At 38.0% G+C, this 288,358-nt stretch overlaps 3 protein-coding genes across 5 annotated transcripts; 1 reads left to right on the forward strand and 2 right to left on the reverse strand.

Moving 5' to 3' along the window:
- Nucleotides 1-715: 715 nt before the first annotated feature.
- Nucleotides 716-75,315, reverse strand: STK10 (serine/threonine kinase 10). Its single transcript, XM_026696375.2, has 19 exons — nucleotides 74,657-75,315; nucleotides 50,150-50,314; nucleotides 34,304-34,352; nucleotides 30,975-31,124; nucleotides 28,146-28,218; nucleotides 26,768-26,962; nucleotides 23,850-23,931; nucleotides 21,334-21,468; nucleotides 16,438-17,019; nucleotides 15,249-15,379; nucleotides 13,930-14,053; nucleotides 11,721-11,900; nucleotides 11,011-11,103; nucleotides 10,654-10,783; nucleotides 9,098-9,222; nucleotides 7,356-7,544; nucleotides 4,778-4,903; nucleotides 4,044-4,157; nucleotides 716-3,735 (listed from the first exon to the last, which is right to left on the reverse strand). The coding sequence occupies exons 1-19, from the start codon at nucleotides 74,810-74,812 to the stop codon at nucleotides 3,595-3,597; spliced, it is 2,940 nt and encodes a 979-aa protein (XP_026552160.2). The 5' UTR covers nucleotides 74,813-75,315; the 3' UTR covers nucleotides 716-3,594.
- Nucleotides 75,316-75,690: 375 nt separating this feature from the next.
- On the forward strand, nucleotides 75,691-84,670 carry EFCAB9 (EF-hand calcium binding domain 9). 2 transcript variants are annotated; one of them, XM_087924518.1, is made up of 5 exons: nucleotides 75,691-76,502; nucleotides 78,981-79,144; nucleotides 81,678-81,826; nucleotides 82,344-82,520; nucleotides 83,897-84,670. In XM_087924518.1, the coding sequence occupies exons 3-5, from the start codon at nucleotides 81,734-81,736 to the stop codon at nucleotides 84,050-84,052; spliced, it is 426 nt and encodes a 141-aa protein (XP_087780644.1). In that variant the 5' UTR covers nucleotides 75,691-76,502; nucleotides 78,981-79,144; nucleotides 81,678-81,733; the 3' UTR covers nucleotides 84,053-84,670. The 2 variants fall into 2 exon arrangements, with proteins under 2 accessions (XP_087780644.1, XP_087780645.1); XM_087924519.1 differs by lacking the exons at nucleotides 75,691-76,502; nucleotides 78,981-79,144 and adding an exon at nucleotides 81,507-81,594.
- Nucleotides 84,671-93,638: 8,968 nt separating this feature from the next.
- Nucleotides 93,639-179,670, reverse strand: UBTD2 (ubiquitin domain containing 2). 2 transcript variants are annotated; one of them, XM_087924520.1, is made up of 3 exons: nucleotides 179,548-179,670; nucleotides 117,882-118,118; nucleotides 93,639-95,787 (listed from the first exon to the last, which is right to left on the reverse strand). In XM_087924520.1, exons 2-3 carry the CDS (start codon nucleotides 118,054-118,056, stop codon nucleotides 95,390-95,392), a joined length of 573 nt encoding a protein of 190 aa, XP_087780646.1. In that variant the 5' UTR covers nucleotides 118,057-118,118; nucleotides 179,548-179,670; the 3' UTR covers nucleotides 93,639-95,389. The 2 variants fall into 2 exon arrangements, with proteins under 2 accessions (XP_087780646.1, XP_026552159.1); XM_026696374.2 differs by lacking the exon at nucleotides 179,548-179,670 and adding an exon at nucleotides 178,850-179,068.
- Between the last annotated feature and the right edge of the window lie 108,688 nt (nucleotides 179,671-288,358).

Raw genomic sequence — 288,358 nt, forward strand, 5'->3', positions numbered from 1 at the left:
GTTGTCCTAGATCCTTAGCTTACACAGCAAATGTATTGCAGCTCACTAGAACGAAGGCATTTGCAATGATGCCTTGTTAGGAGACTGCTTCTCAGGGTAGGAAGAGTTCTCCAGTAGTTGTGGAGGTTTTTTTTTGTTCTTTTCTTCTTTTTAGCTGTTGTTTATTCTTCCAACAACTCTCCCCTCTAGAGTAGATGAGATTGGGATTCAAAAATCAAGAACTAGCATTACCGCCTAGAGGCTTTAAATTATCAGCTAGTATTGCATGGTAACAGATACTGTAAAAGATATTATAAGTGGTTCAAAATCCCGAACATAAATTTGTGTGCTTTCTGTTCTCAGCTGCCCTAATACTTCATGGGAACTGCTAAAAATATACAGGAAAATGGCTTCTCTGGTCAATTAACAAAAATCTCCATCTCATAATAAAAATCAGTAAATTACTAGATGGCGACAAAGGCCCTTCTAACTAAGACTTCAAGATATAGTATGTAAGGCAGAAATGTTTCTGGTACTCAACTAAAGCCAGGTTTCATGTACCTGAAAGTATAATGTCAGAAAATGAAATTAAATACCAGCCTATCATACAGTATAATAGTTCATATCAAAATACACTAAGAATCTATGAAAGGTGCAGATTTTCCTTGCTATCAACGTCAACCTTTTTAAAAATAATCAGTGATGGAGTGTTGTACATAGTTCAGACTAATCACAGTTTGCTTCAAGAATTAATAGTTTAATATTAACACATTCCAATACAGTACAGATACTTTCAAGTAAGACAATCTATATTTTAAAAACACTTTTGTGCAGGGCCAGCAAGCTGTGGACTTGAGTTTTTTTTTTAAAATGCCAATCAACAGAATTCTGAAACACAATTCCACTGTAGCCAAGACAAGATCATGTATAAATACAGCTCAGCACTGCTGACCTAAAGAGACACACAGCAGGAATGCAATTCTGGATCGCTATGCAAAGGCTTAGTGGTTCGTATTTTAATAGATTACATCATTGTGGTAATCCAAAAAGAGAACATCCTTGAGTTGTTTTTTTTCCCCCAAAAAAACCCTTACCCCTATAAAAATACAAAATACCTTCTTTCTTCCCTGATGAAACCAAAATATTCCCCACCCCACCCCCCCAAGCTAACAGGTGTTTAAAGAAGGGAAAAGATACTTTATTTCAACAACTTTTCTGAAAAAACTAGAAAGTACATATTGCACAGAGGGAAGTTCTAGCCCCTTTGGGAACAGCCAGGATCAGTTTGGCAAGGGAAGGGAAGAGAGAAAAAGCAATTGTGAGTGTGTGCCATTGTTTACCTTCTTGGCCAAGAGAGGAAAAAGCAGGAATGTGCATACAAATCAATGCACCCAAGACACAATGATTATAAAGCATCCATCATTTTCAACACGAAGCTAACACTGTTCATTTAAATTTGCTTTTACTTACAACATTCATGTGAAGGATTTGTTCCCTTTCGTCTCTCTCTCTCCTCACACATTATCTTAACACTCAAAGATCTAAAACAGTTTGAAGAGGGATTAAAGTGCTTTGTGAACACACACTTCCTAAAAACTTCTAATATCCAGTATCCTTTCGGCAGGCATTTCTTTCAGATTGTATTTTCACCCTGCCACCTTTAATATAATGCCTGACACATTGTGACCAACTCTGTCAGCCACTACTAGTTTACTAAACTTCAATTGACATTCCAACAAATTAGCTGTCAGCACAGAAATCAGGTCATTAGCAACAGTGCTTCAAAGAACAGTGCATAAAAAAACAGAACCATTTTTCCTACCAAGAGGGCAACGAGCTATGCTTAGAACAACGCTATACTGGACATCAAAAGAAATACTGGACCATGTTCTCTCTATAAAGGCGTATTGTTCTGAGATGGTGAAAATGGATTGTATCAGTTTTCTGTTTGGACTTATAGCTAAACGAGTACCAAACAATGCACATTTATCACGTATAGCTGGTTGCTCAAATTGAAATCTGTGTGAATTATATTTCATCAATGAGAAAACAACAATTTAAATATAATTCATAGGGAAATGCATACTTCCCAAACCTTTGGAAATTTATATTAAATAAAACAAAACCGGTGGGAGGGAATGAAAAGAGACCTCTGGTCAAAAATAGCATTTGTAAAAGTCTGAAATACCGAACTGCTATAGCATTATAAATATATATAATATATTCTATAATCTGTGGCTTCTCTTAGGTGGCCCTTTCTACTGATTCAGAGAAACTGCAAAGGCTGGAATTACTCATAGCCATCTAGCATCGCTTTATTTCAAAACTGTGTCTTCAATTCTGAGCGCACCCAATCATTTAGCACAAGAAAGTCCCTAAGCTAGCATTTGCTACTCTATGAAAACTTGAAAATCATATACAATTTGATACAAAGTGAAGTGCCTTCAACCTTAGTCCAGCTACCCCTTTGTTGCCATGGACATCTGGGGTTGCTCTTCTCTAATTTACCTAAAGAGTAAACATTAACTCTTTCCATAACTTCAGCAGAAGCTTCATCCTTGACTGTGGAAAGAAAAGGAACCACAGAATTCTAGTTCACTAGCACACAGGTAAACCAAAAGTAGATTGCTGCATCTGAAAAGAGAAGCTACAGGGATCACAGATGATTGACAAAGCAGAGAAAGATCATGCTTCCTTACTGTACATTTAGAACCATTTAGCTTGGGCAGGTCTGTTTATTTAAACATAGTCCAGGTTGGAAGCATTATCCACAGTCTCTACTCAACCTTCACTATGATAGAAATGCATTCCTCTGGCTACCCTGTTTGTTTTAAGACTGCTTTGCTTCTAAATTTCAGGCTATTCTATAGCGAAGAAAAAAAACCCAATTATGTCATAAGTTGTTTGGAAGATGCTGAGAGACAGATTAATTCCAAAAGGGAAGCACAGAACAAAAATCAGTCTTTTGCTTAATTTACAAGAGTAGGGACAACATTAAACAGAGGTGATGGTTTACTGTCATCTTAAAGGCTATCAAAAGTAAACAACATCTACTATTGAGTCTCAAAGATATACTGTTGAGTAAAACCACCTACTCATTAAGCTCAGATACACAGGAAAGCTAACTTGGAAAATTAAACCAATACTGTAATGAATCTCCTCTTAGACCAAGGGTCTTCAAACTTGGCAAGTTTAAGACTTGTGGGCTTCAACTCCCAGAATTCCTGAGCTAACATGATTGGAGGAGGAATTCTGGGAGTTGAAGTCCACAAGTCTTAAACTTGCCAAGTTTGAAGATCCCTGTCTTATACCTTTTCTACTATCCCATTAGGAAATGGTGAAACTGGCTGGGGAAGGATTCAGCAAGCAATGTAGATTCTGCAGTTGACCCCATCAGCTGGTCCCTTTGAAGCTTGCTATAGCTTGCTTCTAACCTATATGTGAACTTGCCTCACCACTAGTGGATCAGATTGCTAGCCACACTGACTATCCGGCACACAACTGAACAGGAAACTCTGATCACAGTAGGCAGAGAGAGGAAGGAGCTCTGTCTATTGATTTCCCTTCAACAGGCAAAAGCAAGTATTACCAAGCCTTGCTTTCTTAACCCAAGTATTATGAAGCCTCTGCAGAGCTGAATGGCACAAATTTAGCAGGCTTGTTTGGTGACATAGGAGACAGATCATCAGTTTCTTCACTGAGTTTGAAAAACATCTCTTGTTCTCGCTTTTTCTGATTGAGTTCATCTTCCAGTGCCTGAAACACAAAGACAAAAGAGGTGAAAAGATAAAGTTTTCACTAATAACAACCTTGGCTTCTCTCTGGCTTCCTGCCAGCTTACAAGCAGCTGCAGGTTGAAATAAATAGGACATTAGGATAAGGATAACAAAACAGAGTATACAATGCAAACCTGCTCACAAACATTCCAAGTCCTCCCTATTTGTTTTCCTCTAAATTGCAGGTCTTGTGGAAATTAACAATTTTTTACCCTTATTTTGACCAACGGGTTTGAAATTCGGAATTTCGCAATTTAATTCTGACAATGAGTGCAAATTTTTAAACACCTTTTTTCTTGGCCTAAGTTTATCTCGCCAATCCTTGAGGGTCAGGTTGTGGTTTTCATCCAGAGCTTTCAGTTTTTGGGTCTCATGTTCAACCAGAAGGTGGCACTTTTCATTCTACATAGATTGAAACAAGCAAGAGAGAGAGAGAAAATAAATAAATAAGATACTTTGCAAGGAAGAAACAGCACTAGGCCTACCAACTAATTTGAGATTGCAATGACCAGCAACAAATAATATGAAGTTATCTTTCTAATATCTTTCTGATATTAGGTAGAAAGAAGTCTCATTCCACCTAATTTCGCAGATTCAATGGGCTTCCATAACTTGGAGCTAGCAAATATTGCATGGTTAGTATATTGTGCTCTAGAACATTAAAACCTGAGATCTATGGTAATCCATGGAGCTTACTGGGTGGCTTTGAGAAAAACCACTCTCTTTCAAAACTAGCATAACTCACAGGGTTATGTTAGGATTCAAATGAATGAAATGAAAGCACATTTATTTATCCGTATTTAACCCCTTGGGTAAACTTCAGATATAAATATAATTACATGCCAACATTAAAAAAAAAAATCCCTGATGTTATTTCTCTCTTCTGTTTTAAGAACTGACTTTGACCAGTATTAACAAATCTTTCAGAAAATGATAACAGGTAGCTCAAAGATGTCAAATGTCCTGTACTTCTGAAGACAAACATAAGCATAAATAAAACTGAACCACTGATATTAAATTACCTGTAACTGCTGGAGTTCATTCATGTTGCTCTCACACTGAACCAACATCTCCTTCATCTGCATTTCGTGCTTCTGCTGCTGTTGTACTCGCTCAGCTTTTTGTCTCTTATCTTCCTGCTGTGCAAACTATAATGGGGAGAGCACCAATAATCATGCAAGGTTTGGGTGGCTTCCCACAAGCGTTATATACCTGAACTTTGAAATGCTTCAAAAGGTAACTGAAGATTACCACTGTGATTAATTATTTGCTGTCAATGAAACTGTTTTAAATCAACACCTGGAATAGTTACAGGATTTCTGGATTTTGTCTAACATTTGCTTGGAGAATGATGAATGCTTTATCAATACAATTTGATTCCGTTTTTCCTTACTTAAGCTACATTAAAAATAAGAGGGACGGGTGATCGTAATTACAATCTATCCACTATTTCATAAAATTAGAGTATGTGACAGAGTGAATTAGTTCTATTTTGAAACTCATTTAACACTGAAACCTAAATGTCAGTGATATGACATGCAGGTAGACAAATAATTCCCATTAAGTTATGTCTAGCAGATTTTTACAATATAATACATTCGTTGGGTTCATTTGCATGACAAGTGTAAGGCCAAAATACAGTTTAGCAATTAATTGGCAGTGCATTGGTCCATACGGTATTGCTGTGGCAGTACCTGTGAGCTGGCACAGCTAAACAACCTTGGTGATTCTATCTATAGATAATTCATCATATTATTCTAAGGAGGATGCCTGGTTTGTTCTTCTCAGTCTCAGAATCCTCCATAATTTGGTAGTTGGGCCCACTAATGGATGTGGTAGCAGATACAATCAGGGAAAGTATACAATAGCATATTCCTCATTTACCGTTACCTCATTTTTTAATTTAAAATATGCCTATACCTACACTTTGTTAAAAAAACTGTTATATTGTTATAATCCTGTAACATGTCTAAGCAAGTTATATGAACTGACTCATTGACAAAATAATTCTCTGCTTATTTTCCATCCAGTTGTAGAATCATAGAGTTGGAAGGGAGCTTAGAGACAGGAATCCTCATATCATCTTGGTAAAATGGTTGTCCATCCAGTTGTAGAATCATAGAGTTGGAAGGGAGCTTAGAGACAGGAATCCTCATATCATCTTGGTAAAATGGTTGTCCAAACTTTTCTTGAAAGCTTCCAGCAATGAAACACCCACCACTCTGGGAGGAAACCTTTTCCACTGCTTGAAAATTCTCATTGTCAGGAAATTACTCCTTAGTTCTGGGTTGGAACTCCCTCTGATGAGCTTCCCACCATTGCTTCTTGTCCTATCCTCAGGTTCTAGGGAAAATAAATCAAAACACCTCCTTCTCTATATTGGAAGAGTGTTATCATGACTTCCCTAAGACTTCTCTTTGTTAAGATATCTTGTTACTTTAGCCATTCTTCATAGGATTACTCTTTGGACCCCTTATCATTTCCGATTCTCTTCTCTGCGTTCTTTCTAGAATCTTCCAACATCTTTTTTGTAATGTGGTGCCCAGAACTGGATGAAGCGTTCCAAATGCAGCCTCATTAATGTGATGTAGAGTGGTACTATTATTTCCTTTGATCTCGATGCTATCCCTCGATTGATGCAGCCCTGGTCTGATTTGGCTTTGCAGCACACTGATGACTCACACTTAAGCAGTGGTCCACCAGGATCCCTCGATCCCTCTCCTAGGCACTACTGCCTATCATGCACTGATGCATCCAATTTTTCCTGCCCAAGTGCAGGACCTTACTTTTCTCACCACTGAACTGCATTTCATTGGATAGGACCCAATGCTCAAGTCTGCCAAGATCCTTCTGAATCTTCAATCTACCTTCTAAACTTAGCATTAGCAATCCCTCATCCACAAATTTGATGAGTCGCGTTCAATCTCTTCATCTAGGTCAGGGGTATCCAACCCCCATTTCACAGCCTGGTGGTGGGCCACAGCCCGTTCAGAACCAGGCCATGGAAATGGTGAACAAGAACATGCATGCAAGTGTGTGAAGCTGCATTAGTGAAAGTGGCATATGCACTCAAAACCATCCCTACTTCCCCCACATGTGCTGCTGCTGCCTCTACTGGTCTGCTGAGCTGGAATGTAGGTCATTTTAAAGAGCCCTGGTCCAGGGGTGGGATTCAACCGGTGTTACTACTGGTTTAGTGACTATGTTTTGTGCGCGCATGCGCACTCTGTGCATGCATGTACAAAACATTAAGCTGTGCCACCCGGACAGCTGAAAAGTGCTGCACACAGGTGCACAGCATTTGAAAAGCCTCTTTTTTCCTGCTTTTTCAACCTCAGCTGTGGCGCGCAAAGCAGCTGAGGTTGAAAAAGCAGGAAATAAAGGACAGGTAAGAGCCCAGGTGGGCGGGTGGACCAAACAGCAGCAAACACAGAATCGGTTTGGTGTCTGCTGCTCTTCAGAGCTATCGGTTCTATAGAGTTGGGCAGAACCGGTAGCATCCCACCCCTGCTCTGGTCCCAAGACATCTCTATATCTAATGAATGTTCTCAGGCAGATCCTTCAGCAAGGTGGCTACCCAGCTCTGACAGCAAACTTCACCTGTTTTATCTTCTCTCTCTGTTCTGAAGCACTTCCACTGGAGTTGATATGGAGACTCTTTTTATACATGGCCATGCGGGTTTTCCCTTCACTCCTCTGAATTTTGGGGAGACGGGCCCTCTCTTGCTGCTGCCGAACTTTCAGCTGTTCTATCATGCGCTGGTTATATCGTTGCATTTGCTCACGTTCCTGAAATATAAATCACCAAAGTCAGGGGTGGGATTCTACCAGTTTGCACCTATTTGCTAGAACCAGTTGTTAACATTCTAAGCAGTTCGGAGAACCAGTTGTTAGAAGAAATTACTGGTCTAAGGAAGGCAGGAAGGAAACATTCTGGTGTTGCTTACAGAAATTGCCTCTCTGTTATCCCTTATTACATTTTTGGCAGGACTAGACTTCCTGTCTCAGAAACTTCTCTGGAGTTATTTTTCCCTCCTTTGCTTGTGTGGAGTGACCATTCAAAGTTACAATGGCACTGAAAAAAGTGACTTATGACCATTTTTCACACTTACAACTGTTGCAGCATCCCTATAGTCATGAGAGGCCAGGTGAGGAGATGCGTGCTTCGATGTGAGTGATATTGAGTTGGCCACGCCCAGCCAATAACATGACCACCAAGCCATGTCCATCCAGTCACATGACCACCAAGCCATGCCCACCACCTAAGCCATGCCCATAGAACCGTTTGTTAAAAAATTTGAATCCCACTCCTGACCACAGTGGTGGGAACCAGTGTAACCACAGTGGTGGGAACCATATTACATTCAGAGACATCAATGGCAAGGAGCCACAAATTATTGAACAAAAAAACCCAAAAGGGTTGTTGGGGTGGAGAGAGAAGTAAGATCAATCTGGAAAACTTGAAGATGCAGAGAAAGCTAGTATCAGTTTTGTTTCTGAAGGAAATAACATCAATGCCTCCAGCTCTTATGAATGCATCCCTAGTGTAAGCTATTGGGAACTATCACAGAGACAACAATGCTAATTAAGCCAGCTGAAACATAAAAGCTATCATAGAAAGTTGGCAAATTACAGATCTACCCAGTGGGATTTCTTAATGGAAATCATAATCATTATGTTATTTATGTGTGGAAAGACTACCTGTTCAATGCAAAGTGTAGTCATGTGTAAGAAACTATGCACATAAGCAATATATGAATATTAGCGATCATCCAGACCTACAGTACAGGTGCCAATATATCAGAGGCACAATATATATTAGTATTCTCCACATTAGAAGAAACGTTAATCTCTAATGGAAATGAAAGGCATCTTGTTTTATAATGTAAAATAAGCAGTTTTGCCAAAGATTCAATGCAATTTCTATCACAGCAAAAGGCAAAAATAGAACATTTGATCTAATGTTGTTGTTTCTTTCTCTGAAATCAGAGTTTAATCTGATTTGAAGATATTTTCTTTAGCAAACTTGACCTTAATCCCAGTGGATATTGAAAGTACAAACCAACACATTGAGAGAATCCTAATTTAGGAGAGACTTAATCTAAGCGTGTGTCCTCCCCCTAGTAACTCTAGACGGTTGTATTATAATCAGAGTACTCCTTTCAGGAGCTTAGAAGCCCACAGTTACTGTACAATTTTAAAACTTCAACATTATGATGGTCTACCAAATAAGCTTTCACATATCTCCACACTCTGATTCTTTTGCACTCTAGATTTATATATCTGCAACTTTAGATCCCACCTATCATCCAAAAGAACAGAGAATGGAAAATGCTACCTACCTTCTCATGTTTTCGGAGCAGCTCGTGTCTCTGGAGGAAATACTGATCTTTTAGTTGCTGTTTCAAAATCTGGTGCTTCTCCTGCAGATGGTGCTCTTCAAGATCCCAAATAGTAGCTTCTCGGTCTGCAGGGTTAAAATAAATAAATAAATATAGTTGTACAATACTTGAACAGTGAGGGGAAGAGCAACTGTTTCAATCTCAGCATATCTACCCTCATGCTCATTTTCTGTCCCCTCAACCTTCTCTTTATATTATGACGTAATTGGCCTGAAATTAAAAGGTTAATGAATGACAAGAGCAGCTGTTTTTCTTTGCACAAGGGTTCCCAAAGCAAGAAAAGAGGAAGGATATGTGTGTGTGTGTGAGGGAACTGACTGCAAAATCTTTGCTACAGAGATGGAAAACCTGTGAGCCTCTAGATTAGTTGTTAGTACAAATAATCATTTTCCAATTGGTGTTACCTTGAAGCATCTCCTAATGTAGGAAGCTTTTACATGCAACTTTCCTAATTCACATTTAAAAGAAAAATAATAAGCCTCCCTTATGTATAATTTTGCATATGAATTCCATTTTAAAATATTTTTCTGGGTTTTTTTGTAGATGACCAGGCTGAGCCTGAGAAGAATGTTAAATGCACCATAAGTTTGGAGTCACTATGACCCCCACAAGAGACCTAAGTCCAACCCACTGTCCAGGGTTAGGATTAGGTTTAGGTTTAGTCTTAGTCTGCTGACTCTTATCTGGCACCAATTTGCCTTGATTGTTAGTAGATCAGGTTCTTGTATATAGGTTGCAGGGAATAAAGCTGCAGTGCTTTTGAACTCTATACTGGCTCCTGGTTTCCTGAACTTGACACTTTTTTCTCTTTGCATATCTATTCCTCATATGTACTTTTTAAAATAATACAAACACTTTGATGTACATAAAATACGGCTTTGTGACAGATGAGGTCTCTTCCCATCATATCTTTTACAAATAGTGCTTCATAGGAGATCTTTTATTAAAGAAAGATGAACAACCAGATACTACAATCTGGGAAGAATTCATACTATGGTGGCTTTTGCTTCCTTAGAAATCTGTAGCAAAGATTTACTTTTATATTTCTATTTCTGTTCTTAATTTTTTGATTCCAACTCTCACTTCCCACTAGCCAGAAAGCTGGAAGGTGTAGATCTGGAATATTACAAGTTTCCCCATCCTTGTGTTATAGGTAAGCTCTATTTTTGATATTTTATTGTTGGCCTGTGACAAAAAGTGGTTGAAAACTTGTAACCAGATTAATTGGCTACTTTCCCCCAAAATAACTCTCTATCTTAAAACATTATTTTAAAAGCTTAAAATATTATTTCGTAGTATAAATACTGATGAGCACTCAAGACAATCCAAAGGCATGCTTCTCATTACTGTAAAGGATTTGCATCCTTCCTGTTTACAGCGTTGCCAATGCTCTCCAATAGGTTGCATTGCCTTTAAACAAAAGCATATTCTTCTTAGTCTGACTTCATTGCTGGTAATCCATTCTAACTGGTCCATTTAAGGAAAAAAAAAAGCACCTCTCATAAGTTGCTGCTTTTTATTGAGGCACTCTCGTTCTTTGTCACAGATCTCTTTCCGATTCTGAGCTGTAATGTTTTTCATAGCCTGCTCCAGATCCTCAGATTGTTTGGCTATAAAGTCTTGTTCCTGGAATGAGAGAGGAGATGTATGAATGTATATGTCTTGGCCAGCCAGAGCTTTCCCAAATCTGCCAACTTTTAGATATGTTGGGATGGTAATTCTCAAACTAATTAGGAACTAGAATTTCAGACTATCTGAAGATTTTGAGATAATCCATAGTGTTTCTGTTTGGGAATCTATGTTGCTGTAAGAGTTTGTGCTACAGTGTCAATTAAATCTCTCTCGTGTCTTACCATAACTTGCTTTTTTTGTACAAATTCATCCATCTTCACTTTCATGCTGCTCTTGCGTTGTTGCCGTGGGAGCTTTTCAATGTCATTTTTGAGCTTCATAGCAGAGAAAAAGACAAGCAGTCAAACTTTTGAAATATTCAGAACCACTAGGAAGCCTTTTGTAGCTTAGAAGGATCTATAATAGGGTTTCATACATTTAGCTGAAAACATTGGAGTGCAGTCAGTTTTTTGTTTCTCTTCTGTCTCTCCTTCCTACTATCTTGCTGTTGCTCATTCTTTTATTATTGGCCATTTTTAAATTGGATTTGTTCCCCAAATTCCTCCCTAAATACCTTTCTATTCAGCAGTCCCACCTTGGTCAATAGAATGTATTTCTAGTGCGTCTATACAGAAATGTCTAAAGATGTTGAAAAAGTTTGTGGAAGAAGTGAGATTTGAACCAGGAACTTTACAATTCACTCATTAAGCAACTTCATTAGTTCTTCCTCCCTTCTCTCTCACTCCACGTTTTCACTCTTCTTTCCCTAACTCCCTTCTCTGTATTCCTGAATATTTTTCTTCCTCCTTAGACTGATTTCTTCATCATCTGGATTTCACCTTCCAGCCCCTTGAATTTTTTTTTTTTGTTCATGACAAACACTTTAACTGACAGCTGGGTTGGCATCCTAACATTATCCTAGGATGCCCATAATTCAAACCGGCAGCTTTACCTCTTTCTTTCTTTGTTTCAGCAGTTCTTGAAATTTAACCAGATCCCGTTCTTGCTCAGCACGGATACGTTTAGCTTCATCTCGCCGGTGCAGTGCGTGATCTTGTTCCATTTTTTCAATCTGCTGCTTCTGTTGCCGTTCTAGGTTTTCTAGTTCCGTGTCATAAAATTTCTTCTTTGACTATACAAGGAAAGACAGATAGAATCTTAATTCAGTAATTAAAAGCAAAGTTTGCGGAGGGGAAACAAGCTTAGGTATCTAAGTTTGGTTTCATATAAGGATCATTATTTAAGTTCACATTAATTAATTCATATTAAGGAGAAACTTCCTAACAGTGAGGACAATTAACCAGTGGAATAGCTTGCCTACAGAAAACATGGGTGCTCCATCATTAGAGGTTTTTAAGAAGAGTCTAGACAGTCACTTATCTAAAATGGTATAGGGTCTCCTGCTTGAGCAGGGGGCTGGACTAGAAGACCTCCAAGGTCCCTTCCAGCCCATTCTATTTTAAATCTAAAACACCCTCTCACTATCTTGGCTGTTGAACATTAAAAAGTCCATTGCTGGAGCTGTAACTGAGAAGTAACACTTATTATTTCACCTTGGATTCAGCAAGAGAAAATAAGGCCACTCACTTCTTCATGCTTGCCATCTTTATTTTTTTTTAATGCCTTAGTTTGATGTAATTTCTTTGTTGTGAGTCACCACAACAAAAAGTTGTTGAGAGTCAGGTAGTAAACAGGTTTAAACAATAGTAGCTGTGATGTGAGACCCCTGAACTAAAAGGATGGGCAATATTTTGGGACTAGTGGCCTCACTGATCTTAATGCAATCCTTTGGGGGATGATAGGATTCATTTTGCTTATGATTGATTCAGCAAGGACAGTCTGGACAATAACTATTAGGATCTAACTGTGGCATCCTTGTTTGTAAGCTGTGGATTGCCTCTTTGTGCGTGTGAGTGTGTGTGTGTGTGTGTGTGTTTGTGTGTGTGTTACAGTAGATCAGGAAAAAGCTGTTCCAAGATTCCTTCTATCTATAAGATTGGATGATGCACATTAATAGCAGGAAAAAATAATGGGAAAAATTGCTCAAGTGCAGGAATAATTTCAGAGAACAGTGCAAATGCACAAAGAATGAGAAATTCCTGTTAAGCCTGATTGAAAACTGGGAATGTATAGTCCTGAGAAAACTTGAGGATGGTGACTGTTAATTGTTTAAATATAGTATTTGAAACATCATTGCCAATTTTTTTGAAGATTTAACAATAGAGAATCTGCGTAGGATTCAGCAATGCTGATACTGGCAGATGAAATGATTGCATTTGTTTACATAACTCTTCTTCAACCTTGTATTCTCCAGATGTGTTGGAATATAGCTCCAACAATTCCATATTACTATAGTCATGATGTCTGCATGCCCTTAGGATAACATCTGCAGAAGACCCTGAATTAGAGGTGGCATACTATCAGACATAAGAACAGTGACTGAAAGAAATTTCTTCTCCCAGAATATTTAACTAAATATGCTGCTTCCTGACATTCTGAACATGCAGGACAATGTGAAAAACAAATGCATACCAAAATTTTACAACACAAAAATGCATAACTAAAAATTAATTATGTTTGGATGGGAGATTCCTGCAATTTTTTAGAAGTGTGAGAAATTATTAGGGATAGAAGTAAGAATAGCCCTTGTTTTGTATGTGCTAAGTTGGGAATATGAAACCTTGTATGCTCCAGATATTTTGAACTGCAACTTCAAAAAATCAGCATGAGAAGTTCTTGGAGTTCAAAACATTTGGGATTTTGCTGCTTGATATTATGATTTTAACAAGGATCTTCCAAAGGATCTTCAACATTTGAAGACACTAAAATATAATCATAGGAAAATTATTCTGAACAATAAAAGATTTCAATGTCTACTACACCTAACATTCACAATCTACAGTAAAGAATATTGTTATGTTACATTATGTGATGTTATGTTATGTTACATTATGTTACAATACGATATACAATATATAACGTGTTGATACATCCACACAAGTAAGATTGCCATTCTATCCATAATTCTTTAGGAAACTGACACGACTTTTAATAATAATGTTTAGGTTTCTTCCTAGCCTAATACCACGTATGGCTTATTAATTTTTCTTTTCTCCATCTTCGGCCAACTTCTAGAGATGACAATTCCTACTCCCACTTACATTCATTTCTTGCTCAAAACGTTTCAACATTTGTTCCAGGAGCAGCTGATGTTTGTTTGTTAACTGTGTCTGATTCCGATGTTCCTCTTTCTGAAGTAAACGTAGCTCCCGCAGCTCCTGGCGCCTGCAGAGTTAAAGTAGAACGGAAGTTTAGAAACAAAAGAGAAGCTTTCCCTTTAAGACTAAAGCTACACAGAAGCACATTTAATGAAGACTAGCCAACATAGGCTGCCTACTGCCATCTGCATTCTAAGGATCTAGAATCTTCTTGAGGGGAGGAATGACTCTTTCAATCACTGGCATAAGCATATACCACTTTCAGCCTGCAGACAGAATATTTTAAAGAGGCTGATTTTTCCAGCTCTTTCTTGTTTATATTTGCACATCTGGCCTTGAATTATTCAGATTACATCATGCAAACATTTTGAATAAATGCAGTTTAATACAATCCGACAACTGCATGCAAGAATATATCTCTGTCCGAAACTTGGCAAGCTGAAAGAAATATAATGAACAACTCAGGTAAGTTTCTAGTGTTGACCTCTATTGAACTGAGTTTTAGAAAACTGTTGTCATATTCCACTTTTTGGGGGGTATAATTTAGATTTTACATGTCAAGCTGCTGCCAGACATATATAGATTCCTGTGGTAATAAAAAGAACAGGCAAAAACATTAGCAATGATTGCTGAACTTTTCATTTTTCCCTTCCCCATTCTTGTTCTGTTGCATAATTTAGTGCTTTCTAGATGTCTTATTCTGCAACTCCCATAAATCCAAGCTAGCCTTTGGCCAAGCTAGATGGAAGACTGGATGATAATTCTCAATATCTGGTTCCATAAGATAATTTCTAATCTCTAGTGACATAACACAAATAAAAAATTATAGACCAATCTCGTTATTAAATGCAGACTACAAAATGTTTGCATCAATAATGGCTGAAAGATTAAAAAGATTCCTAATTGACTTTATTCATCCAGACCAAAATGGGTTTTTACTCAAGAGACTAATAAGAAATAATATAAATATAATTCTGGATACACTAGAATATTATGAAACCCACAATGAAAAACAATTAGCATTAATATTTCTGGATGCACAAAAAGCATTTGATAACATAAACTGACAATTTATGTTGCAGCAACTAAAATGTATGGATTTCAGGGGGATATTCTTAAATATGGCAATGGTGATTTATACTGAACCAAGGCTGAATCTTATTACCATCAAAAAATTCTTCCTAATATTTAACCTTTTCAGTGATTACCTAAACAGTCAGGCCTGTACAAAATCTTACAAACAAAACACAGTTTTAGCTTGCCTGAGGAATCTCATCTCTTCATCCTTCTTTTCATCTTCACTGATGATTTTTGAGGTAGTTACACTCACTTCCACTCCATCTACTACAAACCTTCTTGTTCGTTTCAGTGTCATGTTCTGCATTTTTGCATTCTACACATATAACAAAAGACAAGTGTAAAAAGATATTCTGGATACGAAATAATTATTTATCGTAACAAAACAAAATGTGTTTTATAAAAGCTTGACAGGAATCATAATCACCATGGGGAGTAGAGGGAGAACAGCTATTTTTTTAGTGAGAAAAGTCAGATTCCAAGATGATATTAAGAAATTAAAACAATAGATTCCACACATATTCTTGATTTGTATATTCATTTTGCTTTCAGTATTTGTATTTCAGGGAGGGAGAACACCCTGTCCAATTAGAAGACTTTGGCACAGAGCAGGAGGGACTGACAGTTACTGAATGCCAATCATTTTTTTTCTGAAATTTCAAAATTTGAACCTTCTCTGAAATCACAAATATTTGAGTATCTTCTCTTTCCACCAAACAATAGGACTCATCCTCTCTCACCATGCTTTATCATTACAGTATCCATCTCTAGGCAGGTAACATAGTATTATTTAGATTTTTCAGTGACATCACTTGCAATGGTGTTTCATCAGTCATTAGTTGGCAATGCTAAAACCCAAAACACTTGTGAAGCATTTGGTTATTTTCCTCTGATTTTCTGGACGTGAAAGTTTCTTACCTTCCTACCCACTGCAACCCAAAACACAACCTGATTGCAGTAGAAGATTGAGACTTTCAAGAAGAGATTGGACTGCCATTTGTCAGAAATGATGTAGGGTCTCCTGCTTGGGTGGGTGGGGGTTGGACTAGATGACCTATAAGGTCCCTTCCTACTCTAATTATCTGTTATCTGCTGAATTTCCCAGCCCTACAACCCAGGGATGCATTGTTGCATCAGTAGATGAAGAGACTTGGAGGTTCTAGCTCAACCTTGGCAAGCAATTAAAAATTCAGCGGGAACAGGGGTGCTATTTCTGTTACACTGAATGACAACAGGAGGTGTTTCCTTTCAATCTCTTCCTAAGCAGTGCTTGCCATCTCTGGTGGCACAAAAGAGAGTCTGTGCTTTTTGCTGATCATTCAGTGGGGGTGCCTACATAATGCACAAGCCCCATCCACAATCTCCAATTCTTACCTTTAGGGAATGGGACTCACTGCCTCTGTTCAGGGACAGATCAGTAGACAAAGAGATGTTGAGGTCCATACTCTCTGAAGCAGAGGTGCTTCCGGAATCAGAATCTCTCTTGAAGCTATCATTCTCAAACTGAGAAGAGTTCAAACTCCCATTGGGGACTTTTTCTTCAGTCGGTGTTTCAAGGAGGCTGTTTACAGTTTGGCTTCCCCAATTTGAATCCTCGCTGTTTGCTGTTTCAGGGCTTTCCTTTTGGTAGTTGACAGCCTCATCCTCTGCTGGTTTAATGTTTTCATTGGGCTGTAATGCCTGGGGGCTGGTGCTTAACTTTTGTTTGGCACCAGGCAGGACTGAATAACTTTCTATTCCCAACAAATCTGAGCGCTCAGCAGTTTTGACCAGAGCTTCAGTTCCGACTTCTTCCTCCAAAAGCCTACTGTCCTGTCCATTTATAGCTTCCTTGACGTGCTCCAAAGGCAACTTTGGTCCATTGGTTACAAGTGATAAGTGGTTTTCTTGAACCTTTTCTCCTCCCAAGCCTAGCTGGTTTGCGAGAAAGGAATCCCTCTTCTGAACGTCTTGAGGCTGAGTGAAAGAGGAGGGGAGACAAGAGGAAGACAATGAAATTATCCTTAAATTTTTTTTTTTTTTGCCTGAAGGAACAAGAAAGAACAATTAAGGAACAGAACACTGAAAACACTGAGATAAAACAGAGACTCCTTTTAAGGGGAAACAGGATCACATTCCACTCCAGAAAAGAATTTTTGTGAACAAAACCATTGAAACTTAGGCTGAGGTAGGTAATTTGTTTCATCATTGAGTTCTTAGGGAACTTTGAGTGCCTAGAGAATATTCACCCTCCCTGCCAGCTTATATAGTGGAGGTGGGGAGGAAGTAGAAGTTAAAAATAAAAGGGAGAGTTTAATTATCTCCTAGTAATTTGTCATTGATAAAGCTGCTTTCTCCTCTTTTGCTTCATCAGTTCATAGAAGGTCTCATTGCTAGTCTATAAATTGTTTTCCTTGCTACAGAACAGCTGACATCCTGCCAAAATTTTCCAGAAGGCTGTGTTTTGACTTTTCTTTGACACTGCTAGTGAACTGTTACTTGAAGTATATTGCCCCAGATCACTTTTTGCCAATTTTGCTTTCTTTGGTCTGCCTTTACACTTCTCAGTTTCTGATGATCTCTCCTCTGTAAGCCTTTTGTCAGGGTTACAGGATCTCCAATTTATAAAATAGAAAAAGGCTGTAACCAAAAATACTGAATTTTTGTCATGCCCCTGGCATGCTATCACAAGAATAAGGGGAGCAGAATGGGATATTGGACATCTGAGAGATTGAGTTGTAGCACTATTAAGGCAGAAGCAGGGATCACTATGCCTACCTCTACAGACAGAGACAATCTCCTCCTCTTCGTCCATATTGTCCAATCTTCAGAATGTCACTACTGTGGATGTGCAAATCCAAAGAGTGGAAAAACTCTAGGATCTATGGTGAGATACCTTGGCAGGAAGATCTACTGGGAATTAGCTGTTATACTGAAGACCCCTGGCTTGTGCAGTCAGCTGGCTATTGATGGCTATGTCTGAATGGAGATTGGGAACCTGGACAAAGTATAATACTAGAACAGTATCTCAGTATTGTGTCCTCTGGGCCTACCATACAAGCTTTCCTAGGAATGCTATTCTTTCATCTGAACTTGAAAAACACTTTTTGACTTTTCCTATGAACCTAGAATTGTAAGTCACCTGGTCACTTGATTATATTGGGTGGCAATAGAAATAAACTTTATAATTTTTTAATAAATTTAAATAATTTTTTGCTTATCTTTATTTAGATTGGACTGGCACCTTTGTGTCCTGATTTCAATTCTGAATGCACCTACACATTCATGAACTCAAACTATGAACAATTTTGCGGTAGGACAAGGTATACAGGCTGGGACAAGTTCTAACCTATCAAAATTATAGAGATTTATCTTGTATTACCATTATATTCCTTGTTTTCTGTCGATTAGATTGGCCTTATAATAGAGGGACAATACATTAATCTACTACATTTTTTTGCCCTTCCTCCAGTGAATTTAAGATAATGTAAATAGTAATATCTTCTGATTTATTCTCACAACATCCTTGTGAAGCAGACTAGGCTGAGAAACAGTGATTGATTCAAACTGTCTTCTACTATGGTTTTCAAACAATTATTCACTCTCTAGCAAAGTGCTAAGGCAAAAGACCGGAAGGGCGATGATTAATAACAATTGCATTTATAAAACCTCAGGACTCCTATTGTCCCAACTAGAACCAAGAATTCTTTTTGGACTATGCAAGTTGCAGTTGCTCAAATCTAAACTGGAGCTACGGTGAGGAAGGGCACATTGTTGAAAGCTCTTCATTAGAAAGAACTAAATTGGGACTGGATTCCCTGCCTTTCATCTGAGTAAGGAACAAAAGCAAAGCTGTTATCTATCTCCTTTAAAGTAACATGCAATTTGACTTCAGGAAACCACTCCTCTTGCTTTGAGGATTTCACCAAATAATCACTATCAGGCATTTTTTTCCCACTCTTTCAACATACAAAGGAGTAGGGAAATTAGTAAGGAAAGCGCCTAAAGGTGGAGCTGAAGTTTTCCTGGAAGCAGAAGGCTTCAGGCTGTCCTTCTACATAATTTGTATTAATGTCTGTCCACACCCCCATCCATTTCACTTTCTTTTCAAACTGTGCACTGCTCACCATTGTGCTGGATAGAATCTGAGTTGCTTCAAGTATTATTCATAAAGTTTTGGCAGCTAGTGAAGAGAATGCTGTGCCAAAACTGTATTCTGCATTTTTAACTCTTTTCTTTCAGAAGAGATGGGAAAAATGCTTTTCCAACAGAAAACAACATTTCCTGAAATCTCATGGAAAAAGTGGAAGATTCTTGCAGCTCTTTTAGTTTAGGAGATGGTCAAGGAATGAAGGCAGATATTCTGTCTCTCATTGTGGAACCATTCTATATCAATCTTCATCTCTCTTGCTTCCCATGCTTCAATTACATTACAAGAGAGGCAACCACAACAGAAATTCTCACTCGAGGCTTCTACTTATTAGACAGCCAGAAAGGCTGCAGAGGTGAGGACTAAAATGAAAGACAAATTGGGCAGAACAGCAGCATTTCTGCCACCTCGTTGTATTAAAGCACAAAACCACAACAAAAATAAAGAAAACCTCAGAATGAAAAATAGAAACAGAAACTTTATTCATAAGGGAAAGAAATCTCAAGAAATGGACAGGTTTCAGCCCAGAGCAAGGGCAGAATGAGTGTCACTAACATGGTAGTAGAGGTCTGACTATAGATTTTTTTGACTAGATTTATAGACTTTTGGTGTGGCCCAGGAAAAAATGAAATTATGTATGGTTTGGTAACTGGAAAAAATAGATTATAGAAAAAATATAAATCATGTTGCAATTCTAGACTTAAGAGGTTAATTTACATGCATATTTATATCTGCTGTAAAGAAAATTGGAAACTACTTCTTCATAGTTTCTTTCCTTTTTTCTCCCCTTCATTTGTAGCGTTTGCTTCTCTTTTTTCCCTGTATTCTAAATAGTCATTATTGTAAGTATTTAACTTTCTTTTTCAAAACTGCAATAAAGTTATATGACAAAAATATTCTAAAAAGGAACTAAAGTCATTCTCCAACTGCAGACAATCTAAACCTCAGCTATATTTCCTACAAGGCAGAAATCTTGGATTTCCTGTGTTGCATTTGATAAGCTTCAGTGATACTAGTCGTAGGGACACAAACCTCTTACAAAACATTTATATATGCCTTAATTAAAAATTTTGTTACAATACACAACCTCCATGTAATGAGGTACAAATCTTCCTGTGTACTTGACACAGGAAGAGAGCCTGAAACCACATGTGAGTATGTATGTGTATCCGTGTATCTGTCTCTCTCTGTGTGTATACCTCAGAAGCAGTGTTGGGAAGCAGTGTTGGGATTCATTTTTTTTATTGTTGAAAAGTTAGTTTGTACAGGCTTCCATCTACCTCTTTCAAATGCTGTCTTTATTTTATTCATGTCAGGGACAAAAGACAGAAAGAGACAAAAGTTGAGCTTGCTTACAAGGTAAACTCTACAGAAGATTTTTTTCTTTTTATCCAGAGAAAACCATTGATGGATGGGAATGTGCAGAGCCTGCCCTACCTTAACCCACTTTGAAAAATATATTTTTTAAATAGTATTCTTGTTGTCGGCTTGTGACTGCAGGTCTCACCTTGCTTGATAATCCTGAATCCTTCGAAGGACTAAATGCCTCTTTCCTGTCCAAATGTCTATCCTTCTACCTGTCCCAGCTAAGCCTGAAAGCAGACAGTCCAGCCCAGCCCAGCCCAGCCCAGAGAGCGTCTTGCAGTTTTAATTCTAAGCAGCTAAAGGCTACATTCTTCATAGTTAAAGATGCCAAAAATTAAAACTTTTCCTAGGGGACATGTTTGTCCACACGGCGTGTGCATTTACTGAGAAAGCCATCTTGCTAGTGGAAAGGGAAGGCTTGGCTCTCTGCCCAAACATTGTTTGAAGGATTCCTGGCTGCTGAATTGAGAGCAGCCTCTTCCCATCCAAGGAGCCCATTCTTCCTGCCCACCTGCACAAAAGCAACACAACTTCTCTCCTCTGCAAGTAGCTGCAGGGGTCAAAGGTAGCCAGCAGTTTGCTTTCAAAATTCCAGTTAATGTAAATTTGTGGACTCTGAAGCATTTTTAATATGAATGTATACATATGTCTGTGTCTACTAACTAATGCATATGTGTATAAGCACACATTTAGGTTTATGTATGGGGAAAAGTAATATTTTGTCTTGTTTCCTTAACACAAACATCATTTAATGCAACAAAAGGAATTCAACTTACAGAGGCAGATTCTGACGAGTCCTCCTCTTCAACTTCCTCTCTATTGTCTTCAATTTCCTCCATCACTTCAGCCTTTGCCTCTGCCACCAGCTCACGTAAGGCTTTATTAGTGGTGACCTTGCTGACAAAAGGATGCTAAAAAAAAAAATCAAGGTCGTGAGTACCAGACTAGTCTGATTCTTTTGCAAATCAAGAGCAAGATAGTTCAAAGTGCATGTAGAGGCCTGGTCAGCTACTTCCCCCTTCCTTTGCTACTCAAATATTCATGTACAATACAGGTAGTCCTCCAACGTACGACCACAATTGACCCTAAAATTTCTGCTGTCAAGTGAGACATTTGTTAAGTGAGTTTTGCCCCATTTTATGACCTTTCTTGCCATAGTTGCAAAGTGATTTATTGCAGTTGATAATTTTTATAACATGGCTATTAAGTGAATCTGGCTTTGTCATTAGTTTTGCTTGTCAAAATTGGCAAAAGGTGACCACATGACTTTGGGACACAACAATGGTAGTATGGATGAGCGAAGCATCTGAATTTTGATACGTGACCATAGGGATACTTCAAAGATTGTAAGGGTGAAAAGTGGTCATAAGTAACTTTTTTCAGTGCCATTGAAACTTTGAACAGACACTAAATGAACCGTTTTAAGTTGAGGACTACCTGTACAATGTATTGATCACGAGTTACAGGAAATCATATTACAATCTCTAACTTTAAAATAAATAATCATAAATCAGTTTCTGCACTACTGGGGCCAAAACATTTCCAGAAAATATCAGGAGCTAGAAGTATATTTAGTTATCAGTCTTTTACATAGTCAGACTGGTTTCTTTCACAGTTGTGGAATATGTGTGCTTCCAAGTAGCAGTTCTACGCAAGCACTTACTCTCTTTGACAGTGAAACACTGAAGCTGGAAAATTGAACAGATAAGGCAAAGAGAAAATAGGAAAAGACATGAGGGCTAGTTGCCTTTTATAGCTTTAGAAAAATGTGTTTTTAATGCTTAATAAGTGCAACTGTGAACTGGAATTTTAAAACACTCCTCTTAAAATTGGACATTGTTGCTATGAGGTATGACAAAATTATGTTCTCAGGTATGACATTCAATCCATGGGACTCCAGTCATCTTCACTACTGCTTATAGAAGCATTATGCATAAAAAAACTGCATTCCTATGAGCAACTAAGGAGGTGAAATATACAAAATGTTATGTTAGGTGTCCCTCCATCAGAGATGAACAGGTAAGAAGTACCAATACCTAATCTTGTACAGTATATACACAGACTTACCTGGAAAAAAACACTTACTTTAGAATTATACTTATTTACATAAAAGAATTACATGGTTACCTTGCAATGTTGGCATTGCACGTGCAATCCTTACTCCTATTTTAGAAGTACACTTCCTCTAACCTCACAGGAAGAGAACAATCTCACCAAGCAAACCCATGAAGCAGCCATCAAGATTTTATTAATTTATTACTAAATTTATATGGCCACCCACCTTCACTTGCATGTGATTCTGAGAGGCATACTCAGTTAAAACACAACTATTAAAATCTAGTAAATATATTAAAAACAATTAAAATATTTAAAGATTAAAATTTAAAGGCAATATTAAAACATTTTTAAATTATTTTTTTAAAATATAAAATTTTTTAAACTTCAGGGTTTTCCACAATAGATATTATTTCACACTTTCTTTTTGTTAATGATGTCAACATTGTTTGGTTTTCACTATTTTTCTGCCAATAATCAAATTAATAATAATCAAATTAAAATCCCCCCCTCCACTGAATAGGTTATTTTTTTTTCCAAAAGTCGAAGTTAGCAGTAGGAAACAACAATTGCATTTCTGTTCAATGCTGGACCAAAAATTAAACTGTATAGAATAGCCCTTCCCAACAGTGGTGGGATTCAAAAATTTTTACTACTGGTTCTGTGGGTGTGGCTTGGTGGCAGGGGAAGATTACTGCAAAATCCCCATTCCCTCCCACCCTACTAACCTGATTTCCAGCTCCGTTCTCCTGTTCAGGGCAATAAAAGAAGGCCCAGCCGATCAGCTGGGACTCGGGAGGCAGAGAATAGGTGGGAGCAGGGCCAGTCAAAGGTGATATTTGCCAGTTCTCTGAACTGCTCAAAATTTTTGCTACCAGTTCTCCAGAACTGGTCAGAACCTGCTGAATACCACCTCTATTTCCCAACCTGGGTACTCTCTCCCCGCATGTGTGGAATAACTCTCAGCAGCCATAATTCTCAGCAGTGTACAACATTTCAGAAGTACAAGGAAGATTGCACTAGATGCCTCAGAAAGCAGAACCACTCAAATGGCAGAGTTCTTTCTCCCGTGAGGAACAACATTTGTACGTAATTAGAATCTAAACTCCAGCAACCACCCAAGTTTTCTCTATATTAATAACCAAGGGGCAAATCTGTACTCCAACCAGAGAATGTGTGTAGATTTATGAGCCCTTCGCAGTGTCAACGTGTGACTCACTTGAGATGCTATACTTACTTCCAGTAATTGTGTGGCAGTTGGCCGGGTCTCAGGGTTTTTGTCAAGTGCAGTCTTCAGAAAATCTCTGAATGCTGGAGACCTTTATGAACAAACACACGCATTTAAAAATGTCGGGAGAAAGAAAACCAGGACACTCTATCCTGGAGACACACTACATGATTTACAAATTGAAATTGGTGCTTTTCAGTAGGAAGAAACAAAGCAGCACAAATTTGTATATAAATTAATACTCAATATTGGTAAAAAAAAAAAAAAGGTGGCCTTGATTAATTGCAGATCTACTAGTGTTGTGCAGCCCAGATAGCTGTTCAGAAGCAAGTTACATGCTGTCATTCTGTTCCCAATTCATGCCAAAGACCAAATGTTAGCAAGCTCACACAGGGATTAATGTCTGCCTGAGTTTAAAGTAATACAAAGCCTTCTGTCAGACAACTGATTGCACCTTTCTCCCTTCCTTGCACCCCTATTTCTGTGCGGGCTGCCATGTAAGAGTAGGTAAAACACTTACTGCCAGTTTCCACATATGATCACAGCAAATGTTTCACATATGACTACTTCTGCTCAGTGATTTTCTAGCCAGAAAAGTTATACTGTCCTGTTCCTATGGAAGAGTTTTCCTCGTGTGCCTAACTAGATGTACCTTCTAATAAACATTTTGTGTTCTGGGAGAGGTGAAAAAAAGCTTCGGAAAGTAAAAATATAAAGTTGCACTGTTTGGATATTTGCTGGGGACTGTGCTTTGCATTAAAAATATCATCCTAAATCACCACATTTCAAATTTTCACAGAAACAGAGAAAACTACATTGCACCAGTCAACTACAGGTAGCCCTCAAGAGCAGCAATTGGGACTGGATTTGCTGTTGCTAAGCAATGTGGTCATAAAATGTGATGTCACATGACTATGCTGTTTAGTGACAACAATTTCAGCACTCCATTTCTTTACTTCATTAAGTTAGGGCATCACACAATGACCATTTGTGACCTCCTGCTGGCTTCCCATTGACTTTCCTTGTTGGAAGCCACCAATGGAGGTTGTAAATGATATCTATAACTGCTGCTATCCATAACTGTGAGGTTGCACCAAGTACTCAGATAGTAATCGTGTGACTAGGGGGATGCTGTGATGGCCAGAACTGCGGGGACCTGTCATAAGTATTACTTGTTTGGTCCCATCATAGGTTTGAACAGTTGCTGAACAAGTAGTTGTTAAGCAAGCACACTTGCATTTGTCTTAGAATGGAGGGAATCTTTCCTGTTCCTTATTATCATACCTATTTTAAATGGGGAAGTCAGGGAGAGAACCTGGGATCTTCTTTTTACAATGAATGTACTTGGGTACTAAGCTATTATCTTTGTTCATATCTCAGATTCTGCAAAAAAAAAGTGATATTATATAATCTTAAGGGAAGAAAGGCTGTATTTTAAGAGTTTGGAAAATGAAATATTCTGGAAAACAGCACACTGCAATACATGTATATAAGAAATGGAAAATAATGATTGAAAAAATAAGGGCAATGATTGTGGGAGTTGTAGTCTCAAACATCTAGAGAACATCAGGTTGAGAAAGACTGCAAGGTATATTTTTGTATGTGTCAGCCCTTTGAGGTAGCCCAGAGTCAGGCACCAAAATCATGAATACTAAAACTGCTTTTATGTTGGGTTACAGTAGCGGAATCTTGCAAATTTCTCAAATTCCATTCCTGCTTTTTGTGGAGATTTATCTGACTATTGTCTAGGCTGGAACTCTTCTTCCCTCCAGGTTATTCTCACAGACCACACTATCAAGTAACACCTTTACATACTTGTTTTGCCTAACATTACCTAGTTTTGAGGAATAAGTGGAGATCTGTGTATAAACAAATTACAATTTAGAACTAACAGTCATCAACATGAGTGATATCTCAATGTTACGCTTACTAGATATTGCTGGAATAATTCTTTCCACCAGCTGCAAAACTCATGGTCAATGGTGAAAGGGGCAGAAGTTATAGTGAACCTGGAGATCACCACAGGGAATCTTAATCAAGACTAGGGATCAAGACTTCAACTGATGCTCTTGACAAACTGGGAAGAGCAAAATCTAATTAAAATTACTTTAATTGACTTAATTAAATGAAGTTGAGGTGATTACTCAGCATGTTTTTAATCATTTCCCTTTTCTGTCAGATTAAATATTACAATTTAGTGGCAAGTTATAGAGTAGTCCTGAGGGATGCATTTAAAGCATTACAGCTTCGAGTAAGGGCTTGGTGCCCTAAGCGGTATGTTTCTGAACTAGTCCAAGGTTATTAAAAAATAAGAAAAATATTTCCCTTCCTCTGCTTATTCCTTCTTGAGAACTATTTTTAGTAAATGGGTCCCAATTGGCAATGGCAATATTTTATAGCAGCTGGGAAACTCTAATAATTAGCCCTGTTGGAGGAGGCTGATGGTAGGTGGAATTCGGCAACAGGTGGAAAGGTTCCGCTTTTCAAATTCAACTTCTCAGGTCTTTTCTATCATATTTTTCCATTTGCTACAAATGTATTTTGCCTACTTACAAAGTCAGTGATTAATGTAGTTAATATAATGGTATGTGAAAATGACCTTGAAGGAGAGCAGAAGAGATTCTGCTTAGGAAAAAGAAGGAGTTCCCAGTGGCTTAACAGTCAGAGGCAGAAATTTAGAAAGAACCTGCCCTAATTGATTGGGCAGTTAAAAGTGGTGATGGGAGATTTATATCTTCACCCTTGCAAGATTCTATGAATGTAGCCTTACAATAATGTGCAATTAGCTCATCCAGTTATACTTCCTGTTTTGTTTACCTGGGAATACTGACAATTATTATTAATAAAAGTGGAAGAGAGAGAAGACCAGGGCACTTCTTGTAGATATTCCTGATTGTTAATGAACAAGAAAAAAAAAAGCTTCTCACCACTTTGATGGGTAATTAAGAGTCGGAGGATCAGATTTGGCTATTTTCAGTAAGACCCTCATAGGGTTCAGCTCATGATGAGGTGGCTCTATTTGTGCCATTTCTATGAGTGTTATGCCCAAGGACCAGATGTCAGCCTTGTAATCATAAGGGGTGTCTTTCATAGTCTCACACATCACTACTTCGGGAGCCATCCTAAAAAAACAACAACAAAGAAAGAAGAGTAAAATTCATTTTCGCTGAAAGTGCTTCTAAGAATCAGATCTTGTTTTCAAGCTAAACTATATATATTCAACTAGTCTAGACTTAGAACTGACCATTAGCCTTAAAAGCAAAGATCTCCAAACTTAGCAACTTTAAGACTTGTGGACTTCAACTCCCAGAATTCTCCAGCCAGCTATGCTAGGAGTTGAAATCCACAAATCTTAAAGTTGGCACGTTTGGGGTCCCCTGCTTAAAAGTATAACTTTGCAACTAAACTATGAATGCAATATGAAAATTCATCCCTTCTACACTCAGAATGAACTAGCCAGGATCGCAAATTCCTGAGTCCCATTATCTTTGGTAATACCATTGAATATAACATAGAAACACATTTTCTACTGAAATTAACAGATAACAAAAATGGTTAACTTCTTTAGGCTATATCCAGCCCACATATACTCTCTGGTCATTCATCTCTCCATTCTCAATTGGCCACAGAAGGCAAGCAGTCGGCTAATGACATCTGGTCTAAATACTGTTTGAAATGGCAAATTAAATGCACATTGATTGCGTCCCCTTCATGATGATGCAGCTGATTTAGAGATTAAATTCTTGGAGTGAATAGTTGTTTTTATACCCTTGGGAATGCCTCCAAAGGACATTCCACCAAATTAGGGTTGGGGTGGGGTGAGAAGAAGACAGAACAGCCCAAATTCCATCAACATCTCATTCCAGATACAGGCTGTAGTTTCTTTTCTGCCCTAAGAGAAGCAGTGATTCAAACAGCAGAATATTGTTGCAGCTGACAGTTTTTATTCCTTCTATATTTTTTCCTCCACCTCCAAGGATAAAACCCTTGAAACATACAAACTCATTTTTTTAAAAAAAACCCCAAATATTAAATGCAGCATTGCCTTCTAGGTTGATATACTCTTTTTATATTTTACATAAATGGGACAAATGGGACATTGCACTAATTAAGATCAAGATATCAGTTACACAACACAGAGACAAATGTAACTGCACACACAAGGCATACTTTAAAATACAGCCCATAATAAAATACAGCCCCAACACCGTATGTTGATTAGGACACAACATCTCCCTTTCCCTCCCAATGTAATTTGGCAGTGACTTCCTTAAAGGCCATGCCACTGTGAACTAATCCTCTTACCAGTATGGCGTGCCAATGAAAGAATCCCTCTTCTGCACAGTCTTCATGTTTTTGGCTGATACTCCAAAATCGGCTGAAAAGAGTTGAAATCATTTTCAATTCTTCAATTAATGCTTTGGGTTGCAGTTAAAAGGGCAACCTTTAATTATATCACTCCTTGGTTTATTTCTCAAAGCAAGCATACAAAAGAAACTTTAACCTGGATGGATACCAAGGACTCTCTTCATCTTATTGTACTACAATTCCCATATTGGGGAATTGGCTCTACCCATGTCTAGTCTATACTAATGATCTGAAACGTGTTAAAAGTATAAAAACAATGATACTGTTAAATGATGGAATCTATACCCACAAAACATATTATTGCTAAATATTTTTCTCTTAAAACAGACTATTTCAACGTGGATGAGTATTTGAGAAGGATGTGAAAAAGTAACTTAGTATTCTGATTAACTTGCTTTTTTTAGATAACCATAATTATAGGGATGGTAAAGAAAATACTTCTAAATCTCCCGTCAAGTTAGAGCAGAATTTTGCTTTACTATAAGAGTGAAGCCATTCACTGCCAGGGACTTCACCCCCATCCCAACACACAATTCATGGTTTTGCTATTTAATTTCAATTTCTTACAGTAATTATTATTTCCACCTCTTCCCAGAAATTTCCACTAGAAAGATGATACAAAGCAAGGCATGTGAGCCTTCTCCACTCATATAGTAATGATGCCAATTCTCATGAAACTCAAAAAGAATAGCAAGCAATGATTTATACACAAGCCCTCACAGAACAATAAGAAAAATGCTGAGTTCATAAGTAGCTTTCAGTGTCCCCTTACATTCCTACACCTACTACTTCTGCTTTTATTAGTCTTTTTAATGAGCCTAATTTCTTTATCCACTTGTGTACTGGACTTTTTATTGTACAATTTTGGATTTTATAACTGCTGAGAATTTACATGCTGTTAAATTATGTTCTTGGAAGAACTGGCGCTCTCATAATTCTACCCTGAACAGACTAAGACGGGACAAGCATGAAGATGAATATATGGTGACGATGAGAAGACAGCTTGAGAGGGAAGATCACAATTAAAAGTAATGATAGGGCATGCAACATTTAAACTTCTGTTCTGCTCCTGAAAAGATAAATGCTTATTGATTGAGGTATATGATTATAGCATTGTCTTCTAAATACCGGCCCAATACGAATTTGCTCTGCAAACAGGTTTTCCATTTAGAGTTAATCAATTTGCAAAAACTTCTGCTTATAAAGGAGAATCTTTTAAATGAGTTCTAAACAAAAGCATCCAATCCCAAGGAACCATTTCTAGACAATTAAGAGTTGGGATAGCGAGTAAAAATCCTAAGAGTCTAACAAGAGTATTAGAACAGCAGCTATCCTTATGTGGCAGCATGGAAAAGGTTGGCCTTTTGGACAAAGAGATACTGTTTAAGCCAGTAAGAGAAGAGAATTCTTTGGTGGTTGTGTCTTTCTCGCTGTAGCCAATGTTACATTCCACAAAGTTCACAAAATGACAAAGTTGCTGAACTGACTCCCCCCCAAGAGTGCGCAAATTAGCAGCACACACACACAACATTACACTCTCTGGAAGGGGATGGAGGGGAGATATCAGAATTAAAATTCTTTTATTGGGCAAGTGTGATTGGACACACAAGGAATTTGTCTTGGTGCAAATGCTCTCTGTATACATAAAGAAAAGATACATTTGTCAAGATCAGCAGCAAGCACTAAAGTTCTGAAGATGAAATGAAGCACCTAGCAACTATGATTATGTCTCTTTCCCTTACAAAAACCTCAGTTAAAAATCATTATTTTCTTTCAAAAAATGTTTATCAATTTATACCAGCTTACACTAAACTACATCTCTGCTGATTCTCTCTCTACATTATTTATGAACATATTTAAAAGCATTAGGCTCAATACAATCCATACAAGTTTCTGTTCAGAAATCACCTTTCAATTGTGAAAATTGAAATTTATTCTTGTGCCATGATTTATATTCTTAAATAAAGTCTCTATCCTTGTTCCCTGGGATATCCTCAAATATTGATCTTAAAATTCTTCCTTTCTTCCTTTCCTAAAAGTTATGTAATTTCACATACGAGTTGTTTAAAAAAAAAGTTCTGTATGGATACCATCATTTTGCTCATGGAGTCTAAACTCACTGTAAATTTCATTTACATTATCTGTGTTACATGGATTATAAAAAGCTGTAAATCTCCGAGAGGCAACAAATCTATACTCTTAAGACTGAAATAGGAACAAGAATTTTATTTGCATTGTTTCTGACTTCATGGGGCCTCTCTCTGGTAGCTTTTGGCCGCATGATCGAATGTATTTAGTCTTCTTTGTTGGAGAAATAGATTTCCAGTTAAAATATTTTTGCATTTTGTCATGGCTAATAACATGAGAAAAGCCCACCAAGGCTGCAATCCAGTGCATGCTTTTTCAGGAGGGAGGTCCATTAAATAGTGGGACTTCTTTCTAAATACAAGAATGTACATTAAGAACTTATTGAAAGGAAATTCAGATATCTGGTCAATAATAAAAGCTGCTGGATTACATTCAGCAAATTCTTCTTTTCCAATCCAACAAATTCTGATCAGTGAAAAAGGCTGGAGGAAGACCAATCTAACAAAAGACTATTATTTAACAGCTAAATGTGCCCAGTTGCCTGATAGCTATTTTCATGACAAAATAGTCCCAGCAATTAAAAGAAAGCCCTTCCCTACTTTTCACACTTACTGAATACAAGAACCAATCTTTTGATATAACAACTATTTCTCATTAAGAGCTAAGTACATTTCTTACCAAGTTTAATATCTCCATCTAGGGTTAGCAACACATTGCCTGCCTTCAAGTCTCGATGGATAATCTTCTTGCCATGCAGATAGTTCAGGGCCTCCAGCATCTGGCGACAAATCACCTGGATCTGGGATTCAGTCAGGCCTCGATCCAGCTCTATAAAGCAGTTGGAAAGACTTCCTGAGTTATACGTTGTTCTGAAATTCAATTAGCAGTAACAGGCATAGACTGAGAGTGACAACCAATTGAAACATAACTAGTTGACTAATAAATTACAAGGGATAAAGACCAAAACCTGCAATATAGGTTCTACTATGACTTAGGACCACAATTGAGCCCAAAATTTCTGTTGCTGAGTGAGAATTTGTTAAGTGAGTTTTGCTTAAGTGAGTTAATGACCTTTCTTGCCACAGTTGTTAGATGAATCACTGCAGTTGTTAAGTTAGTAACATGGTTGTTAAGTGAAGCTGGCTTCTCCATTGACTTTGCTTGTCAGAAATTTGCAAGAGGCCATTGCATGACCCAGGACATTGTAACTAAATTTGAGTCAGTTGCCAAGCTTCTGAATTTTAATCATGTGACCAGAGGAATGCTGCAACAGTCATAAAATGAAAAATGGTCATAAGTCACTTTTTTCAGTGCTGTTGTAACTTCGAACGGTCACTAAACAAACTGTTGTAAGTTGAGGACTATGTTTTAGGGGCCATGGCCTGTTTCCTCTTAAATATAGGTAACTCATGTTAATATGTAAAATCTATCACCCATCAATTTCATTTTCAGTGCAAAATCAGGTTTAAAAACTCAAAAAAATCAAGATGCTGTAAAAAGTGTGCACCGTCTGTTTTATTTGTCACACCCATTAACAGCTTTCCCCTCTTTCCTCACTGGAAGGATGCTTCAAAAAGAATAGCAAGCATTCCTCTGCTTAGAAAAAATTAGAAAAAAGATAGCAAGAGTCCCTCTGCTTAGAAAATATTCGAAATATTAAATCCTGACTGAGGCTATCACGAGGCAGTACAAAAGGATACTTGGCCCCATATAGCAAGAATAATATTTTTAAAAAATAGATTGTTTACCTCATGTAAATACAAGAGATAAAAAAAAAATCACACCTCATCTCTTGTTTTTACTTCAAAGCAAGAAGATAGTGATCCGAATATGGAGGGACAGTACAGATCTAAATGATTTTGTGGTTGCTCTAGTGAAATTTCTCTTCACTTCTAGCAAAACAGTCTCCCTGATAGTCTGGCAACAAAATAGATTAAAGTTTGAGTGTCATGGAGGAATGGTTTGGAAAATCCATTGGAGGACTATTCTGTATTGTGGTATGTCTTTGTGTGTTGTCTGTTTTGTGATTCTTAGCTTGGAGGATAGTCTGCAGCCCATATTAAGGCTTATGGAATGACAAGGATAACAATCAAATAAGTGCTTAGCCATTCATTAGCATCCAAAAAGAGTTAGGTTGTAATAGCTATTTCAAGCTGAAAGAAACCTATTCTGTTAATGGCCTCCTAAAAGTGATTGCGCCTTGGTCAAATTCATAACCATAAATCTTGCTGGTTGTCTGAGCCACCACAGCAGGAATGGGTATAAGAGGTACTAGGTGTAAGTCAGTCTTCAGAAAGGCATTTTTTTCTACAGGCAAGATAAACTTTAGAAGATGCAATTCCTGCTTACTTGATATATTTTTTGTAATTGATTTTTTTGCTCTTTTTTCAAACATTTGTACTGTCTTTATCTCTTTAAAGAATTCATATGGCTTGCAAACAGCAACTCTTTCTTCCTTACATGGGTTAAAAACATAGAAACTAAGAATCAGAAAACAGTCTACACACAAAGACATACCACAGTACCAAATAAATGAGGCCAACCATACATATGCCAAATTCCAAAAGCTTTGTAGGATAGACCCATCCAAAACTCTGGCCCACTGCCCAGAAAAGGGGGAAAAAACAGGCCCTTAAGGCTGAAAGCCAACAGGGCTGTTTAGCATACCAAGAGATGCATGTTCATTGGAGGAAAAGATAAGGATATTTATATAAATAAATATGTAATTCTCCAAGGCGCAATTATTACAGATGACTAATAATAAAATAAGGAAAGCCTTGACTCACAGTTATTGTAATAGAAATTAGTTTCCTTATTACTATTATTTTGCTAAACCACAATAGATAAGACATTTAAGAATATTCCCTATCTTTTGCATTAAGTAGCATGATCCCATATGAATGTCAAACCAAGCTAATCCAAGAGGGAGCTGTTAAGTAGGACAGCCATTCTTTCAGCAGCAAAACATCTTAAACAAAGGAAAAAAGCTCCCATTTCAGTGTTTATTTCTTATTTGCCCTCTTCCAGTAGAGAAGTTGAATTCATTTAAAGAGCAGACATGCTTGAAGGGATAGGGGGAATGCTCCCTTTGTCAGCATTATATTTCTTCAAAATGTTTCCAGAGATAGCAACACTTGGTTCTGAGAGAGTTTTTCGGGATTTCAAGTCCTCTCCAAGCTGAAATTGTCTTCAAGGTTGCAATGACCAAAGGATAGGCTCATCGTGAAACTAAAGGGCACAGTTGGGATTCATTGCCCATGATCAGAATCAGTGTTAGAATCAGAATCAATTAATTGCATATTAAAGTTTCCCCCTCTTTCTTTAGATCTACAGCTTCTATGACAAGTTACCCCTAAACAGGCAGAACTTCACTACCTCCTGACTTAAGGACGGCTGCTGAACTTTTAGTTTTAATTTAATTTGAAATATTGCTTGATTCTTCCACTTTGCTTTCCTCTATAAGCACCTTTTCAGTCCTGGAGGTGATTTGTGAAAAAAAAAAAAAAAAAAACACAGTGCAATTAAAATCCCAAAGAACCCCCCCAAAAATTTTTTCCTATCAGGAAGACCATGAAACCATCACTACAGGTCACTTTGAAATATCAGCCATAGCAAATTAAACCACATCACTAGAAAAAATTTTTTTTTAAATAGACTTGCTCTATCTTTTTTTCACCACTGGGCACCTCTCACTCTGCATGATAAAGCCACAACTCCCAGACTGATCTCAAAAATAAAGCACAACATCCATAGGTTTGCTTGCTATGTTGTATTTTAAGAAAAACTGTGAAAAAAAGCTTTTTCTATAATGGCATATGTCTTCCTACTACTAAATTTCCTGTATACACATATAATTATTGTCAGGTTATTATGGGAATATTTTATGCGCATACCTTTAAACACAAGCTGTTATATTCTATATACAATATGGGATGACCTACTGTTAGTACCTATTTATTTAGCAACATACGCTAAAGGTTAACAATATGAAGCTTTATTGTACTTACCTAGCATAGTAGCATCTACAGCTCCACCAGGACAAAACTCAATCATAATCTAAAGAGAAAGACATAATTTAAGTGGATAGGCAAAAATGATATTTATATAAGATACACATTTTATTTCATAAAATATGCAAAATGAACAAATAGGTTATTTAAAACATACATATATTTGATATGTGTATACACACACATAACTATATAACAACTATATATAAAAAACCTGGAGTCACTGAATGAACAACCACAACAATAACAATAGTCAGTTATTTCTTCTTCAAAATAAAGTTGCATTTCAGTAACATTTTCACAACTGAGCTGGACTCTTTGCTGCTGCTGAAATATTATAACAAGGTGTTAAGATGCTCATTCAAACACAAGAATAACTAAACAGATTTTCTTTCCTCCTATGAGGAAAGATAAATGTTGTGTTAAAGTCAAGGCAAACCATCTTACAGTTCTTGTAATTTTTAACAAAAATAATAATTTGTTTCAAAACTATTAATACATTCAAAGCACACTGGGTTGTCTTTGAGTTAGACTGGAACAACAGTATTGTTATAGTTTGGGCCAGATGTGCCCTACAATTATTCCTTTTAGTTTAGAAATCAAAACCCTCCAGTCCCTATGTGTATCGATGTCTCTGTCCAAAATGGCTAAGGCTCACACATTGTCTCTTCATGTGTTTAGAGATTTTGACTGCTGCTTGAAGGATTGTTCCAGATATTTTCACTTGATAATAGAATACGATAGTGGTCATAGCAGATGTGATAACAGCTTGAAAGCCTAGAACGGGGTCATCAACCTTTTGGACCTCAGGGACCACCAAACTCATGATTTTAAATCCCAGGGACCACCGGTTCTGTGGGCAGGGCCTAATTTGTGGGTGTGGCTTGGTGGTCATGTGACTGGCTGGATATGGCTTGTATATAAATATTATAAATATTTTTATAAATATTGATTTTTTTTATAAAAAAAGAGCAATTTTTACTCAAAATCAGGCAAAGCAGGCAGGCAGATTGAGCTCACAGAATCATTCAGTGATCTATCTATCTGCCATTGGCTAGCTCAGTCTGTCAAATAAAATTTGCTTGCCATGAGTCTGCACTGAATAATAGAAACTTCAGTCCTAAGGGAGGTTCGGCTGTGCTTAAAAGCAGAGCTGAAGATCTAGAGACTAGATAGAAAGCAAGAAATCCAACCATTTCCTGCTTCCTAGCTAATCTAAATCTCCCGGCACAGCAGAACAGATGACGGTCGGAAAAAGGAAAAATAGCAATTTAGCAAGCAAGTTAACTGGGTAAGGAGTGAGTGGGCAGGGAGGGTTCCCGCGGGCCATGTGGGTGGCACAGCCTTGTGTTTCTGTGCAGCCTGGACTAATTGCTTTGGGGGGGGTACTCTGAGGGTGAGATTTCTCTGAGGCCCACCAAAATTTGATGGCCGCTGGCCTGGACAATTCACCATATTATTTGGAAGTTTTCTTCTGCTTTAGGTTATTTCAATGATTATCAATTCTCAGTACAGATCTGCCTTTGAAATGTTTGGAGAGGGAGGGGCTGGAGGAGCTATCAGTTTTCAGGTTTTTGCTGTTCAGTTTCATCTGCTTTCACTGTGCTAACATGATATTTAGGTAGAATATTTTGTACCTGTCATTATCATATCTTTTGAAATATGTTTCTTGATGCCCTCCCTTTAACCAAAACCAATCAGACTCGCATTTTAATTTCTTTAATTTCTTAGCATAATCATATCATATCATGAGTCGCCATGGGCAAATAGAGGGCAATATAAATTCACTAAATAAATAAATATCAAATATGATTTTTTTATTGCAAAAACAGCTACTCTGAACCAATAAAATTTCAGCATTATTTTTATATTCAAGTAATACCGAGATCTTTTCCAACCAGAAATAGGAATGCTTATTGTCGCGGATGAGTTGAATCAACAAAGTTATTGCTTATAACTCTGTACAGTACATGATATAGACAAGATTATTCACATAATTGTCTGTCTTCAGTTATTTTGGCTTGTCCTATTTGCTCTCATAAGGTGGGCATATTCCAGATCCCTTCCATAAGGCAATGCCATTTAGTGGGATATAGTACTTGTGCATTTTTTTGTGGCAGTGCCCCTCCTTTGGCAATTTCCCCTCCGCAGTGGATTTCAAATGTTCCCAACTCTGTTAGACTTCCAAAAAGATTTAAATTACTATTTCCCACCTTCCCCAGTATTAGGCCAGAAAGACAGATGAGGTGGAACATGATCTTGGCTGTGTCATTTGATATACTGGATATTTGATATCAAATAATTGGATGGAAACCCCGTGCAACTTAGAATACTTTAAATGACTACATATGAATTTTAGGTTCTATTTAATTAATTTTTGTTTTGCAAGTGAATTTGAACCAGCTAGGCCAATATCTGCAACTTGCTATAGGGCATAATTACCCAGGCAAGCCAGAAGAAGAGTGACTCCCTCCCAGGTACACTCATAAAATAATGCCAACCTTCCAAATTGGGCTGCATCTTTTGGATCAGATTTTAAGGAGTAAATGCTATACGTCTCTGCGGTTCTTTAAAGCATCCCTTTTACCATTTAATTATTTTTAAACCCACAAACATTTGCTCATTCCTGCGCCATCTCCAAGTCTTCAGCTAGGATGAGACTTTGCAACATTTTATGTGTTGTGCATGCTCAAAAATTCCTTCCTTCATTCATTGGGCATACTGGGCATGCCCACAAATTCATTCTTTCTCTTGGTTGCCAATAATTCCCTACACTTTTTGTACTAGGGACAATCCTACAAGGTTTTCTCATTACTCTAATTTGAGAGTTGCCATCAACCGTGTTAGAAACCAGATTCCAGAAAACCCTTAATATAGAAAGCATTTATTCTGTCAGTCTGGGAATACTGAATAATTGAACCACGTTTTAATCTACAACAATTTTTTATAGAGATATTTGTAGAGCTGCTAACATGGCTCATTAAGCCATTCCCTAGTTGTTCATATGAACTGTAAGTGAAGCTCCTCTTGGCAGACCAAAGTCCCCAAACAACCCTACTGTTTGCATCTGGAGAACTCATGATTTGAGTTCTAGCTGGAGAACTCATGCTTTGCTAACGGTAAATTAATTTGGGATTGCTCTTACTGGTTATATTAAGTGCTGTTGCAAATGTTCCTATGCCATTTTAGTAGTTTATTGTCTTTTATTTTGATACGTTCGATGCATCTGTGACCTGTAATGAACAATAAAGCAAGCTTCATTCACATTTTATTCCCCTCATACAAGCTTGAAATGTAGTCAATTAAGAAAACCAGTCACTGCAGAATCATTCCTCTCTGGTATACTCTGGATACAATATAACTGACAGCTGCTTAAATGGATTACTAAACTGTCCAGCTAAGCACCAACTGTTTGTCAACTTTTGGCTGATCTCAAAAAGCTAGGCAATATCAGACTATCTGTCAACTCATAAAACTTCAATTAAACTGATTTAATTGGAGTAACTGCCGGAATCCTGACAATAGGACAGTTATATGAAATCCAATAATAAGGCTTGCCTTCAATCCCAAACATAAACATTTAAGAGTGCTTCGTTCTATAGAACAATATTAAACAGACATTTATTTCCTTTTTTAAGCTCTTGGCTAGCTACAGTATACAAGTTGTGTGGTCAAATTCAACAGAAGAAAGAAACAGGATTTAGTTACCATGGAACAAATAGAAAATAACACAATTCACTACTCAAGTCAAGTAGCAGTGTTGATGCCCTTTCTTAAATGAAACACCGGGAAAGAAAAAGTCTAAAAATTGTTCACAGTGGTTATTCCTGGGACTCATCTAAACCTTTCATATACATTAGCACAATAACTTCATGACCTTATTTTCCTTAGCTCAATGGTACTAGGCAGCTCTCATCTCTCAGCTAAAATTTGCCTTCCAATGTTTGATCACTAGTCTTAAAAAGGCAGCATACCAGATGGTTTCTGTAAAGCCCTAAAATAGTGAACAAATCTGGCATGGGATTCCTGAACCATCTCCAGCCCATCTGCTTCAGCGTTCTTTTTCCAGTTGTGAAAAAGTCACTGAACAACATACACTCTTAATTTCATAAATAATTTTAATAGAAGTGGTTTAAAAAAGAAAACAAAAAAAAGAAGGAATGGTCTTATGTAATGATATTGATGGGCCCCATAGCCGAGTTCAAGCCAGACTTGATATTCTAATCTAAACCTTACAAACGTAAGTTTCATGTAACAGAACTACCCAGTGGTGACAAATGTCACATTTGTTATTTCTCTTTTTAGTATTTGTCAATTCCTTTTAAAATATTTTTTTGAATTGGTTTCAAGGATAAGCATTTAATCACAAACTAGAGTAGCCTTTTGAAGAGAAAAAACTTAAAAAGAAAAGAAACAAGGTGACTAGCTGGAAACTGCTTTGGAACTCGTTGACTTGTATGGGTGCTGGGGAACATGATTAGAACAAGAGATTCTTCAGACCAACCACTCTTGGATAGTTACCACACAACCGAAGCTAATTAGGATCACTGTAGCTCTGCGTTGGAGGCCATTCTCACTCCTGTAGAAAAACCAATATCTATACCATCCATAAAAGATTTGCACCAGGATCTTGAGAATCAGTCTTGATTAAGAAATAGGGGAGAGTTACTGTTTCATTAGGTAAGAAGTCAGGTGCTCTCAGAGAGACTGTTAAGATTCAGTCACCAGTAAAAACTTAAAAAGGATGCTAGCCATTGCATTTTTGGAGACAGATTTGTGACTTCACTCCAGAGAGATCAAATCCATCCTTTCACATTTCTTACCGTGGTCTGTACTCTTCTCAGCAAAAGAGGTTTAAAGTCTGTTGCATGGAAATTTAACTGCTGAGTAAGCAAAGATTAGAGCCGAAAACTTAGTACCACCCTTCCTGTGTGAAGAATTCATGACCTTTGGTCGCTTTTCTTACAAACTAGCAATTCTCTCAATAATTAATCCTGCAGGGAAAGCACGCTAAAAAGTAGGGTGTGTGTGCCAGAGACAAAATGCGAGATACTTGTGTATTACTGGGCGTGTTCTGTTAGCTTTACTGAAATTGTCCCAGAACTAAATTCTAATTATCAACTTTCCAAAAATACTGCTCTGACAGAAGAATCTTGCATTTGCATCTATTCTGTCTCAAGATCCACTCTGAAGAAGATCTTTATCATGCCCAAAATATTGGGGTTGCAATTTACTTTTTGTATTCAAACATTCAAGTGTATCATACTTTCCATCAGAAGTGAAACGATCAAGTCACTACTATTCAGGTCTCCAATGCAGCATTTGTGACAGAAAGGCCTTCATGGCCTAGGACCTGACTATTCTGTCTCCTCTGGTTTCTGCTTGTCTGGTGAAATCAGCCAGAGTTAGCATGTTTTGGAATCCATTGACTAAACTGGATCATTTGATGGAGTCCAGGAATGATGCTGTTTCTGTGTGCAACGCCTACTGTCATGCTCCTGGTGGAGACTGACTCTGAGGAAGAGGAGGGACAGCCAACAGGGAATGAAAGTGTGGCTCCAGAGGTGGCGGAGGAGGCTGGGGAAGGGCAGAGGCTGGCTGAGCAGTCAAAGGAGGACCCAGGCCCATCCCCTATCCATCCTAGGGCACACAGGGAGGAGAGGATCAGGGTAAAACGTGATATACTCAGGAGGAGAGGGCCATGATCCTCTTCATGGGTTGTAGGTGTGAGATCTGCATAAAAGGTTGGACCTGCGTGCTAACAGACGCTGCAGACAAATTAGGGTTTTATTCCTAAAGAAGATTTATCTTGGTTGCCATTCTTCCAATGGACTGTACCTGGTTATCTTCCTGAAGTTGGCATTTCTCTATCCTGGTCTGTTGAGGAACTTTATTCAATGTGGTTTGTTTTTGGTTTTTGCTTCGTTATCAGCTCTTTGAATGTGAACTGTGTTCTTGCCTTTGAAATGTTATTTTGGAAATAGTTTACTCCTCCACTGTGAACAATTAAACAGTGAAGCCAAGCTGAAGGCATTAAAGGACTTTTATTTATGTTTTGGGTTTTGTTATATTTCTGAGATACTCTGCGTCATCACACCTACCTTCTGGAACAGTAACTTGCTAAAGATCCATATTATTAATAGATTGGTATCTTGCTTTTATTTGTACAGCTTAAAACACTCTACATAATACTCCCTCCCTCAGTTTTCCCCACAATAATAACATTGTGAAGTAGATTAAGCTGGGAGAGTGTGACTGACCCAAAATCATACAGTTAGCTAAGGAAGGCTTAGAACTCAGTGTATCCTGGTTTCTGGGCCAGCACCTCCACCGGTGTATTGAACTGGCTTCTATAAGCTACAGATATAGTCTGTACATCTTATTTAGTAGCCCTAAAACAAAGTTCTCTCCCAGTCCTTGGCGTAGGGGGAGTGGCATATGGGAATGTCTTGCACTCATTATGTGGACTTTATTGCTCTCTCTGGATGCTTATCACCCTTTCCTATCGGTTATACTGTCTCAAATTGTCGTTAACATGGATATGCTTCCCAGAGTCATTATAAGTCAAGTAGTTTCAGAAATTATATATATGAATAAAATATACCTGCCAAGGCCCCGGTTCCATCTGATTTTATATTTTTGTGACTCTAATCATTGTTAAGTCTGGGGTGTTGTGCAACAGTTGCTTCTCTATTTGAATTCTAAAGTGCCAGAGCACTTTATCTTCCTCATTTTCCATTACTTTGTCTATTTTGTGGTCTCACCAATTCTTGTTTGCAGGCAAATAGTATTTCTTCCACAATAATAACAACAATTAAGAAGCTAGCATGTTGCAAAACACTAGCCTCAAGGTTGCATTTTCAAAAAGCTTCTATAAAAAGGTGGGGGACTATAATCCAATGCGTTGTTTGATTTCTGGTAAATAGGCTTTTTAAAAGTTTGGCCGTATCCACCCAGGCAACCATCTTGTTCCAATGCCCATAATATACTGTCTAAATTAAAATGTGCCCTCTGGTTCAAAAAAACCCCTTCAGACTCCAGCATTAAGTTATATTTCTTGACCATCTAACCTATACTTTGGCTCCAATTACATTTCTTTTCCAGAGTCTATACTGCAGGAAACTCCAATGAAAAACAGAATCAAATGAGTCGATTCTAAAATTAATAGAAACCTGATATTTACAAAGGAGTTTGTTTTTTTTTTTTTTTTTGAGTTGATGAAAACAATCCCATCATAGCTCAGAGAGAGACTGCAACACTGGAAAATACTGGTTTTTGTTGAAACACCGATGTCCTGTCCGCTTTAATTAGTTTGCCTTATTTTGATTTATATACAGCAGCTTTCTAAATTCTGGTCTCTTAGTCTAGATTTTACTAAATGATCATTTAACACAATGTCTGCTAATAAGAGGAAGCTATTTAACTATATGACAACCACCAGCAAAATAACAAACCAAATTAAAGGCACAAATGTTCAAAGTCAGGTTCACAATTATATAACTGCTGATACCATTTCTATCTCTTTTTAAACAAAGATATACATTTCTTGAACGGACTGCTCTATGTAATCTTTTTCAACATCTACCTGAAACTTCTGGGTTTGGTAACATCAATATATCTTTCAACTGATGCTACCGAGGTTCTGTCTCAGTGACTATGGATGGCGAGAACTCAGCTCAACCAAGATTGAGTGGCTATGGATATTTGAGCCATCCAGAGATATAACATCTTATCTCTGATCTTGCTTGGGGTGGCATTTCCCCACTGAAGGTGCTGTATTGGGGAAGGGTCTTCCTATATTGAGAAACCTTTCGACATTCACCTACACTCTGATCACCTTACAGCTTGACTCATGTAGAATGCTCTAATGAAGCTGTTCTTGAATACCAATTGGAAGTTTCAACTGGCCCAGAACACAACAATGCAGGCAGTGATGGGCATGTCCCACTATGCCTATGTAACACTTCTACTCTGTGAGCGGAACTGGTTGCCACTTTGCTTACAGGTGCTATTCAAGGTATTTACTATAAAGCCCAACATGGTTTAAGGCCTCATTACTTAGGCTTCACTTATCTCCCCTTGGTATCCACTCACCTACTTTGATATAGCAAGGTTTGCACGCTCTGGGTTTGATTAAACAATGTCGCCTATCACAATACCTGCCCTCTGGAATAAGGTTCCCCTGAGATCCAGACAGCCCTCACCCTGCGGATATTTCAAAGGACTTTGAAGACCTAATTATTCACCTAAGCCTTTGGCAAGAGTGAGGGAAGCCTCCATTTTCACTATGTAAGTCCATTTTCTAACATTCCTGTTCAATTTGTTATCTTTGTCACCCTTTACTTTTCATTTTTGTATTATTATTGTATTTATTCCTGCATTTAATAGTTTTATTTGTGATCTGCCCAGAGTTGAGAATTGGGCAGCATATAAATATAAATAAATTCATGGGGCACGTGCTGGGATACAGAAAAAGCAACAATCTTAAATAACAGTGGCACATCCTTTGGTATACAATTCTCATTTTGTTACCTCCAGAGACCATAATGGTAAAATTGCCCGATTGGAAGTAAATTGCCCAAGATCAATGGTATTATGTGAATTTTTAGCAGGAGACAAAATCCGTTTTGCATTCAGATAAGCTCAGTGCATCTCAAGATGAAAAAAAATGACATCATGGACTATATCTTGCAGCCACCTACCCTCCAAATATAATGTAAAATATACCACTATTTTAAAAATTAGGGAATTTTAATAAGAAATAACATTAACTTGTGCCTGGAAGAAACAATTTCAGACAAAAAAAATATGCTTCTGATAATTTGGGTAATGCTCAACTATTATTGGAGCATTAATTGTTCAGACACACATTGAAAGTCAAATTTGGGTAATGCTCAACTATTATTGGAGCATTAATTGTTCAGACACACATTGAAAGTCAAATTACTTTCCTGGAATAAGGTCTGATTTAGTGTTTCCTTTCCCACCCCAGAATGCAAAGAGGTTACACCATGCTTCTGTTATACAGCTATTCCCAGGAAAAGTAGAAAGATTTCACAAGGCCCTAAACAGCTGGGATTAAAGTTCCTTGAGAAATACCTTGTTCTACATAGTTCCCACCCCTACTGAAATAATCTGAGGTTTCTAGAATGCAACTTTGCTGATTTGGAAAAAAAACAGGCCTTTCCTTGCTTTTTAAACATTTCTTAAATGGGCAGCAAACTAAATAGATTGATAGATAGTCAGACAGATGAGACAGACAGACAGTTCTCAGAACGTAACCTATGGCAGATCTTGAACTTGGGCTGACTGTGAAGAATTATCCAATAAAGATTCAATTCTGTTTAAAAAAAACAACAACTGCACTCAGAGTTCTTTTGTATACAACAAAGCCATAATCAAGAGCTGTATTTCTCTCCCATTCCTGACTTTTGCCTTTCCTCCTATCATCTTTCACTCTAAGGTTATTATTGATGCAGCAGGGAGTCAGTGGCACAGAAGTTGGCTTTGGCAAGATTGGAAGCAATGGAATGATGGATGGTGAAAGCATAATATATTAGATTAACTGATATTCTAGGATTCTGCTATGGCAGTTACATTGGCAGCTAGAGTTTTTCCAAGGTAGAAAGTTGGTTGTATCTTCTACTAGTTGTAACACTGAAATTCTGGCTAAATCATAACAAAGTGGGGAAAATGCATTAATTAAGATAGTGGAAGGACCTCTACTCCAGGTTCACAGACGTCAACCAACCATTTAAAGCAACTCCATCTTAAGATAGAATAAAAATTCTTACAAAAATATACCATGCTGAAGGAAAATTCTCCTGAGTTTAAGGCAAGAAGACTATTATATTGCCAAGTTCTAGCTAGGGGGCCTGATAACTACATTCAGAAGACCACTGAACCTCAAAGGCCAAAAAATGTATTATCAATCTGTTCTTGGTGGAAAGGACTGGGTGCTCGGTTCCAAACTTGAGCATTATGAGATGGTCTCAAAGAGAGATATCCAATAGCCAGAGAAATCTTCAGATGCAAAACCATCAGTTCAAAAGGATCAGTCCAGGAGATGAATAGGGTGAATTCCATGGTTCAGCGGATGCAGACAAAAATCTGAGACTGACGAGCCTCAACAGATGCTGACCTAACTAAGGGGACCGTTGTAATTTCTGGGCAAGTAACAGGCTTTGCATGCCAGGGAAAAAAGAATGAAGAATGAAAGAGCATTGCTATCAAAACTGCCTGTCACATGGTTGGTTCAAAGACAATTACTGTATATAGCAGACTTCAGAAGAAATACAGCATAGAAGGCCAATACTTAGAATGGTCTTCTTAGCATACTTAATTTAGACTAGTTCAGGGAATTCAGGTCCATTAATTAAGCTTTGATGCCCAGGAGACCAATAATATATTATAGAAGAATGGAACAGCATGAAACACATTACAGATTAGAGAGCAATGCTGTCTGAAAACCGAGTGGGCATGCAATGATCAGCAACAGTCACAATGATCTTGAAACCAGTGAAAGGAAAAGTCCTTAGTTTTGATCATCCAAGTTCATCAGAGAACAAACCAGATAAAGTAGATGTGAGAGAGATCTGTCCTGAATTTCACCTTTCAAGTTTGATTTCCAGATTTGAAGAATTGATAAAGGTGGAGAGGATGAATTGAAGAATTTGGTCACACTTTCTAGACACAAAGAAATTACCTGCGGGGAAGACTTAGGTGAAGGGACTGTAATAGCTTTGGTGTCTAACTATCCTTACAGCCCAAAGAGTGGGTCACCCACAAGATGAATTGGTATAACAAAGACAAGAATCTACTGTGTGGCTTACACTGAGGTAACCCCACTCATAATTTGTTGCCATAATGAGGTCTTTTCCCACAACACTGGCACTTGCACAAGCCGAGAGAGACCAAAAAGAAAAAAAGGAAAGGAAAATAATGGTTTCAGTACAACAGAAGGACAATCTGCTTTACTGGTACCAAGTGCTTATTTAAAAAGATGAAATGCAGTTTAACAGGAGAAGCATCAAGTAAAAAGATCAGGAAGATTTTTATTTGAAAGAGTGAATGCAGAACTACACTGTCTGAATGGACTGATCCTGTAACAGCTCTGCAACCCCATCTGTACACAATGATCTGTCCTATAAGAGAAATGGGAAAGGCTTGATCTTCTCGCTACACACCACAGAAGTGAAAGCTACTCTATTTTCCTATTTTGTGATGAAGCATCTGAGAAGAGGGTGAAAGGAAATATGATCTGCAAAAGGGATTTAGAAAGCAGTTTGAATGCTGGTGGGAGGATGAGTAAATGGAAAGAGGAAAGAGTGATAACTACAGTACCTTCAGAGAAGATTACTATATTCTTTTCTTCCTCTGAATCTTTGTCCCCCACTATATCTGCGTCCTAAATTGTCTACAGGAGACTGTGTTTTTCTTCTTTTCCTGTCTCTGCACTTATATATGAAATGCAATAGCTATTTGAGGGATGGACATCCTTAACTTTTCAAGTTTCCAAAACCTGGAGAACCTCTAGGTCTATTTATAGGGAAAGGAAATGAACTCAGCAGCAACTTTGAGCCCATTTTGTTATTTTTCAGAATTTGCTGGTAGACTTCTGTCCTGTATCTTTCAAATGCCTAGCAATGCCCGGCTATCTGACTGTAAAAGTTCCCATGTCTAATGTGATTGATAGCATAAACAGCTAGGAGATTTGTTTTCCACTTCTCTGGGTCACTAATCCCTGCCTCATTGTCACTGAACAGGAACTGAGTCTGGTAGAAATGTCAAATGCCTTCCCCACACTTTCTAGGCCTCTGTGTGATCTCATAAAGCCATCACACTTTTGGGTAACTTCAGAGATTCTAATTGGTGGGGTGGGGGAAGTTAAATGTCAACAGCTTGTCTGGCATGCAAGTATTCAGTAGGTGGAATTTAAATAGCTAACTCCCTGAGGAAACAGATTGCTTCCATTTTGCTATCATTCTTCTGCAATACAAGAGTACCATTCACCAGCATGTTAAGCATAATGCCTTATTTTTCCTGAACAAACAAGCACAATAACCAACTAAGAAAAACAACAAACTGGGAATGTCACCCTTGAGCCAAAGTAGCAAGTTACAAGTGGAAGAGAAGTTGGAAACAATCCCAGGTGGGGGAAAATTAGAAAATAATAATTTAGACATTGTAGTCTAAATCTAGATTACACCCATTTGGACTTCCAAACTCATATAAACCGTCTTCAATATTTAATGACACATACTTCGTCCTAAATCATGTTTGCCATTGCAGTAATTCCGAACTATGATTTGAAGGACCAACAGTTCATACTTTTAATTCTGGCCCGCTCATATGTCTTTGGGTGAATTCAGCTCATAAAATTACTCAGCCATGAGGACTAATTTAAACAACATCTTCCAAATGTCACTTTCTTCCTTTATTGCAATAAATAGATTCAGGAATATAGTAGCATTGGTGGGTATTGTGTTGAAATTATTATTTATAATATTAATGTAGGGAAGGTGGTATAGGTAGTTTCTATTTAGTAAGCCAGAAAAATGACTGTTCAGAGATATGACAGTGATGAAAAAGTAACTGTGACCAATGTAGATCTGTAAAGCAAAGCTGAAGTAAGACCACAAAGCCAGTCATGGTTTCACTTTAAAGCAGTTGCTTTACTTAATGACCAAGTTACTTGTCCCAATTATGGTTGATAAATGAGAGCTATCTCTATAGCAGGGCTGTCAAATTTGCAGCCTATGGGCCGGATGTGTCACGCGTTGGCCCCGCCCTGCCCGGTTTAGAAAGGGGAAAAAAGTCCTGAATACGTCACGTGGTGCCACCATGACAACGTGAGTTTGACACCTCTGTTCTATAGTATTCATACATGACATCACCTTTGGGAGGGCTGCTTTGACAATTTAATTATTAGTTGCATATAAACTGTGTTTCTTTGACCCTTCATTTGGCAATCAACATCTTAACTGAGAGTTCATTATTTTATTATATTGCAAATACATTTCTAAAGGGAAATGAGGGATTCCTACTCAGAATGGATAACTACTTCAATCCAGAAAAATATTTTAATCAGCAAACTGAACATTTTAATTTAACAATTCACTAATTTAATTCACTAATTTAAAACAATTTGTATTAATAAAACATTTCATAGAGGCTTGAAGATTTGTGCCCATGAGACATATGGTAGAGGTTGTGAGTTGCCTCTTGAACTTTTCAAAAATCACTCAAGAGACATCGGGAAAATTCCAGAGAACTGTATAGTTCCTTCCTTCTGCACTTTAGCCTTCTAGTTCCTGAAGTTCCACTTCTGTAAACTAAACCTGACACAGGAGAAACAGTTGCAGAAAATCCAATAGGGGATGTTGTCCGTTTGTCTGTTTATTGGAGCTCCAACTAGTTCAGTATTTCTCAGTCTCAGCAACTTTAAAAGGGGTGGATTTCAACCCCTGGAATTCCCCAGTTGGTGCTTGTTGAAGTCCACCCATCTTAAAGTTGCCAAGGTTGAGAAACTATAAGCGATGATCACATATAAACATTCCACTTCCACTGAGGCATTTAATTCAATTTAAATTGTGTAAGTGATGGCAGCTGGAACTCGTATTCATATACAAGACTAATCTTTTTAGAGGGAAAGCTGCAATAGGAACATAACAACTAGGATCCACATTGACTTTAAAAATCACTCTGTTAAGATTCCCACACTATGGTAAAATATTCATACAGACAGAGAAACAGCACAAGACTGGGTTATGCGTGAAGTGATTTTAAGCAAGGCAGCTAAAATAACTGAAAAAGAAATAGAGCCCAATAATTTCAATCACTGGGTTGATTAGAAATATAATGGATATTATAATAAAGAGTGTTTCGGGCTAGGGCAGATATGTATTGAGCCACCATGGCACTGTGGTTAATGAGTGCAGTACTGCAGGCTACTTCTGCTGACTGCCGGCTGCCTGCAATTTGGCAGTTCAAATCTCACCAGGCTCAAGGTTGACTCAGCCTTCCATCCTTCCCAGGTGGGTAAAATGAAGACCCAGATTGTTGGGGGCAATATGCTGACTCTGTAAATCACTTAGAGAGGACTGTGATGTACTGTGAAGCTGTATATAAGTCTAAGTGCTATTGCTATATTAAATCTAATTAGATACAACAAAATAAATATACATCAGAAAAATCTTCAAAAATGGAAATCTGGTTCAAAACTGAGCAAAAAGCAGTTCTCAGACATAGCATATGGAAACCATTGGACATAGGTATTCCCCTATTAGGAGCAAGGGAAAAAACCACAACTAATGAAAAATTGAGCGAACAAGATTTTGCCTGCCTCTTCTCCGTTATCTTTTAAGTTGCTTTTAGACAACTCCCAACTGCACCCCAGCTCAGAATGTCAGTCATTTTAGAGAAGGAGAAAAACATGCTAATTTTTACCACTTTAAAAAAAATCCTGAACCAAAAGAGCATTTGTTTAAACATGTTGAAGTTCTTTCTAAGAAAAAGTTTTCAGAATTGAAATGGAAGGTGGTCAGATGAAGGTGGATGGTTTGTGAATCATCTGTCTTTCCAAAGAGCTCACTTCATTCCTGTTGTTAAATGTCTTCCTCCCCAAAGCTCCGTACAACTAACTCCCGCCCCAAATCCCCAAATTTTATTTTCAGTTATACTCATGTGAACTTGGGAGGTTCCTTTACTCGACATATCTTACAACTTTTCTCTACTTAAGAAGGGTGCAATTTAGTGGTTTTAAATAAATAACTGCCACATAAGATTGATTTTGTTCTGATCATAGTTGCCAAGATTCCTGTTGCAATACAGAATCCTTCTTCTGCATACTAGAAATTTCACTGAACATTTTTCTGCAATAAAATTCAAAAGAAGAAACTTCTGTTGATTAAACAATCATCCAATCAGAAAGTCCCGCCTACTTTGCTGTGAAGGATGATCCTTATTGTAAGCTAAAGATCTTGAGAACCAGCTTATGGCTTGTTGAAACAAAACAGCATTTAGTCAGAACTTATAATCTGGCTAACAGTTCAAAGTCTGAGCCCAGCAGAGTTTCATCGGTTTGAATAAAGCAAAGTTCAACTATAAAAAAAGATGCATTTCTAATTGTTCCATAGAGTATTAACCCTGAAGCTGACCTGACCGGAGCCATTTTGAGGTTTGAGAGCTGAGGGATAGGGAGGGGGGAAGTGAGATAGCTGGGGTTTTGTAGCCAAAACAAAATACTTTCTCCTGGGAACCAAGGACATTTCCACAGGTGGCTGGATGGAGGAGGAGTGAAGTTACCAGGCAACCGGATGGCACCTTGATTGGACCCTGTGACTGATTGTTTGGAAAAGGGGAAAAACTTTTACTTTTATTTCGGTGAAAACTGTGGGAACATTCAGAGTCGGTTTTCACCAGATTGTGCCACTATGATATGTCCAACAGAACCATTCTTTGAGGAACCTATCTACCTCAGAGTTCTGTTTGCTATGGGTGTATTACTTGGAACCCTGACATAAAAATTCATAAGTCAAGGAGGCTCTGAAACATTGGTAGTACAAAAGGAAGGTCTGCCTCAGTGCAAATTAAGGTTAATGGTATGGAGCAGGATCACAAGCAAATATGAACTCCACATAACAACTGTTAGCCATATTTATGGGGAAAAATGTCATAAACAAAATATTATATGAAGGCATTCAATAAATAGTTTCAAGAAGACAAAGCTACACATAATTGGCATATGGTTGCTTGTGCATAATTTTGTACACTCACAGCATGTTAACATTCTTGGATAAATATAATGACCTGGAAAAAGAAGAGCACTGCATTATACCTTACCCATAACTTGCTGTCATAATAAAAGGCTCCTAGCAGTTTTACAATGTGTGGGTGATCACAAGTAGCAAGAATCTCTATTTCTACCATATAGTCTTCCAGCTCATCTTCACTTTTTGTCTCAATAACTTTGGCAGCAGCTAAGGCTCCAGTCTCTCTGTTTATGGCCTGTAATATATAAGCAAAAGGAACATTACCTCTTGTGTGAGAAAAGGATGAATGCTATTCAATACACCTGGAAGAACAATTTTGAGTTATGATTATCATAGCAAATAATAACCCTGGTGTAATCGGTACATGAGAGCATATTAAAATGTGTCATGAAATGTCAAACATATATGCAGTTATGGGAATTAATCAAATTAATGATCAAGGCAGCAATCAAATATTCTATGTATTATTAAGTCTGAAAGCAGCTTCATCTCAAACCCATCTTTCAGGCACTACCATGGTTGAAGGATTACAGGGAAAAGAGGCAAATGCATCTTTTTTTTGTCAAAAACATTGATATGACATTATAAATTACCATTTTTGCACACGCGGAACACAATCTAAACCATAGATGGGTAGCTTAGAGGATGAGACTGATTTCTACATTAAATTTCTGACCAAGTTGCTGAGATTACTGTAAGCAGTTAAAAGCTGCATATAATCAAATCTGCACATGTACTTAGATGTACTTATACCCGTATACATAAAAATGTTTGCAGCCCATTTACCAGCAAGCATTATATGTGAAACCTCAAGATTAAACTGGATGCCTGTCCAGTTGAAACAATTCTAAACCATTCATAAATGGGCATGTTGCTCAAAGCCTTTGCATCCAAAGTAGGAAGTGGAGTGGTGGAGCAAGAGGTAGTAATGTAATGGCTCAAAGTAACTTAACAACTCAAAGCAGGATGGATCAAAGAGATATGGGCAAAATGATTATCATCTGGTGTCCAAATAATGTAAATGGATTGTATTGTACACTGAAAATGAAGACCTCTTCAAGTTATATAGAGCTAATTCTCTTTTCATAAACTGCTCTAAGATAGCTTGTCTTGAGTTGAAGGGTGACAAACACTGAAGTAGTTTAAATTAAGCTAACTCGAGTCTCTACCAGAAAGTCTCTAATACTTTACCTCCTTTGCATCTGGCACTTCATTCTTAACCAATCTGGACAAATGAAGCCTTTTAGGACAGTGTTTTCCAAATGCTGCTGTCTCAATTATCTAGAAACTGATACAGGATACTAGATATTAGAGCACGGTTCTCCAAACCTGACAACTTTTAAGACTTATGGACTTCAACTCCCAGAATTCTTTAGCCACCCATGCTGGCTGGTGAATTCTGGAAGTTGAAGTCCTCAAGTGTTAAAATTGACAAGTTTGGAGACCCCTCTACTAGAGGAAGCCCAGCAGTCTCTATAAAGTTTTAACACCAGTTCTGAAAGGTTTTTTGAAAACAGTCCTGACCAGGATTGGCCCCATTACCCATCTTAGACAATGATATCTGGTTCTGCTTCCTTGGTGATTTGAACCCAGGGTTATCTTTCTTAATTTGACCAAAATGTGTAGGAATGTGGAATGTACTGAGCAACAGACGGCAATGCATAAGTTCTGGTTGAGTTTCTCTAGAGTGACTCATTTCCCAGGTCAGGATCCAGGTAATCTGCCAAGGCATAGGGACAATCAGTCAGTGATTACATACATCATCCAAAAATAGTTTTTTTTCCATTTGACAAAAAGGACGTTTTTTTTGTGATAAACAGAGGTACACATATACAAACAGATGAATAGCTAAGATAGTAACAGCCTTATTGAATAAACTTAACAAATCTACTTAAGTACAGAACAAGATCATATGCTCCACATCTGTCTAGTACTCTAAATGTAATATATAAATATCTCTTTACTTGAAGAGATGTGGTACTTTCCATCCTGAATCTTCTGCAAAGCCCACATTGAGTGATGAGTGTTGTGGGCTGAATGAGCTTCACTGGAAAATTCTAAGGGCTTGTTGTCTACATTACTGCTTTCTCTTTTTAGATTTCTGTTTATAATATCTTCACAGACAGTTTATAATGGCATTTGTGCCCAACATAAACATTCAAGGTGTGCTTGAGTGAGGACAACATTGGAAATGCAGGAATATGTTGGCTACTATGATTTCATAGTGCTGTTTAGTAAGCCACATTTTGGAGGCTGAAGCTGAGTTTGTACCTTTGCATCATGCAATCTCTTTCTGAAAAAAAGAGGACAAGGTAGGGGGAGAGAAAAAAGTAAATAATTTTCTTTTCTTTTAAAAATGTTGTATTTCCTTTTAGAGAAGAGTAGTTTGTGCTAGCAAAACAAAAGATTAGAAAGCATCTGGTATTATTCAGGCTTACTAAGTGGAACTTAGTACAGGAAACTACATGCACCAAACGGTGGAAAGATCTGTTCTTTTTCACCACAGGGTGCAGAACTATTGGCTTGGAGTAGCAGAACACAGTTCTACTCATCACAGAACTACCATCAAATGACAATGGATATTACGAAGTAAAAGAGTTTCCAACTGGAGGAAACAAACTAAGATCCTAGTGTATATGCAGATTCTCAATCATCCAGGCCACGGTTGTCTCAAGGTGCTTTTTCAAAAGGCAACTGGACTTTCTTTCTTTTTAAGACCATATTGATACTGGTTAGGCACCAACTTTATTGATAACCTTCCAAATACTCTACATCTTTTCTGGATTATGTGTTGACACGACTGTAGGAACTGTGCTCAGATAGCATCCTGAACCATCTTTTCTGAAGCCAGGAAAAAAAGTCAGATTCATTCTTAACAAGAGAATAAACAAATCTTGACTTTTTGTCAGTTTCTCTTTCCTTTTAAGCAGAGGTCTCCAAACTTGGCAACTTTAAGACTTTTGGATTTCAACTCCCAGAATTCTCCAGCCAGCTAAGCTATGCTGACTGGAAAATTCTGGGAGTTGAAGTCCACAAGTCTTAATGTTGCCAAGTTTGGGGGCCCCTGCTTTTAAGCAACTCTTGCTATCACCTTTATGAAAAGATAATACAAGTTGATAACAGGAGTATACAGCCTGAACCCACATTCCTCAGGAGCCCGCAGTGAACTCTTTGAGGATTTCCCAAAGTTGTTATCAACTTTTTATTTTAATGTATCATAAGGTAAATGAAATAAAAACAGGTGTATTTTTCAGCCTATCCAAACCCGCTATTTTTTTGACTATGGCCTTGCATGTCACACGAAGATCAAGAATGCCATTTGATATGAAAAACTTTTGCAGAATCCTGTCCCAGGACAGTAAATGGATTTATACTCTGCAGGGGAAGTATCTGTTGAGTCAAGCAACAAAACCCACAAGACAGAGGATATTTATGTTTATGTGTGCATCCTCAAGTCTGTTTTCCAAAACCTTATCCCATTACTCCATTACTTGTCTATTCATCCCTTACATTTTCCAGATTCATATTTGCAACAAGTATCTTTTTGCCAGATAACGGAGACTGAAATCAAATATGTTAATAGCTTGTTTTACATGCCTTTTAATGCCTGTTAATTATTACACATATCATTGTTCTAATTTCCCAGTTATCTCATTTCTAAAGGAGATCATTTGCTGAACAGCTATTCAGTCAGGGAAGAGAGAGAGAGAGAGAGAGAGATTAGAAACCATATGAACATTTACAGAGACAGAGACCTTGCTGCCTCATTCATGAATTCAGTTCAGTTATTCTGATTGTCTGGTAGAATATTTTTTATCACAATTTCTAAATTTGTAAAAGTGTCAAAACTAGAAACATAGATCATTGAAGTTATATATTAAGTCAACAAACTTCTGTGATACATCTTGCCCTCAGGGCAAAGTACAATGCTCAAAGGTTATTTTTAGTATGCTTTCCAAAGGATTTACATTTTACATACATTTTACATATTACATTTCTTCATCTTCCATCTCTTCAGTGCAGTATGAAAATGATTTCATAGCATATGGAGTATGATGGACAACAGCTAGAGCAGAAATGGAAATGTTCACCAGTCAGAGAAAAAATAGCAAAGTAATGGAAGATTACAAATCTTATGTGGACTTTTTTCTGAAAGTAAAAAAAGATTGAATTCATGATTTTAGAACTCAGGGATTAAAAAAGAAGGAAGAGGACGGAGGAAAATTAAAGATGACAATTACTTGATAGAAAACAGAAGGCATAGTTGTATGTTTTCTTTTTTTACTTATTTCTTTTTTCTATTTGACTTTTTTCTATTTTTCTATAATTTTATATAAATTGAAAAATTCTCTCTCTGGATATATAAAGAAATGAAAACTTTCACCTGATGAACTACCTTTAGACATGGCTTTTTCTGTGTTATAGGCATACTTTAAAACCTCATTCCATGGAGCAAGGCTCAACCACTGCAATGTTCTCATGCATGCCTTAGCTTGTTCTGTGCTGGCCTTTTATCAGGAAGCAAACTTGCTTTTATTTCAGATGGAAAGTGATTAAAACGTCTGATTTTTTTTTCTTTTTAGGAATGAGAGGACATTTATTGTATTTGCTTTTTTATCTGTACTTCTTGCTTAATGCAAATCCTTTTTTTACATTTTTTTAAAATCTATGTCATTTTTGTATTTGTGGGCTTTATCTGTTGTGTGCTGCCCTGAATCTCTTTTGGTAGACTGGGTTGCTGTACAAATGTGATTAGTAAATATTGGGGGGGAAAATAATAATGAAGTATTCTGTTCAATTGAAGAGTCAAGAAAGTCAAACAAGGGGTATCCATACATATATAAACATATGACAACTGCAGGATAAAGTTATAACATTGAGTGTTCTTCTTCAGAGTTGTCTTCAGTCCTGCCACCTTCCAGAATACCCAAAGCCACTCAACTTTCAATCCTGGACACTCCCAAACACCAAGTATTAATCCTGTGTCTAGTAATCAAGTTTCATCCTCACTGTTTGTTTTTCTATTTATACAGTGTCTTGTATAAACACTTCATTCATATATTATGGGATTTCTGAGTTTGTTGGTGGTACTTTGGTACTTACATAAATACAATCAAAGACTTGGTTATGCTGCTAGTATACAGGTTAAAATTAATTCTTTTGTATTTTAATTTTTTTTTTGAAACTTAATAAAGTTTTGTAAAAAAGAAAGTAGCTGTACATTTTTAGCAAATGTAACAGAAAGGATGTCTGTGAGAATTTAGCTGCAAATTGCTCAAGCTTTGCCTGCCACTCTGGCCCAACTCACCTTTTAGCAGAAGGCTGTCCTGTGAACTGAACAATTTGGTGAGCTGTTATTAACAATCTTTCACTTGTGAGAAACTGTGAGTCTCTTGTAAGAGCTGTGGCTCCTTTCCTTTCTGTGGTTTACACAGTTTGCTTTCAGAGAACTCCTGGAAAAAGCTTCCTTTGACACTGGACTTGCTGGAAATCATCCACAACGTAAGAACGAACGTAAGGGTGAGAGTGGAAGCCATCTACCATTGATGGAGTGTGATTTGGCTTCTCCAGGTTAAATCTGAACTCAGAAAGTGATGAAAATTTTCAGCTTATTGAAATGATCTAATGAATTATCCACATGATTAGATCTAATAGTTACTCTGGTCAGACATGACTTCCTCTTCTGTGCCAAGTAGAAATGCATTATATCGATCATTTGTTGCCTGCAAACTCAGTCATTTGCATGTTTATTTTATTTTTATTTATTTTATTTATTTTGTCAAGCGATTATAAGATAACAGGTATAAGTATAAACATAGTTATGAATACATGGATACATATAAGAAAAATAAAAGGAACAATAGGACAGGGATGGTAGGCACATTGGTGCGCTTATGCACGCCTCCTACAGACCTCTTAGGAAAGGGGTGAGGTCAATAGTAAACAGTCTAAGGTTAAAGTTTTTGGGGTTTGGGGAAGAAACCACAGAGTTAGAAAGAGTAAAATAAGCAGGGGTGGGATACGACAGGCTTAACTACTGGTTTGGGATTTATGAGCTTCCCTGCACACTGGAGCCGCGTGCGTGTAAATCGTCATCAGCATGCTGCGTGCAGAGAAGCAGCCTTTGAAACAGCCCTGTTTTCCTGCTTTTTTAACTGCAGCTGTGCCTCATTCAGCAGCTGAAGTTGAAAAATCAGGAAATAAAGATCAGGTAACAGCCTAGGTGAACAAAAACATCAGCAGACATAGAACCGGTTCTATGTCTGCCGCTCTTCAGAACTACCAGTTCTACAGAAGTGGACAGAACTGGTAGAAACCCATCCCTGAAAATAAGTTAAATAGAATTAAAATAAGACACTGCCATAAATGTGTTTTCAAAATCTGCTTGCTCAATATGCCATCTTTACAAAGAGGTTATTCTGATTTTCCTTTTGTGAATTGTAAATTACTAAAGTATCAAGAGACAGAGATATGAATTGTGTAATAAACACGAGTCTTTAAGTAGTGTCTTTCATCTCTAGATTCTGTTGAATGACATCCTGCCCTGTCCAGCCAGTGCAGCAAATGGTCAGATATAACAGCAATTGATAACCAACCTGGTAAATAAATTAAGCACAGGAGTAGCTGGGGAATTTCAAGGACACAATGGGCAGCCTTGGGTCAATCACTGTCAACCCCACCAATATCACAACCTAATTGACTTGGGGGAAAATGCAGAAGAGAATTCTATTTGTACAACCTTGAGTTCAAGGAAGGAATCCAAGATATAAATCAAATAAAATAAGTTGGTTATCACTTATGACTCAAAGTTAGGAATTATTGCCTTGAACTAAGTGGAGTTCGGGGCTAGAGATGGAATGTTTACTTTTCTTATTTGTTTCCTAAAATACACTAAAAAGAATTGAAATAGTCATTTTTTTCATATTCTTTACTCATTAAAATTCTCTTTGCTGCAATAAGAACATTACATGCATTGTGGATAGTTCTGCTTATTCCTAACATTTACTCAGAAAATTAGCAAATTTTGTACATTTATTAACTGTCAATATATGATTTGGTATATATACTTATAACTTAAATTATACACATCCCCACACACATATATAAAGCAATTGGTAATACAGAGAAAGGCCCTCTAAAAATGCAGAATCTCTTAATTCTGTCAGTAAGGTAAGTCAGCAAAAATAAATTCAGAACTGAAAGAAAATATCAATATAAAAAAATGGAGCTAAAATTTTTCTCAACTTAAGCTTCCTCTTCTATATGTTCACATTTTTAGAAAAAGAGCTGAAGAAAACAGGAAAAAAACAGGAAGAGCCATTGCATAAAAGGTTTTCCTTTAGAGCAATATGCACTTTTATTTCTAACATAGCATAACTACCAACGGTTTCTGCTTCTTCAAAACTTATTGTTTTATCTACTAATAGACTCATGATTTTAAAAACTGAAGGTTTGACCAAGCTAAGGCAAACTTCTGTATTCTTTCACACATTTTGGGTACAAGAATTATGTTGCTCATATATTCTAAATGTATTACATATTATTGAAGAATGTTTGGGAGGAATAAAGAATAACAATATATTAACTTACTCCTTGTTATTCTGAAAAAGAAACAATTTCATTGAATTTTGACTATATGCCATTGGTATTGACTTTTAGTGGCATCAGTATGGATTTTTTCCAGAGGACCTGTCCTCCTGAAAGACTGCATCCAGTTTTCGTTATCATGTTACAAAAAAAAAAGATGCTAAGACTCTAGAAAGAATACAGAGAAGAGCAACAAAAACGATTGGGGGCTGGAGGCTAAACATATGATGAACAGTTTGCAGGAACTGGATATGCCTAATTTAACAAAGAGAAGGACCAGAGGTGACATGATAATATTTGAGAAGCTGTCATAGGGAAGAGGGGATCAGCCCATTCTCCAAAGCACTTGAAGGCAGGACAAGAAGTAAACGGATGGACACTTATCTAGGAAAGATCCAACTATGAACTAAGGAGAAATCTTCTGACAATAAGAACAATTGATCAGTGGAAATCCCTAATCGCTTTTCCGGTTATTCAGCCAGAATTCAAGAGGGCATATTTTTGCTTGGAGATATTAGAGGCATTGAAGGTTGTACCACAAGTGCAAGTACACAAAATTTATTTCAACAATATATTGTGTCCAATAATTTAAATAACCTTAAATGGGGGGCGGGTATAAAGGTACAGAATTTTCTAAAAACATCAGATATCAGTATTGCCACTGGAAATGAATTCAGAGCAGGTGAGAAAAGTAAATTCAGAGCAGTCAGGTAGAAAGTCCAGTTGCACCCTTGAGCATTGTACACTTCGACTTCAGACAAAAACACTGAGACTTGCTTCATTTTTGGCTGCTTTTCTTTTCTGTATTACAGTCAGAACTGCTGGCCTATGTTCAGAAAGGACAACGATCTGCATTTCACAGCACTAGGGGGTAGGTGGGTAGGAATTAGCTTTTCTCACTATTAAAGGTGGGGGAAGCAATACACACATCCTGCCAAAATCCTCTCTGCATTCCCACCCCTCCCCACCTCTCCCTTTCTCTTTTATAGATATTTATACATGTATATAAAGAGACAAAGAGAGAGAAAGAGAGAGAGATGTTGCAACAGAAACAATTATACATTGAACATTGAACAATAGCAGCGGAAATTACAAAATCCCCTTTCAGCTTTACCCAGTAACTATAGAGTGGCCTTGCTGTTCATCTTTTAGAGGATGTGAAACAATGATTCAGGAAAACAAACTTGTATTTAGAACACTAATCGCTCTAGTACGATGAGATCAAAATCCTACCGTATATTCACAATCTCCCAGTATCTACCCAAATATTCTATTTTCCCCTCACTGCCAAGTAAAAAGACAGGTATCAGAGTGTAGAGAAAAAAACTGGAAGAGTAAAGTAATTCGGAATTTTACATGAATGAGTAATTCTGAAGTACTAAACATGTCACATATCTCTGGGGAATCACTCAAGTTTCTCTTTTGTTTGTTATAATATGCATATGTTGAGGATAAAACTAATATTAGCTCAGCAGGAATCTCACATTCATTTACTTACTGACAGTTTTTTCCTCAATGATTTTCTCCTGAACTAATCCTCTACCAGCCTTATTGTGGTGCTGTCCCTTAACATCATAATTCAGAATGGTGATATAAAACACGGGAACCCACTATCTCAGGGGTGTCAAACTTGTGGCCCACAGACCGGATGCATCACGCACTGGCCATACTCATCCCCGGTTTAGCAAAGGGGAAAAAAGTCACAATGTCACGGACATGACGATGCAAATTTGACACCCCTGCACTATCAGCTTAATTAGTTTATTGTCATTGCACCTTGTACAACGAAATCAAACACCATCTTCAGGGCACATCATGACCATGACGATGAAAATAAACACAAACACTCATTCTTCACCCTTTACAAATTGAACCAGAAACCCTCGACATCACACCAATACTGCACTATACAGCAGAATTCAAAAGAGCTACTGCCCTGGGATAGAAGCGTTTTTTTTAGCCTATTTGTCCTTGTTTTTATTATTCTGTACCATCTGCCAGATGGTAATAGTTCAAAAAAAGGGTTCCCAGGATGAGATGGATCTTTGAGAATGTTTTGAACTTTCTTAAGGCAGTGGGAGCTATAAAGCTCTTCCAAAGAGGGGAGAGGGCAACCAATGATCTTCTGGGCAATGACATTCACCCTCAGGAGTGCTTTCTATCTGCCACTGTGCAATTGGCAAACCACACAGAGGTGCAGCATGTTAAAATACTCTCTATGGTGCAGCGGTAGAAGGTCATCAGCAATTTTTTCTTCAGTTGTTGTTTTCTGAGAAGTCTCAGGTAGTATAATCTTTGCTGGGCCCTTTTGACCAGGGCTGCAATGTGGGCACCCCAGGTCAGGTCCTCTTTTAGGGTAACAGCCAGAAACTTAAAACTGGCCACTTGCTCCACTCAGTCTCCATTGATAAGCAAGGGCTGGATGTCTGATCAGTTCGTTCTATAATCCACTAAAAGCTCCTTGGTCTTATTGGTGTTGAGAACCAAGTTATTGTCTCCACACCATGAAAGCAACCGGTCCACCTCATCTCGGTAGGCAGGCTCAGCCCCCCAAGAGATGAGTCCCACCACTGTTGTATCATCTGCAAATTTAGCAATAGTATTACTAGCGTGAGTGGGAATGCAGTCATGCACATAAAGAGTATACAGTAAGGGACTCAACATGAAACCCTGTGGTGTACCAATGTGAGAATAAGGGCTGAAGAGGTATGATTCTGTGAGCGGCCAGACAGGAAATCCATAATCCAAAGGCAGATTGAATTAGAAAGCCCAAGGTCCAGAAGTTTAGACACTAGTCTATGTGGAAGAATTATGTTAAATGCAGAACTAAAATCTACAAAAAGCATCCTCACATAGCCCCTCCCCCGCTGTTCTAGATGAGTCAGAGCAGTGTGAAGAGTGATGGCTATAGCGTCCTCTATAGATCTATTTTTTCTGTATGCAAACTGTGTTTATCAAATGTATGCGGAAGACCAGAAATGATGTTCCGACAGACCAATTTCTCAAAGCACTTCATGATGATAGGAGTGAGTGCCACTGGTCTGTAATCGTTGAGGTTATTGATAGGGAACTTCTTTGGCAGTGGAACAATGGTGGAAGCCTTCAAACAAGACGGAATAGTGGACTTGGATAAAGACTGACTGAAGATCCTGGTAAAGACTTCAGCCAACTGATCAGCACAGTCTTTAAGCACTTGGGCAGAGATACCGTCAGGACTGGCAGCCTTTCTAGGATTCAAAGACCTCAGAATGCTCCTCACCTCCTGTTCCTCCACAATGAGGTGGGGGCTACAATTGGCTGGTAGTTGTATTTTATCGTCTCTGATGTCTCCACTTCAAAGCGAGCAAAGAAATGATTCGGTTCCTCTGCCAATGAAGCATCCCCCTCAGCAGGGATGACATTGGTCAGTTGATGGTTTGTAATTTGTTGACTTCCTCGCCACACCTGCCCCATGTTATTGCTATAAAAATTATTCTCAATCTTCCTCTTATAATCAGTCTTGGCCTTCCGAATATCATTCTTCAGATTAGCTCTGGCAACACTGTATCTTGATTTAAAATAATGCCAATGAAGTATATGCACATTATGAAAATAATTCTTAAGTACACCAGACTTTGAAGAAATATGCATGGCTTTGCCAGTCGTTAAAGAGCTCAGCTTTTTGCAGGCTTCTGAACAAGCTGAAAACTTTAAATATTCCACTTGTTAAAGTTATAAATCATGTGGCTATTAAAGCAGCACCACCAAATTTTTCAGAGTTGTATAAAGATGTAGAGATAACAGGGAAGTGGTTTTCTCACACATTCACGAAATCCAAAGTGCATTTTCAGAATAATTTCAAAGTGAGCACATCTCTAAGAGACATGATTTTGAAGCAAAAATTATTTTGCATTTATAGGAATCAGTCTCATTATACACTGGGGATCATATCTATGTTGTATTTTTGAGTGTTGCTTAGTGATTCATAATTCCTTATCTATATCTTTGTCCTGGAGCCCCATGTATATATCATCTTACTACTTGGGAAATGTAGACCAGTGGTAGGGAATTTCCTTGGCTATGACTTGTTATTGCTCTTTATTTACAAGTATGGCACTACAGTATAAACAATAGATACACATAAGGCTGATTTAACCATTTTATAGTTTCCTGCTCAAGATTTTGGAATTTATTACTTTGTCATTCATGAACTCACAATATGGGTTTTGTTTTGTTTGTATCACTAATTAAATTTATGACCTGCAGTAAAACTGCAATAAAGCACTTACTCAGTCCACGTGTTTGGTATATATCTGATTTTTCAATCTTAAAAGCTGTTACTTAGAGCAGATAATATTGTGTGGCAAAACAGATTATTCCCACCCCTCTCCATTTTTAAAAGTCCCCTGACTGTTCCAACAGCTTCATTAGGTATAAGATCACAATTTAACTTAGATATAAAGGGTTAAAAGCTCCAACTTCCAACAGCAGTTGTCAAGTTTCTTCATCCTTTTGCTTAATAAACACAGAATGTTCTCACCCAGAACCAGATCATAACTCTGAATGTTTACGTTTATAGTTGAAATAAGCAGAGGGATTCCCAAGTTAAGGACTTCATCAAGAACAATATGGAGACTGTCATGAACCATTAAGAAAACCTGCATTTTTCTCATATGATAAAAGCATGGGGTGGATGTGGAAAACTGCATAAGGTAAAATAATAAAAGGTATTGCAACCTAGCTATTTGATAGTAAAGAAACACATTTTAGTAGGTTTCGGCTCCTTGGTTGTGTAGGAAGTTATCACCCACCCCTCTCCTAGAAAAATGAAATATCCTAGGAAATATCAAAAAGGCAGAATATTTCCCCTAAAAAGAGTAGAAACTCAGAAGCAGAAACTCAGCCCCCCCATCTTTGCTAATGGGCCATTACTCTGGCCTAGGCCAGCCTATTTTGCATAACAAAGATCTCTAGGTAGAGCTATAGGAATTGCCCAAAGCCCTTTCATTACATCATCACCCAGCAAGGCTCAACCAAGCCTGGCACTCAGGACATCCTACAGAGTTGCCCCTGCATGGCCCTATGGGAGTCTGACAACCAATCAGAATACAAGCTCACATTCAAATCCCAACAGAGGATATAAAACCCAGGCACACTCAGTATATTAGCTCTTCCTTCTTTTCCTTCATCTTGAAGCATGTGATCATCCCTTTCACTTTGGAGCTCCAAGCCATGTGGTCCTGTCCACCATTAAACCATCCTTCCAAACAGCCTCCTTGTTTCCAGTGTCTTCTTCTCCACTGGGAACTGAACCCTGAAGGATATTTCTTCCAACAGTTGCATGGAGCAATTTGATCACCTAGCAGTAACTGAAAATAAAGTGCAAGAACACACCGGTGGTACATACATTGCCCAGGAAAAGAACGGTTACTTATAGAAATTTCTCAGTAAATCCCCAAAGATACATCAGAATAGGAGCATTCAGAAGAAGACAGTCCTAACGTGGAATGGCAGCCACATTTTCTCCTGTTAATATGCCAATAAGTGTGTATTTTGGTGAGGAACAGAAACTGTCCATTTGTGCAAAGAGAGAGGAAAAAAAAGGAAGAGTTGCAATCTAACTGAATTGCCCAAGGTAGAAGACTTGTCTAGATGCCAGTAAAAAAAAGAAAGAATATTGAAAAATGCAGAAGTACTAAAGCTGGATTGCACAAGAATCCAGGTGCTGGGTCAAAACATGTTCTTCCCCCCTCCCCTCTACCCATGTCTTCCTTCTAAATTGTCACATGATTTATAGTACATCTGTCAAGGAAGGAAGTTCTGCTTAAAAAGATTCTTCCTAAAATGCCGAAGGCAAGACGCCCATGTGGAGGCTGAAATATGTAAACTTACAGCTCCTATTGCCACTGAGGCTTTGCCTACAGCTATTCGCAGTCACACATCTAATGTAGTAAAATCAGTTTTTTATTTATCCATATTTGGAATAATAGCAACAATTTTCATTTTTGATATTTTTACTCCCATAATTTTTCCACATGTGCGTGTATTTTGAAAAAGCCAGGGCTGGACTGGTAGGCATCTGGCTCGGTAAACTAACTTGAAGAGAAAATGAAGAACGCTTGCATATATGCCATGTTATGTATTATATGCATCTCACTATACATAAACAAATTCACATTTCTATTTACTTAGCTGTTCTGAATTTGAACACCAGTAAACATGCTTGCTCTTTTCTCATATAATGCAATGGCTAAAAAAGAAACGAAATTCTGTGTAACTTGCTTGCTCCTTCCATGTTTAGGATATTTTTACTTTAGGATATTATTACTGATATCGTTTAAAGGTTTTACTATTAGTTTCATATCTGGTTCTCCTTGTGAAGTTAATGTGGGAATGTTTTTATTATTCAATATTTAGGAGACAAACACACTACACTGATCAATAATAATTTGGAAAGGGAACACATCCATGAAACCGGAAAGAAAAACTCCAGTTTATACGTTACACATTACATGCAAATTGAGCTGTGGTGGTGCAGTAGTTAGAATGCAGTATTGCAGGCTAACTCTGTCTACTGCCAGGAGTTTGAACCTGACTGGCTCAAGCTTTACTAAACCTTCCATCTTTCTGAGGTGGATAAAATGAGGACCCAGATTGTTGGGAGCAACTTGCTGACTGTAAACAGCTTAGAGAGTGCTGTAAAGCACTATGAAATAGTATATAAGTCTATGTGCTATTACTATTGCTATACTATGATATATCTTAACCAGGCAAGGAAATATAACCTACCATTTCCCCCTCAGAATATAGATAAGGAAAAAAATAAAAGAAACAATAGGACAGGGACGGTAGGCACGTTGGTGCGCTTATTTATGCACATCCCCTACAGACCTCTTAGGAAAGGGGTGAGGTCAATAGTAATCAATGCCTTCATAGATAAACTCAAATACAATGGCATTCATCTGTTATTATTTTATTTATTTATAGTACAATATCAATACAAAAATATAACAATACAACGATAGATCAAATGTAAACCAACAATAAACTTGTGCAGGAAAGCCTGAAACAATAAGTAGTGTGAAAGAGGCACCACATGACTTTTACAATCCATGGCTATTTTTAGAAATTTGGCAACCCTTTTGGAAATGGCTGAAATTTGGTCTCGCAGCAGGAAAGCAGTAACCTCCTGCTCAGAAGAACAATTAAGATTTTGAACCATTGTCCTTTCCTTGAGTTGGTCTCTGGGAATAGTCCAAGGAAGGGTGATTAGAACTCTGGTTCTATCTGCCTGAAGATCTAGATCACAAATATCCCATTTGTGATTAGCTGTGGTTTTGTTAGGCCAAGGGGCAACTAATGCAGGGAAGGAAGGTAAAAAATAGGTCAAATCAAGGCTTAAACCAGCGTATATAACTCTTACAGTTCCACTGCAAGAATGGAATGGAGGGTAAATACCACTCCATTCAGTTGTAAATGTACATGTTTAGCTGTTAGAATTGTACTTTTCTTTCAGAAATAAATGAGAAAGTAGCCAGAACATTGAGTCAAATTGCCTTTGTGTTTAGTCAGCTACTTTCCTTTTGCTGAATGTCTGTGGAGATTCTCTATCATCCAGGTTATAGTTGTGGCAAAGGTGCTTTTTTTTTCTTTTTCAAAAGGCAACTGGGTTGCTTTTTCCTTGAGGAGGAAGAAGAAAACATTTTGCTTCTCATCCAAGAAGCTTCATCGGTTCTGATGAAGCAACAGTTCTGATAAGCAACAGAAGCTACAAACCAGAACTGCTTCTGACAAATTGGCTGCAGTGCACTATCAAAGAAGCACTTTAAGTAAAATTATCAAGGGGAGGGGGTAGAATTTTTTGTCTGCCCCCCTACCCCACAAAACGATGGTTCTTGCCTTGACTGAATTACCATGTATCTGGGTTGCTTTACTGTTGTTTTGTGGGAAGAAGAAACACTGTGAAGTGTGGGCTGTCCATTCATTTCAAGGATTGCTGGAATCAAATCACATCAAGTCAAATCAAAGCTCTTTATTGTAGTCTTTGACCAACTTTTACAGTACTGTAAAAAGAAAAATGGTTTGGTATAACAATTAGTTATTACGAAAAACATGATAGGACAATCAAATGACATATCTAATTAAAAGTCAGGAGTGTAATGTATAGAGGGATCTATTACCTGCTCCAATCCACTACATCATTGCGCCTAATAATAAGTTGCTATCATGTTAAGTCTTATGACTAAATACTTCCAAATACCACAAATTTCCTAATTACAAAATGTTAACAAAGTGTTCTGGTTTTGCTTTTTCTCCAATGGACGGTAGGAAGGTTTTGGTATGACAAATACTGAGCTACCCTCTACTTTGATTTATGTATTAGATTAATAGCCTGCTTTACTTTAGAAGCTTAAGGAGGCTTCCAGTGAAATGTCACATGATTCACCCAGCCACAATAGATCATGGCAGACTGGGGTGACAAACAATAACTAGCCTAAAACTGAATTTCCATGATTGAAGGTGGATTTCAACTTGGATCCCCCAGTCCTAGTCCAGCATCTTAAAGGTAGCACACTAACTCTCAGTCTGAAGATGAACAACCTAGGAAAGCTGTAACAAAATAGCGCTGCACAACACACACGTAGATTAGCACAATCTACCAAACTAAAATTACTCCAAGCACAGAATGGATTTGTTTGTTTACTATGCATGATCTTGCAAGCCATTTGAGCTCCATCCAATCTCCATGCTAGCCTGATAAATTGATGAAGTCACCAGGAGTCAATCTGAAGACTTCATCGATTTAAAGTTGGGTAGTAGGACTACCCAGAGGGTAGAAGGGATGGTAGAGACCATCCTAGATCATTGGGGCATCACATAAATAGCAATGACTGGCAATGCTCATCATGACAGTCATCTTGTGAATGAATATGCCCTCCTGGCAGCAATTTTATCCATGTCCTCAAAGTTCCAAATATATCCATTGGTCCAGAAGATTAATGAATTAGTGCAGAGGCCAGGCAGAGTAGGTATGATTCCTAGAAACAGTCACAGCCAACCTTCCTTTATGAACCAATTTGACTTGTAGGGATTGCATCCAATCTGCATTTTTGGCAGTCTTCTGAAAGCTATTTGTTGTTGCCTTTTTCCAGTTTTTGACTCCCCCATCTTACATGGACTGTCAGCCATAAAGGCAGCAATTTCATGGTTCCAGCAACATACTTTGATATGATAGTCCTGAGGAGAGTTCTAGTAGGACAGCTGCAACTTGCTTCATTATCTAGATCAAATTGCCAGCAAACTTCCCTCCATTGTGTAATATCTACATTTCTGATATGTAAACATGCTGCCTTTCCTTTATTGTTCAGAGCCAGAAAATATCCAGGAGTATAATTAAAGAAAACATGGTTTAGCAAAATGTTTTCTTTCCCCAGCCCTGCAAAAACAAGATGCTCAAAATTAAAGCCATGTTGTGCTAAATAGAACACAGGATATATCTGGATGTTAGCAGACTTTTCCCCAGGAACTACAAAGAAAATATGTGTGTATTTACATTTCTGGGAGAGGGTGAGGACTTAGAGGCATTCCCTCTCCCTCTGTTGACAGCATAGTTTAAAAAAAAGGGGGTGGTGGTGACTATAACAATTATTAACACTTCCTAAGATCTAGTTAAAGTTTCTGGAATTTATATCTTTCTTGTTGCAATTATGTCCAGCTCCATTAATGAAATACTGAAATACATAGTGTGTCATGCTTCTGGCATTTCCAATATTATGCTTCTTAGTCCATTAAAATAATCCAGCAAAAGAAAATGTTTTTCACAGTGTAAAATTCTATTCTTTGATGAAGAATTCTGAATTAAAACTGTTATGTTTGGAAGCAACCATATTCCTATTCTGTTAATTCCAGGAAACATAGCATGAATATATTTTTATTTTCTCAAGCGTAAAGTGACACCACAGCCAAGATGCTGATCTCAGAGAATGGGTGGTTCAAAGAAGAGAAAGGAAAAAAAAGCTCCAGTCTCCTTAACAGGAAAAGCATCTGGAGCTTCTCAAAAAGTAGGATTACGAAATATTTGGGTTAGCATCTCAACTGTTCGAATGACAAGGATAATTTTGTGTTCAGGGCCAGATGCAGATGGCAAATACAAATAAGCTTAAATTACAGCAAGACAACAGCCATCTGAAATTGGAAGTTAAGTGGGTGTCTAAAATTGAGTGGAATATTAGCAGAGTGGAATTTTAAAACGCCTCTCCACCATGTATGCAGGGCAAAAAAGAAAAAGAATAAAAAGGGAAAATAATCAGCAGGAAGTTACTTCAGTACATTGTTTATTGGAGGAACCGAAAGGCACACAGATCACTGTGTCGAAAACACATCCTGTCCCCTATCCTGCCACAGTCAGATTATCAAGGGCGTTGGTGTTCTCACTGATATCACAGTGCTCCAGAGCTGAGCAATTCACCAGAGACCCACAGACGATGCACAATTATTTTCCCTCTGAGACAATTCTTTCACGGGACACATTCATGTTCAAAATGTTTGAAATACTGCGGAAGTTTAGCCTGGCTTGGAATCAAATTGTGATGGCCTACAACGTAATTGTGAGATCCCTGTATCGGTTTTCTTCTGCTACTTATTCTCAACTTTATTACACTTTAACAGATTGTCTGCACTTTATACCAGTAGTCAATTTTATTTGGAGATTTTAGTCCGAGCATCTGTTCCTTGGAAGGAGAGTTTTGAGAAATGAACAAGCTGCTCAAACATTCTGAATGTCAAGCGCCCAAGAGTATTTTTTTTTTAACTCTGCTGAATTTAACCTTCATAATCCATCTTTTTCTTGCCTGTTCACATAGTTCCACAACCAGAAGACTAACAGTTTTGCCCATCTTTATGTTTCAGAACATTTATTTATTGGGGGCGGAAGGGGAAAAAAAAAAAAGGGCAGCTATTAATAGCACTTTTTTGTTTGGCAGTCTCTGCCAATTTACTATATTCTACATGTGCCAAGAAACTCTCAGAATTCCTAATCAGTATGATTCTTAGGGATGCTGGTGGCAAATTTTGACAATTGTAATATAATATGTCAAGTATTCAATTTATCCTGACATTTGTTGGACATTTTTCCCAACCAGTAGCAATTACTAATGTAGAATGGGTGACAGGAAAATGAAAAGAACAGTAAAAACAAGGGGGAAAATCACTCTTCCAAGGTATTTCAAACTATGAACCAATGGTTTAAAAACCAACCTCAAAGCCAGCTAACCCAACTAAAGATCCCCAAAAATGATTTAAAGCATCTTCTAGAGCAGGGGTGTCAAACTCCAGGCCCGTGGGCCGGATCCAGCCCACGGGGTGCTTGGATCTGGCCTATGGGGCCACTCTGGAAATAGCGAAGGACCAGCCCATGATGTCTCTGCCATGATACCTCTGCCTCTGCAGCCCTCCCGAGCTCCGTTTTTGCTGGCAAAGTGCTAGCAAAACAAACTACTAGCAAAAGTGGCATTTGATCACACAAGTGATGTGGAGCTGGCCATGTCCCCCCTGTCTCCCCACAAGGTCAAACGGAACCCCGATGCAGACCTCAGTGAAGTCGAGTTTGACACCCCTGTTCTAGAATCATTATTATTACAAAAATTTCAGTACTGTAATTAAGGCAGGTTTTAAACTGTATTGCCTAATTTTCTTTTTACACCTTCAAGTTACTTTGTGATGCCTGACAACTGCCTGGACATTTCCCTGCAATTTTCCTGGCAAGATTTCAGAAGTGGTTTGTTATTGCCTTCTTCTTAGGACTAAGAAAGTAACTGGCCCAAGTTCATCCAGCTGGTTTTTTTTGCCTAAAACAGAACAAGCAGCCAGAGTCTCCTGGTTTCTAATTTGATGTCTTAACTACTACAGCAAACTGGCTCTCTCAAGTAACACTAAGGAATCGTATAGATCATTAGTGACAATCCTACCTATGGGGAAAGTAATGCAGCAATGCAATTTTGTGTATATTTTCAATTGAACTTGGACCAATGGAATGCAAAAGGATGCACACAAAAAATCTGATAGGCAGTACACACATTATATTTTAAATACTGTTTTAATAACAAAGACTATTTAAAATGATGTTATACGCATCTAAGTATTCTGTGAGTCTTAGACACCCACATAATATGTCTTGCAATCCTGCCGACCAAAGTAAAGTGTACAGAACTATGCAACATTGCTTGGAAGACCGAGCTCTCACAGAATTTTGAGCTGATTTTGGATTGAATTAACAAAAGTAAACTGCAAAAAATTATTTGATCATATTAATTTCTCTTATCATCCTTAAGATAAATTTTCCTCAAATGTGTCTTTCTTGATATTTCCATTATAGTGTGATTATTACCTACGTGATAACTTAAGTCACAGAAAACAGATCTATGCTCTAACCTCTTGGTGTCTTCTTCCTAGTCATTCTCTTCAAAATCAGTTGTCTCCCACTGATATTAATACCAGGAACCAAATATTGGTAGGAAAACAAAGCCATGTTTCTTCCTTATCAGATAGGTGGAAAGGAAATGGGAACAAGTCTCCCAGGGATTTTGTACAATACCAAGAATTGACCATTTCTAGTCAAAAAATAAAACTCCATTTGTTTAGAGGGTTTTTTTGTGTGTGAAAGGGATTATATTAGCATGCATCTTGATAAGATCTGGTCCCTTGAAAGAAGAAACATTCATTAAATCATTTAAATGAACATTCTTTAGTATCAAATTCTGCTCATTTCTAATTTAATAATAAGCACTTATTGTGTACTTTCTTGGCAGAATCTATTTGTGAAATAAGAGATGTGTTTCTTTGGATAAATCTTCTCTTAATAGCCAGACATGAGAAGGAGAATCAAACTGGAAGCTCTCTTTGTAAGATAGATGAGTTACAATTTCTAGGGCCATTATATCATTATTTTTCTAGAAAGCATAATATTGTTTTCAGAAAGTCAATGTACATAGCCCAACTTCTTCATTTTAAATTTACTGCATTGAGGCCCTATCAACTAGACCAGTGTTCCTCATGCCCCCTACCCCTATGGAATTCTAGCCTCAGCATATGTAGGGTAATACGGCTGAATTATATGGTAGCGGATCCACAATTATTTTTAATGCATGTTTGGCAAACGCCCCAAAAAAGAGGGCAGGGTGATGATGATCCCATAAGAGACAAGCAAATTTCAATTTTTTTCAACCATCAAGTTCTGAAGCCTCCCAGTGTAATGGAAAAGACAGCATGGTTTCTTCCCCCTACATGTTAACAGAATGATTTTCCCAGATACTATTATTTAAAATTTATTATAACTACCCACCCTAGGCAGCTTACAAATACAAAAAACATTAAAAAGGTTAAAAACACAACACCATCCTGGTGGCCTGGACTAAACCCCTGCAATAACAAGCCAGTCCAGGTTCCATACAAATACATCAGTCTCAGTCTTGAAACCAAAGCCAGATCTTAAGAGCTTGTTTGAAACTCCAGAAGAAAGGTCACTGTCTATCCCTGTGGTGGGATCTTGTCCAGAGGACAGTGACAGAGAAGACATGCTTCCTTGGTCCTGTAAGATGACAATATTTAATAGAGGGAACCTGGAGCACACCCATTCTGCTGGAACATACCTGGCCAACAGAAAAAACTGCAGATAGGCAGTCTCTCAGATAAGCAGGCACTATGCCATGAAAGTAATGATGGACAACTTACACTGAACCCAACTGGTCATCAATGCAGTTCGCATAGCAATAATCACACATATCAAGAAGCACTTGTTACTTCTTGTGACATTACATTTTGTACTGGTTGTAGCTTCTGGATGCTCTTCAAAGGCATTCCCACATTCAGCACATTGCAAACATCCAATAATGAAGTGACCAGGACCTGAGTAAGTATCTGAAGGGCCTCCTGGTCAAGGAAGAGGCATAACTGGTACACAAAATCAACCTTTGCAAAGGGCCTCCTACCCATAGATGCAATAGCTGCAAGTCCAGAAGGATACCCAAGCTATGCACCAGTCTGGAATGGGAAGTATAACCCCATCCAAGACCAATAATGGAAATGTCCCTGACCCGAGGGGATGGCGGGGGGGATGACATACAGGCACAGCCATTCAGTCTTGTTAGGACTGAGTTGAAGTATGTTCTGCCCCTTGCACCTGAACAGCTTCCAGACATTGGGTCAGCACATTGATACCTTCACCTAGACAGCCTAGTGTTGAAATATACAGTTGAATATCATCAGCATGCTAATGATTCTGAACAATTGATGATCTGGTTTCATGAAGATGTCAAAAACAGGAGAAAGAAGAGAGCTTTGAGCCTTGAATGAATGAATGCAAATGAATGACTTCTCTCTACCAAAGACAAAGATGCCATTTGTCTCAGATAATTCAAGGAATAATGAAACCAGATCTGACCAATAACATAATAAGGCACCCCGTATAGCCTAGAATCCTTGACATGCCATATACTTATCCGTGAATTATCCAAAAAGTGGCCTTGACTGGACTTGAAAAATCTACAAGTAACATCTCTCCAAATTCAGTGTATTTCCATTGAAAGAGAATATTAGTTGAAGGCCTCCAAAACCATTAGACTCCTTAGATTCCTCATTTGTCTACTATTTTGTTATCTCTTTTACAGTTAGATGCTATAACAGATATATACAATTTGTATAATAAAGCTGCTTGCTCTCTTTTTCATAACCAGAGCAAGCTGCTTTGTCTACAAATTGTTATACAAATGAAACTAATTACGCTAGTTACGACTACTACATTTTACAATACTTCCAAATAGCTGTGCCATCATTTCAGGCACCGGAAGACTTTCTTTTCTTTGCCTCCATTATTCACACAAGCACAATGCTTTTCTTTAGCAGCAGCTTATCATTTATCAAACTCCTGATCTGACTCCTTGATGGAGGATGGAAGCTAATGAACCCTCTCAACTCAGTTTTTTGCACTTCTAGGGGCCATGTGAATTCTTATAATGCAGCTAGAACATATACCAATCATGAGTTCAGAGAGCATCCATCTCATATATTCTGAGCAGATATATTGGAGAGGAATACTTAGTAGTCCTGCAGGGATTATTGCATTCAGCTGTTTTCAAGTCTCTTTCTTTGCCTAATGTTTAAGGATTTGATGTCAGTATAATACGGTATTCTATGCAGAAATCATGCCCAATTCTCAGTTATTTTCCAAAAATACCTAGAAGAAACTGAACATTTTCAAACCATATTTACAATTTCCACAGCGCAGCCTTTCTTTTGTTTTGGGCGCAATAAATTCAGAAATCCAAACTACTTCTTTTCATTACTAAGCTGTAAAGGAGCCTTCTTGGCTTTACTTTTATATCCCTTAGCTTGCTGCTCCAATAATCCCACCGGCAGCATGACCAAATGGGGATTATAGCTCAAGAGAAGTGATGCCCATCTGCATCTATACATTGATGCACCTATTTATCAATTTATTAGAGCATTCCCTACCCTTAGGAATTCCCAACAGCATGGCTAATTCTGATACAGTAAATGCATTCCTCAGACGAGAGGACCACTCCACGTAGGAGCTTGTCTTGCAAGCATCTTCCCTTGGACAACAAGTCTTGCCATTTTCTTGGCAGTTTCTATCCATAATTATTAATTGGATTTGGACTGCTGTATTGGAATACCTGAAAACATTTATATAGTAAAAATGGAAGATAATGTTACCTCCAAGAAATTAAGGCAATCTGAACAGAGAGAGAAGAAAAATGCCTGTTAACTTTTCTCTCTTACACAGACCATCTTTCAAAACAGAAGTTTCATATTTTTGGGATGGACCACGTGTGATTCTCCAGATATTTGTTGAGCTGCAACTTTGACCATCCCCATAATTCATTTATAGTAGCTAGAGTGATGTAATGAAAGGGAACAAACCGTGATGTGGCTTGATTAGATATATGGGGTTCAAACTTATTTTGAGGCCTATGTTGCAAAGACAATCTAATAGAAAAGGGGAGACAGTTAACTATGAATACAGAAAACAAAACATTGAACTGAAAGGCTCTTCCAGATCCTCCTTAATTTGAGATTATACCACACATTTATAACTCAGAAGACATAATCTTGATGTTTGATGCATAATTATACACGTCGCTGGATGAACAAAGTACAGAGCCATCCAGAAAGAGAATGCAAAATCTCCCCTCCCATCTTCGGTTACTATAGCAAATGAGTCTTACAAGTGTGGGAAAAGTACAAATTTATACATTCTCCCAGTCTAGTATCACCTCTACAAAGAATTAAAAAAATGTCTATAACTGTTAGAGAAATTTAATCTTAGAATTATAAATTTGGCTGATATATTACACTAACCCATAATGTGGTTTACTTCATTTACGCACACTCTGTTGTATTCAGCCACTGTAATTTGCAGGCCATGGTTTATTGCTCAGTGGCTTGTTATGGCTTGCTGCCACTTCCTCTGCCCTGAGTAGCTTGACAAGTGGCAGCCATAAATTGAATAACTAAATAAAAAAAAAAAAACCACAGAGATGATATGGAGTGGGGCATTTTCTAAACTATCATGGGAACCCCTAAACTTAATCAATCCCTTTAAAAGATTTATATAGCTTTATATAAAATGTTACAAAATGTTACATAAAGTATAACATTTATATATGATAAATGAAAACTGTCCAGCTCTAGCACCAACACACACCTCTCCATGGTGAAGCTGCCGGAAATGATCAGAAGTTCTGTTGGTTTGGCATCTTAAGTCCATCATGCTTACCTTGCACTCCAGAAGAAGAGAATCTTCGTTTATGTTTGATACATACCTGAACAAGCTTTTCCTACCTTACACACCCACCTCCCTCACCTTCTCCACTTAGGGATTCACCCCCTTCCCTCGGATGCCGCTGGTTCTTCCCTGAACCTACTCCGATATGCTCGTCCGACCCCGACCTTCCCCCCCACCCCCCAAAAATCCCGTCTCCATCTTTCTGCTCACCTTGTACACCTTGCCGAAGGCGCCGTCGCCCAGCTCTCCGACGATCTCCCACACGTCGTTGGGATCCAAGTCCCGGCGCACGTGCTCGTATTCTTTGGATCGCCGCTTCTCAAAGTTAGAGAGGCGCAAGATGCGCCGGAAATTAGCGAAGGCCATGGCAGCGCCCGGAGTTGAGCTTCGAGATTCTCACCATCGACGTGTCAAAGGAGAAACAAACGGGAAAAAAAAGAAAAAAAGAAAAGAAAAAGAAACGACTCCGGAGAAGGCGAACAACCGGGCAGGCTGGAAGGGGCTAATCTTTATCGAAGCCTAACTTCCGAGGAAAGCAGCCGAGCCAGTTCCGCCCCGGTCGGGGCTTTTTATACGGGACTTCGGCTGAAGAGAAAAGCCCAAAGGATGCTTCTCCCTGCCGGTTCCTCCGCCGAACGTGGGGGCGCCCCCCGCTCGCCGGGCTATCTCAGGGCGGAGGAAGTGGCTCCAATTGCAACCGGCCAGCGGGCGAAAAGGAGCGCTCCGGCGAGGTGGAGCGGCCAAAGAGCGACCCAGCCAGCCGAGTCCTTAAAAGACTTTCGGGAGAGGCGCTTCACCTGCTAAGTCGGACGGGGGCCAACACCTCCGGCCTCCCTGGGCCGGCCCCGCCCCTCTCCGCCGGGACACCTTCCAGTTCCCCGAGGCTCCGCCCCAGCACGCGTTCAGCTGAGTTGCTCCCTCGCGCGGGTCGCGTCAGAGCTGGGTTGAGCCCGCCCCGGGTCCTCCTGCGCGGCCCGCCTTTCCGCGACCCCCTACCACAGCCATGACCCGTCCCTCCTCCTCCTCCTCCTCCTCCTCTTCTTCTTCAAGAAAGGAGGGGGGCGGTTGGAGACTTTGCAGCCCCCGGCCTCGTTAAATTTGGCGGGACAAAACCGTAGTCAGATGAACGGGGACCGCCGAATACCTCTTCCACGTCCGAGTGGCTTTCCTTCCCAATAGAGCTGCTGAAGAATCCGGGGTGGGGGGAAGGATTTGAAGGTCCTAATTTTAAAGAGCCGTTGCTTTGCCCTTGGGAGAGGCGAAGGGAGTGTGGGGGGAAGGAAGGGAAATTAATCATGCTTTTGAATGAGATTTTTTTCTGAAAATTGTCAGGCTGAGTTGGGATAGTGATTGGGTGAGTAAGACACAATTTCCTGAATGGCTCAGAGAAAACAGTGGTTGTCTAGAATAGCCCAAGAGCTTTAAATAACAGTAGGTTGGAAATGCCTGTCAGTTAGTAAAACTATTGTAAAAAAAAAAAAAAAGAGTAGTAGGTGCTCTCCAGTTTTCCTACATTGGCCACACAAAACTGGAGCACAAGCTGGGTTTTGTATAACTTGCAAGTTATACAAACCCAGTTTGTGGTCCAATTTTCTGTGGCTAATGTAGGAAACTGGATCAAGCAAACCCGAGGAAGCTTCGGCATGATATTGACAAGTGGCAGGTTACACACAGTTCAGAATAGTTTTTAAGCAGACCTGGTTCATCCCTAAAGTTAAGTCATGATGTAGCTTGCTACCTATTTGTATTAATGCAATGTATGGCTACAGGTATCCTCAGCTTATGGCCACAATTGAGCCCAAAATTTCTGTCGCTAAGTGAGTCACTTAAGTGAATTTTATTCCACTTTGTGACCTTTCTTGCCACAGTTATTAAGTGAATCATTGCAGGTTTTAAGTTAATGACGTGGTTGTTAAGTGAATCTGGCTTCCTCATTGACTTTGCTTGTCAGAAGGTCACAAAAGAGGACCCTAGGATACTGCAACTGTCATAAGTATGAATCAGCTGCCAAGCTTCTGAATTTTGATCACATGACTCTGGGGATGCTGCAGAGGTTGTAAGTGTGAAACCTGGTCATAAATCACTTTTTTCAATGCTGTTGTAACTTTGGTCGTTAAACAAACTGTTGTACGATGAGGACTACACGTGCTTTATTGGAAGTGTGCTGCATTTTAAACTTTTCAAACTTGGAATAAAATTGTAACAAGAAGTGGGATAACTTCTTAATTGGCCAGTAATCCCATTATTGTGCTGACAAAACTGTAATAAGGATGGATTTATGTCCCCTTAATTGATAATTAGCAACCTCTAGAATTTACAGCATCTTTTCTGCTCCTTTTTATTATAGTATATTGCTTTAAGTTTTGATACATTATATTGCTTCAATACAAGGATGTATAATATTAATATTTTTAATTTTGTTTAGTTATTGTAATTGTTTATTTCTCTAAATTAAGCAAAATAATAAAGCAAAAAAAACACTTTCTGATTACTGATTACTACATTTTGTTATTACTTAATTGTGTGTGCATCTATGTATGTGTATGCTACTGTAGTTAATAAAAGGGCAAAATAAATAAGCAATACAGATTTAGCAAGAATTAAATACCAAAAATAAAAAGGGGAAAGAACAATTTAGGTTTTTTTCAAAAAAGTATTTGCTGATTTGCACTATTGCAGGCATTTAAATTCTCTTACAACTCTCACTGTAAATAATATGCTTGCATACCCTGCTGTATGATGTTATATACAGTATGGGAACCATTCTTAAATTTGGTTAAACTTCTATTATGTATATATACTATTGCTTTTGTCTTTGCTGCATATGTTCCAAGTTTTTAAGTTTCCAGTTAGATGCTGTCAGGAGCATCTTGATAGCATTATCCAGCCAATTATTGAGAGAAAGAGAGAGAGAAAACAATTGTTAGTTTGGCACAACGAAGGTTAGATGACACTGGAAGTTGCTCTGGATGGCTGGTATGGAAATGCTCCTAAGTGACCACTAGAAAAGAAATGTCCAGTGTCATCCAGTGCAGCAGAAAGGTTAAATACTCAAGGACTCTGTGTAGCCAGTTTTGGTTGCTGCTGAACTTCTCATCCAAAAAACCTTCCCTGACCCTACTATTGTTATATCTTTTGCTTCTTTTCATACCCAGTTTATAGTCACAATAAGATTAGATTGACTCATTTGGGCAAGCTCAGCCAAAGTGGTTTAGCTATTGTGTGAACCCAGGATTCTATGTTAATTTACTGTATCTAATCTATGGTATATGCTGTGAGAACATAATCTAAATCTTTGTTATTCCAATGTGTCAGTTTACAGTGCCCATTATGACATCAGGAACTAATACAGTGGTATTGTTGCTTCCATTGATTTAGCAGCTTTGAGAATAAGATTTATAAACTTAGTTGCAGAACATAGGACAGATTGTGTGAGTGGAGCGCAGCATGTAGTCAACCAGTATAAGATAAGATAGATACGATAACTTTGTCATTTTTTTAGTGCAAGCACACCAGCCCACCTTAAAAATGAATTTCTGTTGCCTGCTCTCAAGAGAAAGTGTATATCTATCCAAACGCATACATAAAACACATATACACATGCTATATACATACACAAATATATACCTGCACCATACATATACTTTTAAAATAATGGGGCCAAAATGTAACCTCTTTATTTTGTCTGTTCTAAAAACAATGATGAAGGTGGCCCTTGCAAGGCACTCATTTCATCCCTTAAAATTACCCCATCTTTCCCCTGACTCACTTTTAGTAAATAGACTCTGACATTGTGCAGAAAGCCAAGCCTTCAAATTAACTGCTGCATTATATTTCTTCTACAAATGGGCAAAGTTATGTCCAGATGTTTGGGCCTCAATTCCTATAAATCTATCCAGCATGGCTAGTAATTACATAAGGGAGGTTAGCAAAGTTATCTACATAGTAGATATATTCTAAGTACCTATATGATTTGGGAGGGTCCTGTACTTGGAGCAGACCATGTCTTCAACATGTCTTCAGAGTGCCAAAGCTCATAAGATCTTTGTGTTCTTTCTTGAATATTAACATCTTGTGAGCTTTGGCATTCTTATTCTGTGAGATGCCTGCCTTGTGGAAACTGCCCTCCCCCCCGGCAAAAAAATCTGTTTTGTCTTTCTGCCTGAATTTGGCAAAATTTTGGAGAAGACAGTCAAATTTGTTTATCTCGCAAGATTTTTAGTATTTTAAAAAATATTTTTAATTTCATTTTTAATCTTGCATCCAAATTTATCCATTGAAATGTTTTAGTTATTTTTTTAAATAAGAAATGTTGACAAGTATAATCTAGTAGAGACATCTAGAGGAACTATGTGGAATTTCAGAGCTCGCTTACGTATGGTAGATGAAAAACAGGAAAATAACAATCTTGTAACATCCTAATGATCATTCTTATTGTACAATAGTATAGTAGAAAAATAGCAAAATTTAATAAGTAATCTGCAATCAGAAGATTTGTAATAGAATTTTATTCGTAAATTTCCTTACTTTTCAGCAATAAAAGTCTGAAAACTGGACATAATATACATATGAATGTTTGAGAAAGGGGAAGAGTAGCATTGTCTGGAATTCTTGCCAGCTGGGAAATACTGGGAATTAAAGTCCACACATCTTAAAGTTGTCAAATTTAAAAAATGCTGGTTTAGCAGAATGCAAATGGTAATTCCTTGTTACTTTCTCAAGATACTCTCGGCTCCCAATTTACCTGGCTATTTTTTTCTGGTTAGGAAGCCTACTTCCAAATAAATCCCATCCAATTTATCCTTAGAAGGCCCTATGATAATGAGACTTAGAAGCCATTTGTTTATATAAAGATGATAGTATTGACAATTTGCATAAGGATGTCTTTGATCCTCTTGAAGAACTGTTTAAATGTTACATGAGGAAGGGAGTGTAACAGGCGCCAATAAAGTGTCTGCCATACCATTGCACTGGTGCCTACTGCTCTTGTAGAGAAACTAAAAAAATTAGATTGATGTTTAATCTAGCCGATAACTTCAAATAGATAATTAAACATAAGACAGAAATGTTTCTTATCCATCCTTGTTCTCTGGGTGCAAAACTTTTATAAACAGCACAAAAGTCTTTTTTGTCATCATGTTCTAATTCCAGGGTGGAATTCTGGGATTGTAGTGTTGACATCACCATGGTCAATTCCAGAATTCCAAATATAAACATAATTCTTCTATGGCAAAATGAGGCTGAAGCCAAAAAGCTTCTTTCATTTTCTGTGCTTAGATAAAATATATTGCTTATTATCTGTCAGAAATGCCAGAGCTCTGACATCTTATTTTCATCTACTTGATGTTCATAAGAAGAACACTTTGAATAGTAAGTACGATACAGAAGCTAAAGAAAAATCTATAAAAATGAAATATAGGATTATCATTACTGTATTATTTCCTTTTGAACATCTTTAAGTATTGGTTCTTTTTCCCAACCTCATTGAAATGAGAAAACTGAATATACTTCATTGAATATCTTCAGACTTGGAAGTTAGATGATACTGCTATGTTGAACAGTTTAACATGCCTGTAGGTTGAATTATCAGATGAGCCCAAGTAAATTGCATTACATGCCTCTCTTGTTGGTGTATTCCACTAACTTTTTCTTACTTATCCAAGTAGCTGTATTTCCTTGACACACTCAACTATGGCTTAATCAGCCATGATTTATTCAGCTCAATTATGTGTGGAATACTGTGACAGATTAAGGTTAATTTAATGCAGATTAACTACACAAGTTGAATTTGCACAATTTACTAGGTTAAATATGGCTGTCTAGGCTGAGGTTCATATATCATGCAAACATAACCCCTATCTAGAATTAGGAGTTCAAAGTTGATCTAATTGTGACAATTCTGTGGCAAAAATCAGTAGACTGACAAGGAATTGGAGAGGTTATATTCTTAGCAGTTATCTGGTTCTTGAGGCCACTTGGGATTTATCTGTACCTTCAAGTTCACCTGAACGAGAGTGCAAATGGGTGTGGAACCTTTTGGGGACTGCTGAAAGGATTGTGTTGTAGACAGGAAATAAGTGGTGTCCAGAATATGGACCTTGCTCTCTTCAAGGAAAGAGGAGCACTGGTTTGAAAGGGGTAAAAGAGGCCATCTATCATCTATGTTATCTATCTCCTGCATTCTGATTCAGATGAATCTGAGGGTAAGATCACCCCCCAAGTGACCACAACTAGTTTCAGAGTTAATAACTGACCTTCAGAGTGCTAATGACCAGATGACTGCTAAGAATTCCCCCATTCCCCACAATTCAGCCAGAACTGAAGGAGCTTCTTGGATGAGAAGTGAAACATCTTCGAGGAAAAAACAAAGTCCAGTCGCTTTTTGAAAAGCACCTTTGGGAGAGGTTCTTTGAAGCCGTGCTGAGTGAAGCACTTCCTTGAAGTTGCTTCACAGAGCAAACTTCATGGTGCAGCTTTTCCAAACATGGTTCCCTCTGGATGCTTTGGAACTAATCCCCCAGAATTCCAGACTGCATAGCAATTGGGACAAGAATTCTAGGAGTTTCAATCCCAGGTGATCTGGAAGGTTCCAGAGTGGGAGTGCTGCATTGGGCTGTCTCAAGCAGAGAAAGGACAGACTGCTTCCAAATGTAGGGAAACTGGTTTTCATACTTGTTTCCAGGAATGTATACCTCTTCATTTAAGGCAGCATAATTTATTGATTCTGTGACACCACTGTGCAACTTATTTTAGGTTGCAGTTAGAACCAGGAATGTACATATATTCAATTATATATTTTAAATAAACTTTTTCAGTAACATGTGGAAAATGTCTTTGAGAGATTGTTTTGAAATACTGACATCCACTCTTACTTGGTCTGCTGTTAATCAGTGGCTGAGTTCAAACATTTAACTAAGCCAAAACATGTTGTTAAATTTTGGCTACTCTGTTGTGGGAAACATTATCACTTATTCAGTAAACCATTATGTATAAATCCAATCAATATTAGCTACTGTATTACAAGTTGGAATATATTAGAGTTACCAGATTTGACTAGCAAAAATTAAGATGGCTACTATAAGATATAAACAAAATTTTTCTGTACCATCATCTGAATTTTTGCAGCCCATATCTGGATATTTTAAAATGTACAATATGCTATTATTAATAGTCTTATTAATTACAGGAGACCCTTTGCACACACAGTGCTTAACACCACATTGTTTTTCAGATCTGCAGTTTTACCACTTCCTTCACCATGTAACCAATCTGTCCAGACCTCAGATCATGCTGGTCTTTGATTTACTGGATTGGGATGGTAAAGGAGAGATCGGCTTTGACGAATTCTACATGTTGGTGTGCATCCTAATGGCACATGAGGTGAGTTAGCTAGATTGCTGGATGTCACTGAAGAAACATTTGGTTTTGCAGTGAAGTCCACCTTCATCATATAATCTATTTTTCACTTATATAGCAGGATTTTTAGAGAAGTTTTGGGGTGCTAATGAAGAAAAATCTGTTTTGCATTTTCCATTCTGCAGATGGACAGACAATTCTGAATTCAATTGTTCACACAAGGTGATTTCTCATTTCTGATTTCCCAGTGAAAAATCTTACATATCTTTACCTGTTCCTAAATTAGTAACTCCCAACATTTGGCCTCTTAATCACACCTCTAATTAAACCCTATCAGTACCAAGCCATCACAGAAAGTTGCTAGTGTTTAAACCCTGTTCTTATCCATGAGGCTTACTCTTGTTCACATTCAGATTACCTTTTTAGAAGCATTTCAGGTTGATTTTTTTCCTGATATCTATCAGTAATATTTAGTTTTAATGTTTGAAGAGATTGAAGTAGTAGCTCTTATTGCTGTTCTTGCTTTTCTGTCTTTGATCAGAACCATCTTGAAAAACAGTTCATGTATCGTCATTCTCATGCTGTTTTTGAGTTGCTGGACATTGATGGGGGCCATACAGTCGCTCCAGCAGAGTTCCAGGCCACACGCTTCCTTTTCAACATTAGAAAGACTGAGCTGAGCCAGATATTCAAGGACTTTGACATCTCAGGGGATGAGGTAATAAAAAGTAATGAACACAGGAGACAGGTTCCTCCTTCCCAGCTGTGTCATCTATCTTTTGTAAGCCAGAAGCAACCCCACCTAATATTTTAACTGTGCTGCCCACCAAAAACGTATGTTCTCCTGGTATGCTAGTCCCTCTGCTATGTTTAAAGATCATGGTCAACCAGAGTGTGTTTTAGCCAGGACTTGTTGGAAAACCCCCACCACCACAGTTAATTTTGTAGCAAACATGATTTATTTGGGGATAATTTTTGGCTTGTTATTTCATGCTCAAACTCTTGCTATTTTTGCTTTGCATTTCTGTGAATAATTCCACACTTAATTTATACACAAATATGGAATGTTCAAATTGGCGCAATGGAAGGGCTGTCATTTTAAGAAGGCATGATATCCTTTCTAGCCTGTCAGCCATATGTAACATGATTTAAGTTCATGTGAATGTTATGAAGGGTCTTGGTAATCATGGCCTCTTCTTGTATCGACATGGCAGCATCCACTAACACTGAAACTTTCTGATCCTCACATTGCATCAAGGTTTAAGTAATTTAGAGAAGCTCTGAACTGGCTTCCTCTGTAAGAATCAGTTACTTACTTGCAAATTCTGTAAATTCATAAGAAATTCTATTTGACTCTTTGTTAAGATTACATGAAACTTCAAGCTCGAAAAAGTTTTATCACTTTATTCTGTTTTAACTTTTGATAACATGGCCCATTTCGGAATTCAGTATGCACTGGAGAATATCCACCCACTGAGTTTGGGTGTAGCTTCTAATAGCTGGTTAGGAGGCTATAGTCAACTGTTACTTCAATACACTTACAAATGGAGACTTCATTCAAACAGTTGCGAATATTGAAGTGAGATTCACCTTCCAATCCAATTTACTTCTGTAAATAGAATGGTGAAGTGAGACTATTTTCCTTTGTAAAAGGATGAATGCTTGGTATTATATTCAGGCAGTTCTATGGACTTCTGAGATTTAGTTTGAAGAGTATTAATAGAGGAGGGAGGAAGAGTAAAGTGGGATACCATTTGAAGAGTGACAAATACCTTCTGGGGATTACAGTGGTACCTTAGTACTCATTGTTAATTGATTCCAGGAGGCATGATGAGTATCAAAAACAATGAGTGCGAAACAAATTTTTCCCACAAGGAATAATGTCGTGAGTCATAGGTAGCTAATACTGACAAGTTCTAACTTGTGTGTTGAGTACCAAACAAACAATGAGTATCAAGACAAAATGTTTAGGTCAAAATGCGTTGAGTACCAAATTTGATGAATTTCAAAGCAGTTGAGTACCAAAGTACCACTGTACTTTATAAGCCTGCTGTCTATATTCCATTAAAATACTATTATTTTTTGCTCCATTAGCAATTGAACTACAAGGAGTTTAGAATGTTTACGATCTTCTGCATTGATAGACAACAGAGGAAAGCAAAAGATAAACTGAAAAGAGAGATGGCCAAAGCTGCAGCTGAAGTTGAAGCAGAAGAGTATGCCGATTTTATCAGATTCAAACAGAAGTAGTTCTAACAGCTTACAGAATGAATCTATGACAGCTCTCCAAGGTTCAGCCCAAAGTATGGTGATTTAAACCAAATTTAAACCAAAAGGATGGAGATAAGAAAACCTTGCAACATGTTCAAAACAAGAAGATACTAGTGAGAAGTAATAAGGTGGTATGCTGTGTTATGGAAATATTCAATGTCCTTTAAAGAAAAAAACACCTTTTAAAGTATAACCTATTTAGAATAAATAAATAAGGCCAAAAATCAAAACAATTGATCAGTTATTGGGATGAATTGGGTGCTTATTAGAAAAATGGAAGAGTTGCATGGAGTATATTTAAAAAGAATGGGATAATGGGACTCCTTGATCTAGAAGGGATGGATGAAGTATCTGGAAAGTCCAAGCTCTAGGCTAGCTTGAGAAATCGAAAGACCCACCCTCCTGTCAATCGTTTTCTTTACTTAACATGGCTGACCTGGGAGAGGAAGCCTTATCCCAACTAGCCTGGAGCTACTTCAGACCAAAACTAACTCCTTTTAATGCCTTTATTTTATTTTACTTTATTTGGTTTGTCAATTGCTTACAAGATAATAAATATAAGTAAAAACATAGTTATGAATACATGGATACTCATAAGACTCCAGATAATGGAGATGAGGCAGTCCCGGCTACGATGGTTCGGCCACGTGAGCCGCGCCAAGGAAGAATCCATCATCAAATCTGTAATGAAGGTGACTGTCGGAGGAGCGAGACCGCGTGGTAGACCTAAACAACGCTGGATGGACACGATCAAGGCCGATCTAGAGATCGCGAAGGCAGACCCGACACACGTGGCAGACAGAGAGGTGTGGAAGCAGTACTCAAGGACATTAGCGGACCTCGCCCGAGCGCGAGACAAACGCTGAAGAAAAAGAAGAAGAAGAAGAAGAAGGATACTCATAAGAAAGATAAAAGAAACAATAGGATAGGCACGGTAAGCACATTGGTGCGCTTATGCACGCCCCCTACAGATCTCTTAGGAAAGGGGTGAGGTCAATAGTAGAAAGTCTAAGGTTAAAGTTTTTGGAGTTTGGTGAAGAAACCACAGAGTCAGGTAGAGTATTCCAGATATTGATCACTCTGTTGCTGAAGCTGTATTTCCTGCAATCAAGTTTGGTGCGGTTAACCATAAGTTTGTATCATTTGCTCTTATATTGTTATGGTTGAAGCTTGTTAGGAATATAAGTATTTGGGTTAGAAATATATAAACCAGGATAAACATTTTAAAACTGTATCTTTAAGAAAATGCAAACTGTAATTAGGTGTGGTTTCTCAAACGGCCATAAGATGGAGCCAGAAATCTGGTATTAGTCTTAGTCTCAGAAGAGAGTGTGTCTGAGTGAGTATCTCTGTTTCCTTCTGTTGGAAAGTGTTGCTGTTCCTCCATTTCTTCTAATTGACTGATATTACTGGATTTGATGTAAGTCTGATACTGAACTGTTTATGATACTGGAATTTGATATTTGGATTATCCCTGGATTGAAAACTGACTGATTTACTTGTGAATGACTTTGGACTGCTTATTTTGAACTTTGCTTAAACCTTTCTGGAAGTAAAAACATTTACTGTACAGTGTATCTGTGTTCTGTATGTGTATTATTCAAACACTACTCTCAAATACGTCTCCCTGTATGCACTCATTCTCCTAATGGGGAATTACCTCAACAAAGATGGAGCATTTAATGACAGATAGGACATTGCAATGTATGATTTTATATATTAAGATCGGACCGAAGGCGGCGTAGTTCTAGATTTTCTAGGTCTAGAATTTCAGGTCTGGTGGCATAAAGTATTCTGCAACGAGTAGAGGAGTGGAGAACTCTTTTTGTGAAATATTTCTGGACTTTCTCAACTGTGTTAATATCAGATACATAATGTGGATTCCAGACTGATGAGCTGTATTCGAGTATTGGTCGAGCAAATGTTTTGTATGCTTAGTTAGTAGTGTAATATTACCAGAGAAAAAGCCACGTAAGATTAGGTTAACAACTCTTGATGCCTTTTTGGCTATGTAGTTACAGTGGGCTCTAGCACTTAGATCATTAGAGATGAGTACTCCAAGATCCTTAGCAGAGTTTGGATCATCAACAAGGTCTTGACTATTCAGCCTTTATTTTATTTTCTGATTTTTTTTTGCCAATATGTAAGACAGAGCATTTATTTGTTGAGATTTGAAGTTGCCATTTGTTTGACCATTCTGATACATAATTGAGGTCTTTTTGAAGGATAGTATTGTCTGTGGAGTTGAATAGCTTTACATCATCAGCGAAGAGAACACAGTTGCTCTTAATATGATCACAGAGGTCAATTTATGTAGAGTATGAAGAGAATTGGTCCTAGAATACTGTCCTGGGGGACACCACTGTTGACAGGTACAGAATTTGATAGGATGCTCCCAATTTTGACCATTTGTTGTCTGTTTGACAGAAATGCTTCTATCCAGTTATGCAGGTGTCCAGAGATACCATAAGATTTTAGTTTTAGGAGTAGTTTGTCATGTACCACTGAATCAAAGGCTTTACAGAAGTCCATGTAGATTGCGTCTGTTGCTTTGCCCTGATCGAGTTGTGTAGTCCATATGTTTTTGCAGTGTACAAGTTGCAGATTGCAGGATAGTTTTTTTCTGAAACCAAATTGTTTATTAGAGAGTAGGTTGTTTGTCTCTAAGTGGAGGATAATGGATTGGTTAATAATTGATTCCATGACTTTACAGGTGACGCAGCATAAAGAGATTGGTCTGTAATTTTCAACTAGACTGGGGTCTCCCTTTTTGAAGATGGGGATGACTGTGGCTTGTGACCGTAGTTTTGGCAAGGAGCTGGTCCTGAAAGATTTTTCAAAGATTATGCTTAGAGGTTCTGCTATGGCAGTGGATAGCTTTTTTAAGAAGTAGGCACATATTCCGTCCGATCCAATAGATAGAGATGGTTTTAGATTGCGTAATGCTTTTTCAACATTGTCTACTATAAAATCAATATGTATTAGATCATTGTAGTTGTCTGTGGTTCAACTAGGAAATACTGGGCACGATCCATTACTGTTTACAAATACTGAGCCAAAGAATGTGTTAAAGAGGTTGGCTTTAATAGTGTCGTCGTTGCAGTCTTTACCATTAGGTCCTTTCAGGAGTGGGATAGACCTTGGGTCTTTTAGTTTGTTGTTTACAAAATTGTAGAAAGCGCGGGTGGAATTGGTGCGTAGGTGGTTTTCCTTTTGTTTAATGTGATAATTGGTGCATTCAGTCTTTACCGGATGGCATAAATTTTTGTATCAGCTTTTGAAGTTGGCAATGTGACCAGATTTATTTTTCCGCCAAAGTGATCTCTTTTTGGATTGAAGCTTCCTTATTGTTATGGGTAATCTGATTTTTTCTGGTTTTTGGAATTGTTATTGGTACATATAGTTTGATGACTCTTTTGACTTCAAGTAAAAATATGTTGTAATGGTCTTCCACAGTATTGCATCCAGTGAATAGAAATTGCCAATCAAGGGATGAGAGATCATTATCTATAAGATCATAGTTGCCTTTTCTGAAGTTAAAATTGGGGATGACATCATTGTGTTGATTTTTGTGTGGATGTATGTTGAGACAAGTCAATCATGCTGTGGTCACAGTTGGAAAAGGGTTCTTTAATTTGTATTCCGTAAATTGAATTCAAACTATGGCAGAAGATGAGATCGAGGCAGTTGTTTAGTCTAGTATTGTTGGTTACTAGTTGTTCCAGTCCCAGGATTGTTACAGCATTGTTGAAGGTTGCATGTATGGGTTCAGTTTTACATTTGTTTAGGGTCCAGTTAATGTGAGGTAGAAGTCACCGTGAAAGATAAAAGTGTGTGGGCAGGATGCTGCCCATGTTAGTAGTGAATTTAGCTTGTTTACATATTCGATGTCATAATCAGGGACTCTGTTGAAATGTGATATTTAAGGACAGTTCACAGACGATGGTCTCTGGAAGAGCAAGCTCCTGGGTAACTTGGATGTTTTTTAGATGTAAGGACTTTTTTATAGAAAATACCAACACCACTTCCTCTACGGATTTCACGATCTGATCGGTAAACATGATAGTCTCTCACTGAGGTAATGGAGTCGGGGAGAGATGCATTGAGCCATGTTTCACAGACAAATATGATGTTGAATTTAGCTGTATTTAGTAAGAGGAGAAATTCAGGTATTTTATTCACAAGGCTTCTTGCATTGAGTAGCTTGCATTTAAGGCCAGTTGTAGTTGGAATTGAGGTAGTTAGGGGCGTGCATGCCTAGTTTTGAGTGATGGCGGGTTGGATGAGGTTTCTCTCCAACTGATTCATTGCCTGATCTTCCACATCCACAACTATATATTTGCAGGACTTTCTTTGACTTCATTTAGATTGACAGCATGTCTAAAAAGAGCAGATTGTGGCCTTCTACAAATATCCATGGTACATAAATATATTCTGGGCACCACACATAAGGAAAGTGCTCCAATTGATATTCCTATCCTTTTATAGAGATATCTTATATAGCAATAAACTAGTATGTCCAAGAGTGAAAATTATAAACTTTTCAAACATGAGTAGTTTTCAAAGAAAGGGTTTTTTTTTTTAATTGCAAAAGGACTTTCCCATTTCATTAGAATAGAGAGTATTGAATTACATTTTGTTTGGGGGAAGAATGTCATGGTCAGCCTGAATTTCCATCATAGTATTGAAACTTTGTCCTGAATTTTTGCATTGAGATGTTTAATATATTTCTAAAACATTAGAAATTCACATACATTTTGATTAATATGCATGCTGGCAGCTGCTGTGGCTTTTTGGCACATTTTTATATGAAGTAAAGTTGAATTTTTTTTCTTCCAAAGATGGGGACATACCTAAAAAAAAATGCAGTGTCACTTTTTGAACTCTTTATTACTTTTTCATATGTGTGATTTTTAAGAAGGATTTCACAAACACCATAGTAAATAAAACCCAAAAAACATCAGATATAGGTTTATGATCCGTAGGAGAAAAAGGTAGGTTTTGGAAGATGGTAATAGAAAAGTGGACTAAAACAACAGTAAGCAAGCAAAATAGAAATCTTAAGGTAAATATATTAAATATTCATTCATGGACATAACCATGGCACTTCTATAATCAAATTAGCAACAAAGGATTTGCTGACTAAAAATGATCAATGGTTGTGGGATCATTTGGACCAAAAATCTTCCCACTCATAAACTTACTACTCTTGAGTAGAAGCTAAAAATGACATAAGGGAGTAATGATACTATGTATCCAGTACTTTGAATGCTCTAAACAGATTTAGAATTTTCAATTAGGCATACCAGTGCCTTGCTATATTAATACTGTATATACAAGGGCATTTGCTGACCTAGACTCCAGCAAGGCAGGATAGAAACAATCACTAAATAATTTAGCTCTAGTTTGAGAGAGAAAGAACACAGAACTTGTATTTTAAAACAAGACATATCCTGTATTAGCTTTATTGCTTAGCCCTCCCCAAAATAACTAAAAGGCATTTTGTTTTTCTTTTTAACACATAGCATTCTATAATATACATTCTTACCTTTTTGAAATCAAAAAGTTTCATTTATACTTTTCATTTCATTGTTCAAATAGAACTATTTGTGCTCAGTGATGTCTAAATCAGTAGCCAGGACTACTGCCGTGACAGAGATACAGCATGAATATAAGCTGTGGTCAGAGAGCAAGAATTTATTCTTGGGCTAATGAAAAAAAAAACTTCTTAAAAAAGGTTCATACAACCCATGCATAAAGTTTTTTTTTTTTAATTTTATAAAAGCTACAGGAAGGTGTCACATCAGTGTAATTCCTCTGACTTTCTTTTTAGTCACTTAAATTGTGTACTGCATTACTAACCATATGTAGAACAAGAATGCTTCTTAGATACATGGCACACAACAAACAGTGTACAAAAAAGGATTTACCAGAAAAGGAGAAGATATTTTATTCAAGAAATACAAATTGATGGTACCAGCCATCTTTGGAAGCTACTACCAAGAGGCAAAGAGGACATTAAACTTGAGCCCTTTGCTCAGCACATCAGAAAAAGAGTGTCATTATACACGGCCAGCTGCGTAGAGAACAATTGGTCGAAAGGCTGCCTCCAGTTTCTTAACATTCCCAGGATATGGAGAAGAGAGGCACAACGAAGGCCCTTAATAGAAGGCAATTTCATTATTTCAGTTAAAGCCCCAGAAATGATTTGTATATCTGTTGAGTTCAGATCAGAAAAACAATTTAAGCTGACTTCCATCTTTGGCTTGATTTAACTACCAGGAAAGAAAAAGGGTTCAAACAGATACATTTTTACTGTTCTTCATAAAAGCAATATTTGGATCTTCTGTTTTAACAGCATAGTTCTGGTTTGCAAACCATCTGCACTATTTCCAGAAATATTTACCCCGTGACCTTAATCAGAAGGCATGAACATAATTTTTCATGGATTATTAATGCCATGTGGAAACCCATCACTGTTGTTCAGAATTAACTATGAAGCAAGTTCTAAGGAGAAAAAACAACCCCTTTTATACTTTTTAGTTCTATACATCTACCAATTATGCCTTCCAATATTCCACTCTCAAAATGAGATGGAAGGAAACAAAAGAGTTCAATTAAAGAATGAATAGTTTATGGCTACATCATTATTTTAAAAATCAGCCGACTAATCTTGTGAACATGGACGCTAGCCAATAGAAATTGCTAGTATTAGTTTAATATACTCTTGCTTTGCGTAAAATGTTGAAATGTAGATTGGTTCATTTTTGTATCTCCCATGCACAGCATTTCTTTCTGCTATTTACATATTGTTTGGTAGAAATGGAATTTTTAAAGCACACTTGGGAGGCATTTGTAAGTGAAGCACATTGCTAGACTGATGAAGAAACTGCACTTCAAGGAAAGCTCCACATAATCATAAGCAAACACTATGAATGCACAATCATGTAAAAATGAAACAAACGTAAGGAGTGTTTGTTTTAGAACATCCAAGAATTTAAAGTGATGTATATGATTATAACATTCAAAATTAAGCAAAAAAAATCAACACTAATATGTCAATGTTTCCAATGCACCTGCGTGCATGTCTCTGTGTGTACACATATACACATAGCTGTTGCATTAATTTATGTTTGGGTTTCAATGTTTAAAAAAATGAAAGCAGTTCTGTAAAATCTTTTCTGCACCTTGTCAGTTGTTTATATCATGTGTTATCAAACAAACATTATCTCCCAACTAAATATATTGCTCTTACCATCTATGTATAAATCCTAATTATTTATGTAATGAATTGTGAAACCATACTATTAATAAAATGGAGGGATTTACCATCACTTATTTTTAACATGTTTTTATCAAATTATTTTTGAACATCTCTTTAGAGATGTGATAATTATTATTTTTATATGACCATTTCCTTAATATTACTGACATTTTCTGCAGCATAGTGAAGCACAGTGAACATTGTCTAATCTTATATTAATTTGTTGCTATGTTGTTGTACACAATGCAGTACAAGCACTGCTTTTGTCTTTCAGACTATTAGAGAACAAGCAAATTATAAACTATCCATTAACTCTGAAGCATATAGTACTGACACCTTTGCCAGACAAGGGCTCAAACAGAGCTACTATTTGGATATATTTGTAGCTCTAATTCAACAGCAAAAGAATGTTAATTAGAAATGTTATGGGAATTTGATGTGGCTATTGGGAAAACTGTTATTTGCTTTTGATAACTAGGCCAAGTGTTATATCTTTGTAAGATATACTACCTTACATAGGAGTGAAAAGGGAGGCACATTTTGTAGACACTGAGCTGACAGTGAATCAGAATCTTGACTACATATATAGTTTAACACAGTGCTTGCTTGAACCTCTGTTCAAGCAACAAATGAAATTGTTCTGTCTCGCAGATTAACAACATTAAAAGTCTATAGTAGTTGGTTTATTATTTCTTAAGAGTCGGATGATGGTGGTAATGATATATTATAAACTTCTGTGGAGCAGAAAAAGAAACAATAGACTCACCAGACTCTTCCTTTGTTCTGAGAAACAATTTCTATTCAAAGTAAAAATTATTCACGATATGCATGAATTAAACCAGATATTAAATATCCCTTATTTATGAATAGATCTTATATCAGTGCAAAAGAAGAATTAAATTATCATGCACCTGCCCCAAATTGATCTTTTGTTGGCGTTAACCAAATTCTAACTTTATAATTCGTTTTTGTCTTCCAAAGTATTCTAATTGTAAGAATGATATCCTTCATTTTTTCAGGGAATGTTTTGCAATGTGCCTTCCATGCTGTTTTATAAGCATGTTAGAGAAAAATGATCAAAGCCTTAAAAAAAATTGTTCCAATGTGCATTCTGTTCATAAAAGCCCACTAGGGGCTTGGGAAATACAAAAATCATTTTAATGCATTCTGATGGTTGTTACTTCTGAGCAGTAGGGTTACTGATGAGCACTTTACAACTGACTATATATTCCAGATGTTGTTTTTACAAAATTATTACAGTAATTCTAAAAGGTCTATAATCATAATGGCCAGCATTCTTGGGCAGCTGTTGAAGATCCACAATTGAATTCTGATGCATCAACACTGAAAAGCATCAACTTCCTTCTCTGAATAACAGGACAGCTCTCTTATCTCAATGAAGAGAAAAAGGAAAGGAAGCAGAGGCTGTTCCTTGGCTCTTTCGATTTACCTATTAATTCAGTTGACAGGAAGAAGCTGGTGCTCACTCCCTTTGTGCTGATTCCACCACCCCATCCCCATATTTGTGGCAAGAGTACTGTAAATATAATTCACTGAGGGACAATCAGGAAACTTAATTTGATAAACGTGGTTAATACATAAAAAGGGTACTAGTTACAAAAATCATCATATATATACTTTCACCTTTTCCTTAATAGCTACAATTTTTCCTTTGTCATAGTTTTCCTGATGTATAATCCTGTAACTTGCACATTATGTAGTGCATATTCCTTATTCAGGCACTGCCCAAATAAATGAAAATTCTAACATTGTAGAAATTTAAATTTCACTTAAAGCACATCCAGACTTTGCTTCATTTAGTCACAATATTAAAAAATACCCCTAGTGATATGCAGGATTTTGAATTCATTCAATGCCTGTTGGGCTCTTAATATTAATGGGACACCAACAACAATTTCAGAAAATGGGAAACTTAACAATTTGAAAACAGTTATTGTTTATGGAATATTTCTATAAAAACATTTTAATTATTAACTGACCCTAATCTAGATCAAACAGTAATAGACAACAACCAGAAGAGTTCTATAGTTGTGATGCATGATACATTCATGTAAATATAAAAACTGATTTCCAATTGAAAAAATCGGGATAATGCACATTGTATCTTTTTTTAAAAAAAATCAGTTTAATTAAAACTGGAAGTTCTGTAACTGTAAGGTCCATGTGCGTAAAGAAAGATAAATTAGATTTGGTATTTAGCCAGCAAACGTATCAGAAATAATGACATTACTATCAAGCACATGACCATATCAGAATCAAGGAGCAGACCCAAAGACAGGCCCCACTTTAAAATAATATATTTAATGAATATGCCCATTGTTCTGATACATTTTATCAGTGCCATTCTCCAATGTATTTATTATTCTAGAGAGAATCATTACTAATGTCGCTCAAAACACTCTTAAAAGGATATACTGTACCTACTCCCCTAAAGAATGTCTTACCTTCAGATTCTAAAGGGAAAAATCCTGTATGATATTGCTAAGGTTCACACTGAGGTCTAGATAAATGACAACATCATTTAAAACCTATCAACTATAAAAAGTTATAATCTATTTGCCACAGGCACTCTTTATACACTGTTAAATGCATAAGTATGAACAGGTGTCATGGAAGTTAAGAGCACTTGAAAGATGCTCTCTTATTTAAATGTTTATGGGGTATATATGCTGCTTTTACAAACTAAATTAACCCAGTCTTAATGCAAGCTTCCATCTCTATAACTTACTTAGGAATTCAGGGAAAATAACATAATTCTACATGCAATGCAGAATCCCTAAAATGTACTTATGGGTCTAATGGTATATTGGAAAGATCTAGTGCTATACAGGCTAGTAATATTTTCACCTGCTAGTGAGGGTTTTTTTTTCCAATCCTTTCTCATAATTTTCTCTCATTCTGTGTACAATGACAGTGTATGTGTGTCTGAGTGTGTGCGCATACATACATATGTATATTTAATCTGAGTAGGAATAAAAACCTCAGCTTTGATTATGGCAAGAAAATACAAATATCAGTGGGTAAAAATGCTATCAAGCAAGTCGAACTCTTATTAGAAAAGTGTATGAAACCAGCTTGTGCTTTTTTCCTAATTAGTTCATTGCTATTTTTGAGGGTAAAGAAGATTCAAAATTATTGTTCTAAACATCAGAGCTGAACATATTAAATAAAAGATGTCCTGTGCCTTTAATATTTTCAAACTGGTAAACTTTGAATAATTGATTTTTCATCTATCATAATAGTGTAGAATTATTGGTAGGCCCTTTTATTGGTGACAGAGATTTGTACAGCAAGTTTCCTTATAGTGGACAGCTTACAGTAGACAAGAAATTATGTATTTAATAAATTATTGCCTAATTTGTCAGATGGCAGTATTTATACACCCTGAAGTCAGCCCTAGCAAATTGTTGCTAAATTGGAATGTACCAAAATGTAGTAAAACCTGAATTTGAGAATATACCATTATTGGAGTGTACCTCTAGTTCTTTGCTACTTGCAATTAAGCAGGAGTCTTATTGAGCCAGTAAATAAAACCCTAATAGAAAGAACCCCTACAACTATCACAGCATGCTAGATTAGCCAGGGGAGCTACAATGATCAGCTGAACTATAAGTGACACTGATTTCATGAAACAGTTCCATTTGGTTTAATCCTTTAAAAAGTGCTTTTCACCTTCATGGATCAATACATCACTTACAGTTCAAAGCACAGTTTTAGCATTACCAACCTTGAATTTCAGGCTCATTCTATCGCAAGCATTTTTCCATTTACTTTGTTAAGAGTGGTGTCAAGAAATACTAAATTGAACAAAGCCTCCAAGGATAATTTAGGAACAGGGACTGTGTGTTTATACGTAAGGTTTGTGTGTGCATATATTTGCTCATGTATGTTTTTACCTAAATTCCATCACAGATGGAGTGTTTGCTGGCCTTTGCTTGGAACCAAACCATTTGCAGGAGAGAATGGAAAGTGAAAAAGTCCCCACATGATAGAAGAGCAGGGAAAAGAAAGAAGAGGCATATAGGCAAAAATCAGTTCTCCACCAAGACAGGATTTGTTAAGGGCTGGCTCACAATTACTTGTACCACATAATCCCTTGGTATTTTCAGTTCCTCCAGTTTCATTTTGTCTGCGAGTGGCCGGCCTGAAAAAAACCATCGCTGACTTCTAGGTTCTACGCCTTCCACTGTGTGTAGTCGCCTCTTCATGTGATACACAGTGTCCATACTGCGGACCACAAGTTTGAGGTCTTTGCCTGTTGAGAGACGTAAACGAAGCTGGCATTCATGACCGGAGTTAGGCGGTGGATCTGGAAAATCCAGAGTCTCTAGGTCACCCTTCTCTTCTATCATGTTGATGGGTGGGGCAAGGCAGTAGACAGGAAGCTGGTATCTGTTTCCCAGTTCATCATAGCATTCTGTCAGAGCACCTTTAGAAGAAAGGGGGAAAACTGAGTAAATAACATTTTTAAAAAAATTAAACCAAAGTTGCATTTCTCGAATTACTTGGCACAACATATAGCAAGCAACTTTTATCCTTCATCCTCTTCAGAAGTAAAAACATTTTCTAGTATTAAAGTGTATGTATATGCTATTTTTGGAAGGAAAAAAGATTAATTTATCAGTGGCAAGTTGTAAGCAATGAATGTAGAGGAAGTACAAACCTTTGTACACCAGTGGTATTAGAGCACATGATACATTAATTTCAAACCTTGTTCACCTACACAGGTTATTTTAATTTGCTTTTAGCATCACAGGAGTATTTTATCATATTCAGAGGATATAAATAGGCACAGTATTATCAGTTACAGATAATCTATGTGATAGAACACTCTTTATGTATTTTAAGTGGTGGCCTATCACTGAAAGCTTGATTATATCAGGCTCTGATTTACATATACAGAAAAATAGGTCACATTTCACAATGCTGAAGTATTTGAAATTATTGTACCATCTAAAAAGGATATAGGTAGTTCTCGACTTACGATAACACTTGAGACCGAAACCCCTGTTTCTAAGCAAACCACCTTTTGGTTAGGCTTCTTCGGCAACGGACCAAAATCCGCGATCGTCTGCAGTTTCGGTTTGTGCTCTCTGCCAGAGGGCCCCGATCTACTGGATTTGGGGCTGAGGCCACTCCATAGAGGTGGCAAAGAAGGGGGAGACTGCCAGCTGGGTTGAGGGGAGCCACATCTCCCCTCCTTGGCTTGGCATTTACTCCTCTTTGAAGGTAGCAGTAGTGGTGGTCAAGATGGCCACCCCGAAGATCGAATAACAGGGTGCAGGAGTGGAGAAGAAGAGGACAGTTTGAATGACCAGGCTAAGCAGTAGTAACATCTAAATACAAGGTACCCCAGAATTAAAATAATCAAGAATTTTAAAGAAAGACTTTTAAAGTGGCGGTAGAAAAGAAGGGGGGGAAAGGGGGAAATTTGATAGCTGAAAGTGGCTTTGAACTTCAGAAGAGAAGCCTGTTGGAAGTTTTTTGCTCAAAATGATCTTGACACTAAATAGGCAAATCTAAAGCTGAACTTGAATGTGTCAAAGGAAAAATAAAGAATTTTGAAACTTAAAAGCCATTAAAGACAAAAAAAAAAAAGGAAGAAAAAGGGTGGAATTTGGACATAGCAGAGAGTGCCACCTGGTGGTAAAAGGAATTAATTGTGAATTTTTAAAGGATCTTTAAAGGATACAAAGTGAAACCTTGCTACAATAAAATAGAGCCTCCAGAAAGTGAAAGTGAAGCATTGAACTTTGAAACAAAGAAAGAAGTAAGAAGAAACTGTTCTGGGATTATCTGGTGATTTTGGAAATTTTGGTTATTGGATTGCTAGATGAACTAATTAAAAATAACTGTGGGAAATAATTTTTTATATTTTGGTTGCTTTAAAGTGCTGGTTAGAAGTGTTCAAAGATGGCAGAACTTTTTCTGGAACTAAAAATGGAATTTTAAAAAATGAAAGAAAAGCTGCAAAAGAAAGGGGAATTGTTTGGATCTGCGTTACAATTTTTAGAAATGGTGGTTTTAGAACATGAGGAACAACAAGGAGTACCAGAAGATGAAGAGCTGAATAAAGAAGAGGCCATCTTTAACAAACAAATGGAACAATGAGGGTTGAAACAAAAAGGGGGAAAAAAGGGAATTAAAACTTGGGGATTAGAGGAAGTAATTAGAAAAGAGAACAGATTGAAAACTAAACAAAATGTAAGGAAGAAGTAGAAAAGAGGATTACAGATGGAAGCTTTAAAAAGGGAGGGGGACAAAAACTGGAGTGAGAAAAGGAGGGGAAAAATAAAGGGTAAAAGAAATTACAAGAAACAGAATCAGGAAGTAAAGAACAATTGAAACCTAACAAAAATAAAAGGAAATGTTTTATTTAAAAGACACAGAGACAATGGTTAAAAAAAAAGCCAAGAGAGAGGATTCTGCAAGGTGACAAGGGATAGTATAAATACATTAGAAATAATAAACTATGTAGAAAATAGGAAAATATATGTTTAATAACATATATTTTCCTATTTTCTACGTAGTTTATTACTGGAAGTGGAAGGTTGAAGCTGGTATTGTTTATTAATGGAACGCTTGTTAACAGTTAAATTAAATATAGGGATAAATAAAATAAAGATGAAAGGGAGAAAAATATGAGAAATTTACTAGTTAATAAATGGAATCTAATTGAAATGAATTATGAGGATTATTGTAAAAAGACTATAAGGGAAAAAGAGATGTATGAAAATATGTATATTACTTATTCTTAATAACCTATATAGTTGAAATGAACTTTGAGAATGTTTATATTGAGATCAATATTAGTTTCTAGGATGAATTTGAATAGATTAATTTCTTTTTCTTATTTTGAAGTTTAAAGTGTATGGGAGGTATTTTAAGGGGAAGGGACCATGCGGAATCCAACTGAAAAGTGATATATATTATGATATAGCTATTAGGAGTTGAATGTTATAAATGTTTAAGGGGACAATTTAAAAGTTGAAAGATTAATGGGATTTGAAAGGGAAATAATATGAAGGTGGCATACTCTAGTTGGTAACTAAAGGGGAAACCTTGTTTTGTAATGTTTGAAATGAGGAGGAATTTTGTGGAAATGATAAAATAAGAATATATGATGAAATTGTAAACAGGACAGATAAAAGTACAATTATTAGGAAGGTATGAAAATTTTTGAAAGGGAAATGAAATAGACTAAATGAATGGGAAAGCTATGAAATAAGCCCGAGGGAAGTATTTGAGAAAAAATTAATATAGAATATATAAAGTAGAGGTAATGATATTAATTTAAATATGAAAAATGAATATGTAACTGAGATTGTATTTGTACAGAGATGTAAAAACCTGGAACCATACTGTTCACTAAAAAATATGTTTTATTTATGTTTTGTTTCATGAAAACTCAAAATAAAATTTTATTTTTTTAAAAAAAGCAATGCAGTTGTAAACTGAATGCCATAATAGTTAGGTGAGACAATTTCCTGCTGACTTTCCACAACGAAGTTAATGGAGAAACTGGCAGAAAGTTGCAAGGCCCGGGCAATTAACAATGAGGCTGGCAGGCAGATAAATGGGAAATGCTAGGTGGAAGGTAGAGGAAAATGCAAGGGAGTGTGTGAGAGGATAGCATGAGGGAGCCATGGCAAGGCTCAGGGGGAGTGTACAGGGGATGCAAGGGAGATGTAGTGAGAATTGAGGAGGGTGCACAAGGGTGAGAGAAAAGAGCAGAGAGATTCAGGGAGGGATTTATTACAACAAATTGTGACCTTCCCTGCCAGTTTACCATTGACTTTCTAGGGAAGCTGACAGGGAAGGCTGTGGATGGCATGATATCACACGATTGAAGAGGATTGCAACACATTGCAAATGCAAGACAGTTGCCAAGCACCATGCGAATGTTGCAATGGAAAGAACTCAGAGGATTGGTCATATTCATCATACTTTCATAATAATGTTATACTGTTTAACATAATAATGTTAAACTGTTGCTGAAAAAATAGTAAGTCAAAGACTATGTTTAATGTACTGTATTTATTATATATGTATTATTTGATGTATTAGTCTATTGATGCAAGATATTTCATCACTATTGGAAGACTATTCTAATACTGTTTTCAAACTGGTTTCTTTCCTGCTCTGTTTCTAAAGAGATGAAATTTTGCTCTTGCTTGTTTTAAAATATCTTGCATGAGACAATATGATGATCATACGATAGCAATGCCATTAACTCTAACACAAGGCCTGCTTATTATTGCATTATTATCTGGGGTTTTAAATATTTCTGTTGATGAATGACTGAATAGGCTTCGCTATTCACAGCACAGTGGAACAGACCAGGCCATAAAGTAAATAGGGGGTCACCACATTATGTTAAATTCCTAATAAAACAAATAAGAATACCTATCATGAAGGTATTGTCTAAATTAGTGAGATTTGTTACTACTGTATTCAAAATAAAGCTACCCTGAATTTTGAAAAGTATGCTGGAGCTTCAAAGTTGTGCATGATAATCTAGTCTTTTGAATTTCCTCAATTATTTCATTTGAGGCTCTTTGGCTCATCAACTTAAACATTTAAGTCACCAAAAATGCCAAATAATTTTACAAGTTTAACACCTTTAAAAAATTTTAAATTGTTGTAAGCCGCCTAGAGTTAGCCTCAAGGAAAAATAGGCAGCAAATACATTTAACAAATAAATAATAAAATAATACTGTGGGAAAAATGCAAAATGTAACAAATAACAAATAAAGTAGGGCTGAAGTTCAATACTCAGCAGGTCTTTAGGTGAGCATACTTTCTTTCTGGAAAAGAATTTCAAGAAATATATATTAAAACAAGACAAACATTAGGTTTTTGCAATCCTTTCCCAGAATTGAAAATACTAATTCCCTATGTTGCTCAATTGAAATTTAATAAATGTTACCAAGAAAAGCAAAACCCAATTTGCATTTTCAATAGCTGATGGATGTGACATTTATAGAATCAACTTGAATCTTTGCAATACTGAAGTAAGTTCTTAATGTGACACTTTAAATATTAAGAACTCAAAGGAAAAAAAGCAACTGGAAGATATTTATTAAAAATGCAAAAACAAATGGCAACAACTTGTATAGCCACTCTATATATCATGTATCTTGAGGCTTCACATAAACATTTAAGATTATAAAAAGCACGACAAAAACTAGCAGCATCCCAAAAGCTTAGAAACAACTGATTAGTTATAGACTATAATATAAACCACGTATTATGGTATATTTTATTTTCTTAGCATTATGAAAATTATCCCACCTGTTTTTACAAGACAGAAGAATGATCATCCAGTACATATATCAACTGATGAAAATCTTTAGGTCTAATTACATTCAAATTCAAAGCCTTTATTGTCATTGTATATCTTTTATACAACAAAATTGGTTTATCCTCTACTGATGCAGTCCATACAAGAATACAAGACAACATGAATAATATAAAGAATAATCCTTATACAAGTAGTTAGGAAAGAAGACTAGTCATACGTTTCCATATGTACATCATATTCTGTGCAACATGTATATTACTCTGATGTATGATCTTATATCATGGTATATGCATATTATACACTACACTGGCACCAGTGAAATTCGTTATATTAATCTGTTTGTGGTGCTATATTGTGTTTACTTTCCTGGGTAGAAGCTGTTTTTAAACCTATTTGTCTGGCTGGCTATACTTCAGTGTCTGCCCGATGTTAAAAGTGAAAAGAGGCTAGGGTGTAAAGTATCTTCCTTACTCTGCTGGATATCATCCAGTGGTGTTAGGGGGCAACCAATGGTTTCTTGTGCTGAATTAATCACTCTCTGTAGTGCTTTCCTGTTCACAGCTTATTATAAAATAATGATGTTCATAAATTATAAAATGTAATGATGTTTGAGGACACTGAGAGAAACAAAAAATGCATTAAATTCATTTAACTAGATTCAAGATAAATGAGATTTGTTCAATTGGTTGTGAAGAACAAGAGACGTCTATGCTTATATAGCTCACAACTTTGTCCCGTGTAACTACCTATGTTAAATACCTATGTTATGAAACTGTCTCTGGCTCATATCAGGGTGAACCTAAGCAAAAGTCACTTTTCTCTTCTTCTTGTTCTCTGTATTTCTGATGCAAGATCCTGCAGTCCCAAGTTCCTTCCTTCTTATTTAAGTGTGACTGGTATTACAAGAAATAAAATATTGGGGGAAATGCAGACAGTCCTTGACTTCATTCAGTGACTAAAATTATGAGAATGCTCAACAAAGGGACTTGCGATTCCAATTTGAATTGAATGTACAGCCACCGCAGTACCTCTGCAGTCATGTGAACAAAATTTAGGTGCCTGGCCATTACACCAAGTCATTATAGTTGTCGTAAGATTATAAAATATTATGAGTTATAAGAAAAGGGACTGGAGGAAGGGGTTAGAATACTACTATGGCTGAAAACTAAGGCTCATGAAATAGGAAGGAACTAGTAAGACTAGTTCCACCAATTCATCCTCTTCCATATATGTCTTAACAGTTTGCTGAGAGAAGGTGGTCTGCAATTTATTCTAAAAAAACACAATCCATGACAGAGTTGTCAGCTTGTAACTGTTTAGAAATAAATATAGGGGACAGATTTCCTAATACTTATTCTTAATTTATTTTTCCTGCATTGATGATAATTGGAGAAAAGAAGAATGCCAATTCTATTTTTTTGTCCTCTTGAAAGAGGAAAGAGGGGAAGCTTTGCATTTGGGTACCACAGCTGGGACAGTTCCCATGGAATTTATTGCTTGAGTACCAATAACAGAAAAGAGATACTAGCAGAAGTTCTCATTACTATAAGGATACTTCTGACAGTTCTTAAACAGTGCTGAAATGAAAGTCAGCAATATTCTAAGACTTCTGAAAACATGTCACAGTTCTAGGCTGAATCTTGTTTTGCAGTTAACAGAGATACCACATAAGAATTATTTAATCAATGCAGCAAGTAATGTTCTATTGCAATGTTGGGGGTCCATTACTTAAGCAGGAATCCTCCAACTTGTGATATCACAACAAATGAATTTGGCAAACCATCTCAGAATAAAATGATTAGGATTAGGTTTGTGCAACTAATCATTTATTAAAAGATACATATCTTAGGCTTTTCTCTTACCATGAAACAAAACTTTTCATTTTAAATAACTATAAATTTAAATAATATTGATAAAATACTAAACTTCCCTAACACATACACTTCTACAGATGCTCTACAGATTTAGATGTATGATTTGTATGCCACACCAGAAATCATCAGCCACTGCTAACCTATCCCCTTATTACTGTGTAGCTTGACAAATGGCCACACACTGAAATCTCACCACTTCTCAAGTGGTGTTCCAGGTTTTGTTCCCCATTTTCTCTGAACAAATTCCCATTGCTGCAATGGTATTCTAGACCACTATTCTAGAACTGAGATGTATTATGGAAAATGAGTTTTACAAGTTATAAGTCAGATTCACTTCACAATTTGTAATAATGCAATAACTTTACATCATGAAAGTAAAGGAAGAGTAATTCACAAATTCTTCTTTATAAATATCCAGGTGCAAAACACACTTTTGTATATAAGCATGGCAGTGGTTTCCCAATCTCTTTTTGGTTTGTTGAAAGCTTTGAAGTTTCAGTACCATTTATTATGCATCCTCCAACAAAAAAAAAAAATGGAGCCCTTGTGTGAGAGAGAAAAAGTTGCCCATATTGTTATAAATCAATGGAGATTTAAATTAAATTAAAATCAAAATTCAACCATTAAAAACAGAACTGTGTATGCCGATCCATTGTTATAAAATAGTTCTTTGGTACATAAAGCCTTTTTAGTCTGAAGTTCTAATGTATTTGTTATTAAATAATTCGTTTCAGTACATATTTCACTGGTTTTAAGATGTCCACTGTATAGTACTGGCATTCTAACAAATAGTTTGATTCTGAATAAAACCGCCAAAACTCATAATCACCAAATTTGCTTACAAATCCAGCAGTTTATAGACTTTTATCAGATCTAATCTAGATCTAGTGCTGTGTATTTATCTATCGAGAATGAATTTCAGAACAACATTTCCTAATTCCTGGGACCACTGTTAAACCAAACTAAAATTCCTGTGTGCAATAAAAAGAGTAAATTGCTCCCATTCCCACCACGGCTGGATGTCAGAAGATGGGCTTTCTGTTTGCAGCAGGGAGCAACTTTTCCCACCTCATGTTTTATGAGCATGCTCACAAAATATGCAAATATATATCTAATTAATTCTACATCAGTTTGTGTGGAATTTATCATTCAGATTGCTACATCTAATTTCCCTGGCAGGATATTAGTGCAATATTATCAGCTTCAAAAGCTAACAGCTGTGCCATTTTATTAAGCTCCCCCCACCCTTCTGTTTATATCATGGAAGATCAACCCAAAAATCTTTAAAGCACATTCCGGTTCTTTTCAGATAATTAATTTACATGAAATTAAGTTTGTGATCATTCAACCAAATAAGGACAATCACCCATCATTTATCTTAAGAGGAAGCAAATGAAGATTTATCTCTATAAACCTTACAAACTGCATGTACAAATCATGAGATAAAGTTTAAAAAATATCAGAACTATTCATGAAATCTCTGTAGAATTTCAGCATTTTTATTAAAGTCTAATTTTAATTATTAAGACCCATTGATACTATTCAGTATAACATTGAGAGAAATATTCCTTGTGTGCACTTTATTTCAAAAATAAACAATATTAATGAAACCATTTATTATTTTATTTCATATTAGTGCAACAAAATAAAGTTTGTCTCAGGATTCCAACTAGCCTAACAGAAACCCAGTAAGAACTGTTTAGAGCTCACTGATAGAAAAAATAACTAGGAATATCAATTCCTTTTCCTAATCTCCATCATAGTAAATTACATATTTTAATTACTATAACTCACTTTCCATTTAAGACAATGCTCAAGGTAGATAATAAAATCCTGCATCAACATGGTTAAAATCTGAACTTGTGAATAGTATTATTTTAAAAATTCAACAGTTTGATATACAATGACCAGATCTGTCACTTTGACAATACCTGAACTTTATTGCAGGAGTCAGCAATGTAGAGCAGATGGCCTGCCTCCTGTCTTCCCATATTCATGTCTCTCCAGAACTCCCTCTTAGTTGCCATCAATTTGCAGTAACAATGCCAAGCTGCTATGATTTGTGGCAAGGTAGGCACAGCTGAAATTCTGCTGCAGAAGAATTAGAAAAATCCCTGACTTCTAAAATAGCAACTTGCTATTTGAAGAAAGGCAAAGTTTGACGTTGATCACTTACTAGATGCTTAGCATGTTATCAAAAATTTCTGACAGTGTGAAGAACCCTGGAGAAATCCCAGTATTAAAGAATCTCCATTGCATAAACATACTTTTTCTTGCAATCATTATAAAATCTATGGACTTTTTGTTGCTTCTATCATTCTCCATTAATAACACTGGAGTGTTTACAAGCTATGCTGAGGTTTTTGGAGACTGCACTCTTTTTCTTTCATAAACATCTAAGGAATGTAATCTCACCTGCTGGAAGAAGATACATAAAGCTCAGAGACACATTTATCAGAGAGGTTGAGTGAATAAGTATAGAATCGAAATTATTTGGTAGAAAATAAGCTGGAAATGATCAATGGCAGCCTCTGGCTCATCTTGGAAAGAAAAAGGATTGGACTTGGTTAATATTTTAATGGTTTTTATAAGTTATATTTTTAATGTTTTTAATGACTTCTGTGGGCTTTTCTTTTAAAAAAATCAATCTTGTAAGCTGCCTAGAGTTATGGCAGCGAGACTGATGGCCATATAAATTCAATAATATTTATCAAATTTAGAGACTACCCATCTCACACAAAGAGCATCTCTGGGCAGTGTAAAATTGAACACATAAATACTACATAAAATATTAGATTTCAATAGGAGGCAGTTAAAAGAAAAATATAATTAAAGTTAAAAAGGTGAGGGTGGGTCTCTAAGGTGCTAACCAACTCCAAGTTTGTCTGCTTCTCTGAGAGTCCCAAGTGGGCAGATCTAGGTGTTTGAACTCTTTTGGAAGAGCAGGAATGTGGGGGCCCATCTCATCTCTCAGGGGAAGATATTCTAAAAGGAGGTAGCAGCAGAGAAGACTCTCTTCCTGGAACCTGCCAGACAAAACTGATAGGATCCATAACATGGGTGGGTGGGATGGGTCAATGTAAAACAGTTCTGCAGGTATCCTGGCCCCACGACATGTAGGGCTTTGAAGGAGATAAGCAACACCTTGAATTGGACCCAGAAACAAACCAGCAACCAGTGCAACTCATGCAGTGAAGGTGTTATATGTGTCATCCTTGGAGTGCCCGAAATTTCATGTGCAGTCACATTCTTACCACCTGAAGCTTCTGGATACTTTTCAAGGGTAGCCCCATGTAGAGGGTGTTGCAATAATCTAGGCAGGAAATGACCATGGGAGAGTGACTGAGAGAAGTCACTCCCTATCCTACAATATTTGGAAACAGATAGTTAGATAATCTTAGGTTGCAGACTAGACTAGGAAGTTTAAAAGCCTTCTGGAAGTTAATGGAAAATCTATTCTGTACTGATGCCAAGAAAATTGTATGAAACTGTACATGTGGATATCAGAAATCAAGCTTGATGTGTTTAAGTAAAGCAAAAAATGGGACAACAGTTGTCTTGAGTTTGTGAGTAGTAGTCTCAAGTCTCTCCTCCCAGAATTCTAGCCTCACGTCCAGCATTGGGAAAGTAGGATGTAGTTTCTGCTGCCCCCATCGATCTACCAATGGGTGCCCATCTGGCACTTACCCCTTAATCTTATAATGTGAAACAGAGGTTTCAAAATCTGCATTACCTTTCTAAATTTAAATGTCAAAATATTAAAGCTGAAATATCTCCTCTAAGCCCCATGGCTCATAGGCATGTGGCTAGAAGATACAGCCCCTTCTTCTGTCTTGGGGAAATAAAACAATCTCTTAAGAAATAAATGAAATCAAACTTTATTAAAAGCATAAAAATATAAAAAAATTAAAAAATAACTTTAACTTTACAGATTAAAATGCAAACATTCAATATTGAAATAAGAAGTTAGAGTTGTTCAAATCAGGGGGATCCAGTAGCTAGTAACTGAATTAAGCAGGAAACATTAAAAAAAAACCAAGGCTCCAAAGAGTCCACAAGATGGTGCCGATCTACAGAACTGTTAAAGATCTCTGAAAAGACACTGGAATGATTCCAATTTATATACATGTCACAAAAGGAATGAATGGGAGGAATGAAGAGTGGGAGGGAGCTGAAAGGAGAAAATTCCCTCATGCGTTAAGTTGAAGCATGATTCAAAGCTGACTTTGAAAAATCTGATTTTTCTGACATACATATACATAGATGCATACATGTACACATACATACATACATATGTGTGTGTATATATATGTGTGTGTGTGTGTGTGTGTATGTGTGTGTATATGTATATGTATATGTATGTGTGTGTGTGTGTGTGTGTGTGTGTACACACACACATCCACAATAGAACATTACACTTTAGCACAACACAATAGCATGATATAAAAATATGGTACAAAATTTATTGCTTGAACGTATCTGCTCATATAGAAATAAATTAATCTTGCAGTTAAGATTCTCTGTTATCTCTTACATGGTCGTCCTTGGAATTCTAAACCTCATGCAGAGGCTGTGAGCTGCATTCTTCTCCAATGTGGCTCACTGTTTGTCGTGAATTATATCCTTCATTTTAAAAAGGACCAAGCTGTTGTTATCTTCAGCACTTGGAGGGGCAGGAAGATCTGATCTGTGTTTGTAACAAAGAGCATCCCTCACTTGAGAAGAATGTGGATTGTGCAGCTGGCATACAGGGTGTGGCCCGGCTACATTTATAACAGGAATATAATAACTTAATTTGTAGCTTGTTTTTAATCAACAGAATCAACACCTTCCTATTGGCATGTTTTTCATGCTTATTTATAAATGATCCAATACAAACCATGATCAGTTGTTGAGTGTCCTGCTGAAATTCCTGCCTGTTGCTCTTAAGCACATTGTTATCAATGACCTAATTCTCTAATTTGTTAGCTAGATATTTTGCTTACATTTTAGTTGTACAGATTAATTGTCCATAGCTCCCTGAGTGGCTACCATTACCTTCTCTATATATTGTGATCACTATTCTTATATTTCAGCCCTGGGGAAGTTTATAAGAGGATTTATAAGAGAAATTAATATTATTAAAAAGCTTAACCAAAACAGGTTTCTACCACGTGATATTAGCTTTTAATAAATCATCAGGGATATAGTCTTTTTCTGGGGCTTTGCCTAATGGCAGTACCAGGATCAGAGATTTGATTTCTTCTTTGGGGTGGGAGGGAGAAGCATGTAGCATCATTAGGATTTAGATTAATTGGAGAACTAACAGAAGTGGGGCAGGGAGCAAAAAATCTAGTATAATGGTTCTCCCTTTCCTCTTTGGATATTCTAATTTCTAGAATGTTCTTAGCTTCACCCAAATTGGCATTTACCAGTTTCCAGAACAATGTTTTGTCTTTAGAATCTATAACAGGAATGAATATCAATGAGTCATTTATTGTAACATGTTTTAGGATATATTTACATTCCATTTTCTTCCTAAGCAGTTCTATGACTATCCACGAGGAATCACTATCTTTTATTCTTCTTGCCAAATTCCTAACAATACTACATGTTGTTCTACATTAAATCAATGGCCAGGTTGTTGAAACTTAATTTAGAGCTGTCCTGCCAGTTACTGATTTTCAATGTTCAATTGTTTGTTGACAGTAGTTTCCAAAGGGAGGTAGCCACCACGGAGAAGGCCCGTCTTCTGTGTCCCACCAGATGTACCTTCTTAGTAGATGGGACCTGTAATATTCCTTGCCTCCCCGCTCTAGTGGATTGGGACGAGACAATCCCTCATATGACTCATTCCCAAGCTATTAAAGATGCAAACATTTCTATTTCTTCTACTCTGTCCTTCCTCTGAACAAACCAAGATAAAATAGTTAGCTTTAGACATGTTTCTTCAAAAGAGGATAAATATAATTTAAGAGGTAAAGACTCATGTAGCTCACTCTCTCTATACCCCATGAAAGTCCCCATGAAAGACAATAAATGTGGACATGTCTGGTGATTAGGATGGCTTATGAAGTTTGCAATTTTGAATATAAAAGGAGTGGAAGGTAAATAGCATGAATTAACAATAGAATGAATTAACAAATGAAAATGAATCATGTATGAACATGAAACAGAAGAATGCAATAGATGTGAATAAAGATGATCTGATCATGTGAAAAAGAGCTGATAAGTACATGTACAGAAGTGATGGTATGTTTAATTATAAATGAAAGTGCTAAACTTTATTCCAGAAAATATAAATTGGTGTCATTTAGGTACATGTGAACACAGAAATACATGAACTGGTGATACATGCAAATTATTCTCCAGTGAAAAAGGCTGTGGATGGGAAAAATAATGCAGATATGGAAATATTTAATATAATTAATGATGACAGAAAGATAATGCATACAAAGGGAAAAATGCTAATTATGGAGAATGTAATAAAAAAGAAACATTTAAGATTTTAAAAAAGCAAAAATGTAGTGTAGTTTTGACGAAAATAAGAAAATGGGAAAACAGGAATGAACAAAAGTATTTTTGCAGGGCAACTATAATTAAAAATAGATGTGATTAAATTATTTGGGATGAAACTGAAGTAATAATTCATGAACAGAATGAAACTAATGCTATATATAGTAAAGTGTAAAGAAATGATGAAGACTGTAGGTTTTGAGAATGTTAACTAGAAAATATTAAAATATGTATCTAGTTTACTTTAGGAATGCCAGTGTAATTTGATTAACACAACTGTGAAGATTAAATCTTTACATGAGAATAGGATGAATGACATTGTGTTCCCCTATACAAAAAAGAATGGTAAGGTGAAAGAATGCAAAAATAACAACAACCAAAAAACAGGGATCAGTTTGTTAACTGTCTTGGAAAATGCTTGGTAGAATTCTGATCAAAAGATTATGATAGGAGTAATTTGAGCCAAAAAACTGTAGCGGGGTTTTGAACTAGGCAGGAGGCATGCAAATCAAATACTTTATATTCAACATATCACTGACAAATGTATAAATGTGAAAAAGAAAGTCTATTGTATTTGTTGTTTTAAGAAAAATGTATGATAAGCGGAATTTTTGACTTAAATGTACTTGGCATGGTCTTCAAAGAGAAAGAGGTGAAAAGTTGACAGAAGAGCAAGTGATGTCTATGGTTATATAGAAGCAAGCATAGTTTGCAAAAATAGTTATTAATGTTATGAATTAGATTTAGCTATGTTTTCTTTTATTTTCACGTCTTTAATTTGTTTTGATTACTATTTCTTATTCACTTTCCACTCTTCGCATAATATAGCTTACCTTGAAAAATAACTACACAATTAGTGTGATGTACATTAATATTCTTATGAATTTTAAGTCAAAGAATATTTTTTAAATTAAATATTTATAAGTTATGAGAGGTAATTCACTGAATTGTTACAATTTTCTTCTGGAAAGTTCTGACCTTATTTGTTTTATGAGAAAAAAAGAAGAGCATGCTTACTATCTATATCAATAAAAGTAAATAAATCCTGATTTTTAAAAATATTTATACATGCATGCATACACACACAGAGAGAAACATGTTGGGCTGTTGTATACTGTATATGTATGTGTGTATGTATGTATGTATATATATATATATGTAGATCTTTGGTTGTTCGGGTTTTCTCCCGCGTAAGATTTGAAGTATCTAGGCAACGTTTCGATGAAGTCTCATTCATCATCTTCTTGGCTTCTGTCTCAAGCTCTGTGCTTCTCAGAGTAATGGAGATTGCAGCTGCTTCCTCCTTTTAACTGCCAGTGGGGTGGAACTTGATTGGGTGGGGGCTTGGCTGTGTTCTGATTGGGTGGGGTGTGTTCTCATTGGTAGGGGGTTTTGGCTGTGTTCTGATTGGTTGGGGGTTAGGCCGTGTTCTGATTGGTTGGAGGCGTGTTCTGTTCACCAGGGGGCTTGGTTGTGCTCAGGTTAGTTTTAGTTGCTGTGGGGATTTGAGCTGGAGAGTTGTGATCTTGCTGTTGCTTGGCTTCTAGTTCGTGGTCCTGCTGCATCTTCATAGTGGGTGTTGGTTTGCTTCATGTATGGCTCAGAGGGGTTTGAAGTGGGTAGTGATGCAGCTGCAGTGCAGCTTCTGGTCCATGGTCGTTTCTCATTTTCTGAATGGGTGGGGGTCCGTTTTCTACATGGAAGTGTGGTGGTGGCATCTTGTGTGGCTCTCATGGGTGTGGGTCCAGTGTCCTTCTTCATGTTAGGTACTCGTCTGTTCATGAGGGCGGGTTTCAAATGGCTGGAAGGCGGGAGGTGTCATCTCGTTTGTTCATGCTGTGTGGGCGTTTTTCTATCTCTATGGCTTCTCTGATTATTCTGCTGTTGAAGTGTTCGGTTTTGGCGATAGTTCTGGTATTTTTAAAATCAATTTCATGTCCTGTGGCTTTGAGGTGTTGGACCAGGAAGAGTCGTTTCTTCTTTTTTGATTGAGTTCTTATGTTCTTCAATGCGTGCTTATTCTTCTGTTAGTTTGTCCAATGTATGTGTTAGGGCAGGCTGTGCAGGGGATTTCGTATACTCCTTGGTTTTCTAATTCGATTTTGTCTTTGGGGTTTCTTAGGATGGTGGATATTTTTTTGTTTGTGCAGAATGCTGTTTTGATGTTGTGTTTTTGGAGGATCTTGCTAATTTTGTCTGTAGTGCCTTTTATATATGGGAGGAGGGCTTTTCCGTTTTCTTGTTCTCTGTCTTGGATTTTGGTTGGGGCTTCTTTTTGGATTAGGTGGGTAATCTTCTTTCTTTGGAATCCATTGGCTGTGAGTACGTTGGTGAGAGTGTGTAGTTCGGTTTTTTGGTGTTGTTCATCGGCTAAGCATTTTGTTCTGGAGATGAGTGTCTTGGCTACGGAATTGATCTGTGCTGGGTGGTGGTGTGAGAGTGCATGTAGATAGCGGTTAGTATGTGTTTTCTTCTGGTAGATGGTGTGTCTCACACCACCACCCAGCACAGATCAATTCCGTAGCCAAGACACTCATCTCCAGAACAAAATGCTTAGCCGATGAACAACACCAAAAAACCGAACTACACACTCTCACCAACGTACTCACAGCCAATGGATTCCAAAGAAAGAAGATTACCCACCTAATCCAAAAAGAAGCCCCAACCAAAATCCAAGACAGAGAACAAGAAAACGGAAAAGCCCTCCTCCCATATATAAAAGGCACTACAGACAAAATTAGCAAGATCCTCCAAAAACACAACATCAAAACAGCATTCTGCACAAACAAAAAAATATCCACCATCCTAAGAAACCCCAAAGACAAAATCGAATTAGAAAACCAAGGAGTATACGAAATCCCCTGCACAGCCTGCCCTAACACATACATTGGACAAACTAACAGAAGAATAAGCGCACGCATTGAAGAACATAAGAACTCAATCAAAAAAGAAGAAACGACCTCTTCCCTGGTCCAACACCTCAAAGCCACAGGACATGAAATTGATTTTAAAAATACCAGAACTATCGCCAAAACCGAACACTTCAACAGCAGAATAATCAGAGAAGCCATAGAGATAGAAAAACGCCCACACAGCATGAACAAACGAGATGACACCTCCCGCCTTCCAGCCATTTGGAACCACCTCATGAACAGACGAGTACCTAACATGAAGAAGGACACTGACCCACACCCATGAGAGCCACACAAGATGCCACCACCACACTTCCATGTAGAAAACGGACCCCCACCCATTCAGAAAATGAGAAACGACCATGGACCAGAAGCTGCACCGCAGCTGCATCACTACCCACTTCAAACCCTCTGAGCCATACATGAAGCAAACCAACACCCACTATGAAGATGCAGCAGGACCACGAACTAGAAGCCAAACAGCAAGATCACAACTTCCAGCTCAAATCCCCCAGCAACTAAAAACTAACCTGCAAATGTACAAATGTATAAATGTGAAAAAGAAAAGTCTATTGTATTTGTGCATAGTTTTAAGAAAAATGTATGGTGAAGGAATTTTTGACTTGGAATGTACTTGGCATGGTCTTCAAAGAGAAAGAGGTGAAAAGTTGACAGAAGAGGCAAGTGATGTCTATGGTTATATAGAAGCAAGCATAGTTTGCAAAAATAGTTATTAATGTTAATGAATTAGATTTAGCTATGTTTTCTTTTATTTTCACGTCTTTAATTTGTTTTTTGATTACTATTTCTTATTCACTTTCCACTTTTCGCATAATATAGCTTACCTTGAAAAATAACTACACAATTAGTGTGATGTACATTAATATTCTTATGAATTTTAAGTCAAAGAATATTTTTAAATTAAATATTTATAAGTTATGAGAGGTAATTCACTGAATTGTTACAATTTTCTTCTGGAAAGTTCTGACCTTATTTGTTTTATGAGAAAAAAAGAAGAGCATGCTTACTATCTATATCAATAAAAGTAAATAAATCCTGATTTTTAAAAATATTTATACATGCATGCATACACACACAGAGAGAAACATGTTGGGCTTTGTAATATACTGTATATGTATGTGTGTATGTATGTATGTATATATATATATATGTATATATATATATATATATAATGTGTGTGTGTGTGTGTGTGCGTGTGTGTGTGTGTGTGTGTATGTATGTATGTATATATGTATGGTATATACTTAACATACCTGTAACCCCCCCACCCCCCTTTTACATTCAAACAAAATTTCCAGGGCTGCTGGCGAAACCATGCCTTCATGGAGTTCGAAAAATGTGAAGGCCAATCTTATTTCCACAGGGGCCACTATGGAAAAGGCCTTCTTTTTGGCCCCACTAAATAGACCTCTTTAATATGGGAGGGGGGACACACACATAACATACCTCACCTCTCTGGTCTGGTGACTTGGAGAGGTATAACTGGGGAATAGATGGTCCTTCAAATAACCTGACCCCAAGCCATCTAGGACTTTAAAGATATGACCAACACCTTGAATTGGACGTGAAGCAAATCGGCATTTAATGCAGTTCTCTTTAGAGCGGTGCCAAATGTGCAAATGTAGACTTGCACAAAACCATGCAGGTTCTCCATTTTGTACCAACTGAAGTTTCTGAATACTTTTCAAATGCAATCCCATATAGAGCGCATTACAGTAGTCAAGACAGGAGGTGACTAAGGTATGGCCATGCATGATCTGTTGGTCCAGGGAAGGGTGTAATTGGTGCACAGCCTACACTTGAAAGAAATACACCTCCTGGCTGTGGTTGTTGCTTGTTCCCTGAGCAGGATTCTTGAATCCATGGGAACCCACAGATTGTGCACTGGGTCCATCTGGGCATGGCAACCTCATTCAAAACCAAAGTTAGTGATTCTCCATGGACCAAAGAACCCCAAACTCGGCTCCATTCTATCTTACCAGGGCTCTGTTTCAGCCTGTTGTTCCCATCCAGCTCTTAACAGACTCGAGGCATTGTGAGAGGGAGGTCATGACACTGCTTAATTCACCAGATATCATCCTTCCCCAGAAGGAAGCAGGTCACCTTAAAGAAAGTGATTATTATCTGCAGACACAATTAGTGTGGAGAAGTGTTCATGTTTCACCTTTTGAATTGTCAGGAAGTAGGCTTTGATAGCAGTTCTTACCTGTATTTGGGTAAGCATGTTTTTCATCTTCTGCTAGTGGTGCTCTAGATGTCTCTTCATCCATTTCATATCTCTCAATTCCTCTGTTTGCCATGGGTATGGGGTCCTGAGGTCCATGGGTTGGGAGAGGTCACATGGGTGCAATCCCGTTTAAAGCCCCAGTCACCTCCCTATTCCAGATGACAACTAGGGATTTGGCAGGACTACATAGCAGATCTTCACTTATGATACTGAGCTCTTTTTGAAACCCATCAGAGTCCACCAGTTGCTGGGGGGTGGGATTGATCTAGTAGGTCCTGCCTCTCTGGGGAGAAGGTAAGGCTCCAAGGAAGCTCACAAAGCCACCAAGGTGTGATGTGACCTTGACAAGGGGATGTAGGATAGGTCCACCAATTCCAGATCATATAGGCAGTATTCCGACAAGGACACCAAATCGATTGTTTGACTCCAGATGATCTGGGTCAGGCTCATGATAGTCATCAATTCCATGAACTCCTACCCCACACCCTAGAGATCACAGAATGAAGTCCTCCAAAACTATGAATCTGGGAAGCTCCATCTTCAGCCCTGCAGTGAAGTCCAGGAAATCAGGCAGAGAAGTTGCTACACATCAGGGAGACTGGTACAGTAGCAATCCCAGTTGGTTCCTCAAGCCCAACCTAAGAAAAAGGGCATTCTTGGAACAGTGCCCTGGAAGTTATCAGAGATTCTCTGATGACAACAGCCACACTGCCTCCCTACCCTCTAGTCTAGGCTGGTGCCTCACTTGATAACCAGCTAAGCACATTTCTAAGAGAGGAACCTCACCTCTGCCCTCAGCTACATCTTGGTGATACAAGTGAGATTAGACTTCTCTTCAAGAATCAAGTCACCAATAAGGCAAGCCTTATTACAGGCTGATCTGGACTTTAAACCAGCAGTCTAAAACCGGGCCTCCACAAATTTACTGTCCAGGTAAACAAACTGAGTTCAAAGCCTGAAACACAAGATCAATACCAGATTCCAAGGGCGCATTCCCTCCAAGGTGACCTGTCCTTGGTCTCCAGTCGTATTTCTTGTTACCTGACACCACCGAAATACACTGTCTTACTCTGCACATTCCACTTGCCAATATTCTTGCAAACATATATATTTATTTATGTACAAAGTATTTTGAATTTCACCAACGATTGACTGGCTGATTGCCAGATAATTCTGATAAATTTTACTATGGTACTTCTGTGGCTTAATACCACATTATTAGAATCCGTAAAAATGAGGCATTGTTACTTGAAATGCAGGGCATGATGGTAAATCAGCTTTCCAAATTCAGAAAAAAAAAACCCTTAAATGTTTTATATCACAGTGAAGGTTAAGTAACAAGAAACAAAAACAATTCCTTTCAGAATACCCCAAAGCAGAATTTCCACAATGTCTGAAGAAGTAAAGCACCTCATATGTGGGCCTGGAGAAGAATTCGCAAAACAACTATCCCTTTCTTCTGACTAAATCCCAAATATATTTAAAAAAGGAGATCTTCTTTGGGACTTAAAAGGAGGATTGTTCTCCAAGCAAGAAAAAAATCTCGTTCTGATGTTCTTATCATTGATATTACCCAGTTGGGTAATGAAACATCTGGAAGCAAACAACCATGCTCAGAAGGACTCCACAAGACAGAATCTAATAATTAATCAGGTGGAAGGTAAGGGGAAATAACTCCTTTGAGAATGGAAGATCTACATAAGAAAATCTGCTCCCATTACAGACTGTAAACACCTTTATGATACATATTGGATGTCCTTTAGTAAACTGTTTTGGAAAGTTTTTGTAAAAAGCAGTATATAGCTAAATGAGAGGGTGACCACTGCTGGTTTGCAAAGGAACTGCAGGTGCAAATAGTAATAAAAACAAAAACTCTTGTGACATTATCAATCTTGCAAGATTTTGGTGTTCTTATTCAGAATTGTTAATAAATAAAAAAAGTGCAAAACATGCTCATTAAAAATGTGCGATGAAGGAAGGGAAAAACATAATAAACAATTCCCCCCTGGTATGTTTTGCAGTTACTGCCCGAGAATATGGACTGAAGAATCTTATAAAATATTTACTATATTAGCATCTTTAAACTTCATCCTGCATTTCATCCTGTTAAACATTTGCTGATATAGAGATCTTTTTCCCAGGGAGGGGGGATGAAAAAGTTTAACAAAACTGGAACAGTTTGATTAGACAAATTTCACGGAGGATAATACTGCAAATTATACTCTATCCTAGGACCAAGACTCATTGATAATCTTTGCCAGTTTGGAAAAGGAGGATAGGAGAGCTTTTCTTATGATCTCATGGACATATGTGAATTATAAAGACGCATTTATACCCAGCTGGATTTACATTAATGGTCTTGTAATGTTTCAAAAATCCTTACTCCTTTGCTTACCTCCAAAATCCAGCCTCATCAATCAGTCAGTCCACCCATCCATCCCAGATTCAGATTTCATTACTCTGACCAACTTTCAATCACCTTTACCTTAGACAGAGTTTCTTCACTATTTAAGTGATTTTCAGTTGACAGGCAGATGGCTAAGTATGAAAACATGTCATAGCACACTGTAAACTCCCTCATTCCCTCCTGCCTAACAAAGCAAAATGGAGAAGTTCAGAATTGTATTCGTTCAACTGTATATTAACAACCCAACAATTTTTCAAAGCTAGGGGAAAAAAACCTTTATAGTAAATTTTAATAACATGAACTGAAAGGAAGCTAATATCAAATAACATTTGGGGGGGGGGTTATGTTGTTTCAGTTAAGCCAGTGTGGTCTAGGACAGGGGTCGCCAACTTTTTGGACCTCAGGGACCACCAAACTCATAATTTTAAAGCCCACAGACCACTAATATGAATTTTGACTGATGGTGGCTTGCTGACGTTGGTGGGAGAGAGAGAGAGAGAGATCTAATCTAACCTTTCTCTCTCTCCCTCCCTCTCCCTCTTCCTCTCACACACACGAACACACAGAGGCAGGGGTGGAATTCAAATTTCTTAACCGGTTCTGTGGGCGTGGCCTAATTTGTGGGCATGGCTTGGTGGTCATGTGACTGGCTGGGTATGGCTTGTATGTAAATATTATAAATATTTATGTAAATATTGAATTTTTTATAAAAAAAGAGCAACTTTTACAAAGTTTAGATTTACAAATTAGACAAAGCAGGCAGGCAGATTGAGTTGCTCAAAGAATCAGATTCACTCAGAGATCTATCTATCTGCCATTGGCTACCCGAGTCTGCACTGAAAAATAGAAGCTTTAGTCCTAAGGAAGTTTTTCCTCTGCTTTTAGATTAGCTAGAAAGCAAGAAATCTAATGATTTTTTGCTTTCTAGCTAACCTAAATCTCCCGGCACAGCAGAACAGCTGATGGTCAGGAAAAAAAAGGAAAAATAGCAACTTAGCAGGCAAGTTTACCAGGTAAGGAGTGAATGGGTGGGGAGGGTTCCCCTGGGCCATGTGCCTGGCGCAGCCTTGTGTTCCCGCACAGCCTGGATTAATTGCTTTGGGGGGTGCTCTGGGGGTGACATTTCTCTGCGGACCACCAAAATTTTCTTGAGGCCCACCAGTTGGCGATCACTGGTCTAGGAGGCCAAGAAAACAAAAAAGGAAGCATGGGCTACACTAATTCTCTCATAGTGTTTTTCTCTTCACAAGTGCTACAGTTACATCCATTAGGAATATACTTACCATGTGGTAAAGTTATATTTGCACCATCAATGATTGCTTGTGCCAGTTCATGATCATTGTTCTCAAACGCATGTGATGCAGCCTTCAAGGCATCCCAGATTTCCTTGCGGCCTTCAAAAGCAGGGGCGGTGTCCCAAAATTCATCTCTCTTGCTACGCAGTTGTCCATCTGTCATGGGGTAATCACTTTTCCATTTCGGTTTCTCCTTTTTCAGGGGCTGATTACGGCCAAGGGCAACTGTATGAAAAGAAAGAGCGAAGTAAAGCCTCTCTTCTCAAGGGCAGAATAGTCATGTTCAAGCAACAGTTTTTGAGTTTTTGTCCATCACTTAAACAGCTCTTGTACACATTATTATTCATTTCAATTATTTATCTACAATAGTATTGTGCTGGATGGTTCCTTCATTTGTCTATAGAGTTATTACCTAATTTGATAAATAAAATAAAAAAGCCATATCTTGCTTTACATCTTATATGCTTATTAATTCCCAAATCATATTCCAAAAAAAATGTATGTAAATGGTATTGGAATTACTTTTTTTTTTTCAAATTGCTTTTCACTAAAACTCTTGTCGTATCTTGAATATAATGGAAAACCTACATAATTTTGTTAATTCAATCTCTCATTTCCAGTTTGTCATTTCTTACCCTGCCTTACAGAGGCCAATTTGTTTTGAACTGAAATAAGCCTCTGTAGATCACATGCCACCAAATCTGGAGCTGCAATTTATTAAAAGCTAAGAAGCGTTTCTTAATATAAAGCACTTTCAATATATTCATCCACAGAAACATTGTTTCTCTCTTCTTAAAAAAAATCAGAAACGTATTCATCAGATCCGCTCTCCACATGAGGAGAGAATGCAACAGTTCTATGAAAAAATATTCACCCACTTTCAGATTCTTTGAATTTCTGTACGTCCTTTCAAGTTATGACTATTTGCTTAGTCATTCCATTTGAATTAACAATACCCTTGGAAAGGATACTTTATGACCCATAAAGCACTTCTGACCCATTGCAAAACATCTTTTAGGATGCCATGATTGTAATCTGGGCATTTGGCAACCCATTTGCACTTACAACTAGTTGTCAAGCATCCCTCAATCATGTGATTGCTATTTGTTGGCTTCTTTGCTGGCTTTCCTGGAAAATCAATGCTGTCTGCATGGATTTTGGCAGGAAGACTTTTCAGCCTTCTGACCAGAGATGTTGGTGTATGGCCTATGCTGGGCCTCCCCATTCCCCCTGTGGTGCAGAAAAAATGATTTTGCCCCGATTTCATGAGGGAGGATTTTTAGTGCCAGAGAGCAGTAGACTTCAATGAAGGAGCAGAGAGTGCCCCAGGGGAGTTCACCAGAGAAGATTTTCAGCATCAGAGTGGAAAGACGTGTTCACAACTCAGCCTCCACTTGTGTGTGACCTGCACTGGGCCTCTCAGGATCTCCCCCCAACCCCAAAGCACACTGCATTCCTTAACCGGGACTCCGTCCACTTAACAATTATATATATCAACTACTAAAATTTATCAGTTCGTATGAGTCCTGTTGAAATGTGGAGCTTGCTTCATTTATTTCATAATCAAAAAATATCCAACATGCATTTACCAGTATGAAAATGTTCCTCTTACATTCGATAGCTGGTTGTACCTTCTTCAGCTGCCACAATTGCAAACAAATGCTTCCTGTAATTTGTAATCAGTCTCTCACATTACAATATTTTGAAGCAATTTTGGCCCATTCCTTCATGGCAAACTGCTTCAACTTAATTAACACTAGAAGGATTTCAAACATAAAATGCTTGTTCTGGATCTGCCAAAATATTTTTTGTGAGATTTATGTCTGGACTGTCATTTAACCATTCTAAAATAATGCATTATTCTCCTTTAACCATTATATTGCAGAGTTGCTTGTATGTTCTCCAGTGGAGTTTTCTGACCGAAAATGGAGTTTTATGCTTCCTTCAATAATGGCAAATGTTAAAGGACTTGAGGAGCAAAACACCTCCAAGTCATGATACTATCCTATCACTTCATGCTTAACAGCTGGGATGAGGTTGTTATGGTGGAATGCAATGTTTGTGTTCCTATCAGACATAATTATATTCATGTAGCTCAATAGTTCCACTATTGAATGGAAGGTTCACTTTTGGGCATACTTGGAACAAGCATTAATATTTTTCTTAATCAGTTCTGTCTTGTTAGCCTCTTGTCAATATCATTATTTGATGCCTTTTTGGTAATGGAATCTTTAATGCTGATTTTGGTCAAGTAGGACATGTCTGCAGATCCCAGGATGTTTGTTATGATCTTTGAGTGATTTTGAATAGCAAAGCCAATCTTGAGAAGGTTCACTACTGTCTGACTATGTACTGATAAAAGCTCAGAAATGATTTTATAACTGTTTTACAGAGATCATTAGATCTTTATTTTTAAAGAATGAGATAAGTGCCTCTATGATCTTTATGGTGAGAACTTTACTGTGATGAAGACAGATCAGTCCTTTAATAAAAGAGAATGGATGGCACGTTTAGAACTAATAACTCATTTGATTATCCCACAATATGACAAATGAAATCACTACTTTGTTTTCTATAACTTGTCAAAGCTAACCTGCATATCATATATGAAACATTTGGGCTTTTTTTTTGCTAGACTAAAATATCTTAAGCTATCTTTCCTATTCTTAATTGGGAATACTTTCATTATGAAATTAGGCACCTCTGATGGCTTAGATATTATCACTAATTCAATTTATTTTCATGGAAAATACCTTGACAATGGTGGATTTTCATACAGAAACAATAATTGTGATTGCTGTCTTCTGCATATATTGTACAATAACTTGAAGCATGTAATCAACTTTGACAGAATAAATGCTGTCTCATCTATCCTTAATATGATTGGACAAGTCATACAGTAAAAAAGTTTAACACTGTTTCTGTGTTTAATTATGTTATGAATAATGTCTTCTTAATAGCTTGTAAAGGCAAAAGTCTGGCAATGATTAAAAGCAGTTCTTTTAGAGCTGCTTTATTAACAGTTATGTTAGACTCTGTTTGTGGTAATATATCCATCATATTCTGCAAGTTCTTGTACAGCTTTGTAAGATCTGGGGGTATCACAAACGCTCCTCATGAGGGCAGTAGTGTCTTTATGATGAGAGTTTGATCCTGTTATCTGCAAAGCTCAGAGGACAGGAATGTGTGTGGGAGTTCACAGTACCTATCCGAGCCATGGGACCTTTGGTGCCCTGCTTTCTCACGGGAAATTTATCACCTTCGCCAAGGCCTAGCTAGATAATGTTGCTGAGCTAATGTTGAAGTCATTGTTTTGATTTTGTATTTGTATTTTCTTAATAAATACTGCTACTCGAGGGCTCTCGGGCTGGCAGTTGCTCAGACGTCTTCTCTGCGTCTCCGTCATTTTTCAATTGCCAGTCCACCACAAGTGGTGACCCGACGTGATAGTTTGGAAGGCTATACGTTTTGGCGTGTTAGCTTGAAAGCTATACGTTTCCCGCATCCTATACTCATCGTCATGCGGACGCCGACTGGGCCCTCATCTTCTTCGCTGGACGGAGACAGATTCTTTTCGTGAGTATGGGGGAAGGTCTCTCGAAAGCTCAGACAAAGCACCTTAGAGAAATGAGAGAGATCGCTGGGAATAGTTTTAAGTTTGGAGTTCATAGTAGAGGACATGAAGTAGGAAAGAAAGAAATTGAGGACTTATTACAGTATGTTTGGAAACATATTCCGTGTTATCCAGAGGGAGGTAGTATTAAAGTAGAGCGCTGGAGAAAGATAGGGAAATTTTTGCACGAGGAGCCTCGTGCCCCTTCTTCAATTTTGTTAACCTGGAGGGTGGTTATGGATGCATTAGCTACGCATGAACAACCGCTCCTATCACCCCCGAAGAAGGTTTGCCGCCTTACAATGCGGTACGTATATTGCCACCGACAGCACCTCCAGATAAATCCAGAGGGCTGTCAGGCACTGAAAATACTTTGTCAGAAGAGAAGAGTTTGCCTTTAAGAGTTCAAGTAGATGCAGTTACTGCAGCTATTCAAGAAGCAACAAATAGAGGGGAATTATCAGGAGATGATTTGGTAGATTTTGGAGTGGAGATTCAACTTAATCCAGTAGAAATTGGTGTGGACGTTGCTTTAAATCAACAGAGAGATGGAATGCTTGAGGAGGGGTTCGTTCTTCTCCCACAGTTAAATTTACAAGCCGTGGGGGCTCTCCCTGACGGCGAAGGTGGTGAGAAGACCTTTACTAACATCAAACAAGGAAACAATGAACCCTATGAAAATTTCATTAGCAGATTGAAATTGGCTATTGAAAGGCAAATTGACAATCAGTTTGCCCGGTATGAATTGCTTTTGAAGTTAGCAGTAGAGCAGGCAAATGCAGATTGTAAAAGGATTCTGAATCCACTTATTGCGTGTGGAAAGCGAGAGATCACAGATTTGATAAACGCATGTAGAAAGGTGGGGAGTCAGACTTTTAACATGGAGACTTTAGTTCTGGCTCTCCAGGCAGGAAATGCTAATAAAGAAACTTTTTTTAATTGTGGGAAGCCTGGACATTTTAAAGCGCAATGTCGGGCTCCTGGGGGGGGTCAAAGTCAGCAAAATGAGAGATCAATGGGACAGGGTGTGACCTAAATCAGTAAATCAGTATATCAGATGCTCCTACAGTTTTTACTGATGGAGAAATTTTTTTGGTGCTTGTGTTTGGAAAGATAAATCTGGAATTTGGCATACAAAAGTGACATCAGAGCAGAAGTCTGCCCAACAGGCAGAACTTGCTGCTGTGGTTTTGGCTTTTCAAAATTTTCAAAATCAGGATTTTAATCTAATAGTGGATTCTTTGTATGTATATAATTTGTTACCCTTTGTAGCAGGTTCTTATTTGTCTCCTGGAATATCACCTAATATTCTACGCTTGCTTTTGTTGTTGCAAGAATGTTTGGAGCAGCGTATGAATGTGTGTTTTATTGCTCATATCCGTAGTCATAGTAATTTACCTGAATTTTATCACAAGGCAATGCCAAAGCTGACAGTGCTGTAACTTCAGTTCTCACTGTCCAGCCATGGGACAGCCATAGTTATTTTCATCAAAATGCTAAAGCATTGGCACATCAATTCAAGCTTACTGCTGCAGAAGCTGCTGCCATAATTCAACAATGTCCAACTTGTTCAAAGCAAGGCACAGCTATTCCTATGGGAGTCAACCCCAGGGGTTGAAACCTTCAATGATTTGGCAAATGGATGTTACTCAGTATCCATCATTTGCACCATTGAAGTATATACATGTGACTGTGGATACTTATTCAGGATTTCTAATGGCTACTCCTCAAAGAGGTGAAGCGGTTAAACATGTCATCAATCATTGCATTAAGACATTTTCAGTCGCTGGTACGCCTCAAACTTTAAAAACAGACAATGGTGCGGCTTATCGGAGCACAGTCTTTGATCAGTTTTGCAAACAGTGGTCCGTGGAACATAAATTTGGAATTCCATACAATTCCACAGGACAAGCTATTGTGGAGCGTTATAATGGCACGCTCAAGAACATGTTAGCTAAATTAAATAAAAAAGGAGGGAAGCTCCTGGGGCTTCCGGCAATTCAAGATCATTTAAATCTTGCTTTGTATACTTTAAATTTTTTAAATTTGTCTGGTAACCCCCTGCAGCGCGCCAGCAGGCATTTTTCTTCCCCTTCTACAGATGCAGTGAGGCCTCGAGTGTTGGTGCGATTCCTTCCGGATCCGGCATGGGTTCCCGCTGAGCTGATTACGTGGGGACGTGGTTATGCAGCAGTAGAACATCTTGGTCAAATTCGTTGGGTTCCTGGTCGATGTATCCGGCCTGATCATTCACAAGCGCTTCGCAGGTGCCAGTGAGGGATGTTCCTGATTCTCAGGATGGCGTTCCTGTGGTTCCTGATTCCGTTCCTGATGTTCCTGATTCTCAGGATGGTGTTTCCGTGGTTCCTGATTCTCTTGATGCCGGCAGTCCAGGCGTGGCGCTGTGAAAGCTGGGAAAAGATGACTGCTTATCTGAGATTATCAACTTGTATGCAGCAGGTTCCTTTGGGGAATCGGACTAAATTAATCTGCAAACAGCGGCATCTTTTGATTTTTCCAGCCTGGCATAAGGGTCAAGACATTCTTTACTCGGGACCTGATAAGAATATTATATCTTCAGCCTGTGCTACAACTCTGATTCTGTTTAATGTTTCTGTTTCAGACTATGGACAATATTGGTGTCAATTGGAGTTGCCTAAGTTACTTTACACAACTTCTTTTTCCATTCGCCTTATGCCTCCACGGACTCTAATACGGAGGCGGAGAGCTGCCATTATCTCAGAAACTAGAGACCTTGGTGATAATTTATGGAAGGAAAATTCCTACATCAAGGACGTTCGGATTGCAGCAAAGAGTTTAAATGTAACTAATTGTTAGCTTTGTATGCATGTACCACCTTTTGGAATAGCTATGAACTATAGAGATATTCATATTTTAAATAATTTTACTGTTGCTATGTTTTATGATACTGTTGAGAATATTAAGATGTTAAATGAAGAAGTGTCTGAAATTCGCCAAGTTACTTTATGCTTTAGATATAATGTTAGAGTTTGTGCTTTAATTCATTTACATTGTTGTGTTTTTATACATAATTATGAGCCTAACATTACAAGAACTGTTCATGATATGGAAGACCGCATAGCTGAACACGAAGCAGGAAAAGATGGCTTCAATAAGTCACTTTGGGCTTTGCTATGGGATTGGCTTCCTGACAGCTCATGGTTACATTTATTGTTTCAATTAGTTGTAATAATTGTTATTACACTTATTATGTTATGTTGCTGTATTCAATGTATTCCTAATCTATTTCAAATGTGTGCCTCAGCCTTAAGTGTACGAAACAAAGTTTGCGAGGAACTGTGTATTTTGCCACTGAAACACCCCTATCTTTGAATAAATAAAAAAGGAGGGAATGTGGTAATATATCCATCATATTCTGCAAGTTCTTGTACAGCTTTGTAAGATCTGGGGTATCACAAACGCTCCTCATGAGGGCAGTAGTGTCTTTATGATGAGAGTTTGATCCTGTTATCTGCAAAGCTCAGAGGACAGGAATGTGTGTGGGAGTTCACAGTACCTATCGAGCCATGGGACCTTTGGTGCCCTGCTTTCTCACGGGAAATTTATCACCTTCGCCAAGGCCTAGCTAGATAATGTTGCTGAGCTAATGTTGAAGTCATTGTTTTGATTTTGTATTTGTATTTTCTTAATAAATACTGCTACTCGAGGGCTCTCGGGGCTGGCAGTTGCTCAGACGTCTTCTCTGCGTCTCCCGTCATTTTTTCAATTGCCAGTCCACCACACTGTTGATGTTTGTAACAAACACAAAATGTGAAGAAGACTCAATTACGCCTAAACACTAAGATACTAATATACAGTACATTGTTACTGTCAATGTGTGAAATTGGGCATTTTATAGAATGCCTAGGAAATCTACAAAATGCCAAAAATGGGACATCAAAGCATGATGCTTAATATTTCACACATTTCCTAGGCATTCTATGAAATGCCAAAGTCAAACCGGCAAAATATAAAATATTCCCGCTAAAATGCTGTTCTATACTTTCTTATTGGAGCAAATAGATCAATGCCGATCTTTTTCTCTTGTTCTTTTCTGTAAGAAAGTCCTGTACTTTATTTTGCATTTCTTCTTTCATTTTCATGTATGTCTTTTCAATAAATAGTATTAACCTTAACCCTAATCTTTTTCACGACTCTCTTTTCACACTTTTGTCTAAATAGTTCTTGTTGGTTTTGCATACTGCTTAGATATTATATACAATGCCTAGGTAAAGTATATAGCATATTACAGAGGCATTTCATGCATTCTATCCCAAGGAATTATTTCAGCTTGCAAAGAATGTCAAAATGTTTTTAATTTCTGCACCACAAAAAACTAGAAAAGATTTCAAATGAAACAAAACAAATAAACAAATCACACTGTATTGCTGCCACAGCTCTGGAGTTGTACCAGCAGCTCTGGGGTTTCTTGCTGTGCCTTAGAAAGGGAAAATGAGTGGAGAGGAATTGAAGGGGATGAAGTTCCTCGCCTTGTAAGAACGAAGACTCCAGGCTGGGACAAAGCTGGGAATGGCTTGGACTGGGATGGGTCCTCACCTAATGACCATGCTGAATTCACTTAACAAAGGCAACAGAGAACTGCTAAGCAAGGCAGTCATATGATGTTTTAGTTACTGATTGCTGTGCTTAGTGATGGAATTGCTGATCCCAGTTAGGGTTATGAAGTGAGGACTACCTGTAAGCCAAGAGTACTGAAAACAAACTTACTTCCAATGTTTCATAAAAATCAAAGGAGGCAAGTAAGTACAGGCAAGTATTAATCTCTTCTCTGGTTCCATGTAGAGGAGAAAGATTAAAAAAATCATTTCAAATATAAATACATTCTGTTCATTTTGAAATCAAATAAGATATATTTTTGAAATGCAAATTAAGCTAAGGTTTACAGAAAACCGCTCCCTTAAAACATTCAGTGTCAGTTTCAGAAAGCATGTGCTTCAATAAATAGATGCCAGACAGGAAACACAAGTAGATGAGTTAAATTTATTTCATTGTAAAGCTACATTATCAGAATCTGGCAAGTCTGAAACTACAAAAATTCCTACCGCCACTTTTAACTGCTTGATCCTTTTCTCAGGTGAATCCTTTCCAAATTTCTTTCTTTGACCATTAAGTCACTGGGGGCTCCTGCTTTTCTTGTCTTATTATTTCCTTGGCAGCATCACTTCCCCTCTTTCCCCAAGGTCATTCCCACATTCTACTACAGGCAATCTCCTTTCTGAAGATAAACTCAAAGAGTACAAGTATTTCAGAAATGATGAATGGACAACTTCAACCTTGTTACAATTTTCAGCGCTTGCTCTTACATTCTCAACATGTATCTAGCATGTTGCAAAGATTATTCTGCATGTTATAAAGCTACTAAATACTATGATTACAGGTAAGCTCTTTTTTACAACTGGTTTTTATTTATTGTCACTTAATTCTTCAAATTTCATCTCTTTATCAGTAATAGGCCAAGTAGGAACATATTTAATGGTACTTTTGAAACTATTTAGAAACAAATAACATCCATTTTCATTATGCAGTTGATTAAATCTCTAACACCGTTCATATAGAGCTGTTCTGGCCAAGGCTTCCTAGACTGTAATTATGCAGATGCTTATTTTAAAAACAAGTCTTGTTTTATTGCAACACTGGGAATTATTTTCATTCCCAGCCATTAATGAATCTCAAACAGTCCTTCGTGATAACCTTTCTTTCCTGTGAAGTGCTGCCAATAACAGAAGTGTCAAATAAACTAGAACAAAAACCAACCAAAGTACAAAGAGCTTCAAGAATGAATCTGAACTGCACGAACGACTTTGCTTTCTGCAAAGATGTTGTCATCTTTGACTGTTCTTTACACCTTATGGGAGGGGCAATCACCTCCCAGCCTTACTCCTGAGTCGCCCCTTTTGTTTCAGCTGCTCTTGCCTTCTAGCAGCTCTGTGCACATGCGCACAGGGAACAGGCTCCCCTCCTCTGCCTTGCTGCTGCCAGACTCTGAAGGCTCCGAAGGCAATACCCCACTCCCAGATGGTCCTGGCCCCATCTCTGTATCGGATGCAGGACCCTCATTCGAGTCCTCTTCAGACTCATGGACTGATCCCCTTTCTTCCCCACTGTCTGATTCCGCTGCCGTCTGCACAGGCTGCCGGCGAACCACAACAGGAGCTGGGAGTATACTGTTTTTGAAACAGCAATCTCTCCAACCTTCCAAAATAATTGTACATTACGACTATAGTATAATATGTACGTCTATTGCTCTATAATATTTATTCATTGTCTACATAGTACTGTATAACTTTAATAGCAATAAGTTGCAGCAAGGTGTATGATTAGATTGTTTTAGATTTTTTTAAATTCTGCTTTGCACATGAATATGTAGCTTTGGCTCACTTTCCTCAATATAGCATATAACACATTTAAAGTTTTTGACTGGTTCTCTAGTTTTAGAACAAGTGGAGAATAGATAAAATTTTAGGCTATATATATGAAGAAATGAAAAGATGTACAACTTTTTAAACTACCACCATACACTATATTTTTTAATCAGCTGTAAGGAAAGCAAAGCAAAACAATGCTTCGTTAGCATTGAGCAGAGCTGCAAACATTTTTCATTTTCCTGGTTAATTCTTTCTTTCATCCTATCTGGATTTTCATCATTCACTTTACAAAATCATGTTCCTATCTATTAAACCACAGTCCCATATTTATTAAAAATCTACATTTAAACTTAAGAGATCTGGAGCACAGCAAAAAAATATCATATTTCATAGTACTGAACTTCTGCTATGGCTACATTCTCTTAAAATGATTCTCTTTCTGCTTCATGTAAAATTATTTTTTGGGAATCTATTAATAGAGCTTTTCCGTCTTTTGTCTTAGGACATAGTATATCTAGCAGAAAATCTTTTCTCTTTGGCCAGGGCTAACACTTTATTATCTCTATGTAACAGCAACACCCGCAGAAAAATAAGGAGAATAGTGTGTTACAAGCTTATTGCCCTTTTTCCTTAATTGCATAATGGAGTGTGTGTGCATTTGTGTTTTGAAAGGGTAATGTGAAATCCTAGAGAAGATGGGCCAAGCCTGGAAAGATATAAATACTAGAGGAATTGAGAGTCACATTGCACAGTTTCTCCACACATTAATAAATATAGATGAAATTTAAAATAGCTGCTCTACATAGTTGCATAGAAAGATGCTGCTTATATCTGTTCCAAATGATATTCAGGAAGAAAAATATCAATCACATTCAGACTGTCAATCAGATAAATCCACTCTCTTAATAAAACAATTGCTTTTTGATATGTACTATACAGGATATCTATTTTCAAAATCAACAGATCAATTTGTATCAACAAGGTATGTACGTAAGAAGGTACAGGACATTTGATCCTACAATAAAATTATAAAGCTCTTAATTTTGTAACAAGGCATAAATGCATCTCTCTTAATCCTATCTATTGAACCCCTCCTCCATTCCCAGTTAAATCCTGGTCAACAAGTTAATTTATTGCCCCCCCCCTTTTATTTAAAAAAAAAGTAAGATGTGGCCAACAATATTGAACACGCCTACTCCTCTGTAAATTGGGAAACAGAAAAATGCTTACATTCGTCTCAAATGAAAAAACCTCAACATCTGTTGAAAACACACATCTTTTGCATAAATTTTAACTGACATAGTAATTGCACATTAAGGACAAGGGAAAGAGAATCTTAATAATCACTTTTACATTTTTTTTACATTTGATTTGATTTGTCAATCGCTTACAAGATACAGGTATAAGAATATAGTTTTGAATACATGAGATACTTAAAAGAAAAAGAAAAAACAATAGGACAGGGACGGTAGGCACAATTGGTGCGCTTATGCACGCCCCCTACAGGCTTCTTAGGAAGGGGGGTGAGGTCAATAGTAGACAGTCTAAGGTTAAAATTTTTGGGGTTTGGGGAAGAAACCACAGAGTCACTTAAAGTGATTGTGCCAAGGGCAAGCCAAATCCTGATATGAGAAGTACTGAGCAAGGTTTCTAAGGTCACCACGATTTTTTTCTAGAGTTAGGGCTACACAATGGTGACAATTACAGTAGTGGCTGGAAATGGATCTTTGGATTGTAATAATTCAGCGCCAGCTCTTATTTATTTTTTTTAGCAGCGATATCAATGCTGAGTTGGACTCTCTCAGGATATACTACTTCCCCATGCTCACTATATAGATGTGCTTCCTCTGCAGACGGCAAGAAATCATGCAATGGACTGACTCTTCTCCAGAAGTTGTAAATGCTCCAACAGTGAAGTTTTTAAGAAGAGATTGGATAACTAGTTGTTTGAAATGGTATAGGGTTTCCGGTGTGAGCAGGGGGTTAGACTAGAAGACCTCCCAGGTCCCTTATAACTCTGTTATTCCATATTCATTATGAAGAAGAAATATACCATTTAAAAATATGTATCAAGGGAGCAACCTCAATGGATATTTTGAAATGTTATATAGTTCAATGGTTAACGGTTCTTCTGAAGTCTGCACAAGCAGCAACTAGACCAGACCTTGTGGTGAATCTCTATAGTATACAGTATGGGAAAGTTGTATATTAGATGAATATCCTGTCTATAATTCAGGATGGTAGTGAATAAAATGGCAGAACATTTTGTATCAGCTGTAATGTTGATAAGAAAAAGCTTTAGGCTATAAAGTGCAATGTCTGAAAAGATTGTCATATTTTAATGTGTTTTGCACTCTGCTCCATTTACAAATGGCTGCCAATTTAGGATTTATAAATACACTAAGTCTTGCATAATATATGTACTAACTTAATTCCAATGTCAAATTAATATTTGCATTTTACATTTTCCTTCTGCTTTGCAAACAGATGCAGAAATGTAAAACTATGTGCAGAATATGCATACCAAATATGAAATTCCATATCTCAAACTTCCACGGAATTATTGTGCCATATACTGAATACCAAGTTGTTGAAACAACCCAATGCCTTCTCATCTCTCACACAGCGATGTAATGCAGAATTGTGATATATAGATAAGTTCCTACTTCAGTTCTTGTAATCATTACTGTGACATTTATTTGGGGAAAAACAATCCTAAAACTTTTAACATCTCATCCATAAATCAAAGTAAAATAAAATAAGTTGATAATCTTATTATAAGCCCAGGATATTTCTATAAACAGCTAACACTGTAAATAGGTTTTCTTCAAATGTTTTGTGGAAAGGAATACTATAATAACAAGTAGGGTTGTTGATAACCTGGAGCTTCATAACCTGCAGACTTCCTGTACTTCTATTCATATGTCTGAAAAAGCTATTTATGCATAGCATCTTATAGAAACTTCACATCTTCACAGCAGAAGCATGTACAAACCTCAAAATCTCATAACTATTCTAGAGTGGCAGGCAGATGGTATTTCTTCAGGGAAAAAAGTCTTTGATCTTCAACGGTTTTCAGATGTATAAAAAATGCAGGTAGACCTTTCTAAACAACAATTTGTTCAACAACTGTTTGAAGTTATGGTGCAATGAACAAATGGTACTTCGGCTTGGTCTTTGAAGTGATAGCCATTGCAGTACACCCACCCCACCCCAACATATGATTAAAATCTTGGCAGTTGACCCACATTTACAAATGCACGTTGCTCCTCAACTCCTCCGATCAGCCTATTCCCCTCTTATCGACCAGCTGCAAGGGCTGGGAGTGGCAGGAATGCACTCCAGTGGTTGACAACTTTGTCAGTGGTCAGTTTCCATCAGTGTTGATGGAGTGGGGGATAATGCATCTGCAGTCCCTCACATGTGGTCTCCCTCAAGGCTCAAGAGTCAAGACTCTCCCGTCCTGCTCAATGTGTACATGAAACCACTGGATGAGATCATATGCCAATTCAAAGTTCAGTATAATCAGTATACTGATGATATCCAATATTACATCTCAACTTCAAGTTGCACAGTGAAGCTGTGTTTACCCAGTATCTTGAGGCTGTTTGGGTTGGAATAGAAGATGTTACCATTATTAGTCTTACATAGGACTCCACTTCCTCATCCAATACAAGTACACAGTTTTGGGATCCTTTTGGACTTGCACAGCTGCTTGAAGAGGAAGCACATCTTGAAGAGCAAGTGGCAGTTATGACAGAAGAATCTTTCCACAGGTTCTTCTTATGTACCAGTTGCACCATTTCTTCTACTGAAAGGCCCTTCAGATAGTCGCTGAAGTTCTGGTCACCTCATGATTGATTATTGTAATGTGCTCTATAAAAGGCTGCCCTTGAAGGCACATGGAAGCTAACAGCTGGTTCAAAATGTGAAAATGCAGCATGAACAGTAATGTCAACCTGTTTTGTTTGATTTGTGTTTTTTATAAGATTATAGTCTGGCCTGTACATTTAGTTTTATGTTTTTTTTGTATGGATTTTCTCATTTTGAACACTACCAAAAATCTATTGGATTTGGGAGGCTAATAAATTCAAACAAATAAATAAAATAAAAATAAATCACTCATTTTATCTGGTTCTGAGTAAAGATTCAAAGCCAAAAACAAAGTTAGTGGGAAACTATTGTGACTCCGCTCCCACAAGAATCAATTCTACTTTGGATTGAATAAAGCACTAAACAAGGTAGTATGGCTGAAGTAAGTACCAGATGGAGCAAGAGAGATATCAAAATACGCTCCTTTATTTCCACAAGAGTTTCAAGTTCTATTATTTTTTTTATTAATTGCATTGCATTTTCCAACATTACTTTTGTCATTTAAATACCAGTGTCATCTTGATCATTTTAGCCATTCTCTATGTACCGCACAACAAAGGCTCTTCTGCATGTTTCCAACAAATATGGTCCTGAGCTTTCTTTTGCCAATTGGGCCTGCAATACTTGATTATGTTGTCGATCCATTGTTTCAGGTCTGTTTCGTGGACACTTTTTAATCAACTGGAATCCATTCTATGACTCCTTTGGTTCACCTGCCTCAGTTCTTCTTGTTTTGTGACCAGCCAATTTCCATTTAAATTCTTTTACTCTCTTGACCAGGGGTGTCAAACTCACGCCATCACAGTGGCATCACATATCGGGACTCCCCCCCTTTTGCTAATCCGGACGTGGGCATGGCCAGCGTGTGATGCATCTGGCCTATGGCCCAGAGTTTGACAGCCCTGCTCTTGATGATATTATATATTTTTATTTGTTCTCTAATCCATTTAGTCTTGAACTGGTTCAACAGTTGTTGGAAGATAGGCATAAGCTTAAATAAATGGAACAGATTACCTCATTGTGTGTTTTTTTTCCTCCTTTTTCCCTTGGAGGTGTTCAAACAGACCAATATATCAGGATGGAATAGTGAAACCTACAGTGTACAGGGAATTGTACTTGATGACCTCATAGGACCCTTCCAAATCTATGGTTCTATGAAATATTATTAACTAACAAATTAAACAGCAATTACTAAATGTATAATCAACATTCATAGCAGTGTGATATTATTGTAATTTTTTTTCTTTACTTCAAAGACTATTATTTCTGTAAATTAAGCTTCGCTAGCATGCCTTTACCTTCACTTCTTATATATATATATATATTTAATTGAAGGGTCACATATAAAGTGCTTTAAAATTTTTCAAAACTGCTTCTGTATTTTCTTAAAACATCTGTCAGTCTGCAACCAGACACAGCAACTCTCACTCTGAGTACCTGCAACTGGTGATCATCCACAACTGCTGAAAGACCAGCATCCTGTTCAAGGTACAATTACAAAATAATTTATTCAATAGGCATCTCAAATGCCAGACTGCTTTTAGGGAACATCCTTCTTATGCTAATAAAAGGAATTAAAGGCAAAGTCAGTCTCAAAGTGTGGCATTTCTCATGTGTAATGGGCTATATTAAAATACTTGTTCAACATTAGCTTATTAACACCTCAAAGACAGCTACAAGCCTAAAATGAAGCAGCCATTCCTATAAATTATTACAAGGTGCTTTTAAGGAGTCAGATTAAACCAGTGTTTACAATGATGTGAATAAAACTCCAGCATGACAGCAAACAGATTCGAAAATTCCATTTTTAATTCATCATAGCTTGCGCGCTATCTGCATCTAACAAATCATTTAATCTTTACTACCGTGTTTCTCCTATAATAAGGCCGGGTCTTATTTTTTTTTGAGCCCCGAAAAAATGGCTAGGCTGTCTTTTCGGGGGTGACTTAATTCTCCCCCCCTTGCATCTTCGGGCGGGCGGCCAGCGACGGCTTGGATGTTGACCTCGGCATTGGTGGGGCACTTCGTATCAGGGTCAACGCAGGCAGCACCATATCCGGGTGTGCAACAAAAGTATTTCCTAATGGCAAGCCCCCCCACCACCATTCCCCACCATTTCGCATGTTTTAATATAGGCCTTAATTTGGGGAGAGGGGCTTAATTTCATTTCATGCCTATAAAACATGCTGGGACTTCCTATTGGGGGAGGCCGTATTGTTGGAGAAACAGGGTACTTTTTCTGTAAAACTATAGGAAAAGGAGTGGCAGAATCTGCGAGCAGAGTCAAAAGAGGAATCAGTCTAGACTAGATATTAGATAGACCCTATATTGCCACAAGCAGACTACGTCCAGCCCTTCTTGAATTTCATTAACCCTTATCTAGTACCAAAATATTGCTGACCATTAGTTCACTGGATTCCTATTCATAGGCATAAGCAATAAATCTGTTTAACTGCACTTAACTTGTGGCCTGGACTTTTCTGCCTGACAAAAACAAACTATAAAACATTGATTAAAAACATCTATTTCAAATAATTATAGACTAATCACAATTATAAACTTAGACTGCTAAACAATTTAAGCGAATAAGTCTGATCCTTCTTTGTAGTTTCAGTAGAGGGAAGCATGAGCCTGAAAATATTAGTACAGTATGCAAGAATGTTGCATCAAATCATAATAGGAAGGGGAACAGAAAATGAAAATTAGTTTATAAACATTATTGTTATGACCCAGTCGGCAAGACTAAACAGGCCTCCCGAGAGTCTTTTATTTCTCCTGGAACTGGTTAAATAATTGATCTTCCACTGACCCATCAGGCTCCACCCTTAGTTCCTCCCCAAACAGCCCAAAAATTACCTGACCAGTCCACAAAGCAAAAGTCCAGACAGAAAGCAAGGTCAGGGCTCGGAGCAAGGCAAGGAGCAGTTTTTCCCAAAGGGGCACAGTGAAACAACAGACAAACGCAGTTCACAAACAAGGGCACAGTTCAAACCAAAAGGCCAAGAGCACTTTTTGAAACAAGACAGAGTCCAAAGCAAGGCAGATCTGAAAGGAGAATGAATCTTCAGGGCTAGGGTAAGCCAAGAACGGTCCTCAAAACAAGGCAAAAACAATCTTTGAAACAAAGTAGTCTGAGTTCACAGCAGAAGGAGTGTAATTTGAAAAGAAACACTTGTTCCTGGCAAAAGCCTCTCCTCACGACATCTCCTTAAGAGTTTACTCTTCAGGAGAACCTCGTGAGGAGGAGCGGGGCGCCCTCCTCCCAAGTAGTCAGGCTGCCCTGAACTGACTCTGCCTTCTCTCCATTCTTTGCACTTGGGGATCAGGTAGGGGAGGTATTTGCTCAGCTCCAGAGCTCTGTCGCTCCTCTGCTGCACTGCCTGCTCTTTCGATCTCCTTCCCCCTTCCTTGATCAGCCTGAGCCTTTCTTTCCTCCCTGAGGCCTGATGGACCTGGGACTGCCTCGTCCTCTTTCTCAGGTTGTTTCTCCTGAGCCATAGGGACTGCACCAGCCCCCTGCACCAACCCCAGCTCTTCCTCCTCCTCAGACCCGAAATCCAATGGGGCCAGGACAATTATGAAGGAGGATTTTTGAATAAAAATAGTTCTAAAATATTCATGAAACGTTTTCTTTAGTTCATAAAGTGTTTTTTCATAAAATAGCAATGCTAACTTAGATGACTAAGGGATGCTATAAAAATATTGATATACATTGTACCCCTAAATATTTATTATGAACAGAAATCTGGCTGTGAATATACTAATCGTACATATCTAGATATACATATACATAGTGTATTTATCTCTCTGTGTGAAGAGCATGCTTCCTATTACTGATTATCTGACAAACTTAAAAGAGCCCAGATCAATTATAACTGCACATGTTTACTGGCAATGTTATCTGGAACAATATATAGTTACAGGTAATATATTAAGAATATAGTAGTATTCTAGGAAATCCTGACGTATTATGAAAAAATGGATTAATAGACACAACTCATTCCCTTCCAATAGTATCTTTTCAACACTATGAGAGATGAAACAGTTTAGAAATTATTTGCTGTATATGTTGGCAATATTCTCAATATTGGTATTTGATTCACTGAGTAAGCCAAATAACTCTTCTGAATATAATAAACTCATCATTTTGCTTGCATTAGAAGTAGCAGCCTAGGGCGAATACATGGAGTACATTTATGAATAGTTTATCTAATAAAAGCTTGATTTGTCAAAATATTGTCTTATTATTTTATGCAAATATAGAAATTATGATATAAAATTTAGCTAATAGTTAGGAATAGGCATGGTTAGTATTTGGATAGAGTTTACTATAGATTATCAGGCTTGTGTTTGGGTAGAGGTTGCCATAATTTTTCATTTTCCTAGCCTAGACTGGAAATTCAAACATATATGGTGAAAGAAGGAAATAGCAAGCCACTTCCCTATTGCTTTCAAGAAAGCATTGTTGCTGAAAACATGCAATCAGCAGGAATTGAATTCAGCTTGAGAACATCTTTATCATCATGAAAATATACAAAGAACACCAGCTAAGAAGAGATGTCATATTTTAATATCAGGACTATAAACTGCCCTTCGATTATGAAGATTTTACCAAAATATTTTTATCATTTTCTCTATGAGGAAAATCCAGTCTAAAGTTGTGATAAATATCAACCATTCAGGTATTCAGACAACTGGAGACACGTGAACAATATATAAGAGCTTTATTATGAAGCTTTTGCAAAAGGGAATTCTGCTCATGGGCAGAAGACATGGTTCCCAGGAAGGCTGGGGTTTATATACAGGTTCAAATATACAGTCTCTGCCTCTTTCTGGGTTCACAATCTATTCAGCTATGTATCTCTCTATGCAACACCCTATTATCAATCCAGAGGTCTCTTATCAGCTGCAGAGGCCTTCAAGGAAGCCTTGCCAGCCGCAGAAGAAATTCCTGAAGGCCTCAGACAGCAAAAAGGAGGCCGGGGGCAACATGTGCAAGTGAGGTGAGTCAGTGGATGACATCCCACCAAAAGTAAGACCTGGTGCCTTTTTTGGTGGCAAAAAAATATAAGACAGGGTCTTGTTTTTGGGGAAACACAGTATATGTGCATTTAAAATGTACATTCTTAATGTTGTATAAATTAGTTTTGGTAGATAAGCCAGGATTTTTCTAAAGGTAAAGGTTCCCCTCACATATACATCCTAGTTGTTTCTGGCTCTAGGGGGCAGTGTTCACCTCTATTACAAAGCCGAAGAGCCAGCGCTGTCCAAAGACGTCTCTGTGGTCATGTGACCGGCATGACTAAGGTGCATGTTACCTTCCCACCAAAATGCTCCCTATTTTTCTACTTGCATTTTTACATGCTTTTGAACTGCTAGGGTGGCAGAAGCTGGGACAAGAAACGGAAGCTCACTCTGTTACACAGTGCTAGGGATTTGAACCACTGAACTGCTAGCCTTTCTGATCGACAAGGTCAGCGTCTTAGCCCCTGAGCCACCGTGTCCCTAACTTTTTCTACTGAAAGGTTAATAGTTCAAATCAAAAGTTAAGACATTTCAGAGAAACTGATTTTTTTTCTCTAGTTTTCCTTTTCTTAACGGACTTGCAAGGATTAGTAAGGTTTAAACAACAACAATAGTTGTTATAATGTTAGACTCTTCGAGTAATCAATTTCAGTCTCCAGTAAAACATTGATTTACAGGCTGCTAGGACAAGAAATGTCTATTAGATATCAATGGAATTTTATATAACAAAATATAAAAGACAAACTGAGTTTTTTGCCTATATATTTTATGTATTTTACGCGCTTATAAAGTGGAAATTGATTTTTACATGTTGGATATGATTTATACACTGCCTTTTATTCAGGAACTAGAGGCAGTATATATTATGTTGTCTTTCCTATTACAATATATAAGGTAGCTTCAGTTGAGAATGCACGTCTGACTCAAAATCATCCAGTGAATGTCTGTTGAGGTTGGTTTTCTCTATTCTTAGTCCAATGCTTTAACCATCATCAGCTTTTTATGAAGTTCACAAATGATATTTTATCATGTGAAGAAGCCAAAAATATAGATTTTTGTGTTTTTAGTGGAAAACACTTAACTGAAGTCCATTAAACTGAGGGCCTACTATACAAGTAGTACTAATTTATTCTCATATTTTTACACCATTATTTTCTGTAATATAAAATAAGCAGCAATGCATTAAAAAATTAAAAACATCTAGATCAAAGTTCTTCGGCAGGGAATTCTTTTGGCATATTGCTGCTGTTCAAAGTAAGCTATTCTGAAAGCATAGAGAACTAAATAAAAATCAATTTTCTCCATTGATGCAAGTGCCAATATTTTTGTATGTATCTGTTTTGCATAAATAACATGAAAGGATATTCTTATTAACTGTATACACAGGATCTATTCAAACATGATGCTTAACGCAAACAATTACAAACATGGTAACTGTATCCGTACCATATACCTGCTTTACTTAGTGGTTCAATGAGGTTATTCTTTCTGTGTGTATGTGTGTGTGTGGTTTAGTGTGTTATAAACAGAGGCCATTAAATAATTTATTCTATACCTTGTATCTTGTTTTGGCAACACATTTTAGAAAGTGCACAATCTGGAGTGCAATCAAGATGATAAAGAAGGAAAAAATGAATTGGTTTGAGATATCAGCAGCAAAGACTGCAGGGGAACATGAAAACTGAATCCGAAAGACTGTCACTCCCATAAAATGGGGCGTAGTTGTACAGAGTTGTTTCTTAAGACAGCACAAGAAAAAAATGGGTTTATATTACAAGCAGATTTTGGCTAGATATCGGAAAAAGATTCCTAATGGTAAAAGGAGCTCAAGAATGGAGCAGACGTCTTTAAAAGATGCATGTATTTCCTTCACTGCATATGTTTAAGCAAAGCTGCATGATTTGTTAGCGCTGCTGTGGTAGCAAATTACAGCAAATTTCTACAATGGGTACACTGATCTCCAAACCTTACATATTATGATTTTATCAGTTGATGATTCAATATATTATATAAATCCAAAGCAAGAATGAACATGCAATCATTTTAAGGATGTTGTGTAAACCAGAACCAAAGTTACATAAAGAAACTAATGACAATTTAATGAAACTGGTTTCAAAATAATACCGAAATAAAATTCCAAATATTTTTAAAATAAACATCCATTTCAGCAATTATCTCAGTCTCACTAGACTGCTTATTGTCTTAATTATCTTAGTTGAATAACTACTACCAAAAGAGTCCAAGAGTACAGTTGGGTATTTCTAGAATAAAGCAACTTAACAATGAATGCTTAATATTTTTACAAATCATTTAACAAATTAAAATAATACAATGACCCAATTAAAAGATTGGGCAGATGGGAGCAAGATAGGAGGGAGGTACATATTATCCCATTATATATGTAGTCATTTATCTACTTTACAAGGAAATTTTCTATTTGAGGAGGTGTCAAGAGGATTATCTTCTGTTTGAAGCTATATTTATTTAAAAGGCAGTCCAATTTAAAGATGAAGAATTGCATGAAATGAAAGTAGCCCAAGTTTTGAAGCAGGTCACCTAGTCATTCTTCCCTATTATGGTAAAAAAAAAAAAGCAAAACTTTTTTTTTTAACCTGTGAGTTGCATACCAAAATAGAGCATGGCCAAAGCTAGCATTGCCATTGCATCTGCATGTGAATGACACAAAAATAGCAATGCACACATACTATCTCACGGGAGACTTTACATACAGATATGTAACACATTGCAGAATACCAGTATGCCTTCTTGATTGGAGCATGTGGCCTCTGGGGCACCCAGATTGGCCCCAATGTGGCTGGGCTTACAAACACTACTGAATACATGACTCTGTGCATGCATGGAGGCCAGGTGCTTAATACTATTCAGTAGTTCTTTTTATTCTAAGCTGTTTTTCTTTGTTACATTGGTAACATTATTTTTACTCTGGAATGCTGTTTATCACTGTTCCCTGCCAGACTATTTTGGTGAGAGAAGCAGTTAAATATATTTAAATAAATTTTACCAAGTGCTGTGTAGTAAACACAAGCCCTGATTTTAATGAAATTAAGGTTTAAATTCTTACATTTCTTGTTTTTTTCTTGCCTGTAACGGGAAAAAGCCTTTTTCTTTTGAGTTGAGAGAAATGGCTTAATCTTTCACTAGTTTTGTGATAGTTTCATCTAGGGCAATAATGGTGAATCTTTTGGGCTTGGAGAGTCAAAAATTCAGACAACGCCTACCTTGATTCTAACAAACAAAAGGGAAACAATTTTCTTTCCCTCATCTAGGCCATGCTGAACAGTGGCATTCAGCGGCAACACCAAGGCTGGGCCTAAAACTCAAGAGGCCACCTCACGCCATTGTTTAAGTTGCCTGAGCTTTGGGAATGGCATGATTGCCTCTGTGGCCTAGCGTTCTCTGGGATCTGCCATGCACTGTTTACCTTCAGGCAGTGTTCTCTTTCTGTTGACAGGCACCTGAGGCATACCCAAGGCTGCTTTGAGTTGTGTACAGCCTTCTGCAGCCTCCAAAAACCACACAAAAGCATTTCCCATTCTTGCATGATTTTCAGGGGCACCGAAGACCACACGGGGAACACATTCCCTTTTCATATGGCCTGAGCAGCCTCCAAAAAATCATGCAAGAAAGGGGCACACTTTCAGAAATAGTCATTGCTGGGTGTTGGTCAGTACTGGTGAGTCACCCAAATATCATGATGTGTCAACTTTGACATGTGTGTGTATATCAACTGTGTGAGAATTTATTCTTACAAGGGTATTGGAAACTGTATTGAACAACATGTGATTAGTTGCATGCCACGTGGCCCCAATTTAAATTTTCATTTCCTCATGAAAAGATCCAATTTTGTGTATCTTTTTTAATGCTCTAATGAAGGAATTACTATTTCTATAAGTCATTGTAGCCATTTGAATTGTAAATAACAAATCCTTATAATGTTTAAGAAACTACTAAAAACCTGGTTCTTTTCCAAGACTTTAGGATAAGGCAGCCAAGGAGCTCTTTTCAGTTTAAGCCACTCAGTGATCAAAGAATTGGGCGGCCTCAGAATAAAGAAATACATTTAATATTCTGCAATTTAGTGATCAATCAATCTTTTATTATGTTCACAATCCAGAATAAAAATTAAAACATTGAAATAAAATAGAACAAGACATACTATTATATTACAGTTAGTGGTGAGATTGTTGATCGGCAGCCAAAGTCTGCCTAATTTTATAGACAATACAGCAAAATTTAGCTGTGTTCAAAGAAACTGTTTTTTTACTGATCTTATAGTAACAGCTGTACATAAAAGAGGTCAGAATTTCAGAGTTGTTTTATCAAGTAATGCAATTTTGTAAATTATAATTACTACTATATTCTTTCTGCAAATGAAATTTACATTATAGCATATCATATAAAGATATTTTTACTATAGCTGGAATAACATATAGAAATTATAAAAAAAAATGAATATACGTTTTTAGGGATTGGGAAGTATTGTCTAAGTGTGTAAGTATTTTTCAACATCATGGGCTTATCATAAATTGGTTTGAAATTTATTATTATTTTTAATGGAGAATCAATAAAAAATCCAGCTCCTTTTACAAAGCAATTAGCTTGATGTATTATATTACCTATATGAAACTGCCAGAAGTCTTCTTGATTCCAGTAGAGAATGAATAAATATGTACTGTATTTTACTTATGTCCACACTGTGTCAGGAAAAAATACCAGAGTTATGTAAAATTGAATACAAATATAACATTTTCAAAGATACATATTCATCCCATTATAAATGCTTGCTAAACTATTATATGGAAGGAAATATTTAAAAAAAAGACACTGCCAAGTCTATTCCTGATATGTAATAGGCATCTGAAGAGATAGAATTTGATCCAATAACTTAATTTTCCAAGTAAAGTTACCTTTCAAGGAGAAAAATTACTCATTTCATTTATATGGTTTCTAAATGTGGATCAAATATTATAGCTTTATCAGGTACAAATAATGGGCAGATTCACAATCAGTAAAAGGAAATCCTTCTTTATAAAATTCATAAATGAAAACAGATGTGTTGTTGGTCATCATTTTAGACAATCTTTAAAAGGAATGTAGATCAACAATTCTTTACATTTAAAAAAGTCATTTTAATTTTGGGGGGGAAACCATGTTACCTTCCCGAGTTTTTCTTACAACAACCTAAATGTGTTGCTCTCAAATATTGCTGTCTTCTTAAAGAGATGGTCCTAACTTCAGAGAAGTTTACATAAATTGACAAAGAATTTCTATAACAGCAATTCTGCACTATTCTAAATGGTTCTGTGACGAAAGCAACTCCTTACAATTAATCTAATGCACTGAAAACAATATGGAGATAAAAAAAGAATCCATTATAAAACACTTAAGTTTGAATTACATTAAAATTAGAGTCAAAGCTAGAGTCAATGTGGTGTTTAGCTTTTATGCACATTATTATAGTTGTCAGTGCTGAGCCAGGCATGATGGGAATCAGTTATGCTCATAATAGAGAAAATATGTTAATGTATCTCAACTGCCTCCAAAGGCCATCAAGAGTCTTGCAAAATATTCACTTCTTCAGAATCGAATAAGAAAGAAGGTAGGTTTGAAACACAGACATGTAAAATCTATGATTTATTTGCCCAGTTGTACTTGCAGCTTCATTTTTGTCTGCAATAAAATGTTTAATCTGGCTGGGTTATTTATAGGAGTCTGCTATCAATTCTAGTCAAGAGGTGAATTTAAGGTTATGGGCTGGAGATCTATGACTTACTGCCAAGATAATTTACTTCAGGTATGAAACCTACCTGTTTCATTGTCCACTTTTACCTCCATCACACAGAGAACAGCCGTTGCCTGTAATCAAGGATGAACTCACATAGCTTGGCACAAGCTATAGTTAGCACAGCATGTGACCAGGGGTGGGATTCAAATTTTTTAACAACCAGTTCTGTGGGTGTAGCTTAGGTGGTCATGTTATTGGCTAGATGTGGCCAACTCAATATCACTCACATCGAGGTACGCATCTCCTCGCCTGGCCTCTCATGATTGTGGGGATGCTGCAACAGTTGTAAGTGAGAAAAATGGTCATAAGTCACTTTTTTCAGTGCCATTGTAACATTGAATGGTCACTCCACACAAGGAAAGTACCAGCAAAGGAGGGAAAAAAAACTCCAGAGATGTTCCTGAGACAGGAAGTCTAGTCTTGCCAAGAATGTTAACAGAAAGGGTTAACAGAAAGGCAGTTTCTGTAAGCAACACCAGAAAGTTTCCTTCCTGCCTTCCTTACAGGATTAGGCCAGTAATTTCTTCTAACAACTGGTTCTCCGAACTGCTTAAAATGTGAACTGCTTAAAATGTTAACAATCGGTTCTAGCAAATGGGTGTGAACTGGTAGAATCCCACCCCTGGATGTGACAGATTATCTGGATCCTTTTCAAGTCTGGGTTCAAGCTGGGTTAACAGCACTGGCATGGCATTGGTTGCACTTGCCAATGACATTTGGATGGCTCGGGTTGGGGTGGAGCAATCATTCTGGCATTCTTGGACCTTTCAGACCTTTCAATACCACCGACCATGCTATCCTTCTAGACTGGGTTCGGGAATTAGGAGTGGGATATGCACTATGTTACAATGGTTTTCCTCCTCCTCCCTATAGAAAACCACCAGAAAAGGTCATCCAGAACGGTCTTCAATTCAACCTTGACAAGATGGAGAGGCTCTGGCTTTTGGTCCCCATGCTCAGGTGACATTTTATCTTTGATTCTGGACAGGGTTGCACAGAGTTGGTGTCAGATTCAGGGATCCTCCAAGACTTGTATCTTCTTTTGTGCAACAACTGCTAAGTAATGTTCGCACAGATTCATCTGGTGTGCCAATTCCTGGACCATGAGGCTTTGATCATGGCCTCTCACGCCTTGGTCATTTCTTTGTAATGGTTTATGGAAATGACCGTGAGGCATGAAGGGAAGAAATACTGCCTAGAGAATGAACAGACGGGGAGAACTTTGTAGTTGCTTAACAGCTAGAGAAAGAAACTTAGGAAGAGCCTGTTCTGACTGATCAGAGTGTAAAAAGATGGTAAGAAATTTGTACTTTCAGACTTACAAGATTCTGTTAATGCTGCCTTGCAATAAAATAGAATTAGGTCAGCTGATCAGGTTTCCTGTCTGGTTTACCTGGGAGGGCCAGATTACTGGACTACTGTAATGCACACTACATGGGGCTGCCCTTGAAAACTACACCACCCTTATAACTAGCCCAGAATGTAGCAATGAGTGCAGTCATGGATTGTCAACTTTACCAGTAGACTAGATAGAAGCTAGACCCATTTAGCTAATTCTACTTTATTGTAAGTTTACATTAACAGAATCTTGCAAGTCTGAAAGTACAATTCTCCCCCTAACTCCTTTAGCACTGAGAAAGTAGAATCTCTTGTGAACTTTTTACTCCATCCATTATCAAGATGTGGACAATGCTATCTCTTATCTGACTTCCCTAGGCAGCAAACTGCACTGCCTCCTGGTTTCCTTCGAGGTGCAATTCAAGGTGCTGATTATTACCTTTAAAGCCCTATGTAACACATGACCAAGTTATCTACAGGACCACCCCTCCCCTAAGGACTCTTACCTATCCTATATTATCAGATAGATTGGGCACACTCCTGGTCCTTTCTCTTAAACAGGGCCAACCTGTGATCCAAGTTGCCAATGACCTGCTCCAGAACCAAATGATGACCCAGATATACTTATTAGCCCAGACCACGAACTAGCTGGGTAAATGGAACAGAATCTATTATATACTGCTCAAAAAAATAAAGGTAACTGTTGGGTATATGGATAAACCAACTAGGTTTGGGTGACTAAATATATAAACCTAGGTTTAAGTGTTTGTAGCTTTAAGCACAAAACAGCAATGTAATTAGATAATTAAGGGTGCGGTTGCAAGCAGCAATATAAGGCAGTAAGAGAAACGTAACACTGGCTGCTGGTTACTGCTCCTGGTTACTGATCCCTGGTTCCTGCTGGTCACTGGTTCCTGGTCTCCCTGGTCTCTCTGCTGTCTGCTGCTTACTCCTGTATGAGACGTTTGCTTGTTGGCTACTGTGCTTGATACCGTTTCTACTGAACAAAAGGACTGTTTACTTGGTGAGCTGATATCCTGTGCATACTCAGCGTTGTCTTCGAGAGAAAGGTATCGGAAGGAGAAGATTTACAAGCAGATAAAGACATTGTACTGACTAGTTAATGAACTAGGTTACTGGATGGATATATTGGATAATGACATATGGACTGAATGACAGTGCTTAAACTCTAAATGAATAAAATAACTATTTAAAACTACAAACAGTGTTTTTGTCTCCAGTGTGTGTATACTCTTGGGCCCAGTCTCTCTCTCATTTGGCTGCCTGGCTTGACTGCTGCTGTGCACTCTGCTTGGGGGTTTGTCCCCAAACACCAACATTGGTTATGGGCCCAGCAGTGAGCACAGTCTAACTAACCAGGTTATACCAGTGAGAGTTTTGGTGTGAGTTGCACATTACTGTAAAAACAAACTGTTTGTTGAATAGTTATTTATCTGAAGAGCAAATGGCACAAGTAAATTTGCCAAGTCTGTCCATGATATCCAGACTAGATGGAACAAACTATGTTTCATGGTCAATGAAATGTAGTTTACTTCTACGAAGAGAAGGTTTGTGGGACATAATAACAAACCCACCAGATGTATCTAACTTAGATCCTAATGTTGAAGAGGATGCCAAAAAGATACAAGACTATGAACGAAAGAATGAGCAGGCTTTATGCATCATAGGACTAACTCTCTCTGACCAGCAACTGATCCATATCCGTGGAGAGGAAAATGCTGCTAACTGCTGGGAGAGTCTCAGGAAGATTTATGTTCGAGACAGTGTAGGAGCTCATATCAATCTTACACGGAAACTGTTTAGAACACATCTTGAGAAGAATGGAGACATGTTAACTCATTTAAACTGTATGAAAAGCATTTTTCAGGAATTACAAGAAAAAGAGCTTATATTTAATGAGTTGCAACAAGTATACATCATACTGTCTTCTTTGGATCGAAGCTATGATGATTTTGTGACTGCTTTAGAAGTATTGCCAAAAGACAGTTTATCAGTAACTGAGATTACCGGCAGGCTATTAGAAGAAGCCAGAAGAAGGTTTGAACGTGACCAGCTGAGAGAAGATAAGCCTAATAAAGAAGAGAAATTATCTTCAAGGCTTGAAAGAAACCAGCTATGTAAAGTAAAGCACCCGGAAGAAGAGAAGTTATCTTCGACGGCATACACAATTAAAAAGTGTTTTAATTGTGGAGGCAGAGGACATTTGGCAAGATTCTGCAGAAAAGGAAAAAGTCAGAATGTAAAGAAGCCAAAGAAATCCTTTGAACTAGCCACGTTTAGCAACTGTGATGTGAAGAGTGATTTATGGGTGGTGGACAGTGGTGCATCCCACTGCATCACGAGAGATAAGACAAAGTTTATAAAAATGTCTACAAGCTCTCAACATATATCACTCGCGAATGGCTGGCACCTCAAGGCCAAGGGTGAAGGTATTGCATATTGTCCATGCTTAAACCAGAATATAAAAATGTTGTATGTACCACAGTTAAAGATGAACTTACTTTCTGTAAGGGTATTAGATAAACTAGGTTATGTAGTTACATTTAAGGATAATAAGTGCACACTGGATAAAGATAACAAAAGGGTAACTGCAGCTTTAAATGGAGCATTATATGTCTTACATGATAGTAAGAAAGGGGAGGCACAGACTGTATTTAACAATATCAAGCCTCATAATGAATGTATCCATTTATTGCATAGGCGTTTGGGGCATGTAAATTTTAAAATGCTAAAACGTACAGTAGAGTTACCTGAAGGAATAAGGTTAAAACCCTGTGATAAATATTTGCGTTGTAATGTCTGCTGTGAAGATAAGAGTAAAATATTGCCTGCAAATAGGCTAAATGGTTTTAAAACTAAAGAACCTTTAGAAGTAGTATTTGCAGACATTATAGGTCCAAAGAAACCCAGTATGGGGGTGCTCGATATATATTGAGCATTATGGACCATTACTTCTAGATATGGGTTTTGCTATTTAATGAAAAGCAAAACTGAAACATATCAACATTTCTTCAACTGGTTAAAGTTTGCAGAAAGAAAGACTAAACGGAAACTGATAACCCTGGTGACAGATAATGGTGCGGAATTTGTTAACAGCAAATTCCAGAATAGATTAAAGGTAGCTGGAATAGAGCACAAGAAATCTGCACCATACAGACCACAACACAACGTATTTATTGAAAGAAGAGGCCAAACACTACAGGCAATGGTTAGAACAATGTTAACTGATTCTGATTACCTGATTTTGTGTGGGGGGAGGCTGCAATGTGTGCTAATAACATATTGAACAATGTTGTTAACTCAACTACTGGTGAAATACCATTCACCATGTGGCATGGCAGGAAGCCTGATCTGAGTTACCTGCACACATTTGGTGCACCAGCATGGGTGCATATCCCTACACAACTCAGGCGTAAAGGGCAACACAGAGCTAAACAATTCTTCTTCGTTGGTTACCAAGCTAACCATAGGGCATATAGATTTTGGGAGAAAGGCACATCTAGGGTGTTATGTAGTGCCAATGCCCAATTTCTAGAGCACCTAGGATGGGATAAGTTAGAACAGGATAACAATAAAGAAGTGATTATTGAATCCTATAGAAATCCCATTAAGTATCCCTGTAACTTTAAAAATAAAGTAAAAAGAGAAATACAGGAAGAAATTGTGCCCATAGAGGAAGAAATAGAACCAATAGCTGAACAAGATGAGGAACATGAACAGGTAGTAATTCAAAAAAGTCCTCATACAAGCCCTGTAATTCCCAGAAGAACTACACGAATATCTAGACCGCCTGATAGATACCAGGCTAATACAGTGTGCCAGGAAAATAGAGTTCCATATACTGTGGATGAGATAAAAATAAGGAAAGTTGGTATGCAGCAATGAATAAGGAATTGAAATCCTTGAAGGATATGAAAGTATATGAAAATGCGAGATTACCTGTAGATATAAAACCCATTGGCTGCAAATGGATTTTTAAGATAAAAACTGATAAGGATGGAAATATAATCCATAAGGCAAGATTAGTAGCCCAAGGTTTTAGACAAAATGCAAATGACTATGATGAGGTATTTGCATCTAGTCTTAAAGCAGCAACATTAAGGGCAGCTTTAGTGTGGGCAGCAAGCAAGAAATATATAGTTAACCATCTAGATGTGGAAACTGCTTACTTGCACGCTCCACTAAGACATACTGTATATATAAAAAAGCCTAGTGGATTTAAAGGTGAAAATAATAATGATTGTTGGTTGTTAAAGAAGAGCCTCTATGGTCTTAAACAATCGGGCTATGAATGGAACCAGTATATTGTAAAGGAACTGAACAATATAGGGTTTAAAGCTGGTTTAGCCGACCCATGTCTGTTTAAAAGGGAGACAAATGGGAAAATATCATTATTATTATTATTCACTGATGATATTGCCTTGATTACTGAGACCAATGATGAAGCAAATAAAATAATAGCATCATTAGGAAAGAAAATAAAAATCAAGCAATTAGGGGAGATAAAGAAATATCTAGGTTTAAATATAGTGAAAACACAGAAAGGTTTTAAGATATCTCAGGAAGATAAGATATCTAAATTGCTAATAGAGTATAAGATGGAACTTTGTAAGCCTGCAAAGACTCCAATGAGTCAGGATATTTGCAAAATGGATGTTCAAAGTCCCAAGTTTGATAAGGCAATATATCAATCTTTGATTGGTAGCTTATCATACATTAGCAATTGGTCAAGGCCAGATATAGCTTATAGTATTAATCAACTGTACGACATAATAATGATCCGCTTCAATGTCATTGGATAGCATTGAAGAGAATTTTAAGATATCTTAAAGGAACATTACACCATGCACTGTATCTAGAACCAAATGGTGATCTCATATTGAGTGCTTATGCAGATGCTAGTTTTGCATCAGAAAGAGACACAAGAAAATCGACTTCAGGAACAGCCATAATGCTGGGTAAGACATTAATAGGTTGGAAGTCAATAAGACAACAACATATAAGTTTGTCTACTATGGAGGCAGAATTCTCCTGTTTATCGCTATTATGTACTGAGTTAATTATGTATAAACAAATGATGAATGATATGGGTATAACTGTAAATTATCCTATAATTGTACATGAAGATAATCAGGCAGCAATTCAAATGGCCACAAATATTGCAGTAAAAACTAGGAGCAAGCATACAGATTTAAGGTATCTAAACGTTAGACAATCTGTACAGAGTAAGATGATACAGCTGGAGTACTGCACGTCAGAGGACAATATAGCTGATAATTTTACTAAAGCCCAAGGTGCCATTAAGCACCTAGAGAGTTGTGAAAAGTATGGGTTTAAATTGTAAAGGTATTATATATTTATATCACCCAAAAGGGGAGAATGTTGGGTATATGGATAAACCAACTAGGTTTGGGTGACTAAATATATAAACCTAGGTTTAAGTGTTTGTAGCTTTAAGCACAAAACAGCAATGTAATTAGATAATTAAGGGTGCGGTTGCAAGCAGCAATATAAGGCAGTAAGAGAAACGTAACACTGGCTGCTGGTTACTGCTCCTGGTTACTGATCCCTGGTTCCTGCTGGTCACTGGTTCCTGGTCTCCCTGGTCTCTCTGCTGTCTGCTGCCTGCTGTTTACTCCTGTATGAGACGTTTGCTTGTTGGCTACTGTGCTTGATACCGTTTCTACTGAACAAAAGGACTGTTTACTTGGTGAGCTGATATCCTGTGCATACTCAGCGTTGTCTTCGAGAGAAAGGTATCGGAAGGAGAAGATTTACAAGCAGATAAAGACATTGTACTGACTAGTTAATGAACTAGGTTACTGGATGGATATATTGGATAATGACATATGGACTGAATGACAATGCTTAAACTCTAAATGAATAAAATAACTATTTAAAACTACAAACAGTGTTTTTGTCTCCAGTGTGTGTATACTCTTGGGCCCAGTCTCTCTCTCATTTGGCTGCCTGGCTTGACTGCTGCTGTGCACTCTGCTTGGGGGTTTGTCCCCAAACACCAACAGTAACACTTAAACAACACAATGTAACTCCAAGTCAATCACACTTCTGTGAAATCAAACTGTCCACTTAGGTAGCAACACTGATTGACAATCAATTTCACATGCTGTTGTGCAAATGGAATAGACAACAGCTGGAAAGCATAGGCAGTTAGCAAGACATCCCCAATAAAGGAGTGGTTCTGCAGGTGGTGACTACAGACCACTTCTCAGTTCCTATGCTTTCTGGCTGATGGTTTGGTCACTTTTGAATGCTGGCAGTACTTTCACTCTAGTGGTAGATGAGACGGAGTCTACAACCCACACAAGTGGCTCAAGTAGTGCAGCTCACCCAGGATGGCACATCAATGTGAGCTGTGGCAACAAGGTTTGCTGTGTCTGTCAGAGTAGTGTCCAGAGCATGGAGGCGTTACCAGGAGACAGACCAGTACATCAGGAGACGTGGAGGAGGCCATAGGAGGACAACAACCCAGCATCAGGACCGCTACCTCCACCTTTGTGCAAGGAGGAACAGGAGGAGCACTGCCAGAGCCCTGCAAAATGACCCTCAGCGGGCCACAAATGTGCATGTGGTTGCTCAAACAGTCAGAAACAGACTCCATGAGGGTGGTATGAGGGCCCGATGTCCACAGGTGGGGGTTGTGCTTACAGCCCAACACCATGCAGGACGGTTGGCATTTGCCAGAGAACACCAAGATTGGCAAATTCGCCACTGGTGCCCTGTGCTCTTCACAGATGAAAGCAGGTTCACACTGAGCACATGTGACAGATGTGACAGGGTCTGGAGACGCCGTGAAGAATGTTCTGCTGGCCTGCAACATCCTCCAGCATGACCGGTTTGGTAGTGGGTCAGTAATGGTGTGGGGTGGCATTTCTTTAGGGGGCCGCACAGCTCTCCATGTGCTCGCCAGAGGTAGCCTGACTGCCATTAGGTACCGAGATGAAATCCTCAGACCCCTTGTGAGACCACATGCTGGTGCGGTTGGCCCTGGGTTCCTCCTAATGCAAGACAATGCTAGACCTCATGTGGCTGGAGTATGTCAGCAGTTCCTGCAAGATGAAGGCATTGATGCTATGAACTGTCCCACCCGTTCCCCAGACCTGAATCCAATTGAGCACATCTGGGACATCATGTCTCGCTCCATCCACCAATGCCGCGTTGCACCACAGACTGTCCAGGAGTTGGGGGATGCTTTAGTCCAGGTGTAGGAGGAGATCCCTCAGGAGACCATCTGCCACCTCATCAGGAGCATGCCCAGACATTGTAGAGAGGTCATACAGGCACGTGGAAGCCACACACACTACTGAGCCCCATTTTGATTTGTTTTAAGGACATTACATCAAAGCTGGATCCGCCTGTAGTGTTTTTTTCCACTTTAATTTTGAGTATAACTCCAAATCCAGACCTCAATGGGTTGCTAAATTTGATTTCCATTGATAATTTTTGTGTGATTTTGTTGTCAGCACATTCAACTATGCAATGAACAACGTGTTTAATAAGAATATTTCATTCATTCAGAACTAGGATGTCTTATTTTTGTGTTCCCTTTATTTTCTTGAGCAGTGTAATTAGTGTTCTCTATACCAGTCTCAACCTAAGAATCTCAAGATTTGTTGAAGAAACTGCAGCAGCCACAGCACTCCAATGCTATGTATCTTAGTCCTTGCCTGCTGACCTTTCAAAAATTCAAGGAAACCGATAAGGCTTCCTTGTTCAATATGAACTATACAACTCCCCATGAGTAAATGAATTTTTACAAATTCATTACATTTGGAAAGTATAATTAGCCTACAAGAGAGGAAAAATTGTTTTGTTCTGAGTCTGGAATAAAACATCATGTTCTAGAATTTCTGCTGAATTAGTTTGGGTCAACCATGGTTCAACAAAACTGAAGCTTGGAACATACTGGCTTCTTTTGGGTTTAAGATGAAACAAAATCTGAACATATCTCACTGATAACTACTTATTTTCCCAGTAGTTTCTGAAATCTAATAAAAGACAAAGGTTTCCTTCTGAAAATGAGGAGTTCTGAAATGGAAATCCTGTCTTCTCGGCTTTCATGAGTCAGGAGAAAAGAGGGATAAGGGATAGAGCCTGAAAAAATGAGATCTTCTCAGTTTAACTCAAAGTAAACATGGAGCCATTATCCTCTAACTACTCAAGTCCAGAAGGAAAGGAGGTGAAAAGCAAGTAGTATTTCCAGGCTCAATATTTAAAACTGTATGTAAATATCCACTCATCTAGAAAGGCAGGAGGAGAAAACTTTGTGCTCAAACTCTAGGTATAGTCTGTCTGTGGCTTCTTTGCACTGCTATGGGCAATCAACTGTTGTGTCTGTAGCTTTAATTCTGTCTGTGATAAAGCTTTTAGTCTAGCTGAGTCATGACTGCTGCCAAAACTAGCTGAGAAATAAATTCAGGGTTAAATGTCTGGAGACCCATGATTTACTACCAGGTTTTGGTGTGAAGCCTGACATTTGGTACCCCCTTTTTCACATTCTTATTAGTGATGCTATTGCTAGAACATTGTCTTCTATTAGCCTGAAGCTATTTCATCATTGATAAGGATCGTTCCAAATAAAACCTCACCTAATTGTATTATACATCAAATATATTTTAGAGTGCCTCTAATTCTTGAGAAGATAAACCCCTCTACCAATGAGAAATATGCATAATGAGAACTGCTAAACCATATAATTGAAAACTTTAACAAAGTATTGTAACTAAGATACTTATCAGAGCATGTCTGTCAACTTTATATTAATTCCAGGTACATTACATGACCTGTGGTGTTTATACATACTATATATTTTGTTAATATATACTATTTACAAAAACAGTAAATGTTTTATGTAAATGTTTTTGTTTTATGTGTTGTCACAATCATCTTTTATCCTTCCAACGCTCCCAGATGTATTTATTAATGCTAGTAATTTTAATGCTCTCTAGCTGGCCACTAAAGAATGTGACAGCATCATGATTTTTGTTTTACATCTACTATCACAATATCACCTTAGCCTTCATGTCCTCGGGAGGGTCCTCATCTGGTCTCTCACTCCGAAGTAAGCACCACTCGCTGAAGAACCCGTCTGCCAAAAGCTGTGCTTGTGGAGGCATAGGAATCCAGGCGGTAGTGTCTGATGAACGGAGACGGGAATGTCCATGTAGCCGCTCTGCAAATCTCTCCGGGTGCCTGGGTGGCCCAGGCAGCTGAAATTGCAGCACTTCTAGTGGAGTGTGCTGTCAAGCCGTGTGGTACTGGCAGAGCTTTGGCTTTGTAGGCCTGTGCAATGCAAGCCCTGATCCACCTGCTTAAGGTGGCAGAAGAGGCCTTGTTCCCCCAGTGGGAAGGGGAAAAGGATACAAACATAGCCTCAGTCTTCCTAAACGTTGAGGTGCGTTTGATATAAATTCTAAGAGCCCTTCTAACATCTAAGGTATGTCACTTGCGCTCTAAGGTGTGGTGTGGATGGAACAAAAATTAGGAACTACTATGTCTTGGTATCTGTGGAATACAGAATTTATTTTGGGTACAAAGGTAGGGTCTAAATGAAGAAAAACTCTATTGTCGTGCAAAGTGAAGAGGTCCTGCTGTATAGGTAGAGCAGCCAACTCTGACACCCTTCTAGCTGAAGTGATGGCTATTAAGAAAACCACCTTGAAGGTCAAGAATTGAAGGGACACCTTTCTGAGGGGTTTGAAGGGAAGTTCTGTTAGGACCTGGAGGACCTTGTGAAGGACTCAGGATGGGAACCTGTGAACCAACAGGAGGGCGGAGATTGGAAGACCCTTTTAAGAATTTCTGAACTAAAGAATGATGGGACAAGGAAGGAAAGGAATCCCAGGAGATGACTGAAGCAAGAGCCGCTACTTGACAGCGTAAAATGTTAGGAGCCAGACTTTTGTCAAGGCCATCCTGGAGGAAACGGAGGACCTGTGGTACCCCTGTTACTGTAGGAGAGAGACCTTTCCTGTGACACTAATGACAAAAAAACCCTCTGGGTGGCATTGTACATATGCATCGTAGAATATTTACAAGATGCCTGGATAGTGAGGATGACCTGGTCTGGGAGATTGGCTTCTCTTAACAATTGCCGCTCAAGTGCCACACAGTCAATTTGAACTATTTGGGATCCAGGTAGAGCAGTGTCCCCTGATGTAGTGAGATCATGTGGTCTGGAATCCTCCAGGGAGTGGCTACAGACAGGTTCACCAGATCTGCAAACTAGGGTCTTCTGGGCCACTGGGGGGGCTAGGAGAATCAGCTCTGCCCGTTCCTCCAACATCTTCCGAATGACCGCCGGAATGATAAGAAGAGGGAGAAAGGCATAGAAGAGACCGGTGGGCCATCTGCTCTAAAGTGCATTGGTCCCCTCTGCTCCCTGACAAGGAAACCTGGTGAAAAATCTGTTTACTTGAGAGTTTTGGGAGAGGCGAAGAGGTCTACCTCCGGGGTCCCGAATCTGAGGGAGAGATCCCTGAAAATGGACTGGGGAAGGGACCATTCTGCATGGTCGACTGGGCTCCTGCTCAGCCAATCAGCCTGGGAGTTGTTGACTCCCGAGATGTGGTCTGCTGTGATTGACAGCAGATGTCTCTCTGCCCAACTCCCCAACCTTTTGGCTTCCCTCATGAGGGCGCTGGACTTTGTGCCAATTGACGTGCGCCTTTGCAGCCATGTTGTCTGTCAACACTAGCACATGGGACCCCACTATCCTGTCCCTGAAATGTTTCAGGGCTAGATAAATGGCTCTGAGTTCTAGCCAGTTTATGGGCCCAGTCCTGTTTGAGACCAGATCCCTTGAGCCATGAGACCCTCCATGTGGGCTCCCCAACCCAGGAGACTTGCATCAGTCGTGATGATCAGTCTGTCCAGTTCCTTGAACGGGAGACCCTTCGAAAGGGCTAGGGAAAGCCACCACTTGAAGGAATGGCAGACTTCCAGAGAGAGCAGGACCTTGGCAGATGTGTGGCTTGTTCCTGCTCATTGAAAGGGGAGCAGGAACCATTGTAGAGCCCATGAGTGTAGCCACAGAATGATGCCTATGCATGAGATCATTTTGCCCAAAAGTTTGGACAACAGTGACAGGAAGACGTTGATGTTGGACCTGTCGAATGATCTCGATAAGGCTCTGCCCTCGGACTGGAGACAGAAAAACTTGGCACAGAGTTGTGTCAATGATGGCTCCCAGATGGAGCAATCTGGTGGTTGGGAAGAGATGGCTTTTCTTGGAGTTGATAGAAAAACTGTGGTACTGGAGGCAACGGAGCGTGGTTTGAAGATCTTGATGGGCAGAGTGGGTGGAGGACGACAGAGTCAAGATGTCATCCAAGTAGCATTGGATCCTCATTGGAACAGACCGGAGTGAAGCCACCAATGCTGCCAGTAACTTTGTGAAGACTCTTGGGGCAGGCGAGAGCCCGAAAGGAAGGGCCCGATACTGGAAGTGGGAATTCTGGTAACAGAAATAGAGAAACTGGCGATGATGAGGCCAGATGGGAATGTGGAGGTAAGCCTCCGTGAGATCAATGGAAGAGAGGATATTGCCCTCCCAAACGCTCTCCAGAATAGAATGCAGTCTGCATTTTGAAGTGCCTATATGGGAAAAACTCATTCGGAAATTTTAAGTTGAGAATGGCTCAACCCCCCCACCCCCGAGGCCTTAGCGACCACAAAAAGGCGAGAATAAAGCCCACATCCACATTGTAATTCAGGGACTGGTTGAATGGCCCTTATGTCGACCAGATGACTAATGGCCGATTCCATAAGTGCCCTTTGTGAAATGTCCCGGGAAATGGTGCAGAGTAGAAATTTTTCTGGGGGTGGTGATAGAAATTCTAATTGTAACCCCGACCTTACTGTATTGAGTACCCAGAGGTCTGTTGTTGACTCCTCCCAGCTGGAAGCAAAGGAGACCAAACGACCTCCGATAGGAGGGGAGAACGAGAGATTATTCAGAGAGATGGAAGGAGTGACCCCCTCCCCCACAAAAGGGCTGTTTACCCGCAGCTTGTTGTCTGCTGGTAGCCTCATGGCTTTGATCTTAACGCTGAGAATACATTCTCTGAGGTCTGGAGAAGCGAGAAGCGTTTTCAGGCCTGAATAAGTGAGGGCGGTATGGGGTAGGGCGGAAGTCTGCCCTCTTTCCTGTAGATGAAAGGACTTTCCTTTTGTCTTTTGTTTCAACAACAAATGGGTCAAGGGCATCCCCAAACAGCTTCTCACTGGTACATGGGGCAGAAGCTACTTTCCACTTTTGTCAAGGTGGTGATGATACCATGGCCCTGGAAGAGAACTTGGCAGCGTTGAGGGTGGCATCCACCAAGAACTCTGCTGCTGCTATGATCTTATTGAGGTCTTGATGCAACCTACAGTCTGATGGAGGTATGCGGCCTTGAAGTTGGTATAGCCAGCAGATGGAAGACCTTGTAAAAAAATGATGCAGCAGTCGAGGCCCGGATGGCCCAAGCCAAGGCTTGATGAGCCAAGGCTTCAGTGTTTGTTCGGAGTGTTTGTCCTCTGCCTTTAGTACGTCCTCAGGCTCAGTTGGAGTGCTTGAGGAGAAGGAGGCCACAACTGGGGCATGTACTGGGGGAACTGCCAGAGCTAAGGAAGGACCCACATTGTAGAACCGCCTATCTTGGGACGATGGGCAGGGGCCTGAAGTGGGGAAGGCAAATTGTTCCTTGACTAAGTCAAGAAAGATGATGGGGGAAGGAAGGACCTCCTAATGAACAATGGGTTGGGAGAAGAGGAAATCCCCATGCCCCGATTGTACCACTTGAGGCTCGGGGGCAATTTCCTCCACTGACAACTGGGCTGTTACCAGTACCTTGTGTAGGAGAGGTTTGAATAAAGCGGATTTGAATACAGAAGCCGAAGGAGGCTGCTTGGGCCTCAGATTTCCTCCGAGAGGTTGGGGTCCCAGATTTCTCCCTCTTCCAGATCAGAATCAGGGGAGGGGCTGTGGTCAGATGATTCCTCATACTCTCCCTGAGTGAGGTCCACTCCTTCCGCATAGGTAAAAGGGGCCCTTTGTTCTACAAAGTGAGGTAGTCCCCTTTGGGGAATCTGAGCTTGAGGAAAAGCTGCGAAGGAAGGCTGAGGTCTGTCTGAAGGCCTGAAGATGTGTTGAAGCCCTTCTGCCAGACCCTGTCTGATGGCTAAGGAGACTACTTTGTTGATGTCAGAAGATCTGCCACTCGATGGAGGATCCGGGGCCTGAAGACCTGCTGCTGTTGGAGTAAAAGTGGCCTCTGGTCTTGATCGAGAGCTGCTTTGGACCACGGATGGGATAGATGAAGATCCCAAGGAGATAGATGAAGATCCCAAGGAGTCTGGGCGAAGTTGGGACCTGACCTGCTCAAGTCTTGAGGTCCTGGTTGGATTTCAGGTCGCTCTGGGAACCAGGATTGGAGGTGGCTAAGAGGAGCTGAGGTATCTTCCCTCTTCCTAGAAGTAGCTGGCTGAACAACTGGAGGATTGGCTGGTTGGTAAGCCTGTTGTAGTTGACCCCTCATTTGTTCAATAGTTTTGTTGAACTGCCTTTCTAAGGCTGCATGCCTTCATTTCTCTGCCTTTAATTCGGCCTGGGATGTTTTCTTAGGGCCCAAAGCTTTGGCCCTAATCTTGGCCGCCACTTCCCTTTGAACAGACTGGGAGCGTAGTCTCTTCTCTTTCTTTTTCCAGCTTGGGGGACTTGAGAGATCAGGCCTGAAGGCTCTGTGTGGGCCTTGTCCTGATCCATAGTATGCATAAACAGACACAAAGGTGCTGGAAGCGATCCTCACTATGTGTTGTTTATGCAGTAGCCTGAATAGGAGCTTATGAATGGTAGAAGTTGGCCTTTGGGGATGATGCCACCTAAAATGGCCGCTCGCTACTTTCTTTAGAAGCTTTCAAAATGGCTGCTCACCACCTGTGGTTGAAGAAGCCTCCAAATTGGCTGCTTGCAAGAGCTACAGGCTACGCAACAGTTGAATTGCTCCTTAGGCTGTAAATAGCCCCGAACGACAAAATTGGCAATAAAGTGAAAACTGCAGTTTTTACGATTAGCTGAGGCGCTGTTATCGCCGATGCAATCTTTACGATCATGGTGGCCGAAATCACTGAGGGAAGACTGTGGGGGAGGATCAAGGGTTACTCCCTACTTAGTCTCCCTCGGTTGAAAACGAGGAATCCTCGGTGTTGCAGGAGCGTGGAGCCCCACTCTCCTGAAGGCACAGCTGCACCAGTTCCCCAGGAGCTATGCCAATGATGAAGATAGCTTTGCTTTTGCTGCTAACTAAACCACTTTCGGAGATACCAGCTAAGGTCATCAAAAGCTGAGTCAAAGCTGAGGAGTTTCTCCCACAGGCTGCTACTTTTATACTAGACGGACCTAGCTTGATGATGTCATCAGGAGGAGTCATACCCATCCTGGGCTCTCACAGCAGCATGGAGGAGAAAAGCACATTTACTTTTTATATTTATTAAATGATAAGTTGCTGGGTAACAGCCAAGGAACAGCTTTATTTATATATATATATATATATATATATATATATATATATATATATATATATATATATATATATATATATATATATATATATATATATATCATAAAAAGATTACTAAATAGGATGATAAGATTTAGAAATTGTGTTATGACATAGTGTGGTTTAATGGAATACTATGTTGTGTAAATCTACCCCAAGATTCATAAACTATGGTTCATGGCTTAGCATGATGTCTCCATTTCAAATCAGAAATGGAGAACGTATTTGGGGAAAAAAGAATGTATCATTTGAAGACACTGGATATGTTAATCTAAGTAAATGAATAATTTTCAGTGCTTTCACCTGGTCCCAATCTGAAATTTAAGCAAGCCTAATTGCAAATATTTTAATAATAATTGTTTCCATTTAAGCTTTGAATAAAAAAAATGTACAACATTCAAACAGAACAATTATTTATTTCAAAAATGAAAACTAGTCATTATTATAGTAGATAAACTTCTTTTTTTTTTCAATATCGCTTCCCAAAATTGCTGATATATACTTCCCATTATAGCCTGGCATACCTAACTGATATTACAAATGTCTATAGAGATTCTCAGTTATCCAGGTCATGGTTGTAAACTGATATTACCAATTTTTCCAATTTTTTGATCCATGTCAGCTCATTTTATTAGATTAACAACAAAACACAACAAAACAAACATTTCATTCATAAATATACACACAATTAACAATTTCCTTACTTAGTATTTACTTCCAGTCTAGACATAACAGACATAGTCATTGATGCAAATAACACATAATTACAAAAAGAGAAAAAAAGAAGAGTGCTTCTACCAACCAGAGATAGAAATTTGTATGTTCCCCAAATCTGGAATTGTATGTTTGGGCTTATTAACGAAAGATGTATTTGGCAGTGAGACACTCGATGTTCTTTAGTTGCTGTGAAAATTAGGAAAAATACTGTAATTTAATACTGACACTACACCTACCATACCTATGACTAACAAAAACTGGAATTAGCAGTACTTTTAAGAGTCAGTCAATGATCTGACAATGCTGACCCCGGCATATTTTTATACATAATGATCCTAGATTAGGTTGGCAAGACAGATCAAAGGAAATTATTGTGTATTTTCCATATAATTGTACTGATATTCATTACTCTTTAATATTTTATATAATGTTATAAAGAATCCATTGTTCATTATCAGTACACCTTCAATTAATGCAAATCACATATTGTGAAGCTTTTAGGAAATTGAAGAAATATAAAACCATACACACATTGAATTAACTTGCCTAAACCTTGTATTCTCAGAATTAAGCAAGACATGCAGTTATAACTAAAAGAAATCTGGATTCAGCATTTACTTGTTTTGGAAAATGCACTTATATTTTAACATATGGAATTATTCAGAACACAGCAAGATATTCAGATGACTATCTGTACCATACTGCAGAAATCTGGATGTAGGTCATTGCACTAGAATGGAGGAAGAGTTATGTGGGTACAATCTTGTGTGCAGGTAGTAAAGAGTTTGTGTTAGAGACACAGTTTGTGTTATGCAGAAGGTCTATTTATTGTAGAGGTAATTCTAGTTTTTATTATATTCTACAAGTGTTGCTTCTGTTATTTGGGTGGGGGAAGAGAGATGGAGGGAGGGAGGGAGATGCACATATGCTGGACATTCCATGACCTGCTACATCATTGTTTCAGAAATATATCCTTACTTAAATGGACAAACAGAATAATCACAGGCAGGCAAAAAAAAAAAATTAGTGGGAAGAAGAGTGACTTCCGACCCGCTAGCTTCCCCATTGAGTTGACCTTCCTTCCTTCCTTCCTTCCTTCCTTCCTTCCTTCCTTCCTTCCTTCCTTCCTTCCTTCCTTCCCTCCCTCCCTCCCTCTCCTCTCCCTCCCACCCATTATCTCCTACTCCATTACAAAAAAGCTCACTTTCTTCTAATATATATATTTTCTTAATCATCAAAATGACAAGTCATAATGGCACTTTTTCTGTTTCATGCAAAATGTCTATCAAGAGTTTCCATTCAGTCATAAATGTTTGTCTTTAAAAATCTTCTGAATTAATATATTTATTTGTAATCCATTTTTTTTGCTTTTTACAAGTCTACTGTTCATGATAAAATGTCCCTTCATGTTGTTCATATTTTCAGCAATGAGTCAAAGTACTTTTACAGTTTCTAGACAATTTCTAGCTTTTGAAATTTTCTTCTTCTTCTTATACGTTAATTTAGAATTTGTCTTTGTTCTGTAATCTTTGGTAATTTTTGTTTTTTTTGACATATTCCTCTATTTTCTAATAAATAAAACTGAATAAAATATGTTTATATAGCACATCATCTCCACCTTGTAATTTCAGTATCATTTTTCTCTTTGTAATTTATAGACCAGCTATTTCCCTAGTTTATTTGCAAATTCAAAATTTCTCTTTCATGTAATTCAATTTTATTTCCATTTCTCTTATTGTTAATGTAGATGGCTATTGTTGTAAAATCTTTATTTGTTGAGAAATACTTATTTTTCCTGGGGATTTCCGTAATTCTTCTTATCTCATCCAAAATATTTTGCATTTTCTCTTGCCTTTTTAAGTTTAGAATTATGTTGTATCAAATAACTCCTAAAAAGGATTTATTTGCATCTCAAATCAGTACCATTATTTAAATTGTTTTAAAAAGTTTAATTTTTTTATATCAATAAATGTGAAGGAGAATATTTGTAGCTCAGGGTTGAGACGAGGGGTCTTTGGTACTCTGAATTTGTTTCTTTTCTTGCAGACATTTCATTATCCAACCCTAGTTGGGTAAGTTTAGATGTTACCTGGTTTGGATAATGAAATGTCTGCAAGAAAAGAAACAAGCTCAGAGAATATCAAGGGCCCCCTCAACCATTTTTTTTCAGCAATCATATCTTAGTCTCCATCTGAAAAAACTAAATTTTCTTTTATAAAACAGATTCATATGATTTATGGTCTGAAAAAGTATTTGGTAAAATCCCTATTCTGGAAATTTTAGTTGTCAGGTCTTTTGAAACCCAAATCATGTTTATTCTTGAAACCAGTATGAAAAGATAGAAAAGATCTATGTCTTCCTAAAAAATAAATGTACTCTCTTGAACTGCCATTGTTTTGTCTCCATTTATCAGCCAACCCTAAATTGGCTATCAAATAAAAGAAGACTTTTTTTGTAATTTACCATGAGTAATTTTATATAAAGTATTTTTCTCAGAAGTCCTATCCAGTTGATAGGGGACTACTTCATTCCAATATGCCATCAAACACCAATTTTCACTAGAAAAGTGTATTAGTCTTTCCATAAGTCATTTGTAAAACATGACTTTATCCTCATTTGGGGCATAAATACCCAGCACCATAATTTTACTTCATTTAAATTAACTTGACTGCAACAAATATGCCTTCTTCATCAGTTCACATATGTTCTGGATTTAGTTGGGAATTAATGTACCAAACAGCTCCATTTCTCTTTTTGATATCTGCTAAAATTCTTTACCCACAGGTTTATAGCTCAAATATTTCATGCTTTATTTTCTAATAGGAGTCTGCTTTAATTATTTCAAATAATTTCCTCCCTTTTGGGAGCATGTGTTATATCTATATTTGGTGTTAAACATTTGTAATTCATGCCCAGCCCCAAAATTTGAAAAGTTAATACCCGAAGTATCATGGAATCAAATTCCTGTAGCATTTGTTGTAATTTTTGTGTAGTTCTCTCTAAAAGATGTTTTCATCTCTTCCAATTCTTTTTCTAACACTTCTCTCACTTTTTGAACAGAATTCAATCTAAATTTCTGCTGTTAAAAATAACATCTTCTAATTTAATTCATTCAAATGGGGTCTTTTTCTTTTTCAGTCAAGAAGATATATTCTTTTCCCTTATATAAAATTCCAATTTGTCTTTCAAAACTGTTATTTCTGTTTTATCTTGAATTAACTTGTTGCTGCAAGACTTGATTCTTTGTCTTTTTTTTAACATGATGTACTACAATATGAGAATTAAATATCACTCTTTACCTTATATTCTATTATGCAAAATCTGCCAATTAAATATCCTCTTTAAGAATAAACAAGCATTCCCATGCAGGACTGGTCTCCTTTATTGGCTTAGTATAATTTTGCCACGAACACTTTAATCAAAACTAAAAATAATAAAAATGAACAAAAACATTGTCTTCTTATCAGTTTTAAAACTTTATCAAATCTTCTCTTTATTGAGCCTTTTGTTCAATGAAAGTTTAAATCAAAGTATTTCTTTCTTGTATTTTTGTAATTCCAAAAGGTTTAACTTACCAAAAGGGGTTTTATCTTTGCCCCAGAGGAAATCTCTCATCTGTAAATTAATTAATTGTTGAAGTGATTAAGATATGGGAAAGGCAGAGGTCAGTGTCTGTGCCAGCTTCCTTGCAAGTAGGAGTTCAGATGGAATCCCAAGTCTCTCAACAGCTCAACTTCCAAATAGGAGAGTATGGTGGCTCATGAGATTAGGATATTAGGCTGATTATCGGCAGGCTTGTGTTTGAGACCTGATTGCTGCTGCAGGACATACATGCTCCAGCTCCTGCGGATCAAGCAACTCAAAAGCAGGACACTGAAAGTATGGGTATCACTTTGGTGGGCCAACTTAACAGGACCTGAAAGGAGCCCCCAGCTGGGCAACAGTGATGTCACCATTTAATCCTTTCATTCTGGAAATGTTTCGGTGCTCCCGACAGGAATGTTCCCAACTCAACTTCAAACTTTTTTCTGTTTCTAAAGTTTACTTAAGAGGAGCTGCCATATGGAGTGCACATGGTTATCTTGCAATCTTCCTTTGATTCAGGAAGATTGTGCGAGCCTGAATGTGACTTCTAGCGGACGTTTTCAATTATGGTGTCTCTATTCCTTCGGAGAATGTCAGCGTACCATCATTCCCTAGTGGAAGCTTGGCTTCTGATCAAGGTAACACTAGAGTGTCACATGAACACTCTAATGGGTGGGGGGGAATTAGTTGTTATCCTTGGTTGATAGGATGAAGAAGCCAGACGTTGCACAGGAGCTGTTTGTTTATTTGGCTGTTTTCCCATTGTCTATTTAGGGGGAGCCGAGTTATCTTAAATTCTTTCTTTTGGGGAAATGTAGCACATCACACTAGTTTGAATACTTCCCTTACATTTTGTGGAAAACTAATTAGCAGTTATTCTATCATAATATTTAGTATATCAAGAGATACCTGTTTTGAATAATTATTTTGCCTTTCCAGTACAAACATTAGAAACAAAACCAAAAGAGCTCACAAAAGCTTGGAAAATTTGGGTCATGGATCCTCACAGAGGACTTCCATCCTAATTAAGGGAAGGTTTTTTTTCCCCTCAATGAAAAAATGCACATGTGAAAAGTGATCCATATGCAGTATGTTCTGAAGAAGAAACAAAATGAGTGCACAGTAACATCTAGCTATTAGGGACTGACACAACTGCATTTTAAAAGATTATTTAATTATAAAATTCTTATTATGGTAAATACTGCTGCTAACAAAGACTCTCTATTCCTATCTTTCCCTCCCCACTCACTCAAAGATTCAAGAGTGATGCTAATAATCCATGCTTATAAGATCCCCCCATCCACAGAGAGAGAGGGGGGGGGGAAGGAGGGAGGGAGACTGATTAACTGGTTGACTACTAAACATTTATGGGGTCTAATTTGCTGTAATTAGACTGAAACAGATGACATGACTTGTTCTTAGAATAAAACTTGCATGGAAATTATAAATCCCAAGGTAAACACTTCCTGAAGTGAAGTCTCAGTGATTACTACTTCAAAGGTACTCTATCTGAATAAGTTATGAAATCCAATTGAGCAATCTTTGTAACCTTTTTCAGATGACAAGTATCATTACATAATTTAATCATGGTCATGGGAATAATAAAGAAATATGGTACCTTTTAAAAATATATATATATACAATAGTCAAACAGGATAGTTCATGTGAAAATACAGAGATCTTTCACTATGTCACAACATTTTTACTTTTTTTTGAGAGGGGAAGTAAAAACAAAGCTTGAAAATTGCCAAAGTCATTTTATTGGGGACAATATGGCATCATGTGGCCATTTTGATTTTATACATGCTAATTCTACATGTTGTGTTTAATATAAATCTATGTAGTACATGAGACTTTTATTTTTTGTGAGATATATAACACACATAAACAATGGATACAGTGATTTTAAATAACCACTAAATTATTGATGTTCAAAAAGCTAATTCATGGCATGCTAAAATGAAGTTAAGAGCTGTGCATTTTAAAACTGAATTTCTTTTATATAAGTCATAAACTTGACATTTATTTCACTTTAAGGGGGCTATCAATTTTCCTATCAATAACACGGTCCAATTCAGCAGTCCCCAATCTTTGCAACCTGGTGGCCCTGTTGGGGGAAGAGGGTCATGCAAGCGGCAGGTCAGCGCAGGTGTGTGAAGCTCAACTTGTACGAGTGGTGGGCTGGCATGGGCATGCACGGCTTAACCTGCGGAAGGTGAGCTGCAAGCATGTGTGTACACATGCTGGGCCACTGATTGTGCAAGTTGAGCTGTGTCAGCCTACTGTTCAAGTGACCCACTTCCCCTCTCCCCCACACTGGGCCACCAGGCTGCAAAGGCTGGGGACCGCTGAGTTAGAGCCAAGAGAAGCCACTCAATACTTCAGGTTTTTCTTAAGCAATATATAGAGTATAAGAAATGAACAACATAAACTAGAGATCCTAACTCAGGAAGGCAAATATGCTGTAATCAGCATCATTGTAAGTTGGATGAAGACTCATGTTCTCCATCATTCTGCTTTGAGAGTCCAGCACTGGGATATGACTCCACCCTCTGATGTCATCAAGCTGAGTCCGCCACTATAAAAAGCCAGCCTCTGCTGAGAGCACCAGCTTTTTGACTCAGCTCTTTGACATTAAGAGCTAGTGTCTCTGCCAGTTAAAAAGCAGTCTATAGACAAAATCAAACAGATCTCTGCAAAAAAGACATCAATACCAACAGTGCAGCTCCCGGGGCTCCGGTAGAGCTGCGCCTGCAAGGAGAGTGGGTATCGGCTCTCCTTTCGTTTATCTCCAAGAGGCCCCCTAGTGAGATGGAGAGCGACTGGGCCTAGCCAGGATCATCGCATATGGATGCCACACAAGGCTCTGAAGTATCACGAAGGCCTTTCAAGAGAAGGCAGCAAAGCGTCCTTTCAGCCAAAAGAGAGGCAGCAAGAAGATTTTTGGCCTCCCAAAAGACTTCTAAGTCAGAACTGAGAGCTGAAACAAGGAGGCATGTTGCATTAGAAAAGCAGTTTGCCAATAACTTCCAACAACTAAAGGAACAGGGCCTTTCTCAGTCAGGGGAGTCTCAGGCCTACCCAGAGCAGGCCCCCAGAGCAGGAGGGTCAGAAGGTAGTTTAGCAAGACACCTTCAAGCATGGTCCCCGGAGAGGCCTGAGGAGGCCTTGCTTCCCCAAGACCTGAGCAGGACTGGGCCTTGTTTCAGGCCAGCTAATTGGGATACTGGAATTTACAATCCTCAGGGATTTTTGCCCCAAGGGGGACATAGGCCTATGGCGGAGGCCTCTTTTACTCCCACCACGGCTGGGCTTCACCCAATAGTGTCCCCCCTCCAGACAATAGGCCCAAGATATCCAATCCATGGTCTCTGTGGCAGTTAGGCAGAGCATCACTTGGGGTTCCAGCAGCTCCTCTGCCCGGCAGGTGGGGCCCTAGCATTCTCTCTTCTTTCTATCAGGAAAACCCTCCCATGCAGAGGGAGATCTCCAAGCTCCCGGATTTTATGTACTCTTCCACTCTCTCTGGCTGGGGAAGAACATGAGGACAGAGGTTTCTTATATCCCTCAGAGCATAGCAAATCCTCTATGTCGGAGGAGGAGGGGGAGCTCAAGGAGTCCCATCTTTCAGATGAAGAAGAGGTGAGGCTGAAGAACTCACATCAACGGCTGTCTTCAAGCCTTCATTATTTAGGCGCCTACTCCACAAGGCTTTAGTTCCTGTGCAACTAAGTCCTGAGGAGGTGGCACCGGAACCACAGGTGGACCTTACAGCCCAAGGGGACCTATTATTTTCTAAACCTGTGGTCCAAAATGAGGTGCTCCCCTCCCTGTTATTATTCTTGGACTTGGTGAGGGATCAATGTGCTACTCCTCTGTCTGGGCCTCACCCCTCAACCCAGGACAAGAGATATTTTAATGTGGGACCCTCCCTGGCCAACGCCCTATCAGTAACAGCAGTACATGCTCTGGTGATAGCTACCTTTGCATCCTCCAGAATCCCCACAGAACCGGAGGATGTCTTGAGGCCTGATGACAAAAGATCAAAGCAAACTCTGAAACGCACACACCAGGCCACAGCTGGGGGTGGTGGTGGTGAAGGCCTGTACTGTGGCCTTGTTTTTTACGAGGTCAGCAATACGTTGGTTACACCAACTCCAAGACCAGCTACCAAGCAGCAATGCCAGGTTCCACCAAGACTTCAACAAAATAATAGCCACCGCAGAGTTCACAGCCAACGCTACACTAAACTCTGCCAGATTCACGTCTAAGGCAATGGCTTCCTCTGTGTCTGCGAGGCACTTTCTCTGGATGCACAACTGACAGACTGACTCACAGCGCAAGTGGAAGCTGGCAGCTGCTCCATGCTCCAGAGAAAACCTCTTTAGAATAGCTTTGGAAACATACCTGGTAGAGAGCATGGATAAAAGAAAGGTGCTGTCATCTACCAACAAAAGATCGGAATTCCAGCAGACACCATACTCCAGGCCTCCCACCTTCTGTCCTGAAGCCAACCCTCAATTCCCTCAGGGCCAAAGACCATGCCAGGAACAACACCCTGACTGCACAGCCAGGCAACAGTTCTCTGGTAAGTGGCCCTTTTGAGGGGGAGGAGGTCACTCATTCCGACACTCTAAGTAATTGCATCCGTTCCCCTCCCATTGGAGGTCTGACCTTTTTTCTTCAAGATGGAAGGAGTCAACGATGGTCGCCTGGGTTCTCAGGACTGTATCATCTGGCCTTTGGCTGGAGTTTCTCTCCTCTCCTCCAATGTTTTTTGTTTTCTGTTCAATTTCTCAGGACAGATCCAAACGGGCTCTTATGGAATCGGCCATCCAACACCTGGTGGACATCAGAGCCATAGAGATTGTTCCTGTGGACCAGTGGAGGTTGAGTTTCTACTCCCGCTTCTTTGTAATCCCAAAGGCCTCGGGAGGGTGGAGAGTAATCCTCGATCTCAAGTCCCTGAACAGATTCATTCCCTACAGGCACTTCAAGATGCAGATGTTACACTCTATCCTTCAGAGTGTCCAGGAGGGCAATCTCCTCTCATCCATAGAACTCATGGAGGCTTACCTCCATATTCCAATCTGGCCCCCTCATCGCTAGTTCCTCCGCTTCTGTTATAACAATAAGCACAATCAATACCAGGCCCTTCCGTTTGGCCTTTCATCGGCCCCAAAGGTCTTGGCAGCATTGGCAGCGTACCTTTGAGCCTTGCCTGTGAAGGTCCAATGCTACCTGGATGACATTCTGATCCTGTCTACCTCTGTCCAGGCCACAACCTTCAGACCATGATACAATTATTGCAGGAGCATGGATTCTCCATAAACTTCATCAAGAGCCATCTTCTACCAATGACCCTCCTGCTACACCTTGGGATGTAATCGACATGACTCACTGTGAGGACTTCCTTTCCCTGGAGCAACACGAGAGCCTCAACGAGTTGATCAACAAAGTTCGACTGCTTCACACCATTCCTCTGTGTCTCCTGTCACAGCTGCTCGGAAAGATGATCCCCTGCATCGACGTCATGCTTTGGGCATGCATACATGCCCGAACCCTGCAATGGTTCCTCCTCCTCTTTCAATGGGCAGGGACCAGCTATTCAGTCAGCAGGGTCCTGCTTCCTCCGCAGTTTATTCTCTCCTTTCGATGGTGGCAATCCCAAGCCATGTCGAAAGGGCACCTTTTCAAGGAACCAGACAGGATGGTAGTCACTACGGATGCCAGCCTTTACAGCTGGGGGGCTCATTTGCAGGGCCAGATGGCTCAGGGTCACTGGCCTCATACAGACAAGTCTCGCCCCATCAACCTGCTAGAGCTCAGGGCTAACTTCTTGGCCTTGAGATGCTTCCAAGACAGAGTATCAGGGTCCCATGTGCTGGTTATGACAGACAATATGGCCATCAAGGCCCATGTCAACAGGCAGGGGGGACCAGATCCAGGACTCTGACGCAGGAAGAACGTCTGGAGAGGTGGGCAAAGAGGAACCTTCTGTCCCTCAAAGCAGACCACACCTCCGGGGTCAACAGCTCTCAGGTAGACTGGTTGAATTGAACTCAAGTGGACCACTTGGAGTGGAGTCTCTACCCATCCCTATTCCAAGAGTTGTCCCTCATATTCGGACCCCCAGTGGTGGACCTATTCACCACTCCCCAGAATGCATAGGTAGGCTCTTCTTCTCCAGGTTTCCAACCCAGGGAGTGAAGGGGACCAATGAACTTCGGAGCAAGTGGCCTCCAAGTCTCCTCTATGACTTCCCCCCCTCCGGTCATTCTGGCTGTCATTCTGAAGATGTTGGAGAAGGAGGAGCTAGTACTTCTGGTGCCGCATTGGCCCAGGAGGCCCTGGTTCACTGACCTGGTGAATCTGTCGACTCAAGAGTCTGTGGAGAATCCCAGCCAACAGGATTTCACTCAGCCAAGGGGTCCTGCTATATCCGGAACCCCATTGGTTCCAACTGGCTGCATAGCGCTTGAGTGGCAATCGTTGAGAGCATCCAATCTTTCTGACAGGGTCACTGATACCATCCAGGCATCTCGTAAACCGTCAACCAACTGACTTTACGATGCCACCTGGAGGAAGTTTTGTGGGTGGTGCTCTGAGAGATCCCGAGACCCTACCTCAGCATCGGTCTCAGAGGTGCTGCAGTTTCTCCAGGACAGGTTAGACAAGGGGCTCGCGCCAAGTACCCTCTGTCGACAGGTGGCAGTCTTAGCGTCGGTCCTGTCATGGGATAGGTATTCATCCCTTTCACATCACCCCTCAGATTTTCGAAGGGAGCAGCTAATCTGCATTCTCCCGTCGTCCATAGGTATCCCATTTGGGATCTCCCTAAAGTACCGCAGGCCCTAATGAGTCCACCATTTGAACCCTTACAGATGGTGGGCCTTTGTCCCTTGACCCTCAAGGTTTTCTTCTGGTGGTGATCACGTTGGCCAGGGCGTTTTCAGAGCTGGCAGCCCTTTCTGCGAGGCATGATTTCTGTATTTTCCATGATAACTGGATAGTGTTACGTTTGGAACCTTCCTTTGTGCCAAAAATTAATTCTTGATCTCATAGGGCATAAGACATAGTACTACCTGACTTTTGTCCCAAGCCTCAACATGTGTTGGAACATAAGTGGCACACATTAGATGTGAGAAGAGTGCTTCGTATTTATGTAAAACGTACTGTTCACCCTTTTGCAAATCTGAAGCAATATTTGTGTCCTTACAACCTGTCTTCTTGGGGACTAAGGCTCTTATGTTGAGCAGATGGATCAGGGCGTGCATTTCTACCACATATGAGATCTTGGGCCTTCCAGTTCCCAAGAAACTGACAGCACTCTCTCCTCGGAGTGCAGCAACTTCGGCAGCTGGGCCAACCAAGCACCTATCAAAGAGACTACCTGGACTTTGCCTTCTCCATTTATCTGGCACTATCGGCTGGACTCCTTTGCATCCGCAGCAAAAGCATATGGACGAAGGGTACTCCAGAGGGTGCTTCCATTTTTCTTCTTCACTTAAAGTTTTCAGTATGGATGGTCATTGTCCTAATATGACCTAAAGTAGTATTTCTGAACCTTGGCAATGTTAAGATGTGTGGACTTCAACTCCCAGAAGTCTCCAGTCACGGGGCTGAGCCAAGGATGAAAAATATTGCTCAAGTGGATCCTGCACTGAATAAGGGATTGGATAAAAAGACTTCTGAAGTCCCTTCTAATTCTATGATTTTTATGATAATTATGTATCAAGTTTTCATTGCCTTTGCTAAATTTGATTAGTGTTTTTTTTGGCTTCTATGTATTTTTGAAATTTAAAGTATTTCTCATTCACTACCTGAATCTTTTGCAGAAGTGTTTGTAGCTGCCATTACTTTTAAATTATGTACCAAAATATTGTGGAGCAGCTGTCTAATCATTAGTAGATGGAATGGCATTGTTAATTCTTGTATTGTGTTCCAATGGGAATAAACCCATTTCTGTTGAATTAATTCATTTAGATTTTTTAAATGGCTACTTCCCTGAGATGCTTGAATTTGACCATTTTCTCCCTACACACAAACACACATACACACACACACACCTGTCTTTCCAAGTGTTTTTATCTGAACAGAAGCTGAAAAATAAAATCTTATTTACGGTTAAGTTGCAACCAACTGAAGCAACATTTATTATTTCTTAGGAAATATTTCCAAACTTTAATACACACAGTTTCAACGTGTATATTACTGCTTGTTGAATACATAATATTTCTTCAACTGCATATAAACAATGCTTGAAGTGTTAAATGTTTACCTATGAGGTTTGCTACTATTCTCTACTGCTGGAACCTGTGATACTTTTAGATTACTTCTAAAGAACTGCAATGATTTCACAGCAAGGCTCAGGCTATTTAATATTGTAACATCCTCTTAGGGAAATATGCTATTGTACGCAGTGGAATTTACATCTGAGCAAGCATATTTATTATCTTTGTAGTTTGATTGCAATACTATTTACTTAGGTGGACATCTTGCCTTTCTATCATACAGCTTAAGAACCTATAACAAAAATACATACACTCACCTCTCAGTAGCTCTTACTAATCAGTAAAACTAGAATATAACTATGAAACCCTATAGGTAGAATACTTTCTTTGTGATCATAAGATAAATACATATTTAACGAAAACAATTTATTGCTCCTTTTAAAAATTCAGTTCATAAAAAGAAGAACACTTGTTAAATTAAATCTCTGAAAGACCTTTTAAAAATTATATATGTTTAATGAATGAATACTTTCAGCATGGGACCCTCCACTTGATTTCAAAGCTTGTCTATTTTCTATTTGGAATAAGAGAATAGTTGCTGGAAGTTTACTCCGGATGGAATGTGGAGATTATAGAGAAATAATTACTTTATCATCACTTAAGATTTGTTCAGTTTCTGTAAATTGTCAGTATATACTGAAAGAATACATTCCCAGACTTGCAAAGTAGAATACATATTTATCAGGCAAACTAGAATTATACTAGCAGTTAAAGTAACACTGGGATGTAATGTTAAACTATGCAAACTTTCCTTTACAATAAATAATGCATAAATTTGGTAGAAGATATTCCAACTACTAAACTAAGAGCGTATGTTCATTAAAATCCAGTTTTAGTTTTTCTAAAAGCCAAAAATCCAGATACTTTGAACCATGCAACTGTACTTTGGGATTTTTGTCTTTTCCTTAGACAATTGGAAAACTCAAAAAATACTGTGAAAAAGCATTTCACAATCATGTCCATCATATTGTATACTGTGCTGCATTCTCCAACCTTTCTCTTCTAATTGTGGTAATAATTATCCAAATCTCAATGAGTTGTGTGGGCCACCCATTCTGAATTAAGAACAGATGCCTATTCTGGATGAACAGATTTTAGGTGACCTTGGAAATCCTAACAAGATTACTTGGAAATAATTAGTTTTAAGACAAAAACAGAAGAGTTATGAAATAGTTTCCTTGATAACATTTAGATATGTACCAGAAAGCTTGAAAATACATCTTTTTGGGATTATGCCCTTTACTGCTTAGAAACCACGTTAACATTCTGCAACTGACAAGAGTTTATATCAATTCTAATCTTACTCTAGAAATCATGCAAATGGTATTACAGAAATGCAATATATTAAACCACACACGTAAAATAGTTATTTATACAGCATCTTTTCTTACACATGGCAATAGGATTACTTTTTTCTTCCTTTAAAACAACAATATCTCTAAATGTGAACTTGTAAGAAGGAATGAGATACACAGTCAATTTGGTAGAATAAGTCTCCAAAGTGCAATCATAATTTCAACATTGTGTTTCTTGATTTTTATGAAAAAAAAAACAAACTAACAGCACAACATTAAGAACTGGAGTTACATTAAAAAAAGAGAGAGAAGAAAGTAAAGTTCTGATTAATGCTAATAAAATTTTTTCAACACATCCAGAATTACTAGCACAATTAGCAATTGTTTCCTATTCCTATTCCGACATCTAACTTTGGAATCCTATTCATAGATTTACCTCTGGTTAGTTATAGTCCAAGGACTATACTTGGTTTAGGAATATTTTTAAGATGAGAGAAACAGAGTACTAGACATCTAACTCATATAGTTGTTATTTTAACATCCTATCCATCTTGTTTAGTTATATGCTTCTATTTCTTGCTACTAACCGCTGGTCATCTCAGGATACTTTAAGAGTAAAAGAAGAATGAAACTAAATTGTTGGGAGTACTTTGAATCACGAACAGGCAAGGCATATGTCAGAAAGCCAGCAAAAGGTCAAAGGATTACTCATATATAAAGTACTTGGCTGTCTTCTTCATTCATTCATTTATATCTATATTTATAGCATTAACAATCTACTATGACAAATAATTACAAATTACTCTAAAATGGTAGTGGTCTTATTTACCTTCAGACAACCAAACTTGATTGCAGGAAATACGACTTTAGCAACAGAGTGATCAATGTCTGGAATACTCTACCTGACTCTGTGGTTTCTTCCCCAAACCCCAAAAACTTTAACCTTAGACTGTCTACTAATGATCTCACCCCTTATGCACGCTGTAGGGGGCGTGCATAAGCACAAAACGCACCTACCGTCCCTGTCCTATTGTTTCTTTTATTTTTTCTTATATGTATCCATGTATTCATAACTATGTTTTTACTTATACTTATTATCTTGTAAGCAATTGACAAACCCAAAAAAATAAAATAAAAATAAACATATTAACTGGCACTGTAACTGGAAAAATCAATGGTATCCAAACTGAGCCAAATAACATTTTCAAATATTAGGAACCTACTTTCAGTCTTTCACTGCTTTGAAATAGCAAACTTGAGAAATTATAATACGTGCTGAAAAGGCCACCAACACTATAATTAGATACACTAGCTGTAATGATAACAACTTTGTCCCTGCAGCAGTTAAATTATTTAGAGCCAAAGTACTAAGCCTTCTGCTGTATGGCACACAACCGTTTGCCTGCAAAGATGTAAACCAGTGGTTCCCAAACTTTTTCGGTCCACTGCCCCCTTGGTGCTACAAACTCATCCTTGGTGCCCCCCACCCAGGCGTGGGATTCAAATTTCTATGGGTGTGGCCTAATTTGAGGGTGTGGTTTGCTGGTCACATGACTGGGCGGGCGTGGCTAGGTGACTGGCAAACCAAATACAAGTGGTCCTCACTTAATGACCGGTTGTTTAGCAAGTGTTCTAATTTATGACTGGCCTCCCCAGAGCTACTTGACCAGTTTTTGGAGTTTTGACAGCTTTAGATCCGGGGTCTAAATCCCACCCCTGCCTGTGTGTGAGAGAGAGAGGGAGAGAGAGAGGTTGGATCAGATCTCTCTCTCTCTCTCTCCCACCAACGCCAGAAAGCCACTGTCAGTCAAAATTCATATCAGCGGTCTCCAGGATTTAAAATTATGAGTTTGGTGGTCCCTGAGGTCCAAAAGTTTGGCGACCCCTGATCCAAAGGGATGAGCCTGAGAGAGGGAAAGAGAGAGAGAAAAGAAAGAGAGAAAGAGAGAGAAAATAAAGAGAAAAGGGAAACAAAGAAAAAGGGACAAAGAAAGAGGGGATGGAAGGAAGGGACAGAAAGAAAAAGAAATAAAGAAGGAAGGAGAGAGGGAGGATGAGATATCTATTCTAGTCCAATCACTTGCTCCAGCAAGGTTAGAAGGGAGTGTGTGCGTGTGTGTATTCTCCTTGTAATTTACCAGTACATTTTGGTTTTGCCTTCTTCAGAATTGGCACTGTAATACATTGGGGAAAAGTAATTTTTAGAATGGAGATCTGATCCAATGGATCCTGTTTAAAGCCTCAACAAAATGTGAGAGCTTCCTGATAGTCTTGACCATGTTTCGTCCACAAAACCTTTAATAGAAGCCAAAGAGGTTTCAATGTGCTGGCAAAGATGTTTCAATGTGGAAAAGGGCCTCAGTCTAAACTAGGTCTCATTCAATCTGATGCATCAGGTCTCTCTCTTTCTCTCCCTCTCTCTCTCCCTCCCTCCCTCTCAGACTGGCTTTCCTCTACTTTCCCGATGTGCCTGCGGGGCCAGCACTTCAAACATGGATGGATGGATAGATGGATGGATGGATAGAGAGAGAAAGAGACAGGCAGGCAGACAGGCAAACAGACAGACCTTTTGGATGGATGGATGGATGGATGGACGGACGGATGGACTGACAAGACAGACAGAATGCAACAGCGGCGGCACTTTGGAAAAGTGGTGGCAGAGGCTTTTCCCAACGTGCTGCCGCATTCGAGGCACCGGTTCTGGAGCATTACTACAGTCAATGGGTGAACCTGCAGGGCTCTTAGCATCCCCAAGGGGGCCGGCAGAGGGGGGAAAGAGGCAGTAGGGGGGCGTTGGAGGCGCCGGCCGGCCCTGCAGTTTCACCCGTTGACTAGCACTGCTCTGGAACTGGTGCCTCCAATGCGGAAGCAGTGGCATGTTACATGCCGCCACAGCCATGTTCGATGCACCGCCCCCCTGCCACCTCTTAGCACCCTTCTGCTGGCCCCCTTGGGGATGCTAAGAGGTGGCAGGGGGGCATTCGAGGATCCAACCCTGCAGGTTCACTCACTGACTGTAGCACTGCTCCGGAGCCGGATCCTCAATGGGTGAAACTGCAGGCCGGCTGGTGCCTTGAACGCCCTCTGCCAGCCCCCTTGGGGACACTAAGAGGTGGGAGGGGAATGGTACATTGAACGCTGCCGCAGCGGCACATAACGTGCCACTGCTTCCACATTGGAGGCGCTGGCTCCGGAGTGGTGCTACAGTCAATGGGTGAACCTGCAGGACCGGCACCTTGAATGCCCCCCTGCCACCTCTTAGCATCCTCAAGGGGGCCAGCAGAGGGGCGTTAAGAGGCAGCAGGGGGGCGGTGCATCGAACACGGCCATGGCAGCACGTAATGTGCTACCGCTTCTGCATTGGAGGCGCCGGCTCTGGAGCGGTGCTACAGTTAATGAGTGAACCTGCAGGGCCGGTGCCTCGAATGCCCCCCTGCCGGCCCCCTTGCCTCTTAGCACCCCCCTAAAGCATCCCATCGCCCCCCAGGGGGCGGTATCGCCCACTTTGGGAACCACTGATGTAAACCAAAATTGTTAAGAACTATACTTCACTTGCCTCAATCTGTGCCAAACTATCTTATACTGCTGGAAATGGATTGTGTTTGTGAGGAGGCCCATATGAGAACTGGACATTTGAAATACAGGTTAGAACAACTTTTTCTGAGGTCAGACCGTAGCCCATGCAATCCTTGCTGATAAAATAATCTATGGGAAAAATAGTACAATCTTTGATTTATCCTTCTAGTCTTTCACATCAATTCCCAATAATGCTTGGCCAGAGAAAGATATCTTGGCCAAGCTATCAATTTATACCTGTTATGTCCAGCTTAAATTTAATAGGCAAAAAAGAACAATTATATGTTAGGTTTCAGCTGAAACCCCTTTTGTAACATAGGAAAAATGGCATCATTAGTCTTTAAATCCCACTGTATTTGAACAACAGTTTACAACACAGAGATGTATCAACTCTTATGCCTTTTATCAACTAAATTGCCAAACAACTCCACATAAGAAATCCAGCTGAATTCAGATCTATCATGGAAAAAAAACTGCATAAAGTCCAAAATGACAACCCAATGAGAAAGACATACTTTGATATCTGTATGTCAAATTCTTGCCTGCATATTTAACATATATACATTATGATACATAGCTAACTATAATACTTGATTGCATTTAGTAGATTTAACTGCAGTCTCAAGAGAAAAATTGAGATTGAGGATCGCCACAAATCAGTAGTGAATGAATACGAATAATTTCTTATAATTCAGAGCCCTAAAAAACCTAAAGCTATATTCTGGAAATGTCTAAGATAAAACTCTAAAGTGCAAGATCTGTTTGCAATAATTTACAAGAACCTGTAAATTGATCAAGTACTGCAAGTAAAATTAGAGACAGAAGTGACCTAGTAGGAGAGTAATCATAGTCTCAACTTCAATAGATCTGTTTTTGAACTAGTATTGTAATAGCAATGATTTCTAACTTCAACACAGTGCTACTCTTGAAATGGTTAGTGAGATTAGGCATTCATCACAAAGGTATATTACTGAAAAGCAGAAAATTTAGACAAAATTTTGGGAATGTGACATTTTTGCTTGTACATTATACTACAATTATTTCATCTTAAAAAATAGAAAAACTATTGTACCCCAGGTTTGTTTCATTGTGATATGCAAGTATATACCTAAATACTTGATGATATTTAAATAAAAATAAGCGGGGAAAACCCCTCTAAAATATATTACTGCACAACCAATATTCACTAAATTGAAATTTACCTCTGAGAATCACATTATCAACTAAATATCAGATCTCTCTTCAGTGATTATTTTTACCTTAAACCTTGCATATAATTCACACAGATTGGGCAATCCATAAAATTCAAGTACTATATTAGATGATAATTATTTCAACACAAAACGATGCCCAACAGAAGTTGAATATAGACATAAGATCCTGATAGGTAAATCCAGGCCAAAAAGAATCCATAATTCCACTGTGATCAACTGTTTACATGCTTTCATTGTGCAAAAGGTTATAGTCTTTAATATAATGATACCCTTTACTAAAGAAATACTTAACCATTCATCAGGCTACAAGATGAAGATAAAAGCAAAAAAAAAAAAAATCACATCTAAGACTATTTCTTCTATGACCTTCCATTGCCTCATAATACCTAACCAGCATGGCAGTTTCTTAACAATGGATGACATTACTCAGACATGGTGAATTTTCTAAGTCCATCTGAATGGTAACTTACACTTTATTAGATTTGAGAGTAGTTGAGCCTGTGATATTTCACTGTCCTTGTTATGATAACTTAAGTGGACCGTTAGATTTCTTTAATAGATGTTCCATAGCTATCCACCATACCACTAAGGAGAACAGCAGCCATTGTTTTATTGGAAACAACAGGAGGCATAACCCTTAAGTGGGTGGTAAATGCTCTCCAGGTGGCAGAAGAGGAGACAATCTTAAAAGGGGGGGAGAAAAACTATCCTCCTCCCTTGATTATCATACAATTGTATGCAAAGTTACAAGCAGGCAAAACATCAGCTGCTGCACCCAGCAACTTTTGAGTGCAGCCTGCTTTAAGGGAAAGAAACATTCTAACTTAAAAACTTCAATTCTCTGACACAATTAGATGTTTTGTATGCTTCAGGGTATTCTGGAGTTTCAGAGGGCAGGGGAGCTTTAGGAAAAGCCACATTTACAACAGACTAGTTTCCCAAAATGTCACTACATTAAAGGACAACTCATTGAACTATAGGTGAACACTGGTGACTCTTTCCTAAGGGAATGCTCATCCCCTAAGAGGTTGGCAATCCGAAGTTATCAATAACATGCATTATATTTCTAATAATAATGATGAAGAAGCAGCAGCTCTTACAGTTCAAATTCTTTGGAAGAGAAAGGATTCACGATTTTTTTAGTGTCCTTTTTTCCCCTTAAAGAGGGTGAGACTAAGGGAGAGAGGCAGCCCACCTTGAGCAGAGAAGAGCAATTCTCTCCCCATCCCTGGAGTGGGTGAGACGGAAGGGGGGGGCGGGATAGTTTCCCTCTCAGTCCCACCGTCTCTTTCAGGTCAGGGGTATTGCCCCAGCCCTGCCCGGGTCCCTGGAGGTCCCGCTCCTTCTTGGAGAGCGCCCGCTGAGCCTTTTAGTTGTGGAAAGTTGGAAGGAGGAAGAAGAGGAGGAGGACCACTTCCAGGAAGCGGGGCGCTCTCTTCGGGCGGAGGAAGGCAGGATAGACGGCCAAGTCTCCCAAGAACGGGAGACCGCCGAGTGAAAAAAGGAGAAGAAGAGGAGGCCGCCGAGGGCTCCTCTCGGCTTCCCTCTCCTCATTGTGAGAAGCAGCTGCCTCTGCTCGCCTCTCTTCCCCGCCTCGGCCAAGAACAGCCCAGCCCCTCCGCCGCTCTCACCTCCGGTGCCGTCCGAGTTCTCATTGAGGCTGCCCGAAGAGTCGTGGTGAGAGCCCACACACCCGCCCATGGGGCCCGGCCGTCCCGGCCCGGAGACCCCCCGCCCCTCCTCCTCCGCCTGCTCGCTGCCCAAGCTTCTCCGTCGTTGTCGTCGTTGCCACCGGTCGGGCAGGCGCGCTGGCTGCGGAGCCGACGCCCCCTCCTCGTTGCGCTCGGCCCGGCCCCGCCTCAGCGCCCGCCTCCCCTCCTCCTCCTCCTCCCCCCTGCGCGGGTCGCGAGCGCGGCAGCTTCTCCGCCGAACCAATCAGGCCCTTCTCCGTGCCGCTCCGACAGCCGCTCTCTCCAGGCACGGCGAGGGCCTTTCTCGGCTCCCCGGCCGCCCCTACGCAGCCTCCTTCTGGCGGGAGGGCCTCCCTTTCTGGTCTGCTTCCCGGGAGGGAGAGAGAGAGAGAGAGAGAGAGAGCCGGCGGCGGGAGCTGTGCGGAAGAGTTCAAGGCTGCCCCTCTCGCCCGAGGCGGGGCGCCTTCTCGGGGGGGGGGGGTGTCTGCTGCCCTCGCCCTTTCGGGTTCGTTACAGCCGGGAGCCCCAACTCTGGCCCCTTTTCTCCGCTTCTCCCCTTGAAAACGAAAGCCCACCCCCGCGAGAGCTGCGAGGAGAATTGCCCTACCTTCCCCTCCCCACCCCCCAGACACAGCTACCTGCTATGGTGGCTCCCGTTGTCGTCACCCCGAATCCGGAAAAAAGATCCCAGCAGCACCCGCCTTTCCTCTCCTCGTCCCGTGTTCATTGCAGCCGATATCAAATATGCCAGATTTTCCATCTGTTCCGCCCCTCCTTTTAGGCATTTTTTTTCCCTTCCTAAAACTGAATTATTTAAGGAGAGCAGAGCACCAAGGATTCCACTGTTCAATCTGGAGCTTCATATGTTATTTTCTATCACAATCATTTTCCCTGCTGGTTTTGCCCAAGTAATTTTTTACTGGAGGTGATTAGATTAGATTAGATTAGATTAGATTAGATTAGAATAGAATAGAATAGAATAGAATAGAATAGAATAGAATAGAATAGAATAGAATGCAGATAACTATTTAAAAACAAAACAAGACTGGTGTTTACCTACTCAGAACAGCAATTATTGTCAGGCCTGTCATGTTATCATTTGTTGCTTCCTTGGAAACCTTGATTTAGTGTGTGTGTGTGTGTGAGAATTCAGGGATATTTGTAGGTTTAAATCCCTGACTAGATGGACAGATGATGTCAACTCAAAGTACAAAAATAATAATAACAGAAAGTTAGGTTATAAATAAGTATTCACAATTTTTTCATCTTTTACTCCACTTGGGGGATGTGTGAATGGCATCTTTTCCACCCTGCAGTTATTCTAAACCATCTTGAAGCCAGCTGGCTTCAAAATGCTCTGAATATCTCCTATCATGTCTCTGAATGATGAAAAACTAGAAGCTAATGTGAGTCAATCTTTATTTTGGAGGAGAAGAGAGTGCAGAAATTGGCATTCTGGATGCCAAGAAGAACAACCAGAGGAGACTGCAAAAATTGGCATCCAGTGAATGCTGTGCCATCTGATCTGGTTTACATCCTCAGATAACAAGAATGTCCCGAACTTCATTTCCTAAAAGTAAAAAAAATATAGTTCTCTGACCTCCCTAAATTATGTGTCCAGGACAAATGCAGAGTTTTCAGGGACCTCAAGACAAACTTGCCATATGAGTTCTCCCTAGGGCAAAAGTGTTCAGGCCCAAACTCCGCTATCCAAGTCCAGAGACTATAAGAGAAAGGAAGGGAGAAGGTTATATAGCTGCCTTTTTCCTACTGGAGAAACAGGCTTTACCTCCAAAACTTCCTGGCGTAACTGTTTGCACAGATCTCTTTGCCTCTTTTCTGCATATGGCTGATTTTTCTCATCCTTTCTGCAGCTTCTGTACATCTATTGAAGCCCTGCATGTAGAACCTGTTTTGTTAAAGATGCAGGACAAAGCAATTCTAAGACACCTACTACCCTACTTCCTTGTCTTTACTCTTGTTATAGCCTTGTATGCATTGAGATGCAATGTAAAAGATAAAAGGAATAACCTTGAGTAACAAAATGAAAGTCTGCCACAGGCAAGACTGGAGCAAGACTGTAACTGCACTCTAAGCAGTTTATATAGAATCAGCATATTGCCCCCAACAATCTGGGTCCTCACTTTTACTGACCTCAGAAGGATGGAAGGCTGAATCAACCTATTACGATCGAACTCCTGGCAGTCGGCAGAGTCAGCCTGCAATACTGCACTCTAACCACTGTGCCACCATTGCTGTCTAGTGGTTCTGCACCCCAGTGTTTCTTTCATAACATTTAATGTGGTTGCAGATGGCCAGGGATGGATAAGAAGTCTCAAGGAATAGGAAGAAACGCTTATTTGGGGTGGGAAGGAGAAAAGGACTAAGTTTCTGTAGGCTAGCAATTGGTTGACAGGGCAAGGCAAGACATTCTTTCAATCAGCAAATCATCTTCAAGTTCCACCAGCCCTTGCAGAAAAAAACTTCTGCTTGTTCCAATTTCAGATGAGCAGCTCGTAGCCAGAAAAAAGCTAATTAACCTCTTCAAACTAGCCAACACCACCTGATTAGGCAACTCTAGAGACGACTTTGCACTGGCACAACCTCATTATGCAGCAATGCCTCCATACAAAACCAGACACTGTCTCCTCCCCCTCCCTTGCATGATTTTACTTAATTTGTACCTAGCTGTGAGTGAACAGCCTTAAGCCATCACCAAGTGCACTGGCATAAACATATATTGTTTCCTTCTTTAAACTGGATTCTCCTATTATACAGTAGGTTTAAGATATCTAAAATCTAATAGTTTTTGTACCTGTGATCTTGGAGACAAAGTCGGGCTGTACTGTGAATGTAAACAGAAGTCCCTTCCTTCCTTCCTTCCTTCCTTCCTTCCTTCCTCCCTCCCTCCCTCCCTCCCTCCCTCCCTCCCTCAGCTTAACTCCAAGCTATTCTGGAAGTGTGGGCAAGCCACCTTTCTTATCAGTTAGCTGTTCAACTATGTGTCTTCTTTGTTAACACCATGTTTCCTGAGCTTTCAGACCCGTTATCCACCATATTTTTGAAACCATATTCTTCTCAGCAAAGCAGAAAAAAGTAGATTCTTCCCTACTATTTTATTTGAAGACAAAGAGGGGACATATTAGCATAATTTTGCATTAACAGTGCTTTGAAATGGCTCTGAAAAAGTCATTACACTATCTTTAGCTGTAGCAGCCCCATTCTGATTCAGTGCCGTATCTGGAAAACAATAAGAAATGTCATGTTAGGAGTTCATTGCTTCTTTGCCAGTTTCTTTTGTTATTTCTCCTCCCATCCCCATCCCCAAAGGAGACCAGCGTCAAATCAGTTTCAACTATTGATTTATTGTACTTCAATCATTGCACGTTTGTGGGGCAGACTGCCTCTATTTCGGCCTGGGTGTATTTTCTCTTTTTAAAATTCCATTAGATAGTTCTTAACAATCATACAATTATTCCAAGTTACGATAATACTGAAACATGTGACTTGTGACTGCTCCTTGCAGTTATGACCATCACAGTGTCCCTGTAGCCATGTAATTGTGATTTGAGCATTTGGCAACCATTATACATTTATGATGTCATTTGTAACTGCAGATGACTTCCAACAAGCAAAGTCAATGGAGAAGCTGGTTGGAAGTTGCAAGTCACAGTCACATGATTTCTTGCTTAATGACCATGGGTCATTCACTTCATTCAACAACTGGGACTGCTGGAACTGTCATCGCTAAGTGGGATGGTAACAGGATGTTTCACTGAACTACTGCTTCATCTCACAACATCATCATCATAGGAATCATCATGTGGAGAAGAAAAAAGTGTGGATCATCGATATTGCCATACCTGGTGACAGCAGAATCGATGAGAAACAACTTGAAAAAAATCACCAGATATCAGGACTTGAAAATCAAACTGCAGAGACTGGCATAAACCAGTGCAGATGGTTCCAGTGGTACTCGGCACACTGGGTGCTGTGCCTAAAGACCTAGGCAAGCACTTAAAAACAATTGGTGCTGACAAAATCACCATTGGTCAGCCGCAGAAGGCCACCTTACTGGGGTCCGCTCACATAATCCGCTGATACATCACACAGTCCTAAACCTTGGGAAATGTTCGACTACTGATTTGTGATACGAAACCCAGCATAGTTATCTTGTTTGCTGTGTACACTGTCATTTTTTGTGTATAATAATATCATAGGGATCATTAAGCAAGGATTATCTATTTTAGTTAGGAGATGCCAAATGAGGAATATTAGAAAATGCTGACAAATCAGAGTAGAGAATCCCAGAGATAATTAGGTCAGACTTCATGCTGCATTGTCCCCTCAATGTTTTCCACATTATTATATTTACTCATTAATTTATTTTTTCACAGCATTTATATAGCCTACTATTGCTTGAAATAGAGAGAAATCATACTCGAAGAGAGAAATCCTATGGATCAGCAATAGGTGCAGAAAAATTTAAGGTGCTATTGTTTGTGCTGTCTCAAGTTGGCTAGATAGAACTTCAACTGAACTGATGAATGGGGGAAATCCATAAAATCATTGTTTTAGAAGGCCACATTTCAGCCATTGAATCCATTGTCTGAGGTTTAGTCTACATTATTATACAGATAGCTGTCCAGTTTGAACACAACCAGTGAAAGGAAATTTATCACTTTCCTTGGGGGGTCAAATGTTTGCAATCAGAATCTACCTTCCTCTAACTTTAAATGCCCTATTCTGTACCCTCTGAAATGATAAGAGTCTCGACTTACTGTCTGTGCATTCTTTCAGATGCTAGAAAAGTGTTTATTATAGTCCTTCCCTTATCTTTTCTGAAGATTCAATCCCCAGATCCTTCCATTTTTCTTCATAGGTCTTAGTTTTTAGATCGCTGAATATACCCATTGCTGTTTCTGGCATCTCTTCTAATTGCACTGAATCAGTCTGAAAACAAGACGCCCAGAGCTGGACATAGTATTCAAAGTGGGGTCAGATAATGATGATAACAACAACAACAACAATAGTAACATTACATTTGTAAAGGCAGAAAGTAGTGTACTTTGGAAATGATGCAGCTAAAATTGTGTTTGTCTTGTCAGCTGCCTCATTAATGTGAGCATCCTTTGAATATTTTTATTTCTTTATTTGTTGTCTACACCAAGACAGTTTACCCTTGTTCCTACACATTTGATTTCTGTCTTCTGAGTGAAGGACTTCACATTTTTGTTTGTTCTGCCTCATTAATAACTGTAAAACTGAGTTCAGAGACCAAAGACTTGAAAAAATAAGGAATGCTATTTGAAACAACACACACACACACACACACACACACACACACACACACACACACACATATCAAGTATATTGGATTCAGTTTAGTCCAACGGTGGGAGTAATATACATAATATTTTTTTTTATCAAGCTCACATGTTAGTATGTTATATGTTAAGTTCTGACAGAACTGATGGCATAACTTAACCACTGTGTGGAAACTGGGTAGCAAAGTATTTAGATTCACTTTGCATCTGGCTTCTGATATTTTGCTAAATGGAAGATGTTTCATAAGTAGAAGGTAACAGAAGATTAAAAAAATAGTTAACACTTTAGAAACCACATAATGAATTAAATTGGCTGCAAGCAATGTAAATTAAAATATATAACATTTCTCAGGTTTCTGAGTTAGAATCAATATGTGATCTGGATATCCAATATACAAGGTCTTAAAAGAATAATTCTGGTCCACTATGGTATGCATGCATATCTATTGATAAAATATAAGGAAAGGGTATTATTATTCAGGTACAATGTGCTTCCCTGGGAATTGCTTACCACCTTGGGAAGTGAAACATCAATGATAAATTTTTTAGGTATGTAAATTTTAATAGAGAGCCAGTTTGGTGTTTTAAATAAAGCATCAGGCTAGAAGCCAAGAGAATGTGAGTTCTTGTCCTCCCTTAGGCACAAAATCAGCTGGGTAACCTTGAGCCAGTCCTCCTTTCTCAGCCATAGGAAGGAGGCCATGGCAAACCAGTTCTGAAAAACACTGTCATGAAAACTGTAGGGACTTGTCAGGCAGTCTTGTACATGAATGAATGGAAGAAGAAAAAATACTGGGTCATGAAAATCTCCAGAGCAATGTAGCTTGTGGGGGTAGGGGGGTGATTTTTAGTGAACATCTGCCTCTGCATTCTCACCTTCATCTGACTCCTGGACTGAAACCAAGACATTATAGTATGGCAGCAAGAAGCATATAAGTTAATGCTGAGATAAAATACAATTCATTATCTGATATATTTATATATTCAAAAATTAACTGTAAAGCAGTAAATCACAACTATCAGTGAAATCTGATGTCATGTTAAGTCTTCCTCTTCTTACCCATAATCTAAAGTGAAAATATGATTTGTAACAGTGGAAAATCCTATGATAAATAATTCTTAGGCTGAAAGATCTGAGTCTTAACTTGATTTAGTCTGACTTGTGAGGAATTAACATCACAGAATAATGGTCAAAATTGTTCTGATAAAGATATTACGCAACTACTGAATTACTAGTTTTTTTTCCGCATTGTGGATCAGCATGGCTAATCTTGTTCTAATTTGCTTTTGATGACCTGAAGTACCAGCTGTTTTCCTTCTTCCTCCTCTTCTCTACATCCTGAAAAATTCTGCGTGCTTGCCTGTGCCATCATGTAATAAGCATTAAGGTTACAACAGTTATTGTAACCCATTATGTTTCATGATTTCAATCATCTTAGCTGCTTGAATAGCTGCTTTCATGACATTTTGAAAAGCAGTCTCAGCAGACCTATAGTATGTTCACCAAATATTGAAACTTTGGTGAAAAATTGTCTCACTAAAGCCAGATTTCTTTCCTTCTTTCTTTCCTTCCTTCTTATTTATTATTCATTCATTCATTTATTTATTCATTCATTTTACAAATAGCTTAAGGCAGCAAATTTATCCAACATAGCCTCCTCCTATTTTTCCCAGAACAATAGCCCTGTGAGGTGAGGTGAGCTGAGAAGGAGAGTGACTGGCACAAAAATGCCTATGGCTAAGATGAGACTAGAATTCACGGTCTCCCATTTCTTACCTTAACCATTAGACCAAACTTTTGTCATTCTTCCTGTGTATCACTCCTGAAGGTCCTTGGTTTTCTGAAGAGCTTCAGGATATAAGGCAGCCACAGAGATGCCTCGAGCACTATTGGAGGAAGATGAAGAAGGAAGTCAATTGGCCTCTTTTTTTTTTTTTAAAAAAAAGAAAGCAACTTTCTAGATTTTAGGGAAACAAGATTGGAAATATACTGGCAGCTCCAAGAAAAATAGTATGTAGCAGCTGAAGAGGACCAACTTTTTTAAAAATTATTTGTCATTAGAAGTCTTACAGGGCTATTCACTGCCCTTCTCCAGCAAGATAAATATGTAAATATCTGCCTAGCTTGGATGGAAGTGCTTTCTTTGTATAATTTTTTCTCTGTGGTGCAGTTCTGCTTTCTTAGTGCCAACATGGACATATTTGCAACTGAATTTAATTACAGGAGGGAGACAAGTATTTTATTACAATATGAAGCGGCTCTGTAAGTCAAGTGAACATTCTTAGAACCAGGCTTGAAGATATTATTAAGGGCACATGAAAGGGCTGCATTGGAAATTATCCATCCTGCCAGGATGTTGCATCTGATTTTTCATACAACTGAGTGAGCCAACAATGTAACAAACACACACAAAGCTGGTGTCTTGGCACATGTTTCTCCAGTGCTTCTCTATCTATGGCCACATTTCCCTTCCTGAGCTTGAAGGAGACTGGATGCAAAGGAGTGTTGTTTGAAAGAACAAAATGAGAGAATCTGGAGTTCTTAAAGGAGAATGAATTTATTTTAGCAAAAGTGTTTATTATTGCCCACTTCATCAAACATAAGAAGATTCCCCTTCAGCAATTGAGACAAGTCATTGCAAATGCTCTCCGTGCTTATGGAAAATGTACATTTGAGCTTTGAAAAGATATAAACGTAGTACAGGTAGTCGTTGACTTATGAGCAGTTGCTTAGTGGCCAAAGTTTCAACTGACCTACCTGGGGACTACTTAAACCCAGATTAAAGTTCTGATGGTTGCCTGCTGCAGTCGTGACCAAATTTGCAGCATCACACAGTCACATTATTTCCGATTTTTGACAAAACCATGCCCATAGCAAGCCCTTGCTTAACAACCAAAGCAGTTACTTAATTAACATGGTGATTCTCTTAATGACCACCAAAAAATATTATAAAATAGCATCAGTTACATGAGTGACCTGTTTTATGATGGTCATGACTTATGACCATAATAGGCAGGCTCCATTATGGATCTAAGCCACAGATTTTTTTTTCTTCTATCCTAACCCCCAATGTGTGTCTTTCTGTGCTTCTGTGTCTGTGTATAGAAAGTGAAAAACAGGGAAGCTTCTTGATACCCAGAAATTACATTATTAAGCCAAGACTTTTACAGATATTTTCCTCTTGGATTTAATCAGTTGTACCTAACTGCAGCTGACTTTCTTTCAAAAGATGCTTTGTCTCTAAGGCTCCATCAAAGCGATGGTTTTGCTTGCTGCAACAGCCCCAGATAACTATCCCATTTGGACATTTCTGCAAGAACACCTTTTCATGCTGGATTGAGACAAACTGCTGAAATCTAAATTCTGCCCAGGCAGCAGAAATAGATGAACCATCTTATCTTTTGCACTCGACTCAGCACTGTAGTGAGAAATAAGAAATGATGACTTACAGATGGCTTATTTTTAACCCAGATTTTTTTTTTTTAAAAAAAAAGCTCTCTGCAGGCATTTATTTGCAGATAGAACTAAAGCAGGAAGGGGTTGTGGACATACATCAAGCCTCACTCATTCCCATTGCTTTCAGGGCAGAACCTTACAAAAAGCCCTGGAAGTGTGTTCAAATTAGCACCTTCAAAGAACATCGGCAATCAAGGAACTTCCTCAGAGTTCCTAATTACGTGAGTGCTTTAACAAATTCAGCCAAAAGCATTTATAACACCACAGGATTTTGAGGACAGGTAAGAAAAAGGAATATAGGGCACTGTCTCCCCCCCACCCCCACCTCGCTCTATTTATGTACGAGAGAACATCTACATATGGATATAAGGAGGTTTCACCATGAAGAATCCTAAGGCTTTTAAGAAAAACTACCTGATTTTAGAAAATAAACTCCTTTGCATGTCATCTGGAAAGTAGTAGGTCAACAACAGAAAGTTGATTAATGTAGCTTATTTTATAATCTTAAAGCAAGAGTCACTTACACTGAGCACCCTCTGTTCCTGAGGGCATCAGATTCTGGTGCAGAAGGTTCTTACATATTGAAAGCTGTCATTTGTTCATTCACTCTTTCTCATATACATGTATACACAGAGGGAGGAAGGGAGGATGGCTTTATTCGCAAAAGAAGCCCTGATTGCCTTCAATAACACAGAAAGAAACTCCTGTTGTGCACTAAGTTATCTCTTTGCTCTCACATGCCTTCATGTTTGCCCTGAAGGGCTTTCAAATCCTCAAGAAGATTTTAGAGGACGCATTGGAGCGGTAGAGTGCTTTGTGTCAACACTATTCTCTGTGTTGGTGGATGTATGTATACAATCCTAGAATTGTGCAGCTAAAGCAGGAATAATCTCATATTGAGTGAAGTTAATATGTCTATATGAGGTAGGACTGGTTTTGCCATCTTCCAAGCCATCTTTCCAAGTTATGTAAGGCAAAGCATTTCTATGTGTAAACTATTTTGCCAAGTCCCATGGGCATTTACTGTGAGAGCAAAGGATAGATATGTATGACAACTGTCAAGGTTCCAACTAACGAGCCCAAGCAAATCAGGTCGTTAGTCAGAACTTTGACAACACTTATATGTCACATTTCATCATTTTTGTAGCATCACAACAGTTTACATGGGATGTCTATGCTATGACCTTATGTTGTTTTTTAGCTATGAAAGCCACTGTATTTAACTAGCCCACACTGAAGTGGAGCTATACTGCAATGAGCCGGGTTGGTTTTGTTCTTACCAGGCTACCTGTTGAAATCCACCTTGGATTCACAATGATGCATAAAGTGAGGTAGACCAAGAACTCTGGGGAAATTTCCTAGACATAGGAACATTTTCAGACAATGGGAATTTTCTGGGTATTTAGAAGTCCTAGTTTTGCCAGCGGGCCTGGGGAACCCAGAGAGGGATGGAACCCATAAAATGGCTAGTGTGACCCGCTATCGTCGGGGTGGGGGGTTGGAAGTTGGTTTTTGTTTTTGTTTTGTTTTCCCAAATTTTGTTCTATTGTACTTTACTAATTTATTTGATTTTTTGTTAGTTCTTATTGTTTTTATTTTTATTTTTTATTTTCAATATGATTTTACATTGTGTAAACCGCCTTGAGTCACCATGGGCGAATAGGTGGCAAAATAAATAAATAAATAAATAAATAAATAAATAAGAATACTTGCCATGACACACTGAGTAGAAATGAGCTCTGAATTTTATGTTTCATCTTTTAATGGTTTCATCGATTTAAATATAAACCCAAAATAGGGCAAATTGAAGATATTTATTAGATTTATCTCTTACCTTTTCCCCATGATCTCAAGGCAGAACTCCCTTCTCCTATTTTCCCCACAAAAACAACAACAAAAAGCAGCCTTGTGTGGTAGAATGTCCCAATGAGCTACTGAGTTTCTGAGACTGATGGGTGCATTAGAATTCAGGGCTCCCGACACCTTAAATATTACATCTTATTGGGTCTCTGTAAATATCTAAGTTTTATATAAGTAGATATTGCACGGGCTGGGGGGGGGGAGATTATATTTTCCTCATCTTTCATATAGCATACCGCTTAAGGTAGCTGTCCCCTGACCCTCGTATAGGGTTAGTCCAGATTCAGACAGATTCAACTACGCTTCAGCACCGCAAACTTCAGACTGTTATCAGGCATGGAAGGCTAACAATCTAAAATGGATCTCTGCTTCCCTCTTGTGGTAAATGTGATGTTTTGTATGAGGGAAATAAAAAAAAAATCACTTTGTATCTGTTTAAATCTCTTTCCTTCATACCTCCACATTAAGCAATTAGGTGGTCATAAATGTGCTTCTGCATTAGCACAAAATAGCAGGAAGTAACTCTCCTCTCCTCTCCCAGTAAATGTCCGTGGTTGAAGAACTAGAACTTTGGTCTTCCTTGCTCTTAATTCTACTATTAACCACTGTACTGCCTTGGCTGTAGTCTAGGCCTCTCCTATAAAAGAAATAGCAGATAATGGTTTAAGATTTTGAAAAGGCAAATGAATATAGGCATTTCTTGACTTATGACCAAAATTGAGTCCAAAATTTATGTTGTTAAGTGGGACATTTGCTAAGTGAGTTTTGCTCCATTTTACAACCTTTCTTACCACAGTTGCTAAGTGAATCACTGCAGTTGTTCAATTAGAAACATGGTGGTTAAGTGAATCTGGCTTCCTAATTGATTTTGCTCGTCAGTATGTTGCAAAAGGGGATCACATAACCTTGGGACACAGCAATAGTCATAAGTATGAAGCGCCTGAATTTTGATCACATGACCACAGGGATGCTGCGACGGTCATAAGTGCGATAAACAATCGTAAGCCTCTTTTTTCTTGCGGTTGTAACTTTGAACAGTCACCTAAATGAACTGTTGTAAGTCGAGAACTACCTGTAGTCCACGTTGGGCAAACTTCTCTTCTGGATTCTGTCTGTCATTAGCAATGATATAAAATATTTTAACAATGGGCAGAGGTAAGAAAATGGCATGTTTTTGAGGTACCCAAATAAAATTGCTTGTGGACATGGCTTCCAGAGCATGGATAGAAAATGAAATGGCCTCTCCCACTCTTGGGAAGGTTGGAGATAGAAGTCATGTCAAACTTGGGGAATCTCTCTGCTCTGAGAGCTTAAAGGAAGAAGGACTTCTGATACCTTCATGGATAAACCATATGCCTCAGGACCCCAATTTTATTAAAACAGTCTCTCTAGTAACTGCCTCAGAGAAAAGACATCACCCTTGTGTCTGAGCGTTTTCCTCTTCCTCCTCCTCTCTTCCCTTCTGTCTCCTCTCCATCCTCTGGCACACTCCGAATGAGAACATTCATGAATGAGGGGGCGTGCATAAGCACACCAATGTGCCTACTGTCCCTGTCCTTTTGTTTATTTTTCTCTTATTCATATCCATTTCATGTATTCATAACCATGTTTATACTTATACCTGTTATCCAATAATCGCTTGACAAAATAAAATAAATAAAAAATAAACAAGAGGCAAGGTCAGTGGCTTCAGCAGGAGCCATAAGCCAGATTATACAAATCTCCCAAACCCCAAATAAAGGAGGGAGAAAGAGAAATATAATGGATGGATGGATAGTGTGGGAAACAGAGGGCAAATAGAAATGCCATTTTTATATAAAACATTACCCATTTCAACTGTGTTATTTTTCCTGAGTGTTCAAAGCAGGGATACTGAATTAACACTTTGCCCAAATTGTTTTTTTCTGTTGTTTTGTTAAGGCTTAACATGTTATTTGAACCTGAAAACTGATTTGTGAATCATGATTCACAGTTAACATGTTCATTTCAGCCACATTGGTTCATTAGTTAAATCAGAATTTAATTTAAATTCAGAATCTGAATTTAAGCACACAATGGTCTTATGTCACATACAAACCAGAAAAGTTGGCCAATGTTTCTATTGGCTATTTGGTGTAAATAAGAGGCTGAAGCTTTATTGGAAATGGATTATAATCAGGGATTTTACCATCTGTGGTTGGAATTTTTTAAACCTATAATTGGTTCATTATGAAACTAAATCTAATACTCTCAGATTAGGAAAATGGTAGTTTACATGATCCTATAGAGCAAGGCTGTCAAACTCATGGCCCGTGGGGCAGATGGGTTCATGCGCTGGCCACACCCTTGCCCAGTTTAGCGAAGGGGAAAAAAGTCACGATACGTCATGTGATGACGCAAATTTGACACCCCTGCTATATAGTGTCAAAGAAGAAAGTAGAACTTAAAAGATATAATTCATCATAAAACAGATTCTCTCTCATTGTGCTCCCCAAAAATATGAACTCATCTCTGGAAATTCTGATCACTGTCATCCTACCTGTCATATCAGAGCTTACCTTATTGGTGCAGAAGGTGAAGGAAGAACAGCTAATTACCAAAACACATCCTGACTTACGTATGATTATTGGGCAATGGACCTTACATTTTCAGTCCATGTCCACTCCAGCTGCTGATCCAGCATGAAAAAAGAACTTTTCAAAAAGGTTCTTTAAAAATGGGAGAAATCAGAAAGTTCTCGGTTTTAGAATTATATATAGGGGTCTCCTACATACACCTATAAATGACACTTTGCTGTAGAACAGCAAGTTCTTCTGGTCAAAGCATGTGAAATATTATTTACAGTACTGCACGCTATTGCTTTTTGAAAAAATTATGACCAAGAAGGAGGCTGCTATATATAATTTCACCAGACATATCACCAACATTTGACAGATTGGTGATGTCAGAAGTATAAGGGAAGACAGGGGATTCTTTAAAGCAGAGAAAAAAATGTGGCAAGTGAGGCTTTCGTATAAGTTTTCTGAATAAGAGAGTATGCATATCCCAAGCAGCATTCCCTATTAATGGTAAGGACATTGCCAGTTAGTTTAGCATATTTTGACCAGGCTGCCCCAAATGGGGAAAAAAAGACCACTTTTATCACAAACATGCTTACACAATAAAAGCTCAGCCTTCAGAGAATGACATTGTCATCCAGGATTGAATTATGGGACATTTTGCATAAATATTTTATGATATTGAATGTTGGTTGCTGAATGAAGTAAAGGAGGTATAGGATGAAAGCAAGGATTTCATGATAACAATTGTCATGTTTAGCAAATGATTCAACACTGATAGAGAATTCATTCATTCATTCATTCATTCATTCATTCATGTTGTAAAGCCTCCCAAGTCAACCAAGTGACCCTGGACGGCTTACAATTCTAAAACTATAAAACAGTTAAAGAGACATGAAACATGAAAACAATAAAAACATTCAGAAAATAAATAAGTGCAAACAGCAACTGTTATTAGGATTAATCGAGCAATTAACAGGAAGAGTAATGGGCCCCTTAACACATTCTGAGTTCCAGAAGGCAGTACATTGCCATGTGAAAGATCAAGCTTTGTGAAAGATCAAGAAGGTTGGGGTGTGTGATTTCCTTGGTGGTTTAACATATTTATGGATGAAAGCTTTGGGAATTCTTGTAGTGATGTTAGAAGTGTGTTGGATGTACATATGAATATCCATGTACTTTGTATGTTATTGGTGGACAACCTGTATTGCTTGCAGTAGATTTTAGAGACTAAATTATACTCAGCGACAAGAATATGGGCCTGAAAATTAATGCATCAAAAAGTGTAGAAATCTGTGTACTTGAGGCAGAATGTTACCCAAAGGTGGGCATATGGATGGAAAAATATGGGTAAATAGAGGTAGAAAGGTAAGTGGGCTGCTGAAAGGAATGATTGTTTCTTAAAAGCAGTGAAAAAAAATTATACCTATAGAAGAGTACTTTTTAATACATTGATATATGGAAATAAGAGTTGGTATGTCATATGAAATATAAAAGTAAGTAAGGATAAAAAGCTTTGTACAATAATAGATGGAGTTGGTGTACATTAGTTTTAGCTGGCTTTCCTTTCCCTTTTCTTTTTCTCATGCCTAATGACTTTGGCTTATTATTTCTTCTTTTTTTGCGATTGGCATGCTGTTGCTTACTCTGAAAGGGAATGGTGGGTATGCAGGGGTGGGATTCTACCAGTTCTCACCTATTCTCTAGAACCGGTTGTTAACATTCTAAGCAGTTCAGAGAACTGGTTGTTAGAAGAAATTACTGGCCTAATCCTGTAAGGAAGGCAGGAAGGAAACATCCTGGTGTTGCTTACAGAAACTGCCTCTCCGTTAACCCTTATTACATTCTTGGCAGGACTAGACTTCCTGTCTCTGGAACTTCTCTGGAATTTTTCCCCACCTTTGCTGGTACTTTGCTTGTGTGGAGTGACCATTCAAAGTTACAATGCCACTGAAAAAAGTGACTTATGATCACTTTTCACACTTACAACTGTTGCAGCATCCCCACAGTCATGAGAGGCCAGGCAAGGAGATGTGTGCCTCAATGTGAGTGACATTGAGTTGGCCACGCCCAGCCAATAACATGACAACCAAGCCACACCCACCACCTAAGCCATGCCCACAGAACCAGTTGTTAAAAATTTGAATCCTACCCCTGTGGGTATGTATATATACAGTTTGTAAGAATTAACTCTTAGTATTGCACAGTCTTCAAAAAAGCCTGTCTTCAAATCATTTAGTTATAAAATTTAGTGGGTCACATTGAGTCAATAATTGTCTCAAAGTCTTCTGTCTTGCAGAAGTGTGGTAGCAAATATTTTGTTCAAATGCCCAGGATAAAATATGTAGTAAATTAAAACCTAGTCAATGTTGAGCCTATTCATATTGATACATTCTCTCACAAGCAAACACCATTGCTTTTGTGACAATGTTTACTTATGTTCATATCAATGTTCAAAAGACTAGTAGCTGTAGGGCATTATGCTTAGTATAAACCCACAAAAATCTACTGGGCTTAGCTTTAAGTCTCATTGATTTGACAGGTCCACAGTAAGCATGTTTAAACATAGATTCAGCTCATAGCCAACAGGAGAAGCCTATTATGATAAACTTTGACCAGAAATCAGGTTGTCTGCCCCATTAGTATTAACTTTCTTCTAAATCATGGCAGCAACAGGTGCCAATTGCACAGAATATATTTGATTTATGGAGCCTGCCACCTAGATTGAGTCATATACACACGTGAATATTGTTTAAAATAGTTCTCTTTTCCAATATATTGCTTAAAACAGCACTGATTAATTTGATCATAAATCTAATGTACCAATTATTTAAAGCTTAAAATATCATAATTAATAGCATTTTTGATAGATCTGGACACAATGGAAGGGTAACAAAAATATTCATAACAAATAGTTTGAATATATTTAAAAGAAGAGGCCAAGTTTGGTGCAGTGGTTAATGTAGCAAACTAAAAATGGGGACACTATGACTTCTAGTCCCACTTTGAGCACAAAGCCTTCTGGGTGACCTTGGACCAGGCACTCACTCTCAACCCTAGGAAGCAGGCAATAGCAAGCTGCTTCCAAACTATTGCTAAGAAACTTGCAGGGACTAGTCCAGACTGTTGCCAAGAGTGCACAATGACTTGAAAGCAGAAATAAATATAAATAAACAAATCAGCCAACCAACCAACCAAATGGCTTGCCAAGCACAGAAATTAAGATATGTACATTAACAGATAAAATGTGTTCTCCAAAATATTTAAAAACCTGGGAAGGCTAGCTAAAACAAATAATATAATTTCTATGTGTGTATTTATTCTATGTGGACATTGACAATTAGATTCACATAATATGGCATCAGAACTTGTTTTAATCTTGGTTGATTGACTAAGCCCCAATTGGGTGTATTTAAAATCTTCAGTAAAGACTTAAAAAAGAAATGATTTATAACCTGCAACTGCTGCCTTGTAGCATACATTAAAATACTGCGTTGGCAGCATTTTTCATTGGTAGGTGTAGCAGGCAAAATTCTTCTACAAAAATCTCAAATGTCTTTTTTCCATGAAAAATAACCCAACTTTCTTCTAGAACTATTATCTTCTGGGGTTTGGATCTGGAAAACCTGAAAAGGGGGCATGTGAACCTTCCTTTATGGATGTAGAATTTTCCATCCTGGATCCCTTCCATCATAACTGTCAATTTTCTTTGCTGACTGTCTTGATGGGCAATGTTGTAAATAAATACTGGAAAGTTACATGGCTGGACATCATTATATTGGTAATGCAGTCAAAGCCAAATAAACATTGACCTAGAAATTTGAAATAAATCTGGATTTTTGATTAGGCATTATTCAGGAAAAGGAAGGATAGAAGAAAAAGGGACGTGAACCAATGAAATGCAGAGCTATTTTTGTTATTTAAAAAAAGACTCAGTTTGCTCAGAAACATAGACACGGTGGCTTTCTAAGCATATGGGAGAAAGATGAAGGCAATAAATGAAATATTGTCCATCTAATTAAAATCTGGCTTCAGCTGCTTTGTGTAATGTCCTAAACAGCAATGAGATTCTCTTTATTTCAATCATATTGCAGAGTGGTTAACCTTATGGTGTGGCTTCTGTCAACAGTTTTACACAGAAGAATGTTTCACTGTGTGTCCATGATGAGAGAGAATCTGTCTTCTTAAGTCTGGTAGTTTTTGAAATTACTTTTTATAAATTTGTCCTGAAACCTTTTGAAACAACCGGCCAAATTTTTATGTATAAGTTACAGAGTTCCATGTGTGAAATGGAAATATACAAAAACAAACAAACAAACTTCAGTGAGATCTCTTGAGCCACATCATTCTTTCTACAACTCACTTTTTCTTAATTCAACATCCTTCAGATGCACCGGGGCTTTTAACTCACTTCTTGCTATATCCTGGCTAGGTATCAGTTTGAGATTGTTCATGGCTATACAGTAATGAATAAACAAATGAGCTTGGCAGCAATTTATGCAATTTGATCTTCATATATCTTACCAATATGCTGAGGATGCTGGTCATCCAAAGGAAAGAGGAAAAAAATGATCTGGTTTTATTCAATCAGAAATGACGAGAAACAAACTTAAGGAAACAACAAGAGCTAAATAGGGTAGCATTGTGCAATACGTAAAGTAATGACTACACCCCACTTCTCCCTTCCATAGCCAAAACCTCATGAGAGCTCATGTGAAAGCATAGAAAACATCTAAATATTATCTTAGGCATTTTCATATTTAGTTTTTTAAAAAAATATTGGAAATCAATGGTTATCATCTAGTGGCATCATGGTTATCACATGGTAACTGCCACAAGCTATTCTCAATATTGTGTACATATTACAAACAATGAAGCAGTGATAGAACTCAATATGGCCTCGAAGATTTAGGAATTACAGCTGGAATTTGAAGCATCCTCATTAAGTTGTTCAGTTGAGCTTAATATGGTTAATTTTCAAATAAGTAACTTGATTTTATCAATTTGCAAAGGGAAGAAATTAAGCATTACCTAATTTGCGCTGCAAAAAATCTGGATGATAGCTAGATGCAGTGAGACCTTTAACTCTTTGGTATTAGAGGTTGCCCAGTTTTTTGAAGCTCAGATCTGGTAGCCTTAAAAAAATAACATATTGTGCCACATAAACATCAATGTCATTTGCTTTTTTAAAAAATAATAAAGATAAAATGTAAAACTCCTAACTTTCTATTTTTGTATGATTTTGCAAATTGATTTTGCATCTTTTCAATAAAAAAACTTCGGTCATGATATTTTTGCATTTTCATAACTTTGTAAAGTTGTTGCAAAATGTGTTTACTGCTAAAATGTGCCCGGTTTCCTGCAACTCGCACAGTGAAGAAATAGCCATCTCATCAACAATGTTGCTTTATTACTTTTCCAATTTAACAGTCCTAACTTTTTATTTGAAAAACAAAGTTTGCATGTAAAATTTGGCCAACAATTACAGAAGGACTAACTTTAAAGAAATAATTTACAGACAGAACAAACAGATTCATACTATACTGCTTTAAGGTGTTCAAAATAGCTGGTTTGCAGATATTTAAGTTGGCACCTTTCATTTATAAAAATTTAGTCCAGAAACAAGAAACTAGATGTTTTGAATTGCCGTTAATGTGAACTAAAGCTTCCAGAGGGCTAGATTTTATTTAGGAGAGATATCTTCAAAGTTACAATGGAATTTGGCACAGATTGACCGGTTTCATGAAAAAGCAGATGGTCAAAACCAAACAGCTCTGATTTAGCATATCAAATAGTACATGACAAGTAGGCAAACTCCATTATGCTGTGCATACTCTATAAATCAAACAGACAGAAATACCAATAGGAAATCAGTGATCTTTATTTCCCTGCTTGTTCCAAGTTGGCATTTCAGGAGTACATATATATTTTCCCATATTTTACCTGCATAAATCTGGAAGACCACTAAACTTTGTAGTTTGCTCTCATCTACTGGTCATCTTGATTTCTGAATCTAGATTGGTGTGATTGTTGGGAAAATACAGGCATCACCTGATTATTATGGGGAAAAAAAACCTTTATAATTAATTGCATAGAATATCTAAGCATCTCTACTAGAGACCATAATTTATGACAGGAAAGTGTTTTGGCTCACATAGTTATGGGCTTCATATTACCAAAGCATGACTTTATTATTTTTTTTACCAAAGTTTGCTGAAAAACAAACAACATGCTTACTTATACAACTTATACTGTAACTGTACTTTACTGAACAAGTCTCAAAGCTGATGCTCATTTCAGTCAGCCAAGACCAAATAAAGGATATCATAACTCAGCATTATTTTCTCTTTGAATGCATGCTCACTAAAGTTCGATCAATTATTACAGACTTTTCCTACAATACTCAGTTTCAAGCCATTCTTTGTTAACAGTCTCTTTAATATGTTTTACAGAACAAAGCAAAAATATTGGAAGGTTTGTTAGATATTGAACAGGCTGATGTAGGGACCAATCATTGGTCTCAAAGTTCTAGCGGGAAAAACTGAAGCCACAGACAGCTCCCTTTAAAAGGGGTTGTCATGGCTCAGCCGATTGCATTGCTTCTAACTGAAGCTGAATAAAGAATTAAAGTGCTTCGGGTGTCCTGCGTCTTCACTCTGCCCACGATCTTACAAAGGTGTTGCTGGAATTTATTAGAGAAAAAAAATCATTTATTTAGGCAGGCTAAATAATGCTTGGATCCAATTTGCCAGAAATATTTAGAATGTTGTGCAAAAGAGTTTATGGGAGAAAAACATATACCTCAAATACAATGAGGGCCTTCAGTCACCCTGACTTGCAGCAGTGATGTTTTTGTACACCAGATACAGCACTAGCCTCTATTTGTATTCAAAGAACCTCTATTTGCATTCAGACCAAGTAAAATGATCAAATCAAGATACCTAGTCCATAGAGCGTTGGTTGATCTACACCTTTTCTATCTGAAGGTTGGAAAAATGTGTTTCCTCATTTCCTCATTTCAGAAAAGGGAAATGTTCTGACAATATTTGCAACATATGTGCCCAGTAGTTTGTCAAGACTAATAGGATACGTTGCCTGGCAAATCTTTTGAGCAAACACAGAATGCCACCACTTCAACTAAAATTTCAGGGACAAAGGGATCTATTGACCCACAACGAAAGGATCTCTCTGGTGGCTGAAAGAGAAACTTTAATCATATTAACCCTCACCCCCTCAGGAATTAACTAAGTTTTATTGATCAAAGGGGAACAGCAGTTTGTTTATTTCTGGACTTCATTTTAGGGCAAAGAAAGAGATTAATCTATAGACAATATAGTCTGTTGTTCCAAAGTTTACTAAGAAGCCAATACTATTATAAAAAGCATAGAATGGGTCACACAGTATGTGAGCAGGTTTTTAAAAAATATATTTATAATCTGCCTTTTATTCAGAGCCTCAAGAAAGTAGTATTTCCTACTCCTATTTTTACCCACAACAATCCCAATCACTGGGAGAGTTTGACTGATGATTATAGCAATTGTACTGGCCTGCACCAACCATGGCTTTCTACTTTCTTTGGTGGGCTACTTCGTTTCCCGTAACTTCCTTCCTTTGCTTGCATGATTTTATATTCAACATTGTTGCGTTGGTCTTCCATTTGTGGTAGTCCACCTTGCTACTACAATGGTCTCAGCATTACATGCATTCCTTTTAAAACTATGCATCTGCCATGTGTCATCCTGGTGGATTTCCTAAATTGTATCACAAGTTCTTCCCTATACAGAGCCTTAGTTCCTTTGCTGTTGGTCCTCCTCCTCCTCCTCCTCCTCCTCCTCCTCCTCCTCCTCCTCCTGCCATATCCATCACCAGACATTTGTGATCATGTTGGCGATTCTATTTTTTATCAACAGCCACATAAAAAAGTGATGTTGAGTTTCACCCAAACCAGTCCCTTAGATTTTGTAGCCATGATGTTCTTCTGCCTGGATCTCGTTTGCCTTCAATCTTTCTTTGGAAGATTAAGTGCTGTATATTTCTGGATGTCCCATCACATGTCCCAGTGGTGGGATTTGAATAACTTAAAAACCGGTCCTCTGGCTGAATAGGTGTGGCCAGTTGGTCATGTGACTGGATGGGTGTTGTGGTTCTCTGGCAGCAGGTGTGGATGGCTAACGTCTCAGAGAGCGAGGACTCGGATGAGGGGCCTGTGTGTGATTCAGGGATGGGGCCAGGACTATCAGAAAGTGGAGCCTTCAGAGCTTGTGGAAGCTGGCAGCAGTGATGTAGAGGACCCCGAGGAGCCTGTGCCCAGTGCGCATGCGCACAGGGATGCTCGAAGGAAAGAGCAGCTGCAGAAGCACGGACGACTTGAGATGTAAGGCTGTAAGGTAATGGCCCCTCCATTAAAGGATAAAAGCCAGCCCTCAGAGGCCAGCCCCCGTGCTGCTGCAGGAAGCAAAGAAGTTCTTGCACTTCAAGTTTTGTGGAAGTTCGGACTATCCTGGTTTGTGTTTGGAGACTTTTGATTTTGATTATTTCCTTGCAATTTAATCTAGTGTTCTTGGCAGCCTTGCACAACCTTGTGTAACCGTGGCAAGGCTTGTTTTTATGTGGGACAATTAGTATTTAATAGCATTTTACTGTGAATGAATGGAATTCACAGAGAAGCATTAAACAGATTTTGCTTTTATCTCTGTTTGGTGTTTGTTTGCTTTGAACGAGGCTCGGGTCAGAACAATTGGTGACATCACTCATCATACCCAGCCCTGCCTCCCGGCCACTCACACCAAAGGCACAGGTAGGATTCAGCCAGTTGGAGCTAATCCCAACACTGGCTGGCCTTGCCCTTGCCTGTTTGGGGGCATTTTTTGGCAGGTTTTGGCTATTTTCAAGCTGTTTTGGGGGCATTTTCAGGCTATTTTTTTGGCCTCCCAAAACAACCTGACAAACAGCCTGAAAATGCCCTCAAAATGGCTGGGGGCAGGGCCAGCCAGTGGTGGGATTTACCAGTTTGCTGGACTGTGCAGAATCTTAACAACCAGTTCACCTGAACTGGTGTGAACTGGCATTAGCCCATCTATGACATATCCAAAATATTATAACTTTCATTTTTTTTAATCGTTTTGATGATTTGCCTTGGCTGGTCCTTAAGCGCATCAAAAGGACAAAACACCCATTGCATGTAAATTCTACTGTGACAAGCAATGTTCATAGACGTTTCATACTTTCTGATTTCAACTGACCTGAGTCACTTGCTGTCTTTGCTGCATAAAACAGTTACTGAATGTCCTGAATGTCTTCTGTAAATGCAAGCAATACTTTTCCTTCAGTCAGTGACCACTAGAGGGTGGTATAATTGCATAAAACTGAGTTTTCATGCTGATCAGGAATGATAGAGGCTCTGCTCTGTCAGTCTAGTATACTGTGTAAGATAATGTGAGGACACATCATCATGACAATGAAACAAGGAAAACTCAATGTGCCAGCCCAGATAAGACTGTCAGTTTGCTAATGTAGTGAACTGGTTGAATTATGCCTCCTCCTTCTCAGATGAATGTTTATTTTTGGTTTTTAAATCTTGTTTGTCTGCTTAATTAATCGATTTCATCAGCACTCTGTCTTGCTACTTCTTCTAGATAAATGCATTCATATTTTTTTAATGTCAGAAAGTATAAACTTTTTAAAAATTAATATTTTGTTTTATTTTTACAAACAGCCCATCTTTCATTTAAACAGTGTGTCATCTGGGTACAAATACCATGTGCAATAACATTTATGATTACTACAAATCCTTACCATAGCAACAAGATCTACATTCTTATTTCAAACTAAAAAAAAAGTATAAAGCTTAAGAGGAGGCATCTTCTTTGACTGCATGGAAGTTGGCTTGTTCACACATGAAACAAATCCCACTTTCTTCTTCGTGGCGCACTCTTAAGGGTTCAGAATGGAGCAAAATCTTAGAACATGAAGTCCAGAAGAAGGGTCTCCAAGCAACTTGCATTTACTCACATGGCATTGTTGGCTGAGCAGACACCCCAAATTTTCTCGCTGTTGATGTTGCTACTAACAAAATAAAACTGCAGTCCTAAATGCTGCACAGAAAAGCAGTGGTTTCCAACTGTATCATTACACTCCTTCGAGTTCAATAGATGCATTTCTCTATCATTCCAAACTTTAGTGAAGTTTGAGTACAACCCAGATATCAAAAGCAACATTATTTTTCTTACATTTTTTTTATTAGTCTTCAGCTAGCTACATAATTAATATCATGCCCTTAGAAGAAATTTGCATCAATTTGAGGTAAATTTTATCTCAGCTTCACCCCTGTGATTTTTTTCAAGTAAAACTCCGTTGAGCCTTCAAACGAGCCAATATAATGGTTTCATTATATGGGATTCAGCCGGTTTGGACCAGTTCTGGAGAACCAGTAGTGTAAATTTTGAGTAGTTTGGAGAACCTCTGAGTGGCCCCTCTCACCTCTATTCTCTGCCTCCTGAGTCCCAGCTGATTGAATGGATTTTCTTCGGTTGCCCCGCACGGGAGAACGGATTCATTTCTCATTTCCTCAGGAGTTTATTTCTCTAAACCCAACATAATATAATCTGTACACATTTTGTCATTTCATAACATAGTTTGGTTTAATTTTGAGTTTTATATTAACCCCGCTACTGAGATTTAGAAAAAAACATGATTTACAGCCAATTATGAGTTATGAACATTGTCAATGTGGCTTCCTCAACAAACCTTGGCTTATCAAGATGGGTAAATCCAGTAGAATGTTTTTCTTGGTGCAGAATCAAAGCTGGGTTAGGGTTGGCAATATGACAAATTATATATGTGAGACAAAACCATTGGTCAAGATTAAAGTTAAGTCAGGACTGAGCAAGGCACCCTTTAAAAGAACTAAGAATTATGACAGAATTAAAAACACAATCAGGATGCCCGTTTAGTATACTGGTTAAAGCAGGGGTGGGCTTCAAATTTTTTAGCAAGGGGCTCTCTGCCCTAATGACTGGCTGGGTGCGCGTGGCTGGGTGTTCATGTGGCTGGGTGGGTGTGGCTAGGTGGTCATATAATTGGCTGGTAATGTGATTGGGTGGGCGTGGCCAACTCAACTTTGCTTCTTTGCCCTAAGTACCTAAAAACGATATATATCAAAAAGTTGTTTATTATTTTGTGCATTTAATACTTAAATAAAAGACTGGGTGAAACCACACTTAACAGCATGACTGTGAGAGGGATCTTGGAGTCTTAGTGGAGTTTCTGGTGAGTTACGTGATTCTTATTACTTGGGAATTAATCCCCTTGGAGGCAGGGCAGGGAGTTTCTAGTGGGGTATATTATCTGATTTTCTCAATGGCTCTTCCTCACAAGTGCTGAGTGGGTTGTTTATCTAGCTTGCAACACTTTTACAAGGTGTGAAATGCTCTTGGTGGAAAGCCCATAAATTAAATAAAGCCTATTAAGAGCTTTCCCTTGCTGCTTGTCTTTCTGAGGTTATTGGGGGCTCGCTGAGCCCTGCAGAGTCTTAACCAGGGACTCTCCCAAGCCACTGTGAACCCCCAGCAGCCCATCACTGGGTTAAAGTATCAGGCTAGAAGCTGAGAGACTGTGAGTTCTATTCATGAAGCCAGCTAGTTGATCTTGGACTGGTCCCTCTCTCTCAGTCCTAGGAAACAGGCAGTGGCAAACCACATCTGAAAAATCTTACAAAAAGGCTGCATAGACTTGTCAAGTCAAGGCTCACTTGAAGCCCCCTCCCCCCAATAACAACAAACAACAACCAAATCGGATCATAAGACAACTAAGAATGTTGGGTGGAAAGTAATTACAGCATCTTCCAAAGGCTTTTTTTTTTTTTTGCTAAGAAAATGTCAATTCCAACTGGATATCCTCTAACAAATGTTCCTCCTGAATTGGCTTGGTTCTGAATATAAGTAGTAAAGCTTGAGAATACCTGAGAACGTGCCATTTAGTGGTTCCCCCCCTAGGGAAAGTGGGTCTAATTTACAGTCCCTGTGGCAGAGAAATAGCTGCAGTGAATAAATGTACAAAATAATCAGTCTTCTCCCCTCTTGCTTCCAAACGACAGAATTCCAAACACTTGTTATGATCAGTCTGTTATTTTAGATATTGCGTAAAAAAACAAAAATCAAGAGAGGATGGTTTGGGGTTTTTTTTCTCCATCAATTTTGTTGATTTCTGTCTGTTAGATAGCAATGTTCCTTTTTTGGTTCATAAAATGTCAAGCATATGCCCTAACTTGGGGTGGGGGTAGATAGACAAGTAGCAGAGGAGGGGGCTGTGCACATCAATGGTAGTATTCAGCAGCTTCTGACCAGTTCTGGAGAACCAATAGCGGAAATTTTGAGTAGAACTGGAAAATGCCGCCTCTGACTGGAGATTTTACAGTATCCTTCCCCTGCCATGCCCACCACGCCACGCCCACAGGACTGGAAGTAAAAAAAAAATTGAATCCCGCCACTGGTGCGCATACTGTATTTTATAGTGACTCTTTCAACTAAGAGCAGCTCAAAAGGTTAGTGAGGATGTGGAAGACAGAAAATTACTAATCTCTCTTTAGAATTACAACATTATCAAACTGGGGAGATCAACAGCTAAATGCATTTTCTAAAGTGATATAATGCTATTTTCAAGAACTAAATCAAGCTTCACACTTTGCACATGATTTGTAAGCATCCTGCAAACACCTTGCATATAACCCTAGCACAATTCAATATCGACCAGGTACATTATCTATAAATTGCTTTGGTAAAAGTTAGGCCTTTTTATTTCTTTCTGTGAGTTAGAAAATGACTTGATATTATGTGAGATAATAGTGATTCTTCCTTAATCCAGCATTATTTTAATTTATTTAACCCAGGGTCTAAGTGAAACAGGAAAAATGATAGCTTTTTTTATGGGCACATTATTAACTGCACAGTTTAGACACTAGGGATATGTGAATTAGATTGGCTTGGATTCCAAGTCAAGATTCAGAGATGGTTAGATTAGATTTAAAGCTGGCTTGAGATCTAAATGCAGAAGATGTATCATAAAAGCAATATGAGATTTGCAAACAGATTTGATCATAGTCTACAATGGGGATCATCAAACCTGTCCACCTACTTTATTTCTTAGTGGAAGAGGATTAGAGATGGCAGATTATTTAGAGAACAGCCATTCTGAAAAATTTCAGGGGTTTCATCTGATTATATTTTTTAAAAAATATTCTAAAAATTTAGTAGCTATGGGAAAAGATTACTGTGTACAACCTATTCTTTAGAAAGTTCCCAGCTGAACTAATGAAGAGTGTGAAGATGGCAGCCATAGCCAAGACAGTCTTTGCACAGATCCATCTAGGACATTAATTGTGACTGTTCCTAGACTTTTCCTAGGATGCCCTTTAGATAATCCACTGCAAGGATGGATAGTGTAGCACAGGGCTGTCAACTCAATTTCATCCAGTGTGTATGACCTCAGGGAGTCAGGGTGGGCATGGGCAGCTCAACATGGACTGCCATTTGTCAGAAATGGTGTAGGGTCTCCTGCTTGGGCGGAGGGTTGGACTAGATGACCTGTAGGGTCCCTTCCAACTCTGATTATCTGTTATTTGTTATCTAACATCACCTGTGTTGGGACCACATGTGGTGGCCTGAGTACTCTTCCAATGAAAACAGAGCTCAGGAGGGCTGCCCGCAGCCCTCGTGAGTTCAGTTTTCACTGGCAGCAGCACTGTGGGCCAGTCCTTTGCTTTTTCCAGAGCAGCCCTGTGGACCAGATCTAAACATCCAGCCCCCGGGTCTTGAGTTTGACACTCTTGGTATAGGAGATGACTAGGCTGAGTCCGAGAGAGGAATCAAATACATCATAAGTCATGAGTCCCTGTGTGCCTGCAAGAGATCCAAGTCTGGCCCACCTTGAATGCTTTTTATTCCCACTCATTTCCTTGACTGTTAGTAGCTCAGATTTTTGTAGAGATCTTAAGCTTGCAATAAATCTCTATACTCATTTGATTTCCCTGGTGCTTGATAGACTCAATGCAAGCAGCAATGGGTACACCATTGGAAGTCTGAAAAAACAGACTGGGGATAGATCCTCCTGGGAGAGAATCTATCTGATTGCTAAGATTCAACAACAACTTTATGGTAAATAATCAAAATTAAGCAATGAAGTGGAGATTGTCAATTTGGGCCAAACAATAAGGAAAACATTACTAACTAATGAAGTAAACATGTTCTTAACTTTGAGGAAAAGAGTTAAAAAATAGTTTCTAGAAATCAACGGAGAGGAAAAAAAAAGACAGCCGTGAAATTTGTTCATTAACAGAATTATAATGAGCTTTAAGTATAATTGCAATTTTGAGATAAGAAATACCAATTATTTGGTTAATAAAGGAGAAGGAACTAGTGAAATTAAGTTGATTCAGGTGAATGAACTTCTACACCTCCATTAATTTTTCCCCTTCCTGGTGATTTTTGTGGTGGGGAAAGATAAGGGTGTGTGTGCAAAGATGTTTTCAGTTGGGAGAGAGCACAACTTCTGCTGCCAGTATTCTCTGCCTTTCCATATTGTTAATGGTAAACACCGAGGGAAGCAATTTTAGGAACACCAGCAGTTATCAATGTTTCTTTCTCCACTTTTAAAACCATGCTCATCTTCTTCCAATACAGCTTCTCTTGATATATATTCAGCAGGTAGGTTGAATAAGGAGAGAATATGCAGCCTGTGACACTTCTTTACCAACCTGGAGCCCATTCGTTTCATCATGTTCTGTCTATACTATGGCTTCTAGATCTGCACATAAGTTTCTCATGAGAACAATGAGATGTTCTGGGAATCCTGTATTTCTGAATACATGCCAGTGCTTGATTGAACACACAACTGAAATCCCTTTTATAACCAATGAAGCATGAAGTATTTTTGTTTTAACTCTTTGGCTTTGTCAGTTGTTGTGATAGTATGTGGGAATGGCATTAGAAGACAGGAGGGAAACACACATGCCCACATACCATTGCAATTATCCAGCATGCATCAGCAATCATGTATTTTGTTCCTTGGACTTTTCTAAATCCAGTTTGAACATCTGGCATCTCTTTTTCTATACAGCGTTTTAATGTATGTAGGCTAATCCTAAGCCTTATTTTGCTAGCATATGAAATTAAGAATATTGTCCAATAGTTTGTATATTATATTAAGGCTCCTGTTTTTATATTGGACTGTAGATTCACCAATTTGTTTGCTACTGTTTCATTAGGTTGCTATCTGTTCATTGACATCCTTTAGCACATCAATTCAAGTTTGGAACCTCTTCCTGCACATGAATATTTATATATATATATATATAATAGCGGGAGAAAACCCGAACAACCAAAGATCCATATATATATATATATCTTTGGTTGTTGGAGTTTCCAGAAGATTCAGTATCTAGGCAACGTTTGATGAAGTCTCATTCATCATCTTCAGGCTTCTGTCTTGGCTCTTGCTTCTCAGAGTGAAAAACCTCACTCTGAGAAGCAAGAGCCGAAGACAGAAGCCTGAAGATGATGAATGAGACTTCATCAAACGTTGCCTAGATACTTCAATCTTACGCAGGAAAAACCCGAACAACCAAAGATCCACATACAAATACCCCGAGAACCTCAGAAAACATATATATATATATATATATATATATATATATATATATATATATATATATATATATATATATATATATATATATATATATATATATAATAGAAGCCTGATGATGGCAGATGAGATTCTGCCAAAACATTGCTACAACTTTAAAAGCACAACTACAATGACATGGAAAAATACCCAAACAAAGCTGAATGCCATACATGTAAGTACCGTGAAAACTTAAGGAAATATATATATATATATATATATATATATATATATATATATATATATATATATATATATATATATATATATATATATATATATACATAACACATGCTTAAGAGCAAGGGTGGATTCAAATTTTTAATAACTGGTTCTGTGGGCATGGCTTAGGTGGTGGTCATGTGATTGGCTGGGTGTGGCCAACTCAATATCACTCACATCGAGGCACGCATCTCCTTGCCTGGCCTCTCATGACTGTGAGGCTGCAATAGTCATAAGTGTGAAAAATGGTTATAAGTCACTTTTTTCAGTGCCATTGTAACTTTGAATGGTACCAGCAAAGGAAGGGAAAAAACTCCAGAGAAGTTTCTGAGACAGGAAGACTAGTCCTGCCAAGAATGTAGTAAGGGTTAACGGAGAGGCAGTTTCTGTAAGCAACACCAAAATGTTTCCTTCCTACCTTCCTTACAGGATTAGGCCAGTAATTTCTTCTAACAACCGGTTCTCCAAACTGCTTAGAATGTTAACCACTGGTTCTAGCGAATAGGTGAGAACTGGTAGAATCCCACCCCTGCTTAAGAGTCTTCCACATGAGCATTTCATGATCTTTTCCACAGTCAGCACCTGGCCATGTCATTGATGAGTTCTCCACCTCATTTTAGCAACAACATAGTTAATTTTATTTCTATATACCCCATCAGGTGATGCCCATGTATAGAGGCATTGTTTTGACTGTTTGAAAATAGTGTCAGTTCCAAATACTTCATTGGAGTGATTGATACATTGGTCCCCTGCTTATTTTTGGTTTTTTAAAACATACAATCCAACTATATTTTCTTCTTTCCTCTTTCCAAGTTTGGCAGCCTAGTCTCCAAGTCTCCAATCATAAGGAGAACATCTTGCTTGCATGTTCTGTTGATCTCAAATTGAATTTGATCATAAAAGTCATCATGCTTCTGCACTGATGGTTGGACCATAAACTTGAATGATTTGTTATATTAAAGGGTTCTCCATGAAGACTAATCAATATTATTTGATCATTGATTGCATTGTAACCAAGTACTGTTCTTGCTCTATTTCATCCCATAAAAGCAATGCCATTTCTTCTTTGTTTTTCATATTTGGAATAGCAGCATGTGTGATCTTCTCACTGAAAAGTGGCCTATTTCTGTTCTTCTCAATTTTCTGATGCCTAGGATGTCAACTGTAATTTGGAGGAAGTACCTGGCAGATGCAAAGTAGAATTTGAGAGCTTTTGAAAATGGAACTCAACAAAGAACAAAGAACTATTCCGAGTAGCAGTAAGAGTTAATTATCAAGGGTCCTTAGATTTCCCAGCATACTACAAGAAGACTTTTCTGAATTTAAATATCTGGATTACAACTTAGTACAAGAAAAAATAAAGAGCTTGAGTATAGTATTTCCTTGCTTTATACTTTCATTTTTTTAAAAAATTTCCAACAACTACAATCCCACTATTTCTTCAGCTAGTTTCTCCACCTGCATGTAAGCTAATATGAACATCCAGAGAGAAATGATACTTAAAATGAGTATGTGTCCTTGGAAAAAGAAAACAAATACTTTAGCAAACTGTTGACTATCTTTTGGCATCTGATGAATCTAGCAGGAAATGATTTGACAGGAAAACATGTTCCCTTGTCACCTGCAGACAACAGACTTTGTGAAATCAAAATTCAGAGATGAAAAGCAAGTAGGCATCTTTCTCTCCAGCTGTCCCAGGAGGAGCTGAAACATTTTGTTTGGTTCTCATCTTCTGCTCAGGTGACTACATAAAGTTAGGATAGGATGCTATACAATCAGGCAAGCATTTACCTGTTTCCTGGCTAGCAACTATACCAGCCCCAGAGTATTTGAAGAAAGCGTAAGGAGTGTGGTGGAAAAATCAGGTGGGAACGTCAGAAGAGTTAAGTCCCTTTCTCTTAACAGTTCGTGTCTCCATCCACCCAGGATAGTTTTATGCAAGAGACCCAGTTTTTTAGAACATGATTTCCACACTGGCTCTTCTTTGCAGACAGATGTCTCTTCTTCAAATGTGACTCTATTGATTAAGCGGCACACAATTACCTTTTTATACCAAGAGAATGACGAGACAGTCCTTAAAGCGAAAAATGAAAACATTCCCCCTATTTCATTCTCCTTATGCAGATTCAACAGAATTATAGAAAAAAAAAAAAAGGATGTCTTACATATAAGGTGTTCTCCATCTAAAACAGTTAAGAATCCTTCCTTTTATATATATGTCCATGCCAAGGTTCTAATTCTGGGTCTTTACAGCCATGTGGTATCTTATTTCCTGGACTGAAAGGTCTCTGCCATCTGTTACCTTGGAACCATCTTGTTCTTTTGGCACTGGGTGACAAAGTCAGGTAACTCTGTATGCTCCCTCAGTGCCTGGCATGCTTGCTCGTTTGCTCCTGAGCAGGCTCTTTTGTGGAAACAGGCAGTCATCTGTAAGGGCTAATGTCTAATCCAACAGAATGGCAACTATCAAAATGGAACATGATACTGATAATGCGTCACCAAGGAAGGGTAATGAATGAATATTTGAAATACTGAGGAGATTACATGAATGGGAGGGATCAATTCCCCCTATTTTTGCATGTAAGCACAGCTATGCAAGGCGTGCACAAAGAAGTGAGGAATGAGTCAGTTCCTTTCTAATACAAAATGATCATTTGTACCCATTTTGTGCCTATTTGTATTCTTCCCGTTGCCACGCAGAACGATTGTTTAGCTGCAAGTTGCTTGGCAGGGGTAGCAGGTGGGCTGGGTGACTCTCTTTGACCAAGTATTTCCAGTAGGAGTGTAGTAAAATTATTATTATATCCAGTTCATCCTCCTTCCTTTAATTCATAAAGGAAGGTCTTCCGAAGAAGCACCCTCTGTTTTAAGGGCTCCAACTCTGAGAATCTGTGTATGATATTGAGTTGAATTGAACTGAACTTTATTTGTCCAGGTGTGATTAGACATACAAGTAATTTGTCTCCTGTGCTGAAGCACTCAGTGTATATGCAATGCAACAGAATAACAATATCAACTGAAACGTACAATTAATATCACTGTACCAGGGGATACCAGAGTCTAAGAAAAAGAACTTGAAAAAAATCATGAAATATCGCAACCCGGCCATCGAAACTACATGATCATGGCTGGAACATGTACCCATTGTCATCGGGGCACTTGGTACCATGTCCAAGAATTTTGCAAAAGACATCAAGAAGTTGCAGCTTCCTGCTATAGTGCCAGTGAAGCTGCAAAAGACTGTGCTACTCAGAACAATATACATTTTAAGAAGATACTTGGTTGATACCTAGGATGTTGGCAGCAACCCATATCAACTATCAGAGGCAGTCAATGATATTTGTGATACATTTGTGATACATTTTTAACTGTTCAGTTGACTGACTTTCACATTTAATGAATAAAAGTTTTATAGTAGTACCCTGTTTCTCCAACAATACGGCCTCCCCCAATAGGAAGTCCCAGCATGTTTTATAGGCATGAAATGAAATTAAGCCCCTCCCCCCAATGAAGGCCTATATTAAAACATGTGAAATGGGAGGGAATGGTGGTGGTGGGGGCCTTGCTGTTAGGAAGTACTTTTGTTGCACACCCAGATATGGTGCTGCCTGCGTTGACCCCGATACGAAATGCACCACCAACGCCGAGGTCAACATCCAAGCCGTTGCCGCCCACCCACCCAAAGATGCAAGGGGGTGGGTGGGAATTAAGTCACCCCCTGAAAAGACAGCATAGCCATTTTTTCAGGGCTCAAAAAAAAATAAGACCCGGCCTTATTATATGAGAAACATGGTAGTAGTAGTAGTAGTAGTAGTAAAAGGAGTAGATAGTAACAGTAAAATGTGAAATATTGCATTGCATTGTATTGTACTACTACAGTATATTATATTATAGATTGGTAAAGTTATTTTATCACAACAAAGTTATTTTATCATTTTATCTCATACATTAGCATATTCCAAATGAGTTAAGAGACAGCAAATTGAATTCAATTAAATTGGGATACAATGATTTGCAAAGAGTGGTTAAAAGTCCTACTGCCACTTTTTTCCACTCTCCTTCTCACACAGATCATTAAAGTAGGTCAACCAAATTATAAAACTTGCCTTTGCTTGATCGTATGGTTTTCCTTCTGTAAACCTTTTCTGGAGGTCCCTTTGGCTTGGAAAATTAGGCCTGGGTTTTGCTTTCTCCTCTTATAACCATGGCTTCTCGTGACTTCACAAGTTACAATATTTTTTTATTCCCATTATTAGACTATAAATGGTATGAATTCTCAAAATCTGAGTCATGAAAGATGATGGAACCGAGAGGACTCTAGCAATCCCAACCAGAACAAGTACTGTGTAATTACTAGATAATCCCATTTATGACCATTTGTTCAGCAACCATTTGAAGTTACAATGGTGCTGAATAAAGGGACTTATGCTTGGTCCTCAAAGCTTCAGCCATTGCAGAACCCCTACAGTCACAAGGCCGAAATACAGATGCTTGGCAACCAGCTCTTACTTATGACCAGACATAGAGATCAATGGGCAAGCCTGGTCACCAATCGCTCAGGTTTGCCTCCATCTTTCTTTGCTCACACGTACCTTAACTTCCTTCCCCCTACGGTCACATACATACACCCACTAGCCTTTCCCGATCTCCCTGCACTCACACATGCACATGCACCCAGTACTTCCCTCCTTCCTAGGCCTTCCGGCACTCACACACATACATGCAGCAGCGCTCTCTTTTTTACGTATAAAGATAATTAAACAGAAATACAACTTACTTCTCATTATATGAGGAAGCGATCCAAGGCTCATTCTGCCACCCACCTGGTCTCTGTTGCCAACCAATATCTAGAGTCGTGCTCTCCTTTCTTAAGATTCTCAGAGTTGGAGCCCTTAAAACAGAGGGTGCTTCTTCGGAAGACCTTTCTTTATGAATTAAGACACATGGCCACTTGACATACTAAAGGAGAAGCAAGGATGCAGCAATTTGTTGTTACCATTATTGTACAGGATGAACTGGATACAATAGTAATTTTACTACACTGCTAATGGAAATACTTAGTCGAAGAGGTCACCCCAGCCCACCTGCTACCCCTGCCAAGCAACTTGCAACTAAACAATCTTTCTGCATGGCAACGGGCAGAATACAAATAGGAAGGAACTGACTCATTCCTCACTTCTTTGTGCGCGGCTTGCATAGCTGTGCTTACATGCAAAAATAGGGGGAATTGATCCCTCCCATTCATGTAATCTCCTCTTAATGTACTTGGATATAGTACCAAGTGCCCCAGTGACAATGGGTATCACTGTTACATGTTTCAGTCATAATCGTGTAGTTTCGATGGCCAGGTTGCGATATTTCATGATTTTTTCAAGTTCTTTTTCTTAGACTCTGGTGTCTCCTGGTACAGTGATATTAATTGTACATTTCAGTTGTTATTATTATTATGTTGCATTGCATATACACTGAGTGCTTCAGCACAGGAGACAAATTACTTGTATGTCTAATCACACCTGGACAAATAAAGTTCAATTCAATTCAATTTAATATCAGACACAGATATTTCCCTGCTTACTTCTTTCATAGATTTAAATCTTGCCTTTTTTCAGGAGCTGAAGACAAAGTTACATAACCCTCTTCCTGTATTGCTTCCTGCACAAAATTGGATAGAACATTTTGGAGAGATTGGCAGATATGACTCCTTTCTCCTAAGCACAATACAAAAGATTCCAAATATTCACCGGACAGGTAATTAGGCTTTATCAGGCTTTCCTGCTTAAATAGCCTGATGTGTCAATAGCAAATCTTAGGCTCCCTGGAAACTAATGCACTCGACAACAAATAGCCATTTAGGTATAACAAAAAAGCTATGATGAAAAGAACCAGAAGAGATTTTATAAAGTCCATTAAATAATGGAATGGCAGTGATTGTCTCACATTGCCTCAGAAAAAGCTAAATCAAACTCTAGACATTTGGTCCAGGGTAGGCTGCCTATTTACAGAAATAATTTGAATTAGCAAACTTCAATTAGACTCCAAAGGAAAAGTTCTCATGAGGTCTAAAAATAACTTGCAGAGTAGACCTACTTACAATCCTACCTTCCATGTTGGAAGTTCAGATTTTCTGGCACTATTTTTTTTCCTCTCTAGCTACCTGAAACAAATAAACCAATATGTATAAATCATTGTGAGTTTAGATTAGTTAAATAAATAAATAAAAGTTCTAACTAACTGGTGAGGAATGGAATCTTTGCAGTCATTTGGTGATTATCTTACCATTCATTATGAATAAAAGAGATCTTAAAGTCCAAACTCAGAGGAGGAAATACCATCAAAGCAATTAACATCTGGGCAATTCAAGTCATTAGATACACAACTGAAATATAATGGACCAGACTCAAGCTGAACTAGAAGCACTGGATAAGAAGACCAAAAATAATAATGATAATGAATCATGCTCTTCATGCATGAGGTGGTGTTCAAAGGGACCAAATTGTTTTGTCAATCTTAACCCATAACTGAGATTTGAGACATTATGATTTCAGTAATTGGACATTAGAGGGACTAAAGATTCCAGGTGGAAAAGGGAAATAAAAAGTGTCTTTAGTTTGTATAGGGATTTGCAAAATGCCACAAAACATTATTGCACCATGATGGCGAACCTATAGCACGCGTGCCACAGGTGGCATGCAGAGCCATTTGTGCCAGCACGCGAACCGCAGGCAAACTGCACATGCGAGTGCCTCACAATTGATTTTTGGCTGGTTTGAGGCCTTTTTCGGCCTCCCAGAGGCTTGAAAAAAAAGCCTCTGCAGGCCGAATAGGCCCATTTTGTCACTTCCTGTTAATACTGGAAATGACAAAATGGGCCTATTCACCCTGTAGTGGCTTTTTTTAAGCCTGTGGAAGACTGAAAAAGGCCTCAAACCAGCTGAAAATAAGCTGTGAGGCGCAGTGCAGGTAAGGGGGGGAGGACTGTGCGCACATGCAGAGGGAGTGTGTGAGGCACGCATTGCCTTCTGGGTGCTGGCATGCGAGTACACGAGTGCCAGTGCAGACACAATTTTTGGCACAGAAGCCCAAAAAAGTTAACCAGCACTGTTATAGCATTTGAAAGAGTCAAGGAGATTTTTGAAGAATGGGGCAAAAAATTGATACAATATCAGCAACAACAGATAATAGACGTGAAACAAAATGTGCCCAATGCAGAAATAGTAGAACAGAAATACTGGATAATTAAAAAATGTATGGTTTATAGACAATGCAGCTAAGGTTGAAACAAAAATGACAAGCCAAAAAAAGAACTGGGACCAGGACTTTTAATTCAATTCAATTCAAAATAGAGCTGGAAGGGACCTTGGAGGTCTTCTAGCCCAACCCCCTGCTCAAGCGGGAGACCCTGTATCATTTCTTTTGTACTGGATAAACAAAAGAAGTTGGTTAAAGGTTTGAAAATCAAAATAGAATTACAAATAAACTTAAGAGAAAAACCTAGATAATGACTTTTTTCTGTATTTACAAAAAATATTTGATAAAGCTTCAAAGAAGCCTTTGAAATAGAAGGCAGACCTAATCCTATGTGAACATATGAATGAATGAAAGATCTGTTGTGGGTGCAGTGGTTGGAATGCAGTATTGCAGGATAATTCTGCTAACTGCCAGAAGTTCAATCTTCACTGGCTCAAGGTTGATTCAGCCTTCCATCCTTCTAAGGTTGGTAAAATGAGGACCCAGATTGTTTGGGCAATATCCCGACTCTGTAAAGTGCTTAGAGAGTGTTACAAAGCACTATGAAGCAGTATATAAGTCTGTGCTATTGCTGTCAAGATTGTCAAAGACAAAAGAAAAGAATAAAAAGTTGATTTATAGAACTGTCTTATTTTAACCATGGAGAAACAGACCAACTTTTTATTCTTTTCTTTTGTCTTTGACAATCTTGATAGCAATAGCACAGACTCATATACTGCTTCATAGTGCTTTATAAGACCCTCTAAGCAGTTTACAAAGTCGGCAATATGTCTGTTACCACAGTTTTATTTTAACCATGGACAAACAAAACTGTGGTAAGAGACTTTTTGCTAATATCTGACTGATGACTGAAAAGTTGATGATTTATGGATTCACAAATAGATGAAGGACAGGTTATGGGAAGAGTTATTGTAACTTTATCAGGGATGAAGTGTTATCAATGTTTATACTTGTGATGAATATTGGAAGTAATTTCTTTATATATTTCTCTCCTTTTCCTTTATGTTACTTTTTCTTCTTTTTCTTTCTCTGCATTTTTTATTCTTTCTATTTTTCCTTTCTCTGAGCTTAATTTATATTTGTTTTAATTTTGTAATTAAAATCTCTAATAACAATTATAAAATACATAAAATTAAACTCTTGAACTTGAAAAATAAATGTAAACGGCTAGAAAATTCTAAACATTAATGTCTATATGGACATTATCATTATGTAAAATAAATGTAGATGATCTTGTGAAAAAAGAAAAATAAATATTAAAAATTCAACTAGTTAAAAACATTATTAAGTTTTACATTTCGTCCTGCTGTACAAAATGTACTAAGTGATTACATAAAAGTATTTATAAACATGAAAATGCTTGCCCTCTCACCCAGATATGTCATAAATGCAGAATTCCTTGTCAAAACCATTCTATTAAGGGCCCATTTGTATTCACTCTTTTGCAGATTCCTCTACAATACGTAGGTCAGATTTTCTTGTCTGACTGTCCTGATTAGCACTAAGGCTATTTTCCCTTTGATTATCCTTAGCTGGAGAGAACTGTGTCCTTTCAAACATATCCAATAATTATTTCATCCCTGCTCACAGAGCATGTCATCACTTCTGCCTCTGGAATTTGCCTTAATAGGATATTATTTATTAAGTCAATATTCTTCTTTCAGAGAGGCTTCATCAGATTGCTTTCCTTTTCATTCCTGACTCCTTGTCCCTTAACTCCCCTTTCAGCCTGCCAGGCTTCTAACTTTATTTTAGGAGCAGAAAGATGCCAAAGCAAGAAGGAATCAGCTTCCCACAGCATTGAAGCTTTCTCTGTCCATGGCAAATTACCTATCCTGCAAATATTTGAATGTGCACATGTTTTTTTGTTTTTTTGTTTGAAACAAATTTTATTAATTTTAAAGACAAACAAAACATCATTAAACATTGAAAACATAAAACCTCTTTCCATTGTAAATCTTTACAGGGCAGATAAAACATTATTTTATACTGCATAATTCTAATTTATCCCATTTCCATATGGACACATAAATATCTTTTAACAAAATTCTCATTATTACTCTTTACTCTTATTCAATTACATTTCTTTTCTATATTTATCTATTTTATAGTCATCATATTTATATTTCCCTCTGACTTGTTTACAATTATTCTCATCTGACATTCCTCCAAAGGTTTATTAATTCTCAATCAAACATAAACACACAAAACACAAAAACATAAAACTTCTTTTTAGAAAGTGGCTTGGCCCCAGATTACCTCTCTTTGTATGGACTTCAATTAAATTCATGCTCATCTTATATACCATTACCTATCTTATTTACCATTCTATATCTTCTATATAACTTCTCCCCGCTTTTCACTCTTCTTAATTCTATTTTATTTATTTCATCTTACTTTAAATCATTATACTTGTATCTTTTGTCCATTCTTTTCCAATTATCCATTTATCTCATTCTCTATGATAAAAAAATAATAAAGATTTCTCCTGGAATCACTAATCGAAGTATGATGCCTTTCTATCGTTTCCCTAGACTGACATTTAAAATAACCCCTAGATCCCAGTCTGATTCTGCTTAGTACATTCTACCTACTAAATTTTAAGAAAAAGAGAAAATAATAAATCTATAAAATAATTAAGTACATAATTAAATATTAAAATCTATCATTAAATCTTAAACATTTTAATATTTTAATTTATTAAATCTTGTAACATTCCAATTGTCTATTTCAAAGACAGATGCTGCAATAAGTTTATAATAACATCAACACAATAGCCAATTAAACTCTATAATTAAACTAAATATTTTAAACATTCCCTTTAATATTTTATTAAATCTTAAAATCTATCATTATTGAGCATTTTAATCTTTTAATCTTTTATTAGATCTTATAAAATTCTAATTTTCTATTTCTAATACAAGTACTACAATACTATCATATGTACTTTGCAGAATCTTTTTTTTAAAAAGAATTATACATTACCCTTTATCCCTAATTTTTTTTGCTTTTTTCCATCTTGTTTCATACCTTTGTGGCTTCCCCCCCCCCTTTCCCTTCCTTTCTTATCCCATCAAGCCTTTTTAACCACCCCCCCAGCCTCCGCCTTTTTAGCTTCCCCTCTCTGTTGTATTACTCTTTTCTTTTGCTTTCTAACATTGTATTGATTTTGCATCTTATTTTTCTCTTTCTTGGGTGTTTTTTTAGGTCTTAAGTCCTTCATTTTCCTTCCTCTCTTTCTCTTTTCTTTCTTAATCAAACTTTTTGATTCATTAAAGATGGCTTCTTCTTCTTCTTCTTCTTCTTCTTCTTCTTCTTCTTCTTCTTCTTCTTCTTCTTCTTCTTCTTCTTCTTCTTCTTCTTCTTCTTCTTCTGCTTCTGCTTCTGCTTCTGCTTCTGCTTCTGCTTCTGCTTCTTCTTCCATCTGTTGTTGTGTTTGCTGGTAAATAGCAAGCGTCATTTCTAAGAAGTGAAAGGCTTCTCCCAAAGCGTCCTTGTCTTCTTTCTTTATTTTTCCATATTCCTTTCTTAGTTCATCAACAGGTAAAGCCATTATAAACCTTTTCTTCTTCTTTTTCTTTTTCCTCTTCTTCTTGTTAAAACAACCAAGATGTTTCAAAACTTAAAACAGTTCCCCAAAGTCCCAGAGTCATCAAGCAATCCAAACAGAGCACAAAATTCTTCCCTTTGCAGTTTCTCTTACTGGGGTAATATCAATTAAAAAAAAACCCAGTCTGTATTTTAAAGCCTTATTGCAATTAACTTCAAGTCTCAAAATCTTCAAGGCATCTCCTCCAACAAGATCTTAATATAAATTCTTTTTTTTTTTAGTCCTCTCCCTTCCCACTTGTAACAAAGAGCTTTAAATTTTTACCTTCTATAAAAAAGCAGGTTTTTCAATGTCCATTTGTTAACTCCGTAAGGGAGGGAGAGTAAACTTTCCCTTTCAGCACTTCCATTCACCACTTTAAAAGTCTCCTCTGGAAACAATGTATCATTCAAAAAATCATGGTTTTCAGGATGTTAAATGTATCTTAAAAGTCCCAGTTCAGCCAAGGAACTTTCACTTTAAAACTTTCTCCTTCCTCCTGCACAGTCTTGTCCAGCTGCTGGCTTCTTTGTGGTGGCCATTACAGACCGCCGCTCCACCGCCTTGAGAAAAGGGGGTTTTGCCGGCTGGGGAGGGGGTCTGCGATACCCCCAAACCCCTATCCGGATCCCCCCTGCCTTCGGCTGCCTCTATGGGTCAGCCTTATCCTCCAGACCCATCGGGATCGGAGGCACCAAGACGGCTAGCGCAACAGGGATCGCGCAGGATCGCGAATCCCTGCCGCTGCTGAAGCCTGGCAAATTGGAAGTTCTGAATGTGCACATGTTGAAAGGTGTCAAAATGCCTTTCTTTCGAGGATTCGATTTTCCCGCTGGGAGAGTTCTGGCGCAAGGATATGGACAACTGCTTGAAAGCTGGAACTTTTTATTTTTCAGGAAGGCGGAGAACAGTGAGAAGTCTGCGTTCCTGGGCTAGCTAGCTTCTTATGGTAAGTCCCTGTTTTTTTATACCCTTTTCTCCCTTTGTAAGTTGATTTTGTGTGAGTGTTTGTATTTGTGCCTAATGTTTCAAACCCTTTTTGAGTTTGTCTTTATTTCCACCGGAGGGCAAACTCCATGGGGTGGCCAGATTGTACTAATGGTTTTCTGTAATCTCTTTTAGCTTTAAGATAGTTTTTCATATTTGTTCTGTGGCAATCTCCTGTCTGTCCCTTTTGTAATTTATATTTTGTGTCTTTTGTCTGTTTGTTTTGCTTATTTGGTATGTCCTGTGTTTGTAAGGGTTTTCTAAATTATCTTTTGTTTCCTTTCCCTATTTGTCTAGTTTTCTTAATTACTTAGGCTTTTGTCTATAGGGATTCTTTAATACTTTTTATTTGATTCCTTTTCCTATGTAAGTTTATTTTCTGGCTGACCTGATGTTCCCCTTGGGCTTTTCCTGTTCTTTGTGACACCACTGCCTTCGTGAAATTCCCTTTCCATACAATCTAACACTACATGGATCAGCAGAAGAAGCTGGTGGTAAATCCTGTTACATGTGAAGAAAAAATTTACTTGCCCAAATATATTCCACAAGCATTCTATGTTGTTGATCTGAGGTGTCAGACACAAGAGAACAATCACATTGCTCAGCAAATGCTGGGAAATATGTCTGTAACATTCATTTACAAATATACTTGTTTATTGGAACATGCTTCCCTAACAATGTATCTCACCCTGTGATTTTTGTTCGAGACTCTGGTTTCTTCCGATGCTCCCTGACTCTTACCTTACAGATTGCAGCCTGCAGCAGGTAACATAAATGTGGAAGACAAGCAGACTAGGATCTCTACTGGGAAATCATGCAAACTTAGTGGATGTACTGTGGCAGGACTCAAGTACCACTTGCTGCCCTGCAAAATGCTTCTTGATGTTACAATATTCTAGGTGCCTCTGTTAGTCATATAAGAGCAAATGGCATCTGTTGTTATTGCCTTTTTTCAAAGGATATAAGCATAGATGTTGGAACCTGGACTGGAAATAATTTGAAAAGAAAACCTCATTATATTAGCTCAAATCCTGCTCTGTAAGTCTGTGGGGCTTTTTTTCTCACCCTGAAAGAAGTATAATTTTTTTTGAACCTTTTTAAAGAAACTAGAGAATCCCACCCAAAATTTATAGCAGAACAGGTAAGAAATGGAAATTGCTTAACATTTTGGCATGAATCATTTGGGCTCTTCTTTTGTCGAACACACACACACACACACACACACACACACACACACATACACACACACACTGCATTTTATAGACCGCACTGGAGTGTGGCATCACTTGCCCCTATTTTTTAATTTTATTTTAGCACCTTCAAGTCCTGGCAAGATTTCAAGGTTGCCATTGCCTGCTAATCAAAGGTTGCTGGACAATGATCAGCTCAAAGTTGTCCAACTGGCTTTGTACTTGAAGAAGAACTAGAACTCACAGTCTCCCGGTTTCTAGCCTGATGCCTTAAATCACTAGACCAAAATGCCACCCCCCTTTTTTTGCCCCTTTTATCTCTGTGAAAGGAACAGTATTGATCAACTTGGTATGATCTAGAGTTTAGTCAGGTGATTATTTATTGCAATAAAATACAAGAGAGTCATATTTACCATGCGAATTAGTGCAACTGAAGCCCTTTAAATAATAAGAGCCTACATCCTATGACATTATATTGAAATATCATCAAACAACAATATCTGCCTTATCCTAAGACCTTGAGAGTGACTCAATAGGTGGATAAAATATCTGTGATTTGTGCTCATTTCTCTTTGGAATGATTTAATTATTTTTTAAACATATTTATTTCTTCTTCTAAAATCTTATTCTGAATATTTTAGTCAACCTTACTTGTGATATGTTGTATATAAGGGAGCTATTCTTGCTTTAGTTTAGTTAGACTTCTTCTACTAATGTATACCGTCCACTTTTTCATTGCCAAATATTTCCCAGTCTACCAATCTTGCATTATTGGTAAGATAATTTATTTTTTCCTATGTTTGTGCTGGATTGATTCTTCTCATTGTTAGCATTATTAGCATTAACTTTATAAACTGAGATATTTTTCATTTACATTCTGTGGAGTCATACTTAATATTGGTATTAATATTAGTCTTAGCATAGTTTAATTATTATTATTTATTCGTGTTGGTATTAGGTATGTTTGCCACTTTGAGTTATATATAAAGAAGGTAGAATAAAAAAAATCTACTAATCTAGTAAGTGCGCAGAATTATCTTAGATGTTAACCTACAATGTCTCTCTTCATGCCATTAGGAAGACAGTATTTATAATGGCCTGATTGGGATTTAATCACACCTTATGTTTATAGGATGAACCAGGAATGTAGAAAGTCTCCAAAACCTGAAGATTAATAATACGATTCATGAAGTTGAGGCAACAATTTCAGTTTCTAATTGCTGGGCTTTCTGAAATCAGATGTCAAAATGGCAGAATACTGGCAAAGAGGTTTCTTTTATGATGGTTACCAGCCACTTAGGAGATAAATATATTGCCTCACAAATACTCAGCGTTCAGTCTCTTCTGCTGATTACTTCTTTGCTTTTCACCCATAACCTCTTTATAGCAAACACAATATTTAGAATCCTCTTTCCAGCCTACCTGTTGTTGAAAAGGCCTTCAAGATAAAGAATATTTCGAGCTGTCATGCAAACGGTAAGGAAAAAAAAAGGCATCAAAGGAATGATTTTATTTTATCCACTAGCTGGTTGCATGCTGACTCCCCTCTTGATTTTATATACATCTTACACTTAAACCTGAGATCAGAATGTTCCCAACCTCGCAATACTTTTCACTTTAACTCCAAAGGTGTTTATGCACTTGCCAATAGTGGCCATTCATTAGGCTTTCTGAACAAAAGAAATGAGTGCACACACTTGTCAAGTCATGCTATAAAGTGTCTATATAATTAATGTGGGTGATTCTAAAGCAACATTTTATTTTAAGGGCTGTTGATCACGCTCCACTTCAACTTGTTTGTATATCTTCAAATGTAAAGAAAACATCTGAAAATGATTTATGCAGCTTGATTGAGCTTTTTGTGTGAGGTTTCCCAGTCCCCACTCCTAAACTGCTGCTGAGATTTGGGAAAAGTTTAATGCTAAATATGTGGGTATGCCAGAATAGTATGAGGCAAGTGCATGCAATTTTATTCTTCACCTTGTGTAGAAAAACCATGTTCATAAAGAACACAAAAGCTTATATCAGAGGATAAAAATTGTCCAGGTAGTAAATAGAAGAGAAGACGCGGAAACAGTATTAAGCATAAAAAAAATAGGTTGTGAAAAAATATAACCCTATTGGTTACAAGTGGGAAACCAGAAAATAGTGAGGGTTGATACAGGATGCAGAAGAATTCTAGGTCTGGAAGACCACAAAACATGTATATGCCCAACTCTTTTCTTACATGAAAATACTCAGATGCTTATTAGCAAGCTCTTTTACAAAATATTAATAAGTACATTAGTTGAAATGTTAGTTAGGCAGAAATAGCAGGATGGCCCACAGGTATCAGGCATACAGTTGGTAGCTTTGGATGACTAACCAGCATAGTAGGATATGCTGGATTCTGGCTGCTCATGCATATGATTCACTGGAGAATGACATTAGTGGTTGAAGCTCATGGGTTCTGACAAAAAATTATGCTTCTCAGATTTTGTAACTCAAGGGAGAAAAGGATGTTTATCCATCCTGATGATCTTACCCAGGAGACATCTTAAAACAGGGGTATCAAACTCGCGGCCCTTGGGCTGGATGTGTCATGCACAGGCCATGCCCACTCTCAGTTTAGTGAAGGGGGAAAAAGTCATGACACGCCACGTAGCAACAATGTGACACCATGACTTTTATACCCCTGTCTTAGAATAACAGAGTTGGAAGGGATATTGGAGGTCATCTAGTCCAACCCTCTATTTGGTTTCAGATATTTTAGTTTCAGGAACAACTTTAAAAGTGGGGAAGAATTCAAGCAATGAAAGATAGCTTCTATTGCTAAACCAGCAGCAAAGATCACCCCCAAAATAGGCAGCAAAATGTACCTCTAATTATATTGATATGATTAAAAAGTGCTATCTTATAAACAGTAGTGCAATATCTCTCATTGAAGTTTTACAAAATGGAAATATTGGTGTATGTATGTATGTATGTATGTATGTATGTATGTATGTATGTATGTATGGTATTCAGCTTTGTTTGGGTATTTTCCCACATCATTATAGTTGTGCTTTTAAAGTTGTAGTGACGTTTCGGCAGAATCTCATCTGCCATCATCAGGCTTGTGTATTGTGTTTGTCTGTGAGTCAGGCTTTCACAGCTGTTTCTGTTCTAAATTTGGTGCTAGCCTACTGCTGCGTTAGAATGGTTTTTTCTTCATCCTGATTGGTTGGGAGTCTTGGTCTGTGTTTATTGGTCTTGGAGTTTGCTGTGTTCTGCTTGATTGGTGTTTCTAATATCTTCTCTCTGTTTTGTAGCATTTTTTTTTGGTCTTGATTGGCTGGCAACATTGTGTTTCCTGTATTGGAGGCTTTTAGTGCAGCTTGGCTTCGAGTAAACGGATGGCTATCATTTATTAGGAAGCTAGGTTTCATCTGGGTGCCTGGTTGGGATGTGTTTGAGCTGGAGGTATCAGAGGGAGTCTGTTTGTGCCCAGGTGTTTGCCTGGCTTGTGGTGTGCAGATTTTTTTGTTTAAGAATGCAGGCTTCCAGATAATTGACAGTCTGGTGGAGTCATCTCTTCTATTCATGCTTACAGGTCTTTTTTTCAATCTCTATGGCTTCTCTGATAATTCTGTAGCTGGGGTTTTCTATAGTGGCTAGAGTTTTGGTGCCATTGAAGTCGATGCTATGACCTGTGGCTTTCATGTGTTGGACTAGTGAGGAGATGTGTTCCAGCTTTTTTACTGCATTTTTGTGTTCATCTAGGCAGGTACTTATTCTTCTATTAGTCTGTCCAATGTATGTGGCCGGGCATGATGCACAGGGGACTTCATATATGCCTTGGTTTTCCAGGTCAATTTTATCTTTGGGGTTTCTTAGGATGGCTACTATTTTTCTGTCTGTTTTGAAAGCAGTCTTGATGTGATGCCTGTGTACTGATTTTGTCTGTAGTACCTCTTATGTAGGGCAGGACAGCTGTTCCATAGGTCTGTTCAATCTGAAAAAGTTACAGCAGTAGTTGAGATAAGCAAAGAAGTGTTCTTTCCACAATCTGTTGATGGTCTCTTGATTAATTGCTAAAAAAAGTTTGGTAGAAACAATAATGAGTGACAATGTTTGGAAAAATGCTAGCAATCTCGGTCTGTATGTGTTGTGAAATGTTATGATTAGCCTGGCTCAGCTGCTGCCAGCCTTTTGCTTGAAGTTTGCTGTTGCAATATCTAGCCTTGCAGTTCAAGATCGTAACTTTTTCATCTTATTTTGTATTTGTTATTGATTTCATGCTCCATCTTCTGTTGATATACACTTACGATAATTAAAGCAAGATTACAAAATAGAGTACATATGAACAGAATCAATTCAATTAAAGTCGAAGTCAAAATCAATGTACCGTAATTATATTCAGTTAATAGATCTATAGAAAGAGTTGTAATGAAGACCATCATTAATTTTATAGGTACAGTCTGTGTATAATCTGTGAAACTATAGTTTAAAGTACAAATATGTTTATGGGTTCTGGCTTTAAATATATCACCCATTAACAACTTTATGGCTTGAGCAACTGTATCTTGCAAATATCAAGATGAGACTTCAATTTTTTGCTTCCATCTACAGGTCATCTGGAATTCTGCAACCTAATTATAACTCTTCCGAAAATTTTATCCAATGTTCAGGAAAGCAAAGCAATGTGATCTGAAAAGAATGGGCCAAATAAAAGTTGGCAGAAAAATGATGTCTGTTGCCTTCTGCTTCGAACTGTCCCTATTTCCCCCACATTTTTTTCTATCCTTTCTCTTACTTGTATCCTGGAAATAGAGGCAGAATTGCTGCTAATGTCTTTTGATCTGCAGCACTCAGAATCAACCTTTTTAGAATTAGCCTATGTGCCTGAATTTCAAATCTATAGTGACCTTTCACTAATTCATTTTAAAAGTTTCAAGTGCTTCAGGCTGACAGTGAATTTGTAACTAACTTGAAGAAACTCCAATTATCTTATATCCCTCTGAAAAACACCATATCTGTGACACTCAGAAAAGCTTGCCTTAGCAGAACCCAGTTCAAAGTTAGAATAAAAACCCACTTTGAGATATACTTTTCTATCATCATAGTTTCACGCTTTGAAGCCCAATCCTAGGGACGTTTCTTCAGAAGTTTCTTGGTAAAATTTACAGTAGAACAACCCTGAAAAACATTAATACCGTAAGTTACCTGATGCATTACTTGCTTCATTTCCTAAGTGATTAAAAAGGCACCACTCTTAAATTAGTTAATAACATGCCCAATAGATGCATGTTTCTGTTTCTGAAAAAAAAAGAGCTATTATAACGCTGCCTGCTACAGCTTGTGCAACCATGACCCAAATTCAAATTTCTTTTTGCTTTAAAATAATTGCTTTATTCATCTACAAACCTATGTAGATCTAAAGTCAAGCTCTTTCTATTATAATGAAATGCAGAAATGGGTGGCTTTAAAAAAATGAACTCAGCAAAGTTTTTCTCCACTTTCATCCTGAACAGGCTGACAAGTGGATGAAATCTGAGATCTATTACAGGGAATAAAATGGAAAAAGATTGTGATGCTATAGCATCAATCACTCAATTTGCTGAGCTGTGTAATGAGCTACAGTTTGCCTGATTATATGGTTGGGTAAACAGCCAGACAGTCAGATAAGCATGTACTACTTATACTGTCATGTGACCTGAAAGCAATGTACATTAGCCACATTCTTGAAGAAAACATTAGAGATAAGTTCTTTGAATAGATACCAGTGGAGAAGTCATTGCAGTACAGTCTTCACCCCACCCCCCTGCATTCTGATACCACCATTATAAACAACATAGAGACCTGGCCCAGTGTCTGGTTAAATATCAATACCAGTACCCCACTGAGAAAGGTATTTCCATCCCTTCACTAATAGCCTGTGCCTTTGGTGTAGCTCAAGGGAAGATTTTGTAAATGCATACCTAGGGGTGGGATTCTACCTATTCGCTAGAACCAGTTATTAACATTCTAAGAAGTTTGGAGAACCAGTTGTTAGAAGAAATTATTGGCCTAATCCTGTAAGGAAGGCAGGAACGAAACATTCTGGGGTTGCTTACAGAAACTGCCTCTCCGTTAACCATTATTACATGTGTGGCAGGACCAGACTTCCTGTCTCTGGAACTTCTCTGGAAGTTCACCTCCGTCCTTTGCTGGTACTTTGCTTGTGTGGAGTGACCACTGCAAAAGGTGACTTATGACTGTTTTTCACACTTAAGACTGTTGCAGCATCCCCACAGTTACGAGAGGCCAGGCGAGGAGATGTGTGCCTTGATGTGAGTGATGTTGAATTGGCCATGGCCAGCCAGTAACATGACCACCAAGCCATGTCCACCCAGTCACATGACCACCAACTAAGCCACGGCCACCAACTAAGCCATGCCCACAGAATTGTTTGTTAAAAAGTTTGAATCCCACCCCTGGACATACCTGTGTTCCTGTGGACATTGTTTGCTATTATCCTCTACTGCCCTATCTATGATGACCTCAGGAGGAAACTATTGATGACAAATAACCTTAAAGCGCTGGATGTAGAACAATTGAATTACCTTCTTGTGGACCCGATTCTGTCTGTTAGCAGTCAAGTCACTGCTTTAGCTAGACTGTCTTTTAAATCCAGAAAGAAAAGATGTTCTGAACTATAGAACTGATTTTAAGCATATTAAGCATATTGCATTTGCTTAATGCATATTGTGTTTCTTTTTATAACTTTTCATTTATTAATTACTCATTTAGCCAATATTGCTGACATATGCCTTTAATATACCTCATTTGGGCAAATTTGTTCAGAATTTCATTTACTAGAATTTTAATTTTAATGCACTTTAATTTTAATAAAGTGGCATCTCTAATCTGTATATATGGCAGAGAAAATATGTATGTATGTATGTATGTATGTATGTATGTATGTATGTATGTATGTTATTCAGTTGTAGTGACATTTCGGCAGAATCTCATCTGCCATCATCAGGCTTGTGTATTGTGTTCGTCTGTGAGTCAGACTTTCACAGCCGTTTCTGTTTTAAATTTGGTGCTAGCCTACTGTTGTGCCAGAATGGTTTATTCTTCATCCTGATTGGTTGGGAGTCTTGGTCTGTGTTTATTGGTCTTGGAGTTTGCTGTGTTCTGCTTGATTAGTGTTTCTAAAATCTTCTGTCTGTTTTGTAGCTTTTTTTATCTTGATTGGCTGGCAACATTGTGTTTCTTGTATTGGAGGCTTTTAGTGCGGCTTGACTCAGAGTAAATGGACGGCTATCATTTATTAGGAAGCTAGGTTTCATCTGGGTGCCTGGTTGGGGTGTGTTTGAGCTGGAGGTATCGGGGGTGGGGGTCTGTTTGTGCCCAGGTGTTTTCTTGGCTTGTGGTGTGCAGATTTTTTTGTTTGTGAGTGCAGGCTTCCAGATAATTGACAGTCTGGTGGAGTCATCTCTTCTATTCATGCTTTCAGGTCTTTTTTCAATCTCTATGGCTTCTCTGATAATTCTGTAGCTGGGGTTTTCTATAGTGGCTAGGGTTTTGGTGCCGTTGAAGTCGATGCTATGACCTGTGGCTTTAATGTGTTGGACTGGTGAGGAAGTGTGTTCCAACTTTTTTACTGCATTTTTGTGTTCATCCAGGCGGGTCCTTATTGGTCTGTCCGATGTATGTGGCAGGGCATGATGCGCAGGGGACTACATATATGCCTTGATTTTCCAGGTCAATTTTATCTTTTGGGTTTCTTAGGATGGCTGCTATTTTGCTGTCTGTTTTGAAAGTCTTGATGTGATGCCTGTGTAGTATCTTACTGATTTTGTCTATAGTACCTCTTATGTAGGGCAGGACAGCTGTTCCATAGGTCTGTTCATCTTCTAGGTCTCCATTATGTCTCAGTGTGTTTTTGTGGATCAGGCCTGTGAGTTTGCTTTTGTGGAAGCCATTGGCTGTCAGTACTTTAGTCAGAGTGCATAGTTCAGTCTGTATGTGTGTTTTGTCTGCCAGGCATTTGGTTCTGGCAATTAGTATTTTGGCCACGGAGTTTATCTGTGCTGGGTGGTGGTGGGATTGGGCATTGAGGTAGTGGTTGGTGTGTGTTTTCTTCTGGTATATGGTGTGTCTTTGTGTGCCATCTATTTTTTTGTAGATTAGTACATCTAGGAATGATAGTTGTTTATTTGTTTCCATTTCCATGGTGAATTTGATTTTGTGGTGTGTGCTGTTTAGGTGTGTTAGGACACACTCCATGAACACATATCCAGGCCTCCAACTCTGAGCCAAACCAAAACCCAGAACGTCACATCACAACCACCCGATCAGGATATCACATCACGGAACTCAAGAGGTTACACCACAAAACCTCAGGATGTCACAACAATAGAACTCAGACGGTCATCACACAGCCCATTACCCAAGTCGTTACAACACAGGAGACTGATAGACACACAGCCAATACCTCAGCCACACATGTTCTTATGAAAAAGCCAGGCAATCTGCAAACATCAACTCCATCAACCAATCAAGAAATGACAGCACAGCCAACCTCCACACCGGTATATATAGGGAGACGGCAGCTCCGATCACGCTTTGCTTGCACAAGCACGAAGCCGAAAGCACCAGCCTGAAGATGGCGACTGGGACCTTGTCGAAACATTGCCAAGATGCTCTCAATCTTACACGGGAAAAGACCTGAACACGCCAAGACCTGCATATATATATATATTTGTGGGCCAAGTGACTACTTTTGGAATATTGAAAAGTTGGAAGGAACTTTTCAGTTATACACCTTTCTCAAATAGACAATACTAAGTAGGTAGACCTCCCTTCAGAAGACCTGTTGTGAATGACAGGTCAATGGAGATCTGAGCCTATAATACAGCCATAACAGAGCCTCTGGTTATTGACAGAAAAAAATGTCACAGAATAGTGCTTAGCTTCAGTCCAACAAGCATTTGCATTTGAAAAATATAAGATAAGATATATATTAAAAATATAAGATATATGTAAGATTGGGTAAATTAGGTTCAAAAACTTTAGCTAGGGAGGATTTCCAGACACTTTAAATGCAAAAAGATGGGTAGGGAAAGAACAGATAGCTACAAATCTGAAGGACCCCCCCATGCAGACAGTACAGTTTGTACCAGTTAGTCAGAACGTGCTGAATACAGAGACCTTGACAGGAAGCTTATGTTGAATAGCCAAAACAGGGCACTGAGGTGGAGTTTCATCAGGGTCTGTGTATAACAACAACAGTAATTGCAGTGAGAGCAACAAGGCCAGAGTCAGGTGAGGTGAAGCCTGATCAGGAGTACAGGTGTCTGCTTTTGAACAGATAGAAATAATTGCATTCTCATTTATGAATGGTCTAGTTTAAGAGGATAGAAATAGGCACACAAGCACATTCATAGCAGTGGTGGGATTCAATTTTTTTTACTACAGGTTCTGTGGGTGTGGCTTGGTAGGCATGGCAGGGAAATGATACTGTAAGAGGTGGTACCAGTCAGAGGTGGTATTTGCTGGTTCGCTGAACTACTCAAAATTTCTGCTACCATTTCAGAACTGGTCAGAACCTGCTGAATACCACTTCTGATTCATAGGCTCATGAAGTAAAGTGGGGACTCATCTTTCCTTCTTCCTGAAGACTGTTTTGTTCTTGTCCCTTCTCAAGTGCTCTAACTGAAGTAACCAGCTCCATCTTTCAGATTATTTATTGGAAGCAAAGCTAAGGATAGTTTAAGTAGATGCCAGCCATTAGTATCAGTAATGTTGTCTGGCCTGTTCAAGCACTTCAGAAGTGAGCAAGTTCAGGGCTAGAAAAGGGGAGAAATTGAACAAAAGTGTAAATCTTGCATCAGTTTAGATAAACTCAAAAGCAACAAGATTAAAAGAAAAAACAAAAAGCAAAATGAAAAGATTGTAAAATGAAAACAGCACCTAACTTTGTTTTGGCTATGCTTTGTTGAGAAGCAGACTCAACGAGAAGAATAAATGGGCTTCATAGAACCATTTGTGGTCTATGGGCAAATAGTCATCCATTTCCAGCAAATATTACTCAGAAGGTTCTGTTATCTACGATATTATACTAATATAAAAATGGAAGCATGTTTAAAGGGTGGGGCACTATAAGTCAGTCCACATCTTAAATGAGAAAATGTATGTGTTCACTCAGAGTTGATATCAACTTGATGGTAGATAATCAAATGAGATCAGCAAAGCTGCCTACGAGCAGAATAGGAATCAGGTCAGATCTAAGATATTTACAATATAGCTCAGGTAGAGCATGAATGACATTTTCAGCAGCAAGGCACTCTGTTTGGTAGCAGGATTGTTGAGTCAAATTGCTACGTAGACACTCAGATAAGCTGACTTTTTGTGCCTTCTTTGGTTACTTGGAAACATTAAAACAAATACTAAGGTGTATTTGCTTAAATGTAGTTCTGCCTCAATGATTTATAAGGAAATATGGGTACCATTGTAAGAGTAAATAGCACAAGTGAATGAGAGGAACTGACCCTTGTCTTCCTTACAGAGTCCATGCTCTTGGAGATTTTCTTCCCCTGTATTTTTCTCCTTACAGTATCAGTCTTATAAGAAGATAAAGAATTTAAGCAAAAGCCTGCAGTCCAAATCAGTTCATCATCTTGTTTACAATGGACACAGATGCCTTTAGGAAACCTAAGAAACTGACAAGTTTACAATAGCTGTTTTATTACAACAACAAGTTTACAATAGCTGTTTTATTACAACAACTGTTATTTAGAAGCCCCCTGGATACAATTTATAACCATAATGATATCTGCTATGGATAACTCTATTCTTTGATGGATTCTCTAATCTATTTTTGAAGTTAACCATTGATAGCTGTCAGTGTACCTTCTGCTTCAGAATTCTAGAATCTAAGTCTCAAGGTAAGATTTATGGATGCAAATGAGAAAATGTTTTCAATCCTTACATTTAAATGTAATTTGGAGAAGCTTCAACAATTAGAATTGAATGCTCCTGGTGCCCCCTTTCAAGTACTGCAGAAGAAGCAGGAAACATCCCCTCTCCTTTCCACTTAAAACACAATGCATTATTTTACAAACACATTTTCTAGAATTCCTCTAATTTTATCAACTAAAGATCCTGAAGTGCTGTCAGCTTCCTTAAACCTTGTTGCAGCCATTTGATAATATGAATTAGTGTTTTCCTTTCATTTCCCAAATCTGTATTATTCTTTTATTAAATCTGGCTCCATTGCCTTCTCAGGATTTAGCTCTTGATGACCTTTGCTGTGACTTTTGTTCACGTTTAGTTGAGATTAATCAGCGGGAGCCTAGGTAATACGTGCTTTCTTATACATGTGCTAATCCAGGTGCTTTGTCACTTGGGTAGAGAGGCATTTTTAGATGGAATTAACCTCTTTCCTCTCACTTCATTTCCAGTACTACAGCTTGACACTGAGAAGAGAGGCAACAGGTAGATACAGTGAATATAAAAAGTCTACACACCTGTTAACATTTTGAGATGTTAAAAAAAAATGGAGCAAGATAAACCACTTCAGAATTTTTTCCACCTTTAATATAACATACAAGCTGTACAATTTTAATGTAAAGAGGATTGCTTGTGATATTGCTGTAATCCCCAACATGTTTCTCATTCACATGAGGATTAATAAGAGGATTCTGGTATCTCCAACTGTGGGAAGTTTAAGAGAGCACAATTTCTGAGAAAAAAAAAAAAAGAATTATTCAAAACCAAATAATAAAGGCACACAAAAAAAATCACCTGTAGGATTTCTTTACTGCTTAGCTCTGGGTCTGATATTGATAATAAGCTGTATCAAAATTAGATATACAGAATGCATGCTTCATATTTTGAACATACTCATCTTTCTCTTTTATTCTCTCACTCACTTCTCCAACATGCAAATTATATATAAGACATTCTCACTTCTCAATAAATTACAACTTGTTTTACTATCTGTGCTTTCTTTTTTTATTAAATATTTTATTGTGGTTTTTTATCACTTAAAATACAATGGAAAATAAACATTAAGGGAAAAGAATGAGGGGAAATGCAAGATTTAGGGAAAACAAAAGAAAGAAATCCCCAATAGATATGACCTCTGACTCCACCCGACATAATAATATACTAAAGTATTTATAGCCTCAACTTCTTATATTACTTATAATTATAATAAGCCAGTTCTATAACTTACACAATTATTAAATCTTCCAGCTAAAATTCCAAATTTCATTTTTTTCTATAGCAAGCATAGAAACCATAAGCAATGTCCCAATAAAAACAGGACCAAATAAAAGGTATTTTTGTTTAAAACAATTTACATCATAATCTTAATCAAATTCATTTTTCTTTTTCCCCTTGTTGTGAGAAATAATATATATTTCTATTTGCATTTATTAGTCTTTATATATGATCATCACTTATACTGACAAAATTTATGATACTCTTTCAAATTCTTTAACCTTAAAGGGAAAACCCAAAGACGCTTTTTCAAGAGGCAAATGGACTTGCTGGTTTTTCTCCCAAGACCTTTTGCTTCTCGTCCAAGAAGCTTCTTCAGCGCTTTCTGAAGAAGCTTCTTGGATGAGAAGTGAAATGTCTTCAAAGAAAAAACAAAGTCCAGTTACCTCTTGAAAAAGCAGCTTTGGGACAACCATGACCTGGATGACTACATAAGCTTAAAGGGAAAACTTTTTTATATTCATTTTGAAACTCTAAACTTTTCTTTTTAAAAAATACTAATACATCATTTTTAAATTTCCTTTCAACATACATACTTTCAAATTCACTTTCAATAATATTTTAAGAACTTTAAGAATTAATCAAGCACTATATATAAGGAAAAAAAAACATTTCCAAACTCACTTTATAAACAGAAAACCACACATTAGTACTTTCTTTCAATTACATATATCAGACCAGTAAAATCCATTCTAACTCCAGTTAACTCATTCAGTTTAAGTCACTCTGTTTTATTTTCAACTTCCTTTCCATAGGAATCCATAGGAGATAAATTAGACAAAATATATCTTATTGTGGCATATACTACATACCTGTGCTGGGAAAGATCACTATGAACTATGGAGTCCTAAATAAGGAGTTACTTAAAATGGTTTATTACATACAGTATTGGAAGGAAGATGAAGTGATCTGTTCTAAAGGTCAACACTTATTCTGTTATTTCTTACACAGAATGGGCTATTTTTCAAAATTTGTGAATAAAATTCATGAGAGTTGACCCTGATACCTTACCAATAAGTCCTACAATTTATATAAAAACAGTGGGTTGAAGTTTCCAAAACAACATTGGTTCTATGTTCTAGACTAGAGTTAAGGTAGAAGAAATAAAGGGCACCCACCGTTACATCATAGGCAGCCACCCTTTGTTTTTATTTATAAGGATTCTTGAAATAGTTGCTATTTTTGTGGGTTCAATTTATTCAGGCAGAAATAACTTTTTATAATTGGTCCTTTGATCACCCATAGGTTTTTAATAAGGCTGCCAGATTTGGGGCTGCACAAGCCTGGTCAACCTCTAGATGACAGCAGTAGCATTTTGTCACAGGCTCTGGGCACCTTTCATTAGCACTTCCTTTTGGTCTTCCTCAGAGAACAAAATAACGACACTTTTAATATTCAGGGGAAAGCATGTAAATAATGTGATTTATATATTTATTGTACGCTACCCTTTCTCTAAGAAATTCAAAACAGCCTGTCCTCGTATCAAAATTGAGATATATATGTTAGGTCATGATAGTTGCGATACTTGGACTAAGTGAATCATCTATACTTTGGCCAATCATTTTGTTAAAACTTTTTTTCCTCTTTATTTGAGAAATGAATTGGTCAGGGAGCCTGGTAGCTACCAAGGAAGGTGATTCAGGTGACCCTGAGGGCACAGATAAAGCCTAAGTTTCTAAGTATAGAATGTAGACAAACATCTCTCAGAGAGAATGCTAATGACCAGTGACAGCAAAAAAAATACAGTCCTTCTATTCCCACCCTCCATCCGATCAAAACCTATTCTTCCATCCCCAGGCCGTCACAGTTGAGGAAACTTCTTGAATGAGAAGTGAAACAGTTTCTTCTTCTTCCTCAAGGAACTAAGAAACAGTCCAGTTGCCTTTAGAAAAAGCACTTTTGAGACAACTATGACCTGGATGACTGAGAATCTCCACAGCCATTTTATCAAAGAAGGAGTTGTGAATACATTGGATATAGCATTGGTATATTTAAGAAATTACATTTGAAATGATAATTCAGGCAGATGCTCTGTTCTATATACTCCTTCAAGTTATATATTTTGTCCCAGTACTGGTTGCCTTGTGTACATCAAATAGTTTATGTTATGCTAAAAAAAGAATTTTTTTGGTCAGTGGCAAATAAATGATGCAAATGTTCTATCTTGCATGTTTATATTTGGGATTTGGATTAAAGTTCTAAAAATGTGTAGAATTTGGCAGAGTCTGTTGTCAAAAAGATCATATTGTGAATTCAAAAAAGTTAATGCACTTGCATTTATTATATTAGACTCTATGTTATATTTCACGTTTTACTCTTCAAGGCAATGTACTTTTTCTTTTAGTCCATTTTGTTACAAGAAAATGCTTTAAGCATCTCTTGTTGATATGTATAAGAAGTGTGGCATGTCATAGGCATAACTAAAATGTATCTTGGCTGAAACAATTCCCACTTTTGACTGAGTCATGCAGATGTATAGCTCTTAATGAAGCAGCTTGAGTAATGAAAGATCATTGAAAGAAAGAATAAATTAGATTTCGGGAGTCATTTATAGCAAAGAATAACAGCAGAGCAATTTCTGAATCTGAAGAATTATGTCTTTTTCACAGCCGTAAGTAACAATCACGAGATGGAGAATCTTTAAATTAATTGGTTATCATCAGCATCTTCACTGAATCTTAATTACTACTTTCTCTCTTTCCTACAGCCAGGAATACACATATATAATATCTCACAGCGTTAAAACAGAGGTTTACCTTCTATTTCTAAAATAAATTGCAGGAAATAAATGTCTCTATTTTTCAGAACTGTTGTAGTATAACGTTGCCTTTTCTAGTAATTCCATCTTGCTTCCAATACTCCAATCTTAGATTATTAGATTACTTATTGTTCGGTTCATGTGTTTTGCTTACTTGCTAGCTATTATTTAGACAAATTCAAGAGATTTGTGGGATGAAAGTACAAAAGACTTGGTATGAAGTAATCATTGTTCACTGACAGTTTTCTGGTTTCTCTACATAGTGCTCAGCATGTCTATTTGTACAGCCATACATGATTAAAGAGATTGTAACTGGATTATTGTTATATAATATAGTGACTAAGATGTTAAGTTATAAATAGGGGTAGTTTCCTGGTCAATTATTTCAATTTTGTTCTGCTTTGCTTACTGTTGGACATCTTTTCAAAGTTCATTTGCAGCCTTCACAATTTTCAGATAAAATGGACTTCAGGCCTCATAATCTTCTAGCCCAGCGGTTGCTAACCGGTGGGCCATGGCCCACTGGTTGGCCATGAGAAATTTTGGGTGGGCTGCAGAGAAATCTCACCCCCAGAGCACCCCCACAAAGCAATTAATCCAGGTTGCGCAGAAACACAAAGCTGCGCCACCCACATGGCCCATGGAAACCCTCCCTGCCCACTCACTCCTTACCTGGTAAACTTGCCTGCTAAATTGCTATTTTTCCTTTTTCCGACCATCATCTGTTCTGCTGTGCTAGGAGATTTAGCTTAGCTAGGAAGCAGGAAATGGTTGGATTTCTAGCTAGTCTTTAGATCTTCGGCTAAGCATAGCCGAAGCTCCCTTAGGACTGAAGGTTTGCTTGAAAGCAAATTCAGTGCAGACTCATGGCAAGCAAATTTGAGAGACTGAGCTAGCCAATGATAGATAGATCATTGAATGATTCTGTGAGCAACTCAATCTGCCTGCTTTGCCTGATTTTGGGTAAAAGTTGCTCTTTTTTATATATAAAAAATTCAATATTTACATGCATGGTGTGTTGTGAGTTAATTTTATGGGTTTGCTTGCAAGCAAATTTTATGTGACAGACTGAGTAGCCAATGGCAGATAGATAGATCTCTGAATGAATCTGTGATTTTGTGAGCAACTCAATCTGCCTGCTTTGCCTGATTTTGGGTAAAAGTTGCTCTTTTTTAATAAAAAAGCAATATTTATATAAATATTTATAATATTTACACACACGCCATGCCCAGCAAATCACATGATCACCAAACCACACCCACAAATTAGGCCACGCCCACAGAACTGGTTAGTGGTCCCTGGGATCTAAAATTATGAGTTTGGTGGTTCCTGAGGTCCAAAAGGTTGGCAACCTCTGTTCTAGCTGACATGGTTTTGATGTCCACTACTCACGAGATTAGGAAAGGCTTTTAAGGACTGGATAAGAGCAAGAAAAGTAACATTGGATTGGCCAGCATTTCGCCCATCTACAGATATGTTCGATCACTATAAACACAATTTCATAGAGAACAGATTTTTCACAGAATCAAAGTAAAACATATCATTTGTAGATGTCTAAATACCTCAAGAGTTTAGCATTCTATTGTTTAATGTTCTTAATTACAAGGAATGTTTCTAAAGAGGTATCTGACAGACTGCTATTCAACCTCTCAATTACTGTATATGTATTACAGCTGGTGTGCACAGAGGTTGTTCTGCATCAACACTTGAAACAAACTAATTCTGTTGCTGAAAAAAATGCTGAGAGATGGGGGGCAGTTATATTACCCCCACTCTCTTTTCCTAATATGTGAACAACAAAAAAGTCTGATGTGGAAGAAATATTCTAACATGAAGTGGAAAAGGGGGTGGTGGTCTTACAACAGACCAACCCCTATAAATTCTTCCTTGAAATTTGGGTGACTTAAATTGCAGGAGACATCTGCTAGGGTTAATTAATTTCTATCTTCCCCTAATTTATCCTCATGCAGCTAATCAATTGAATCAAATCCTAAATGTAAACTGTCTAATTTTAACATCTCCATAAGTTTGTAAAGTAATTAGCTTAAATTAAGAGATAAGCTGTTTATATTATTCATGGCATAAGGCTAACCCATGCGATTTGAAAAAGCATTTATAAAAAATTGCTTAGGAATGTTCTGATTAGAAGAAGAGAAAAGGGATAAATGGAGATAAACTCGACTGGAAAGCTGCGCAGTGATAAAATGAGAAGTATGTTCCAGATAATATTTAGTTATTAATTTGCTTTATTTCAGTGGACTTTCCTGTAGAGGCATCTGTTTTGGTCACTAGTGATGAATTGCTATCTCTCAAGAACAACGAGTAGTTTTAATGACAATAGGGGCAACCACTGGCTCACAACATTTTAATGCTAACCCTAAGCTGTTCAGAGTTGGTTTATATCTAGGAATGTATATAAATCTAATATCGTATTCCTCCCATGATAGACTGCCTTTTGCCCTAATGGTTTGGGGGAAAGCCATCAATCAGCTGAAGTGCTGTTGTTTTGTTTGGTTGTTTGCTTTGTAATTTATTTTATTCTAAAGTTTGTATTACACTGCAACCACTCAGAGCCCTGTTTGGATTTGAGTGGCATATAAATTGTAATACATACATAGATACATTTTGTATACATGTTTTATAGTTGATAGCATACATATTACACCCCACAATCTCAACATCTGATGTTTAAGGCTTTAAGTTTCAGTACTACAACCAGCAGCCAAAGTTGTTATAAAATTAATTATATGTAAACAATAAATAATTAGTCTAAAATAAAAAAAAAACATTTTTTTTGCTAAGATGTAGACATCTTGCTGCTGAAATCTGAACAGAAACCATTTCAAAAAGCTGTTATTAACTGCAGATAGAAACCTTGTATTGATATCAATAGGGTTCCCTTACTGTAGCTGTTAATTTCTATGTGTGCCAGAGTAATTTAATCCTTTGGATTTACATGGGGTGATTGGGTTGAGATAAAGGCTAGCTTCTCTTCTATGCATGCCAGGGTTCTGGTTAACATGCATAGTTCATCTTGCGACTAACCAATACATTTAAAACAACCTTATAATTAAGAACTGTCAAATGTTTGGGAACCTTTCATTTTGTTGTTGCATAGTACAATTTAAGGAGATTAGAGGAGGAAAACTGAAGGAAGCAAGGATACACACACACACACACACACACACACACACACACACATATATATATATATCCCCTTTGATATGAAAGTTAATTGCTTAGAAAGCCTAATAGCCAGCTTGATCCTTCAGAACAATGAGAGATAACACCAATTTAATGCCCTTTGACACCACCACTGTTTTCATTCCTCAATCCCTCAAAAGCAATTTGGAAGCCAACCCACAATAATCATCTTCCGTGCTGCTGTTCTCAAGAATCTCAATATTCCCCCTGGCTGATCAATAGCAGCCTGAATGAGATAGTATGGTATCATATGCTGTAAGTCCAGAGTAATGCAAAAACTTTAGGTTGGAATGCCCTTAGATTTCAGGTCATGTCCCAAAATAATGAGAGAAAGCTGGTTTTTGTTATAATAATTAATTGCTGCTAAGATATGCCCAAGCAAAAAAAAAAAAAAAGCAATGAAATATGTTGATATTTAAGGGCAAAAATGATGTTATGAGTTTGGCTTCTTTTAAGGGCTAAACACATAGTAGTTATAGACTATCCATCTGGAATGGAAGCTGTTGTAGAGCATTATGAAAGAAATACGCCTGTCTCATTAGGGAAACAAATGCTTTGCAAGTCCCCTGTGCTTTTAAATGACCCCACTTGCTGTGTGGATAAAAGCAGGAATTTACAGACCAGCTGGTATGTGTCTAAGTATAAAGCATAGAATCTTGACAGAAATGTGGGATTTTGGCTTCAGCTTTGTTAGTCTAAGAATGAAATGGTGAAGAAGCTATTATAGATCTGCAGTTGAATCTACCCATATTTGGGGGATTAATGGGGATTAAGCTCCTCACAATCTGTTCAATTTCTTTTTTTGTACCGGGTCAGAATTGAGTCCAAACTGATCTTAATCAATAGAATCAGTTTACATCTTCAGTCACTGCCTTTCCATAAATGAACAGCACAGAAAGATACCCTAAAATGAGGCCTGGAAAGGCCTTTTCCTCTAGGCCAGAGTGTCAAATTCGCATCATAATATTGGGACTTTTCCCCGCTTCACTAACTGGGTGGGGTGGGGTCAGCATGTGATGCATCCATCCCATGGGCCGTGAGTTTGACACTCTTCTCTAGGCTGTAGAGGTGAGCAGCTGAAACCAGGATGGAATCAGAAGCAGCCTAATGATGCTAAAGCTAAAGTAGTGGCTGGCCATACCAAATTCCCCTAGACTAGCTATAACAAATTCCTGCAACTGGTCTTCATATGTTCTGGTCTCCAGGCTCTTAATCGTCTTAGTTTATCTTCTTTGTACTTTTCCCCCCCAAAGTCTTAAGTCTACTTACAGGTAATCCCGCTTTCCTCAAAATATAGCATCCTCCTATGGATGTAAACTGCTTAGTACTGATGCAGAGAATCTTGAGTTTTGAAACAAATATCAGGGGAAATGTGCTCAATCTCACATGTTGCGCTAGGGCCAATCACTCCAAACAGGTCACTTCATTTTAACGAATAATGTTAGGAATGACAGAGAACAACATTTAGAAAGCCTCACATTCTCATTCCTCATCTCCAGTATAAGGGTTTGCAGGGTAAGGGTTATCATGATATTTTTTAATTTTAAAATTTGGCTTATTACAGTTGATATATACACAATGTATACTGCGTATATATTTAGGAATAATATAGTAACGAAGCCAACTTTTTAAATGGTATGTGAAGGTTTGCAAGTGGAGAAATATTTCACTTTAATATAGCATGCTTCCGTTTGTAGGTTAGGAGGAGCAAATTGGCTTGCCTGGCTTTTTATGAAGAAACCCAACAGGTTACATGCTCGCATTACTTATCCATCTACAGTACAGTAATGAGGTATTCTCTATTCTGCCTAGCAGCAGCTTTTCAGCTTCTGGACAGAGGCCATTCACATTTATTTAGTATTTAGAGTTATCTATTTCATACTTTATATTAACAACACACACATGCATATGTGTATAATCTCCTTTTCCAATTATGGCCCTTCTCTTCATCATGCTTCAGTGATGTGCCCTTTTTTTGGTAAGGGTGGAATGGTTATTCATTAGCTATTTGTAGGTGGTGGAAGAACAGTTCAACCTCCCATGTAGTGAAAAGCAAAGCTAGAAACAAATCAGTGATACCCGAGTTTTGTGTGATTGAAAGATGCAGTCCCCCTGCACCTTTGCTACATGTTGCTGCTCAGGAATTGAAATAATCCCTATAATTTTTCTGATTTGTCAGTTTTAGTGGTGGGGAGGTGAAATGAGGGATTTAAGTCCTGCTGTCAAAATCCCTGGGTTTGCTTACTTTTCTGCAATGTGAATGGCCACCTGAAAATTACACAACTATATCTCCCATCATGCCATGTTGATTAAAAATGCCAAGAGTAGGAATTGGGCAACATCTGGAGGATTCCAACTTGCCTGTCTGTGCTTTAGCATCTTAGATAGTAAACTTTAAAACCTAGTGCTAATCTTTTAGGTCAAATTGCAAGGCCAGGGCATGATATAAAAGCTATGTTTTCATTTTTCAAATGAAGAATTGATTTTTGAGTATGCTTTTCTAGTCTGCAAGTGATTTTAATATAAGCCTAATTCTTTCAAACAGTCACAAATACCGTACATTAAAAAAAATTCTCGATGAACTTAACAGCAAGAATAATAACTGCAGCATTTTATCATTGGGGAAGTCTTTTCTCTTTTATACCTAGTACCAAGCTTCTCAAAAGATACTGTGCTCCATCTAGCCTGGGATTCTGTTGCTGAAATTGTGGCCAAGCTCACTCACTACGTGATGAAACTCACACAGCCTGCAATGTGGCAGGCCTGGGAGCAATCACAACATTGAGCACTGTATAATCCTTTAACTATTTATACCAATTTTTTGTTTTCTCCAGGAGACAGACCACCCTAGAGTAAGTGGTTTGAGATTTGCAGTCAGTATTGTAGTGTGTGTTTCATTAATTAACTGTTTGATTAATCACAATGGAAACAAATGCAGGCAACAGTTGCCAGTGTTTACAAAGTTGGGTCAATTAATGTTGGCTTTTTATATCTTGCTAATTTGTATCTCCTCTGCTTATTGAATTAAATCAAGATAACTTACTGAGCAAATCCAGGGTTCATCTGCCGGGTCATTCTTGGATATAGAATAGAGAACTCTGAAATCCTTATAAACACAGAATAAGGGAATTTCCTTCCAGCTGAATTATCAGCTTTAATCTTTCAAAACAATCTTTTTTGCATATAGGCAAAATGACAAGCTTTTTGATTAGGAAGGTTTAAGCCAAGCTGATTAAAAAAAAATAAGAATGGTAGACTTGCTAAAAGTTCCAGAAACAATCTCCATCTAAACTTTAGCACCTACTGTCCTTAGGTGATGCGTTTGCTTCCATCAACTTCAGTGGCACTAGCTTTTTTCCCCATTTCCCATTTAATAGCAGCTTGGGTTGTCTCCATCCTTTGAACTGCTGATTTCAGCAGGTTAATCTGTTGTTCAAAATGCACGGTGGGATGTTTTCTTTTTAATTCCTGGGAAGTTGCAATTGGCACAATGCCTTTACATGTAGGATTGATGATCTGAAATTAACGGTGAACAGTGAGGTAGCCAACTTTGCTCATTCCATGCAGTGGGGTGGGTGGGGGAGAAATCAGTACTGGTGGGAAAACGTTCCTTTAAAGTGGGAGAATGGCCTTTGAGTAAGCCAGTGAAAATGCCTTGGGACAAACAAAAGAAGTAATATATATACATGTATTGACTGATTCGAAAAAAGAATCCTGGTTTGATGTGTATAACTCAGTGATGATATAAGTTCAGCATGTGCTGGCTGAAAAAGACAACACAAGCTAGAAATCATAGGAAGAGAAAATGGAATTGATAGGTTTGGACATTGGCCTTTTAAGGATTGTGCAGGTGGCCCTTGCTAAATGAGACTTGTTCAGCAACTGTTCAAATCTACAACAGGGGTGAATGAGTGGTACGTGTGACTGGCCCTCATAGCTGCAGCCTTTGCAACGTCCCTCTAGTCACGGGACTGCAATCTGAGTGCTAGGCATCTATGGATTTACCATATCCCAGTATCCTGCAGTTATGTGATTGCCATTTGTGACCTTTGCTGCTGGCTTCTGTAAAACTAAGACAATGGGAAGAAGCAGGAGGTTGCAAAGGGTGAACACACAACCTCATACTTAGCAGTGCAAAATTTGATTAACAATGGTCAGCATAATAGCTCTTGTTAAGATGCATGGTCAGGTAATATTGTGCTTTATAACTATGTTGATTAATAACAAAAAATTCCAATCCCTATCATTGTCATTGAGGACTGGGGACAACTAGCAATTTTTAAATTACTAACATGATAAATCCAAGAAATCAAGCTGCCAAATTTTAAAAAAGGGAATAATTCAAGTCTAATAATAGGTGCAGGGAGGACTCACACTTTTCTAGTCGGTGATGCTGAAAGCTTTCCTTTCTTGCTAGTGGATTCAAATTATGTGCTATCTTGAGGGTCAGCTTTATTTTGGAAAGTAAACATTAATCTTCACTTCACATGACACGTCTTAGATAACAGGAAATTCTGAAAAACTTGTCTCCCCACTGCCCCCAAAATTGGAATTAGGGCATTTTTGTGATGTGCAAAGCCACATACTTTTTGTGGCTGACTTCTAGTGTTAACTTCCTGCTAAATAAATGCTGCAGAGTAAACCTTTCTTTTTGTAACTGTTTTGTATAACAATCTCTCCCTTCTCCCCAATGTTTTAAACCAAAAACCTTTTTAAATGTCACATTTGCTTTATATTTTCAGTTTTCAGTTCCCTTGTTTTTCCTTCTTTTTCTCCCATAAGGATAGTGTAAGTAGGATTTTTTTTTAACAGAACTTTTAATAACTGAGCTAATTGCTCTGGCAGCGCACCTGAATGCCTTTAACTGGAAAAGCAAAAGGATGTTTTAATAATATGGAAAGGCCATCTCTATGGTTATTTCTATAAAAAGAGGATCACATTTGCTTTGCAAATGAAATCTGGAGTAATGAAATTGTGCTATTATGCTGAGTCACTGCCTAGCATTCAAGTAGAAACCAGAATTTGCAGACTGAGATATAGAAATTCAAAGAATCGTGACAATTTGCAATGTGACATTTTTTACATAGTTTTTAATATGTCCGTTTCATATTATTGGTAGCTTTATAAAACAGCAGGCTGTAATAAACAAATCCACAAAAGCCAAGGTCTTTAAACAATGAAGATATTTTGATGGCACATTTGGTGGATTTAATCAGGAAAGGAAAATCAGTGGTTGGTATATGTTTCACATGATTGTTTTGTCATGGAATATAGATGAATATTACCAACGTTATGTTTGTACTAAAATGACTGAATAGTTAAAACATATGTAATTTTGTTTTTAGGTTTTTTTTAATCAGTTGTTTTCTAATAAGCTACAACTGTACTGCTGTCATTTGTCCTATTGTTTTCAAGTGACTGGTATGAATATGGTTTTGTATACTGTATTTCTTATGCTAGTTCATCAGTTGCTGAAATGCATTTAAGTTACACCAGATCCTGAACTGTCAAAGTGTGTATAATTCAGCCACTTTATATTGAGAGCTGTGAGTTAATAGATTCAATATGGCCTTGAGGCAAACAATGTAACTTTCTCATGTAGACTTGGAGCTGTGTGAACATGGGCATCTATTTTATTCGCCTTTATTATGACATTACCCTGTGCATTATTTATTCTTATAGTCACCTGAATATTAATTCTTTTGATTATTTGCATACCATCACAAAATGAAGTCTAAATACAATGCGTTCACACAATTCTTACTGAGCTGTCAGCATGGAAAAAAAACAAAACACTTTAACTCAAGCTGCACTGCATTATTTCATGAGTTCCATAAAGACAGGCAGAGCAAACATTCAGAGAACCTGTGTGGGCAAATGCTTCCCACCCCCTGATTTCAATTAGGGGAGGTGCAAAGTAAATGCAAAGCACTTGGGAAGTGAGAGACTCACTCTCCTGGCATTCAGGGGCAGGTTGTCCTTTATTTTACTGGGAGCATGTTAGTCCTCACGTGACATCTGTGTCACTAAGGCCTGAAATGGAAATAAAGCCACAGATAGTGTGTGGGAGCCCTATAGTCCTAGCTATTACAGAAAGAGTGGAAACTCTGTCCTTTCACTGTATTTTGTCTCCCACAAGGACAGAAAATTTGGCAGTGTGGGTTTTCCATCACAGCCTGAAACTTCCTTAATCCCCTTTATTTATCATTTGGATTGTGTGCGTTAGTCTCAACATTCCTATGGATGAGTTTCTAGTCAAACAACCAAGCAGGTTTGCATTATGACTTTTGTAAGCCCTAGACAATTTTGCCTTCTTGAGTCTTTCTCTTAGAAAAAAAAACATTAAAATTTATATTTTTTCTTTATATTGTTACAGAGAAATATAGAATCATAAATAATATGTTCATTGGTTTGTAATAATCAGTGGTTTCTGACTAATTAGCATGCCTATTATGTATCAGCAACATTATTAAATTTTAGGATTTATACTATATTGTAGATTACAAATAAGCCTCTGGTTTGATGTTTAAATTGTGTGTAGTTCTTGCCTGTTTTTCATGAAAAGGCATGGCAATCAACATATATTTGTTGAAAAGCATGAAAATATGTAACTTCATTTTTATACTTTCTCATTTAAAAAAGCTGAAAACATTTTCGTGGACCACTGGCATTGTGGGTATCTTGCCAAATGGATAAGTCACTCCTGGAAGTATGTTATGTACTTCAAAATCTTCTAGGGAAAAAATTGTTAAATCAACATCAAGCCAGTGGATTTATTTGTTACCTAAAGATGAATCCTATAATTAGTAACTTTACTGATCCATAACAGATATGTTAATGTATTCCTATCTCTATATCTTGTGATGTAAGAAACATCAAAAGCTAAGAAAATTGTTCATAAGGACTAGATCCTCAGTGTTGTCCCACTAATCAGAGGTGATATTCAGCAGGTTCTGACCAGTTCTGGAGAACCAGTAGTGGAAATTTTGAGTAGTTTGGAGAACCTGCAAAAACCATCTCTGACTGGAGATTTTACAGTATCCTTCCCCTGCCACGCCCACAAAGCCACGCCCACAGAACTGGTAATAAAATTTTTTGAATCCCACCATCCTTAGTACATGCAATTTTGAATGAGATCTGACACTATGCTGCCCTTCTTAAGTCATTCTAGTTGGCCATTGATGTTCTTTCTCTCCTCTTTCTCTGAAGTGATTGGGGCAACTCATAAAACGGAAACAGATCTGGAGATCACCGAATCCAACTCTCTTCCTCCTCTCTCTGCCATGCCATTTTATGCTCATGCTGAGAGATCTTTTTTTCCTTTAGCTGTTCTGCTATCACTATTTACATGGCACTCAGTTCTGTAATAGAGATAGATTTTAGGGAAATAAATCTACCTATGTGGTCACTAAGAGTTAACAATGACTGGACAGCATATAATCAATTTTTATAATACAAACTGAAGCTGAAACTTTATGTGTATGTGTGTGTGTTAATCTGGGTGAGTTAGAACAGTCCATTCTGTACTGTATTAATGACAACCTTTCTTAGTTATTCCAGTTATTTCAGGGTTCATCTACATCTGATGCAGAATTCCAAAATATGTAATGTGTATGCAACATTTTATTGAGCTTGTGATGGCTCACTGATGATGTGAAACCAAACAGATATTGCTTAAAGCAGAAACAGTTATTTTTCTGGAATGCCAAAAATAAACCCAAGCAAACAGAGCTGTGCTTAACAGTGTTTTGAAAGCTGATATCTGGTATAAGTAGCATCATGATTACACATAGGATGGGATTTTAAAAAAATTTTTTTTTTAAGGAAAGCATTTACTCACACTTCTGAAATATGCTGCAAATCTAGCTGGATTTGGAGAGGCAAGTCTTTTTATTATCTGGAGATATTACAATCTGGATATCTCATGGGATTGTAATGCCAAAATTCAGCTGGAATCACTAATGGCTAATCTCTAGTAACTAATCTCAAGGAAAAGCCATAAATTTTGCCACGCATAAATAATATAAAACAGATGACAGCTTTGTACAGTGCTTATTGAGGATTTATATGGTAATTTATATGTTCTCTGTAAAGACGGGTCCAGTTTTGTCTGAATTGAAGCCCATGTGGATCATGAACAAATCCTGTAAGGTGTTGGGATTTAACATCCAGATTTGCTAAAATTTTGCAGAAAAGCGAAGATCAAAATGCAAACATGAACAGATGGCAGGTACAGTACTTGGCTCATGGCTTTATTTGAATCAAAATTGTCCCAGATCTAATCACAGAAATTCAATCACATCAACAGTCCAGTCTTTAGGCCTTATTATTTTGCACTGTTATTTCTATTTAGTTGATATTTTTTTATATTCAAGCCTTATAAACTGAACATTCTTGGCTGGAAGAGGGGAAAATAATACTGGATATCAGTTACAATATCATCACACAAATGGCATGACTTATCTATTTTTATCAGCAATGAAAAACAAGTATGTCATGATGACATTTTCTTGATAATATTTGTGCACGTGTTGTCCTTTCGGCACTGTTGTGGTTTGCTGTAGATACTGTTCCCTGTAGCATTACACTGTGTATTTCAGTAAACCAGTGAATCTATATGAAATCAACAGGCTCTATATGCAGTAGATTATTCTATATAGTCTATTGTCTATGATCAACCTATCTTCCAAAGCACCAGAAGGCAAGACAAGAAACAATGGATGGAAACTAATTAAGAAGAGATGCAACCAAAAACTAAGGAGAAATTTCCTAATAGAACAATTAATCGGTGGAACAACTTGCTTCCATAAGTTGTGAAGGCTCCAACATGATATTCTATTCTATTCTATTCTATTCTATTCTATTCTATTCTATTCTATTCTATTCTATTCTACTCTACCCTACCCTACCCTAATAGCCATCAATGTTACTTTTATGGATTCAAAGTTTTTCCAAACCTTACTTTTTAATTACTTTGGAGTTTACTTTGTTTACACTGATTTTTAAATAAGGAGAACACACAGAACTGCAAGCTTGGTTGTATACACTGGGTAAGTTTTTCTTCACCTTTTTAGTGAAAAAGATTTAATTACAAGTTTAAGGTTTTGTAAATAAAAAAAAAACCCAAAAGGGTGATTAACAATGCTGATTTTAGAAAGTTTTAAATGGATTAAGAGTCCAAAAAAACTTGAATCAGAACTTTGAAATTAAGTGTAAGAATCCTTCCCATGGGAAACTTTCTATGTTTACATCTAAAATCGATAAAACAACTTTGCAGATTGGTCACTAGAGGGCACCAAAAACAAATAAATATATCAATTGACCTGTTAAGAGAGATCTATGACTATTGGGCTCAGAAAATAATTTTAAAGTTATCTGCTATTATAGAAAAACAAAGTGATATCATTGAAGAGGAACATGTTCCATTGAATAAAACTGAAATTGATTTGAATGTGGATTTTAAAACCACTACCTATAAATAAGCTTTAGAAAAAGAGGAAATAGTGGATTTACGAATTAGTTAACAATTTAAAAAGATACACAATTTTAAAAGATACACAAATAGTAAACCAGAAGAGTGACATAAGAAACCTCTTTATATTGGATTTACATAAGGGACTTGTTAAAGATGCCAAAGATTTGGTGAGAAGAGACAAAGAGCATGAAAAAAAATCAGATGTCAGGACAATAGCACAACTGTGCTATTATTGCTATTATTAACTACATTATATGAGGACAAAAGATTGTTGGAATGGAAAGATTGCAAAATGGGTTAATTTTAGGAATGCTACAATAAATAGGTTTCTGTAATTGTTAGTGTTTAATGGGTTTTTATGAGTTGGGATGTTTTTAAGATCTTGTTTATTTGAAGAGATGTGATGGGACAATTTGTTTGAATAGAAAAGGATGTATGCATGTTTATAGATATGTGGAAGAATTCCAGTTGGGTTTACTACATATAGTTTGTAATGGTTATTATTTCTGATTACCCTTATTGGATTTTGGCTGATTAAGATGGAGTGATGGAGTTTTAAAGATTGGTCTATCAGGATAGGGGTGAAGAATGTGAAGAAGAGATGATTGGTTTTATTTTAACAGAAGGTGACAAACTATTAATGTTGAGAATGAAGGGAAAGTTACTTCTCTTTTTCTTTTCCTTTCCCCCATTTTCTTCCATTTCTGCATTTATTTATTTTTAAAATTTTTTATATATTTTATACTAGTATGCAATTCTGTTCTATTCTATTCTGTTCTGTTCTGTTCTACTCTATTTCTATTCCATTCCATTCTATTCATGTATTGCATATTATATATAGTACTATACTATTTCCATATAACATAATATTTAATAAATTATAACAAGAATCTAATAATTAGAGTAGTAAATTAATAAAAATGAGCTCTTGATCAAACTGGATTTACCATTTACTTGAAATAAGCCAGACCATAAGTAAAGGTGTCCAGTTATATATTCACTTAATGCACAAAGAACTACAGAATTCCAGTCAGAAATAGCCTGAATGTTTGGGCGGGGAGAAGGTGTGCTTGTTGAAACAAAAAAGGAGATTTTCAGTCACCCCTCCTCTTTCTCTCTACTTTATCCTGCAGGTGTAATTTGTCACCTAATTGGCTAATTCTGGTCTTACTACTTTTTTCATTAAAGTGCCAGAGCCATGTTTAAAAATAGCCTGAGTTCCAGGTGACAGATATAACAATCTCCATGTCTGTGATCTGACAGGTGGACAACTTGAAAGATAGCTCATTAGCCATCTCAAGCACTTACTTACACTCACCAAATATCTACTGAGTGCAGCTGATGGTTTTCCTTGCTGGCAGGCAGTGAGCAGTGGAAGGAGGCACAAAGCCAGCAGAACCCATAGCTTACTTTCCTTCACTTGTCCTGCATTATGACTGCAAGGGTACCATTACAAACCAGTCTCAAAACTGAGGCAAAATAACACTGGACCCTGAGCAGAGGTGGTATTCAGCCAGTTCTGACCGGTTCTGGAGAACCATAGTGGAAATTTTGAGTAGTTTGGAGAACCAGCAAATACCACCTCTGACTGGCCCTGTCCCCTCTATTCTCTGCCCCCCTGAGTCCCAGCTTATTGGCTTTTGTTGCCCTGCACAGGAGAATGGAGCTGGAAATCAGGTTAGTTGGGTGGGGAGGGAATGGGGATTTTGCAGTATCCTTCTCCTGCCATGCCCACCAAGCCATGCCACACTCACTAAGCCACACCACGCCCACGAAGCCATGCCCACAGAACTGGTAGTAAAAATTTTTAATACCACCACTGACCCTGAGGGTGGTGCAGTTTATACTGGTAGACTGTTTTACTAATTCAGAGATTGGAGGGATGCTTTTTAACTTACCTGTGAAGAAGAGCTCATCAATTTTTCTATAGCTACTAGTAATTCTTGGCTATTTAAGTGGAATTATTTCAAACATTCAAACATCTGAGCACATAGCTGTTTAGAAGAAGAATTGGGAAATACTATAAGCTCCATTGAGTCTAAGTTTGGAATCTAGAGTGATTACACTGGATCATAGGACACTGTCTTTTTTTAAAAAAAAATGCAGTTAAAGTTCCTTGAATTTGATTTCTGGGATCAGAATATGCAGTAAAATATTTCCCCTTGCTTAATATCCCTACTCATTCATAAACTTGAAAGACCAATCAATGAAACATAAGTTAAATGGGAAGTTTCAAAACACCTATAGAGTTGCATGCTTTATTATCAGAGCCCTAATTTGCTCTTACAAGTTTTTTTAAAACTGGATTGTAAAACAAAAGTACTGTAATAATTCCACACTTCTAGGAGGTGGCAGCACCTGAATAAATTTCTTTGGTTTCAGAGGGTCAAGCAGGGTCAAATTGGAAAGTTGGATGGGATATCATTAGGGTTCATAAGCACTGGCTAGTCTAGGAAAGTGAAGAAGTATTGTTCTGACTCTCAAAGTATTGTCTCTCAAGATATGCACCCACCTTTATCTCCCCTGAATGCCAACAACTAAAGTGCCTAATTAACTGTAAAAAGCCAAATGAAGTACAAAGTCCACACTGAGCTTCAAGGTTTAATCCAAACAGAGTGAAAAACATTGCTTCCTGCAAAGGTTCCTGCCCCTTTGCACTTCCTTTATATCTTATGGGAGGGGCCATCACTTCCAAGCCTTATTCCCGAGTCTCCCCTTTTGTCTTAACTGTTCTTGCCTTCTGGCAGCTCTGTGCACATATTCACTGGGAACAGGCTCCCCTTGTTCCTCTGTCTCGCTGCTGTCAGATTCTGGAGGTTCTGGAGTCAGCACATAACTCCCAGATGACCCTGGCCCCATTTCTGTATGAGACGCAGGACCAAAGTCTGAATCCTCCCCAGACTCCCGGACTTGCCCATGTTCTTCCCCACTGTCCGATTCTGCTGCCATCTCTGCAGGCTGCTGGCAGACCACAACAAGTATCCTAGAAAAAGGCAGAGGCAAGCCACTTCTTTATTATTGCAAGACATTATCTCTACTGTATTATTGCATTCTATATTATTGACACAAGAATGTCCTAAGATAAGATGATAAGATAAGATAAGATAAGATAAGATAAGATAAGATAAGAAGAACTTTATTGTCATTGTACAAGTACAACGAAACTGTGGATGCACCCCAGCAACTGTTCGCAATACAATAAAACCGGAGCACTTAAAGATGAAGATAAGAAAAATAGAGTACCCGCGTCTCCATTTGCAATTAAAGAGTACAATATCTACGAATATACACAAAATATACACCCAACACTGACTGTGATGCTTTGCCGAATGTAATAAACAAGAGATGGATTGTACTGTAATAGGTTATTATACACCTGAATGAAGTATTGTGATTTCACATCTTTTCACATCTTAATAAGGGAGTGACTTTGTATTAATTTGCGGTTCAGATGGCCCAGGGAAAGAAACTATTTGTTAGTCTAGTGGTGTGGGATTTTATTGACCTAAAGTGCTGTCCAGACGGCAGAAGGTCAAAAAGATAATTGCCAGGGTGTGAGGGGTCTTCTATGATGGCCTTGATTCTGCTTTGTCAACAGGACCTGGCTAAGTCTTCCAGGGAGGGCAGAGAGTAACCAATGATCTTTTGAGCAGTGTTTATCACCCTCTGTACAGTTTTCCTGTCCTCAGCTGAGGAGCCTGCATACCACACACCCAGACAGTATGTCAGAGTGCTCTCCATAGAGGCTTTATAGAAAGCTAGCAACAGCTTCTTATCCAGATTGTTTTCCCTGAGAACCCGCAGGAAGTGCAGCCACTGCTGAGCCTTCTTCACTATGGCCTTGGTGTTAGGGGACCAGAGATATCAGCTGAAATATGGATGCCAAGAAATCTGATCTTAGGGACAGTTTCCACTCTTTCTCCATTAATGATGAGTGGGGCGTGGTCCTGTCCATGTTTCCTGAAGTCCATAATCAGTTCTTTGGTTTTATGAACATTCAGTGACAGATTGTTCTGTGAATACCATACAGACAGGTTCTGTACTTCTGCCCTATATGCCATCTCATCCTCTCCGGAGATGAGACCAATCATGGTCGTGTCATCTGCAAACTTTATGATGGTGTTTGTTGCGTGGCTTGGTGAGCAGTCAAAGGTGTACAAGGCATATAGCAGAGGGCTCAAGACACAACCCTGGGGGGAACCAGTACTGAGTGTAATATTGGAAGAAAGGTGGGGACCAAGTCTAACAGACTGTGGTCTGTTTGTCAAAGAGTTCTTAATCCAGGAGCACGTGGGGGTGGGGACCTGCAGATTATACAGTTTAGTCACTAGTATATCTGGGAATAATAGTGTTAAATGCAGAGCTGTAGTCCACAAAGAGCATCCTCACATAGCTCTGTTTGTTCTCCAGATGACACAGTGCTCTATAAAGTGTGATGGCCACAGCATCCTCTGTAGACCAGTTTGCTCTATAAGCAAACTGATGTTGATCAAAGGAGGGCGGGAGGCAGTGTCTGATGTGCTGTGAAACTAGTCACTCAAAAACCTATAGAAATGAGCAACGGAATATCCATGAAGCCATCCAGCTTTGAGTTTGACTTGAATGATTTACTAATCTTGCACATCTGCTACTTTCTGAAATATACATATCTGTTGATTGGGGAGTTTGTTGTTGTGTGTTTGTTTGTGTGTGTATTATATCCTGCTGTTTCTCCAGGAGCAAAAGATGGTGTTTACAGCAGAAGTTTTCAATTATTTTAGGCCATGGAGCCTGTCTGTTAAAAAAAAATCCTGTTCTGGAAAAAGGAAGCTGTGTTTTTTTATGGGAGAATAAGATCTTTCCACTGTGCCTTAGATAAATTACATTGAGGAGCTATGGTTGTGTCTGAGTGAAATTGTGTGTGTGTGTGTATGTGTTGGTTGGTTTGTCTTTATTGTCTCGCAGAACCTCATTAAGTTCCTCCAGAACCCTCTCTTCTGTGAAGCACAATTTGAAATCACCTGATTTATAGCACTCAGTGTAACTATTTTATCTCTACTCTTTCCAACAGCAGTTCTTTGAGATTAGATGGGTTGAGAGGGCACTACCAGATCAATGTCACTCATTATGCTTCTTTGGCTGAAGATCTTAGTCTATAATCTTAATTCCTGATGATGTTACCTGGTTAAGGTAATGAAACATCTGCAAGAAAACAACCAAGCTCAGAGAGCATCAAGGACCCTTCATTTCAACCCTTAGCTATAAATATTCTTCACTATTGGTATAATAATCACTATATTATACTTGTTTTATAAAGTGCAAATATTCTTGAATTTTTTTTTCCTGATGCAGGCTTTTGAGTATGAATATATGCAAACTACTATAGTTGTAAAAGCATATCTCTTTTTATATACTAATTCCAGAAATTATTTCCCTTTCACAGCGGTATTTATTTAGCGTCCTGGACATTTTGATTAGAAATAGTTGGTTGGCAGTGAATTCTGCTCATTGCTGATTTACCATGCCAGAGTCCCTTCTGGAAGATCTCTGGCTTGCTCGTTCTCAAAAAAAGTGTCATATTGTTTACATTTTGAGGTCAAACCAGTTCAAAGTGAATAAATATCATTGCAAGATGCCAACAACGTTTAAACTATTGTAATTCATTTAAAAAGTACTAAAATAGAATGCAGCAAAAACAATAAGTTAGTTAACAATATTAAATGCCAGTAACATTAACCTGCATTAAATAACTCAATTAGTTATTCATATTAAGAGGTCTAATAACAAGATAGCAATAGTACATTAAAGTAGCGGTAGAAGAGAAAAAGATAGAACAGAACTGAATTATTCTTTATCGCACTCTCTAGCCAAGAGAGTGGCTACATCTCACTCTTAAAGGAGATATGAACTAATCAAAATCCTGCATGACACATGCTCCCACCCCCAGTATAGCCAGTAATATTTACCAGCAAAAGAAATGAATTTCATTGGTGTAGTTTTGTCCATATTTGAGAGGTAGAAAGGTTTAAGATTGGGGATGAGAATACTGGAATGATTTAAATGATGTCATGTGATTCTTACAGTTAGAATGTAGACTATCTTGCTTCCTTAATTAAGTTTCTAGGAAATTCTCATGAAAAATGATAATTCCAGCACACAAGAGTGGCATAAGATAGAGCTATTGTTTTGAAATTCAATAGATACATCAGTTCTGTTTTGATTTAAAATCCAATTGTGATATGAAATCATTTCTGATTGAAGTTGAAATCATCTCTGATTGAAATTTAAATCATCTTTGATTGAAGCATAAGCTGTTAATTTAGGTATACATTTTATGTACCCCAGGTGTCAGCCAAAGGCACTTTTGCTGTCAACTCCCTGTCAAGACACATAGTCTTCAAGGTTGGACAAGTTATTTAGCTACTTACAGTTAAATAAACAACAAACAAACAAAAAACCCTAACGCTATGCTTCTTTTTGTCACTAAAAAATAGGTCCATAATTAGCTTCAAAATGGTTGCCATTGCATCATCATATCCGGCACCAGCAGCCCAAAGGAAGAGCTATTCTCTCTGTACCCTCTAAATGATCCAAGGTTGAAAAGTTGGTTCATAATTCTCATTTGAGGAACCACCCCTGTGTGTAAAATTTTATTTTCAAAACATGGGCACCTTTATTTCCAAGTTAAAGATTTTCTGTATGTTGGGTCTAAACCAACCTTACATTTTCCAATAAGATTTTGGAAAAGAGGTTAAGTAAGGACAACCAGACCCTCCTTTTCACTAGAAATGAATAACATACCAGTTTCTAGTTGCACAGTGTTTTCATAAATTCAACAGCAAAAAAGTCATTCGTGCAGAAACAAGAATAACTTGTTTATAGGAAAATATTTATAAAAATTCTTATTTATGTTTTACCTGAAACCTCTTGCCTTTGACTAACACCATTAGGAAGCACTTTTGTGTATGTAGTCTTATTTAAGATCTGTATGTGCTTTCCTTCATCCTCATATAAAAATAAACTTAATACTAGATTTCAGCCCTTTGAAAACTCAAACAGTTGCCTTTAGTTCTTTACTAGATTTCTTTTTACTAGATTTTTTTCTCATAAATCATCCTTGAGGCTACTGCAAATTATGTCTTAAAATTATATTTGATTTGGAGGATCCAGCTCAGATAAGATATATTGGAATTCTGGCAATATTCTCCAGCAAAAAGGTTGCTTCTGCTGAGCTAAACGTATTCTTGAAAACCTTCATGAAGTTTTTCTGGTAATAACAAGGAAGTTGTTTTTTGTTTGTTTACTTGTCACTTACTGGGGTATATAAATCATGACATCTCAATCCAGCATGGCATTTGTCTAGGCTGTATTTTTTGACTTCTCAATCTAGTTCACATCCTTGGATTATTCAGATTGTTCTCCATCCACTTATTACTTTGGATGATTCCAACTTAGTCTTCAAAGTCAATAAAAGTCATCAAGAGGAACACCTTATTCTAAAAATGTCACTGAAGTGTGGGGAGTGGATTTGGAGGTCTATGTTAAGATTAAAAATCTTCAAGGAGAATCTTGCAGGAATCATGGAAAGCTTTGATTACTCAAATTAAGGAAATTTCATTTAATTTAGTAGTTAGGTAATTGCAGATTTATTGCAATATGGCATCCAGCACCTTAGTTTGGCCCATTTGTCAGGGAACTACAGGAAAAGGTTATCTCTTTGTTTCTAGATGATATTTAAACAAATCTTTATTACAGGCTTCATTTTTTTTATAAAACAGATGCAACAAGAGTTTGAAGATTTCTTTATATCAATATACATTATGCAAATGCATAGGTTGCTTGAAATGCCTTTAAGATATGTGTGTACACATCTGTTTATGTGTATTTCTATGTAAGTTGAAGATATAGAGCCTCAGTGGTTCAGTTAGAGTGCAGTATTGCAGGGCATTTCTGCTGACTACCAGCTGCCTGCAATTTGGCAGTTCAAATCCCACCAGGCTCAAGGTTGACTCAGCCTTCCATCCTTCCCAGGTGGGTAAAATGAAGACCCAGATTGTTGGGGGCAATAAGCTGACTCTGTAAACCACTTAGAGAGGGTTGTAAAGCACTATAAAGCGGTATATAAGTCAAAGTGCTATTGCTATTGCTCTTTTTATGCCCTTGATATAGACTATCCATTTAAATATATAAAGCAAAGATATAGCTTGTGAAATAAAACACTTGGTAAATTATTAGCCTCTTGTTGACTCAATGAAATATTACCCTTTTTTAAAACTCTTGATTATATAATCAAGTATAAAAGGATTTTATTTTTTACATAATATAGTCTGTATTTATTTAGTTGACTTATATGGCTACCCATCTTCTGTGCTATAAAAGAAACAATACAAAAGGTCCCAACTCCAAGTGCTCTAAAGTTACACTTCCTGGTACATAAAGACTCTCAGTCTGAAGATTATGCACAATCAAGTTGTCTATTTAATGGAACTTTTATCTCTGCCAGATGTAAGAATAACTTTAAATCTATGAAAAACGGGAAAAAAAACACCTTCCTGGTCCAGATGGTTCTCCTGTGCAGGAATATAAGACTTATACTGGAGTAATATGTTCTAATACTATTGGAACTATATAATGACAAATGTATGTAATAAATACATGATTGTTGCTATTTGCATGGTTGTTGTTATTGTGCTTTTTAAAATAGTGTTTTTCTAACTTCTTTAGTGATAACTGTATAACTGATTTTGCAGAACAACAGAGTTGGAAGGGACCTTGGGAGGCTTCTAGCCCAATCCTCTGCTCAGGCAGGCAGCCCTATACCAGTGATGGCTAACCTTTTCCACGTTGCCTGCCAAAAGCGCGCATGTGTGTTTGCATGCATGTTCTCGTGTGCCTGCACCCATGATGCAATGTGCGTGTGGCTCCCCCGCCCTTGCGCATGCACGTGTGTGACCTCCCACACAGCTCACACCTCTGCGCATGTGCATGCAATCCCCCCACATGCTGCATGTTTCTGCCCATGCACACATGTCTCTCACGCGCACGTCTCTTCCCACACATGCGCGGCAGATGTCCAACAATCAGCTGGCTGTTGGGGGCGCATGCACATGTGCAGTGGGGCTCTTTTGGGCAACCTCTTGAGTGCTGGCAAAAGTGGCTCCACATGCCACTTCTGGCACACATGCCATAGGTTCACCATCACGGCCCTATACCATTTAAGACAAATGCTTTTTGATAAAGATCCTGAAGACTTTTCATGGATCCATAAAATGTCCTTGATATGGTGTGCACTTTCCATGTAAGGGAAAGAGCTGTTCAATATTATTTAATATAGTTAAGGTTAATTATTGGTTTCAAAATTATACTAAATGTTTTTGCTGCATACCAGAAACATTTTATTTGCTTTCTCCCCCCTCTATGTTTTACTTTTTCTTTCTTCTTTAATACATCAAAACAATAAATCAAGATTAAACCTTGAAGAGGGCACAAGCATATTTTGAAAGCCCAGCACCTCAGAGATACGCCACCAATTAAATAAAATGTTATGAACAGTGGATCATGATAGAGAAGACAGATTGTCATGTATTATTGTTGTTTAGTCACTTCTGATGGATAGACCTCATTTTGTCAGGATTTTCTGCCCATAAATGTTTCTATGAATTCTTGTAAGCTCTTGCTTGTGGTATTGGTAAATGTTTTGATCTAGGACACGTGTATGCATGAAAGGCAAATGCAATGCACTATTAAAAGGAAAATAAATACAGACACACAAAAACATATTTCATGCAGCATCTTCTCCAAAACAAAGTTGTGATGAACTTTTTGAATTCTCCTTTGTTTCTCCAATGCTAAAATAATCAATAGAGACATATAAAGTTCTGTTCTGTGTAATTCAAGACTTACAAAACTCAACTGCTCAAAGCCAAACCAATATTCTCTCCATAACCTGGTTTTGTCAGCTGGTGCTCCATTCAAAATCCAAGAAAGAAATACTTAGAGTCCATTAATTAGAGAAAAGATATCTTTTACTGGAAATCAAGTGGTAGCAACAAAAGAATTCTGAATCTGAGAAAATGGGCGCGTAAATCACATATACAAAGTGATGGCAACGTTCCCACCTCCAATAGTTCAATTGGCTCATCCAATTAAAAGCTGTGTATATCATCAGGTGGGCATCACCAGGTGGTGATGAGGCCTCTGTCCGTTGACCTTGACATATTTTGATAAAGAGTTGCAGCTGTGCATAGCATAGAATAGAAGCCTAAGCAAGAACCTTCCCCTCCCAACTTATACAGTTCTGTTTTGTAACACCTCCAGCTCACTTCCCATAACCATGCCCCCCTCCTCGCCCCGTTACTTATGACAGCTGAAAGATGCAAAGCAAAAAGAAAATCTTGAAGGCTGACAGGTTTATTCACAATATCCCCATTGTTCTGATGGCCAAAGCTAAGTCAATGTATGAACAGAAAAGAAATATTTTAAATGTAGCATTAATTTATAATCATTTTTTTTTACTCTGGTAGGATGCTTTTTGAAGCTGAGCAGCAGAGTATCATGTGGAACTGAGAGGCCAGGGAGAAAACTTTCTATGCTTCATATACATGCCCAGACAGCCAGCAATCTCTGATATTCCACACCTATTTATTTTTTTAAAGAAGGTAAGTGACTGCTACTGTTTCAGTTTTTATTTTATTTTTATAAAATATGTAGATAAAGATAGGGCCAGGAGCTGATTTTTATCTGTATTCTCAACACAGAACTTCCAATTTTCATTATTCTTCATTACTCTGCACCAGAGATGGTATTCAGCAGGTTCTGACCAGTTCTTGAGAACCGGTAACGGAAATTTTGAATAGTTCAGAGAACCGGTGATAATCTTCCCCCAGGAGTGGGCAGGGAATGGAGATTTTACAGTATTCCCCCCCGCCACACCCACCAAGCCACACCCACAGAACCGGTAGTAAAATTTTTTTGAATCCTACCACTGCTCTGCATATTTTTGCTTCCAACCAATGTAACTTCTTCCAAATAATAGGAAGATCTATTAATATTGTTCTATCAAGCGCCAAAATATTATAAAAATGAGACACAGCTGAGAAGATCTAAAAGAATAATATTTGGTGCAAATTGGTAGGAAGAAAGACATCCATTTCAGAACTGGAATGTGTATCCAGACAGTGGTAAAAATCTTAGAAAATTTCAGAATTTTTTTTCCTTTCAGAAATATCTCGTCTGCTCTTTTCTGGACACCTGCAGAACTGACCGCTGTAGATATTCATCCCCTCTGCCCATCCTGTAATAAAACTATATCAATGTTCCATTCACACTTTTCAATTATGTTGGAGCCCAATTTCTGGAAATGAGAATCCCAATTATCTGAAGGAAACACACTAGAAAAATTTACCCAGAATCATTCTTTCACATCATTGCAAGAGAACTTTAAAAGTGAAAGAGGGGGCACAGAGGTTGCAATTTTTCTGTGACATCTCTACAAGGATATTAGTTGGTGAGTTAGCTGTGGTTCAAAAGCATCCAGTGAATAGTTTTGTCACTGCTAGAAATGGAGCAAGGTTACCCAGGAAATTTTACTACAGAGAGGTAGGAAGAATTATTGCAGAAATATGTCCCACGTATATGTCAGTCCCCAAAGTTCAGATCTTAAGACATCTCCCTTCCTTCTTCAAGCCTGTGGATTTTGGGCTATTCTTTTCTAAGCCTTGCAGCTCTCTGCTGTCTGGCTTTTGCTTATAAACCATGAATGAGAATCAGAGTCTCTTACTTTACCAGCTACAATCCTAATACAGACCATTTCAACATAACTTTGGACTAAGATATCAGACATAGGTAAAGTGGATACCATGTAGTACCATGTACAAAATAATTGTAAAGACATGCTACAACTCCTATTATTCAGTTCTGGAACAGCTGATTTAGCATCATTCAAGACTAAATTGAGGCTCTGGGTACACAGTTGACGTACTTGTATAATCCACCGATAGTTGCAGCTCCATCCTAGTCCTGGCAGTTTTGATAGGTCCATTCCATTCAGTGGTATTTAAAAAGTTTATTCAAACGCAGGATTTAAAAGAAATTCGAGTACTGTACATCCTGTCTTGCATCTGTATTTAATAAACCATGTTTGTAGTTTATGGAATAACACATCATGGTAATCCCTGCCAACTATGAGTTATTCAGCAGCACATACCACTGTATTAGTATGACACATGGAACTCAGCCAGTGTAATTCTTTTCAGTTTTGTTAGGCAACTAAAATGTCCAAAGCAGTTTGGGCCTGTGCACATGAGTATACTTCAGGAGGAACTGACATATTCCTTGGCCCTGGGGAAAAGCCACTTGTTGTCTTTGTAGGACTATTGGCTCTGACTGCCAGGTGGCTTGTGTGTAGCAATAATTTCCAGCTTCAATGAGCAGATCTTTTGTTCTCCCATGTTGTTCTGGCAGGAACAAAGGTCCTGGAAGCTCTCTGCTCTGCTTTGACATGTAATATTAAAACTCCTTCAATCCAATGGTGGGATTCAAATTTTTTTACTACCAGCTCTGTGGGTGTGGCTTGATGGGCATTGTGTGTCTTGTCGCCATGGCTTGGTGGGTGTGGCAGGGAAAGGATACTGCAAAATCCCATTCCCTCCCCACTCCTGGAGGAAGGTTACCACTGGTTCTCTGAACAACTCAAAATTTCTGTTACTGGTTCTCCAGAACTGATCAGAACCTGCTGAACACCACCTCTGCTTCAATCCCAATAAATGGCTACAAGGACTGTTGATGATGATGTTGATATTTAGATAGAGATGTTTTTCTGGGTTTGATAACATAGTGGTATTGAACAATTTTCCAGTAACTCGCAAATTTAGATATGTTCCTAAATATATCAATTCCCTTCCCCACACTTTTTTAAAGGTATACCAATGGGATTTATGTCAGGAGTTTTGGCTACACGAGTGGATATTTATAGTATCTTTTATGGATACTATAAATACTATAAATATCCACTCGTGTAGCTAGCTATGATTTGTATAAAAATCTCCTTGCATTAAACCTGACATTTTAGTTGCTACCACTGTTTTCTACAATTATCATAATAAAACCAAAACAGGATTGTTATTTCTATTTACACTGATGGCATTCATTTCTATAGGCAAAGCAGAGTAGAACAATGCTTTTATATAATTGATACTGGATTTTGCTATAAGAACATGAATGTTTTAGAAAACATGGCCTTTTCTACAATTATCCATTTCATTATTTCCATGGAACTATTAATAATTTTCTCTGGAATCCTTCATCTGATAATATACCATTCAGTGGTTCACCAGAGTTAAGAAGTCTATTTCCCCCCATTCTTTGTTAGAAGTTATATTTGTTAGTGTTTGGGGATAAACCCCCTAGCAGAGTGTGCAGCAGCAGTCAAGCCAGGCAGACAAATGAGAGAGAGAGTGGGCCCAAGAGTATACACACACTGGAGACAAAAACACTGTTTGTGGTTTTAAAATAGTTATTTAATTCACACAGAGATTAAGAAGTGTCATTCAGTCCATATATCATTATCCAGTATATCCATCCAGTTATCAAGTCCATTAACAGTAAATACAATGTCCTTATCTGCTTGTAAATCTTCTCTTCCCGATACCTTTCTCTCAAAGACAATGCTGAATCCTCAGCTCACCAAGCAAACAGTCCTTGTGTTCAGTTGAAATGGTATCTGGCACAGTAGCCTCCAAAAGTAAGCAGATAGACGTTCCAGCAGGCAGCAGACCAGGAACAGAACCAGGTGCATCCAGAAGCCGGGCTCAGACAGTTGCATCCAGAAGCCGGGGCTATTACGTTTCCCTTCCTACCTTTATTACTGCCTGCAACCGCACCCACAATGACATTGCAGTTTCTTGTGCTTAAAGCTACAAGACACTTAATCCTAGGTTTACATATTTATTCAACCCAAACCTGGTTGGTGTATCCATATACCCAACATTCTCCCCTTTTGGGTGATATAAATATGTAATGCCTTTACATTCTAAACCCATATTTTTCACAACTCTCTAGATGCTTAATAGCACCTTGGGCTTTAGTAAAATGATCAGCTACATTGTCCTCCGACATGCAGTACTCCAGCTGTATCAATTTACTCTGTACAGATTGTCTTACATTAAGATACCTCAAATCTGTATGTTTACTTCTCGTTTTAACTGCAATATTAGTGGCCATTTGAATTACTGCCTGATTATCTTCATGTACAACTATAGGGTAATTTACAGTTATACCCATATCCTTCAACATTTGTTTGTACATAATCAACTCAGTACACAATAGTGATAAACAGGAGAATTCTGCCTCCATAGTAGACAAACTTATATGCTGTTGTCTAATTGACTTCCAACCTATTAATGTCTTACCCAGCATTATGGCTGTTCCTGAAGTCGACTTTCTAGTATCTCTTTCTGCTGCAAAACTAGCATCTGCATAAGCACTCAATATGAGATCACCTTTTGGTTCTAAATACAATGCATGGTGTAATGTACCTTTAAGATATCTTAGGATTCTTTTCAATGCTATCCAGTGACATTGAAGCGGATCATTATTGTGTCGTGCCAGCTGATTAATACTAAAAGCAATATCTGGCCTTGACCAATTGCTAATATATGATAAGCTACCAATCAAAGATTGATACAGTTCCTTATCACATTTGGGACTTTGAGTATCCATTTTGCAAATATCCTGACTCATTGGAGTCTTTGCAGGCTTACAAAGTTCCATGTTATAATCTATTAGCAATTTAGATATCTTATCTTCCTGAGATATCTTAAAACCTTTCTGTGTTCTCAGTATATTCAATCCTAGATATCTCTTTATCTCCCCTAATTGCTTGATTTTTACCTTCTTGGCTAATGATGCAATTATTTCATTTGCTTCATCATTAGTCTTCGTCATCAGAGCAATATCATCAGTAAACAACAATAATAATGATATTTTCCCATTCTTTTCCCTCTTAAATAGACATGGGTCGGCTAAACCAGCTTTAAACCCTATATTGGTCAGTTCCTTCACAATATACTGGTTCCATTCATAACCCGATTGTTTAAGACCATAAAGGCTCTTCTTTAATAACCAACAATCATTATTATTGTCTCCTTTAAATCCATTAGGCCTTTTCATATACACAGTATGTCTTAGTGGAGCATGCAAGTAAGCAGTTTCCACATCTAAATGGTTAACTATATATTGCTTGCTTGCTGCCCATACTAATGCTGCCCTTAAAGTTGCTGCTTTCAGACTAGGTGCGAATACTTCATCATAGTCTTTTGCACTTTGTCTAAAACCTTGGGCTACTAACCTTGCCTTATGGATTGTGTTTCCATCCTTATCTGTTTTTATTTTAAAAATCCACTTGCAGCCAATGGGTTTTTCATTACTAGGTAATCTCACATTTTCATACACCTTCATATCCTTCAAAGACTTCAATTCTTTATTAATTGCTGCATACCAATTTTCTTTCTCTTTAGAAGGATATCTTTTAATCTCATCCACAGTATTTGGGATTCTATTTTCCTGGCACACTGTGTTAGCCTGGTATCTGTCAGGCGGTCTAGAAATACGTGTAGTCCTTCTGGGTATTACTGGGCTTGGTTGAGTTACTACCTGTTCCTCATCTTCAGCTATTCCTTCCTCTAGGGGCAGTACTTCTTCCTGTACTTCTTCCTTTACATTATTTTTAAAGTTACAGGGATACTTGATGGGATTTCTGTAGGATTCAATAACCACCTCTTTATTGGTATCCTGCTCTAACTTATCCCATCCTACGTGCTCTAGAAATTGGGCATTGGCACTACATAACACTCTAGATGTGCCTTTCTCCCAAAATCTATATGACCTATGGTTAGCTTGGTAACCAACGAAGAAAAATTGTTTAGCTCTATGTTGCCCTTTACGCCTGAGTTGTGTAGGGATATGCACCCATGCTGGTGCACCAAATGTGTGCAGGTAACTCAAATCAGGCTTCCTGCCATGCCACATGGTGAATGGTATTTCACCAGTGGTTGAGTTAACCACATTGTTTAATAAATTATTATCACACATTGTGGCCTCCCCCCACAAAGAATCAGGTAACCCAGAATCAGTTAACATAGTACGGGTCATTGCCTGCAATGTTTGGCCTCACCTTTCAATAAATGCATTGTGCTGTGGTCTGTACGGTGCAGATGTCTTATGAGCTATTCCAGCTGCCTTTAACCTATTCTGGAATTTGCTATTAACAAATTCCGTGCCATTATCTGTCACCAAGGTTATCAGTTGCCGTTTAGTCTTTCTTTCAGCAAACTTTAACCAGTTGAAGAAATGTTGATATGTTTCAGTTTTGCTTTTCATTAAGTAGCAAAACCCATATCTAGAGTAATGGTCCATAATGCTCAGTATATATCGAGCACCCCCCATACTGGGTTTCTTTGGACCAATAATGTCTGCAAATACTACTTCTAAAGGTTCTTTAGTTTTGAAACCATTTAGCCTATTTGCAGGCATTATTTTACTCTTATCTTCACAACAGACATTACAACAAAAATACTTATCACAGGGTTTTAACCTTATTCCTTCAGATAACTCTACTGTACGTTTTAGCATTTTAAAATTCACATGCCCCAAACGTCTATGCAATAAATGGATACATTCATCATGAGGCTTGATATTATTAAATACAGTTTGTGCCTCCCCTTTCTTACTGTCATGTAAGACATATAATGCTCCATTTAAAGCTGCAGTTACCTTTTTGCCATCTCTTTCCAGTATGCACTTATTATTCTTAAATGTAACTACATATCCTAGTTTATCTAATACTCTTACAGAAAGTAAGTTCATCTTTAACTGTGGTACATATAACATTTTTATATTCTGGTTTAAACATGGACAATAAGCAATACCTTCACCCTTGGCCTTGAGGTGCCAACCATTTGCGAGTGATATACGTTGTGAGCTTGTAGACATTTTTATAAACTTTGTCTTATCTCTCGTGATGCAGTGGGATGCACCACTGTCCACCACCCATAAATCATTCTTCATATCACAATTGCCAAATGTGGCTAGTTCAAAGGATTTCTTTGGCTTCTTTACATTCTGGCTTTTTCCTTTCCTGCAGAATCTTGCCAAATGTCCTCTGCCTCCACAATTAAAAAGTGTTTTAATTGTGTATGCCGTTGAAGATAACTTCTCTTCTTCCGGGTGCTTTCCTTTACACAGCTGGTTTCTCTCAAGCTTTGAAGATAATTTCTCTTCCTTATTAGTCTTATCTTCCCTCAGCTGGTCACGTTCAAACCTTCTCCTGGCTTCTTCTAATAGCCTGCCGTTTATCTCAGTTACTGATAAACTGTCTTTTGGCAATACCTCTAAAGCAGTCACAAAATCATCATAGCTTCGATCCAATGAAGACAGTATAATGTATACTTGTTGCAACTCATTAAATATAAGCTCTTTTTCTTGCAATTCTTGAAAAATGCTTTTCATACAGTTTAAATGAGTCAACATGTCTCCATTTATCTCAAGATGTGTTCTAAACAGCTTCCGTGTAAGATTGATATGAGCTCCTACACTGTCTCGAACATAAATCTTCCTAAGATTCTCCCAGCAGTCTGCAGCATTCTCCTCTCCACGGATATGTATCAGTTGCTGGTCTGAGAGAGTCAGTCCTATGATGCACAACGCCTGCTCATTCTTTCTTTCATAATCCTGTATCAGTTTATAATCCTCTTCATCGTTAGGATTTAAATTAGATACATCTGGTGGGTTTGTTATTATGTCCCACAAACCTTCTCTTCGTAGCAGTAAACTACATTTCATTGACCATGAAATATAGTTTGTTCCATCTAGTCTGGATATCATGGACAGATGTGGCAAATTTACTTGTGCCATTTCTCTTGTGAAAAATAACTATTTAACAAACAGTTTGTATTTACAGTAATGTGCAACTCACACCAGCTCTCACTGCTATAACCTGGTTAACTAGACTGTGCACACTGCTGGGCCCATAACCAATGTTAGTGTTTGGGGATAAACCCCCTAGCAGAATGTGCAGCAGCAGTCAAGCCAGGCAGACAAATGAGAGAGAGAGTGGGCCCAAGAGTATACACACACTGGAGACAAAAACACTGTTTGTGGTTTTAAAATAGTTATTTAATTCACACAGAGATTAAGAAGTGTCATTCAGTCCATATATCATTATCCAGTATATCCATCCAGTTATCAAGTCCATTAACAGTAAATACAATGTCCTTATCTGCTTGTAAATCTTCTCTTCCCGATACCTTTCTCTCAAAGACAACGCTAAATCCTCAGCTCACCAAGCAAACAGTCCTTGTGTTCAGTTGAAATGGTATCTGGCACAGTAGCCTCCAAAAGTAAGCAGATAGACGTTCCAGCAGGCAGCAGACCAGGAACAGAACCAGGTGCATCCAGAAGCCGGGCTCAGACAGTTGCATCCAGAAGCCGGGGCTATTACGTTTCCCTTCCTACCTTTATTACTGCCTGCAACCGCACCCACAATGACATTGCAGTTTCTTGTGCTTAAAGCTACAAGACACTTAATCCTAGGTTTACATATTTATTCAACCCAAACCTGGTTGGTGTATCCATATACCCAACAATATTTTTCACACCCTTATTTCCATCAGATAAAATGTTATCTGAATTTAGATAATAGGGGATGATAGTTCTATCTGAAATAAAATAATGTAATGTTTCTCAACTTTAGGAAGTTGAAGATATGTGGACTTCAACTCCAAGGACTCAGTTCCCAGTTATACTTGCTGGGGAATTATGGGAGTTGAAGTCCACATATCTTCAAGTTGCCAAGGTTGAGAGCCACTGAAATAATACATTAATTCATTCCATGGATGCATGGATGACTAGAATTAGAAAAAAATGCTGTCCTCAAATAATTGTCCTCCCCACATTAATCAAATACACAGTGACATTTCTTCACAAGCACATGTGGGACTCATCTAATGGTCAATTGTCAGAAGCAATTTTACAACAAGTAAAAAAACATGCACGGCCTATTTAATTGAGGAATCTGCAGTTTGTAAAAATGCATGCAAACTGTGAGATGGAAGTAGCTTAGACAGTGGGGAATTGCAGTAAAAAAGAACAATATTCCATTGTCACACTATAGTTGATCTGTTGCTACATCTCTGTTATTTCTTTTTGCTTTCAGAATCATTTGTTCTAGGACTACAATTGACAAGATTTTTGTTTTGCACCATTGTAATAGTGCAAAATAGTGGCTGCCCGAGGTGGGAAGAAGACATGATTTTCCAATCAAGTCCATGTTCCCATGATTCCCAAATCACCTTTGAAACAACCTAAAAAGCCTCTTCAAAGTCAAATGAGTAATGTTCTTGGTGTTTGATCTTTCTGAGCCAGTTCTCTAATGTTAGTTGCTGCTTTGCAGTAATCTAGCTGTCAGTGAGTAAACTTTCCCTGTCACATTTATAAGCAAGCGATGACATTCCTAAAGGTCTTTCTAACTAGACATTCTAAACAGGCTTCAAAAAGGTTGGCTTGATTTAGGTTAATAAAGAGCAGCAGTTGCCTAGAAGATTATAGCTCTTCTTGTACCATCTGTTCTATGATGCTGTCCATATTCAAAATAAAACTAAATAAAACAGTGAAGCAAAATTATATATAACAGTGAAGCAAAATAGGGCACTGCACACCAGAACAACTAGACACAAGGACAGTTTCCCCTCGAATTCCATCACTCTGCTAAGCAACTAATTCCCACAAGTCAAGGTTGAGTCAATCTTGAGTCAATCAGGATTGAAGGAATCTAACTCCTGGCAATAGTGAGCAGAGTTAGCCTGTGATACTGCATTCTAACCACTGTGCCACCATGGCTCTCATAGGCACAGTGTAAAAACAATTTTCCTGGACAATTAGTTTTGGAGGCAATAAGCTATATTTTATACAGAACAACCAAGCAATCATTTTTAGTATGTTGCAAAACTTCTTGCTTCACTCATTAGTTGTATTTGTTGCCGCGTCAGCTTTCTGAACTCAATCTTCAGTGTCAGCAATTGGCTATAGAAAAAACAGATAATCTATGTTCCAAGATTTCCAAGTAGATCAAAAATAGCAGCTCACTTAGTTTTCTTCCTGAGTATGGTGAGAAGTTTAGAAGCATAGTACTTCTTGACTTTGGTTACCATTGAAGGAGGACCACTGAAGATTTGCTTTGTTTGGCCTTATTTGAATTTGTTAACAAATATACAGAACAATATTCTAACAGATAGCCAAATTCACCCCCAGTGTTACTTTTATTGTTTGTTTAATGCTTCCCTCAAATCTCTATTCCAAGATGCATCTTCTGGTGGTGCCGTCTCAGACATAGAACTACATCATGTATATTTAGCTGGTAAAAAGGAGGAAAACTGTTTTTGAACAGTTTTTCTATTCAGAAATTACATATACATTCTTCTGCATAGTCTGGCTTTAAAATAGAGGTAAATCCAAATTCTGCAGATATAAACATGCCATGGCCTTAAAAGCATTTTCTACCAAAGCATTTTTCTAGCATTGGTGATGGATAATCAAGTTTACTATCTTTTACTATCTTTGGGGGGTTTTTAAACAATATTTTTGCCAGTTTTGCAACTTTTTTCTTTTGTCATGTCAATAAAAATTGTTAAAGGAGGGAAGCAATATTTAACATATTTTCTGATACGCATTTAGTTACACATTTACATCAGGAATGGAACTGCTGTTACATTGGTTCATTAATGTTTTCATAAATAGATGAAATGTGGAATATAACTTCACTCATTTTGTTTTGTGAAATTGCCAGCTAGCACGCCAAAGGCATTCCTTCTACTTGTGAAAAAATATTTTCCAAAATGTGAGACGCTATTGAGAACAAATAATACAAAATAAAGTAAAATAGTTTAATTTCATTTGCAAACTTATTTTGCTCCTCTCCATTTCCTTCCCTTTCTGCTCCCACCTCCCAAATTTGACTTCTTTATTTACTAAAATATTTTCACATAAATTTCTCAGTAAAATCTCAATTTGTTAAAGACTGTGCAGGTGCTACGCTGGCCTCAAAGATTTTTCTAATGAGGCTTTCCCATCTACTTTACATACATTTCTCAGTATGGATCGTAATATATCACACAAGATTTGATGTGGCCTTAACCCAAAAAGATTTTCTCCTCTCTTTTAGCTATCTGAGGTGATTGTCATAATCAGAAGACCTTGATAAGAAAATCTCAATTTCAATTTAATTGAAGGCTGCTATTATTCATAAAATGAGACCCTGATATTTTGGAGTGAAGAAATATTCCAACTACACATTCCAACTGCAGATAACAAAATATGTGTTTTCTGAGACTTTTCTGGAAATTCCATTTCATATAATAATAATTGTTTTTAAACAAATGCATTAGCTATTTGTTTAAAAATTGTAAAAAATGTTAAAAAGAAAAGAGTGAACCACTTGCACTACCAACCCTAAACTAAGCAATAAGTAACAGGATTTGCATACTCAAAAATGAAATAGAAAAATGAGTTATCAGTAAACTAATGTTTGGAGATAAAAGCAACAGATTAATATTTTATATATTTAGAATATTATATTAATCTGTCCATATTTAGATGGATGGTTGATGTTAGGAAATCAGAAGACCTACTAAATAAATTCAAGGTGGCTTTCAGTTGAGGATATAGCAGCCTCAGTGATGCTTCCTTCAGCAATCGTCTTCACATTTCAGAATCTTTACCTTCTTCCATTCCTTCAGCTGTATGATTTAATCAATCTATCATCCTTTAGGCTTCTGTTACTTTAAAAGACTTTGTAGCAAAAAAAAAAAAGATTGTCTCAATTTGGAGAATAGGATATGAAGTTTATGGGTTTCATGACTGTCTTTGTTTATTTCACCTTTTGCAAACTTAGTAAGATCCAGATGTGTACCAGATCCAACATTCAGATACAGACTCTACTACCTCCAACCTACATTTTTATCCAATCATGCTACATGGTAATGATAGAAGCCATGGTTCAGTCCAGTTGCAGTGAGCTAAGTTGAAGAAAACATATTAGTCTTCTAATAAGTGATGGTTCAAATGCATTATAATTGGTATGCATGGAAATAGAAGTCCTTGCAAAGAATGAAAGCCAGCTAGTGTGATGGATACTTTCTATCTTCACCTTTTCTATTTGCTCCAGTAAAGTGTTACTGGCATATGTATTCCCATCTTACAGGAAAGCCTTATAAAGTACCCTTGTCCAATTCTCAAGGCCAGTTTTTGAGTGAGACTTTCACCTTCCTTTGGAGTGCATGGGGTATATTTGGCAAGAGGGTAGTTGCTATTCTTCAAGATGAGGGTTTCCCCCACACAGCTCAATGAGATACATATTTGTACTGTCAGGTATCATAAATCTACGATATATGAAACTTCCAGTGTGAAACTTTCAGTACTTTTTGTGGATAGTAAAATGTATCAATTGAAAGAGCAAAATGATATTGATTTCAGTATGTGTTTATCAACATGTGAAAGGTACTTTTTTTGTAATTTTCCATTTTTAACTGGTTGATTAAATTATGAGAAGAGTTCTAGAAACTGAAATGGTTAGCTTTCTGCTGCTGTATTTAGTAAAAGGAGCGTCAACAACTGAAAACTTGTTATTTTTCTTGTAAAAATCCAGTTGCCACTAAGGCCAGCTCATAGATTATTCAATAGGATATATCCTGTGCAACTGGTTGACACATCATTCTCAAAGACAATTGAGTTGCAGTATCCCAAAACATGATTAAGAAATGAATGTGATCCTGTGAAATTAGAGCAAGCCAAGTGGAATTACATAAAAGGCAAGTAATATAATAAGGTGTGGTGAGTGATATTGTTCTGACATCATGGCACTGGAGGATTACAGACTAATACTGCAAAACATATAATAGCTCCCTTCACAGTTCTACCCAATCTGAAAAACAGTGGCAATTATGTGTAAGCATTTCTAGGTCACTGAAGTGCTTCTTAAATACATGCCTGTGAACTGTTCTATTCTAAGGCCAGCCGCCGATACACAATTCAAAGCAATCATATATGAACATGAAATGTTATCTCCAAAGTATAGTGTGGATTCTGAAATTGTTGGGAAAAGAGAAGGCTAACTGATAAGAACATGTAATATGTGATGATAAATGTAAAAATTATGATTAGGATTGACTTATATTTCCTAAATTTAGTGGATCACATGGAAAATATGGATTGTTTCCATACCAAGAAGACTTGTCTTTGAGATGAGAGAAGCTTATAGAAAATAATTATATATAGCATTTTCACTGGGAGGACACTTCACATATGGATGAAGGTTCCATTCTAACCCATCTTTCAGGTTGAGTAGTTACAGGAAATCCTAGAAAATAAATTATCACCAGTCCTTATATTACAAGATATTAACTTTGGACGTTCTGCATTGCTGACATAAGTTGCCGTGCCCTTAATACAATATATGTCAGCCTTATGACTGTTTTCCTTATTCAAAGCAGCATGTTTGTGCTTTCCCTGTCATGATTTTTATATACTTGCTTATTTGACCTACCTGGTATGTGTTAAGGCATCAAAAAACAGGGAATATGGTAGGACGTAGTCTAGGTGAACCTATGGTCTTAGGAAGAAAAGTGCAAAATGGAGTGAAGAAAGTTTGGTATTGATTATATCCTTTTCTGGTCCTTTCAGGTTTTTGTCCTGGTTTGCCTGAAAGTTTTGTCCTGTTTTGTTGCCTGTTTGAAGAAGTCACAGTTCAGGCAGCTGTTGTTGTGCTGATGTTACATCCAATTAACCCATACAACTTTGAGCAGGAGCCTCTTGGTCAGTGTTAAGTCTGTCATAAAGGAGATGAGGAAGTGCTTTTGGAATGAGCAGATGCTCAGCACTAATTTATAGAAATTTAATTTAAATTAGTTTAAATATTAGTGGTAAATACTAGAAGGAAGCTTAGATAAGGTACAACAGACATTACTTTGCTTTATAGTAAACTATATTCTCTCATTTTATAAAACTGGGAATGAAAGAGAAACTTTATCCAACCTGTAGTGTCACTGTATCAAACAATTATTCCTGGTCTGTGAGGCCCTTCATAAGATTTTCAACAGCCAATAGCATTTATGCACATAAATACATGGTTATGTTGCTGTCACCTCTTGAAGGGAGAGCTGGTTTTACTGTCCTTAGGCATAGTATTAATGTCAGATATGAAAAGTTTGAATCATTATAGAACTGAATCATCAAATAATCTCCAAAGTGGATTTCTGTATGAACTCAATTGAAGTAAAAGTAGAAGTAGAAGTAAATCTGAAATAATAATTGTTCAAAAGGAAATTTATTTGTCTCAACAGATATCATAGAACACTAGTGATGCAGAAGAGATAAAATTGTTTTTCATTTCTATTAAAATGGTAATCCATATAATTTAAAATCAACACTGGGACCAAAACACTTTATTAGTCTGAAAAAAGCTATGTTGGCTAAAATTTTGTCAACTTTGTTTATATTTGATTCATTAAAGCTGGTTGTGGTTGGTCTGTTCAATTTTTTCTACTAAAATACAACAATACATTGGAGTGACTATTGAATAATTATCCTGGTACAAAAAATATGTACGTTAAGAATAAATATGCATACCATTTCCCTACAGAGTTGTTTTTAAATTATAAACCCACAAAAACAAGGTTGATGAAAGCTTAAAATTAAAAAAAGGAAAGAGGCACAAAATATATTGGTCATTAAGTCCTTCAGGATGTAGTATGATTAGTGGAGACCAGATCTTATGAGGCCAACAAAGAAATGTTTTCTTGTATTTGTACAAGAAAGAAAAAGTCCTCTCCTTTGTGGCATGGAAGAATAAATATTTTTATGTAACCTATACAACCTACATGTTACAAAAAAATTATATTAAAGCTGGACTGAGAATACTTCTCTGCTTTCCTCCTCTGTACCTCTTCCTTCTCTTCTAATTTATAATGCTGTATCCAAGCTTTCTATTAAATTTTCCTGTCAAATGATAAGCAGTGGCTTCCAGTGATATGTTCAAAAATATTTGTCTTTCAATCTCAGCTTGTAATATGTGCCCTTTACATGGGATTAAATAATCTTAATTTTTTTAACAAAACATTTAGCTGTCTACTACAGCAGCTTAGTCTTGTTCTATCCTCCTTTTCCTTCTCCTGAAGCAACTGAAAACACAACTATTCTCTCTGGAAATAACTTTCTGATGTCATCTTAAAAGAATAAAAATGGATTTTTCGGTTCCTTGCTTCTGACACCCTGTGTAGCTGCCCATTTAATTAACAAGCATGTGGCTGATGCTGGAACAATCAGCCATAATTTCTAGCTCTTCAGATAGAAATTCTTGGAACAGCGGCATCCAGGCTGTGTTGTGATTATTCTTTATCTCCCGTTTGTGTGAAGTTTTGACTTTCCCTTCTTCCTTCTTTCCAAATACTATCAGCTTGTTTGATGTGTGCTGAAGTTACCCATGCTGTGAATATCACATAAGTACCTCCAATTGCTAGATGCCTATTGAAAAAGGAAATGAAAACACCACCATTTTTCTATTCTTTAACACTGGCAACTGTTTCTCAAGATGATGACTTGGCTTCAACCAGTAGTGTCAACGCACACTTTATAAGGAAGCATATCTTCCAGCATGTACTTGCTGTGCTTTATAAAAGGTTTTAATACATTGTCAGCCTTTTCAACTGTCTAAATTTCTAGTTGTAATTTTACATGATTTAGAAAGGCAACTAATTGCTGTAACTGCTGGAATACGAAAAAGGGAAATACATGTCAGAAATATCCCATGATTGCACACCAAGAATTTTTAATCCACTTAAGGTTCACTAAAACGTGGACAACTCTATTTGCCAACTCTTTTTTTTTCTTGCAGGGTGTCATATTGCAAAGAGCACTGCTCAGTGGACAAAAGACCAGATCCATATATTTCAATTAAATGTTAAGTACACATCTAAGTTCTGCTTGGTATATGTCTAAATGCAGCAAATACATTTGCCAGCAAAGATATAAGACCAGTCATGGGCTCTGTATGAGGCAGGCTATGAGTTATAATCTCATTATCTTTGCATCATGTAACATTTGTTTTTCCAAGAAAATCAGATTTTTTTCCTTTATAATTTATGAAATATTCAATTTTCACAAAAATGGATTGATTTTAAAGGCAAAATTGCTGCTCTGCTGCAGGGCCTTTGATCTGAGGAGTAATACACAGTAATCCTATTTGTCCACCAGGATCATTTCAATTTCTTTATGAAACCATGGAGAGATTGGTTTAGAACAGTGTTTTTCAAACTCCGCAACTATAAGATGAGTGAACTTCAACTCCTGGAATTCTTCATCCAGTTGAAGTCCAAATATGTCTTAAAGCTGCTGAGATTGAGAAATGTGGTTCAGAATGTTGAGATACCCCCAGTATTCAGCAGAATTGCATGTGGCCTTAAGACTCAGGAGCGATGGTTTGTATATATTTCTGGAATCTGAGCTACTCAGTGTTTGGGTGGCTGGCATCATCTGTGTTGAGGAGCACTTGGAATCTGGTTGATTTAGGAGAAGCACCTCTTTACAGAGAGAATAGCTTTGTTCTCATTCAGTCCTATGCTGAGCTGGCTAGCACGATGTGGGTTTTTTGGGTTCATTGAAGAGTTTATCTCCCTGTTTAGAAAGAAGAGACAGCTGCTCCAACCTCCTTCATTCTACGCCTCCTTTCTGGAGAAGAGAGGGCTAGTATGTCTCTGGTTGCTGAATTCCATGATTTTTCACCCCCAAAGAATGTCCTTTTGTGCCGAGCAACAGTCCTGAAAAGCCTCTCTACTGACCATAGCTATGCTCAACACAAACAGAGAGTTGATTCCAAAGAAGAAAATTACAGCAAATGGTTTATATGTTGCTACCCTCTGATTACTTTGATCATTTCAATGTGTGCTCTGGGTGAATTTTGTTAGTTGTTTGGATTTCTGAACTAAAAAGCAGGACATAAATTTAAAGAAGAAATAAATGATGAGAATTAGAGTTTGCTTTTACTCCATTGAAAACTGATCTAACACTGGAGAACTTGCATTTGACATTATCCTAGTCTCAGGCAACTGTGACATCATAGTTTTCTGCTCTCCAGCAGTAGTAGACCATAAAATGGTCTGATGTATATGCATAATAAGAGCTTGACTATTTATTCTATTACACTTATGTAATTAGATTTTTTAAAAGTCACAATTCCACACCTTTACAGTTACTGAATTGCTTGCATTAATGTCATATTCTTATTGGAATCACGCCACCGGGGTTGTCATATTTGAACAGAGCTGGCTGTATACATCATAACCATGTAATCAGCTGTGGGTGTATACCTTGTATTAAAATAATCCTGATGTCTGTCTGTAGATAGCGAGGTTCATGTAAAAGAGATGTAGCCTTGCCCATGATATTCTGGTCTAATGAGTTTTTCTATATATATCTTCAAAAAGGATTTATGAAGGAGTGACAAACATGCCCTGCCAAGTGACCCAAAAAGACAACCACTCCTTGCACATTTCAGCATATTTAATTGCAGCTGAGCAAACAAGAAAAAGGAATGCACAATGGGTGGAGTGGTATCAGGGATTCCTTAAAATGTGGTTTTGTTGGTGGAGTGGAGGGTTGTTGTTGTTTTTTTGGTAATTGTTATAACATTTTTTCTGTTAATTATGCTGAATACCGTTTCTAGTAGGAAGGCAAGTGAATAAATGCAGAATTAATCAAAATCTCAGACACTTGCAGGTAGATACAGCCATAATACACATACATGGTCAAGAGAGTCTTACTTAGTTTTCCTCTGTTCTCCTGCTTGGCTCAATTATCTCTTTGTTGTATAAAAGGTCACCCCAGAATAATTATATTAAGCAATCACCCAAATGACCTGTGGTAGTATTCCTTGTTATAAAGTCACTGATCAAAGAAAAAGGGTGAGTGAAAATGAACAATGCATAGCTGAAGTAACCCCATCTTTTTGACCCAGGCCATGAGTTTCTTAACCTGTTACACCCCACAGATTATTGCTGATTGGACTGCTGGGAAATAAATGTCATTGTCTTTCCTTTCATAGAATGGATTAACTCCTCTAGAAGATGCCAGGTTGCAAAAAGCAAATCTAGAATGGTCATAGGCTAGGACAGCCTCTCCCAGTGACCCCTTCGGGTTCGGGCTGGAGGGACTTGGGAAGGAAGCCAAGCTTGGGTCGGCCCAGCTCTTTTGCTTGGCAGGCAGGCGCATACCCGCGGCTCGCTTTCCTGGCTCTGGCCAGCCCACATGGCTCTGGTGCAGCCCTGGTGGGATGAGCGGAGGGCCCGGCAGGGAGGCACTCACTGCATTGGTGAGAGCTCCGCCGCCGGGCAGGAGGGCCCACCTGTTAGCTGTGCTGGGCATCCCAGGTGAAGCTCTTTGCGCTCTGCCCAGTGCCTGGCAGGGATGGCAGCTGGGCGCTTCTCCCGGGGTGGGCCGATCCTGCACTGCAGCCCCGGGAGATTTGCCTCCCCACGTGGGGTTGGGCTGCCCTCTCAGGCAGGGGAGGCTTTGTCGTACTGGTAGTAGGACGTCATTTTTAAAAGAATTGGCTTTGCCTTCGAAGGCGAAGGGAAGATGGTGACAGGAGCGCCTGAAGCCGAGTGTCTCCGCCGGGCTCTGGTTGCAGGAAGGAGCCCTGGCTGACTGCACATGGCTGCGCCAAATGCCACGGCATTGCTCTAAATGCCACGGCAGCACGGGAGAAGGGAAAGCAATGCTGGCGGAAGGTCTCCCGATACAAAGTGCCCCACCAACGGTGAGGTCAACATCCAAGTCGTCACTGCCTGCCCACCCGAGGATGCAACGGGGGGGGGGAAATTAAGTCACCCCCCAAAAGATGGCCTAGCCGTTTTTTCGGGGGTCAAAAAAAATAAGGCCCAGCCTTATTTTGTGAGAAACACAGTAAGTGCTTCTGCTGTTAAGAAATGGATGTTTTTATTCCTGGGTGATTACAAATAAGGAACTTTGGGAGAACATGGAACTCATTTTCATCCAGGATGAGACAAAGACAAAAGCCCCTTTGCCTTTTTGATACTTGTCAGTAGGTAAAGTCCATCTTTCAATAGCTGGCAACATAAATGAAGAACATTAGAAAGATAAAGCTGCCTTCGCTCATCTAGTGCCTTCCAGGTAGAAGATAACTATAATTCTCAGAATACCCCAAATATCTGAAGGCCCCAGGTGAAAAAGGCTGAGTGACAATGAAGGCAAATGCATTTGGTGTGGACTGTGTTTAATACCAGCCAAAAGTGCTTCATTCCTGTTATTTTTCATGCTGCTGCGATGCTGGTCAGAACAAGAAAATACTTGAACACATTATAAAATTACTTATAGTTTGTTAGAATGTGAAAATTACCATAATGGGATAATGTGGAAAAGACAATAATTAAAAGATAAAATCAAAGCAATGTTTGGCTAAGTAATATTTATTTTAAATGTCTGCACTTAATGGATATAATTATTTTAAAAGTAATCCTGAGTAGGTTTATAAAATCAACTATAAGTTCCTTCTAGATCAGTCTCCTAAGGCTTGGGCTACTTGATCATTCCATTTTATAGGCTGTTTAAAGGACAGTAGCATCTCTGGCATTCTTTCTGAGACTGTTTCCTCCCAAATGCACTTGAGTAGAGCACATAGCGTGGCCATGGCTTGCCCAGCATTATAACAGATACCATATCAAACATTTTTGTTTCTGTAGGACACATGACTTATTTGGAATAGTTTTAAAAATCTTAGTCCAATTATTCTGTACGGTGTAGTGTGATATAGTGGTAAAGTCAGTAAAATGTAGTGGTAAAAAGGAAACCAGGCTGCCAAAGAACACAGTGGATGGATCCCATCAAAGCTGACATCAGCCAGAGAGCATAGAAAAATTCAAAGAGGCAGTGCAAGATTGGAAGATTTTGCTAACCGTTCAGAACAGTTATAAATGGTTGTGGCAGAGTCCTGGCCACAAATAAATAGATAAATGCAACGAATACTGTCAGTTAAGACCACTGTATTTCATTTGCTTGGTCCCAATTACGTTGAATGGGCCCTAGGTGGTGCCCTAGCCACCCATACTTATTTAGAGAAGAGGGCCAGTGTCGGGCTTAGAAAATGCATTCTGCAGCGACTCAGAATGAAAATGTTTATCCAAGTGATGTTTAGAGTCATAGCATAAGCTTTAAATTTTAGCTGGTAAAAAAAAAAGACAGAAGATCCACCGGCGGTGAGATGGAGGAAGAATGGACACTTTTCTATAAAATTTTATGATCACATATATACATAAGCCTACCTACCAAGAATGATGTATATTTAGAATTAGAACAGAATAACAGGGCTTGAAGGGATGTTAGAATCTTGTAGTCCACCTCTCTGCTCATGCAGGAAACTCTATACATTCTGGACAAACAGCTATCCTATCATTTCTTGAAAACCTGCACTGATGGAGCACCAAGAACTTCTGGAGGCAAGATGTTCCACAGATTAATTGTTCTCACTGACAGGAAATTTCTTCTTAATTGTAGGTTGGATCACTCTTTGACAATCTTCCATCCATCACTTCTTGTCCTGCATTCAAGTGCTTTGGAGAATAGCCCTTTATGATAGTCCCTTAGACATTGGAAAGCTGCTGTCATGTCACCCCAGTCCTTTTCGTTACATTAGCCATTGCTAATACCTGCAAGAGGTCATTGTACAGTTTAGCCTCTGGTCCCCTAATCATCTTTGTTGTTCTTCTCTTCACAGTTTCTAAAATCTCAACATCTTTTTTGTATTGTGATCAGAAATGGATGCAGTATGCCAAATACAGTCTTACCAGAAAGTATAAATCACTACTAACACTTCACAAGTTCTTAATAATATCTTCTCTGTTGATGCAGCCTATTGGCTATTTTGGGCAGCTACAGTACCCTGCTGGTTCATATTTAAGTGGCTGTCCATTTAAGGACATCCAGATCATACTTATAGTTGTTGAGCCAGGTACCACCTATTCTGTACCTGTGCATTTGGTTTTTCTTGCTTAAGTGTAATATGTTAATTTGTTTTTCAGACCTTGGAAATGTAAAAATACAATGTAGAGAAAATGTCCACTTCTTGGTTTTGGAAGCTATACTAGTTAGCATACTGTATAAACTACATGTGAATTGATCTTCCTGTTGCAGCATTGTATATATGTGTCAGAGGTGGTATTCAGCAGGTTCTGACCAGTTCTGGAGAACCAGTAGCGGAAATTTTGAGTAGTTCGGAGATCCGGCAAATACCACCTCTGACTGGCGATTTTATAGTATCCTTCCCCAAGCCACGCCCACCAAGCCATGCTCACAGAACTGGAAGTGAAAAAAAATTAATCCCACCATTGGTATGTATATATGTATGTATGTATGTATGTATGTATAGAGAGACAGAGTAAATAGCCTAGTAAATTGATTTAATACCTTGACTCACTTTTAATGGTAATTGATTCATACGGGAAGTTTTCAGTTTCAAATTCTAGACATCAATAAAGTTTATCCCTTAATTAATCCATACTTAGTACACTATTAAACACAAAACTAAGAGTCCTTTTCTATCAAAGCATGAAAACACTCAGAATATATTTGTCATCTAGTGAATCTTTAACTGGCTGTTGAAGTAATCTTTTACAATGTCAATGATAAAAAATGAGCTCTTCTTGAATTAGAGCATGCAATAAGTTCAAATGCATTTTATATACAGGATAGATATCTAAGAAATAAAAATGAAATACATGTGTATACATATACATAGTTGTACAGATGTATTTGACAACATATGGCAAGATAGTATTAATAAAAATTAAGCTCTTCGTCTTCTTGGATAATATGCTTGCAAACTCCTTTGACAATCTCTTATTATCCCCATGGAGTTCACAGTAAGTGCAATTGACTTAGTGGCACTTCTCTGTATTGTATTCTTAATTGACTAGTATAATAACAAACCAAAAATGAACTGATCAAACAGCAAAATACACACAGTGGCTGCATTCATGCATTGTATTACACTATTGCTTTTTTAAAAACAAACAAACCATGGTGTCTTAAGGAAATTACAACTTTCTATGTTTGCACATTGTGCAAAGCAAAATCCCTGCTTCTTGTAAGAGATGATCAGGCTGAGCTGGAGGGAGGAGGTCAAACATATAAATCACAAGTTCCTGCACACCCACAAGAGATTTAAGTCTGGCCTACCTTGAATGTCTTTTATTCCCATTCATTTCCCTTGACCGTTAGTGGGTCAGATTCTTGTAGACAGCCTAAGTTTGCAATAAATTTTTATACCCATTTGAACTGCCTGAATCTCCTGATTTCCCTAGTGCATGACACTTCTAGCAAGCTAACTGAGGAATTCTAAGAGTTGAAGTCCACACAAATTAAAGTTGCCAGGTTTAAGAAACATTGGTGTAGACCTTACATCCCTTTGGGGATGTAGATTGAAGTAACAGTTGAACACCAATGTAAGACTAAACAGAGTTCTTCTCATCTCCATGCCAACATTTCTTACACATCTAGGCCATCGACTCTGGATGCCCATTAGGTGTCTTACATTGCTTTGTTTGGGAACTTCCCAATTGTGCAAGATGCACCTTATATTGTAATGGAGTATGAAATCATCAGCATGTTCATCATTCAAGAAAGTCCCTTTGGCGCAATGTCTTGACAGATAGGTATGTTGCATGTGAAAGTTACAACAATAGGAGCCCTGCCCATGTTACCATGCGGTTTGTCAACCACTGCCTGAGGCACAGAAGATAATTGCTGAGATAATTGATTGACTTCCACATAAGAATCTCTCCCTTGCAGGATTCCCTGGATATTTTTCAATAAACATTCTGGATATTTTTCACTAAAGACCCTAGAGCTGTCTGGATTATGGACTAGTTAATGTGACCAACTGTTGGTCCTTCCTTTTTCTGATCATTCAAGGGCCCTTTCTGGTCATAGAGAGGATGGCACCTCTCAGCTGGCACAAATGAGAAGAGCAGTGCTTTATTGCTTGGAAGTATGGTTTAATCAACCTAGGATAAGGGAAGGATGACAATAGAGGAATGTTATAAACAAGGGGCATTGGATCTTAGAAAGGTGATGCTTGGTATAGTTGGTCTACTGGGCAAAATAATGTGTGTGTTTGGATGGGTAGGTGTTTGATGTAGCAGAATACCCTGTTAAACTATGGTGCACCTCAATGTTTGGGAGGCCATCTACTTTTTGTCAGTGTTTCAACCAAACTCTCCATCTCAAATCAGCACCCAGAAACAAAATCCTTCCAAGTCAGAATTTATTAGAGAAATCATATTGGCACATCTGGGAACACCTGAATCTGAATTCTCGTGTTTTCCCCTGCTATATTAAACTCACATACAACCCCCTTTCTGATCACCCACAAGTCACACTCTCCAACCCACCTCCATTCTGAACTCCCGCCAAGTCCAGTCACTCCCCTCCTAACTCAAGTGACTTGACCTTGAGCTCTGACGAAAGAATGTTGTTGACCCTTCTCACTTCACTCTCATTCCCACAGTTACCCATCCTCCCTTGTGGCAGCCCCAAATCTGATCTAAGGTGGATCTGGGGCTGACACTTTTCATTTTGTCTGAAGTCGCATCTTGGTTTTGAACCAGGAACCACTAGTCTAATATCTATAAGATAAGCTGTTCCATTCAGATACTGCCATGCCTGGCTCCTTGTATCTATGATTAGATCTTGGTCCTGTGATTATATCTTGTGAATTGCAGTTATGTTCCCTGATCCATTTTAGCTTCTAAGCATGGAAGCCGCAGGCTAACCACATATGGGGATCCTGACTGGGAAAAAAGAAAAGAGAAACAAGAGGACTTTCAGGTGGTGCTAATGTCAACAGAGCTCAGCAGAATTATATTCCATCCAAAATGATTTGTTACATTTGAAAGAGTTTCCAGTCACCTGTTCCATGGTGAGCTAAAAATAAGTTTTCTCTGAATATCATCACACTAAGAATACCAGCCTCTCCAGAGCTGCCAGAGGATTGGCAGCAACTTCAAAACACTTTACCTACCATCTTTTGCTGTTCGCTGATTGCATAAAGCAACACTGATTTGTTTCTAGTGACCTGCAGATTATATAGACAGTGGGCAGAACCAGAAAAACAATATAATATTTATATATGTAATTATGTTGATTTATTCATTCACTGGATTGTGCTTTCATTGCTTTTGTGGACTGCATTGGGGAATTTTATAGTATATTTCAGTTATTAAAGTGGTTGTGCAATTCATGCTGGTACCAAAAGTCAATTTTCCATGGTCAACTCACAGCCCACTGCCTTTTATTTTCTGTTTCAGCTTTTGTTCCAGCTTTGCAGTCTTGGATTCCATCTCTACCTTTTGCCATGGTTGCCAAGTCTTCAGAGAGATCTAAGGATCCATGGTATCAGTAAAAGCCATACCAGCCCTCCTGGCACTATCTTTGCTGAGCTCCAGAAGGTTCAAGTTCAACACATATTCTCTGCTGATTGGAAATTGCTTTATTAAAAAAATATAATCTTGTGGTTGATACAGCAATAGCCTGTTATGTTAATCTGCTATCCAGAATCATAGAAAAATATGTTTTATTCAATGTTCCATGTCTCAGTGGGCACTTTGTGAAGTTAAACTATCATTTCCTCCTTGCTACAAGGCTTCCATGGTCCTACAGAAGAACACAGGAATGAAAGAACAAACTGTTCCCCATGGCTCTGATTATTGTAATATTGGAGCTATAACAGAACTATAAGGAGAAAACAGAGAAAAAAAATAGAAACACTGCATTATTTTCAGAAATAGGACTGAGGTTATCAATGTACACAAACATCTGGGAAAGAGGAGGAAAGGCCCTGAGACTCATGACAAGTGAAAAATCCCTAAAATCAAGGTTCTCCAAGCTCAACAACTGTAAAACTCGTGGTCTTCAATTCCCAGAATTCTTTAGCCAACCACATTTGGAGATTCCTGCCTAAAAGGAAAAGTTAGGCGCTGGTAGATTTATCCATACAGGAATGACCAGTGAGGTTTGCCTTAACTGTTAGTGTTTTCTAAGTTTCATTACCAAGTTGGTGGATATCTAGTGTGACTCCAACGACATTAAACATACCTGTTATAAAACTTTGCAATATGCAAAGAACAAACATTTAAAACAATAATGACCACAACGTGTGTATACTATTCTCTTTCCTTCCCCCTTCTTTTATTGGTTACCAAGTCTCTGAGCCACTTACTGTGTTAATTATCCATACTTCCCAGAGCAAACCATGCTTCTGTAATGCAAGCTTAATGCAATACCATGAGGTTTTCAACTTCTAAGAAAGGCTACTTTATGCAAAGGATATTTACCTATTGCCTGTTTTGGAGCTAGCTAAAGGGATCACTGGTGAAACTACTCTTTGGAGTCTAGATTTGCAGAAGAAAGGCACATCCTTGGTAAGAGCACTCTGCCTACCCTCATAGACCTTGACAAAAGTAAAGCCAACTGAAGAATGATGCCACATTCATGTTCCGTGAAGTTTGGCAAACAAATGGGACTAGTCGTCTGGAAATCCTCCAAGACTTTTTTTTTGAAGTTAGAACTTTGAAAATCTTAAACCTTCATATTCATAAAATAGAACAAGAACTGATTTTACTAAATTACCAAGAACTGGAGAGCAGGATGTACTAGCCAGTGAATCATAGCGATAAGCTGAAAGTCATTATATTCTCAATCAAAAACAGAAAAACAACCCTTTTCATAGGGACAGTTTCCTGGAATGCTCTGAAAAGCCATTAGAGGGGGATTTTGCCTAGCAACACAAACCACCTTTATCCAATATATTTGTTCTTGCAACATTTGACCCACGGAATTGCCATTGAAAATAAGCACGCTTGATGGAAGCATTAAATGTCCTCATAATAGCTATTTCAGAATGAACCCAGAACGAAGCACTGATGTGGATGAGAACACTTGTCTGATTCCAGGTCTATTCTAATCAATCTTTTATTAGGACAATACAAATATTGATGGCATAAGTTAAACAGATGGATAAACAAGCAATGAGAACAACATTCACTTGATTTGAAAACTAGAAATTCCCAATACTAAATGAAAGTTGTAAAGCTTACCATTCTGTTGTTTATTACTGAACTATGTAATCCTTTAATTGTAAAGAGCCATAACCATCCAAGACATACTGTACTGTGAATTTCTAGGTGTAATTCATTACATAAAGGCAGCCTAGAGATGGGCATCTGATTGAGAGGTGATAGGATCAATTTAGTCCTATTTACAGGTTTCATGTATCCTACTAGGTCAGAAGACATTCAGGCATTGGCCATTTCATAAATTCCATGACTAATATAGTAATTCCATGACTAATATAGTAATAACATGACATCCAGCTCCAATAATTACAAAAACAACGAAGGATGATTATTAGAATATCTGATTCCAGAATGAAAGTGCATTGGGGCAGGGTGAATTTGTATTTAGCATTTATGTGTTTACAAATCCACCCATGTGAAAACTAGTACATCTAGAATAAAAATTAGATCCAAAATGTATCTCTGATGTTTTGGGTACACATAAAACATTCGTGACTCCCATTAGTCTTCCTGTTATTTTCATTTTATTACACTCTGTGTAATGACTCCAGCAATGACTAGAAACCATAATATAGACCTGCAATATAATGTAGCAATGAGATGTACTGATGAGAAAAATCTTGAATTTAAATTTAATTGAGCCTTTTTATGTTAATGTACGCATTAATGAATTGTTATTTTAATCATGCTTAGTTAACTTTAGTTTTGGTGATTAGTAATTTTCAATTAAACTTTAATTGGAAATAAATCAGTCTGAGATCATTAAGAGTCTTGTGTCTACTTAAAGATTAGCAAAGTTGTTATCATATTAGTCCTTGGCTATCTTAGCCCTGAGAGAAGACTGTTATATACACTTTCTCCTCCTTCTTCTTCTTCCTCGTCTTTTTCTTTTCTTCTTTTCTTTTCTTTTCTTTTCTTTTCTTTTCTTCTTTTCTTTTCTTTTCTTTTCTTTTCTTTTCTCCCATCTTTCCCAGCATTATTTTTGCATTCTTGCATAAGGTATCTGAAATTGGATAATTTGAGGCTGGGCATTTGTTCCTTGAGTGAGAAAATGGGTTGATTTATTTGATGATCCGTTAGGTTTTTTTCTTGACTCTCCATAGTATTCTCAGGAATCTTCTCCAACAGCAAAAGCATCAATACTTTTTCTACGTGCTTATTTAAAGCCATTCACTCCCATAGAATGTTACAGAATGACTTGCATGATTCCATTCTTTGTTGGTATAGACAGATCATGGCATTTGAATATCTTTTCTGTGACTGTTCTACCAAGTGCTAGTCTGTAGCATATTTTCTTACTGCTGGTTCCTTTGCTGTTGATATGTTTGATTCTAAAATGCAGAAATTATTCCCCTCTTTGAGATTTCAATATGAGTTCTAAGGCTGGTTGTTGTACCCAGTGTCATTAGTTTGATTTTCTTTATAGTTTCTTAACTATAAAAAACTATATATCTTTATAGTTTATTTTATTCCTATTTTTATTTTATAGGAGACTTTTATAAAAGTCCTTGACTTTTATTATTAGAGCTTTTTGGGCAGATTATAAATATTTCATTCTTCAGTTTTAAAACTATGCTCATCTTCTTCCAATCTCACCTTGCTTATATATATATATATATATATATATATATATATATATATATATATATATATATATATATATATATATATATATATATATATATATATATTCAGCATATAGGTTGAATAAACAGGAATAGAATATTCAGCCTTGTCATGCTCCTTTGCCAATTGGAAGCCAATCTTTTCACAATATTCTATCTGTACTACAACTTGCTGATCTATATATATGACCTATATTTCTCATAAAAACAATGAGATGTTCTGGATTTCTCATTTTTCTGAGCACATTTGACATGATTGACATAACTGAAAGCCTTCCATAATCACTGGTGCATATAGTGACTCTTTTTAAAAATATTCTTTGGCTTTTTTAATTATCTAGCATCTATCAGCAATAATAATATATTGTGTTCCTTGGCCTTTTCCAAAGCCAGTTTGAACATCTGGCATCTCTTTTTCCATGTAGGGCTTTGGTCTGTGGTGGATGATCCTAAGCATTATTTTCCTAACATGTTAAATTAAATAAACATTCTATGAGTTCCAAAAACTGTATGACTTGATAATGACTGAAGTGCTGATTTGACTTCATTTTCCATAGCAGAGGTTCTTGTAAATAGGGAATGCCTCCTAAGTTATCTTGGATGTTATTTTATATTTTTTTTGCTAAAAACATAGAAATGGTTTACCATTGTCTTCTCCAATACACTATTTATTGATAGCATAGACTGAAAAAGAGATGAAGGCAATATCTGGAGTATACTGCATTCTAACCACTGCACAATCTTTGCTCCTGAGCTAGAATGTTAAATGTAGATTCCAGGTTTTTTTTAGCCCCGTGAAAAACTACATAAGTTCAAACTAACACTTCCCAGTTTCTATATATTATGTATGTGTTTGTGTGTGTGTGTTTTTAAAGACCTCCCTACTCACAAATTCATCATAGGAGCAGAAATTAGAGGACTGTTTTTCCTATCATCCCTAAGTTCCTTTGCTCATTCTCTAGCATATTTTGTAGAACCACCTCCTTAAAAAACCTGATCTAATCAATTTGAGAAAACCTATATGAGTTTTCTGGTTCATATAAGACAGAAATATAGATGATAGGTAGATAGGTAAGTAGGTAGGTAGATAGATGAGGAGGGACAAGGAGAGGGAGGGAGGGAGAGAGAGAGGGGGAGGGAGGGAGAAGGAGAGAGAGAGAGACTGAGACTGAGACTGAGACTGACTCTTTGGGAGAGTCAGTCTCTCATAGCCCAGTCCAGTTTACAGGATTATTGTGGGGAAAATAGGAGGAGGAAGGAATATTATGTAAATTTGGTTTTAACAACTTTGAAATCCATTGTATTTGGAAGTGTACAGAAATCAGAATTTCCTGAAAGATATGTTATCAAAGCAATGAGGAATAAACCTAGACTTTTGGAAGTAAAATAGCCTGAGGCAGAAGAATAGTAATTCTTGGGTGTTCTATGAACACTGAAAGCATCCTGACTTGACGAAATGGCTATCTTGGTTTCAAGGATGTGTGAATATATGTACCAAAATGATGATTTAGCAGACACAATCTTGTTAGGTCTCTGTTCCAAGAAACAATCCAGGTGTGATTATTTACTACTTAACAGAAGTAAAAAATGGTGAACAGAAACTCCATGATAAGATGGGGCTGCTAGTAATCAACTTGCATAAAATAACAGAAGTATTAGATATCTTCCCCCTGGAACCACTGTGCTTGCCTTATACTGAATTGATATTGAGTTGTTTGCAGATCCTCCCCCCCCCCCCAATTCTGTGCCTAGATCTAGGGAGTCATGGATTACTGATGCACTGATATATTGAGTTTATGAAGCAGCAGGATAATTTAGAAAGTTTTGATCTTCAGTGAAATTAGATGCCACCTCAGGGAGTGTGTTAAAGGCTGCAGTCATTTTTTTACTG

Source organism: Pseudonaja textilis, chromosome 2, assembly GCF_049901715.1.
Source record: "Pseudonaja textilis isolate UNSWEBS1 chromosome 2, rPseTex1.2, whole genome shotgun sequence".
Lineage (NCBI taxonomy): Eukaryota > Metazoa > Chordata > Lepidosauria > Squamata > Elapidae > Pseudonaja > Pseudonaja textilis.

Bases quoted from the DNA above. Each gene is read 5' to 3' on its own strand.
- STK10 (XM_026696375.2), bottom strand. From the start codon at position 74,812: ATGGCCTTCGCTAATTTCCGGCGCATCTTGCGCCTCTCTAACTTTGAG. The intron at 17,020-21,333 runs GTAAGTTGAATT...TCTTTCACTCAG, and splicing joins ACTCGTCAGAATCTGCCTCT to CCTCAAGACGTTCAGAAGAG. The intron at 11,104-11,720 runs GTAAAGCTGCCG...TCTGCTATGAAG, and splicing joins TGAAACAAAGAAAGAAAGAG to CTCAAAAATGACATTGAAAA.
- EFCAB9 (XM_087924518.1), top strand. From the start codon at position 81,734: ATGCTGGTCTTTGATTTACTGGATTGGGATGGTAAAGGAGAGATCGGC. The intron at 81,827-82,343 runs GTGAGTTAGCTA...GTCTTTGATCAG, and splicing joins GCATCCTAATGGCACATGAG to AACCATCTTGAAAAACAGTT. The intron at 82,521-83,896 runs GTAATAAAAAGT...TTGCTCCATTAG, and splicing joins TTGACATCTCAGGGGATGAG to CAATTGAACTACAAGGAGTT.
- UBTD2 (XM_026696374.2), bottom strand. From the start codon at position 178,919: ATGGGCGGGTGTGTGGGCTCTCACCACGACTCTTCGGGCAGCCTCAAT. The intron at 118,119-178,849 runs GTGAGAGCGGCG...CTTTTCATACAG, and splicing joins GAACTCGGACGGCACCGGAG to TTGCCCTTGGCCGTAATCAG. The intron at 95,788-117,881 runs GTAAGTATATTC...TTTCTTCTAAAG, and splicing joins AAATATAACTTTACCACATG to GTGCTCTGACAGAATGCTAT.